At 37.3% G+C, this 277711-nt stretch overlaps 34 protein-coding genes and 1 long non-coding RNA gene across 83 annotated transcripts; 17 read left to right on the forward strand and 18 right to left on the reverse strand.

Moving 5' to 3' along the window:
- Window positions 1-2730: 2730 nt before the first annotated feature.
- LOC111799215 (serine/threonine-protein kinase PBL35) lies at window positions 2731-9838 on the forward strand. Its single transcript, XM_023682667.2, has 6 exons — window positions 2731-2985; window positions 4577-4899; window positions 6214-6349; window positions 7946-8079; window positions 8244-8367; window positions 9092-9838. The coding sequence occupies exons 1-6, from the start codon at window positions 2856-2858 to the stop codon at window positions 9547-9549; spliced, it is 1305 nt and encodes a 434-aa protein (XP_023538435.1). The 5' UTR covers window positions 2731-2855; the 3' UTR covers window positions 9550-9838.
- A 4578-nt stretch (window positions 9839-14416) lies between these two features.
- Window positions 14417-22991, forward strand: LOC111798066 (uncharacterized). 9 transcript variants are annotated; one of them, XR_015421693.1, is made up of 8 exons: window positions 14417-15071; window positions 15196-15247; window positions 16445-17035; window positions 17289-17562; window positions 17961-18929; window positions 19049-19142; window positions 22590-22688; window positions 22783-22991. It is a non-coding gene; the product is annotated as an uncharacterized LOC111798066 (long non-coding RNA). The 9 variants fall into 9 exon arrangements; XR_015421692.1 differs by having other exon boundaries at window positions 22590-22684; XR_002815648.2 differs by having other exon boundaries at window positions 17961-18179; window positions 18789-18929; window positions 22590-22991.
- Window positions 16765-18034, reverse strand: LOC111798064 (uncharacterized). The gene is made up of 3 exons (XM_023681018.2): window positions 17810-18034; window positions 17480-17609; window positions 16765-17373 (listed from the first exon to the last, which is right to left on the reverse strand). The coding sequence occupies exons 1-3, from the start codon at window positions 17937-17939 to the stop codon at window positions 16917-16919; spliced, it is 717 nt and encodes a 238-aa protein (XP_023536786.1). The 5' UTR covers window positions 17940-18034; the 3' UTR covers window positions 16765-16916.
- Window positions 22992-30316: 7325 nt separating the features above from the next.
- Window positions 30317-41379, forward strand: LOC111798543 (topless-related protein 4). Of its 2 annotated transcripts, none has more exons than XM_023681767.2 (26): window positions 30317-30491; window positions 30651-30769; window positions 30868-31047; window positions 31151-31264; window positions 31391-31549; window positions 31662-31839; window positions 31942-32065; window positions 32429-32544; window positions 33704-33872; window positions 33999-34108; window positions 34209-34278; window positions 34439-34512; window positions 34659-34754; window positions 34832-34927; window positions 36123-36250; window positions 36374-36608; window positions 36695-36865; window positions 36948-37040; window positions 37236-37382; window positions 38413-38523; window positions 38612-38791; window positions 39198-39326; window positions 39422-39517; window positions 40041-40229; window positions 40364-40530; window positions 40645-41379. In XM_023681767.2, the coding sequence occupies exons 2-26, from the start codon at window positions 30690-30692 to the stop codon at window positions 40838-40840; spliced, it is 3408 nt and encodes a 1135-aa protein (XP_023537535.1). In that variant the 5' UTR covers window positions 30317-30491; window positions 30651-30689; the 3' UTR covers window positions 40841-41379. The 2 variants fall into 2 exon arrangements, with proteins under 2 accessions (XP_023537535.1, XP_023537536.1); XM_023681768.2 differs by having other exon boundaries at window positions 30318-30491; window positions 32432-32544.
- Window positions 41380-42670: 1291 nt separating this feature from the next.
- Window positions 42671-45049, forward strand: LOC111798713 (uncharacterized). Of its 5 annotated transcripts, none has more exons than XM_087125533.1 (4): window positions 42671-43758; window positions 43851-43965; window positions 44080-44286; window positions 44431-45049. In XM_087125533.1, exons 1-4 carry the CDS (start codon window positions 43435-43437, stop codon window positions 44949-44951), a joined length of 1167 nt encoding a protein of 388 aa, XP_086981659.1. In that variant the 5' UTR covers window positions 42671-43434; the 3' UTR covers window positions 44952-45049. The 5 variants fall into 5 exon arrangements, with proteins under 5 accessions (XP_086981659.1, XP_023537793.1, XP_086981657.1 ...); XM_087125531.1 differs by having other exon boundaries at window positions 42689-42955; window positions 43085-43758; window positions 44080-45049; XM_023682026.2 differs by having other exon boundaries at window positions 42699-43535; window positions 43644-43758; window positions 44080-45049.
- A 2104-nt stretch (window positions 45050-47153) lies between these two features.
- LOC111798714 (blue copper protein) lies at window positions 47154-48719 on the reverse strand. The gene is made up of 3 exons (XM_023682028.2): window positions 48467-48719; window positions 47892-48371; window positions 47154-47682 (listed from the first exon to the last, which is right to left on the reverse strand). The coding sequence occupies exons 1-3, from the start codon at window positions 48645-48647 to the stop codon at window positions 47327-47329; spliced, it is 1017 nt and encodes a 338-aa protein (XP_023537796.1). The 5' UTR covers window positions 48648-48719; the 3' UTR covers window positions 47154-47326.
- A 1060-nt stretch (window positions 48720-49779) lies between these two features.
- On the reverse strand, window positions 49780-50585 carry LOC111798712 (mavicyanin). Its single transcript, XM_023682022.2, has 2 exons — window positions 50345-50585; window positions 49780-50246 (listed from the first exon to the last, which is right to left on the reverse strand). The coding sequence occupies exons 1-2, from the start codon at window positions 50523-50525 to the stop codon at window positions 49795-49797; spliced, it is 633 nt and encodes a 210-aa protein (XP_023537790.1). The 5' UTR covers window positions 50526-50585; the 3' UTR covers window positions 49780-49794.
- A 4047-nt stretch (window positions 50586-54632) lies between these two features.
- LOC111798711 (glucan endo-1,3-beta-glucosidase 11) lies at window positions 54633-59441 on the reverse strand. Of its 2 annotated transcripts, none has more exons than XM_023682021.2 (3): window positions 58922-59441; window positions 55629-56674; window positions 54633-54937 (listed from the first exon to the last, which is right to left on the reverse strand). In XM_023682021.2, the coding sequence occupies exons 1-3, from the start codon at window positions 58989-58991 to the stop codon at window positions 54854-54856; spliced, it is 1200 nt and encodes a 399-aa protein (XP_023537789.1). In that variant the 5' UTR covers window positions 58992-59441; the 3' UTR covers window positions 54633-54853. The 2 variants fall into 2 exon arrangements, with proteins under 2 accessions (XP_023537789.1, XP_086981916.1); XM_087125790.1 differs by having other exon boundaries at window positions 58917-59440.
- Window positions 59442-63733: 4292 nt separating this feature from the next.
- On the reverse strand, window positions 63734-70977 carry LOC111798710 (uncharacterized). 6 transcript variants are annotated; one of them, XM_087125486.1, is made up of 6 exons: window positions 70822-70891; window positions 70640-70730; window positions 65916-66471; window positions 65753-65838; window positions 65252-65575; window positions 63734-64803 (listed from the first exon to the last, which is right to left on the reverse strand). In XM_087125486.1, exons 5-6 carry the CDS (start codon window positions 65258-65260, stop codon window positions 64021-64023), a joined length of 792 nt encoding a protein of 263 aa, XP_086981612.1. In that variant the 5' UTR covers window positions 65261-65575; window positions 65753-65838; window positions 65916-66471; window positions 70640-70730; window positions 70822-70891; the 3' UTR covers window positions 63734-64020. The 6 variants fall into 6 exon arrangements, with proteins under 6 accessions (XP_086981612.1, XP_023537785.1, XP_086981614.1 ...); XM_023682017.2 differs by having other exon boundaries at window positions 65916-66556; window positions 70822-70890; XM_087125488.1 differs by lacking the exons at window positions 65753-65838; window positions 65916-66471 and having other exon boundaries at window positions 65252-65333; window positions 65429-65575; window positions 70822-70890.
- A 7721-nt stretch (window positions 70978-78698) lies between these two features.
- On the forward strand, window positions 78699-82802 carry LOC111799010 (axial regulator YABBY 5-like). Of its 2 annotated transcripts, none has more exons than XM_023682386.2 (7): window positions 78699-78933; window positions 79776-79895; window positions 81104-81242; window positions 81327-81375; window positions 81490-81565; window positions 81649-81714; window positions 82478-82802. In XM_023682386.2, exons 1-7 carry the CDS (start codon window positions 78859-78861, stop codon window positions 82499-82501), a joined length of 549 nt encoding a protein of 182 aa, XP_023538154.1. In that variant the 5' UTR covers window positions 78699-78858; the 3' UTR covers window positions 82502-82802. The 2 variants fall into 2 exon arrangements, with proteins under 2 accessions (XP_023538154.1, XP_023538153.1); XM_023682385.2 differs by having other exon boundaries at window positions 78703-78933; window positions 82453-82802.
- A 5609-nt stretch (window positions 82803-88411) lies between these two features.
- Window positions 88412-90298, reverse strand: LOC147792113 (uncharacterized). The gene is made up of 2 exons (XM_087125566.1): window positions 89988-90298; window positions 88412-88667 (listed from the first exon to the last, which is right to left on the reverse strand). The coding sequence occupies exons 1-2, from the start codon at window positions 90279-90281 to the stop codon at window positions 88509-88511; spliced, it is 453 nt and encodes a 150-aa protein (XP_086981692.1). The 5' UTR covers window positions 90282-90298; the 3' UTR covers window positions 88412-88508.
- A 424-nt stretch (window positions 90299-90722) lies between these two features.
- Window positions 90723-94173, reverse strand: LOC111798414 (EIN3-binding F-box protein 1). Its single transcript, XM_023681538.2, has 2 exons — window positions 93933-94173; window positions 90723-93355 (listed from the first exon to the last, which is right to left on the reverse strand). Exons 1-2 carry the CDS (start codon window positions 93955-93957, stop codon window positions 91413-91415), a joined length of 1968 nt encoding a protein of 655 aa, XP_023537306.1. The 5' UTR covers window positions 93958-94173; the 3' UTR covers window positions 90723-91412.
- A 3608-nt stretch (window positions 94174-97781) lies between these two features.
- Window positions 97782-101461, reverse strand: LOC111799122 (uncharacterized). Of its 6 annotated transcripts, none has more exons than XR_002815777.2 (7): window positions 101145-101460; window positions 99792-100006; window positions 99534-99624; window positions 99182-99248; window positions 98821-99096; window positions 98145-98188; window positions 97837-98060 (listed from the first exon to the last, which is right to left on the reverse strand). XR_002815777.2 is itself a non-coding variant. In XM_023682531.2 (5 exons), the coding sequence occupies exons 1-5, from the start codon at window positions 101201-101203 to the stop codon at window positions 99043-99045; spliced, it is 486 nt and encodes a 161-aa protein (XP_023538299.1). In that variant the 5' UTR covers window positions 101204-101460; the 3' UTR covers window positions 98595-99042. The 6 variants fall into 6 exon arrangements, 1 of the variants encoding a protein (XP_023538299.1); XR_002815775.2 differs by having other exon boundaries at window positions 98145-98191; XR_015421782.1 differs by having other exon boundaries at window positions 97782-98191; window positions 98821-99086; window positions 101145-101461.
- Window positions 101462-102718: 1257 nt separating this feature from the next.
- LOC111798574 (SPX domain-containing protein 1) lies at window positions 102719-104763 on the forward strand. The gene is made up of 3 exons (XM_023681816.2): window positions 102719-103205; window positions 103668-103794; window positions 104150-104763. Exons 1-3 carry the CDS (start codon window positions 102906-102908, stop codon window positions 104590-104592), a joined length of 870 nt encoding a protein of 289 aa, XP_023537584.1. The 5' UTR covers window positions 102719-102905; the 3' UTR covers window positions 104593-104763.
- LOC111798573 (protein BUNDLE SHEATH DEFECTIVE 2, chloroplastic) lies at window positions 103520-112070 on the reverse strand. Of its 3 annotated transcripts, XR_015421661.1 has the most exons (10): window positions 111904-112070; window positions 111722-111819; window positions 110299-110374; window positions 109773-109869; window positions 106154-106210; window positions 105971-106026; window positions 104468-105836; window positions 104140-104388; window positions 103994-104062; window positions 103520-103908 (listed from the first exon to the last, which is right to left on the reverse strand). XR_015421661.1 is itself a non-coding variant. In XM_023681814.2 (5 exons), the coding sequence occupies exons 1-5, from the start codon at window positions 111968-111970 to the stop codon at window positions 108485-108487; spliced, it is 417 nt and encodes a 138-aa protein (XP_023537582.1). In that variant the 5' UTR covers window positions 111971-112069; the 3' UTR covers window positions 108356-108484. The 3 variants fall into 3 exon arrangements, 1 of the variants encoding a protein (XP_023537582.1); XR_015421662.1 differs by lacking the exon at window positions 104468-105836; XM_023681814.2 differs by lacking the exons at window positions 103520-103908; window positions 103994-104062; window positions 104140-104388; ... (1 more) ...; window positions 105971-106026; window positions 106154-106210 and adding an exon at window positions 108356-108563 and having other exon boundaries at window positions 111904-112069.
- Window positions 112071-112530: 460 nt separating this feature from the next.
- On the forward strand, window positions 112531-115402 carry LOC111799055 (uncharacterized). The gene is made up of 9 exons (XM_023682446.2): window positions 112531-112669; window positions 112871-113001; window positions 113095-113170; window positions 113584-113666; window positions 114257-114295; window positions 114444-114514; window positions 114585-114699; window positions 114977-115082; window positions 115177-115402. The coding sequence occupies exons 1-8, from the start codon at window positions 112624-112626 to the stop codon at window positions 115049-115051; spliced, it is 636 nt and encodes a 211-aa protein (XP_023538214.1). The 5' UTR covers window positions 112531-112623; the 3' UTR covers window positions 115052-115082; window positions 115177-115402.
- A 2-nt stretch (window positions 115403-115404) lies between these two features.
- LOC111799054 (uncharacterized) lies at window positions 115405-117897 on the reverse strand. The gene is made up of 2 exons (XM_023682444.2): window positions 117181-117897; window positions 115405-116198 (listed from the first exon to the last, which is right to left on the reverse strand). Exons 1-2 carry the CDS (start codon window positions 117790-117792, stop codon window positions 115836-115838), a joined length of 975 nt encoding a protein of 324 aa, XP_023538212.1. The 5' UTR covers window positions 117793-117897; the 3' UTR covers window positions 115405-115835.
- A 1642-nt stretch (window positions 117898-119539) lies between these two features.
- EMB3142 (nuclear pore complex protein (DUF3414)) lies at window positions 119540-134547 on the reverse strand. Of its 2 annotated transcripts, none has more exons than XM_023681824.2 (45): window positions 134227-134547; window positions 134018-134113; window positions 133576-133650; window positions 133375-133479; window positions 133171-133281; window positions 132625-132784; window positions 132092-132177; window positions 131791-131913; window positions 131464-131691; window positions 130890-130979; window positions 130473-130634; window positions 130061-130177; window positions 129745-129951; window positions 129123-129224; window positions 128849-128992; window positions 128326-128456; window positions 128131-128250; window positions 127765-127888; window positions 126963-127160; window positions 126446-126564; window positions 126154-126304; window positions 125896-126008; window positions 125730-125811; window positions 125506-125592; window positions 125220-125294; window positions 124896-125084; window positions 124573-124665; window positions 124380-124493; window positions 124133-124303; window positions 123971-124026; window positions 123827-123899; window positions 123545-123735; window positions 123334-123460; window positions 123149-123226; window positions 122820-122984; window positions 122570-122734; window positions 122364-122501; window positions 122069-122212; window positions 121850-121972; window positions 121672-121767; window positions 121454-121591; window positions 121269-121369; window positions 120863-120982; window positions 120649-120778; window positions 119540-119794 (listed from the first exon to the last, which is right to left on the reverse strand). In XM_023681824.2, the coding sequence occupies exons 1-45, from the start codon at window positions 134365-134367 to the stop codon at window positions 119711-119713; spliced, it is 5643 nt and encodes a 1880-aa protein (XP_023537592.1). In that variant the 5' UTR covers window positions 134368-134547; the 3' UTR covers window positions 119540-119710. The 2 variants fall into 2 exon arrangements, with proteins under 2 accessions (XP_023537592.1, XP_023537591.1); XM_023681823.2 differs by having other exon boundaries at window positions 120649-120781; window positions 134227-134546.
- Window positions 134548-135555: 1008 nt separating this feature from the next.
- Window positions 135556-139521, reverse strand: LOC111798019 (beta-glucuronosyltransferase GlcAT14B). The gene is made up of 4 exons (XM_023680964.2): window positions 138684-139521; window positions 136774-136849; window positions 136534-136649; window positions 135556-136257 (listed from the first exon to the last, which is right to left on the reverse strand). The coding sequence occupies exons 1-4, from the start codon at window positions 139234-139236 to the stop codon at window positions 135743-135745; spliced, it is 1260 nt and encodes a 419-aa protein (XP_023536732.1). The 5' UTR covers window positions 139237-139521; the 3' UTR covers window positions 135556-135742.
- Window positions 139522-141624: 2103 nt separating this feature from the next.
- On the forward strand, window positions 141625-143073 carry LOC111799068 (putative sugar phosphate/phosphate translocator At5g25400). Its single transcript, XM_023682463.2, has one exon. It carries the CDS (start codon window positions 141694-141696, stop codon window positions 142738-142740), a length of 1047 nt encoding a protein of 348 aa, XP_023538231.1. The 5' UTR covers window positions 141625-141693; the 3' UTR covers window positions 142741-143073.
- Window positions 143074-144963: 1890 nt separating this feature from the next.
- Window positions 144964-147840, reverse strand: LOC111798153 (uncharacterized). Its single transcript, XM_023681147.2, has 5 exons — window positions 147708-147840; window positions 147474-147594; window positions 147235-147338; window positions 145340-145471; window positions 144964-145251 (listed from the first exon to the last, which is right to left on the reverse strand). Exons 1-5 carry the CDS (start codon window positions 147708-147710, stop codon window positions 145225-145227), a joined length of 387 nt encoding a protein of 128 aa, XP_023536915.1. The 5' UTR covers window positions 147711-147840; the 3' UTR covers window positions 144964-145224.
- A 329-nt stretch (window positions 147841-148169) lies between these two features.
- On the forward strand, window positions 148170-153055 carry LOC111798115 (uncharacterized). Of its 3 annotated transcripts, none has more exons than XM_087125400.1 (9): window positions 148170-148440; window positions 148773-148885; window positions 149876-149947; window positions 150734-150769; window positions 151265-151310; window positions 151396-151483; window positions 151623-151680; window positions 151802-151855; window positions 152757-153055. In XM_087125400.1, exons 1-8 carry the CDS (start codon window positions 148362-148364, stop codon window positions 151850-151852), a joined length of 543 nt encoding a protein of 180 aa, XP_086981526.1. In that variant the 5' UTR covers window positions 148170-148361; the 3' UTR covers window positions 151853-151855; window positions 152757-153055. The 3 variants fall into 3 exon arrangements, with proteins under 3 accessions (XP_086981526.1, XP_023536861.2, XP_023536860.2); XM_023681093.2 differs by lacking the exon at window positions 152757-153055 and adding an exon at window positions 152067-152281; XM_023681092.2 differs by lacking the exon at window positions 152757-153055 and having other exon boundaries at window positions 148172-148440; window positions 151802-152057.
- Window positions 153056-156056: 3001 nt separating this feature from the next.
- Window positions 156057-158396, forward strand: LOC111799067 (uncharacterized). Of its 2 annotated transcripts, XM_087125669.1 has the most exons (3): window positions 156057-156577; window positions 156958-157423; window positions 158196-158396. In XM_087125669.1, the coding sequence occupies exons 2-3, from the start codon at window positions 156992-156994 to the stop codon at window positions 158349-158351; spliced, it is 588 nt and encodes a 195-aa protein (XP_086981795.1). In that variant the 5' UTR covers window positions 156057-156577; window positions 156958-156991; the 3' UTR covers window positions 158352-158396. The 2 variants fall into 2 exon arrangements, with proteins under 2 accessions (XP_086981795.1, XP_023538230.2); XM_023682462.2 differs by lacking the exon at window positions 156057-156577 and having other exon boundaries at window positions 156805-157423.
- A 1132-nt stretch (window positions 158397-159528) lies between these two features.
- On the reverse strand, window positions 159529-164866 carry LOC111797980 (NADH-cytochrome b5 reductase-like protein). The gene is made up of 13 exons (XM_023680902.2): window positions 164590-164866; window positions 164174-164216; window positions 163879-163954; window positions 163524-163583; window positions 163379-163429; window positions 162934-162988; window positions 162726-162796; window positions 162582-162633; window positions 162334-162411; window positions 161603-161692; window positions 160979-161092; window positions 159953-160021; window positions 159529-159850 (listed from the first exon to the last, which is right to left on the reverse strand). Exons 1-13 carry the CDS (start codon window positions 164755-164757, stop codon window positions 159794-159796), a joined length of 984 nt encoding a protein of 327 aa, XP_023536670.1. The 5' UTR covers window positions 164758-164866; the 3' UTR covers window positions 159529-159793.
- Window positions 164867-172689: 7823 nt separating this feature from the next.
- On the forward strand, window positions 172690-175418 carry LOC111798105 (protein kinase PINOID 2). Of its 2 annotated transcripts, none has more exons than XM_023681072.2 (2): window positions 172690-173296; window positions 174409-175418. In XM_023681072.2, exons 1-2 carry the CDS (start codon window positions 172740-172742, stop codon window positions 175313-175315), a joined length of 1464 nt encoding a protein of 487 aa, XP_023536840.2. In that variant the 5' UTR covers window positions 172690-172739; the 3' UTR covers window positions 175316-175418. The 2 variants fall into 2 exon arrangements, with proteins under 2 accessions (XP_023536840.2, XP_086981305.1); XM_087125179.1 differs by having other exon boundaries at window positions 174472-175418.
- Window positions 175419-186532: 11114 nt separating this feature from the next.
- LOC111798819 (early nodulin-93) lies at window positions 186533-188368 on the forward strand. Its single transcript, XM_023682155.2, has 4 exons — window positions 186533-186873; window positions 187367-187428; window positions 187933-188008; window positions 188105-188368. Exons 1-4 carry the CDS (start codon window positions 186783-186785, stop codon window positions 188209-188211), a joined length of 336 nt encoding a protein of 111 aa, XP_023537923.2. The 5' UTR covers window positions 186533-186782; the 3' UTR covers window positions 188212-188368.
- A 3566-nt stretch (window positions 188369-191934) lies between these two features.
- LOC111799100 (uncharacterized) lies at window positions 191935-192870 on the forward strand. The gene is made up of 4 exons (XM_023682500.2): window positions 191935-191968; window positions 192143-192433; window positions 192518-192588; window positions 192697-192870. The coding sequence occupies exons 2-4, from the start codon at window positions 192150-192152 to the stop codon at window positions 192708-192710; spliced, it is 369 nt and encodes a 122-aa protein (XP_023538268.1). The 5' UTR covers window positions 191935-191968; window positions 192143-192149; the 3' UTR covers window positions 192711-192870.
- A 1601-nt stretch (window positions 192871-194471) lies between these two features.
- LOC111798119 (zinc finger CCCH domain-containing protein 39) lies at window positions 194472-196723 on the forward strand. Its single transcript, XM_023681096.2, has 2 exons — window positions 194472-195820; window positions 196187-196723. The coding sequence occupies exons 1-2, from the start codon at window positions 195082-195084 to the stop codon at window positions 196432-196434; spliced, it is 987 nt and encodes a 328-aa protein (XP_023536864.2). The 5' UTR covers window positions 194472-195081; the 3' UTR covers window positions 196435-196723.
- Window positions 196724-198564: 1841 nt separating this feature from the next.
- LOC111798926 (plastid transcriptionally active protein) lies at window positions 198565-200895 on the forward strand. 4 transcript variants are annotated; one of them, XR_015421615.1, is made up of 5 exons: window positions 198565-198746; window positions 198879-199027; window positions 199426-199495; window positions 200517-200639; window positions 200741-200895. XR_015421615.1 is itself a non-coding variant. In XM_087125277.1 (4 exons), exons 1-3 carry the CDS (start codon window positions 198621-198623, stop codon window positions 199469-199471), a joined length of 321 nt encoding a protein of 106 aa, XP_086981403.1. In that variant the 5' UTR covers window positions 198565-198620; the 3' UTR covers window positions 199472-199495; window positions 200517-200718. The 4 variants fall into 4 exon arrangements, 2 of the variants coding, with proteins under 2 accessions (XP_086981403.1, XP_086981402.1); XR_002815740.2 differs by having other exon boundaries at window positions 199426-199479; XM_087125277.1 differs by lacking the exon at window positions 200741-200895 and having other exon boundaries at window positions 200517-200718.
- Window positions 200896-202337: 1442 nt separating this feature from the next.
- Window positions 202338-209521, forward strand: LOC111799186 (uncharacterized). Of its 13 annotated transcripts, none has more exons than XR_015421743.1 (6): window positions 202338-202495; window positions 203367-203806; window positions 204481-205076; window positions 205610-206774; window positions 206885-206977; window positions 209063-209521. XR_015421743.1 is itself a non-coding variant. In XM_087125651.1 (5 exons), the coding sequence occupies exons 2-5, from the start codon at window positions 203405-203407 to the stop codon at window positions 205624-205626; spliced, it is 861 nt and encodes a 286-aa protein (XP_086981777.1). In that variant the 5' UTR covers window positions 202338-202495; window positions 203367-203404; the 3' UTR covers window positions 205627-207216. The 13 variants fall into 13 exon arrangements, 5 of the variants coding, with proteins under 5 accessions (XP_086981777.1, XP_086981776.1, XP_023538389.2 ...); XR_015421744.1 differs by having other exon boundaries at window positions 205610-206763; XR_015421741.1 differs by lacking the exon at window positions 209063-209521 and having other exon boundaries at window positions 205610-205936; window positions 206719-206774; window positions 206885-207216.
- Window positions 209522-212287: 2766 nt separating this feature from the next.
- On the reverse strand, window positions 212288-215795 carry LOC111798235 (cytochrome P450 734A1). Its single transcript, XM_023681262.2, has 5 exons — window positions 215345-215795; window positions 214883-215106; window positions 213995-214239; window positions 213540-213900; window positions 212288-213130 (listed from the first exon to the last, which is right to left on the reverse strand). The coding sequence occupies exons 1-5, from the start codon at window positions 215628-215630 to the stop codon at window positions 212687-212689; spliced, it is 1560 nt and encodes a 519-aa protein (XP_023537030.2). The 5' UTR covers window positions 215631-215795; the 3' UTR covers window positions 212288-212686.
- A 14201-nt stretch (window positions 215796-229996) lies between these two features.
- LOC111798144 (SH3/FCH domain protein) lies at window positions 229997-232778 on the forward strand. The gene is made up of 4 exons (XM_023681131.2): window positions 229997-230153; window positions 230240-230316; window positions 230414-230504; window positions 232568-232778. Exons 1-4 carry the CDS (start codon window positions 230125-230127, stop codon window positions 232596-232598), a joined length of 228 nt encoding a protein of 75 aa, XP_023536899.1. The 5' UTR covers window positions 229997-230124; the 3' UTR covers window positions 232599-232778.
- A 19234-nt stretch (window positions 232779-252012) lies between these two features.
- Window positions 252013-255314, reverse strand: LOC111798070 (Homeodomain-like superfamily protein). Its single transcript, XM_023681025.2, has 4 exons — window positions 254739-255314; window positions 253993-254646; window positions 253507-253583; window positions 252013-252745 (listed from the first exon to the last, which is right to left on the reverse strand). Exons 1-4 carry the CDS (start codon window positions 254947-254949, stop codon window positions 252236-252238), a joined length of 1452 nt encoding a protein of 483 aa, XP_023536793.2. The 5' UTR covers window positions 254950-255314; the 3' UTR covers window positions 252013-252235.
- Window positions 255315-263778: 8464 nt separating this feature from the next.
- LOC111798279 (putative inactive receptor kinase At2g26730) lies at window positions 263779-267760 on the reverse strand. Its single transcript, XM_023681331.2, has 2 exons — window positions 265368-267760; window positions 263779-264427 (listed from the first exon to the last, which is right to left on the reverse strand). The coding sequence occupies exons 1-2, from the start codon at window positions 266635-266637 to the stop codon at window positions 263793-263795; spliced, it is 1905 nt and encodes a 634-aa protein (XP_023537099.2). The 5' UTR covers window positions 266638-267760; the 3' UTR covers window positions 263779-263792.
- A 65-nt stretch (window positions 267761-267825) lies between these two features.
- Window positions 267826-277520, reverse strand: LOC111799106 (ABC transporter G family member 32). Of its 2 annotated transcripts, XM_023682511.2 has the most exons (24): window positions 277137-277520; window positions 276646-276766; window positions 276467-276555; window positions 276293-276377; window positions 275998-276157; window positions 275686-275762; window positions 275551-275604; window positions 275276-275366; window positions 274882-275183; window positions 274520-274801; window positions 273852-274168; window positions 273603-273763; window positions 273419-273522; window positions 273164-273323; window positions 272446-272568; window positions 272240-272331; window positions 271833-272165; window positions 271455-271745; window positions 270665-270748; window positions 270441-270574; window positions 270129-270356; window positions 269871-270042; window positions 269539-269793; window positions 268090-268541 (listed from the first exon to the last, which is right to left on the reverse strand). In XM_023682511.2, exons 1-24 carry the CDS (start codon window positions 277409-277411, stop codon window positions 268269-268271), a joined length of 4263 nt encoding a protein of 1420 aa, XP_023538279.2. In that variant the 5' UTR covers window positions 277412-277520; the 3' UTR covers window positions 268090-268268. The 2 variants fall into 2 exon arrangements, with proteins under 2 accessions (XP_086981394.1, XP_023538279.2); XM_087125268.1 differs by lacking the exons at window positions 276293-276377; window positions 276467-276555; window positions 276646-276766; window positions 277137-277520 and adding an exon at window positions 267826-268075 and having other exon boundaries at window positions 268266-268541; window positions 275998-276171.
- Window positions 277521-277711: the final 191 nt, after the last annotated feature.

A 277711-nucleotide genomic window follows, 5' to 3' on the forward strand; every position in this document is an offset into this window, starting at 1 on the left:
TTTTGATTTGGGCCTTAAAGGAATGGGCCCACAATGATTTAGGCCCAACCCAAATTTGAGTTGTTATTTATAAAATATATATATTTATTTATTTATTTATTATTTATTTATTTATTTAATTTCATGACTATTTAATTATTATTTATTCTCCAACAACTTTCCAAAATTATTTTTAATTATTTGGAGGATAATTAATAAATTTTGATTAAATATTTGAAAATAAATAAATATAACGTTAATTTTTATTAAAAACAAAATTTTGAATAAATGACCTGAACAACCCAATCCGACCCAACCAGATTGGGTTGAGTTGAGTTCATTATTTAATAAGAGTTGTTTGGGCTAAGAGAATTCACGACCCAAACAATTAAGCTGACTCACGAACGCTCCTAGTACATTTACAAATGTTATTTCTGTATGTTATCTCTTGGGGAAGATTAGCCTGTTATCCCTAGACTAACTTTTATCCGTTGAGCGACGACCCTTTTACTCGGCACCGTCGGATCACTAAGGCCGACTTTCGTCCCTACTCGACAGGTGGGTCTTGCAGTCAAACTCCCTTCTGCCTTTGCACTCGAGGGTCAATCTCCGTTTGGCTCGAGGAAACCTTTGCACGCCTCCGTTACCTATTGGGATATGCACGTCAAACTACGATACCCTAAGAACATATCGTGATGACAGAAATGTAAGTTTTGAGGAAAGTCCGGCTCTGTTGAATTATTTTAAGGTGATTGTGATGATTGTGATGATTGTTTTAAATTATTTCAGGGTATCGTGATGATCCTGATGATCCTGACGATCGTGATCTTTTACTCTAAAATTCACAGTATCAAATTATTTTAGGATCGATTCTATTAACAAAAATATATTTTTTAATTGGTTCGGGAAGTGTGGATAGCCCACTCAATCGGTTATTCCTCTGGAATTAAGGTGGTGGATGGCATAGTCAACAAGCAACTATACATCAATCAAAATGCATTCTTTTAGGGCAATTGTCCCATCCACCAATAGCCCCTTACTAGAATTTACATGCTCTCAACTATGATGATGTTGTAGCAATGGTCCATTATTTAGGGCTTTTTCATCGAGTAAAGAGAAGAATTCCGCTCGATTATTAGCTATATTCGATGCTACGCTACCTGAATTATTCATGTAGGGTTAGAAACTCGAACGGAGTTCATCGACTTAATTCAATCTATTTTTTCGAGTTGGTTGCTAACCCTTTTATCGTTATCAGTGACCTAACTATGATTAGGCTCGAGTGTATCGAATCCATTTGGAAACACATGAAGATATTCTTTTCTACAAACGAAGGTTCATTTCTCAAAGCTCGAGGTTGCAACTCTAAACGTCGTTGAGTATGAGTGATACCTTAAATGAAGAAATCTCGATTATTAGTATATATATATATATATATACACCTCGATCCCGAAGCCTTCAGAGTATCTTTTTGATAGACGCCTCGAGATGTATGGGGAATTCACTACTCAATGTCCTTCTCTTTCCCCTGTTGTCTTCCGACCCGCGGGAATATACAATGACAACTTTCGGGCACTCATGCTCGATCGTGAAACTGCTTGTTGAACATCTGATGGGGCGTTACTTCGACCTGAGCTATGCAACAACGAGATCCCCATGATCTGTGCCGGATGTGCTTGACGGTTCTCCATAATACGCTCACTTGGGGACTCATAACTCCAACTGTTTCAAGAGTCTTCGCTAGTTGAACCTCGTCCAGTAGACTCCCTATTTGGCTCATCCCCTTCGTCAGCTCTTTTATCAAGATACTATTACCTAAATTTGTAAAGTTTGAATGGTTATATATATATATATATATACGCTCTATCCACCTTAGATGAATTAATAATAAAAGACATTCCTATCATTTAGAAAAATATCTTATATTATTTAGAAAATTATAATATCAACTCTGACTTTTTATAATATATTTTAAAAATACCATTAAAAATATATTTAAAATATTGGATGACAAGTAAAATGTTGTTTTTCAAACATGTCCACTACTAGTAAATATTGTCTGCTGTCACCGTTATAAAACATGTTTACTAGACACGACACACTTTTTAAGAATGTTTTATTCCCCTTTCTAACCAATGTGAGGTTGGACGTACTACTAACACACAATCCAATGTTTGACTTTCTCGTTTTAGATCATCACTAATTTAATTTGGGATCAAATATTTTAGTAAATTTTTAACCCAATAATAAATTTTAGGTAAATATTTGCTATTTTTTTATAATTTCGTGTATAATATATTAGATTGAATGTAATAAACTATGTGTCTAATTCTCGAGGAAACATTTTACCTTTCGTCTCTCAGTATCAGTGTTGGCCGAGCAGAGTTGTTTCGTCGTTGGTATTCTTTCCGATCTCTACGCATTTCACCGTTCCACCGGAAATTTCCTCTGCCCCTACCATACTCCAGCTAGATAGTTTCCACTGCCTGTCCAGAGTTGAGCCCTGTGATTTGAGAAGCTTTGATACCATGTCAAGAATGATGCTCGGATGGTTCTTTCTCTTCTACGACCCCTCGAGGTTCTTTCTCACACTAGTTGAAAGAAGAGAGAGAAAGAGTGGAGTTCCCATCCATCTCCCAAAAGAGATGGTGGCCAAAAAAGTTATTTTTGTACAAAGAACTGTATGATTGTGATGGTGATGATGATGCCTGCAATCACCAACAACAAAAAACAGGGTAAAAAAAAAAAAAAAAAATCATCAAAATTTCTCTCTCTTCTTTTCATTCCCCTCTCACTTTCTCTCTCCTCTTCCGCCATAGCCTCCCTCCATGAAAGCTCTGCAACAAAAAACCTCATAAATATCTACTTCATCATCAATGGAGGAACACGAGAAGTGTGGCTGCTGGGCTGTCCTTAAACGCACCGTTTCGGACGCCTCCAAATCTTCCCCCTCTTCCAAACACTCCCCCAACTCCATTCCTCGTGTTACTCTGCTTTACGATTCAGGTACTCTCTGAAAATTCTATTTTTTTTTTATTTTTTTTTATTTTAATCATCTGGGTTTGGTTATTAAATCATGATCAAAAATGGGTTTTTGAATTTGGGATTTTTTTATTTTTTTTTTAAAGCTTTTTTTGATGCTCTGTTATGGTGACAGAAAACAGAGTACGGTTTTTTTCTCTGTAAATTCTGTTAAAATCTGGTGAAGAACAGTGAAGAACAGTGAAAGAACAGTAAATTTTGTTCTTACTGTTTCTGGGAATTTCTGAGTAAAAGCTGCAAAACTTTGGAACTTAATGATTTTTTTTACCTCTCTCTCTCTCTCTGTTTTTGGTTTTTTTTTTTCTCTCTGTTTTAGTGAGAGAAAATGACTGCAACATTCTGAAACTCTTTGAAGCTGTGTTCTTGCTCTTACGTCGTCGTTTTGACTGAATTTAAGTGTTTATTTATTTATTTTTTAATGTTAAATTTTGTGTTTTTTCCTCGAGTGTTTGATTGGTTGAATTTGTCTATGGATGAAAGTGACACATATGCTAATTTAGTTCCTATGTTTATTATCAAAGAATATTATCTGTATTGTATGAGGCCTTTGGGGAGCACAAAGCAAAACCATGAGAACTTATGCTCAAAGTAGACAATATCATACCAGTGTAGAGAGTCATGTTCATTTAACATGGTATCAGAAGTCATGTCATAAACTTAGTCGTGCCAATAGATTGATAAATCCTCAAATGTCGAATAAATGACTCCAGAAGAAAATGAGTCAACTCTCCTCGAAGGCATAGTAAAAAATGACTAAGACTCTAAAGGAGTCGAACCTCGATTAAGGGGAGGCGTATTTTGTTCGAGGGGAGGTGTTGGATGATGAAAGTCCCACATCGGCTAATTTAGGGAATGTTCATGAGTTTATAATCAGACATTTTGGGGAAATCCAAAGCAAACCTACGAGAGCTTATGCTCAAAGTGAACAATATTTTGGGCAATATTTAAATTGTTACTGTAGTAACTAAATTCACTGCTACTAGATATTGTCTGTTTTAGTCCGTTGCTGTATTACCGTTAGTCTCACGTTTTCCATTTACAACCTTACGTGAGCTTAACGGTGATACGTAATATAGTCCGTTGCTGTATTACCGTTAGTCTCACGTTTTCCATTTACAACCTTACGTGAGCTTAACGGTGATACGTAATAAAACAATATCAGTTTGCGGTAGGCTCAAGCTGTTAGAGTCAGTCTCAGTCTCTTAATTCACGTTTTCTATTTACAACCTTACGTGGTGATACGTAACAAGACATTATCAGTTTGCGGTAAGCTTAAGCTGTTAGAGTCAATCTCAGTCTCTTAATAGTGGGTCAGCTCGGGTTGGCTAATCAACCAAGATATAAGGTAAAGTATTACAATCGAATGGTTTCATTAACGAATAAAAATTATTTCAAGAAATTATTTTAAAGTTTATTAATAAAAAATTAAAAATATAATAAATTTATGATTTATGGAATAATTTTACTATTTTATTTTTCAATAATTAATTTGTTATTTTAAATATTAAAAAAAATTCAAAATAACATTTTAATTACTTATTCTTGGCGGTTGCAGCTACCGAGACGCGGTACCTAAACGCTAGCAACCGAGATTTCTGCCCTCCGGCCGAAGCTCGGCTATCGTTCGACAATGCTCCGCCGCCGCCGTCCTCCGCGGACAAAAACAAGCGGCAGTTACTGAAATTTTCATTTCAGGAACTAAGATCGGCGACCGGAAATTTCCGGCCGGATAGCATACTTGGAGAAGGAGGGTTTGGATTCGTCTTCAAAGGATGGATCGAAGAGAATGGCACAGCGCCGGCCAAACCTGGATCAGGAATCACTGTCGCTGTGAAAAGCTTGAAGCCGGATGGTCTTCAAGGCCACAGAGAATGGGAGGTTCGAATTTCAACTTTTCTCTATGAATTTTGATGTTATTTTTCTCTAAATCTTCTTTCGATTACATTAGAAATTTTGATTTTAGGTTAAATCATATAGAATGCTCTGAACTATATGGATTTTTATCATACCTTATCGTTTTAAGATTTCTCTCATAATGTCGACATTCGTTCACAGTGCCATTATCATCTTTTCCTTTTGATGACACTTTAGAATTAATTGTGATCATTCTTCTTGCTTTTTAAGCCATAGCCATATTTATTGTCGGTTGATTGTGAGAGAGAGTAGATAAAATATTTGCCACCGACGGTTCTCTTTTCTTTACTCTCTCAAATCCTTAGCCTCACTTTTATTTGAATGGAGAACCAACGATGGGTTTGTTTTAGACGGCTTAAAAGCTAAGTATTAAAATCAAGCTTTTGAAATGATGAGGAAATAAAGAGATGATTGTGATCTAATTAAAATAAACTTTAGCATTAAAGGCATTTTGTATGATTTAACTTTAGTTCTTACTACTTTAATCACATTTGATTACTAGGAAATATTGCATTGAAAAGATTAAGAAAGGAGCCACCATAGGTTGACCCTTTAATCAATGAGGGCCATTTAAATAATAAACTGCTTAAATGGAATGAGTTTGAGTCATGATGGCTTTCCGTCTATGATTTAGCATCCTATGAGTTACCTTGGCAATCAAATATAGTACGGTCAGGTGTGTTGAGGATTGTTGGGAGGAGATGATCATGAGTTTATAAGTAAGGAATACATCTCCATTGGTATGAGGCCTGTTGGGGAAACCAAAAGCAAAGCTATGAGAGCTTATGCTCAAAGTGAACAATATCATACCATTGTGGAGGTCTGTGATTCCTAACAAGGTGGTTGTGGTAAGAACAGTCGTGGTGCATGCAAGTTGACTTGGATACTGAGAAAAAAAAAAAAAAAAAGGAAAAAAAGAGAAGAGGATTTGATGGCAAGGTTTATAAGTAAGGAATGCATCTCCATTAGTATGAGGCCTTTTGGGCAAAGCCATGAAAGCTTATGCTCAAAATGGACAATATCATACCATTGTGGAGGTTCGTGATTCCTAACAAGGTGGTTGTTCGGTAAGAACAGTCGTGGTACATGTAAGTTTGCTTGGACACTCGTAAATAAAAAGAAAGGAAAAAAAAGAGAGGAGGATTTGATGGCAGGGATTAGAGATAGTTTGAAGATAAAAATGGGAAAGTTTGATTAGTTGAGGATTTGTTAGTGTTAGTAATGAATATGTAGATGGATTGGTATTTAATAGCTGAAATCTCCCTTAATGCATTGCAGGCTGAGGTTAGCTTCCTTGGACAGCTTCACCATCCCAATCTTGTTAAGCTTATTGGATACTGTATTGAAGATGATCAAAGGCTTCTTGTATATGAGTTCATGACGCGTGGTAGTCTTGAAAACCATCTTTTCAGAAGTAAGTGGGATCCTCTTGCTTAGCCTTTTTTCTTTCTTTTGTCCTCTAGCATCACTGCTTTTTACAGGCCAGCCATTCTACTTTTAAGCTTATAATTATGACATATGAAGATGTTGTCTGCACCTTTCTATTGGAACAATAACAATATTTTACTAAATTACTTTTTTTGAGAAATTGCAAAAAACTTTTATCTTCATTTCATCTTTTCTCCTGTTCATTCTTCTTTAGCGGCTTTTTCGTTTTGTAGGAGAGCAATCACAATCTTACCAAATTTATTGCTTTTGTGAGAAGATTGTGGAATTTAGCTACCATTTCAACTTTGTCATCCTTATTTTGTTTTTTTAGTTTTTCTTCTGTTATCGTGATTAGAGTAGGATGGGAATCCATCACCGGTATGAGATCCCACGTCGGTCAGGGAGGAGAACAAAACACCCTTTATAAGGAGCAGATGCGTTTTAAAAACTTTGAGGGGAAGCTCGAAAGGGGAATGCCTAAAGAGGACAATATCTGCTAGCGGTGGGATTGGACTCTTATAAATAGTATAAGAGCCAGACACCAGGCGATGTGCTAGCAAGGAGGCTGAGCCCTGAAGAGGGGTGGACATGAGGTGATGTGCCAGCAAGGACGCTGGGCCCCGAAAGAGGGTGGATTTGGTGGGGGTCCCACATCGATTGGAGAAAGCAATGAGTGCCAGCGAGGACGCTGGGCCACGAAGGGGGGTGGATTGTGAGATCCCACATCGGTTGGGGAGGAGAACGAAACACTCTTTATAAGGGTGTGGAAACCTCTCCCTAGCAGACGTATTTTAAAAACCTTGAGGGGATGCCGGAAAGAGAAAGCCCGAAAGGGAAAGCCCAAAGAGGACAATATTTGCTAGTGGTGGGCTTGGGCTGTTACAACCAGAGCTGTGCCAGGCACAACCCTGTACCTTGATTTAAAAGTCGAGGCTCCGTTGATGAAACACACTTGAGGCGCAGGCCTCAACACTTGTGTGCGCTTTCAGCTTTAAAAAACACTAGCCACGAGAAACTAAGATATTTGACACGAGGGAGTAATTGTGGGTAATTATGTATTTTACATAAAGAGGCGAGTAATTTTGTGGTTCTGCATTTGTTGCTGCTTTTAGTTGTTAGTTAGCAAAATTTCATACTCGTTTTATGTTTCACAGGCCCTTCAATATAAGTGATTTTAGGAAAAATACAAGCACTTCACTAAAATAAATGCTTACCGATAAATATCTTTGATATTTAGTTCTATGCTCTAAAGGTGTTTAAAACGACCTCTAGATCTCTTCTCAAAATACGCTTATGAGTGCCTTTGACTTTTTCGAAAAGTACTTATAAATCACTTTCAGGCACAATGGCTTTGAGTCAAAGTGCTTATAGCTATGCGAAAAGAGCTCTAAAACATAGCCTTTGCCCATAAAGAAGGGATGGTTTATGGTACTATTACTACATTTTGAATAGTAATAAACACTTATAGTTAAATATATGCAGAGATTATTTACATAGTTGCATGATTGGATCGTGTAGAATGTCGTGATACTATGTTTGTTCATAGCGAAATTTCTGATAGTGTTCAAATGTTTTTTTGAAGGGACTATACCTCTTCCATGGTCAAACAGGATTAAAATTGCACTTGCTGCGGCCAAAGGCTTGGCCTTCCTCCACAATGGTCCAGAACCTGTTATATATAGAGATTTCAAGACATCAAACATATTGCTTGATACGGTATGTGATTTATTGGCATGTTTCGAAGCAATTTTGTAATATTATTTTGAATGATTAAATACATGTTTGGAAGTGATTTTGAACACGATAAAAGTAATTTTAACCGTTTCAAGTTAAATTTTTTCGATTAGTTGCTTAATACATCTTATGATGAACTCTTGTAGGAGTACAATGCAAAGCTTTCGGATTTTGGCTTGGCAAAGGCTGGGCCTCAGGGAGACAAAACACACGTTTCCACTAGAGTAGTTGGAACATATGGCTATGCTGCACCAGAATATCTAATGACTGGTGAGGAAATCTAATTAAAAATTAAATGCCATGTTTAATAACCATTTGATTTTTCGTTTTTGGCTACACCTATGACTTTTCTTCGTTTTGTTATCTAGTTTGTAAATGTTTTTAAAAACGAAGCCAAACTTTGAAAACTAAAAAAAATTGTTTTTGTTTTTGAAATTTGGCTAAGAATTAAAATGTTTTTGCGAAAAAGATGAGCAAAATAACACCATTTTCAGAAACCAAATGGTTATCAAATGGGTTAAGGTATGTACCTACCTACCTCGGATTTAACATTTTATGAGTTAACTTGACAACCAAATATAGTAGAGTGAGACGACTGTCTCATTAGAATAGTCGAGGTGCATGCAAACTCATGAAAACAATATAAACATACTCCTATTGTGATGTCCCATATTGGGGTAGACACGAGACGATGTGCCAGTAAGGACGCTGGACCCTAAAGGGGGGTGGATTGTGATGTTCCACATTGGTTGGGGAGGAGAACAAACCACCCTTTATAAGGGTGTGGAAACATTCCCCTAGTAGATGCGTTTTAAAGCCTGGAGGGAAAGCCCGAAAGGGAAAGCCCAAAGAAGATAATATCTGCTAGCAGTGGATCTAGGTCGTTACACCTACATTATACTTTTGAGTGTTTTGATTCTGCACATAATTGAACTTATACGGGAAGGATTGGTATTTAACAATCTGTATTTCTTTGGCTCCTGACCATTTTTAGGACATTTGACGTCAAAGAGTGATGTCTATAGCTTTGGCGTCGTCCTACTCGAGATTTTAACTGGGAGGAGGTCGATGGACAAGAAACGTCCCAGTGGTGAGCAGAATCTAGTGTCATGGGCTAGGCCATATTTAGAAGACAAAAGGAAGCTTTACCACATAGTGGACCCTCGCTTGGAGCTCAACTACTCCATCCAGGGGGTTCAGAAAATCTCTAAACTAGCTTCTCACTGCATCAGTAGGGATCCAAAATCTCGTCCCACCATGGATGAAGTTGTCAAGTTTCTCATTCCGTTACAGGACCTTAACGACCTCGCCATCTTAGCCTATCATTCGCGCTTGTCTCAGCAAGGTCGACGAAAGAAGAAATCAGATGGACTGCACCAGCTAACATACACTCAGTCAAGAAACATTAGAACCTCTCCTATGAACGTCGGAATCGTTCATCGTCGTCGATGAACGGTAGGCTGTAACTCCTCAGAGCCAGAGAGAGCAACGGACGGAAGAGGAAAGGTACACGAAAAGCTTCTTCTTCTTCTGACCATGAATTTGGAACATTTGAATTTCTATGTATGGCTCTCTTTTTTGTTGTTCTGTGCTGTCATAGATGCAATCTTAAGATCTTCATTTGCAGCCTTGTGGTACCTCAAGAATGTCAGTTGCTCTGAGTTTGGAATTATTGGCCATTGTGTTTGTGATTGTTGTGTACGTTTATATTGCTGGCTAGCATCTGCAATTTCTGATATTATCCATTGCGTCGTTACTTTTCGTATTTAACGTTCGTTCAAACAACTTTACTTAGAGAGAATACGTTCAAGTCATGGTATCATTTACTTCGAATTTAATATCCTTTACGGTACTAAAACAATCAAATGTCACAAGTACACGATTGTTTAGTGAGAATAGGCAAGGTGAGCTCGAGTTGACCGTTAACTGATATTGATAGATATAAGAAAAATAAAGTTGAATTTTGATATAGCTCTTACTAGAATTTGGAGAATTCAATTATTTGGGTCGAGTTGTATATTTTATATAAATCTTTTCTAATAAGATGTTCGTTTATTTATCGAGTGAAAAATCCTTATTTAAATAGAGAATGAAGGAGGGAGTGAAAAGAGGTTTCTCTCCTAGCTAAACGGGACTGGAGACGAGACTACATTTTCCATTATTGTCCCCGATTCCAACCCGACATGGATATCTCTATCTATGCTTGGTTAAAATAAAATTTTTATTTTTCTATCATTATCGGGCAAGGGTTTCAACCCTTCAAATGATTTTACTCTCCCCAAGTGCCTTGTGTCACAACCCGAAAGCCACGCTTCTCTCTGCAAAAATATCAATGTCAGAGATCATAACCTGAAAGCCACGCTTCTCTTTGCAAAAATATTAACGTCAAGATCGGCCACGCAACATAGAGAACCAAAATTAATTAAAAATCATTTTTTACCTCTAAACTTTCATGAATGTAAATTAAATGTCCGTCTTTACTATTAAGATAACTAAATTGTTAAATCATCATAAATTATCGTTTTGTCTTTGAACATGAGAGTTTAGTTAGGGGGAGAGGTAGAACATTTTAACTTAAAAATGATGCAACCTTACGTATATTGAAACATGCACGCACGATTGAAAAAAGATCAAACGATAAAAACCCTACAAACCAAAACAAAGAAAAGACTCAAACCGAAAGAACGAAGTGATATTGGCGCGGCTCAATCCGAGGCAGAATTTTCAAATAAAACAAAACTCGGACTTCAGATTGAACTGCACCAACATCGCTCGTAATTACTCTCTATAAATCTTTAACTTCCTTCTTAATTTCCTTACAAAATACCGCTCGCTCGGTCTTCAAATCAAACTGAACCAACATCGCTCTTAATCACTCTCGTTCTTAATTCCGTTGCTAAATTTCTCCATTTATAAGTACCCAAAAAGAGAGTGGAAATGAGGATCCCTCCATGTTTCAAAACACACAAAGTAGAGTTTCTTTTTGGTTCTCAAGCTTGCAGGCTTTGGGACCCCTTTGCCTTCCCACCATCTCTTTTCATTCCCTCATTTATGCACTTTTTATATATATATATATATATATATATATATATATATATATATATATATATATATATATATATATATATATATATATATATATATATATAATTTCGATATTTTCGGTTTTATGTTTTGGTTAAATTAGGGTTACAGATGACGATGGTACAGCGCATCGAGGTGTTGTCGTTCCCGACCCTTACTCAATAGGGTTTTTTAGTTCAATTTCTTACACTTATATAAACATATATTTAGTACGACCCCGATTATTCACGGTTTTTAATAAAACGACTCAAAAGTTAGATTTTTGTTCAAATTTCTGAGTTTGGAAGATTTATTCAATCTTCGATCTCGTGCATTAATCAAACTTAATTTTGCACAACATTTAGGAATATTATTCTTCAATTTATTCATCCCCGATCCTTACTCAATAGGGTTTTTTAGTTCAAACGAAACTCATTATGTACGTTTTTTTAAACGACTCTAAAGTTAGAATTCTGTTTAAATTTCTGGGTTTGGAATAATTTATTCAATCATCGATCGTGTGCCTTAATCAAACTTTATTTTGAACAGAACCGATTGTTATCGTTAAAACTAACCTAATAAAAATTTTGAAAATTTTTCGACATATATTTAAATTCATAATTAAAAGAAAAAGAAAAAGAGCTTAGAGCCCATCATTTAATGTGTTTTTATTGCAATGATTTAAAGAGCTTATCTCTTTGGAACATTTTTTCCTTCAAATTTACCGACAAATATAAATGAAATGGGTCACAAATTTAACTTTATATTATATCCAATAATTAGGTATAAAAATAATCATATAAAGTATGGTTTTAATTTTGTCACACTTTTGAAATTTTTGCAAAGTTTTTATTTTCCACTAAACTATATACTAAATAGAGTTATTTAATTGACCCATGCTCTTCAATTATATTCTTTAAACAAATCATCGTCACTTTTGATTCTTATTAGTAACGTCGATGAAAATTTGATCAAATTTGATATCAAAATGAAACTAAAACGTCTAGAAGACTCCTCACGGCTTGATTCTTGTTCTAAATAATTTAAATTAGCTAAAAAGTAGTCATACTAACCTTAAATGCTTCCAATAGTATAAAAATGTCTCACGAAGTGTTACCGCCCAAGCCCAAGCCCAAACCCACCACTAGTAGATATTGTCTTCTTTGGACTTTCCCTTTCGGGCTTCCCCTCAAGGCTTTAAAACGCGTCTACTAGAGAAAGGTTTTCACACCCTTATAAAGGGTGTTTCGTTCTCCTCCCCAACCAATGTGGGATATCACACGAAGTGTTGAAAATGGTTGAAAAGGGTCCAAGTATATCAGACTTAAGCTGAATCAGTCGAGAACTCAAGCTAGAATCATTAGAAATTTAAACCTAATTTCTCGTGTTAGACTCATTCAATATATACGAGAAATAGTACTAGAGCAGAAATTAAGAAGGAAAAACCATATAGTATTGAATTAATGACCGGACAATGTGAAACCCTAGCTCGAAAAACTGAGTTCTGATCAATATTTTGAAACGTTATGGTGACGAAAGTTGACCGAACCGACCAAGTCTGGTTTATCGTGTTTTGGGTTGTCCCCTATATTGTAGCCTTGTAAAAAGATTGAAATGTTGCCCTTGAAGAAGACAACTTCATGGTAAAGAAAGAAAAAAGAAATGAAAGGGTATGGAGATGAAGGCCCATGCTATAAAGACAAGGCCAACCTTTGGCCATGCACTAAGGAGACATTGTCCTAGGGTTTGCCCTATCATTCCATGTACCTTTTATTTCTTTTCTTTTTTATCGAAATTACAAAAATACCCTTTTCATGATTTGAGTCGATAACTTTTGCATGCCACGATCGAGACACATTCGGTGAGATCCCACATCGGTTGGAGAGGGGAATAAAGCATTTCTTACAAGCACGTGAACACCTCTCCCTAACAGACGCATTTTAAAATCATGAGTCTTGTGGCGATACGTAACAGATGTTAAATGGAATTAGAGCCGGGCAAGCAAGGACACTACCCCAAGGGGGTGAAATATGAGATCTCACGTTTGCTGGAGAGGGGAACGAAACATTTCTTATAAAGATGTGAAAACCTCTCCCTAGCAGACGCGTTTTAAAATCGTGAGTCTTGTGGTGATACGTACATATGTTAAATGGAATCAGATCCCGTCACTAAGGACACTGCCTCCCAGGGGGTGAAATGTGAGATCCCACATTGGTTGGAGAAGGGAATAGAACATTTCTTACAAACACGTGGAAACCTCTCTCGAACAGACGTGTTTTAAAATCGTGAGTCTTGTGGCAATACGTAACAGATGTTAAATGGAATTAGAGCCAGTCAACAAGGACACTGCCTCCCAGGGGTGAAATGTGAGATCCCACGTCAATTGGAGAGGGGAATAGAGCATTTCTTACAAGCACGTGGAAATCTCTCCCTTACAGACGCGTTTTAAAATCGTGAGTCTTGTGGCGATACGTAACTGATGTTAAATGGAATCAGAGCCAGTCTCCAAGGACATTGCCCCTCGGGGGGTGAAATGTGAGATCTCACATTGGCTGGAGAGAGGAATAGAGCACTTCTTACAAGCACGTAGAAACCTCTCCCTAATAGACGCGTTTTAAAATCATGAGTCTTGTGGCGATACGTAACAGATGTTAATTGGAATCAGAGTCCATCTACAAGGACACTGCCCCCGGGAGGTGAAATGTGAGATCCCACATTGGTTGGAGAGGGGAATAGAGCATTTCTTACAAGCACGTGGAAACCTCTCCCTAACAGACGCGTTTTAAAATCGTGAGTCTTGTGGCGATACGTAACATATGTTAAATGGAATCAGAGTCAGATAGCAAGGACACTGCCCTCCAGGGGTGAAATGTGAGATCTCACGTTCGCTGGGGAAGGGGACGAAGCATTTCTTATAAAGATGTGGAAACCTCTCCCTAACAGACACATTTTTAAACCGTGAGGTTGACAATGATGCGTAATGGATCAAAGCTGACAATATCTATTAACGGTGAGTTTGAGCTATTATACATTCTCTCGTACCCTAAACCTTGTCTGTTTAATCAACGTTCAGCTCCAATTTAAAGAGATAATTAACTCGAAACTTCAATCCTGATAACTTTTTTCTTTTTTGCTCTCGTTTCGATTCGTTTTAGATTAAGAACCGTCTTACTTTCGTGTATAATTTACTTTTATTTAGTTCAACTCGGTCGAAAATCAATGTCATAATAGTTATTATGAGAGAGCATGCGCATGCTCCACTCATGGCAAACATGTTTTGTTCTTCCCATTTCCTAATCAAATGAGAATGTTTGACCAAAATTGTCCTCTCCATTACTATCTTCGAAGTGAAGAATTGAACCATCGAATCCAACGAGAAAGTTGATTGAAAATAGAAGAACTAATGGCGATGATGTAAGAACAAGAAGATTCGATCCATCAACGGCCGAACGTGATCACGATACGAAGTTCATTGGGCCACTAAGTATCATCTTGGGATTGAAATAAGAAAAGTATGAGTGGGAACAGATGTTCAAAAATTGTAGAACTATAATTTTTTTTGTTCATTTCAACGATTTTGAGATGTTAATCACATTGTAACTGCGAGGGTTGTGTAGGAGAGAGTGAGATAGTGTGCGCGGGAAAGGGCGGAGAAACCATGCGCAACCGAAGATGAAGTACTCATTATACTAGAAAATCTTCCAAATCATCTTATTTCTGTTTTTCATTTTGTTTAGAGTTCTGCAGGCATGATGCGCACCGATAGCGGTCGAGGAAGCTCATCGAGGCAACCGGAAGGTGCTGAGATTGTTTATTCGAAAGAAAATGTAACGATTCAGCCTACGCAGTTTGCGTCTGAAAGGATTCGTGGAAGATTGAGGTTGATCAAGCGAGAATCGTCTCTGTTCATTGTAAGCACCATTAATCAGGATTTCTTGTTTATTTGGAATGAGAAATCTGTATTTTGAGATTCATGCATCACTGGAGATGTTTCTTGTGTTGACGCGAAATCGGTGTTGTTGTTTTTGATTGTAGACATGGATTCCTTACGAAGGACAAAACTCAAATGCGAAATTATCGGAGAGAGGTAGTTTCCATTCTCTTCTTTCTATGAATTTCTTGTCTGTGCATTTCTTAAATGTAGATAGAAATCTATACGCCATTAGAGCAGTGTCAATCACTGAAGTGAGGTCTATCCGTCGCCATACTCCAGCAACAAATTATCACCATCTGGAAAACAACAAATTATATGTGATGTTCTTGAGATGGATGTGTAGGTATACTAGTCAGATGCCCTAGGAAATTTGACATCGAAGAAACTCATAATAGCCAAGATTATAGTTATCATTTACATGGCTATAGGGCAAGGTAATAGTTGTGATTGAATATGTTGGATGAAAGTCCCACATCGGCTAGTTTAAGGAATGATCATGGATTTATAATCAAAGAATACTATCTTCATTGGAGTGAGGCCTTTTGGGGAAGCCCAAGCAAAGCCATGAGAGCTTATGCTCAAAGTGGACAATATCATACCATTCTGGAGATCCGTGATCCCTAACAGAATAGTGTAGTTAGAAGATTGTCCCACTAGTACTTGGGAAACCAAGTTTGGCTACATTTTGGGACAAAAACTTCTTCCCTATTCTCTATATCTTCATTTGAGGAATTTGACAATATTTGCCCGAAGAGCAGAATGACACTTGTAATAAGAGATTGATCTCTAGACCTTAGTTAAAAGTACTTGAATGTATCCATCGGTTGGAAACATTCTATAGGCAATTCATAGAATGGAAATGGTTGAGGCCTAATTCTTACTTGATTAAACTACCAATGAACATTGCATCTCAAAGACATTCAATGTATCAAATTTAACTGAATATCATGCTCCTGATGGGCTCCTGCGGGCTATTGAAGAATGCATGCTGCAACTATATCCTTTTGTATACACAACTTAGGTTACTTATTTGCCGTGGGATTACTATGTTGTTAGTTATTTGAGAATTAACATTTACAATTGATAATTAGGGGTAGCTCTCTACTTGTAATTAAGCTGGCTTCCCTCCTATAGAAGGGCCAAGCCACCCCCACTTTGTGCCACCGCTTTGTATGGTAGGCCAATTTTAAACATCTGAAATTTCTTTTGAGTTCTCCTATATGCTGATGTTTATTATCATTTTAATCGTCATGTATGTCGTTTTATGCCAAAGCACATTTTTTATAGTGAATTAGTTTCTCACGTGTTCTTTCTATTAATTACTTGGCTGATTTCTTCATTCACGTACAGAGAATTCGAATACGGAAAGGTTATGCATCTATGGGAGGTGTTGTGGACTCATTATCTGTCTGAGCACCTGCATCTATACATTTGTGTTGTGATCTTGAAGCGCTACCATAACAAAATAATGGAGGAGCAGATGGACTTCGACACGCTCTTGAAGTTTATCAATGAGTTGAATGGTCACATTGACCTTGACGCTGCCATCAGGGATGCAGAAGCTTTATTGTGCGTGTGCAGGGGAGAATGTTGCTGCTAACATCCCTCCTGGTACCCCATCCTCATTACCACTGGATGATGGGACATATTGCGTTCAACAAGATGAAGTCTTGTAGTGATATTCATTCCATTTCTTCTTGATTAACAAGCACTGGTAGTCCAATGGCACAATTTGCCATCTTACTGGGTGAAAAAGAATAAGGATTTTGACAATAAAAGCCTACCTGAACATGGGGTTTCTCAAAACCTAAAGAATTACAAGTCACATGTTCTCTAGTGATGCATCAACACTACTGCATCCAAATGCTTCAATCAGGAAGAAGGGATCAAGGTGGTTAAAGTAAGGCTCATCGTCGAAGTTAAAAGTCGCGTTATTTGCAGGTACCATTGGACAGTTTATATTGTAATGAGAACTTGTTATGTCATCCATATTCCAAAGATCTGTAACTTCTCTGTTCTCTTCCTGGTTCCTTCTCTGTATATCATGTGCCTGCTTTGCCCAATTGTCACTGCACATTTGCGGTTGAGGATAGCTAGTCTGGTTGATAACTTTCTTCTGCTTCTTATTATTCCCGTCGTCCTCATCCTTTTTCTTGCAGCTGCTTGATTCATTAACTTTTCTTTTATCTTGCAGGCCATTCTTGTTCAAATGGGTATTCCAGTAGTTCTTAACCTCATTATCAGTTCGACCAGGAAGCCGACCAGCAATCAGTGACCATCTGATCGAAGAAGTTTAACCATCAAAATATCCAAACATTCAGTCAGTTTACTCTTTTTACTATAAGTATTGATTAAGCTTCGGAGATTAATTCGATACAAACCGACCTGTTGCCTAAAAGTTTATGCATACGGATAATTAGATCCTCTTCCTCTTTGGACATGCCCCCGCGCTTTATATTGGGACGGAGGTAATTCTTCCATCTTAGTCTGCAGCTTTTCCCACCTCGCATCAAACCTGAGAGACCAGGTTAGGAACACATACACACATGCACCACATAAATGGAAAAAAAAAAAAAAAAAAAAAAACCGGACATCTTTGTCTCACTGTCTGTGTTAGAGTTATGTGAAAGATGAATAAGAGCCGATGTAGAAATGTCTGTGTGCGTATTTGATCTCGATCGATAATAGATAGTTTTGAGGTAATTTTTCTTTTACCTGATTCCTGGGAGACAGTTGCCCAATTCCCTTCACCATGAGTTTCCACATAGTTTCTGAGGATCAAATCTTCTTCTGATTTCCATAAATTTTTCTTTGCCTGTTGCTTCGTCGCTTTACTTTCCTCCATCACTCTTTTTTCCTCTTTCAGGTTGGTGACAATACACTTACAGGTTGTAATGATAACTCATATGATTAGATTTCTATATATATGACAGCAAAATGGGCACCCAGCACTGTCACATATTACTCGCAGGATGTTGCATTGTTGGGTCATGCATGCATCATCATTACGTTATTTGAGCTGGTGGATTGACGTGAGGGCCCTGGTTTGCTAAAAGCAAATCTGCCTGCTTCTCAATCAAGACAGGTATTTCTATCTCTTCTTCGTATATTATTATTGAGCCTAGTTGCTAAAATAATAATTTTACATAGTTTCAAAAAGACAGAAGTTCAGCCCACCGCTAATAGAGTCTTATTTGGGTTTTTTCTTTCTAGTTTCCCCTCAAGGTTTTTTAAAACGCGTTTGCTTGGGAGAGGTTTCCATACCCTTATAAAGAATGTTTCGTTCTCCTCCCCAACCGACATGGGATCTCATAATCCACCCCCTTTAGGGCCACTCATTCCCTTCTCCAATCAATGTGGGACCCTCCCCCCAATCCACCCCCTTCAGGGCCCAGTGTCTTTGCTGGCACACCGCCTCGTGTCCACTCCCCTTTCGGGGCTTAGCCTCTTCGCTGGCACATCGCCCGTGTCTGGCTCTGATTGCCCAAGTCCACCGCTATTAGATATTGTCCTCTTTGAACTTTCCCTTTCAGGCTTTCCCTTAAGATTTTAAAAGCGCGTGTGCTAGCAAGAGGTTTCCATACCCTTATAAAGAATGTTTCGTTTTACTCTCCAACTGATGTGGGATCTCACAATAACAATGACGACAATGAAACTTTCGGACCCTTTCACTTTTATTGTGGGTCATGTGAAGGGAGGGTCATGTGAAGGAAGGTACTACCTACTATCTGTTGGAAGCTTAAGTATTTAACAAGCTTTCGTGAGGAGCCACTCAAAGAAAAACAATGCAGCTTTTGCTAGAGAAGGAACCAGCCAATTGGGTCATCTTTTTGAGGTACAAATTTGAAAAGAAAAATAATTGAAGTGTTCATTGGCATTGTTACTGAGACAGAAGAGATTGATATGATTGCTCACATTTTTCTGCCATTTCTCTATCCATTTTTCTACTTGCAGGCGCTCGTAAAGATTCCATATTCATTCAGATACTGTTCTTCCCTCATCACTATGATTTTTCCATTTTGCATCTGCCCGCCTGCTTCTCCATCAGGTACACGCACACTCCTTACAAACTCTTGTTTCTGAACTGAGTAGGCATATCATAAGAGGGTCGGGTTTGGTTTTTGTGATTGTTCTTGTTTCTTCATCTCTTCGTAAAAAACAAATATTCAACATTTTATGGTACTTTTAATTTTATACGTTAACATTTGGTGTGAGCTGCAGAATGGAGTCCTTTTAACTTTAAAAACTATTGTATAAATCTCTAATTGAGATCTCACGTCGGATGGGGAGGGGAATGGGAATGAAGCATTTTTTATAAAGGTGTGGAAACCTCTCCCTAGCCGACGCATTTCAAAAACCTTGAGGGGACGCCCAAAAGGGAAAGTCCAAAGAGGACAATATCGGCTAGCGGTGGGTTTAGGCTGTTACAAATGGTATCAGAGCCAGACATTAGGCGTTGTGCCAGCAAAGACGTTGGGTCCTGAAGAGGGGTGGATTATGAGATCCCACATCGAGTGGAGAAGGGAACGAGTGCTAGCAAGGATACTGGACCTCGAAGGGGAGTAAACTGTGAGATCCCACATCGATTGGAGAGGTGGAACAAAGTATTCTCTATAAGAGTGTGGAAACTTTTCCATAGTAGACGCATTTTAAATACCTTGAAGAGAAAGTCAAAAGAAGACAATATGTGCTAGTGGTGGGTTTAGGCTATTACATGACTTTAAAAACCATTTAATACCCTAAACTTTCAATCTTGTTGGGTAAGGTTCCTAACATAATCAATATTCTTTAAAACCAACCGATCTATTAGACATAAAATTAAATTGTACATAATAAAAACTTAAACGTACAAATTTATATATAAACGATTGGTTAATTTAAAAAATGTCGAATATATCACAAACTCTATTAGACACAAAATTAAAAGTTCGTTCGAAAACCAATTATAAATGTGAATTGGGTGTTCTGCTGCCACAGAAATATTGCTCAATTATAACTCATTTTTTTCCTTTTCTGCTATGAGATAGCTACCCATTCTTTTCCTTTCCCACTATGTTTTGTACCTCCCTCTGCCCAACAGTTCTCTAAATCAAAGAAATAGTGTTTGTTGGGATAGGATTTCATCATGCCTTGGACGGAACCTCCTTCATGGATTCCATAATTTAGATTGCAAAAAAAAAAAAACAAAAAAACAAAAAAAAAAACAAAAAAAAACAATTAAGCTTAATAACTATGTTTTCTTGGGGCTTTTCTGTTTAACTATGTTTTTAGTTTTCTAATTTTAGAAATTAAGCTCAGTAACATTATTATCTTTTTTGCTTTCCCTTTTTTTTGTGTTAAAATGTTATTTTTTTATTTTTTTTATTTTTTGATATATTCGTAGTATAATTACTAAATCGAAAGTATAAAGATAAAATAGAATGACTTTCTTTTTTTAACTTCAATACGTTCTTAAAATCTGAGCCAAGGTTTTTTAGTTGCATTTGCTTTTATTTTTTTATTTGTTTGTATATTTAGTTATTTATTTATTTTAGGTTTAAAACCATGGTTAGGAGTATTTTAACTTTTGATTTTTTGGTCAAAGATACAAAACTCTCTTGATCGAGATGATCGAGAACATGTAACTTAACTAGTATAAATAACCTTGTTATCACTAGATCATTTGTAGAGCGTAAGCTAAGAAATTTTAATCTTTTTAACTACCAATTATTGAAGAATTTCTATAATTAATACAATCTTTTAATAAATTGCATTTGTGTTGGTTCTAAGTTGAAAAAGTTGACAGTGTCTTCAGAGTTTAATTAATGAAATTATAGCAGGTTGTAAATTAATATATTTTTAAAATTTAAGAGTTTAAATTGATATAATTATCTAAATATTGTATTTGTTATTCCATATGTTTGAATATTATCATTTTTATTACTTTTAAATTATACTTAATAATGTTATTTTAAAAAACTTGTACAACATTCCTCTGTTTGTTTTTGTTTTTGCTTTTTTTTTTTTTTCGTCGTAGTAGTAGTCGTCAAAGATGTACATTTGTCTGTTTAGGTATGTTCCAGTTAGAAAAAAAAAAAAAAAAGAGAAAGAAAAAACATTCCATTTTATTATTGTATAACAAAACATTAGAATATGAATTAAAAAGGTATATATTTAGATAAAACTTACAACTTTTTAAAGTATTGGACTAAAAAAATGTTACATGAAAGGTTTTGTTAATTTACTTAAGAACTTCATTGAAACCTTTTAGAAAACACCCAAACATTAAGAGAGTCCATAGAAAATTACCAGTGGGGTAAAAATGAAGGTTTTTTTACTGTTCCTAGAACTGAACACCAACAAAAAGAAACAGAGGGCAGCTTTTACCCAATAAGAGCACAAATTCCAAAGCATAGAAATGAAAGGATTTGACACATTTGGGCCTCTTAGAGGCTGTGATTCCCTTCCACTTTTTCCCACTAATTCCACAATCACATACCCATCTTTATTTTTCTAAGCTGAGATTCCCTCTCTGTTAAAGTTGGAACCCAAAAATTGCAATCATTCTCAAATCAAACCCTTCAAAACAGCCCCCCCTCTGATTCCTCATTTTGTTTCTGTTTGCTGTTTCTTTTTCTTTTTCTTTTCTTGGGAATATTTGAACTCTTTGAAAGGCACACACAGTTTGCTCTCTTTATGCTATATTATTGACTATACCCTTCCATCTCTATGCATCATAATCATACTGACATTGTCATAGTGACATATCTACCTAGTAGTTTAAGTTTGGTTGAATTTGTAACAGTTCAAGCCGGTTCTCATTAGGTTTTTTCTCAAGGTTTTAAAACGTGTCTACTATGGAAAAGGTCTAGCCCTAAAGGTTTTAAAACGCGTCTACTATGGAAAAGGTCTAGCCCTACTTCGACTAGTACTTTGCATCGTCCTGCGATTGGCTCTGTACCATTTGTAACGGTTCAAGTCCACCACTAGCAGATACTGTCCTCTTTGGGTACACCAAAACGAGTGTCAGCGAGGATGCTGGGTCTCGAAGGGAGGGTGGATTGTGAGATCTTATATCGATTGGAGAGAAGAACGAGTGCTAGCGAGGACGCTGGGTCTCGAAGGGGGGGTGAATTGTGAGATCTCACATCGGTTGAAAAGAGGAACGGAATCATTATTTATAATGATATGGAAATCTCTCCCTAGTAGACACGTTTTAAAAATCTTGAGGGAAAGCTTGAAAGGGAAGGCTCAAAGAAGACAATGTTTGTTAGCGTTGGATTTGGGTTGTTACAGGATTATTTGTAAATATGTGAGTGATGTATTAGTCTGTCTAGTTGAATATACATAAAATATATATATATAGTTGGTGTGATCTAACTCGTTGAAGAAATGTTATAGCTCATCAAATATTGGTTTCAATAGTCAATCAAATTAAGAGTTTAGCCGTATGGAATTACGTCTTTACCATTAAAATTCGTACACTGATCTAACTATTTTCTTTCTCTACAAATAGAAACTTCATCCTCAACCCTTATTCGAAGTTGAAGAGCATATTTGCACGACTTCACCCAGATAAAGCAGCTATAAAAAGTTATATCTATCAATCAAGTAGGTGATTCTCGATTAGCTCTTGGACTTTCAGGTCGTTTTACTCTCTTTCAAACAGTACACGACTCAAGTCAAGTCGACCTTCCCTCTCATTTCAGGACAAGACAAGAAATTCATTATCCAATACCTCGACTCCTCAAGTAACACCCTAGGTTCTCTCGTTCCATAGTCTTTATCTTCTTCTTATATGGATGGCACAAAATCAAACGAGAAAGGGATAAGTAGAAAGAATAGAAAGAAAGAAAGAACCTTGTATGTGTGAATGATATAATCCAAGATGGACTTTTCAAAGTGTCCTTTTCCATCACTTTGTTTTTATTTTTATTTTTTCCTTTTTTAACCTCAAGGATTATGCACTAAATTAAGAGTAAGTTGATTATTTTAAATAAATGAAAAGGGACAAAACATGTCATGAAAGTCACAAACCCCACCCACTTTGCTTATTATCTAAGCAAATCATTTTTTTTTCTATGTTTATATAGCGAGGATCAAAAGTCTTAATCAACTTCCTAACTCCGACCATAAAGGTAATTATGATGTCAATGCCATAATCTTTGCATCAGAATTACGGGACGTTTTAGTTCTTTATGTTTATAGGAGTTTACGATGAAATTTATCATTTCATCTTGGAAATACGTTCCTGATTGTATAGATATTGGTATCAGCATCATTTACGAATGACGTGAGATCTAGTAGTAGCAGTTGAGGATTGTTTATAAAAAAAAAATTAAAGTAAATAGAAAAAGCATATAATATAAAAAATATTTGAAAGGAAGAAGATATAATAGATTATGTGAAATATAATTTATAAAGTTGCCATTTATAAGATCCCATATATGATAAGAAATTAAATGGGTAATTCTTATGAAATAATTTATACTTTAAAAAGAAATAAAATTAAAAGAATTAAAAATCACAAGAGTGGGTCTTGGGGCTCTCTTCATTGGGTCAATACATTTGATTGGCCTTAAATGTATCATGTCCACTCACACGTGCGCTCCTATAGAATATTTTTTTTGTCTAGGTATTTGACTGTGAACCATGGAGCCAAACCAAATTGACTTTTTCTCTTCCCCGACTAGCGTCTTTGCTGGCACTCTTTCCTTTCTCTAATCGACGTGGGACCCTGTCAAATCTACCCCCCTTTGGGGCCAGCGTCCTTACTGACACACCGTCTCGTGTCTACCCCCTTTGGAAAACAGCCTCCTCGCTGACACATAGTCCGGTGTCTGGCAGCGTCCTCGCTAACACTCTTTCCTTTCTCTAATCGATGTGGGACCCCGTCAAATCCACCCCTCTTTGGGGCCAGCGTCCTTACAGGTACACTGTCTCGTGTCTACCCCCTTTGGGGAACAGCCTCTTCGTTAGTACATAATCCGGTGTCTGACTCTGATACCATTTGTAACGGCTTAGATCCACTGCTAGCAGATATTGTCCTATTTGGACTTTCCCTTTCGGGCTTCCTCTCGAGGCTTTAAAACTCGTTTGTTAGGGGAAGGTTTCCACACACTTATAAGGGTGTTTTGTTCTCCTCCCCAACCAATGTGACATCGCAGTAACCCAAGTTGTTCGAGTTATCTAGTCATATGAACACAAGTAGAGTTGAAAAATAGAAAACGAAGATCCAAAATTGTTCAAGTTATCTAGTCATATAGACCCGAGTAGAGTTGGAAAATAAAAAATGAAGATTTAAAGTTGTTCGAGTCACTACTACTAGCCTGTCGTAATGCTCATAGAACTACACGTGTGGTTGCATGATTTTTATAAATTATAACATATATTTTAAAGTTTAAATTAGAGATTTAATCTCTAAACTTCGAGATTTATGCCTATTTGGTCCTTAAATTTTTAAAAATATTTAAGAAGTCTGCAAAATTTAAAAATTTTAATAGAATCGAGAATTTAAAAAAAATTAATAGACAAAATTTGTAATTTTGAAATTTTGTGAATTAAATTTTTTTTATTTATAAACTAAATTTGTAATTTAACTTATTTTAAAATTATATATATATATATATATATATATATATATATATATATGAACATAACATATGTTGGAAGTTGGACAATGACACAAATATTTTTAAAATTAAAGTATGATTTAAACACTAAAATAAGAAATAAATTAAAAAAATAAAAATTTTATTAAATTATCTCTTTCTCTTATCTTTATTTTATTTTATTATTTTTGACAATCTTATCTAATAGATTATACTATTAAGTTGTTGACATTTGAAATTGAATATATTAATATTATTATGACATTTGATTGATTAAAATATATATTATTAAAAATATATATATTATATAAAAAAAAAGAATAGACAAATAATGACACGTGGAAACATCCTAGAAACTTTTAAAAGATTTTTTTTTTTTTTTTTGAAAATAATAATGCAAAATTAAAAACATTCCATGTCCCTCCCTTTTTTTATTTTTATTTTAAAAAAAATTATAAAAGTGCAAATTTATTAGCAATTTTTTTAACCTATTAATTATCATTTATTTAAAAAAAATTATATTTGGAAATAATTAATTGTATCTACTAATTACCATAATTTAATTAATTAGTTGTATTCAACAAAAAGTGTAATTAATTATGAATCTGGATTTGGGGCCTATTTAGAATTTTATATTTTTTTTATGGCTAAAATAAGAATCATTCTTTTCAAATTATTAAAAGAAATTTTTAAATTAAAAAATTATTAATATTTATTGGGACCCACTCTGACAAAGATTCACTTTTTTTTTACCTCATTTGTAAATTTATAGTCATTAAAAAATGATAATAATAATAATAATAATCTAATTATTAAAAAAAAATGTCATTTTTACTATTCATTCAATGTTAATAAATGGAAACAAAAAAGTATTATTTAATGGCTTTTTTTTTCTTTTTTTATATTCCTCTTTATTTCTTTAAATTTTAAATTTTAATTTCAATCCTTTTTATTTTTAGATCTTATTTATTTTCTATATTTCTTTTTTTTTTTTAACTTTAAAAGTAAATTTTATAATTACCGGTTTCATAATTTTTAGTTTTTTTAAATTAAACCCTTTTCTTATTTTATTATTATTTTTTTTTACCTTTTTTATTTGAAAATCTTATAATATTTAACCATTCAACAATAAATTAAAATTTTGAATTTCTTCCAGGACGAAAGTTATTAATAATTGAGATCAATTTTTTCTTTTAATTATTAGAAAAAAATAAAATAAAATAAATACACATGTGGATCACCCATTATTAGCTTAGCTACGATATCTAATGTTCAAAATAAGCTATAATTAAACGTCACGATTTAATCTTCACTCTCGACATTGTTGAACGGAATAAAATATTAGATTATTTTGATTAATTTAGTAGATAAATAATTTATTATTTTAATTGATTAGGTAAGTCTCACTGTGTTAAAATAGACACGAATGTAGACAATCACACTCTCCCGTCATTCTAGATAAATACGAAATGGTCTGATTAGAACCGTTTAAAATATAAGTGTCATGCGGAATAGACACATGGCTGTTTTTCTCGCGATATATTGACGATATGATAAAATCATCGTATCACGGTATGATACGCGAGATGATGAGATGGTGAAAAAGCCTGTTGCCTTATTTTAGCATCCGATTCTTACACGCTTGTTTAATGCCAAAAAAGTAATTGAAATAGCCAAAAGGATAAACGGTACTCGCGCGAGTAGAGAAAGTTTCTACTCGCTTGACCTATTGTGCTACGTGTCATTTCACCTACCAAAATTTTATGAGGTTTTAGTGTAAAAAAATTATTATCATAAATAAATAAATAAATAATAAATTGCCCTAAAAAAAATACTCCTAATTTTTTAAATTTTTTAATAATAGGAACGAAGGTCTTGGAGCTTTCTTTGATTATCGGCCGAATACGAGAAAAGAGGTCGGGAATGCTATAGAGGTCACAAGGTCTAAAATTCCCTAACTTACAGTGATAGGTTAGTGAACTGTTCGGGATTGGACCAAGGCAGGTTTGCCCGAAAGCTCAAAGCATTAGGCTCTTGTCTCGTTCAGTCTGCTCTAGGCACTCTGTCTTTCCCCTATATAACCTTCTTATTTGAAAAAGGGTATCAGACTCTCGATCGAATGTGACGACACCTATCCCTGCTTCTTCGGAGCAGTAGGATTGGGATGCAAAAATCTCATGTCCTTGTAAACCCCGGTGAATCGATAGGTAGGAGCAGAGAAACGTTAGGTCGGGAAGCTCTAGATAATGATAAATTTTTAAAAGAGTAAGTACCATCGCTGACTGAATAACATAGACTATTTACAAGAATTTTATCGATTCACTAGGACTATTAATGTGATAGCCCAAGTCTATCGCTAACATATATTGTCTGATTTGACCCACTACATATCGTCGTCAGTTTCACGAGTTTCTACACTCTGACCTTCGTTCCCCTCTCTAATCGATTATGAGTTCTCATAATCCACCCCTTCGGGGTCGAGTGCCCTTGCTGGCACACCGCCCCCATGTCTGACTCTGATACTATTTGTAACAACTTAAATTTATCAAATATTGTCTGATTTGTCACGTTAAGTATTGTTGGCAGTATCATGATTTTAAAACACTTTTGTCAGGGAAAAGTTTTCGTACTATTGTATGAATTGTGAGAACCCACATCGATTAGAATCGGATTCTACGTCATCTTTGTTAAAGAAAAGTATTATTCTTCGCTTTTTAATTTTCTTATATACGAAACTTTATAAATAATCACGTTTTTTGAAAAACGAGATAGAGTAATGATATAAAGATGGAAAAGAAAGGATAAAAATAAAGAGATTCTAATTTGTTTTCATAACCAAATTATAAAATTAATATATTCCAATTTATTTTATTATTATTTGATTTTTTTTTCTATTCATTTTTTAAAATTATATTTGTTTTATCATGATTATTTATTTTATTTGTGAGAAAATATTAAAAAAAAATTAATTAAAATTTAAAAAATATTTCTGTAAAATTAGTGCTTAAATGGAGTTTTAATATTTTAATTTATTTTATAAAACCAAAATGAGATTTTTTTTAAGTTTGAAAAAAAAATGAAAATAAATTAATAAATAAAAATGGATGGGCGCTCGGAACGACGCCGTTTAAGGAGAGGGAAAGAAAGACAAATGAGACTGCCACGTGTCGAACAATGGATGGTTGAAATTTTAAAATCAATTTAAAGCGTCTTTTTCCGTGCCACGTATTTCAACCAAAGGTTCACGTTTTGCATGGCAACTCTTCTACTCCAACCTCATCTTTCAGCGCGTGACTCCCACGCTCCTTTTTTTTTTTTTTTAAATCATAAATTTATTCATTTATAGTATGTTTGATTGGTTGGAAATATTTTTGAAAATTAAATACTAATTCCAACCATTCATTATTTCTTCTCCCAATGTGAACTTATTTATTTATTTTTTTCAACCGCTCTTTTTCCGACACAGATAGAATAATCGAGAAACAAAGCTCGATAAAAGAACGAAAAGACCTAAAATGTAGAATATCATGACAGGAACGATTCAACCTATTTAGATTCCTATATATCTGCTCATTAGGTCTTATAACAGACTGAACAAATGACATATACAATACTCGAATTCTCGATATAGACATCCAATAGATATAGGAGTTAAACACAGTATTTATGCACGTCATGTGATTTTTTAGGCATGACACCGAGTAAGTATCCAAAAAAAATTTGTGTTATAAAAATTGTTAACATTTGGTAAAATAAAAAAAATAATCGAACCACCGATCTTAAATGAAAATTTTTAAAATTATTTATGTCAATTGGATGATAAAAGTCCCACATCGACTGATTTAAAAAACGATCATGGGTTTATAATCAAGGAATACTATCTCCATTGGTACAAGCCATTTTAGGGAAGCCCAAAACAAAGTCATCAGAGCTTATGTTCAAAGAGGACAATATAGTTAATATAATTAAATTTAAGCATATATAGAAAAAAAAATATTAATTATGAATATAATATAAATTAATATATTTCCCTTTTTCTTTAATTAATTTTGTCCAATTAAAAAAAACGGATTTTTAAAACTTATATAAACTAAAATATTGTACAAAATATAAAATTTTAAAGTTTGTTTTTTAATTTAATATACTATATATAGAAATCGTAATAATAAATATTTTCAGTTACTTTTTATATAATAAAATTTAATTTAATTATATTTGAATAATACGTGTGACACATTTATATACAACTTTATTTGAAATCATTCTTTTAGTACCATGTTCATTGAATCAAAATATAATAATAATAATAATAATAAAACAAATATAATTAATTAATTATTTATTTATTTATTTGGAATCTTGTTGACAAAGTAGAAGGAAACTTCATTGTCATTACTTACATATAAAATTAATCATTTTTCCTAATCAACATTCTAAGAGTCAAAATTTGTGTGCCCATCGAAAATATTTGAATTTACTCGAGCATGATTGTAATGTCAAATCGAGCTGAATTCAATGGTTTTTTTATATATATTATCGACCGTGAAATTAAACGTTCAGATCCTTCCACTCGAAATATTGTTGAACTAATTTGTCATTTAGATTTTCGACTTTTGATCGAGCTACGATTTTCTATCTCATCCAAAGATGGCCTTACTGTAGAACTTCTGCGTCGACGAATGAGCAAATGGAAAAGGACGTAGCGTTGGTTTACTACTCGATGGGGAGCATTTTGAATATGCTATGTTATTTAACTATCGAGCCCCAAACAACGAGGCATAGTGAAAACATCGACTCCTTGGCTCGATTAACAACAACATATGAAATAGACTTAATCACAGCGAGGCCTCTAGACCCTACACGAAGTCACTGGTGTTAACCATAAATTGACCCATTAGAACGCAGTAGAGACAGAAGCACAACAATAAAGTCATCAAGTAGCTGGTTACATACTCGAGGACGGGAGATTATGTAGTAAAGGCTACTTACTGTTTTTCTCAAATGTCTTACCTCTAACGAGACTAGCTGTGTCATACGAAAAATCCATGAAAGAAAATGTGGTAACCACTCGGGACCCAAATCCCTCGTACTCAATGTAGTGAAACAAGATAAACACAAGCTAACCATAGTCAACGACGCACAAAAATGCACTAAAAGGAGGAGCTCAACGTCTGAGAGGAGGAGTCCGACTCCTAAACTTAAGTTGACCCGTGCAAAGATTGTTCGAAATCCAAAAAATTAAGAAAGATTTCGGTAGGTCAAGACGGGTCGATCCATATAAGCCAACCTATACTAAGGAGACCGATCTATGTCGGGACGTAGTTGTTGAGTCAAATATTATTTTATTTTATTTCTCATTCTCTCTCTTACAAAATAGATAAATGGCTGGTCTTGAAAAAAGAGGGAAACAAGAAGGTTATTTTTGTAATTTTAGTGGGTAGTGGGTTAAGTTAGAAAATCCCGCAAAAGCAGCCGAAGCTTTAAGACAAGATAATTCAACTGACTTATCATGTACTTATCAAATGATAATGATAAGTGAGATTACTTATCACAGTATTATTTATCATCTCGTTCTCGATCGCGCGGTCGCGGTATTTAATTTGTCCGATCTCTGTTTCTTCGCATTTCTCTCTCTTCTAAATCCCTAATCCTCTCGTCTTTCTGTGTATAAAAGCTTCCACCAGAAGTGCTTGAGAGAGAAACTAGAGCGAGAAAAAGCACTGAAACTCTTCTAAATTTCTTAGTCTTCGTCGTATTCATCTTCATCCTTTGAAGGACTTCCGATCTGACTTGCCTATCTCGCGGAGGTATTGGTTAATTTGCTATCTGGTCATTTCTGTAAATTGTTATATGTAATTCGTTACTTTCTCAGCACGTTCGGTTTTGGATTTCTTGTCTTGGAAATTGTAATTTTCTGTGTTTTTGTGCGTTTTGATGTTGTTAATGTTGTTGATCTGCTTGGTTAGATCGTTCAGAGGCTTGTTCTTAAAATTGAAGACATAAATATGTCTTCGCTTAGCAGAGAGCTCGTGTTTCTCATACTTCAGTTTCTGGACGAGGAGAAATTCAAGGAGACAGTTCATAAGTATGTTTAGTTTTCTTTGAATTTTCTTGTCGTTTTGTTTTCGCATGTCTGTTGTAATTTGGGTGGTGATGCTGATTTTTGTTTTTGTTTTGGTGGAGGTTGGAGCAAGAGTCGGGGTTTTTCTTCAACATGAGATATTTTGAGGATATGGTTACGAATGGCGAGTGGGAAGAGGTGGAGAAGTATCTATCTGGTTTCACGAAGGTTGATGATAATAGATACTCCATGAAGATTTTTTTTGAAATTCGGAAGCAGAAGTACCTTGAAGCTTTAGACAAGTAAAAGATAAATTCTATGAATTTGATTTCTGCTGCTATGCTTTTTCATTTGACAATTTGCTTTCTTCACGTCAACTTTACTAAGGATAGAATAAAATTGTAGGCCGGATAGAGCGAAAGCTGTGGATATTTTAGTTAAGGATTTGAAAGTGTTTGCGGCATTTAATGAAGACCTTTTCAAGGAGATTACACAGTTATTGACTTTGGATAACTTCAGGTACGGGTTACTTGTTTTCAAAAAATGTAGCTGCTCAGATACCGTGGACCTTTTGTTCCTGAATTTAAATTTATGTTTTTCTGTAGCAATGTTAGGCGATCTCATGAAACGTGTTATTTTGCACAGAGATAATGAGCAGTTATCAAAATATGGAGACACTAAGTCTGCTAGGGGCATAATGCTTGCTGAATTGAAAAAATTGATTGAAGCTAATCCACTTTTTCGTGATAAGCTTCAATTTCCAACCTTGAAGAACTCAAGATTGCGTACTCTAATTAATCAGAGGTCTATTGACTAATTCTGTTTTTTTTTCTCTCGCTATTTTATGGGTGGATTATTGCATTAATTTTTAAAACCTGAATTTTCTACATTCTTTTTTTCCAAATTGAGGATGCAGTTTAAATTGGCAGCACCAGCTCTGTAAGAATCCGAGGCCAAACCCTGACATCAAAACCTTATTTGTAGACCATAGTTGTGGACAACCTAATGGTGCCAGGGCTCCATCTCCTGTGACTAATCCCTTAATGGGGTCTGTTCCGAAGGCTGCAGCCTTTCCTCCCTTGGGTGCACATGGTGTAAGTTTAGAAGGAGATTGTTTTGTTTTATGATTTGTCAAGATATTTGATTGTTTTTTATCCTCTGGAGTTTGAATGCTGGTCTACTTTGTGTGCGTGTAGCCATTTCAGCCTACACCAGCTGCTCTTCCTACTTCTTTAGCTGGATGGATGGGAAATCCGTCCTCTGTGCCTCACCCATCAGCTTCTGCCGGGCCTATTGGTCTCAATGCAGCTAATAATGCGGGTAGGATGTGAATCTTCTTCTTCCTTTTTCCTCTAAGGGTGAGGGTATAAGCATTTACATGCTTGCATTAATTATGCTGCATATGTATGTGATGAACACATTTAGTCTTTTATCTTCGTCCATGGCATAATTTATAAGTTGAACTAACAAGGTGAAGAAAAGTATAACAAAATAATAGCGTGTAATTTTTTTATATTATTTAAATTGATCACTGTTCAACCCTTCTTGTTGTGATGGGTGAAGATGACAAAATAATAGCGTGCAATGCTAGTCAAGTTTCTTTATTGTCCACCTCTATGTACTCTTGTGTTTTTTTTCCTTCTGATCTAATCTCACCCTGTGATTTCTGATTAATTTTGTTAGCAGCTATTTTAAAGCGTCCCAGAACTCCTCCTACCAATAACCCAACTATGGACTATCAAACAGCTGATTCTGAACATGTGTTGAAACGAGCAAGACCATTTGGATTATCTGAAGAGGTACTGCTTAACTGCTTCTACTTTCTTTTTTATTTCTTTTACTCTCTTTTTCCCTGTATTTTATGCATTCCAGAACATTGCCTTTCAGCCTTCACGTTATACATTTTAATTGAAAGTCTTAGCACTTATCTCCTGTAAGAACAAAAAAAAAAAAAAAAAAAAAAAAAGAACCAGAAAAATAAAAAGAAAATCCCGAAATCTCACCTCAAATGATTCTTAAAAAATTAAGCAATAGAATATGTAGCAAGGTTGGCAAAATTGCTTATGAGAGACAGAATCCCCTTGCATCAAGATCATTTTCAATTTACTTAGCTGCATAGGCGCACAGATAGCAGCTCGATTTTTGGATGAGTAAGTTTCACTTTTGGACTCCAGACCCTAGTGGGGTTTTTTCTTGTAACTTGCTCTTTCAATGGTTGCTAAATCCTTTTCAGTTATTGTCAGTTTTTTTTGTGTCTGTGAAAGGTGAAAGCTCCAATGAAGTTCAATTCTTCGTTTGGTAGGTTATACACAAAAGGGTTAATACTTTTGATAGATTTTCGAGAAAGTTGTCTTTGCTTTTTTGGGCCATTTTGTCGCATGCTTTGTTGGAAGGTGGAGAAAGACTCGATCACTTGCTTTGGGGGTGCGATTTTTCTCCCTCCATTTGGTCTCTTTTTCATGTATTTGCCTTTCAGCTTACTGGACACATAGGTTGTAGAGAGTTGCTCAAAAAGTTTCTTCTCCATCTGCTTTCTTGTGAGAAGTGAAGATTTATATGGTGGGTAGGGATTTGTAGGGTGAGAAGAATAATAGAATCTTTAGAGGGATTGAGAAAATTTACAGTTACGCCGGGTTCTCTGTCAGGTTCTATGTTTCCCTTTTGGTGTCAGTTTCTAAGTTGTTACTGTTGTTTTTGTTTTTTCCTTTTTTCTTTTGTGTGTGTGTACTGCAGGGTCTTATTTTACCTGATTGAAGCCGTTTTCTTTAGTCGGGTTCTTTCCGTGGGCTTCATTTTTTAAATGCCCTTGTATTCTTTCAATTTTTTTTTCTCAATGAGAGCTCAGTTTCTTATTTTCTTAAATAATCATTTCTTGATATGCCAAGGACACCTGCCATTCACGGTGAAAATACCTTCTGTAAGTTTCCTCCTAATTTCCTCATTGATGGTTTTGTGCAGGTCAATAATTTATCGGTAAATATTCTTCCTGTTGGATATGCCAACCAGGGTCATGGACAGAGTTCCTACTCCTCTGATGACTTGCCTAAGAATGTTGTTACGAACTTGAGTCAAGGTTCAGTTGTCAAGAGTATGGATTTCCATCCACAGCAACAAACTATACTTCTTGGTACGCCCCAATTTAATTTAGAAGCAATATCAACATTCTTTTGTTATTATGTTGTTAACTTTACCTGGCTTGGTGCTGGATAAGAGTGCACATCTCACATTTCTTTCCATTTATTTTGAAATTCAGTTGGAACAAATGTGGGTGACGTCATGATCTGGGAGGTTGGTGGCCGTGAAAGGATTGCTATTAGAAATTTTAAAGTCTGGGATCTTTCAGCATGTTCAGTGCCTCTACAGGTTTGGTTTCTGTTTCATTGGGCTCCCATGAAACATCAAGTGTTAGATTGATAGGTGAGGATTCAATTTTGAGGTATTTAACTCTTTGGTTCACTTATAGGCATCTTTGGCCGGTGATTATACTGCATCAATCAATCGTGTTATGTGGAGCCCTGATGGAACAGTTTTTGGTGAGTTCAGTCTGTTTTTTTGCTTTTTTTTTTTTTTTTTTTTTTTTTTTTTTGTTTTTTTTTCCGTCTAATGTTGACTCTTGATAAGTTGTTTCATTTGAGAATTATTTTTTTACGAGAATTGGAAATTGACTAGTTTGGATTGCTTTTCAACATTCAGGCGTTGCATATTCAAAGTCCATCGTGCATATATATTCCTATCAGGCTGGCGATGATTTAAGAAACCACTTAGAGGTTTGTGTTGGGGGGAAATCTCGATCAATTTCGTCTTATTACCTCCATATAATCATAGTTTCCAATTCGAACTGCTCAATACTAATTTTGTTTAGATTAGGTGATTGACTTTTTTTTTTGTTTCTCGCCTTCATTTCAAAATACAGATCGAGGCTCATGTTGGCAGTGTCAATGATCTTGCCTTTTCATATCCAAACAAGCAGCTAAGCTTGGTTACCTGCGGGGAGGATAGGGTTATTAAGGTTTGTTCCTAAGTGACTTTTAGATGATGTCCACGTACAAGTTTGATGTTTCTTACTACTTTTTTCATATTTTGCAGGTGTGGGATACAGTCACTGGAGTTAAGCAGTTTACTTTTGAGGGTCATGATGCACCAGTGTATTCTATATGTCCTCATCACAAGGAGAACATTCAGGTAATATGAAGCCCATTATGTTCATTTTATGGAATTTTTTGTGCAACGGAACATTATTAGGATTTCTGTTTTCTTTTTATGAAAAACCAAATTTCATGGAGAAAATGGAAGGATATATGACTAGGTAATTAAAAAATATAAAATAAATAAAGATACCAACTATGCTAAAAAAATTTAGAAAATAAAGAAATGAAGGGCCAAAACCACTGCGAAAAAAGGTTCTAACAATTCAGAATACAAAGGATGTGTACTAGTCTTTTTGGGTTACTGACACCCAAATGGAGGTGTTGTATTCAGTCAAAGACCAAACTTCCATTAAGACATCCCCACGGTTGAAAAGTTCCACAAAATAGCCAGAAAGGTAGTCATCCCCAAAGCATCTCCTATCTCTGATATGGAGAATGGAACAAGATTTCCACCATCAAGCAACGCAAATTATTATGAGTCAAGGAAACTCCAATGATCTCTAGAAACGAGCTCCATATCAAGGTATCTAAGTTATGTCTCTAAAGGACAAGATTCAAACTTTCTTAGCTACATTTTCCAAGAATCCACCATTGTAGCTCCATCTGCTTGGAGGAAGCCTTTCAAGTAGAGTTGATGATGTTAATCTTCTCCTGCCTGACTTGCTGAGCAAAGAAGTTGACCTTCTTTTGGGCTATCACCTTCCACAACAAAGAAAACAACAATGGTTTTGAATGAGAGAGCCAACAAGATGGTAAAGAAAGAGCTGGAAGAGACTTGAGGGATAGGAATTCCACAAATAGACATCCCTAGAATCCGCTCATAAGAAAAACCCTGGTAAAATAGGAATTAAAGATGAATTGTAAGAGGCATCCTTATCTAAATGCAGGTATAACAAAAACCAAAAGTAGATTTCAAAGAAGATAGGGAATAGAAGACAGAATGGGGACTCTCCTAACCATTTATCCTCCCAAAAAGAGGAATTAAACATCCCCAATCTATAATTTGAAAAATTTAGAAATTGTAGCAAAATAAGAGGAGATGGCCTTCTGTGGATGCTTGCATGTGCCTTTAGACCCACGAGTTGAAACCCACCAAGAGGGAAGAGCCTCACATTTACTAGGAACTTTTTTCTGTACCTTCCTATGGAATGAGCATTTTTGGAGTATATCAGGGGTGTAGGAATATTTTAATATTGTGGTTTCTTATTCTTAGCTTCTTTGCTTTGTAGTTTATCTTCTCAACAGCAACCGACGGAAAAATAAAGGCATGGTTATATGATAACGTGGGTTCAAGAGTTGACTATGATGCACCGGGCCACTCATCTACTACAATGTCATATAGTGCTGATGGAACGAGGTTAATATGTTAATATTTACTACTGTGAACATTTTCTATTCTAAATACTACAATGTTATCCTTCCAGAGTTTCAGTTGGTACTTATTCTAAAATATCCGTCAATTTTTATTCTCAACCTATAGGTTGTTTTCTTGTGGGACAAATAAGGAAGGAGAATCACACTTGGTTGAGTGGAATGAAAGTGAAGGAGCTGTAAAGCGTACATATCATGGTCTTGGCAAGCGATCGGTGGGTGTTGTCCAATTTGATACCACCAAAAACCGTTTCTTGGCTGCCGGTGATGATTTCTCGGTTAAATTCTGGGATATGGATAGTGTAAATCTTTTAACAAGTATTGATGCAGATGGTGGATTGCCGGTTAGTCATGATTTGAGTATCATTTTCCCACCGATCTTGATAATATACTTATATAACCTTATTATTTTAATTTCCTAAATCTGCAGGCTTCCCCTTGTATAAGATTTAATAAGGATGGGAATCTATTGGCTGTTTCAACTAATGATAATGGTATCAAGATTCTAGCCAATGCAGAGGGAATTAGGATGCTCCGAACAGTTGAAAATCGTACATTTGATGCAGCTGCTTCTAGGGTTTCTTCTGCTCCTGTTGTGAAGGTATAATATTTCAAATATTCTGTATGCTTTGTTTACTTTGTCTTTTCTCTTGCTGTGATTTTATTCGATAATTTTCCGTCAGGCTCCGACAATAGGTTCAATGATCCCTACTGCTGTGACTGTTGGTATGAGCATTGGAGACCGGACTGCCCCAGTTGCAGCCATGGTTGGAATTGTAAGTGTCATTGTCTTAATGGTGGATGATCTTGCTTAACAGACTCCATATCGTTGGCATTACTCTTGTTCATAATTTTTGTCGACAAATGATATTTCTTATGGATTCAATATTGGATATTGGATTATATACATGCTTGACATTCATAAGCAGTGATATTCAGTGACTTACCCTTTCTATTATTGACAACTTCAGAACAACGATAATCGAAGTTTGGCTGATATAAAACCAAGAATTGCGGATGAATCAGCGGATAAATCTAGGATCTGGAAACTTACAGAAGTTAACGAACCAACTCAATGTCGTTCCTTGAGGCTTCATGACAATCTAACTGCTGCAAAGGTATGGGTTTTGCTCAGAAGTTTTATTTCTTTGGTCAAACTTTTTTAATTATTAAATATTTGTATAATAATATAATATTTATCAGTTCCCAGTCCTGTTTTTTCTAATTGATAGTAAATCTTCAGCTTATGTCTAGTGAAAAATCCTTAAGGATTTCATTAGATTCTCCAGGGAGTTACTGAAGGAAAATTTGAATAATTTATTCTTCACATTTGGGTATATTTGTAAAGTTTTTTGGTCTCCCCATTTCATCTCCTCAGCTGTGCTCATACAGAACTTGCTGGTTCATGAGTCTTGACTTAGGAAGCTTGTTCATTCAATATATGAAATTAGTTTGTTAACAGCAGTCAGTCTAAGTGAGGAGGCCGATTTAGTGCTTAATTTTTTGTTTGTTTATTTCTCCTCTACAATCTGTTTGTTTACTTTTTGTTTCTATTCAGTCTCTTGTGGTGTTCGTATCTTTTGAGTATTAGTCTTTTTTTCATTTTTTCGATGAAAAGTTTCATTTCCTGTTCATAGAAAATATAAGTGAGGGATGCTTCCAGTTATGTTATTCTCCCAGATTTTTTCTTTGTCGTAAATAGCATGGAATTATGTATCAGGGAAAAAATGTGTGGAACTTAAGTTATTCTAACCTGACACTATACTTATTCCTTTTGGATTCGTATGAAAGCGTTATTGGAAGGTTTCTTATATTGTATGGGTCATATCTTTTGTTAGAATACACGTTGCATAAGATGCCATGAAATAGTACTTTCTGCTGATCTCTTATAATAGTATTGCACCAGATTAAGCTTTCTATTGGACAACACCTTTTGGTTTTTTATGATCTCAGTTTTTCCTTGAATATCATATCTTTTAATATGATTGCTCAGAAAGCTTTTAGTTTTCCCTTTTAGAGTCGAATCAGTTGTGCTGCATTTAATGAACAATATAATGATAATAATAATCTTTCAATGGTATATAACTTTTGTCAAGTGCGTTTATCTTAATTTACAATCATATTGTGATACATTGATAGTTATTTCAGATTTCTAGATTAATTTACACAAATTCGGGCCTAGCAATATTGGCGTTAGCATCTAATGCTGTGCATAAGTTATGGAGATGGCAGAGAAATGACCGAAATGCGACAGGAAAGGTATAGGATTTTTTGATCATGTGAGATAAGGGTAATATTATGATAGATTCCTAGAAATTCTCTATTTATGAAATATTGTTGTGTGCAGGCCACAGCTAGCATAGCACCACAGTTATGGCAACCTACGAGTGGAATATTGATGACTAATGATATAAGTGATACAAATCCAGAAGATGCTGTCCCATGCTTTGCACTTTCAAAGAATGACTCTTATGTCATGTCTGCCTCGGGGGGAAAAATATCGCTATTCAATATGATGACGTTTAAGGTAGTTTGTTATATCATATTCATAACCTGCCAGTCTCCCTGCCTCTGGGGGGTTGTATATGGTTGGAACTGGGTTGTTTGAATGCTATTTATATCGGAAGTTGTTGGTATTTTAACCATGATTGGCTTGCTTAATCACAAAAGCAATATGTTCCTACTTACATCTTATTTTGGGATGAAGTGCCAAATATTTCAAGTAATAAATTGAGGAGACGATTGTTGGATATCCCAACAGTTCTAACAATCTCGCGTTGTCTACTGGTCTCGCACGGTCACTACTTTGACCAGAATTAAAAAAAAAAATTAATCCTAATTAGTGGAGATGTGGGAAATATTGAACTATGCACCGAGTTTTATGAATTACATTTTTCATGCATTCCTATGCTTAAATGTGTTTCTCCATGCAGACAATGACAACATTCATGCCCCCACCACCAGCAGCAACGTTTTTGGCCTTCCATCCCCAGGATAACAATATTATTGCTATAGGCATGGAGGACTCTTCTATTCAAATCTACAATGTTCGAGTTGACGAGGTCAAACTTCGTTAGATTGATTTTCTAGTTTGCAAGTATAGCTTAGCTGAAATTGGAGTTCGGGTGTTTGATCATTGTTAGCTTCCATATTGCAGGTGAAAACCAAATTAAAAGGTCACCATAAAAGAATAACTGGGCTTGCCTTCTCGAATCATCTCAATGTGCTTGTGTCTTCAGGAGCTGACTCTCAGGTTTGAACTGTGTTCCTAGCTTTTAGTTTCTGTATGGGGAACTTCTGAGAAAGCGTTATTACAGAACTGAGCGTAGAAGTCCTATGATTAATTGCACTTCAATTTTTTTTTTTTTTTGTAAAATTTTTACGTCACTCCCTTTTTTATATTTTTATTTGCTTTTTCATGCACACTCGTGTTTGTTTTGTCGTATAGTCACGTGCTGCATTTTTTCTCTGGCTTAACCTTGATATCATGAGTCTGGGATCATAGATCTGCTTTGATCTGGAAGACACCCTTCCATACATTTTATTTTTTAGTGGATCTGTTGTGCCCCCTTAAATAGAAGAAAACAAGTGCACCCTGTTGGACAGAAACGTAATTTAAGCATGTCAGTATGTACTATAGGAGTGAATGCATCATTATATCGTTATCTACCGCATCTCTCTCTTGCTCCCGCTCTCTTATTTAGTTAGAATTTTTGTTGGTTTTATATAATTTGTGCGTTAGGAGTAATTGAGCTGTATTGTTATTATTTTTGTAGCTGTGCGTCTGGAGCACTGATGGATGGGAGAAACAGGTTAGCAAATTCTTGCAGATACCGAGCAGTCGAACTGCTGCTCCTCTTGCAGATACCCGCGTTCAGTTCCACGGAGACCAGACACATTTGTTGGCCATTCACGAAACTCAGATAGCTATATATGAAGCTCCGAAATTGGAATGCCTTAAGCAGGTATAGTATGCAAGAACATTCATTATATTCAAGTATCAAGAGAATGCACATGCTCATTGTTTTTTGTAGTAGTTTGTAATTTGTATCTTCGTTTCTAAAAGACGTTCATTTTTGCAACTAACTTCCTTCAACAGTGGTTCCCACGAGAAGCCAGTGGTCCAATCACCCATGCAACGTATTCGTGTGATAGTCAGTCGATCTATGTCAGCTTTGAAGACGGAAGCGTAGGTGTTCTTACGGCATCAACTCTTCGATTAAGATGTCGAATAAATCCGAACGCGTACTTGACTTCTAGTCCAAGGTGTGTTTATTTAGTTTAGGAATCAACTTTCTCAGATGTTTACCATGCACAGCTTAGTAGTCCTGGATGGCTCAACTTTTTCTTATATATTCCATTGTGTTCATTTATGAGCAGCTTGAGGGTACATCCCCTGGTTATTGCGGCACATCCATCTGAACCCAACCAGTTTGCATTGGGACTGTCAGACGGCGGTGTCCATGTACTCGAGCCATCAGAGTCGGAAGGTAAATGGGGAACTTCTCCTCCAGTTGAAAACGGTGCTGGGTCGAGCACTGCTTCGGCTGCTGGTCCCGATCAACCTCATAGGTGACGCTGAGTATAGGAGATGTTTGTGATTAGAGCAAAGGTGAATTGCCAAATTAGGTAATGTAGATGTAGGATACTTGAATCAAGCATGCTAGAGCTTGTCGTATATGGCGACATCATAGCAAGTCGTGGCGTTGTGCAGTTGGTTCTTGTCCACGAAGACTCAGAGATGACAAGTAAGTACAAGTACGTACAGTGTTGTAGGCTAAAAAAGAAAACGATCAGACACAAGGTTGAAGGGGATGAGGGCTACAGACAATTGAAGAAATCCGAGATAGAGACAGATGAATTTTGTTGTATCGACTGTGGGCGGACTGTCGTGAAATGAAGTTCTTCATTTCGCCTTGGTTAATTTTTTAATTTTTTTTTTGTTTACAAAAAAAAAAAACCTTTTGTGTTCGTCTAGTCTTTTATGAGAAAAGGTATGGGTAGATAACAAATCTGTTAATTTTTCTCAGCGTCTATTGCCACTGGCCAATTGACCACCACCATTTGTACATTTTGTGGTACATTTACATGATACACAACATCCCTTCATTTTCATGCTGATTTTGTTTTTTAATTAGTGAAATTACATCGATGTAGGAACTTTTTAAAATTCATCATTAGTATCCCTTGAAAAAATAGTGAAATAGCCAATGGGGATACTCGAGAATTTTGTTTTAGAACGTGTTTTTTTATTGAAAAAGATGGATAATTTCATCAATAATAATATGCGCTGCTATACGTGTTGATTGTAACTTAGTATTAACTTAGTATAACAATATTCAACATGAATATAGTTTAACGTTAAAAACTAAACACGTATTATTGGTGCAAGCTTAAATTGAACATGCGGGTTGAAATTGTTGGCATATATATATTTGGTTCGATGAATATTGTCTCACGCCCAAATCTCATACCTTAGTCATTTAGAAGTTGAAGTATTCCTAATCTCCTTCATAAATCAAGGTTTGAATCTCTCCATTCTTAGATATGGTAAAAAATAGAAAAGGAAACTCATTTCCTTAGAAAAATCTATTCAATTATTGTGAATAGCTTGATGCACTATTTTCTTTCGATCTTTTGACCGAAATGTAGTAAAAAGAAGGAAAGTCCACGGACCGACCCCATCATCTCCACCCCGTAGGACTGACCATAGAACCCTGTTCAATCAGTGGAACGCATTAGCTGTCTGCTATCCGGTTGGAGAGTAAGGGTTGGAAAAGGACAATCACTCATTCTCAAAACCAGCATTCTTAAGACCAAAGAGGCGGGCGGAAAAGAGGGGAAGCCTCTTCTGGTCGGGCGGAAAGTGGGAAAGTCTGTAGCTGGATTCTTCGGAACCACAAGAATCCTCCGTTAAAATGGGATTCCAACTTCTTTTGAGATTTTGAGGACGGTAGCATATATTTAAAATTTTGCACCTTTTTTAATAACTTGCTCAATACACATTCAAAATATTTTAGCAATTTCTTTTTTATGGATCCAAGTGTAAGTCAGATTATGATAACTTCCTCGAATAATTTCTCGATTTCCATGACACTACCTCTTCATAGCACGTGAATTGACACGTTATAAATTTCCTTTTATTTTTACTTCTAACATTTTGGAAACATTTTGAAACGAAATCTTGTGCATATCTAAACACAAACGTCTCATTCTTAACCATCCAAAGCCAAATAGCAAACATTCTTCCTTTCAAGCTCTGAAGTTGAATAAAAAGAAAAGGCAAAGGCGACAGACAACCAACACAGAGAGAAGATGAGTATACCACTTGGGCAGTTTGAGCTCCCTGTAGATATAGACTTGTCATGAAAATGGAGGGAAAAAGATGAAGGAAATAAGAAGAAAAATGGCCAAAATGAAAGCAAAGCTATGAAGAAAAAAGGAAAGGGATTTTGAAGGTCTCTCGTTGTGATGCCTTTTTCAAAGTGGGGACATCAAATGAGACATGAGAGAGTGGGTGTTGGCATGCAATGTCAGGGCTGTGTCATTAGCCACTGCACCACTCTCACAATTCCAAACCCCGAACCCCAAACCCCAAAACTTCTCTCAAAAAACCTTTGGTTAATCTTTGAAATGGCTGAAAATGGAGGAAAATCAGCCAAGACCCAGAAGAAATCGAGGCGAATTTGAGGTAGAAATGGGTTGTTTTTGAAATTTGAAGATAGATTCAAGAACCCCTTTGAGGGTTGTCGCTGTTTTGGGCGGTGGTGGCCCATGGCGCAAGGTAATCGATGTGCTAATAGCTGAAATGTTGTGGCAGGGAGGTTTTACAGGCACTTTTTGAAGCCCACCCCCACCCCCTCCACTTTATTTTCCCCAATAGGTGACACTCCTTATACACAAAAACAAGTAGATTGAATTGAACATCAAACTTTGAGGGTAAACTATCTTGAATTATTGAAGAAGACAAAGAATGCGGAGAACCCATCAAAAACTGTCCCATTGCTGATTGGGGAACGAAAATGGAGGATTAAACGAGTGAGTAAATGTGAAATCATCCAACCCCATCTCCACTACGAACGATTTTCGGGTTCTTAAGGGTTTCGAATCGTTTTTTTTGGTTGATTTTTCCTCGTTTCGTCGAAGATTTTGTGCTTCCGACTGGCTGAGATGCCGCGGCCAGGCCCGAGACCGTATGAGTGCGTGCGGCGAGCTTGGCATAGTGATAGACATCAGCCGATGAGAGGTTCCATTATTCAGCAAATTTTCAGGTTCTGGGTCGTTTTAAACTTGGCCGATTCTCTTCGATTTGATTGTGTTTTTCTTGTTCTTGTTCTTTTTGTGCATTTTGGTGAATTGCACACCATGTGTTTGATCAGAGTTGTCAATGAGAATCATAGCCCTGCTACTAAAAAGAACAAGGAATGGCAAGAGAAATTGCCGATTGTGGTTTTGAAAGCTGAAGAAATCATGTATTCTAAAGCTAATTCTGAGGTATTTCCCCCTTTTTCTCTTCTGGGTTTTGCTCCAATTTGGATCTTGTTCTTGTTTCAAGCTTTGGATTTCGTCCATTTAATTTTGCTTAGGTTGAGTACATGAATCTTGAGACAGTTTGGGAGCGTTTGAATGATGCTGTTAATACCATAATTCGAAGAGATGAACGCAGTGAAACTGGTGAGCTTTTGCCTCCCTGTGTTGAAGGTATAAACCAAAATGGTTTCATTTCAAGTTCTTGGATCTAATCATTAAACTCTGCTCTCAAATGGTTTGGTTTGTTGTTTGTCATTTGTTTTGCTTCTTCTCTGTGGTATTCAGCTGCACTAAACCTCGGCTGCGTTCCAGTACGAGCTTCTCGAAGCCAACGCCATACGAATCCCAGGACATATCTTACTCCAAGAACACAAGAACCATCTACTCTTGCTACCACATTGGACAAAGCCAGTGATGAAAGACCCCTACCGACGTCGTTGTTACGCCCGAGCAACCAGTTGAGTTTTCCACGAGCCACAGCTATGAACTCGAGTATGTTTGGTTCTGAGCATAACAGCCCTACCATTCCAAGTAACCCTGCTTTCTTGATTGAGAATGTTCACAATTACAACTATTCGATGACTGACCTGGGATCTGTTTATCCATTGTATTATGGAATCCGTTTTCGAACTGAAGAGCCGAACGTAGGCTCCCGGTGTTCTGTAGATGCCAACCAACAGACGATATTTTTGGGTAGACCGGTCATGTCGAGTGCAGAGCCTGCTGAGCTTAGTCTTTGCGCTCGTAAAACTGGAAATGCTATGAGCAGATTCCCATCAGAAGTTATCACAGACACAGAATGTGATTTATCTTTAAGGTTGGGAGTACCTTCCCAGCCATGTGTGAGTACTGGGAAGCCTTGGGCTTCTGAAACCGGAGACATTGGTTCAAGCAGTTCCCATGAGCGGAACAAGTTCCACGATCGACCCATTTACGCAACTAAAGAGTTCACTTTTTTCCCTAACAGAACTTCGTTCGATCCATTTGGTTCCTGCTCGAATATGTGGAGCTCAGATTGGAGGGGTCAGAATCCAGAATCTTTCACGAAAAAGCGCAAAGAGCCCATTCGTAGCGACGAGGAGGATGAACCATTTTGTTTTCCACCCGAGGCTCCGTCTAACTGGTTTGACAGTCGAACGAAAAGGCCAGGTTTGTAGACAGTTTTTCCATGATGTCGTACTGTCACTAATAAGAACTATTCCTTTTGTAGCTTTAGTTGAAAATTTATAATATTTTGTTCAAGGCCTTCCTAACATGAGTTGAGTGAACCATTAACCAACATGGTTAGAGTAGAAACCCGAACGGTATGAACGCTTCATCGAGGCACATAACTAATACAACGATAGAAGTGAATCCAATCTTGAGCTTATAGCTTTCTTCGTGATTACAACTTCAAACTTTAGTATCATTTATCTAAGATATGAGTCATATTATAAAGTTTTCGATACCATATGTCACAGATTTTTTCCAGTTACAAGGCTTAGCTTCTTGTAGTTTATATCGAAAGCTAATATCGAAGCTCCCGATCTGCTATACGATTACTGAAGTTTGTTGATTCATGTACTTAAATCTGCTTGCCTTGAATCATGAACTGGGTAGCCATTTGTGTCATGGATTAGGATTGTTCTTATGAAGAGAGTGTAAAATAGTTGTGTACATTTTGTTTATGGGAGCTTGCTGGTTTAGAACTTGTGTTGGTTTCTGTTCAAGAGAGTTTGCTGCCTTTTCTTCAGCTTTCCTTGGAAACTATAAGTAGCCAAGATTTGTGTAGGGAATATTGGCCTTATCGATTAGATTTGTGTAGCTCGGGGAGGAGAACGGAGCATTCCTTATAAGGGTTGTAGAAATCTCTTCCCTACAGACACGTTTTAAAACCTTGAGGGGAAGACCGAAAGGGAAAGCTTAAAGAGGACAACATCTGCTAGCGGTGAGCTTGAACGGTTACAAATAGTATCAAAGCTATGCACTGTGCGGTGTGCTAGTGAGGACGTTGGGGCCCCAAGAGAGGATGAATTGTGAGATCCCACATTGGTTGGTGAGGGAAATGAAGCATTCCTTATAAGGGTGTGTAAACCTCTCCCTAGTCGATGTGTTTTAAAACCTTGAAAGAAAGCTTGAAAGGAAAAGCCTAAAGAGGACAATATCTGCTAGCAGTGAACTTGAACTGTTACAAATTATATCAAAACTATACACCGTGCGGTGTGCTAGTGAGGACGTTGGGTCCCCAAGAGAGGATGAATTGTGAGATCCCACATCGGTTGGAGAGGGAAATGAAACATTCCTTATAAGGGTGTGGAAACCTTTTCCTAGCAGATGTGATTTAAAACCTTGAAAGGAAGCTCGAAAGGAAAAGCCTAAAGAGGACAACATCTGCTAGCGGTGAGCTTGAACTGTTACAAATGGTATCAAAACTATACACCGTGCGGTGTGCTAATGAGGACGTTGGGCCCCCAAGAGAGGATGAATTGTGAGATCCCACATCGGTTGGAGAGAGAAATGAAACATTCCTTACAAGGGTGTGGAAACCTCTCCCTAGCAGATGTGTTTTAAAGCCTTGAAAGGAAGCCCGGAAGGGAAAGCCTAAAGAGGACAACATTTGCTAGCGGTGGACTTAAGCCGTTACAAAAGGATTAATACGACATACTGTTGACTAGCGCTCCCAATCCTCTTTATGGATATATAAATGGCAAACTTTAAGGGAGTTTCTTCCCGACATTAAAGGAAACTCTCAACTTAGGGACAAGAACGAGAACCATCCTCAATTAATGACTCCCAAGTGAAAATACTCTAAAGTACGAGCTCACTGTTAGCAAATATTGTCCTCTTTGGACTTTTACTTTTAGGCTTCCTCTGAAGGTTTTTAAAATGCGTCTGTTAGGGAGAGGTTTTCACACTGTTCTCCTTCACAACCGAGATGGGATCTCACAAGTAGTAACATGTTCGAACCCACAAACACTAGGCAACAAAAAGGTGAACCATTTGTTGATTTCATAAATCATTAGAGGTTCACGAGTTTTGCTTGCAAAGATCGTCTCACTGAATTATCTACTGTGGAGATGTGCATTCATGACATACATCGAAGACTCTTGTACACCCTCCAAATTATAAAACATTGTACCTCTGAAAAGCAACCAACTCGAACATAGATGACTTAGAAAGAACTTTATTCGAGAAAATTCTATCTATGTGCGACGATTCGAAAGGAGTTGAATAAATGACTAATGCATTCAATCACATCAATCAAGCTTTCAATTACTCGACTTTTAGCCTTTCGAAGACTAAACGTCCCTACGTCGAGAAAAGTATAGAAGGTTCATTTTTTTGAAGGAATTTAATTAAATTATTGTCAAATGATTCACTTAAAAACAAAGAAGTAGTCTTATTATAAAAATTCTCAAATTTACATCAACCAATATAAAATTCACACGTGTAATAAAAATATTATAAAATAAATAAAATTATATTATAAATCTAATGAATACGAAGACCAAGAAACCCTAGCAAAAATTTAGATTAATTAACGCCGCCGCGGCTAATACACCAAGGCAACGGCGACGGCGAGAAGCGCTGCGGAGAACGCAGAGGCTCGGACCGATGGGGCGGCGCTGGGAGGCGGTGGAGCGGTTTCTGGAGATGGAGTTGAAGGCACGGTGTCAGATGAGGGCGGAGGAGTGGTGGCGTCACTGCCGGTGACGTTGACGGCTAGCTTCTGGCCGATGTTGCAGTGGCCGGCGACCGTGCAGATGAAGAAATGTTCGCCGGATTCGGAGAGAGTGATTCTGACCGGCGGGTCGGTGGAAATAGAGATCGGCGATTCGCCGGTGCAACTGCCGTAATTGTCCTTCGTTACCTTCGCTACGTTGTGGGTTTGAATCACGAAGTTGAACTCTGCAAAAGATCGCCGGAGAAGATGAGCTCCTTTTTCATTTCTATTTTAATAATTAAAGTGCATAATTTAAATTCATTATAAATTATAAATTTTAAATATATAATTTAACCAAATTTAAGATTTAAAAATTTATTTTCTAATTTACTACCCAATTTAAATATATATATATATATATACATATGTTTGAATGTCAAATTTTTGTCCTTACCGAGAATGTCTCCAACGACGAAGGTCTTGTCCCGAGCCCATGATTCGTAAAAGCTAGGGTTGTTAGGGACGGACCATCCCAACGAGTCTCCGACAATGTATGTCATGGGTTGTCGGGCGGGAGCAGGCGACGGGACAGGTGATGACGGAGTAAAGCTAGGTGTTGGAGAAGGCGATCGATCAGAAGAGGAGGGTTCAGGGCTGATAGAGGGAGTGAGGACGGAGACAGGGACAGGAGATGGCGCTGGAGAGCTAGGTTGCGACGCTGGAGCAGATGTGGCTCTCACGGTAACGAATAACTTTTGGCCATTATTGCAATGGCCGGGAATGGTGCAGATGAAGTGACGGTTACCAGCAGAAGTGAGTGTGATCCTTACTGGACTGTTGCTCTCGGTGGAGATCGGATTGTTGCCGTTGCAGGAATCATAAGCACTTTTTGTCACTTCTGTTACGTCATGTCGTCCAGTTGCAAAGTTGAAAACTGCAAAATCAAATACCTTTAGCTATATATCGTCGAGATTTTTTACAACTAATAGACCATAATCACAAAAGAAAAGCTTTAATCTCATATCTTACCAAGAATGTCACCGACCACAAAAGTTTTATTGCTAGCCCAATCAGTATAGATATTAGCATTGGGTGGGTCGATCCAACCCAACGAGTCACCGACCATGTAGGTAGCAGCGGACGAGCACCGCCATGACGTTGCCGCCATGACGAGGAGGAGAACCACCATCCGGTTAAATCCTACGGCCATGATTTGATTTGATATTCTCAGGTCACCCTTGTGATTAAGCTCTTTGAGTTAATAGCTTTTGGTAGAAGAAGGGTATAGTTTTTGGGTATTTATAGAGTATAGGAACTTAAACATTGGTGGAAGAAGGCCATTGGATGAAGGACACGTGTCCAAAAATGGACGGATATTAAGCTGCCGCTGGACTACGCCGCGTTAGATTTTCTTTACCAAACATGTTGGTGTGAGTCTTTGACTTTTTCGCGTTGACTAGTCAAGGCTTCACATGGAGAGGTGGAAATCGTTGACTAGTCACACGCAAAATATTTCATTTTTTTTTTTAATTTTATAATAAATTCCACCTCTTAATTATCAATTTGTATTTTAAAGATTATTTCAAACTCCCAAATATTGTTTTAAAAAAATAATTCGTAGATCGAGTCTGTGAATAGAATTAATATCATTATAATTGGCACGAGACTTTTTTGAAAACCAGAAGTAAAACGATGAGAACTTGTATTCAAAGTGGGCCCAACCCAAATTCCTTTCTCAACCGTGCAGCGTCGTGATCTTGACACGCTCACGGCCCAGTCTTAAGGGAAACTCAAGCTCTATATTCATTTTTTACCCAGCTTAGTGGCTTCATTGGACGATCGACAAGGTTTTCCTACCCAACAGAACATAAGCTTGTTAGGCCACACACAATGTTCGTGTGTGCATAATCATTGTGGCCAACGTCGCATCTAACTCAAAAACTTCATCGAGTTAGATGTTATTTAAGTCGTTGTGTTTCTTTATTTACTTATAGCCATATAGCGTTGCTTTTTAAAACATTTCTCGCAAACGTGATTGAGGCTCGAGTATATACCCACGTTGTCCGTAAAGTTCAAATTTCTTACGACTGATAGTGCGATTGTGACACGGAGCACCTAACTTGCTCGAGTTCATTAGCACATATAGATCTTTATCCAATTTATTATAGGTCTAATTTTTCAAATGTGTAGGTCTCCTAAATTATAATAGCATCATCTTTTTATAACGGTAACAAAAATAATTAAAATTAATTTGAAATTAAATAAAAATGACAGATTATTAATAAAATATAATTTAAGACATTTTGTAAGTCAACAAAGATTAATAAACTAATTAAAAAATCAAATAATGGCAATCTCTAGTAAATCAAAGCTACAGCAACCGTCAATCCGGCGGAGAAGAAGACGCCGAAACCGCCGAGGGAGGTGGCGGAGTTGCGTGGCGGCGGGGCGGCTGGTGGCGTCTGAGCTGAAGGGCCATTATCCGAGGGTGGTGGAGTGGCGGTCGGCGGTGAAGCTTTCGGCGGATGGCCGGAGTGAGGCGGCGGCGACGGTTTTTTGGGTTTGTTAGAAGGTGGAGGCGCGGTGGTCGGCGGTGGAGAAGATTGTGATCGGACGGTGACGGAGAGCTTCTGGCCGGTGCCGCAGTGGCCAGCGAATGAACAAATGAAGTGACGGCTACCGGCGTCGGTGAGTGTGATCCTCGCCGGACCGGATTTCGTGGAGGAGATCGGGTTGGTAGCGGCGCAGGTGTCGAATGAGGCCTTAGTCACTTCCGTCACGTCGTGTAGTCCGGTGGTGAAATTAAAAACTGCAATTTAAAAAAAAAAAAAATCAATTAAATAAATATTGATCAAACAAATTATTTGTTTTTTTTTTTTAATTTATTTTTAAAATTTAAAGACTCACGGAGAATGTCGCCGGCGAGAAAGGTTTTGGTGGCGGCCCAATCGGAGTAAGAAGTGGGTTCAGAAGGGATGTTCCAGCCGATCGAATCGCCGACGGTGTAAGTGGCGGCCGACGCCAACCGCGGCGGAGCAACCACGGCCAGCAGCAGAAACACCGCCGCGAGTATCGATTTCGCCGCCATTGTTAGTGATAATTGGTGTGTGTGTGTTCTCAGATCGCTACTGTTAATTTCCCGGTTCCGAAAAGGAAGGTGGTATTTATAGAAGATAAGAGCCGTCTGATGGAGGACACGTGTCATGTAAGATGGACAGTTGATTAAGTTCATTAAATATTATAAGTTGCCGCGTGAGGAGAGTTTGGAGTCTTAGGGCTGACGTGGCATTTTATTTTATCTATTTTTTTTTGGGAGGTGGGTTTTTTAAATAGGGTGTGTGGAATCATAGCAAGTGGACTTAAACAAATAAAAAAAATTTAAAAACTTTAGGGTCATTTTTTAATATTTTGTTAAAATTTTTAAAATGGTAAAAAACATTTTTGCGACACTCGAGTAAATGAGTGATATACAAATGAATCGAGATCTTGTCATCTCGATCTCCACTGACATGACCCATATGTCCTGACACCATCTCGAGTCTTGGGGTGTCGTCGGCCATCGTAACTCACTCGGTCATGTCATCGAGAATGGGCCCGTGTGTCGCTCATCTCATTGGGACTTCTCGAACATCCATCCATCCGAGTTCTATCGAGTAAATGAGTGATACATAAATGAACCGATATCTTGTCATCTCGATCTCCACCGACATGACCCATATGTCCTGACGCCATCCCGAGTCTTGGGGTGTCGTCTAGCCATCGTAACTCACTCGGTCATGGCATCAAGAATGGGCCCGCATGTCGCTCATCTCATCGGGACTTCCCGAACATCCATCCATCTGGGTTCTATTGAGGCATTGGCTCTCCCGAGCCCATGCTATGTCATTTACGGATACCGTCCCGGATAGCGGGTGTATGTAGCAACCTCCAACACGCGGGCTGGGGTGCAATACTGGCACACTCGTGCTACTCGGTACTGTCCTTAAAAACCCATTTCAAAGAAAGTTGCCCGGACACTCGTCTCGGCACGCTCACCCACACTGTGACACACATATGTGATACATAGTAGCTCACTTAGGCCACAGGGTCCAGAGGTGGTGGAGAACTATAGTAAATAATTGGGAAGTCAATTTTGACGTAACTCGACCCAACTAATACCTGAAGATTCTTTGCCTTTCTTGATTAGACCAATCAAACCCGAATTACTCGGTGTTACTTATTTTCATAATTTTCGTGTAATATTATATTTAAAAAAAAAAAGTAGGTGAGAATTTAAAATTTATAAAATAAATTTTAGAATATAGATATTTAAAGTAAATAATTTTGGATTTATTGATGAAATTAGTGAGACAGGGAGGAGGTGGCCAACTAGGAGTGGAAAGACACGACTTTTGAACAGCTGGACTTGGTCAACTTTCGAGCACAACATTAAAATAATATTAAAATATAATTAAAACCCATCATTATATTTTTTTTTAAATTGAAAAATTTAATAATAAACTTTAATTTCCTTTCACATTTTATATTTAGAAAAGGGTTACTTTCATTTTTCTACTTTACCTCACTCAAGTAACTTTTACATTTTTTTTATAATAAATTTAATCTTACGGTTATTTTAATGGTCACTGTAGCTCGATTGTGATATCCGAGTAAATGAGGAATACGTGAACAAACCGAAATTAGATCCAAATGAACGAACAATTTAATAGTAAATCGAGACCACAATTACGATTAAGAATCATAAAAACTAAAAAATTAAGCATATTTGACTCGAAGTAGTTCTATATTAGGTGATCTCTTAAGATTCATACTTGTTTGTGGAACGATATATTTTAAATAATTAAAAAAAATATTTTAATTAATTAAGTAATTTAAAAGGGTTTCTTATGTTTAAAGTAATTGACTTGATCACCTAAATATTATTTTTTTTTATAATTACTTAAACCCTAAAGTCAATTTCCTATTTAGATGAAAAAAAAATTCTAAATTAAAAATTTTGTTGATTTTTTGTTCTTAGAAAATTTGTTTGTATAATTACAAAATAATAATAATAATAAAATAAAATAAAACCCTAATTTTGGTTTTTTAAAAATGGAAAATATACCAATTTAATTTTAAAAAATAAAAAATGTAAACTCAAAAGCGTTATAAAAAATAGTTTTTTAAAATATGATATTTAAAATTAAAATATAAAGAAAAGAAATAATTAATAAATAAGTTTAAATTAAAAAATAAATAATAAAATTGGCTGTTAAATTAAAAATTCATCAACAAAATTTCCCAAAATTTATGACCAAATCAAATTTATTTTATTTTATTTTATTAATGATTGACTTTTATTCTTTAAAAAATTAATTTATTTTTTTCCTTTCACATTAAAATATAATTGGAAGAGCCATAATTTTCCAAATAAATAAATGAGATATTAGTGGGTTTAATGCCTATTCCCCCAACTCTAATTCAAAGTCAAAAATGGCCTCTTTTTTTTTTTTTTTTTTTTTTTTTTTTTTTTTTTAATTTCTTTTTATAATTATTGTGAAATTCAAAATATTGGATTTATTTATTTATATATTTTTAGTTTAATTCATAGGTTATTGAATTTAATCTTATTCGATAATTAAGTTAATATGGTTGAACGGTATGATAATTCAGTAGTGACGAAAACTAGTGTTTAAAGAGAATGCACCTCCTAGGAGCGAGAGACCTTAGGACTTTATCTGATCCCTCGTTTGATAGGCAATGTACTATAATACAAAATTAGTAGTTTAAAAATCTAGAAGGGGGTGCATGAATGAACCGAGACTACATTTGAATGAGTGATCATGAGGATAAGATGACGAAGAATGACTTAAGCGTGTTTTGCTTTGAGCAGAGCAATTCTATATTGGATGGTCTCTTGAGAATTTTTCTAGGAGGTCTGTGAATGAGGACAAAACATATTAGAAGAACTCGTGTTGGTTTGTAAAGATAATTTTCATTCTTAGAAGCGAATAGTAAGTAACGTGACTACGTTGTAGGGTATCAGGTGTCGAATCTGAACTAAGAAGCTAGCTACCTACTCGTTCACCTTTCCGACTCGGCTTCCCTTACCTCTTTCACCTATCAACTCTTATCTTAAGACGACTGGCAGGTTTGTTTAAATGCTAGTGAACGATTAAGAATAATATTATAACTTTGAAAACAATACTAAGAATAATATTATAACTTTGAAAACAATACGTATATTTATGAAATAAGAGATTCGAATTCAAAAGAAACTTTTACCCACTTCCTTAGTTGAAACCCTAAGAAACTTTGAAGTCATTGGAAGTATATGATAGTGTTGGATGGATTTAGCCAAATTTTGGATGCAAGGTCATGGCTGATTGGCTTTTGTCCATTGGTTCACATCTAGTTGTCTAATCAAAGGCTATTGTGATATTCTACGTCGATTGGAGGGGACAAAGTATTCCTTACAAGGGTGTGAAAACTTCTGCCGACAGTGATATGTAACAGGTTAAAGCGGACAATATCTGCTAACAGGGGGCTTAGGTGATTAGAAATGGCATTAGAGCCCGACATTAGGCAATGTGCCAATGAGGATGTTCGACCCCAAGGGGAGTGAATTGTGAGATCCCACATCGATGGGAGAGGGGAACAAATCGTTCCTTATAAAGGTATGAAAACCTCCCTATAGACGCATTTTAAAATTTGGACGTATGACGGTGATATGTAACAGACTAAAGTGGACAATATCTACTAGTAGTGCTGTGGGCTTGGGCGGTTACAAATGGTATCAGAGCCAGACATTGGGCAGTATGCTAATGAGGATATTCTGCCAAAGGGGATGGCTTGTAAGATCCCACATCGGTTGGAGAGGAGAACGAAACTTTCCTAGGGTGTGAAGACCTATCTCTAATAGACGCATTTTAAAACCATGAGGCTGATTGCGATATATAACGATCCAAAGTAGACAATATCTACTAGTGGTGGTCTTGGACTGTTACAATGTTAGTTTAAGTATATCTACGTTCCAAAGACTTAAAAACAATGTACGATTTTTGAGTTAAGCTTGCTTATTCAAGGCTAAGTAAGGTTTAGAGAGGTCGAGCCCGTGTCCGATATCTAAACTTGCTTAATCAAGGCTACAAATTGGTTAATCTCACTAAACACAAAGCAACCCAAGACAGTTTCAACCAAGATTATAGCAGAGATATACTCAAACTAGGACATCAGGAACTCATAAGCATATTTTGGCACTTCCATTTATGATTCAATAGCTTCATCTCAAACCCAACCTGGAGGAAAATTGGGATACATTTTATAGCAAAAGAATAAACAGCAACTGTATCATGACATGTACCAGCACAAGATTCAATGTTTTCCACCAGCTGCTGCACCTTTACCTTCACCTTCCTAACATAAGATACTCTATTTTCATCTCAACAATAGAAGCGGCGTCACGACCGAGGCTGTTAATGAGAAAATAAGGCTTCCTGCAAGTCCTCGAGCTCGGTGATTCTGTTCACATAAGCAAGGAGAATGTGTTCAATATCGTTAAGAACGGTTATTTAGTACAAACCAAGAAAGAAGTAGGATTTGTTGAGGATTGTTGGGAGGGAGTCCCACGTTGGCTAATGTAGGGAATGATCATGGGTTTATAAGTAAGGGATACATCTCCATTGGTATGAGGCATTTTGGGAAAGCTAAAAGCAAAGCCACAAGAGCTTAGGCTCAAAGTGGACAATATCATACCATTGTGGAGGTTGTGATTCTTAACATAGTATCAGAGTCATGCCCTTAACTTAGCCATGTCAATAGAATCCTCAGATGTCGAACAAAAAAGTTGAGACCCTCGAAGGTGTAGTCAAAAGTGACTCAAGTGTCGAACAAAGAGTGTACTTTGTTCGAGGACTCTAGAGGAGTCAAGCCTCGATTAAGGGGAGGCTGTTCGAGGGCTTCATAGTTCTCAAGGGAGGCTCTATGGTGTACTTTGTTTGAGGTGAGGATTGTTGGGAGGGAGTCCCACATCGGCTCATTTAGGGTATGATCATGGGTTTATAAGGAAAACATCTCCATTGGTACGAGACCTTTTGGGGAAGCCAAAAGCAAAGCCACGAGAGCTTATACTCAAAGTGGACACTATCATATACCATTGTGGAGGTCGTGATTCTTAACGGGATTAGAAGACAATAGCACGTGAATTACATACCTCGAGAGATAAATAAGATGAACCTGAAGATGAAGATTGAAGTCCATGAAATCCAATGTCATATGATATGGTCCCATCAGCTTTGAAAAGTCCAAAATTTCTCTCAGAAGTAGGCCCTGGTTTCAAATTCTCATTAAAAGTTGCAAAAATATAGGCCTTCAAAACATTCTTTGGCCTGAAGGGAGTTCCTTTCTTCTTAGCAAGCCTCTTTCTGAGGTTGTAATTAAAGATCTTAGCATTATTTGCTGTTGCTGCAGCTTCGTTTTCGTCCCCACGGGAAGCCCAACCGGTCTCGGTAACTATGACTTCCATTTTATGATATCCAGCATCAGCCAATGCTGCATATGCAGCGTCGATCTGAGCATCGAGCATGTTGTCGTATCGTAGATTGGTTTTAGGATCAAAAATCCCCTCGGTTGATTCAAAAAGTGCATAGTTGATATCAATATTCTCTGGATCACTCATATAAGCTAGGAAAGGGTATGCGTTTAAACAGAAAGGCGAACCGATCTCTGAAAAAAACTCCAACAAAGGCTTCATGTACTGAACAACATTTTCTCTAAAGATACACGAAGAAGGTGGAAACGAGTTCGAAAAAACCGCCTGAGAATGCGCGGTCGTTATCTGAACAACACCATCTAAGTTAAGCTTCTTCACTGCCTTATAGATGTTCTTTGTAGCACCCAAGAGTGCTCCCCACAACTCAAGGTCACCTCCTCCTAGAACTTCATTTCCAATGGCAATCCCACAAATGTGAGTCTGAGGAAGGAATGCCTGCACATTTTCCTTCACCCAGTTCATCGCTCGTTCCTCACTCGAACTCATTTCTTTCAAAAACCCGTTCGGGAGACCGATCACCAATTCAAGCCCCGTCCCACTAAACGCGTTCAGGACCTTGTGATCAGCATCATAAATCCTAACATTCTTTATTTTTGCTGCTTTGAGAAGCGAAACAACTTCATCAGGGGAAGGAATGTTATCAGCAATCCTTCCGTAATTTATTCCATATGTTCCAGTAAATGCTTGTACTGCCATTGTCAAGGAGGCTGGAAAAAAATAATGAGATATTCTATTACAACTATCTCAAACCTCTAACTTGTAAAGCACACATCAAGTTACTCTCAGTACTCAACAAAAACTTCAAGAATGAGAGAGCACATGAGGATAGTTGGGAGCGAGTCCCACGTTAGCTAATTTAGGGAATGATCATGGATTTATAAGTAAGGAATACATCTCCATTGGTATAAGGCCTTTTGGGGAAGCCCAAAGCAAAGCCATGAGAGCTTATACTCCAAGTGGACAATATCATACCACTGTGGAGAGTCGTGATTCCTAACATAGTATTAGAGCCATTCCCTAACTTAGTCATGTCAATAGAATCCTCAAATGTCAAACAAAGAAGTTGTAAGCCTCGAAGGTATAGTCAAAAGTATCTCAAGTGTCGAACAAATGGTGTAGTTTGTTCGAGGACTCCAGAGAATGAGTCAAGCCTCGATTAAGGGGAGGCTGTTCGAGGGCTCCATAGGCCCTCTATAGGGTACTTTGTTGGAGGGGAGAATTATTGAGGATTGTTGGGAGGGAGTCCCACATTGGCTAACTTAGGGAATGATCATGGGTTTATAGGTAAGGAATACATCTCCATTGGTATGAGGCCTTTTGGGGAAGCCCAAAACAAAATCATGAAAGCTTATGCTCAAAGTGGACAATATCATACCATTGTGGAGAGTTGTGATTCCTAACATGGTATCAGAGTCATGCCCTTAACTTAGCCATGTCAATAGAATCCTCAAATGTCGAACAAAGAAATTGTGAGCCTCAAAGGTGTAGTCAAAAGTGACTCAAGTGTCAAACAAAGGGTGTATTTTGTTCGAGTACTCCAGAGAAGGAGTCGAGCCTCGATTAAGGAGAGGCTGTCTAAGGGCTCCATAGGCCTCAGGGGAGGCTCTATAGTGTACTTTGTTCGAGGGAGAGGATTGTTGGGAAGGAATCCCACATTGACTAATTAGGGAATGATCATGGGTTTATAAGTAAGGAATACATCTCCATTGATATGAGGCATTTTGGGGAAGCCCAAAGCAAAGTCATGAGAGGTTATGCTCAAAGTGGACAATATCATACCATTGTGGAGAGTCGTGATTCCTAACATGGTATCAGAGCCATGCCCTAACTTAGCCATGTCAATAGAATCCTCAAATGTCAAACAAAGAAGTTGTAAGCCTCGAAGGTATAGTCAAAAGTGTCTCAAGTGTCGAACAAATGGTGTACTTTGTTCGAGGACTCTAGAGAATGAGTCAAGCCTCGATTAAGGGGAGGCTGTTCGAGGGCTCCATAGGCCCTCTATAGGGTACTTTGTTCGAGGGGAAGGATTATTGAGGATTGTTGGGAGGAAGTCCCACATTGGCTAATTTAGGGAATGATCATGGGTTTATAGGTAAGGAATACATCTCCATTGGTATGAGGCCGTTGGGGAAGCCCAAAGCAAAGTCATGAGAGCTTATGCTCAAAGTGGACAATATCGTACCATTGTGGAGAGTCGTGATTCCTAACATGGTATCATAACCATGCCCTTAACTTAACCATGTCAATAGAATCCTCAAATGTCGAACAAAGAAGTTGTGAGCCTCGAAGGTGTAGTCAAAAGTGACTCCAGTGTCGAACAAAGGGTGTACTTTATTCGAGAACTCCAGAGAAGGAGTCGAGCCTCAATTAAGGAGAGGCTATTCGAGGGCTCCATAGGCCTCAGGGGAGGCTCTATAGTGTACTTTGTTCGAAGGGGAGGATTGTTGAGGATTGTTGGGAGGGAGAGTCCCACGTATGCTAATTTAGGGAATGATCAAGAGTTTACAAGTAAGGAATACATCTCCCTTGGTACGAGGCCTTTTGGGAAAACCCAAAACAAAGCCACGAGAGCTTATACTCAAAGTGGACAATATCGTACCATTATGATGAGTCGTGATTCCTAACCCACGTAACAGAACTCACAGAAGCATTCAAATCTAGCTCAGAATAACCCTTTTCAATTGAGAACACACTTATCAATCAGTCAAAATAGCCCATCAAACAACAAATTGATGCAGTCGCAGTGTGAAGAACAATCTAAAACACTTGCAAGTTAGAAACATATAAGTCAACTAGAAGCCATCTTCAAAGATACAATACTACCAATCGATCTAGAACAGAAGAACTGAAAAACAAAATCATTCAAGAGCTAAACAGAACCCATAACTCAAAATCCCAGAATCATCGATAAACTAAACATAAAACGAAAATCAGAGAGAGAACATTTACAGTACCAATGGCAGAGAAGACGACCCAGAAACCAGGAACCGATTGAGCACAGAACCAAGAGCGCTTCCTACCCATGAACAGAAGAAACAATCGCCAATAGAAATCAAACCACCAAGAGATATGGAAACAGGAACTCGATCAGCTGGCTTAAATCCCAAGCGAAAAGGGCCGATTTCTCATCTCTACACTGAAACAGGGTGAGGAAGAAGAAGACGAGGGCCGAACAACAATATTAGCGCAAATGGACGAAGACCCTTTTCGCTATTGGTTCAGAATCTTATGGAAACTCAGTGGGCAGAGAAGATTTTTGATGAGAGAAACAGAGATGAGAAAAGGGTTTTAGGAGGTCGTTTTCTGGGTCAGTAGTGATAAGGGGTTTTGATTGGAAGTGTTATTTGATACACAAATTTTAGTCGAAATTTCATTCTCTAAAGGCTTAACGCGTAAGTTTGAAGTATGAATGAAGATTGGCTCACCTCACGTTTGTGTGCGGCAAAAGAACACCAAAGATTGGTTGAGAAAGGAGTAAGTTGTGATAAACTTGTTCATTTTATTCAATAGGATTGATGGTTGTTAGGTTAAATTGCTTCATGATCTTATAAAGTTTTTGAATTTTTGGTTGTATGGATAATAAACTTTTAACCTTTTCTAACTTTTTAAATACTACCCACCCAAAATATTGAACTCAAATTCATTGTCCCGTGTCAAGTTCTGATATCATTTTTGTCCACGCGCACAGATAGAAGATATTGCCCGCTTTGACCCTATACCAATTGTAATCGCTCGTGTCCACCACTAGAAGATATTGTTTGTTTTGACTCGTTAAGTATCGCTATTAGTTTCATGGTTTTAAAACGTGTATGTTAGTGAGAGATTTTCACACCTATAGTATGAATGTTTCGTTCTCCTCTCCAACCGATGTGAAATCTTAGAAGTCAAATATGTTAATGAACTATTACACATAAAATTATAGTTCATCGACCTATTAAAAACTTTTAAAATTTAGGGATATGCGAGACGTGAAATTAAAAGTTTATGACTTACTAGACGTTTTTTAAAGTTTAAAAATTTATCGACAATTTGAAGAACTAAACGTATAAATTTCACTCTTCTTGTAGTAGGTTATGATTTGTCCCTTATGCGTATTATATTAAATTCATAACCTAATAAAGTGAATAATTGAAAGTTATAAATTCATTAAAATAATTAAATTAAATAAAGGATGTGAATAATTCCTTATTTAAAAGTTTCAAACCTACTAAAATAAACGAGTTGTAGTCTATTAGCTAATGACGGGTAGTATCGTTTTAACGTTCAAATTTCTACTTTCATATTTGTTCTATTGGAATAAGGATTTTACTTCTCATGTTCAAAGAATGCGCGGTAGAAAAATAAACATGTTTTTCTAGCACTTTATTTGATATTTTCTTGTGGGTCTTGCAGCATTTGATGATCCCGACATTCCTCTATAATATGGTCATATTACTCGTTTCTAAGAGTGAAGACTATCCCCACGTACCAATACGAGCCTTTTTAACATGCTTTATCCTCATTCACGTGTTTCCAAAGAAAGTTCTCAAGACGTCACTCAACATAGAATTGCTCTTCCCTTTTAAAAGTGAGGGCTGTCCCCGCAGACCAACACGAGCTCTTTCAACCTGATTTATCCTTACTCACATGTTTTCTAAGAAAACTTCCAAGAGGTCACCCAATGAGCCGTCGAAAACGAAAAGTGCACATTATTGGTATAGGTAATAATATTCCTTTCCTTTAAGCCTTTCTTAGTTATCTTGTTCTCAGGATCACTCTCATTCGAATATAGTCTTAGTTCATTAATGTACTCGAGACCAAGATATCATAATAGTTTAACTAATTAAGACATATACTCTCAGTCCAAGATATCAAATGTGAGATCAGACATCGGTTGGAGAGAGAAACAAAACTTTCTTTACAAGGGTGTGAAAACCTCTTACTAGCAGACACATTTTAAAAACGTTAAGAATAGTCCGAGAGGGAAAGCCCAAAGATGACAATATTCGGTGAGTTTGGGCTCTAACATCAGATGTTCAAATCATTTCACACGGTAATGTTCAAGGTCAGGCATGGTCCTTTCAGGGGGTAATAACCTCCCGATTTCATGCACACACCTGCTGTATTCAGCACAAATTTGACCAAATCAGGCGTCGGACGCTGTTGAAGAAAGAGTTTCAGAGGTAGCTGTAGAAGGGAAGGAAGTCAAATCTGTATCCATCATAAAGTGGAGCTAAGCGTTGGATTATCATATAGTATGAGCTCCGTGCTATTCATTTGTTTTGAAACTTTTCTTTGACTGCTCTGCTCCCCCTAAAAAACGGGAAAAGACTTTTCCGATGTCTTCTTACGATCTCTCTTAGAAGAAGATACTAAGAGAGTCACCCGCTTTAGGCGTGGGCAGAGCTTTTTATGTCTACCCTATTCGGTTTCTTGATTCCGAGCCCCTAGTGTGGTCAGCACCAATCGCGTTCGGGTCACGGGAATTTCTAATTCCGACCCATGCAGTAACATCGTTTTCAAACCAAGGACCTATGCAACTCGGGGCTCGTCCCCGATCTGAGATCGAGTAGCTATAGTAGATCCATTTAGAGAAAGCTAGTAAATAGCCTTTTTGTTTCTATAGCCCTCTATAGTCTCACATATTCAATCCTCTTCTCCTGTAAAGTGAAGGAGCGAAACCGAGTTTACAGTGTTTGAAGGGAGAGGTTCAAGAGCGAATCAGTTTCCCCTTTCCTGACTGAAACATGACTTAAAGAACGGAACACTGTTTAGTATATATATCCGCAAACTCTAAAAAAAGGCGAGCATAACAAAAATTGTCGTCATCTTATCACCCTCCTTATGTGATTAGAAAAACCGTCTAGGCCTCAAAAGCAATATTATTGTGTAAAGCACGACTTGTTTTCCACTTCAGTCATTGTCTAGGCCATCACAACTACTTCCATTAAGTATCATAACGGTGTCGGGTTGAATCATTCCCGATCGTTCTTTCTTTCCACTCTTGTATGTGAACAAAACCTAAAGATTTGTAATGTAGCAATCATATAATATGGTTCTAAAAGTCATAGAAAGTGTCATAAATTGCATAATCTGACTGTAAAGGGTTGAAGTGAGAGTAGGGTTTGAATGAGTTTGATGAGTTAGCATCATAAAGCAAAAGCACCAAACAAAAAAGAACCCTTTTGAGCTCCCAATAACAATGGTATATTTATTGAAAGGGAATCTCTTTATTCTTTTGCTTACACTTTTTCCCATCAAAGTGATTGCTGAGTCTATCACTCCCTTCTTTTGCACAAGCTTAGCACCAACAATCCTTGGTTTTTGACCTAAAAGCAACCCTTTTTGTTCTTAATTATGATGGACCGAGTTTATTATACTCTCGCTTCAATTTCACCTGTCGTGTTGTCGTGTTGTGTAGTGTAGCATGTGGGATTGACGTGAGGGGGTGAGGGGGTGGGGATGACTATATTTCTAGGAGGTCGCTAACGAGTTAATAATCAAGCTCACGTGTAAAACTCGAACAGTGTATGTCCTCTTGGTTGTAACAGTTTAACCCCACTGCTAGTAAATATTGCATGCTTTGGTCCGTTACGTAAATATATATTTGGTATGTTACGTAAACATATATGATTATGTTGTCATATGATATATTGTGATGCAATATGTTATGATATGATATGTATATGATGAAATGTTATGTTAAAAGCATGAGACGTTATGTTATGTCTCCTAAATTGTGTGTATACAACTTGATATGAATGACATGAAATCACGATAAATGACATGAAATATAATCTCCATAGAATTATGTATGATATGAGAACTGAAGAATGAGAAACGATATGATATGAATGATGAACGATATGTGAAATGATATGATATGTACAGAATGCTAGCAAGGTTGTATTAAATGATAATGAAAACGGAACAATGTTGGGACCTCATGCATTATGTGTGCTCATACATTGGGGGATACCCCTATTCCATCACGAGGGTACGGACGCGTACATCCACGAGGCAGGCGAAGTATCATTATGTTTTACATAATGCTGCTGTGACAGTTACTAATTCTAATGGGTGTCGGCAGCAGTAGAGCTACCAGAGAAGGCTCGTCCGACAAGAAAAGGGGGCCTAACGGTGTGCGAACTGTCTGGTGAGCCCATACCCGCACTTATGGGCTGTGTGTAGAGTACATGGTACACATCCAAGCTGTCCATTAGAATAGTGCTGTAGGAAAAATAGACTGATATGATAGGTCCCGTCATAGCATTTTACATGTTCTTGTTGCATAACCCCAATAGTGGGGTCACTTACAGATAGAAATACTCCAGCCATGTGCTACTACATATAGAGTATTTCTTTAAATACTCAAGTCATGTGCTACTACATTTTCAGGATGTATTCGTATTTATTTTCTTAGACTTAGGCTAGAATAGGATGCTTTAGTTTAAACATTTATTTATTTTATTTAGTATTTTGTTGTGTCGTTTTAAATGTGTTTTCAAAACACGCAAGTCTATGGCTGTGTTTTAAGCTTAAGGTTATATTTTATGAAAATCTAAATGAAGTATTTCCGCATTCATGTTTATGACATGTATACAGTAGCGACCTTAGATTAAATAGAAAATTCCGGGTCGTTACATATTATCTTATGAATGAGCAACCGTACTGAAAAAAAGGAAGAATACAGTATGACAAGCACGAATACATACAAAAAGACGAACTATCGAGCAGTAGGAACGATAGCCAAGTGGTTAAGGAGCTTCAAAAGGATCAAACAATGATTGTAACTAAATGAGTATGCATAAATCTCTACCTTACAAAGGTTTACATTACAACAACATGGTACAAGCATATTAAACTTGATTGTTACAGAGATCATTATGAACTACAATTTTATTCAGTACAAGTGAACAACAAGCGATGGAACATAATAAACCTAATCTATGGATGTTTCTGTCAATAATTAGATTACTACAATTAACCACATCAGAATCACAGACCAACCCAGCAATCTGAATCTGTTCAAAACACCAATGAAGAGGCTACAGCCAGAAACGTAATATCGTTTTCAAGTCTTTACCTCGTCACCTTCATTCCCGCCGCTGCCATTCACGGCGACGTCAACAATCTTGTCGGCCTCGGTATGTTTCTCACTCTTTTCTGGAGTTGCAGCTCCTTTGTCAAGTTCGATATCCTGCTGAATAGGTTTTTTATTCTCCTCTGGCACGTTTTCGTTTTCGTTTTCATCGGGTATAAGGGAAACGGGTTCGGTAGCTTCACCCAGATTACCATCAGGCTTCTTCTGAACTTGTGGTTCCTCAATGGCTTCCTCTTGCTTTGCTCCCTCCAGATTCTCATTGAGGTTTAATTTGGAGCTTTCAGGTTCCTTCTCATTGAGATCTTTGTCCAATTTTTCTTGTTCTGATTCACTAGCTATCTTATGTTCTTGTTTTTCAGCATCCACAGCTTCATCTTTTGTTACCTTTTCATCTTTTACCTCAGCATCAACCATGCTCTCATGTTTTTCACCGTCTTGGTTGTCAATTTCTTTCTCCTCCTCCAAAACTTCTGGTTCAGCTTCTGTTTCTTTAATATCTTTCTTCGACACAGAAGATCTTCTTCTCTTGGGATGCTCACGTTCGACCGGTGGAGTCACTTTACTCTTTTCGCTTATCCTTGCTGACCTCCTCGGCGTCTCGCCCGTGCTCCAATCAAATTCAGCAGCTGCCGGGCCACCGGGGTGTGCCTTCAGATACTGATCCAACTTCCTTTTGTGGTTGATCTCCTCCCCTGTAGGAGTTATGAAGATGACCTCATGTTTCCTAGGGGATTTACCTTGCTTGGGAAAAAACTGCCAAATATTCATATCATTCAATCAGATGCAACCAATAAACCAGCAACCCAGATCTTATTTCTTTTGTTTAGAGCTGTTAGGTAGTGAGTAAAGAACAATCAATGAAGTATAAATGTTCATCTCGATTGGTGAAAAAATACATCCAAATAGATCCAGAAAACAAGCAGCCACTCCAACCCAATGAAGATGATCAAAGATCTCTCTTGTTGTCATGAATTACAGTACTTGAAAAAATATAAATCTAAAAGTACATTCTCTTTCACACCCAAGAAAGTCCCTACCACCCTCTCATACAAAATTCTCCCTTCCCTCTCTAGCCACAAACTCCAAAGAAACGGAAGTATTCCATCATGAAATCTTCATCTTCTCTTTACTATGAAACCCGTACAGCAGCTTAGACGAAAACGAAAAACACCAGCTAACACCGAGCATATTAAAGACTAACCAGACACATAAATTTGCCAAAACAGACTGCATTGATAGGAGTCCTTATGTTGTCACGATCGGTATCGAGGGCTATTGAGTTTCTGTATAAGATTAAAAAGAATTAACCTTCCCAAGATCAAGAAGCCAGAAGAAAAATCTCACGAATTTGAGTATATTCTAAATTTCATAACCTTACAAGACACCTCCTCTTGGCTAAGGGTCTGATCGGTTGTCCAGAAACGATGCTCGGCCCTTCTGGTAGACCATCTGCTATCAGGCTGCCTACTCAGAGCTAAAGTCTGTCTGTCCTTTTTTTCATCACTAACCATTCATCCACCTTCATCTGAAAAAGATCTAATGAAATGAATACCCTGGCAAGAGACTTTTATCATTTCCAAAAGAAAATAAGGCAAGAGTACAAAGTGGCCAGCCATTTCAGATGCTATCCATTCTCTAGTAGGAAAACTATCTTTCCTTCCTCTGCCTTCCCTAGAACAAACTACCAATTCCTGTCATGTACCTCACTTCTCAGCTCAGGCTTCCCGATCCTCTTCGGAAATTCGCCTTCACACGGTTGTTTGTAGAAGAACTTCAAGCTGCGTTGATCTGTACAATTTTTTAATCATTGGCCCAATACGTATGAAGGCCATTTTTTAATGGAAAATACAATTACCATCGGTTACCTTTAATATATGGGATTGTAACCATATCATCAAGAGAAGCTTGGATGGAGACCTGAACACAAGTCTCCTCTCCTTGGTCTGATCGCATTAATTCTGCAGTTTTGAAGGCTTCTTCTTGGTGCATTTCACTCCTTTATGGAATTTGTATCCTTGGAGCTATAGTTTCTATTCATTGCATCAATGAAAAGTTTCGTTTCTTGTTCAAAAGAAGAAACCGACAATAAGGCATTGCTCTTGCGTGCGTATAGAAATCTTTGATCTATACCATTCCTTTCTGCAAGGAATGGCTTTGAGAAGTCTGGTAAGGCAACCAGAAGCACATTGATCTTAGCGTGTTTGAGACATCGAAAGCTTTCCCTAGCCTTAGGATTCAACTCTATCACTTTTAACTGTCGGATGAAGGACCAGGCAGTCGAACCATACATGGCCACAGATTTTCAGTGGAAACATGTAAGCCTGGTTGCAGGGAGATGACCAGTTCAACTTATTTTGGATTTTACAGCCATGAACATCCACCTTACTCAGACACCATATCATCTACAAATTCAATCTGAGGCTGTAAAAAGGTGCACTTCTTGACATTAGCCACCAGATTATCGATCAAAACGTCCAAAACAGGGAACAAAGTTGGGCTAGTAACCCTGAGCCATTGACAAGTATGACCTCAATAAACACTAGAATAATTTTGGGAAGGAAAAATCCGAATATATCCATGAGATATTTAAGAGATGATTGGTCATTGGTCAAGCCAAACATCATGATCCAAAAAGAGTGGCAGATTGGGGCACAAATCAATAGAATTATAATTTTATTGATATCTATGACGTTCAAATCAACTTATATCCATTACTCATACTATGTCGAGATAATGTGTTTGGCACTAATTTATTTAGAAAATATAACTTCATAAATATATATTCTTTATCTAAATTGGTTTAGAAAAGAAGATGACCATATATAGAAGCAAAGGAAGAGAATCATGATTTAAAAAATTCAAAATCTTGAGTTTTTTTTTTTTTTTTTTTTCTTTTTCTTTCTGTTATTAGAATTATAGTTTCTTTGTGTATTTGAAGAAAATTTAGATAATTTCTTTTAAAAACTTCAAAAATAATTTTATCCATTTTGAACCAAGACTCATGTTCTTATGTCTACTCAATAGTCTGGTTCGTGATGTTTCCTCGAAAACCTTTGGTGATTAACCCAATTTTGGATTCAGTGAACGCCTTGTTGCCATCAATATCAATCAACTGCATTACCTTTGATGCGTAACACTTCACCTTTGAAGTTCCACCTTGTTTGGAGAAGAATCATTCAACCCCAATTCTTGAATTCCAGCTTTTCTTATCAATCTCATTCGACATCTTGTACATACTTTGTTTCATAATTCCTCCGAGGATATATTTTATGTAGGAGTGCGGCCGAGAATCTGCACCACCTTTGTGGAGCTATGATTTTTCCCTTTCAGTTTGGAGCTATTTCTTTGAGACATTTGATTTTCATTCATCCCAGCCTAAGGGTTGTAACTACATGATTTTGGAGTTGCTACTTCATCATTTGCCCTTCGGTAAGAAAAAGGGTTATTTTGAGTGTGTGATTTTATGAAGCTTTTGAAGAGGGAGGGTTCGAGAAGACTTCGATTAATGTATGGTTCTTGTTAGGTTCCATGAATCATTGGGCATTGATGGTTAAGACCTTTTGATATTTTCATTAATCTTATTTTCTTGACTAAAGCCCTTTGTAGAGCTTGACTCCTTTTATTTGGGCTTTATTTTTGTATGACATTGTATTCTTTCATTTACTCTCAATGAAAGCTCCATTTTTATCATAAAAACCATTCCTCCAAGGACGTAAGCTCCATTTTTATCAAAAACCATTCCTCCAAGGACGTACCCAACTGCCCCGTAGGCTCTTCAATGTATGTTTTATCTTGCCATTGATTGATAGGAGCTTTTCTTTTCCTTAAAAACAGTTCCCATCCGTACACGATGAACTCTAAACTTCTCCCTATTGATAAATCAAATTTCTTTCTAATCATCTCATATCTAGCTCTATGGATTTTGGCACACAGTTCACCCGTTTCTCCATTGCATAAGTCAAGATTTCATGTTTAAACTTGATTTTCAAGGTTGAACTTGTAACAGCCCAGCCCAGCCCACCACCGCTAGCAGATATTGTACTCTTTGAGCTTCCCCTCTAGGTTTTTAAAATGCGTAGGTTTCCACACCCTTATAAACAATGATTCGTTTCCTTTCCAACCGATATGAGATCTCACAATCCACCCCCTTTTGGAGCCTAGCGTTCTCGCTGGCACTCGTTTCTCTCTCCAATCGATGTAGGATCCCCAATCCACCCCCATTCGGGGCCCAGCGTCATCGTTGGCACACCACCTGGTGTCACCCCCCTTCGGGTTTGAGCCTCCTCACTGGCACATCGCCCGGTGTCTGGCTTTGATACCATTTGTAATAGTCCAAGCCCACCACTAGCAGATATTGTCCTCTTTGGGCTTTCCCTTCTAGATTTTCGCTCAAGGTTTGAAACGAGTCTATTTCCACACCCTTGTTATAAAGAATGCTTCGTTCTCCTTTCCAACTGATATGGGATCTCACAAAACTAGTATGGTCCCACCATGGTAAAGGCTTTCATTGTTTCTAGAAGAAAATGTAAGGTAAGAGTATAAAAGAGGGAGTTGGTCCAAAGATTGTTGACCCAGCCTCCGACCAAAATTCTCCCTATGGCAATACACTCGACTTGGCTTTCCTCCATCCTTCCCAAATCTATTTAGTTCTATACCAATTCCCTAATTTATTCCATTGACCAACTATGACGGGCTTCCACATCCTACTGTTGAACTTCACTCCTGTCACCTTGCTTATGTCTTCCTCTTCTTTCCGTAAGTATCAAGTTTTGCTGGACAACAGAACTTATTTGATAACGATAATACATTTTGATTTAGATATTACCGATCAAAATGACAAGAAATTTCATATGATCACTATAACAGCCCATACCCACTGCTAGTAGATATTGTCCACTTTGACCCTTTATGTATCGTCGTCAACCTCACGGTTTAAAACGCATCTGCTAGGGAGACATTTCCACACCATTATAAGGAATGTTTTGTTCCCCTCTCCAACCAATCCGATGTCCTTCTGCAAATATATATTTTGAACTACTTGAAAGCAACATGAAAGCAACCGGATCAGGTCTTAAACACTCCGTACTAGAATAGAACAAAAGTTACAAATTGATTCATATGTACAACTAACAAAACTCATTAGGGACCTTCCTACAATAAAGGAAGTATATTAGACGCCTATCAAATCAACCAATGTGTCAACCATTCCAGACCTCACCGATAAATTTACCATACCTAATGATAAAATCCCAAGTAGTTTCAGTTCCTCACGACAAAAATACGCCTAAAATCTCATTTTCCCCTCTTTTTTGTCTTAAATCCATAAGCCCCCTTTATGTCCCTCCTTCCATAATAGAGCCAAACATCTAGAGCTTACCAAAAAAAAAAAAAAAAAAAAAAACAAGCTCTATAAGCCAACAATCGAGTTTGATAGTAGCACGACCACAACTTATATATAAAAACAACTATAGATATCCAACATCTGAACGTTATCCTTAGACGTTCTTATAACAGCCCAAGCCCACCGCTAGTAGATATTGTCCTCTTTCGGCTTTCCCTTTTAGACTTCCCCTCAAGGTTTTTAAAACGCGTCTGCTAGTGAGAGGTTTCCACACTCTTATAAAGAATATTTCGTTCTCCTCCCCAACCGATGTGGGATCTCACAATCCACCCCCCTTCGAGACCCAACGTCCTCGCTGACACTCGTTCCCTTCTCCAATCGATGTGAGATCCCCAACAGGGCCCAGCGTCCTTGGCGGCACACCGCCTCGTGTCCACCCCCTTCGGAACTTACTCTCCTAGCTGGCACATCGCCCGGTATCTGGTTCTCATACCATTTGTAACAGCCTAAACCCACCGCTAGCAGATATTGTCAACCTCACGATTTTAAAATGCGTCTACTAAGAAGAGGTTTCTACACTCTTATAAAGACCAAGGTGAGATCTCACATTTAAATTGTGAAAAATTCAAGCAAATAAATTTCAGCAGCTGGTATTGAGTGCACAATATAGTCAACTGATTGAATAGAAAATATGCACACACACATGTATATCCTAACTTGTTGGAGCAAGGCAAATCCAGGCAGAGCACGCAGTGTTCAATAATTTTTATTTATTAACATCATTATCAATGTTAGCAGCCCTAATCCTCCCCAGATAACATAATCGCTCACTATCTCTCACACCAGAAAGGAGAAGGGAACAAAAATTAGTCCAGAGCCCCAAGTAATACAAGCAAAAAGAAATCATCATAACACAAATTGAACTCATCATGAAGCAACATAGCGACGTCAAAGCGATGTCAAAGCGAAGTCAAATAGAAACTAGAGACCAACAATTTCCAGAGATTTCTGTCGAAGAAGACTGGAAATCCAAGTAAAAAGAGAGATTAAGCAAGAAATTCGATAATTCAACCTTCCAGAAAAAACCCTAGATACTACAAGCAGTGAATTCTCACCAAAGAAACCCTAAAATCCAGGAAAAACAAAATCCGAGTTGAGAATTCAACGGTAAAAGCAAAATTGAGCAAGAAAATAAGCAATTCAACAAGAATTGAAGATCCAGAAAAGGAATCGAAGTGAGATGAACACCTTTTTCTTCCAGCCAGGAGGGGCAGGGAGTTCGAAGGACAGAACCTCCTCATTCGAAGTGTCTTTCTCCACTGATTCCGCCATTTATGACCTAACCACAAGAAGCAATGATGATAAAATTCACTAAAAATAGCTCCCGAACAAAGAACTGCTCGAAAAAGGTAGAGAAAAGAATGGGTTACTTGGATTCGCGATTTGGGGTTTCTGGGTTTCTTCCTTAGCTGCACACAACAAAAACAGAGGAGAGAAATGGATTTACAGCGACAAATTTAGTAATGACGGCGATTGCCCTTCCTTTTATAGTCAAGCTTCTTTCTCTCTCCTCTCTCTCTCTCTCAGAGAGAAATCCAGAATGTCCAGCTCAGCACTTGGAAATTTGACGGTGCGTTCTACCGCCGCCACCTGTCAAATTCCTTGCTTCTTAATACTTGGCGGTTGCCTTTTAATACACATTTTCCCTCCATTGACTTTAACCAACATTTTTTTTATTTTTTTTAAAGTTCGAAAGCTATCTCGAGCATTTTTCTCTTCTGTGCCTCCTTAGAATTCGGCCTCTACGATTTTCAATAAAATTCTAGAAATTTAGTCATCGAAGAAAAAGCTTATGTACCTATTGGACTCGAGCGTTACATACACATAACATTAGACATGGACATGTTGGGCTCGAGCGTTACTTACTTGTTGGGCTCGAGTGTTACATACACATAACATAGGCATGTCATATGAACATGTGGAACATAAATCATTTTAGTCAAGTTAATTATATCGATCCTAAAAGATTGTGCTCCAACTCAGCTAAGCTAAGTTGAGTCCATCATAATGCATCATAATCATGATATTAATACGGTTAATTGTAACCTTATGATCATGATAATATACATCGATACAATTCATGCATATCCATCCTAGCTCTAAAGTCGTCCACGTTGAGAGCGAGTTACCTCAACTGATTCTCAATATAAACAATAATTGTCTTTGGGTTTACAAAAGTCTCGGTTCGATCTTAAAAGTGAAGACTATCCCTATATAATAATACGAGTCTTTTGAGTATGGTTTGCCCTCACTCACATATATTTCAGGATAATTCTCCGTAGGTCATCCAACATATAATTACTTCAAGCAAAACATGATTATGGAGTTCCTAGAATTGAGCCACCGAAAAAAAATGCAGCTTATTGATATAGATAGTAACTTTTATTATTTTAAGCATTTTTTAGTAATCATATATTCAAGACCACTCTCATTCAGAAGTGATTTCGGTTCATTCATGTATCCCTCGGTTACTTGAGTGTCATAGATATTCACGACGGTTGCCATTGAAGCCCAAAATTTGAATAGAAAAATAATCCAACAATTTAAAAAATATAAAATTCTCGATCTATTTATTATAATAATTTGGATTTGGCTCTATTCTCTATGGCATAGGGTACTAGCTAATGCCATGGCCTATAGTTGTAGGTAGGCCTAAATCCACATGACAATATTTGTTGAATACCAATAATTCTCTTGCATTCAAACTTAAAAGTAACTTTATAGGATATGTTGTCAACTTCCCTCTACCAAATACTGATATGTTGTAAGTCGTTGTTGTTGTCTTTTTTATTGCATCACATATAACACCAATTTCAATCTTTCAAATCTTACCTTCAAAACTCTCTTTCTAAATCTCTCTGCTCCCATTTTCTAAAACTTTCTTCTTGAACCGGGGCCAGAGGCTCGAGTATACGTCGCTTGGTCGTAGGCGACGCACAATCACAAACTTGTTGCTGGGAAGTGAGTGTCGCATAATCGCAAGTCCGCTGCCATCAAAAGTGCAATTGTGTAGATAACTTTTTAGGCAAAAGATAAAAGATCTATGATGTTAGTGCTTTTGTAACGACCCAGATCCACTGCTAGCAGATATTGTCCTCTTTAGGCATTCCCTTTCGGGCTTCCTCTCAAGGCTTTAAAACTTGTCTACTAGGGGAAGGTTTCCACACCCTTATAAAAGGTGTTTTGTTCTCCTCCCCAACCAACGTGAGACATCACAATCCACCCCCTTCGGGGCCCAGCGTCCTCGCTGACACTCTTTCCTTTCTCCAATCGACACTAAATCCACCCCTTTTTGGGGCTAGTGGACATCGATTGGAGAAAGGAAAGAGTGTCAATGAGGACGCTGGGCCCCGAAGGGGGTGGATTGTGATACCCACATTGGTTGGGGAGGAGAACAAAACACCCTTTATAAGTGTGTGGAAACCTTCCCCTAGCAGACGCGTTTTAAAGCCTTGAGGGAAAGCTCGAAAGGGAAAGCCCAGAGAAGACAATATCTGCTAAAGGTGGATTTGGGTATCACAGTTTTTCAACTCATTCGATGGTTAAGAAATGCTCGAGAGAATTAATGGTTACTATCTAAACTAATAAGGTGCACATTTTTGTTATCGGTTACTATCTAAACTAATAAGGTGCACATTTCTGTTATGTCGCTCAATATTAGGAACTTTAATGTTAAACGATCTTGTAAGAATTTTCAAACGAAACATGTGAGTGAGAATAGAGTGCGCTAAAATGACGATTTGTGAAAGATTGAGAATTGTCGTGATGTAAAGTGTCAAATTTAGATTTTAAATCCTGATTCAAATTTTCTACCTGAGGCACTATAGATGGTATCAAATTAGAACATTTTCCAGTAGGATTTGATTAGAGACGAACCAAGGGAAATTTAGTGAAAGTGAGGGCATCTAATTACATCTAAATGACAGTGATCTGTAAGATATGATCGTTAAAAAAACACCATCTAATTACACCTTCTTTTTCAATGACTCAAGTGATAAATCCAAATTTCACGTATGAACATGTTAGCATGTACGTGAAAATTGAGACACGACTTTGAAGATCATTAATATGTTGGGTGCAAAATATGGTCTTGAGGACCCACTCCATGCTCACTTGCTCCAACTCTCCTTTATCTAATAATTGTTCTTTCTTTGATTGTTTTGCAAATTTATTGGATCTTTGGATAAAATGCATGTGATGAACATTCTCCAACTTTTTAATGCATGTCTAGGTTTTGATTGATATACAAATTAGGTTTATGTTTAGCTCTCGTCGATCCTCGTAAGTTTGTCAGTTTTTGTTACTATTTACCAATATAAACATAGCTCAGTAGTAATTTACATCTATTCGGTTTCTTGAAATTGAAAGTTCAATAAAAATTTATTCTAAAACAGACCTGCCACAAAAATGTTCTTAAGATGGCGTGAGCTAAAAGTGTGTAAATGATGCTTCTATACCTATGAGTTCCTTTGATTTTTTGTGACACCGAGGAGGGTGCATGAATGAATGGGAACAACGTCTGAATGAGAGCAATCTTGATTTTTGAATATAAGACGGCTAAAAAAGAGCTTAAAATAATTGAAACTTACTACCTATTCCAACAGAGTAGATCTATTTTTTCAATGGTTCAATCATATAAACTTCAAAGTTAAACATGAGAACAAAGTTGCTTAGAGCAATTTTAGATAGGGTGACCTCGTAGCAATTTTTCTAGGTAGCACGTGTGAACAAAGTATCTAGAAATGGCTCGTGTTGGTCTATGGAAGTTATGTGACCACGTTGTATGTGAATACCTGTAACGGTCCAGATTCACCGCTAGCATATATTATTCTTCTTGGCTTTCCCTTAAGGCTTTATAAAACGTGATAGGGGAAGGTTTCCACACCCTTATCAATGGTGTTTTGTTCTCCTCCCCAACCAATGTGGGACATCACAATCCACCCCCTTCAGGGCCCAACGTTCTCGTCGGCACTCGTTCCTTTCTCCAATCGATGTGGGACCGCCACCAAATTCACCCCCCTACGGGGCTCAGCGTCCTTACTGGCACATCGTCTCGTGTCTACCCCCCTTCATGGAACAGCAAGAAGGCTGACACATCGTCTGGTGTCTAGCTCTGATATCATTTGTAACGGCCCAGATTCACGTCCTCTTTGAGCTTTCCCTGAAGGCTTTAAAACGCGTCTGCTAGGGGAAGGTTTCCACACCCTTATAAATAGTGTTTGTTCTCCTCCCCAACCATGTGGGACATTATAGTCCACCCCCTTTAGGGCCCAACGTCCTCGTTGGCATTCGTTTCTTTCTCCAATCGATGTGGGACCACCACCAAATCCACCCCTTATGGGGCCCAACATCCTTACTGTCATACTGTCTCGTGTCTACCCCCCTTTGGGGAACAACAAGAAGGTTGGCACATCGTCCGGTGTCTATCTCTAATACCATTTGTAATAGCTCAGATTCACCGCTAGTAGATATTGTCCTCTTTGAGCTTTCCCTTTCGGGCTTCCCCTTAAGGCTTTAAAACGCGTCTGCTAGGGGAAGGTTTCCACACCCCTTATAAATGGTGTTTTGTTTTCCTCCTCAACCAATGTGGGACATCACAATCCAACCTCCTTCGGGGCCCAGCGTTCTCGTTGGCACTCGTTCTTTTCTCCAATCGATGTGGGACCGTCACCAAATCCAACCCCCTACGGGGCCCAACGGTCTTACTGGCACACCGTCTTGTGTCTACCCCCCTTCATGGAAGGGTAAGAAGGCTGGCACATCGTCCGATGTCTAGCTCTGATACCATTGTAAAGGCCCAGATTCACCGCTAGCAGATATTGTCCTCTTTTATCTCCCTTTCGGGCTTCCCCTTGAGGCTTTAAAACGCATTTGCTAGAGGAAGGTTTCCACGTCCTCATGAATTGTGTTTTGTTCTCCTCTCCAACCAATGTGAGACATCACAATACCAAAGTCATCAGGTACCAAATTAGAATTTGGAATCGTGGACATAAGTCATTTAGGAATAAATACAAGAATCTGAATACATCATAATCTCTCGTGAAAGCATTAATGGTAGTAATTTTGGGAAATTAAAAGCTTTAATTTTAGAAGCTTGATTTGATTAAATTTGTCTGGTTGAAAATGACAAGAAATGAAGTAGTTTTCAATTGATTTATTCCTTCTTCTAGGACCACCAACAAGAACCCTTAGCCAACCTATCAACCATGGCCCTCACCAATTTGCTTCAACCATTCATACTAATAAATAGGAAAGTGAAAGGGAGGGCTAATTAATATTTTTTAAAAATTAATAATTAGAAACCGTGGTATCAACGAACATATGCGAGAAACATACAAATAAGAGCAACGATAGAGATGAAATGTAACAGCCCAAGTCTACATTAACCGATATTATCTGCTTTAATTCGTTCAGTATCGTGTCAGCCTCACAATTTTAAAACGTGTCTGATATGGAGATGATAGATTGTGAGATCCCACGTTGGTTGGAGAGAGGAACGAAACATTTCTTACAAGAGTGTGACCTCACGATTTTAAAATGTGTCTACTATACTGAGGGTGGATTGTGAGATCCCACCTTGGCTGGAGAGAGAGAGAAATGAAACATTTATTATAAGGGTGTGAAAACCTTTCTTTTCCAGGTGCGTTTTAAAACTGTGAAGCTAACGACAATACATAACGGACTAAAGCAGATAATATCTGCTAGCGATGGACTTAGACTGTTATATGAAAGCAGAGGCACCGTTCTCATACCATTTGTAGTCCATGCTCAGGATTCGAAATCTAGATCCAACACCTAAACATTTATTATAAGGGTGTGAAAACCTTTCTCTTCCAGGTGCGTTTTAAAATTGTGAAGCTAACGACAATACATAACGGACTAAAGCAGACAATATCTGCTAGCGATGTACTTAGACTGTTATATGAAAGCAGAGGCACCGTTCTTATACCATTTGTAACGGTCCATGCCCAGGATTCGAAATCTAGATCCAACACCTAATGACTCCGACATTCTCCTACAACTTGGTCATATTACTTACTATTCGCTTCTTAAGAGTGAAGAATATCCATACAAACTAGGACAAGTCTTTCCAACATGTTTTGCGCCCCTAAGAAAATTCTAGGGTAAAGCCCACAAAATTGAAAGCAAATTTGGACCTATGTTAAAAGTAATTTGCCTACTTTATTCATTTTTTTCCCTTTTTCATATGCTAGAGAGTGAGAGAGCTTTAAATATTTAACCTCCCGAAGCTTACCGTAAATACCTAGACACCCAGAAACGAGGAAGGACATAGTAAGCAATGAAATGCTTCAAAGAATTGAAAATAAGTCAGATCCAAAGATTTTCGAACAGGTCAACATTTCAAATTGATATTAAATTCATGAACTCGATCTAATACGAGAACCTAATGTGGATGTCGTTGATCGACGATATATATCATAACTAGCTAAGTCTTACTCTAAGTCGACTCGTTTTTCATAACTAAAAAATTATAAAAGTAATTACATTGTATCAGTCACATCGAATAGTTTCTCTTCTTGTATACTGTGAAATTTTAGCTCGAGAGAAAGAGAGATCGCGTGAAATCCCACATCGGTTGGAGAGGGAAACGAAACATTCCTTATAAAAGTGTGGAAACCTCTCTCTAGTAGACGCGTTTTAAAACCATGAGGCTGACAACGATACATAACGAGCCAAAGCGGACAATATATACTAACAGTGGACTTGAGGTGTTATAGATCAATCATTTCATCGTTATTATCGAAATCATAGCTCGAAACGAAATGGCAATACAGCCAAAGGCCTGTTTCATCTTCTTCTTGTTGATGTTCATCTTGTTCTTCAAATCCAAAAGCTTGTATCACATCAAAGCACAGCACATCGATGGCTGAAACAACTTTTTTCCCTTATAAAAACACTATAAGTACCCACCACACTTAACATCTCTCTTTTTTGGCTTGCTGGTCCCAGCATTTTCCTGCCTGCCGTGGGCACTACTGAAACCCCATAATTTTTCTCCTCCCAAAAATAAAAAAGAAACAAATAATAGTATTGCTTTATTGCCAATCCCATAAGTTCTACACTAAATATACTCATCTGAGTTTTGTAAAAGAATCAATCTTTACATAATGTGTCATTTCGAAAGCATCGACTCGGGAGTCGAGCCATAAATTTTCTCGAGCACGAGAAAAGTTTTATAATTTAAACACTGTTTGATAACCATTTGGTTCTGTGAGATCTTACGTTAGTTGGAGAGTGGAATGAAGCCTTCGTTATAAGGATGTGAAAACTTTTCCCTAGCATATGCGTTTTAAAACCGTGAGACTGACGACGATACGTAAAGGGCTAAAACGGATAATATCTACTAGCGGTAGGATTGAGCTGTTATAAATGGTATAAGAACTAGTCACTGAGCGATGTGCGAGTGAGGACACTGGTCATCAATGGGGTGGATTGTGAGATCCCACGTCGGTTGGGGAGAGGAATGAAACATTCCTTATAAGCTCCATAGCAGACGCATTTTAAAACCAAGAGGCTGACGGCAATACGTAACGGGCCGAAGCGGACAATATCTACTAGCGGTGGGTTTAGATCATAACAAATGGTATCAATACCCGTCACTGAGCAGTGTGTCAGCGTGGACGCTGGCCCCCAAGGGGGTGGATTGTGAGATCCCACGTCGATTGGAGAGCAGAACGAAACATTCATTATAAGAGTGTGGAAACTTCTGTCTAGTAAACGCGTTTTAAAATCGTGAGACTGACTGCGATACGTAACGGGCCAAAGCAACAATATCTACTACGGGTGGGTTTAGATCATTACAAATGGTATCAAAACCAGTCACTAGAGGACGCTGGCCCCCAAGGGGGTGGATTGTGAGATCCCACGTCGGTTGGAGAGGGAACAAAGCATTCCTTTTTAAAACTGTGAGGCTAACAGCGATACGTCATAGGTCAAGGTGGACAATATCTACCAGCGGTAGGCTTAGGCTGTTACAAATGGTATCAGAGTCGCTGGTCCCCAAGAGAGTGGATTGTGAGATCCTACATCGGTTGGAGAGGAGAAGGAAGCATTCCTTTTTAAAACCGCGAGACTGACGGCGACACGTAACGAGCCAAAGTGGACAATATCTATTAGCGGTGTGCTTGTTGTGCTGTTACAAGTTGGTTCTTTGTTTCTTGGCTTTTAGATCCTATTTTGGCTCTCTCTCTCTCTAAAGCACAAGCCTTATTCTCTATATATAAGCTAGAAGTTTCACTGTTTTGATACATTGAAACCAGAAGAAGAACATAAAGCATCTATCTTCTTGCTCTATTTCTCATTTCAATTGGAGGGTTTTCTCATTTAATCTCCATTCACTTCTAAAACCTTCATTTTTTTTTGTTCTTTTTCTTCTAAGCTCAATCATGTCAAGCTGCATCAACAGTGCACAGGAGCAACTCTGCTATATTCCCTGCAATTTTTGCAATATTGTTCTTGCGGTATATAGTTTCATCCACTCCAAATTGGTGTCTAATTCATTCGTTTTTGCCATAAAGATCTGGTTTTTTCCCCTATCTCTTGAAGTTTTCAGATATACATCACTTGCTTTGAAGAGATAGAACCCAAAAGACCATTCCTTTGCTTTTTTATTGGATTTGTTGTGTAATTTTGCCTTGTGGGTTTGTTTTTTTCCTTCTAATTTTGCTGCTAAAGCATGGCCATTCTAGAGAGAGAGAGAGATCTTTGATCCCTAAAAGGCCATTCTTTGCTTCTCTAAGAGTATTCTTTTTCTTCTAATTTTGCACCCATTTCCGAGATCGGTTCGAAGTTTACTAATACCTTAACCTTAATCAGTTTAGTTATGTTCAAATTGATCAAGAGGGTTTCGAGCATCGAAGTTCTAGAGTATATTTGTTATGTTCAAATTGGTCAAGAGGGTTTCGAGGATGGAAGTTCTTAAGTAAATTTCTAAATTGGTCAAGAGGGTTTCAAGCGTCGAAGTTCTAGAGTAAATCTCCAAATTGGTCGAGAGGGTTTCGAGGATCGAAATTGAGTAAGTTTTCAAAAAAATAGTTGAGTTATGTTCAAATTGGTCGAAATGGTTTCGAGCATCACTTTGAACAAAGTTGAATTATGTTCAAATTGGTCAAAAGGGTTTAGAACATCGAAGAAAGAACTAGAAACCCACTTAGATTATGGAGTTTTTTTTTTTTTTTTTTTCCAAACTAGCTTAGCTTGGGTTAAAATCTTGAACTTTTTAAACAAAAATTAACATTTGGGGTTCTTTTAATTTCCTTTGTTCTTCAGAAAATGAAATTAAAAATGATGTATGATCAAACAGGTGAGTGTTCCATGCAGCAATCTCTTAGACATAGTGACAGTCCGATGTGGTCACTGCAGCAACCTCTGGTCGGTGAACATGGCCGCCGCTTTCCAATCTCTCTCGTGGAAAAATTCTCAGGTAATTAATTTATTTATTTCAAAGATTCTCTTGAATTTTGAACATGGGTCAGTTTTGAAAACCCTAGACGGCGGCGGCGGCGGCGGTGGCCGCCATAACCCATAACCTATTTTAGGGTTGCTAAGATCAAGAAAGAAAGTTTTCAAAATTCGAGGCAATTGGGTTGATTTGATTTGATTGATTTGTTGTTGGTGTTAGGATTTTTAGGTTGAATCTTTCATGTCTTTTCCAAAGCTTTTGTCTTCTGCTGTTGAAACAACAGATCGATGAACCGATGGTTTCTCATCTTTTCTTTTGGATTGTCTTTCTTCAACCTCAAATTTTGAACCATTTGTTTGAGATCATAGCTTATAATCTCCAAATGGGTTTGAATAATTAGCTTCATACGTGTAATCGTTCCGGCCACCGCTACCGGATATTGTCTTCTTTGAATTTTTTTTTTTTTTTTTCTTTCGGGCTTACCTCAAGGTTTTTAAAACGTGTGAAGAGAAGTTTTCAGACTCTTATAAGAGGTGTTTTGGTCCAATCCCACCGCTACTAGATATTTGTCCTCTTTGAGCTTTTCCTTTCGGGCGTACTCGAGAGAGAGTTTCACACTTTTATAGAGTGTTTCGGTCCAAGCCCACCGCGATCAGATATTGTCATTTCTTAACTTTTCCTCTCAGGCTTACCTTCAAAGTTTTAAAAACTAGAGAGAGGTTTTCACACTCTTATGGATAGTGTTTCGATCCAAGCCCACCGCTACCAATTATTGTTCTCTTTTAGCTTTTCCTTTCGGACTTACCTTTAAGGTTTTTAAAACGCGTCTGTTAGGAAAAGATTTTCACACTACCTCGGATCTTACAATATCTCTCTCTAGAACATATTATTAACTTTGATCTCTCTAAATTAGCTTCTTTGTTTCCTTTCTAAAAAAAGAAGCAAACCCATGAAGCAAAAACTCATTTTATGAAATGGGTTTAAACCGATAGGTTAGATGAACACGATTCTCTACGGTGGTATGATATTGTTCACTTTGAGCATACGTTCTCATAGCTTTGCTTTGGGCATTTTCAAAAGACCTCACACCAATAGAGATAGTATTCTTGGATTATAAACCCATGAACATTCCCTAAATTAGCGGGCCGATAGACTTTCATCATCCAACATAAACACTTAACTTCATATCTCTCTAACATGATTAGCTTAATCTCTCTCTCTCTCTATAGGCATCAAGCCACAGCCACAATGGAAATGCAGCTGATTACAGGGTAGAATTGGGCTCATCATCAAAATGCAACAACAAAATGAAGACGAGAGCACCAATTCAAAACACTACAAATGATGATCAAAGAGTAATCAACAGACGTAAGTTTTTCAAAAAAAGCCCTATGAGTTGTTGTCTTTCCTCATATAAAATATGGCCTAAGAGTTGTTATTTTCAACTTTCAGCTCCCGAGAAGAAGCAGAGAGTACCTTCTGCATACAATAAGTTCATAAAGTATGCAAAAAAAAAAAAAATGAAATTTTGTTGATTTTTATGAAATTCTTTTTTGATGGGTCATTTTAATTTTACTTTTACTTTTGAAATCTGACAAAATTACCTAAAATTCAGAGAGGAAATCCAGAGGATCAAAGCAAATAATCCAGATATTACCCACAGGGAAGCATTCAGTACTGCTGCTAAAAATGTAAGTACAGCATTCAATTTTTTTAATATTGGAAAATATGGCAATCTTTTGGGTATTGACTTGCTTGTTTCTGAAAATGGCAGTGGGCACATTACCCACACATTCAATGCCTCATGCTGGAAGCCAACAATCTCAAGACTCAGAATGATGTGAGTTGATTTGATATCTATAAGTGTTTGTTCGATTTTGTTTCCGGTTCTTTTTTTTTTTTTGTTGGTCGAGTATCAATGTTCTTCACTTTCCAAAAATAGGGTTTCGAGGAATTTGTAGCTATTAGATGAGGCCCGACTAGCTACGTTGGAATTTTTTTGGTCGAGTAATGAGAAACGAGCTAGTCGGGTTATTTTTGTTTGAAAAGGGGTTTAAATAGTGGTGGGAAATTTGAAAGTTGGAATTTTGAGAGATTATTTTCGAGTTTATTTGATATTTAAACTTTTTTTTTTTTTTTTTTTTTTTTGCTAGTTGAACATCAATGTTCTTTACTTTTCAAAAATATGGTTTTGAAAACTACTTTTCGCTTTGTTTCTTAAGATTCGAGATATTTGTAGCTATTAGATGTATGATGTCTTAGATTGGTTGGGAGGAGAACAAAATAACTTTATAAGGGGTGGAAACCTTCCCCTAGCAGATGAGTTTTAAACATTTGAGGGGAGACTCGAAAGAGAAAGTCCAAAGAGGACAATATCTGTTAGCGGTGTGTTTGGGCTATTACAAGATGAGACCCGACTAGCTACATCAGAATTTTCTTGATCGAGTAATGAAAAACGGGCTAGTCTCGATTTTTTTTTTTTTTTTTTTTTGAAAGGTTATTTTTGTATGGAATTTTGAGGGATTATTGGGTATTATGAGTGAGTTTTTGAGTTGGGTTTTGATGACTTGATTGATAGGGATCTGAGAAGCATTATATGTCAGTGCCAGGGCTGCACTATTGATTGAAGAAATGATAATGAAAATGATATCATCTCATGATGCCTCTCCACCCATTCAAGACCTTCATCACTTGAAAATGGTATTCTTTAAGGACAAAATTAACAGCCATGCACCATATGTTTCCTTTTCCCTTTCCTTTCTATCTTCACTTCAAACTACTTTATTGATTCTTAGGGGAATGTGTTCTTCAATTTATGACTCAAATTTGCCCTAATTTCCTTTACAATGTAATGTGTTTGATTTTATTATGTATGTATCCCTGTTTTACTCGAGAATGTAAGTTAATTAGTGGAATACCGTCTTTTAATATGTTGTTTCTTTTGTTTAATGAGAGATGAAAGATTTGAGTTTCTGTTCTTTAAAGAAGTGAATAACGGATTAATCAGAATGAATATGTTCATACCGATGTTAAGAATCTTTAAGTGAAACAACAAAAAGAAAGTTGAAAAAATGAAATCGTTCATGTAACAACCCAAGTCTACCGCTAACAGATATTGTCTGTTTTGACCCATTACACATCATCATTAGCCTCACGGTTTTAAAACGTGTCTGTTAGGGAGAGGTTTCCACACCCTTGTAAGGAATGCTTCATTCCCCTCTCCAACCGAGGTTTCCACAGCCTTGTAAGGAATGCTTCATTCCTCTCTCCAACCAATGTGGGATCTCAAAATCCACTTCTCTTGGAGCCCAGTGTCCTTGCTGACACATCATCCGGTGTCTGGTTTTGGTCCTTGCTGACACATCCGGTGTCTGGCTCTGGTCCTCGCTAACACCATTTGGTGTCTGGCTCTGGTCCTTGCTGACACACCATCCGGTGTCTAGCTCGGGTCCTTGCTGACACACCATTTGGTGTCTGGCTTTGGTCCTTGCTGACACATCATCCGGTGTCTGATACTATTTTTGTCACGACCCATCGGGTGTGGCGTCTGAAACTATTTTTGTCACGACCCAAAAATTGAGGGGCAAAATTTGGGATCAAAACGTATATATAAATCAATATAAAAATAGCTAAGATTTTAAAACCGTAGGAGTGAGGGTGATGCGAAAGTTCTTCTCTTAAACATGTAAGTCCGATGATAAAAAATTGAGAGACTAAAAAAACCAAACATATAAAAATCGAAAGACGTTTAGCGCGTATCAATATCAGTCCTACACTGTTATCATTGACTACCAATCATTTTTTGTTGATATCAAAACTTAAATTTGGTAGCAATAACTTTGTAGTTGAAGTAGCATATAACTAGTTATCAAAGTTCTCTCCTTTTGAACCAATGAAACCCTAATGTTGGTACAATAGCTTTTGTTTTTATGCCAAAAGACAGATGGGCTTATTTGTAAAGGTTAATAATTATAAAGGGCTAAAAGGAAAACTTTATATATACTCAGTTCTTCTTTTGCCTTTACATGCTTTTCATGCAATGAGGGAAGCAAATGGGCACACATATATACATTTTTAATCATATTCTATGATGCTCATATCCAAATTGATACCACGAAATTGATTTTATATCGAAGACGAGACCGTCTGCTATAGATATGTGTCATACGGCTCTATTTGTATTAGTTGAACTAAGACAAGCAGCTATACGACTTGCTGGATATCGAGCTCATGTCAGTGATCATCTGAATGCTGGAGAGAGGCTCCATGTCAATTCGTTCACCAAAGAGAGATAAACCTTTGAAATGACTTGTGTTTACTCGAGAAAAATATCCGGACAAATGAAGAGAAGGACTGGTAAAAAAAGTAGACCATTAGTAGATATATGGTCTGTTTTGACCTGTTACGTATTGTTGTCAGTCTCACGGTTTCAAAATACGTATGTTAGGAAGAGGTGATCTTAGTGGCCCAATGTCCTCGCTGGCACACCGCCCGATGTCTGACTCTAATACCATTTGTAACCGTCCAAGCCCACTGCTACAATATATTGTCTGTTTTGATTCGTTACGTATCACCATCAATCTCACAGTTTTAAAATGCATCTGTTAAACAGAGATTTCCACAACCTTGTAAGAAGTGTTTCATTCCCTTCTCCAACCGATGTGGGATCTCACAATTATTGACCCTCCAAAAAAGTTATTATCCCGACTCTATGTTCTATATTTGATGTGTAGCATATCAAAGCAACTTTTAGTCGGACTGATCTTAACCCTTAACAAGAAGTTGCTCTTCATGTGAGATCGTCTCTCATTATTTGATCGTTCAATTGATTTAACATATTTGGTGCTTTGTTTTTCCGAAATATAAACTTTAAAATAAATCAGACGTTACGTTTCGTCTTAAAATTTTCAACCTTAGGTATAGTGATTAATAAAAGGAGCATAAAAAAACACAAAAGAAATACTGTAATGGTCCAACCCTACTGCTAGCCGATATTGTCCTCTTTTAGGGTAAACAACCTTGAGAATATTGCCAAAGTTCTTAATTTTTAGGGTTAACGTGTTAGATAACGACGCAGGTATCGGGACTATGATGTTAGGGCTTCACAACATGTGGACAGAAACTTGAATCTTTGACTTTTATGTCTGTTTTAGCCCATTATGTATTACCGTCAACCTCATGATTTTAACACGCGTCTGCTAGGTAGAGGTTTTCATATGCTTATAGATAATATTTTGTTACCATCTACAATCAACGTCGGATCTTCCGTTTAACTAAAAGCTTAAAAAAATAGTATTTAAAAAAAATAATATAGAGATAGAAAGAGAAAAGGGGAGTGTTGAGATCTATGGTAAATTGTTCAGACTGATTTATCATAAAAACATGTTCTGACACTTAGAATCTGAAACGTCAAATTCATACTTCTTTGGCATTCATTTCCATCTCCTCTCTCTCTCTCTCTATGCATATATTATTTAATTTTTCTCTCACCTGTTCCCGTCTTAACTTGCTTTCATATATAGTTAGGTCTTATTAGTCGTATCATATTAATACGAGGGTGTATGACTGTTTATCAAAATTATGTCGAAACCCGAGCAAGCTAAAATACCCTAAAATGTACCATAGAGAATGTGACTAGTCGTCAATTCTTACTACTTAACTATATGCTATGAAACTGTGGTTGTTGCTTGTTTGCTTTTAGTCTTTAACATTGCCTTCTTACAAATCGTTTTCAACGTTTTTCTTCGCTCACGTTCTCTAAGACAGTTTCTCTCAAACGTGATCGAGGCTTAATCATACGTCTGACTTGTTCACTGAGTTAGAACAAATACCACACTATAGCTATCCTGTTATCACAAGAGTGAGATTGTAACATTTGACTTGAAGCAATCCTATATTGGTCTATGAGAATAGTCGACCTTGCTTATTCCGTTGGATACGTGAGTAGGTTTATGGAAGCACCTAGGGAGGAGCATCTTGTGGCTGTCAAACGCATCTTGCGTTATATGGTTGAAACCAGAGGCTCCAGAGGCTAGGGTGTGAGATACTGCGCAAGGAGAGGAAGTAGAAGCTTGAGCTGGTCGGCTACAATGATAGTGACATGGCCAGTGACATTGATGATCGTAAGAGCATCAGCGGGATGACTTACTTCCTCTCAGGCGGCGCGATCATCACTTTTAGAAATAGTTTAATATAGATAAATAACGTGATAATATCGCAAAAGAATGTCGGGTGATTAGATCTCAAATCCAAATTCCAACAAATTCCAAGCTCTTGATTTGAATCTCAGGCATGAGAGGTTACTTCAATTTCTTATTTTTTACGTAACTACGTTCAAATTACTACTAAACCCACGAAACTTAATCTTGTCGGGTAAATTAAACGAGGTCGGTCATGTGAAAAATATCTTCCAAAACTAAAATATCTGTCATGAGATGGTTGGTGTTTGTGGAGAAGAGATGTGAAGAAAAAGTGGGTTTGAAGCACAATGATAGACAATAATGCAACCAATGTGAACACAAAAGGACAAGTTCTTCCTAGCCCTTCCATTCTCTATTCCATAGTGCCAATTTGGTCAATGATCTTCATATATCCTTTTGTATGTCCCCCTCTAGTCCCTATCCATATCTATTGGTTTCCCATTTCGCCACGTGGAGATAGATAAGAGCGAGAGAATTCAATGTCGGCCCTCGTCCTATAGGAGAGAAAGATAGATAAGAGCGAGAAAATTCAATGTCGGCCCTCGTCCTATAGAAGAGAAAGAGAACATTGGGTCACTTGCTCATTTCGAGTTTCGGGAAAAAAAAAAACTAATGTAGTTGTTGTGATGTCCCACATTGGTTGGGGAGGAGAACAAATCACCATTTACAAGGGTGTGGAAACCTTCCCCTAGCAGACGCGTTTTAAAGCCTTGAGGGGAAGCCCGAAAGGGAAAACCCAAAGAGGACAATATCTGTTAGCGATGGATTTGGGTCGTTACAAATGGTATCAGAGCCAGACACCGGACGATGTGCCGGCCTTCTCGCCCTTCCTCGAAGGGGGGTAGACACGAGGCGGTGTGCCAGTAAGGATGCTGGGCCACAACGGGGGGTGGATTTGGGGGCGGTCCCACATCGATTGGATAAAGGAACGACTGCCAGCGAGGACGCTGGGCCCCAAAGGGGGGTGGATTGTGATGTCTCACATTGGTTGGGGAGGAGAACAAATCAACCTTTATAAGGGTGTGGAAACCTTCCCCTAGCAGACGCGTTTTAAAGCCCGAAAGGGAGGACAATATCTGTTAACGGTCAAATTCTAAAAAAAACTACCGCCTTTTAAACTAGGTTGTAGTAGATTTTGAAAACATTGGTAAAAGATAGGGATGTTCGAGAAACTCGATAATCCAAAAAACGCAATCAACCCAACCAAATCGTACTGTTTGTGTGAACTTATTTGGGTTTAGTTCAAATAAAATAAAACTTTAATAAAAGTTGTTTAGGTTAACAAATTTAAAACCCGAAGAATTAGGTTTGATCTAAAAAAACGTTTCAGCTTAACTCAAGAACACCCTTAAAGAGAAACTTAGTTTTTGAAACCAGAAATTGTTATCGGACGAGATCTACATTATTGTTATCGAACGAGACCTACATTATCGTGATCGATAATTTCGTGTCGGGGGAGAGAGGATTGGCGGGTAGCCATTTGGGGTGTCCCAACAAGAGAATAATTAGGTATGTGTGTATGTGTGAAAGGCAATGTGTTTTTTGTGTATGGAAAAAGGCTGCTAAAAGTCAGTGTTATATATTATCCCAAACACACTTTGTTTCTTATGTTTCTTAGAATCAATCAAACATCCCATCACATTCCTGTTCCATCCATTATTAATATGACTCGTTTTCTTTTCTTGATCTAACTAGCTCGGTTTGGAATTTGAACTTCATCGTTCCATAGTAAAGACGCTTCGAAGGGTTTAAAAATGAAATCATACCCAACTCAATCGAACAATATTGTATCATTATAAAAAGAAGTTTATCGTTCAAACCGATCATTCTATTTTGAATCAAGGAAGAACTTAATGTTAGAGTTCGAAAAGGAAGATTACCTTGTTGATATAGTTCTTAATCATTTTATCCTCAAGATCGCTTTCATTTAGATGTGGTCTCAGTTCATTTATGTACCTCTCGTTTACTCGAGTCTCATATTTTGGTTCATGTTCATATGATTTCTTTACGATGCATATCAATTTTTGGAATAATGATTATTGTCTTATCCACCGACCTCAACTCGAAACTAACAATAGATATGAAGAGGACCTTCATACTATAACTAGGTGTAAAGTTTGAGCCCAACATGTTACAACATTCTTGGAGTCTAAAAAAAAAAAGTGAGCAGCTATAGCTTCATTCTTCATTTTCCTCTCGCATCGACGGGCGGTGCGGTGCTCTCGTGAAAGCCTAAGCCAAGCTCTATTGGTTAAGGTAAATAACTTTAAGTGTTCTCCGACCAAAGAGGTTCATTTTGGAGGAGCCACTCGGTAAGAAGAGGTGCACCTACCCACATATCAATCACGGTGTTCAACTGACTTACACAAATAGAGTTCATACAGTTTTGGGATCGTGTTTTCATGGAAAAAAAAACAACCAAAGAAGATTTGTACTATGAATGCACTTTGATAAAGAACCTAAGAAGCCGCAGGTATAGGAGTGAGCTAAGGCTGAAGTCGAACACCAAACGGCTCGCAAAAGCTATCAACTTCTTCCTCGTCTTCGTCTTCTTCATCATCCCAAAGAAACCGTGCATAAGAGGCAAACAAAACTGCAATTTAACCCCACAAATAGAAACAATTGGCTCAGTCAGACAAAAATAGGCCAGAGAATTAAGAGATAGTTCTCTGTCCCCTAATTTACCAATTCAAACTTCTGACTCTTTGAGCTCATGCACGGTTATGTAGCTTTAGTTTATAAAAAAGTCGGATCATGTCCCATTTGGTCAATAAGATTAGGGGAAGCTTTAGCAGCTTGAACATGGTAACTCTCGGCTCGGGAGGCATTCTTACGATTCTTCAATATCAAATCGACATACATCGATAACACAATCCCATCGCTTGGATTTGCCGAGATCGCTCTTCCACAATACTCTTAAGCTTTTATCAAGTCTCCACGAACCTGTTTAGCTGAGAAAACCCATCAAATTGCTGAGAAGAATGAAACTAAGACTAACCATAAGCCCTCCTTTCTTTTCAGCACAAGCCTACAATGGTGAAACAATACTTCAAATTTCTTCAACGGTTCGAACAGCTCAAGTTCATTATTAGCAGATATTGTTATTGGTGATGTTCTTTTCTGGATTTTTTCTCAAAGTTTTAAAACGTACCTATTAAAGAGAGGTTTCCTTCGTTCCTCTCTCCAACGAATGTGGAATCTCACAATCCACCCCTTTGGGGCTAGAGTCCCTCCCCTACCGATGTGAGATCTTACAATCTATCTTCTTGAATGCCAGCATCCCTATTCAATCGATGTGAGAACTCACAATTCACCCCCTTTGGGGCCAGAATCCCTTTCCAACCGATGTGAGATCTCAAAATCCACCACTTTGGAGGCTAGCCTCCCTTTTCAATCGATGTGGGATCGCACAATCGACCTCTTGGGGGCCAGAGTCCCTTTCCAACCAACGTGAGATCTCACAATCCACCACCTTGGAGGCTAGTTCAATCAATGTGGGATCTCACGATTCACCCTCTTGGAGGCCAGAGTTCCTTGATGTGGGATCTCATAATCCACCTCCTTGGGGACCAGCACATCCACACTGAAACACTGCTCGGTGTCTAGCTCTGATACCATTTTCAAGTAGCCCAAACCCGCCACTAAAATATTGTCTTTCTTGGACTTTCCCTTCCAAGCTTCCCCTCAACGTGTTAAAACAGGTCCGTTAAGGAAAGGTTTCCATACCCTCGTAAATAATGTTTCGTTTCTCTTTCCCACCGACGGGAGATCTCACAAAAATGGATCCTCATCCCTCATTTCATTCTTTTACCACAATTTCTTCATAAACCAAACATAATGCAATAAACAGAATCAAAGGAATGGTAAGGAAATTCAACAAAATTAAAGAATGATGGAATTTCAAAGCATTTACCTCCATCAACAACCAAGCATAATAGCTTAACAGCAACGAATGAGCAACCATCATCGCCGCCATCCGAGCCACCGCCGTCACCACCACAACCACCGCGGCCCACTCCACCATCAACCAAAACGCCGACCATTCCGCCACCGCAATCTGAACTCTCCCCTCAACACCACAGAACAATCCTCCCCCATCCATTTTCGGACTCCGAGCCCGCCGATCGTCGGAGGCGAGGGGCCGGAATTTAGGGACTTGGTGGAGGATTTCGGCCTCCGGCGAAGGTTCTTTCAAATGGGGTTTCATGGTTTTTATTTTGTGAATAATTTTCTATTTATAAGAAAAGATGGAGAGCAAAAAAAAAAAAAAAAATTATAATCTTTAAAAATTTATTAACATTTTTTAAAATAGAAATTTAAGCCTTCGATATTGAGTCCAAGGATGCGAACCCGCCCTAAAAGACCTTCTGCACTATCTTAAGAAAGGTCTCGGTCGAGAATTTAAGCCTCGATCAAGAGTAATATTTCAATGATTACCAAACGGGTTCGTTTTTATTATGAGTTCAGCAACACGTGAGTTGAAGGAATTCAAATGTCGTACCTGTTACTTGAAGATATACGACTTAACGAATCAAACCATGCTAAGATTGAGCTAAAAAATAAACGCTCGAGTAGAAACTTTTTCTGATCAAAACGATCCTATTTGGGTTTATAGATTTCATCCGACATTTTATACCAAAAGAATGAATTTACGAGACAAAAGAAGGACATCTCTTCTCTTTATTTAGTAGTAAACAAACACAATAGTTACCAAACACGACTATATCGAAGTAGCTTCGGAATGAAAAAAAAACAACCAGAGGTTGTAACGGCATACCGAAGCTCACGTTCAACAGACATCGACACTTACACTTACAATGACCGACACGAAACAACACAACATATGCAAGAGAACACGAAAGACTCGACGTGAGGGGGCTTGTTTAACCGAACACTCAAAGCAACACAACATACACGAGAACATGAACGACAGACACTAGAGTGGACACGGGCTCGTTTAACCGAAGACGACATATATGAAACACGTTATAGAAGGAATGTGTCATACAATCTCAGCTTGACAAAACCAGTAGCTAGATCAGTGGGCCAATAAAGACAGGCAAATCCTAACTGTGACTTGGTGATGGTATTTTCTTAGGGACCCATGGCCATAAAAGAGGACGCCTTCCATCAAGGGAGACCCAAAACAGTTGAACAAGCTAGGGAAAGCTTGCAAAAATGAAGGTAATTGGCCATAGGTCCCTAAAACAACCAAGCCACACATCGAGTAATCCGTCTGCCCCGAAGCCCGCTGCTTACGGAGGAAAGAGTTTGCTGAGTGCTGCTGCTATAAACTTGACGTACCTAAGAGCTTGTCGATCTCGCCGACCATTCGTGGTTAGACGAGAATGTCGCATCTCCATAAGTCCTCAATGATCATCCCGACCGTGCCACTACTGATCGAGTGGCAGTTTTTGAGATTCAAGCCAACGAGTGACTTTCCCAATCTTTCTAAGAACGGCAAGCTCTTGTTCGATACTTCGGAACAACCCGATAGGGAGAGGACTTGCAAGTTTATTTGCTCTGAAGATGAAAGAACTGCAAGCCCTGCGTCGGTGATTGCACACTTCGAAACATCTAATTCGTTTAATGATAAGCACGCGTCTGCAATAGCTACCAAACTTGCATCAGTGATCTTTCTGCAACGGTCGAGATTCAGAACTTCAATCGTTCCTCCGTGTAGCCTAACCAAGGTTGAGATCGTTTCGTCTGTCAAATTTACGCAACCACTAAGGTTCACCTTCACGAGCCCTTCACAGGTCTCGAGAAGTGGAAGCATCGAGGCATCCGTGATACTGTAAAGGCCAATCAATTTGACGTGCTGAAGTTGAGGACATAACGTCCCGACCATTGAAAGACTAGCACTGCCAAAGCCAGGGCAGTTTTGGATAGATAAGGATCTAAGGGAGGTGCAAAGAGAGGGCAATGTTACTTCTTGAGCTATATCTTTGATCCCCATGCACTTCACCAAAGTAAGAGACTTCAAATTCCGAATATGGTTCGAGAGGGCACCGCCGATGCCCAATAACGTGATTCTGTTGCACTCCTCTAGTTGCAAGGTCTCGAGCGATCCTGCAGTTCTAGCGAACGCTATCAATCCGTTGTCTGATACAAAACAACACTTCTGAATGCACATCTGCTTCAGGTTTGCAATTCCCTTTCCCATTGCTTCAAGACTCACATCGGTCATCCCTCGGCACGAAGCAATTGTCACCGACGTTAATTTCTTCAAGCCCTTAGCGCTTCCCATTACCCAAAACCCCTTCTCGCTAACGTTCTGAAGACCACTAAGGGTTAGGTGTGTTATGGCTCGGCCATAGTGTCCAATCACAGCAAGAGAGAAATCCGTTATGTTCATTGCTTGGATCTTTACCTTCGTTATGGCACAAGTAGATGACGCGAATAGACTTGACACACCTTGATCCCCGACACGAGGGCAATCTCTGATAGAGATCGTCTGTAGTTTAGAACACGATTTTCCAATTGCTTGCAAACCCTCGTTTCCAATGTTTGGACATGATTCAATGATTAGCGAGGTCAAATTTGTGCATCGCTCCGCAATTGCAATCAAACCTTTGTCCGATATCGAAGGGCAGTGGCAGAGGTCAAGTTTCTCGAGCAAATGACATTCTTTAGCTATTTCAAACAATCCTTCATCCCCGACCGATGGTACATTCCACAGAGAAAGCATCCGAAGAGAAGGGCAACCATGGGCAATCGCCGAAATACCGAGATTGGTAACTCCCCGAGTAGAGTTACTTCCTCGAATCGAAAGCTTACCCAAACCCCCACGTCCACTAGTTCCTACTGCAATAGCAGCAAGTCTTACATCAGTAGCTTTCTTTCCTTCCAAACATCTTGTAAGAAAACCATTACTTTCATCCTCATGATCCGAAATCTCATCAGATTCAGGCTTCTTCTGCACAACATTCAAACGTTCAACCAACGGATTGATCGATGCACGATTGCTCTTGCAAATTTCCGCCTTACGAATAGTACTCAAAAGCATAAGCCACCGTTTCGAGACGCCTGCACACGAGCTCCTTTCTTTAGTACTGTGCAGATGCCTGAAGATCTCAAAGAGACACTCATCAGGAAGAGCTTCAATGGATGGTTTACACACCTGCTCACTTGCTCTTCCTCCAAACACGACCGGAGCACCGATCCGAGCTCTCTTACTAGGTCGAAAATACAGATCGACATGAGAGCTAGATGGCAGCAAGCCATCCAAATCCATGGGACTGGGGTAAAATGAAACCCCAGGGTAACATTCATCATCACCTAAAACCCAATAACAACGACAAAAATCAGCCAAAAGTTCCAAACTAAAACTCTTACTCTCCTAAAAGCCTCTAATATCCAACAGTTCATAAGAAAACTAAGTTCATCCTTGGAACATTCTCAACCAAACAAATTCTAAGACAGATCCACTCACAAACTAGCTAAAGATCTCTATATTTCCATCCAAATCAACCATTCTCAAACAAACCCAGATCACAAACTCGCAGAAACAGATTCATAAACAGAAAAAACTCCAAACCCATAAAGGAAAACCGATTGAAAATCAAAAAGATCAAAGAACTCACCACCAAACTTGAGAATATTTGCTAAAACAACCCCTTAATCCTTTATATGGAAAGAACAATAAATGGATACAAGACAAAACTGCAAATATGATATCTATTGTGCAAACCGTAATAGAAGGACATTTGCTGATGGATATATATAGTAAACTATCATGAAGGACTAAATATCCATAACCCAGATCACAAAATCGCAGAAACAGATTCATAAACAGAAAAAACTCAAAACCCATCAAGGAAAACCGATTGAAAATGAAAAAGATCGAAGAACTCACCACCGTAATTGACGAGAGCAGGCATGGGGACAAGAACAGAGCAAGAATCGAGAAGAATCGCAAGGAAAAAAGCTCCGAGAAGCAGGAATCGAACTCAAAAACGAGAGAGAACACGGAGAAGAAGCAGGGGAGAAGGAAGAAGAGCATTTACAGAAAACCCCAATAAGCAAAGGGGAAAAAAGGGAAGAAGGAGAGGGAAATTTTGAGATGTGGGAACAAGAAATGGAATGAAAAGAGTATATATATTTCGATTATAGAATTGATTATTACATAAAACAAGAAACAGGGGGTAGACGTCACTCTCAGTGACTGTGGGTGATGAAAAGAGGTCGATATTGTGGGCATGAATTCAAGGTGGGTTTGTGAATGTGCATTGTATCTTTCCCAAAAACCGCAAATTCGCAGCCGACCCCCGCTTGCCCGCTTGCCCGCTTGCCCGCTTGCCCGAACAACCTCACCATTACTGGCTACCGGAACTTCCCCCTTTTTATTTTTATTTTTTAATTTTTAATTTTATAATATTATGGTTCAAATAGTGCATGAATCCCAACCAAAAAGTTGAATGATGAGCTGTTGACTCCTTCTAAATTAAAATATGTATGTAGTTGGCAAATTGGAAATACTAGGTAATAATATGTCATATTTAATTCATTCAACGAGTCACACGATCGAAAATTTGAACAATTAATTCTTTTTATACCGACCCTGTTAGTAGAGGGTTGATACAGGTTAGATTGGGTTGTGTTAAGTCGGGAAAAAATTTTGTGAAATTGAAATTGAATTTGTGACACGAATGACCTGAAAATGATTCACTGTCTCAAAACCCAACTTTCCATTTTCTCGGGTTTGGTTAGGTTCAGTTGTGAACCCTACATTTTCAGGTTTATCGAACGAGACCAAATTTGTACTTTTTAAAAAAAAATGTAACTCTGGAGTAATTTGAGTTGTTCACATTAGATAATATAAATATCCTTAAATAAATTTAAAAAATGTTATTAATGGTATTGTTTTTGTATGTATGAACGCTTAATTAATAATGTAATATATCAATTATTATTGAACTATGATTATCGTTATACGAGTAAAAAATTAAGAAAAACTATTAAAATAAAATCTACCAAATAATTCCAATAAAAAAAATCTATCAAATACTTTTTCCAAATAAAATAAAAAGTATGGAATAAACTAATTTTTTTTAATTAAAAAAAACAATTTTAATTAAGGCAAGTAAAATCAGTCTAGAACTTTCTATTTGTAATTATTATATTTTGTTTTTAATTTAGTTTTCATATATATATTTTATAATTATTTATTCTCTAATCATTCTTAAAATTAAAATTTTAATTTTTTAAAATGTAATTTTAAAAAAAAATAAAATTATGTTTGAAAATAAATAAATAAAGCACTTTATCTATTAAAAAAAAAAAAAAAAAACCTCAAAATCCTTAATTAAAAAAAAATTGAAAAAGACCTCGGGATCATTAATATTACAGTAATCTAAGCCACCGCTAGCAGATATTATCTTTGAGTGTTTACTCGGGAGAGGTTTACACATCCTTATAAAAAAATATTTTATTCTCTATCTTCATTTAACGTGTAATCTCAGATTTTAAAATTATTTCAAAAGTGTTTAAAAAATAACTCAACTTTTTTTAAAAACTTTAAAAACACATTTAAAATTATTTTAAAAAATAAAAAACAAAAAATATTAGTACCACATTTAAAAAATAACCATGAATTTTTAAAAGTAACATTAAAAAATTTAAAGATAATCTATAAGGTGTTTTAATCTACGATAAGTTTTTTTTTTTATATATATAAATTAAAATTTTATAAGTATTTTTTAAATATAATAAGTATTAAATTTATAGACATTTTTTATTCATTTTATATATATATATATATTTAAAAAAAAATAGGATTTTGAGGGAGGACAGAGGTCATTATAGGGTGGCCTTCCAAACCATATGGTTCTCTTAATTTTTCACAAATTTTTTATAGATTAAATGTGCAATGAATCTGAATCTGAAATATACAAATAAATAAATAAATATATAGCTCCAATTTAGACCATTTCATGAGGTCAATATTAATAAAACCATAGGTTAAAAATTCAATGTATTTTTCTTTGCCCCCACTTCTTATAATATTAATTTAATTTATTCAATTATTTACATGTGATTCTACTAATATTCATCATTTTTAGATTTTTTAATTTTTTTTATATAGAGGGTCGTGAGAAATCTACTTTGTATCGAAACTCTTTTTCCGTCCCGTTCATACTCTCTTAATCAAGCAAGCAATTTGAATCGAATACCTACCTCAACCTAATTAAGACGTAATACACGTATCTATTAAAAATAGCAAATTATAAATATATATATATATCTATAAATGAAGATTGATGAAATCAACTACAAATCTCCACAAATCACATTGAATCTTCAAAAACATAAATAAAAATAAGAATTCTCATGTGGAGAGAGAGAGAATCACATGGTTTTATTTGGTCTCTTTGGATATGTTTGTTGAATTTAGAAAGATTTAAGAAGGCAAGGTTCATTGTAATGAATCCCAAGATTGGTTTAGACATGCCCAACCATTATTATTATTATGATTTAAGACCACGTGTTGGTGTGAAAACTTTTCCCTAGTAGCATTTTAAAACCGTGAGGTAGATGACGATCCGTAACGAGCCAAAACGAACAATATCTACTAGTAGTGGGCAGTAAGTAACATGATTACGTTTTTGAGAGATGCATAAAAATGTTGATACCATCAGGAGCTGTATTCGAATTTTAAGTCTTGGGTATGGAGCGTTACAAAAACATTGTGGTAAATGATTTGTCCGAATGTAGCTATTAAAAAGTTCTAAGAGAAAAATTAAAGCAACGTTTGGAACAATCTCGAGATTATTGATTACCAACCATAATATTGATATGACACTTTACATCTTATGTATATATGAAAAAACGACAAAAACATTAAGAAAATGTAAATGAAATAATTATAGTTGATATGAAATAACACGACATAATCATCTTAAAGTCGTTGTTTGAGATCAAACTTTGGAGTATAAAGTAATGAAATAATTTCATTTTGATTTTCATCTCTTTGGGAAGGGTCCCTTGTGAAGCTAATTGAAGAAAAAGTAGTTCTCAATCAGTTCACATCATGCTTCAACAATGTCTCATCTCTTTAAATGGCCTCAAAAAGTCAAAGAAGGACGGACAGCTTGCTTTTCATAATTTTCATTGAATATAGATGAAGGGATAAAGTTCATTGCCCATAGTCAAACTCTGAACGACAGACTTTTCGAGTCAAGTTCATGTAATCTTTAAATAAATAGTCGGAAATTGAATCTTTTTCCGTACAAGTAGTTTTTTCACCTTTATAAAACCTAGCTACGAGTACTATGAATGAGTACTTCAACTCATCTCATAAGATAAGTTACTGACCCTAAACACTGAAAATTTTACCGGGAGTTATCTCTATGCAATAGTCGGAAATTGAAATCTTTTTCCGTACATCATCTAAGTAGTTTTTCACTTTTATAAAACCTAGCTACGAGTACTATGAGTACTTCAACTCATCACATAAGATAAGTTATTGACCCTAAACACTGAAAATTTTACCAGGAGTTATCTCTATGCAATAGTCGGAAATTGAAATCTTTTTCCGTACATCATCTAAGTAGTATTTCACCTTTATAAAACCTAGCTACGAGTACTCTGAGTACTTCAATTGGTCTCATAAGATGATAAGTTATTGACCCTAAACACTGAAAATTTTACCGGGTGTTATCTCTATGCAAGCTACTATCATACTTTGAATCTGACCATTGCAACGTACAAACTCATAATGAATACCATTATATTTCTATGCATAGAGATTATATAACAACTATAGAAAATGAAAATTTTACCAGGAGTTATCTCTATGCAATAGTTAGAAATTGATATCTTTTTCCGTACACCATCTAAGTAGTTTTTCACCTTTATAAAACCTAGCTACGAGTACTATGAGTACTTCAACTCATCTCATAAGATAAGTTATTGACCCTAAACACTGAAAATTTTACCGGGAGTTATCTCTATGCAAGCCACTATCATACTTCGAATCAGACCACTGCAACGTACAAACTCATAATGAATACCATTATATTTCTATGCATAGAGATTATATAACAACTATAGAAAATGAAAATTTTACCGGGAACTATCTCTATGCAGGCCACTATCATACTTTGAATCTGACTGCTGCAACATACAAACTCGGGATGAGTACCATTATATTCCAATATATATGAACCATTGAAAAAGAAAACAAAGATCATTTTCTCTCTCATTGTGACTCATAAAGTACATAATTTGAGTGAAAACATTTATGCCACCAAAAAATGATTCCACTTCCTCCTACCTACATTCTATATTATCAGAATGGGAGATAAGATTTCTGATCTAAAGAGGTAGGGTCCATATGCTAACAACAGTGAGTATTCTCAGCTGAAAATGAGTTTCAAAAGCATCTTTGCATCTTCAACCATAAACCCTTCAAAATTTATAGTCTTTTAATGCCACAACCACCAGACAAAAGGACAATGGGGACTTGACTTTGTCTATTATTTGTTCTCTACCATCCAACACAAAGTTGACAGCAATATCACCACAAAATCAAGCTCAGTATTATCAGAATTCAAAGCCAGAGAGTTTGTGGGTTAGAGATTAATATCTATTCTTATACATCAATTACAACAAGTCAATCATCAACATTGTATTAAACACACAACAAAGTTGATGCATACTGTCATGCGTAGAAGAAACAATGAAAAAAGCTCGATATGTATGTATGAAGTATATATATTAGCTGATGGTCGGAGGAGGCTCACCGTTTAGCTCGCCGATCGTTCAGAAGAACTTGGATTTCAGTTTATTCCACACTTGGCTTCTCCCCTAGAGATCTTCAATGTACCGCCAACCAGGTGGTGTCATTTTGTTTGTTAATACCGAATTGATCCCAAGTTAAGGCAGTGGCCGTTTAATTAAACTCTGAAAAAGTCACAAACATGGTGTATGTACAAGGTGATGGCGTTTTATTTCCATTGATTGGCTCAATAATACAGCCCTTCTTCTTCCCATTCTTCTATCAGAAAGTCTACCATTTCCTGTCAAATGTATCATGATTACATATTCAAAGCAGAGGATTTGAATGTGTACTCAATTAAAGGAAACAGCAAAGAGCAGCCTTACAGATAAAGGTATGGGCCGAGGAAAAGGTTTTTTGTTTTCCAGCAAGAGGTCTTTGGTCATATACCAACTGCAAACAGAAACCAAGCAATATGGTTGGGGCAAAAATTTTCAATGACTCAAAATTTGGAAATTTGACTTTCCAAAATGGGTGTGCTTCAACTCAAAAACTTCTACTTGATTTGTAATGACCTAAAATTTCGAACAACTGGCGAATACGATGAGAAAATATTCAGTTAATTACTAGGAATATCGGCAAGAGACAGATTTCATTTGTATTATAAGCATGTGGACATATTTAACAGCGAGGTTGATGCCGTGAACGAGTATGTAGCTGTGTCAAAATTAGACTCACCTTAATCCTGTAAAATGATTTTTTTTGGTTCGTTTCGCAGGCTCATAATTTCCGATCCATTGAAGCCTGGTCTGAGTCCAAAGAATCAAACCTGCAATTTGGCATATAAGCTTGTGTGACACAAATCGATTCACTTTAAACCAGACTAGAGCAGGTATAGAACTAATGATACTAAAGCTATATGACGAATGAAAGTGCAAACAAAGGAACATCCTTTTTGCTTTCCAGCAAGCAGTGGAAAATAAGATCTGAGTTTACCATGATTTACAAAGTCAGAATGATTGCTCAGATCGTCAGTGCCACCTCCATGTTTAGGGTTGTGATTTATTATGCTGATAAATGAGCTCTGTCGAGATTGAAGCGTAATCAACTCATCGAGATCACACGTGCTTGTGCTCCAAAAATCTTCTGACATGCTTGGCATCCTAGAATTCAGATTATTCCCGGAGATAGCAGGTGCACATTTGGTGCTCCTACAAAAAGAAACACTTCCTTTGTTAGAATCATATTGAAAACTGCGGTTAGGATAATTGCAGAACAGACAACAACATAACAGTTGAATTAATGATAAATGCAAATGCATGAACATCATGATACTGCCATTTCTAATTGCCTCCATCATACTTTTAAGTCGAGAGAGGAATTCAATAACACGGTTAAACTTCGGGACCTCAATGAAGTTTGAAATAAACCGACTATGCAGATCACTAACTTAGAAAAATGAACCCTCAATGTCATTGACTCAGTTAATGACAACGAAACATGAAACATTGTAACAGAGAGGTGAACTACTTTAGTGAATTGAAGAAAGATAAATGATCAATCACTTGATAAATTAACGATATACGACATGTGTTAGCTTGCTACTAATTTAAAGAGCATACATTTGTGAGCAAGAGTCGATTTGAATGATGAGTTCAATTATGATCCACTCAATCTAAGAGCTTTGATCTCCTACCATAGTCCATCTTCTTCAACGAGGTCACGAAATTGCCAAGACGAAGAAATATCCTGATGTATTTTTGCTTGGATTATCATGGATTCTGTTTCCTATAATATCCCAAATTTTCACTTAAACTTGTCCATTTCTGACATAATTCGATCAATGCTTCGTCATGAAAGAATTTATTAGTAAGGGAACAAATTAACCTAATTAAAAATATGCCTGCCACAATGTGTAAATGTTCAATCCATGGAAGACAAATGAAGCTATCTTCATCTCCTTCTTCAGAGATGAAGACTTGCTACTAAGAACCAACTGGTATTTGTTTCACTAAAAAAATTCCTTAATTACAGATTAAGATCAATGAAATCTCTCCCAAAGCTCCTAACTATTCATAAGAGAAGCCGAAAATATTTGTAGAACAAATTCATCCATCAGTTAAAAACAGTCATCCAAAATATAACCTCTGAAATAACAATGACAATCATAAGATGAATATATCACGAATCCATAAAAAGTCCCCACAGACGACCAAATTTAATCAACAGCAGACAATCCGGAGCAACGCTTAAGTTCCTAATCCGCATGCTTCGAATCAAAGAATTCCGAAAACCAGAGAGAAATTGATAACAGAAATAGGGCGATCGACACAGAGCAAGAGAACTTACCCCAAACAAGAGAGAAATCGATCGATCCAAACAGAAATCCAGCTCTCTGGCGTCACCATACTCGGCAAAAAATCAAACTACAAACATCAAAACATAGAAACATGCCGAAATCGAAACCGAAATCGAAAAACCGAAATCGAAATCCCTAATACCGGATAGAAAGGGATAAACAAGGTATGAATGGATAGGATATTGTTGCGATTGCGACTTCCATTGAAACTTTACGGAATCCCGCGGAACTCCGTAATTTTATACCGTTAATAGCAGTTAACATAAACAAACCGCAACCGCGTGTTCATCTTTTCTTCTTCTTCCTTCTTTATTTATTTACTTATTTTTTCCTCTTGATATAAACTATTTATTTGTTGAATATTTGCAAACTACCCCCCATACTTTCATAGAATTACCTATTGAACCCACTATCTTTAAATTTGTAATATTATAATAACTTGTTTTTTTTTAATTATTATTTATCCATACTATTAATAACTAAAAATTCATAAAATCAAATATAAAATATTTACTGAACACATCACTAAACGGAAAACTCCGTTACAAATGTTAAATATTTTTAATTTTTTTTAAAAAATGGCGGGATTGTAACCTTAGTTTTGGGTTGATTGGGTTGACCCGACAATAAAAAAGTCAACTCACAAATCATCTGAAATTGTCAGGCTGTTCTTTTTTTTAATTATTTTTAAAAAAATTACTTACATAAGTTCAAATATGAAATGTTAGTTATAACACACCACTAACTTCGATTATAAATGTTAAATATCAAACGTTCATAAAGTTTAAACTGAATTTTTTAAAAATAAAAAATTCAACCAAATCCAATTTTTTTTTTTTAAAAAAAAAACTAACCAAACCCAACATTTGTAGTTCGGGTTGATCGGGTTATCGAGTTATATGAACACTAGGCCCTATTGAGACTTATCTTTACTAATGGTTAGTTGACATCAATCAACCGGACAAAATCTTGATCTACGAGCCAAACATAATTAGAAGAGGAAAACAACCAAAACGTTCGAAAACTTGATAAAGGATGTATATATATATATATATATACACACATACATATACATATATATATATATTTCCTTTTATTAAACATTTTTATATCTTAAACCTTCAATTTGTTGGACCTAATTTAGGAATAATCATGGGTTTATAATGAACAAATACTCTCTCTATCAGTACCATATTTTTTTGAGGAAGCCTAACGCAAAATTAGGAGAGCTTATACTCAAAATGGACAATATCATACCATTGTGGAAGGAAGCCTAAAGCAAAGTTAAGAGAGCTTATACTCAAAATGGACAATATCATACCAGTGTGGAGAGTCGTGTTCATAACACGGCCTTTTGAACACAATTTATCCATTTAAAGCTTAATTTTTAGAATTTTCTAATTAAAAAAAAAAAAGTTTGAGAATATTTTATTTAAATATAGCCAACCAATCACAAGCCACCATGTAATAAATAAACAGAAAATAAAATATTAAAAAAATAATAAATCCTCAACTATCGCTTTGAGGGAATAAAACGCGAAATATGCTGAAAGAAGATTAAAAGGGATATTCGCAGATTAATTCTTCGAATATTCTTCGCCTACCGTTATATTCCCTCGATTCTCCTTTCTTTTTCCAACTGCTTCGACCTCACAATTGCCATTCCCACCACCACAAATTCCATTTCCAATTCCAATTTCTCTCTCGTTTCCCGTTCCGTTTCTGTTTCTCCGGCGCCGGAAACCGTGGTTATGAAGTTCGGCAAGAGTCTGAGCAACCAGATCGAAGAAACTTTGCCGGAGTGGCGGGACAAGTTTTTGTCATACAAGGAGTTGAAGAAGCGGCTCAAGCTTGTGGAGCCAAAAGGCGGTGACCGGCCGAGCAAGCGACCGAGAATTGATGCTGCCGTCGGGAGTTCTGCTGCGGATGGAGAGAAGGATGATTTTTCGTCGAGCGAGGAGATGAATTTCATTAAGCTGTTGGAGGATGAGCTTGAGAAATTTAATAGTTTTTTTGTGGAGAAGGAGGAAGAGTACATCATTAGATTGAAGGTATTTTTTTCTTCTCTGCTTTTACTTTTTAGTTCCTCATTATCTTGGAGAGAGCTGAGATCTGTGTTTTGTTCTGCTGCCGCGAATTTCATTAGTCTTGCAATTAATGAAGTAGATACGATTCAATTCTGGAATTTGACCTAGCCAAATGATCACCAGAAAATCCAATTCTTAGATGTCTACGGATCAATTTAGGCATTTAATCCTATGGTTCTTGAAACAAGATGTTCAGTAATCGTTTAATGTTCATGTATGTTGTTTTTTTGCCAATCTGTAGAACTAGTTGATGATCCACATTCATTCCAGATTGCTGGTAGAGAAAAACCTCATGATCGAGAAATTTACACCAAAATAGTTTGATTAAATTGTTAAATTCATCTCTAGAAACTACAACCAATCAAACAATACAGGTCTTCAAGCTGATAACCAAATTGCTTCCACTTTCCTTTTTGAATAATTCAGGAGCTACAGGACAGGGTAGGAAAAGCAATGGATTCCAATGAAGAGATGATTAAAATTCGCAAGGAAATTGTGGACTTCCATGGAGAAATGGTTCTACTGGAGAATTATAGTGCCCTTAACTTTACAGGTATGCATTATTTTCCCTTTGCTTTTCCTTTACCCTTTCTCTACGTTTATGCATTGATTGGTGCACTTGGCATGGTTGAATGCATTTACACCCTTTTGTGGTCAAGCTCTCCATCTTTCATTATGATGAAAATTCTTCAGTATTGATGAACTTTATGCTTTTTTATGTTCTTACGGCACATAATGATTTCTTTACTTACTTGGGATCTTGAAATTGTGGCCACATGCCGCTGAATCAATTCCTTGTGCGTAGAATATGCTTCAGTTGCCTATGAAAAAGATGAACACTCTGTAAGACTGAAGTAATTCGTTATTGCTCAAATCATCTAAGCGACAATTTGCATACCTTTTTATAGGGCTTGTGAAGATTCTAAAGAAGTATGACAAAAGGACTGGCGCGCTCATCCGCTTGCCCTACAGTCAGAAAGTTCTGCAACAGCCTTTCTTTACGACCGACTTGCTATACACGCTCGTAAAGCAGTGTGAGCTGATGTTGGATCTCCTCTTCCCTTTGAATGAGCAGCCTCCTTCTGGTTCGAATGGAGTCGATGAAGTCGGTGCTCCTACGAAGGCTGCCACCACCAACATTGATGATCTGCTCAAGGCAACCAAGGAACTTTCAGAGATAGAGTATATGGAGTCGCTTTATATGAAAAGCACTGTATCTGCATTACGGGTTTTGAAGGAAATCCGAAGCAGGAGCTCGACCGTTAGCGTCTTCTCGTTGCCACCGTTGCAAATGAACGGATTAGAAGATACATGGAAGAACGTTCCAGTGCTGGAAGAAGTAGCTAAGTAGGATGGTTCCAGGTATCACCAACTACAAGGAAGTTCCCTTATAGCTTTGTATGTCTTCCTTTGATGTTCGTGTGAAGTACTTTTGATACTAACCATAACACGTAAAACTGATATATAAAGTTCAAATGATGTAGAATCTTATAAAGGAATGGTAAATCTAATGTTCACGAGATCTTTAGAAACCGTTTTCTTCCAACCAATGATGAGAGTAAAACTTGATTTAATGATTAAGAGATTTCGAGGGGCCGAGGAATGTTAATGTAATGAATAGAATCAAAGGGAAACAAATGCATCAAAACATTACACATAGAAGTCTTCGTGTGTTTTTGAAAAATGTAATGAATAGAATCAAAGGGAAACAAATGCATCAAAACATTACACATAGAAGTCTTCGTGTGTTTTTGAAAAACTGATACCTGTTCTTGTTTCTAGTCTCTCACTCGATGCGTGAAAATCTTAAAACAACTAAAAAATCTAGTTTTTTTTTTTTTTTTCTTTCAAAATATAAATAAAAGTATTATTTTATCATTTTATTACTTCTAAAATGCATAATAAATATAACACTAAAATTTTGGATATTCATTTCTTTTATTAAAAAAGAGTGACGAGCGATAGAAAACAAGAAACAAAAACAAAAACGTTACCAAATGGGTCCAAAATTAATGCTCCAAAAAACAAAAACAATGTGTTTCTAAACCTTTGATGCATAATTATCCGATAGTTTTTTGTTTCTCTCTCTAACATCCAACGGTATAAAATCTTCGGCTACGTTGTTCTAACTTTCCAAATAATTATTCCCTCTCGTGGCACCGAAGTAGTCGAAAAAAATACCCAACTTTTCTTTCACAATGTTACGTTACAAAAGAGGAAGGATTCAAAACTAAAATTCATAGGAACTAGGGGAGATATTAAATACCTAACTACTAAGGTATACTTAAGTCAACAACTCTACTATTCTAATAAGCTCTTAGTGGCATAACAAGCCCTGCGAGTTTGATTATACAATTTGATGCATAAGATGGAAAACGATCATATTCATTGAACACAAATGCAAGGAATGCAACTTGGATATGCTTTTACAAATGTAAAAGCATATCCAAGATAAGAAATAACTCGGTTTCCTGTAAAATACTAGACTAGGAAAAAGGATGAACTCCGTTGAGTAGAAGGGAAATTTAAATTCATAGTACTCACAAGGTCATGTTATTGAAACGAATCCATAATGATCCAACGAAACAGTTGATCCTTGAGTTGCATAGTAAAGGTAAAAGCATATCAAAGTCAATATAAGAAAGAATTCAGTTTCCTATAAAGCACTAGACTATGAAAAGGGACGAACTCCATTAAGTAGAAGGGAACTTTAAATTCATAATACTCACAAGGTCATGTTATCGAACGAATCCATAATGATCCAATGAAACAGTTGATCCTCGAGCTGCATAGTAAAAGTAAAAGCATATCAAAGCCAATATAAGAAATAACTCAGTTTCTATAGAATGCTAGACTATGAAAAGGGATGAACTCCGTTGGGTAAAAGGGAACTTTAAATTCCTAATACTCACAAGGCCATGTTATCGAAACAAATCCATAATAATCCAACGAAACAGTTGATCCTTGAGCTGCATAGTAAAGGTAAAAGCACATCAAAGTCAATATAGGAATGAACTCAGTTTCCTATAAAACACTAGACTATGAAAAGGGATAAACTCCATTGAGTAGAAGGAAACTTTGAATTCCTAATATTCACAAGGTCATGTTATCGAAACGAATCCATAATGATCCAAGGAAATAGTTGATCCTTGAGCTGCATCTCGTCACGTCATTTGAACTTGGCAACTTGCCCAGCATTTTCAGCCGGTCGACGCTTGGCTCTGAAGTGGTAGACTTTACCAAGAAGGTGTACCTTGGTCATCATTGACGTGCATCAATTTGCCACTCTGAGTGACATTATGATATCCATTGCATTAGAGGGTGCAAGCCTTTCTTCATTGTACAGATCCGACATCATAACTTGTACTTACAAAATCAAAGGTTCTAGAGAAAATTTGATATACCAAACAGAAAAACAGCTACCCTTTGAATCTAAAACCACAAATTTCAATTCTCAGGGGATTACTTTTTGAAGGATGAACATGTAAGAGCATACCACTTATTAGTCAAACAATTGGTAGGCACTATGCAATGTTCAATGTTCAATGTTCAATGTTCATCATCAGAAAACAGCTACCTTTTGAATCTAAAACCTTTCAATTCTCAATGGATTACTTTTTTCCTTTTATGTGTGGGGGAGCAAAGAAGGATGAACATGTAAGAGCATACCACTTATTAGTCAAACAATTGGTGGGCACTATGCAATGTTCAATGTTCATCATCAGAAAGGAGTATAAATTTGGAAGCGACAGCCACATTGAGAGGGAATGAAGAAGGGAGAATATGTACAATTATACCAATTTATAATAGAATTTCACCGAACATTCGGTGGGCAATATGCAAAGTTCGATATTCGTCACACGAAAATAGCAGAATTTTGGAAAGTGACAGCCACATTGAGGGGAAATGAAGACGGATGAAGAAGTAAAATATACCATTTCATAGAGGAATTTCATCGAACAGTTGGTGGGCATTACGCAATGTCCAATATCCGCAACGCAAGAAAGTATGGAATTTGAAAACGACCACCGCAATGCGGCCGTTGAATACTTCTCTCAATAATTCATCCCAAACCCTAACTAGCCCGCGTAATCAGAGCCCAATTTTGATGGAACGGAAATTTCCGGGCAGTGTTTCATGATCCATAATACAAGTAGGTAATCCCAAAGAAAATCATTCACAAATTGGCAATTGGAAGAAGCTAAGAACTTCAAAAATGGAGAACGAACTTACAGAAATAACAACGCCCAAGTAGTGAAAGAAGAAGGGGAAGCTGATCTCATAAGGAGATTGTAAGAAGAAAGCACTCTTTACGTGAATCTCACGGAAGATCATGGGTTTATAAGTGAAAGGCCTTTTGGAAAAGCCCAAACTAGCCATGAGAGCTTATGTTCAAGGAGTTGTGATTCCTAGCATGGTATCAGAGTTATGCCCTAAACTTAGCCAAGTCATGTCAATAAAATCCTCAAATATGGAACAAAGACCAATCCATGTCAATAGAATCCTCAAATATCGAACAAAGAATTGTGAGCTTAGCCAAGCCATCTCAATAGAATCCTCAAACTTAGCCAAACCATGTCAATAGAATCCTCAAATATCGAACAAAAAATTGTGAGCCTCGAAGGTATAGTCAAAAGTGACTAAAGCGTCGAACAAATGGTGTACTTTGTTCAAGGGCTCCAGAAAAAGAGTTTATAAGTGAGGAATACTCTAAAGTGTCATGGGTTTAATGAGGCCTTTTGGAGAAGCTCAAAGCAAAGCCACGAGAGTGGACAATAATATCGTAGAGAGTCCTGATTCCTAACAGACGGGCGGTGGGAAAAGGAAGGCCGGCCGAGAAAATAGAAAATAGAAAATATCGTCATTCATTTTAGTGATGACACGAGAAAATAGAAAAACTATAGTATAAACATCGTCATTCATTTCACCACTACTTTTTTTGTAGTTCAACGATGAGAACAAAGATTCAAATCAACCGTTTATTTTATCGAGGTTATAATATTTTAATTAGTTTAGTTATGTTCGGATTAACATTGCCGACTAAAATAGGCAATTTTCATCGTTTTAAATCATTCATTACGTTGAACGATATCAAATTATGCAACAAAACAATATAGCAAAACAAGAACATTCATAATTTTCAAATACAAACTTAGAAATAATGTGACCCATTATACAAAACTACTGAAACTAATAGGCTTTTTCATCTTAAAATACTCAAATTTGTGGTGCAGCTGAAAGAACTAGCTATCAGCTGTACTCATGAATCCACCCACAAAACCTGCTCCATTACAGCCACCACACAGGATGTCCCTTTTGCCTCTGCAATGTTCATCACGGTACCCTCAGTATTATTAATTCTATACGAAATCTCGTAAGACCCGAAATGAACCATGGTCGTGATTATGCATACTTGACTACACTCACCCACATGACATAAGCTTGATCTTTTTAGCTTCGGGTTACAGTAGTCTAGCTTGTGAGCCAAGCGCCCTTTGAGTAGATGACTCATCAAGGTCATCGAAACAGGACTTTAATCCACATAACATAAATTCGACATTTTTAGCTCTGAGTTACAGTGAGCTAAACGCCCTCTAAGTAGATGACTCATTGAGTCATCATAATCGGACTTTAACCCACGTAACACAAGGTGTTTTGACCTTTTTAGCTCTGAGTTATAGTACTCTAGTTAGAGAGCTAAACACCCTCCAGTAGATGACTCATTGAGTCATCATAATCGGACTTTAACCCACATAACATAAGTTTGACCTTTTTATCTCCAAGTTACAGTACTCTAGTTAGTGAGCTAAATGCCCTCTAAGTAGATGACTCATTGAGTTATCAGATTCGGACTTTAACCCACATAAAAAAAGTTTGACCTTTTAAGCTCTGAATTACTGCACTCTAGTTCGTGAGCTAAACACTCTTTAAGTAGATGACTCATTGAGTCATGAGAATCAGACCTTTTTAGCTCTGAGTTATAGTACTCTAGTTCGTGAGCTAAACGCCCTTTAAGTAGATGACTCATTGAATCATCAAAATCGGACTTTAACCCACATAACACAAGTTCAACTTTTGTAGCTCTGAGTTACGGTACTCTAGTTAGTGAGCTAAACGTCCTCTAAGTAGATGACTCATTGAATCATCAGAATCGGACTTTAACCCACATAACACAAGTTTGACTGTTTTAGCTCTGAGCTACAGTACTCTAGTTAGAGAACTAAACGCCCTCAAAGGAGATGACTCATTGACTCATCAGAATCGGACTTTAAGCCACATAACATAAGTTCGACCTTTTCAACTCTGAGTTACAACACTCTAGTTAGAGCTAAACGCCCTCTAAATAAATGACTCATTGAGTCATCAGAATCGGACTTTAACCCACATAACATAAATTTGACCTTTTTAGCTCCGAGTTACCATAGTCGAGCTTGTGAGAGTTTAAGGACATGCTAATGGTAATTTATAGTTCTACTAAAGAGTAAGGTGGACAAAATATCATTAAAAGCAGGGAGAGCTTTCTGTGCATACCTGCACAACCAGCATAAGCCACCAGCTTTAAACCGTCCATTGAAGTGATCCTCTGAATTCACTCCTGTTCCTTGACACTGAGCACATTGGACAGCACCTGAAAATCGAGGGAAAAAAATCAGTAAACTCAAACTATCTACGAAACGAGGAACCTCGAGCTGATCCAAGAACATTGGAGACACGGCCCCAAGAAACGAACGTGTAGACGAAAATGTAAACAATGGTGCGTGAAAAGGGAGAGGTGATCCTTTGTGCTGGGGCTCTCGGAAGCCCACACCTTCCACTTCTGAGTGCCATTGGACCAAGGCCGTCCCTCTCATCGTGGGGAATTTCTATGTCTCTATCACTTGCCTTATGTCGGACAGTTCCTCTATGATAACCCTTGAAACGGCATCTCAATTGTGCCCCGAATGCGAAAAGAATTAAGATCGAAGGTAATCAGTTGATCTTTAGCTCTATTTCCTACCATATTTGGTTTCTTATAAGTATGAACATAGTCTCAACTTTGTATAAGGATTTCACTTACCATTTCCATCGCAGTCTGTGCAAACTATGCTCTTGTATTTTGTGGTTGGTTTAGTACTATCTGCATCATTTGAAGCCTGCCAAAGCAAGATTATAACACATTCAAACAAACTGAAAAAGAAAAGTAAATTGTGTTCTTCCTTTGTTTCAAAGTATCGTGAAGTTCATTAGAGGTATAATCAGCTCAGTTTGATTGGTGTTAGGCCAAAATCGACGACATTACCAACTTATCGAAAAAATGAAACCAACAACCATTACACTTCAAATCCATTGAACCAAACATAGCACAAGCCCGCTGCTAGTAGATATTGTCCGTTTTGACTCGTTACGTATCACCGTCAGCCTCACGGTTTTAAAACGCACTACTAAGGAGAGGTTTCCACACCCTTACAAGAAATGTTTCATTTCTCTCTCCAACCAATGTAGGATCTCACAATCCACCCTCATTGGGACCCCAGCGTCCTCGCTTACACACCGTCCGGTGATTGGCACTAATACCATTTGTAACAGCCCAAGTCCACCGCTAGTAGATATTCTCCGCTTTGGCCCATTACGTATCGTTGTCATCCTCACGATTTTAAAATGCACTACTAGGGAGAGGTTTCCACACTCTTATAAGAAATGTTTCGTTCCCCTCTCCAACCAATGTAGGATCTCACATTCCACCCCATTGGGGCCCAACATCCTCGTTGGCACACCGTCCAGTGAATGGCTCTGATACCATTTGTAACACCGCTAGCAGATATTGTCCGCTATGGCATGTTACATATCGCTGTCAGCCTCACGGTTTTAAAACGTGCCTACTAGGGAGAGGTTTCCACACTCTTATAAGAAATGTTTTGTTACCCTCTCCAACCAATGTAGGATCTCACAATCCACCTCCATTGGGAGACCAGAATCCTCGCTGGCACACCGTACAGTGACTGGCTTTGATACCATTTATAACAGCCCAAGCCCACCGCTAGCAGACACTGTCCGCTATGGCTCGTTATATATCGCCGTCAACCTCACGATTTTAAAACGTGTCTACTAGGGAGAGGTTTCCACACTCTTATAAGGAATGTCTCGTTCCCCTCTCTAACCAATAGTTAAGACATTGTAACTTCGACCAAAAACTTAGAGAATCAAATCTCTACGATGAAAAAACGATAAAATTAACTCGATTCAGACAGTTTCGATTTGCAAACCTTATTTCAAACTCAATTAATTCTCATCTACCTAGCTAATGGTTGTTCAAACATGCTCTTCCATTCCTACATTAAGAAGTTCCTAATTAAATCCTTCATCTAGGACATTCAGTATAGAGCTACAGACAATCCCATGATTTCCAGTGCTACAATTTGTACATAAATCAGCCATAACCAATCAAGTTCATTGCACAAGAACGAAGAGAAGTTAACAAGAAATGTCCAGAGAAACCATACCTTGACCTCAACGGACAAAAGCTTCCTGGGGTTTGTTCTTTGAAACGCTTCATTGATCCGAAAAGCCTTCTGGGGCACTGAGTTGCCAACAAAAACCCCTACAAAATGCGAAAAGAAATGGCTATGAACACATCTTAAAAGGGAATTAATAGAAGCAAAAGCAGGATTAGAGAAGAACATACCAGGGTTGGGCTTGGTTGAGGCATTAAAGGAGCAAATGGGTGTGGAAGAACATATAGAATATGCCATTCAAATGGGGTTTTGAAATTCTTGGGATTTGTTGTTGAGGAGTGAAATTCAGAAAGTTTTGTGATGAACTTTGCGTTCTGTTTCAGCGGTGAGTGATCGTCTGGTTTGTGGTTTTAACTAGATAAGGCCCATTATCCCCTCCACCTTAATTACCTTATTGCCCTCCATCAAAAATTTTGAATTTTACTCTTAACTTTTTACCTCACAAAATCCGTCGAAGAATATTGATCGAGACTCAATTTTTCGTGCTCGGGTTTGAGCTATAAAGTCTTATACACATAGCTACAGAATTTTGAGTGTCGATTACTTGTTATTTATCGAATGAAATAGGTAGATGTAACGGAATTTAAATAAAGGGTAAAAATGGAAACGTTTGTTCAAATAGATGAAATTTATGGGAGAGAGGATGAATTTGATCCCAAATTTTTACTAATTGATCATTAATCATACATTATTACCACAAAGGTTTCAAAATTTTTTGAGATTTGGTTTTTTTACAAAAGTAAATTATATAGTCACTTGTTAGTGGACTCAGGGGTATTTATGTAAATTCACGTTGTGCATGAGGTAACACTTCACTTCCACTCATTTCTCGCCCTCTTAAAAACCGCAAATTTGATTTGTCTTCAGAGAAAAGAAGCGAATTCAGGATCATGGGCTGCAATCTCTTGTCTTCTTCTCGATTTTTCTCTTGCCCAAGTGAGTTTCGTAATTTCTCAGCCCAGAATTATTGTTAAATTCATGCTTTGTTCTTCAGTTTTTTTTTTTTTTAAGGGAGATGGGTTTTCCTTATGCCTTCACAAATTCTGATATTTGGTTCTTTAGTCTAAATTTAAAATTTGCAGTAATGGGATTGATTTTTGTACTAAAAGTTAGTGCATTAATTTTGTGTTTGATCAGTTAAAGAAGTGGATGGTTCTCTAAGGAATTTGAGAAGCTCATTTTATGGTGCCGATAAAGTGTTTGACAAAAGTCCTCTGAGAAGAAACATAAAAGGCAATGGTGGTAGCTTGTCTGCGGTGGCCTCAGTGGTTTTCTTCCTCACCCTTCTTCATTTACTTTCAATGTCTATTGTGGCCTTTTCTTTAAGAAGGAAAAAGAAAGCTAACTTTTGGGTTTCACAGCTTGGAAGGAGGGTCAAGGGCAGCCGAGAGACTGTAATACCTGACCCAGATTACAGAATTCCGATAGTCTTACTTGGTGGGTACTAAGAATTCTTTGCCTGTAAGTCTTGGCTTACACTTTTTTTCGAAGTTCAGACGTTTAGAGAGCAAAACCATTATTGAAAATTGATGGAGATTCTGGTTATTCCTCATATGTCATGCCAAATCGGCCACCTTAGCAAGTAAACATACATATAGTTTCAAAATCACTACTCAAATATAAACGACAACAATATATTTTCAAATTTCAGCTCACATGATTTAGTATTGGATTCTACCAAAAACAATTTATATCAACGAGGATTTGTCCTTTTTTTACTAAGATCTGATGTAGAACTATGTTTGCATCTCTAACAAACTAACGTTTGAACCTACATTTTGTAGTTCACTGTTATTTTTCTGAGAAATTTACCCTTCCCCTTCATCTAAAGCACATCATAATTGTAACAGGTGCTGCTGGTGGGTTAGCTTATAATGAAAATTTGATAGCAGCTGTCCCTGTTGGTCTTCTTGGGCTACTGCTACTGGTTCAGGTAATAATAAAAAACAATAGATCTTCATGAAAGAAACTTTCACCGACAGGGTTTTAAGATGTATTGTGAGATCTCACATTGGTTGGAGAGGAGAACGAAGCATTCCTTATGAGGGTGTGGAAACTTCTCCTTAACAGACGCGTTTTAAAAACGTGAGGCTGGCGACGATACGTAACGGGCCAAAGCGGACAATATCTGTTAGCAGTAGGCTTGGGCTGTTACAAATGGTATCAGAGCCAGACATCGAGCGTTGTGACAGCGAGGGCGCTGACCCCAAGGTGGGTGGATTGTGAGATCCCACATCGGTTGGAGAGGAGAACAAAGCATTCCTTATGAGGGTGTGGAAACCTCTCCCTAGCAAACGCGTTTTAAAATCGTGAGGCTAACGACGATACGTAACGAGCCAAAGCAATATCTGCTAGCAGTGGGCTTGAGCTGTTACATGTATCGAGAAGATGCCCTCAAATTTTACCCTCAGAAGAATATTTGCTGCAAGTTTTTCTGGACTACGCAAGTTTCTTTATAAGCTATTGAAGATGCATGTATGTTCTTCGAAGTACCAGTTGATGGTTTTTTCTTCGTTCTTCCAGGCTACTCGTGTAAGATTTGTCTTTGGCAATGACGCATTGGTATGTCCACTTAATTTTGCAAAATATTTCTTTATTGTTGTATCAACTATGGGATCTGGAAACATATTTCTTCCCTTTGCATTTGGTCACGGATTTTAAATTTTGTTTATGATCCTCTTGAGATCAGCCCTGTGTTCTGTGATTTTAGGAGGTAAAAATTGGAGATCAGCTTGAGGAGTCAGGTGAAAATGCGTTTGTGGGAGGAAAGAACCGTTGGAAGTAGGTGATTTTACACACCCGAATGAATCATACATGTAAAATGAATTGAATCCATGCTATTTTATTGCAGATATTCAACTTTTGTGAATTGGGAATTATGGTGGCCAAGTTTCCCCATTCTGGTGTACTTTAAAGAGACTCAAACAAAGCCAGAAGGCCAAGTGCACTTCTTCCCAGTGATATTTGTAAGTTCTACTAGATGCAAATGAGGGGTTTGTTAAGGATTTGGGAGTGAGTACCTCGTTGGTTAATTTAGTAGAAGATCATGGGTTTATAAGTGGGGAATACTATCTCCATTGGTACGAGACCTTTTAGAAAAGTCCAAAGCAAAGCCACGAGAGCTTATGCTCAAAGTGGACAATATCATACCATTGTGGAGAGTCGTGATTCTTAACAGGGTTTTGTTATCTTCTTTAGAAGAATGGGAAGTTTTGTTAACTACAATTTTTCTTTAATGATCAGAATGGGAAGCAACTGTATGATGTCATGGTTGAAAGAGCTGGTCCTTCAAAAACTAGCGGACCTAAAGAATCATAAAGAACACCCTTTTTCCATCAAACATGATCAGGTAATACTAACCTGACATTTGAAAAGTTTATATGATGAAATGAGAACTTTGAATTCTGCCGAAATTTTCTTAGTTTACTCTCTTTTATTGTCAGGCACATCAGCATCATTTAAGTAAATTTTACCGTGTAAATGAAGGAAGTATGTACTACGGGAGTACTAGAAACTTTCGATCGAGTATAGCTCAAGTTCTTGACATGAACAATTTGTATATAAATATACCCATAAGATCTCTCTTATTTTTGGATCCCTCCCTTCAGGGAATGGATTGATGTACCTCTTATTAGTTATAGTTGTTAAATGAATGGTTGAATTCAGTCAGATCCACAGAAAAGGAATTGTTCTGCTCAACAAAATACAGTCACATGGTTTCCTATTATCAAATGGTAAGATAAGCATCGAATCTAATGGGAAAATAAGTGTTATAATCTACAAAATCAACTAGCAACAAGCTGAAGAATGCTACAACAAAATGTCAGGAACCAAGAACATCCCATATGAATGGGAAAAGAAAACTCGATAGCGCTGGATTCATCCAATCGAACCAACGCTTCAAAATGCAAGTCCCAAGGGCAGCTTATGAAATGCTTGCTACATCCTTCATCTGGCAATTGAGATGTAAGAATGGCTCATTTCCAAGGCAGTCGATCATTAGACGATCATTAGACGATAAGACGCCAAGATGACTCAAATTTTCTTGATTTTAAGTGCAGATTCTTTGTTCTCTGGACATGCTTTGCAAATGAATTTGATTTCAAGCAGTCTTGGTGCAGTGTGCATCTGTACCACGCTGAATGCAAGTATGGTAACCAACAGAATGAAGGAACTCTCTGATCTCTCTTTTACTACTATTACTAGCTTTTAGCAGCCTTTCATCTTCCTCATAGATGAGATATGGGGCTTCACTGCCCTTTCTAGATAGAATTTTTGTTGCTCCTTTTAGAACATGATACTCCCATCCCTGAACATCGATTTTTATTAATAGCACCTGTTCTGAATCTGGGATTACTTCATCTAGTGGAATTGACTGAACTTGAACTGCTATTTCTTCATTAGATTTGAAGGCTAACTTTGCACCAGTTGCTGATACAGCACTGTTGTCAAGCCGTCCAACCAACTGTGTAATAAGCAGAAGTCAATGAGCATTTCTGTGAATCATAAATCTTATGAAAGAAGCTTACCAAAAACAGAAAAAACCAGATCAGGAAAAGGCCCAATGCTGCCCTTTCATTATAAAAGCAAAGAAATCAAGAGTTCAAAGCCAATGTCAATATACATAAAATTTTGCAACGACCCGACGTCCATCGTTAATAGATACTGTGTTCTCTGAGTTTTCGCTTTCGGGCTTCCCCTTAAAGTTTTTAAAACGCGTTTACTAGGGAGGTTTCCACAAGAATGCTTCGTTCTTCTCCCCAACTGATGTGGGATCTCACAATCTACCCCATTGGGGCCAGCATCCTCGTTGGCGCTCATTCCTCTTTCCAATCAATGTGGGATCTCACCGTTTTTAAATTATAAGTATAAGAATCACGAATACATATCAACTAATTTCATAGAAGAGAATACCCTACTATATTTGATTATCGAGAAACTATTGAGATTTAAATATCCAAAGTAGGTAATCACCCTCTAGTAGAAATTTATACAAACTAAAAGCTCAAGACTCTCAAGAAATTAAGGGCTTTGATCGTTAAGCTTGTCAAAGATTCGAACATGTGACCTCTAAGCAAGGGGGTCACTTGGAAGATAGAAATGTGTAGATATATAGAACACGAACTGCATTTTTTTTTTCGAGACCATTGAACATAAGTTTCTAAAATACAACATTTGACCGACACCAATTACCATTCCAAAGATCTCCTCGCCCTGAAATTATTGAACTGATAAAAAGAAAAATACATTGCTAGTTAAATTAACTCTCAATCTTCATCAGCGACAACCCACTCAGTTAGCTCCCAAAAAGAATGCAATCTTGTCAACATATTTGAATGAGGCAAATATTCATTTTATGATCTAATCAAATCTAATCACAAACGAGACTAAGTTCAGCAGCAAGAACCAAAACTGCAAAGATTGAGATAATGAAGTAGATTAAATACCTTGTGCACGGTGATATTCCCAAGATTATCTGAAGCAGCAGCCTGAAACACATTCACCAATTCCCCAACCCTATTCAGATAAATTCCATCACAAATTCTCTGCAAATTTTCAAAAACAGGCTCAAACGCCAAAACACGAAACCCCATCGCAGCAGCGGCGAAACTAGCCATTCCAACATTGGCACCCACATCAACAACAAATCCATCTCTGGAATCGCCGCCCTTCATCTTCTCCAAAACCTGTTGAATCGTGACAGAAATGTCAGGCTTCCGAAAGGGCTTTCCCTTAAGGATCCTGACGATGTTCTTGTGAGGCTTATCGGGCAAGTTCCCCAAATCCGCAATCGAAAAGAGAAACGGGTATCGAACGCCTTCCACGACGTTGGCAATAACCGGGTAGGATTGAGGGCATTTGAAGCAATCGAAGGGGGAGATCACTGTTGGAAATGAGAAATGGGGTTTGATGGTGAAAGAAGGGGCGGATTGCTCCCTAGGGCTTGAGTTTCCGAAGAGGAAGAAGAAGAGGATGAGGATGGAGAAGGAAAAGAGGAAGAAGAGGAAAATGGGGGAGAGAAATCTCGGGGACTTGTCTCTTTTCCAGGCATTCGCCATGGAAACGTCGACGCGAGATCAAACGAAGAAGATTGTTTGGAATTCAGGCGAGAGAGTGAAGTGTTGGAAGCACAAAGAAAGGAAAGGAGAAGAGTTCTATTAAGAGATAGTAAGGTTTTATATATTACTTTTTTTTCTTTTTTAATTTTTTATTTTTAGAAGATATAAATATCACTTATATATTAATTTTAGCTTAAATTAATAAAAATATCTATAAAAAAAAAAAAAAAAAAAAAAAAAAAAAAAAAAGTTTGAAAATACTTTTTAATTAAAATAGTATTAAAAGTATTTTAAAAATTTCAATGAGTTTTCTAAAATTTTACTAATACTCATAAAAAAATTTACTATAATACAAAGTCATGAACTTTTAAAATAACATTTGATAACATTAAATTTTTACAAAAAAAAAATTAATAAATTAGAAGTATCTATGAAATGTAGATAAATTTTGGTGTGTATATTAGACAATAAATTTTTTGTTTTTTTAATAAAATTAAAAATTTAAGGATATTTTAAAAAATTTTAAAAAGGTTTTAATATATTTTTAGAAAAACTTGGAAAGTTGAAAAATATTTTTAAAAACAAAATGGTAAGTGAAGGAAGAGAGAGAAGAGAGGAGAGAGGGAAGAAAGAGAGAGAGAAGAGAGGGAGCGATAGAGAGAGAGAGAGAGAAGAGAGGGAGAGTAGAGAGAGAGAAGAGAGGGAGAGATAGAGAGAGAGAAGAGAGAGAGAGGAGAGAGAGAAGAGAGAGAGAGGAGAGGGAGAGAGGAGAGAGAGGAGAGGGAGAGAGGAGAGAGAGAGGAGAGGGAGAGAGAGAGAAGAGAGAGGAGAGAGAAAGAGAAGAGAGAGGAGAGAGAAAGAGAAGAGAGAGGAGAGAGAGAGAAGAGAAGTGTGTGTGTGTGAGAGAGAGAGAGAGAGAAGAGAAGTGTGTGTGAGAGAGAGAGAGAGAGAGAAGTGTGTGCGTGTGAGAGAGAGAGAGAAGAGAAGTGTGTGTGTGTGAGAGAGAGAGAGAGAGAAGAGAAGTGTGTGTGTGTGTGAGAGAGAGAGAGAGAGAGAGAGAGAGAGAGAGAAGTGTGTGAGAGAGAGAGAGAGAGAGAGAGAGAGGAGAAGTGTGTGAGAGAGAGAGAGAAGAGAGGGAGAGATAGAGAGAGAGAAGAGAGAGAGGAGAGGGAGAGAGAGAGAGAAGAGAGAGAGGAGAGGGAGAGAGAGAGAGAGAAGAGAGAGAGAAGAGAGAGAGGAGAGGGAGAGAGAGAGAGAGAGAGAGAGGGAGAGAGAGAGAAGAGAGAGAGAGGGAGAGAGAGAGAAGAGAGAGAGGGAGAAGAGAGAGAAAGAGGAGAGGGAGAGAGAGAAGAGAGAGAAAGAGAAGAGAGAGAAGAGAGAAGAGAGAGAAGAGAGAAAGAGAAGAGAGAGGAGAGAGAGAGAGGAGAGAGAGAGGAGAGAGAGAGAAGAGAGAGAGAAGTGAGAGAGAGAGGAGAGGAGAGAGAGAGAGAAGAGAGAGAGAGAAAGAGAAGAGAGAGGAGAGAGAGAAGAGAAGTGTGTGTGAGAGAGAGAGAGAGAGAGAGAGAGAGAGAGAGAGAGAGAAGAGAGAGGGTGTAGATAGAAAGGCAGGGGAAATTTGATGGAAGTTAGAAGAGAAGAAACTATGATGGTAAGCATAGTTTGTTGTAATTGGTGAGCAGCAGCAGCAGCAGCAGCAAAGAGGCGTTGGTTTGATTTGGGTTCACAATCCTCTCTTCACATTTAGATGTATAATTAAAACCATAAAATCAAACATATATTATATAATTGTTCCAATGCAAAAAAAAAAAAACTTTACTATTAACAAAAATAATTAATTACATATTTTGTTAGAATTAAATAAAATGATATCATCATCATTAACATCATCAACCAATGAACTACTACTCCCACCTCATCATCATACATCCAACTTTTGAATTGCCACCTCCTTCACCGAACTCACCAATCTCCCAAACACCTTCAGATTCTCTCCAATTTTATTCTGGAACAAACAAAACAAAACATCATATATTAACTCGGTCGGTTAGTGGTTCCATAATGGTATGATATTGTCTACGTTGAGCATAAGCTCTCTCGTGACTTTTACTTTTGGTTTCCCCAAAACACCTCGTACCTATGGAGCCCTCGAATAGTCTCTTCCCTTGATCGAAACTCAACTCCTTTCTCTGGAGCCCTCGAACAAAGGTTGAGGATTTTATTGACATGGCTAAGTTAAGGGCATGATACCATGTTAGAGACAACGACTCTCCATAATGGTATGGTATGATATTTTCCACTTTGAGCATAAACTCTCATGGCTTTACTTTTGGTTTCCCAAAACACCTCGTACCAATGGAGAAGTAATCCTTACTTGTAAACCCAAGATCATTTCCTAAATAGCCAATGTGGACTCCCTCCCAACAATCCTCAATAATCCTCCCCCTCCAACAAAGTACCCTATAGAGGGCCTATGGACCCCTCGAACAGCCTCCCCTTAATCGAGGCGTGACTATTTCTCTGGAGTCCTCGAACAAAGTACACCATTTGTTCGACACTTGAGTTACTTTTGACTATACCTTCGAGGCTCACAACGTCTTTGTTCAACATTTGAGGATTCTATTGACATAACTAAGTTAAGAGTATGGCTCTGATATCATGTTAGGAATCACGACTCTTCACAATGGTATGATATTGTCCACTTTGAGCATAAGCTCTCATGGCTTTGCTTTGAGCTTCTCCAAAAGGCTTCGTACCAATGGAGAAGTATTCCTTACTTATAAACTCATGATCATCCCGTCCCGAGGTAGTAACAAGTATATTGGAAGTAGTAAAAGAGTGTGATAGATAGAAGAATACCTCACTCAGCAACTCAAGCCTTTCTAAGATGGGAATCAATTTTCCACACAATGAACTTATTTCATGTCCAGACTCCAACTCCCCATGATATGAAATTGCTTTAATATTCGCATTCCCATCAGGAATAACACTGCTGCAAAGTCCAAACATAGATATCACTTTCAACCTCACATTGTTCCCAAGTAATATGCATATAATATCACATTTAACTCACCTGTCTTGAAAATGAATAAGCATCACATTTAACACATACTCAGCCAGAGGAAGTAACAATGTAATCATCTCACTTTTATTTCCAACAATCTTGCACATTTCAATCATTGCAATATATCTCCTGCATAACAACATCAAACCATTCATATGTATCTATATTCCTCACATCTACACGTTATATATAGTTGTATTAAACCCACCGCTAGCAGATATTGTCCTCTTTGGGCTTTAAAACGTGTTTCTAGGGAAAGGTTTCCACACCCTTAAAAGGGTGTTTCGTTCTCCTCCCCAACCAAGGTGAGATATCACATTTGGTCACACATCTATCTTCAAAACAAGAGGGCAAGTCCGAAAACTACGCAGAAAATGGACTAAAAAGAGTATGATTAGTAGGTGGAGCAAGGAACCTTCTCTGGATGTTATCAGATAACGAGGTGAAGTCTTCACCAAGACACAGTACGATAATTTCCTCGACCTCCTGTCTCGACAGTTCATTAATGTCTCGAATCTGCAAAACCTCAAACCATGATATTGTTGCATTGGATGAACCATACACAACCAGGAAGGGGAAAATACAATGTAGCAGCCGAACCTTGTTTAATAGCAATAATCTTTCTTCAGCTGCTTTTTCAAGAGTAATCGTCGTAGAGTTCAGAAGAGTGCCGAGCAAATCCAACGAGGGACGTTGAGACCGAACAGGAGAGTTATGGCTAGAGGAAGTACCGGAGACCTGAACGATCACGTCAGAAAGTTAAATTCCGATGATTAATTCCCTTCTATAGTCGTCGTATTCAAATTTAAGAACAGTACCTGCAATCTTAGAGATTTCCTTGTAACTAGAAAATATAAATAAGAGATCAAACTGAAGTTGAGCTGAATGGAGTGAAGTTCTGAGCTTCTCCGGTTCTGAAGAACAAAAACAATGATAAGTTTAATTTTCCAGGAAAAAAAGAACCATTCTATAAATAAACAAACAAAAAGCACAAACCTTAAGCAATTTAACTCCTGGGCCAGAAGTACGAGAATCCAATTCACGAGAGAAAAGTGAATGCATCAGTTGGAAGAGACTTTGAACAAAACCATATTCATCAGTCTCCTCATATGGCCAAACCTTCCCCCACCCAGAAAAAAAAAAACCAGAAACAAAAATTATTGAAATGTTATTCAACAAAAAGATCTTAATTTTCTAATATATCAAGGTTGTTACCTTGCTAAGCGAAGCAACGAGAAGACTAATCTGCTCCAACGTCGAATCATCGGCTTCGGATACATCCTCCCCAAGTATTTGATCAAATACTCGTTGGTGTCGTTTAATAAAATCTATAGCTTCTCGAACAATTTTATTTTTAACCTACAATATATACATCAAATCACAACAGATTCAAACAAAGTACGAGTCGCATATTCGTAATAGAGGTTGAAGGTCAGGGTCTAATAAGGAAAACTTGAACATTAACTGATTAAGTAAAAAAAAAAAGAGTGCCTATTTAGTGTATGCTGACCTCAAAAAACTCGGACGTGTCAACTAATGACGTCATAGAAAACAACAGTCTCAAAATCGGAGTTACGATAGCTTGTTGCTTGTTATAATTCCCTGCTACATCTCTATGAGGCTTCATATCAACCCACCTCAAATTTCCCTGGTACAGCACTTCATTAAACTAAATCTTCCAAGACAAATCCAATAACATAGTAGACAGTTAATCACCTGTAAATTGATTGCCCTGCATGAATCAAGGTGCTCCAATGCGCCTGTGGAAAAGAGAAGCTGAGCCCCAAATTTTCCGTACTTGTGGCTAATCCTCGACAATAAGGCAAGTTCAGCCTCAAGGGTGCATGCTCGTTGCAATGAATCGAAAGAGTGCACGCCATCCTAAAGGGTTTCCATTTTATGAGTTGGACCAATATCAGCTAATAAATATATCAGAACTATTTCACTGAAGAGAGGAAACAACCACCTGAAGTGAAACGTTACTTATGCTGACCAAACAAGACTTCAAAAATCCCCTGTTCTGAAGTTGGTTCAGGAAAAATCTGTCATGATCTATACAGATTAATGCATCGAGCACGTAAAGTGATATAGTCTTCCCTGGTTCACTGCCTTGAGTTGCATCCTTGATAACCTAATGATTAAGATCAAAAGATTAAAGAGGACTCAAGAATTCTATGGAAGAAAATTACATATATAGAGCATTAAAGGAACACGAAAAATAACAAGCTAAGGTCAATAACGACGCAAATCAACCAGGATTTAGTTAGTTTCATATCTCAAGAACAAGCAACTCACCACATTCAAGATAGACTGAGCTTCTTTACGTAGAATTGAAAAATTAGCATGAGCAAGTTCGGCCTGGTCCTTGTCAATCTGTAAAGCAGAGAAAGGATCGAAAGCAAGGAATTATTTTTTGACCGTCGAGAGAAACTAGTGGAAGTTCGAGAAGTGTTTGTGCACCAAAGCACTAAGTTGACAACCTTTTGTAAATCTACATCCTCTCCATCTTGCTCATTTTGAAGTAAAACTTGCAGAATCGTTGTTGGAACGTCCGGATCCAGCATGTTTTGACAATACTGAAGGTAGCTAAGAAGCAAAGCATATTGGCTGTAGATAGAAGTAAAAGCTTAACATTAGATTCCAACTCATAAGCCACACAGCCAATACCAGCGAAAGTTATATTAACCACACCGTCTCCTCAAAGCTTCTGATGATTCATTTCTAAGAATTGCCATGATGAGCTTTAGTAAAATAGAGTGACACGCTCCATTAGATATTTGCTTCACCATGATAATATCAAGACAAGAGACACTATCAGCATTTAAACCACCAGGAGATGAATATCTCTCATCCCTTAGCTTGGCCATGCATGTCAGTGCAACCTGTAAGATTCAAGATCCAAAGGCATCAGCAACTAGAATAATTGAAAGATGTAGAAAGCTAAACACTAGCAATGGGGAAGGATGAACAAACCTGACATAAAAGATATGCCATCTTCAAAGAACAATCTGGAGAAGCAGAAGCGCTCAAGGAAGCATCAAGAACTCTGTTCACAATAATGAACTGTTAAGAATGTGAAAAGCAGGAAGAAAGAACGAGGTATAGATATGAACATACTGAAATAGAATATCGGATCGATTTTCAAGTGATGAAATTCTTCTGGACACAGTAACCTATAAAAGCAAACGGTTTATCATTAGAAACTATTGAAAACAAAATGTTAAAATCTAAACAAAAAGAAGCATGCAACTAACACAAGTAGAGGAAAGAACGATAAACCTCGATGGTTTGTGACCAGCTAGTTAACATATGAAGTTGTGCAGCCTGTTCCTCGAGATTTTTGTTGTACTTCCATCCCCATCGTAGAAACTGTTGAATCGTCTCTTTTACTTCTTCCAGCTCAGCTTCCCTCCCAACGTTATTCAGTTGGGGATTATCAGCATTAAATTTCTGAGACAAATGAACATATGTTTGAAGTTTGTCATTTTTTAATCAAAAGAAGATACTGATGTTGTCCTTCACCAACCTGCCAAAGTTTATCACAAAAGGAAGTAAGGTCAATCAGGCGATCGCCACGCTCTGAATAATGGTAGATCCCACCCTTTTGCGAAGTTGAAGGATTCCCAAGTATGTCCTTTGTCTATAAAACAAGAATAAGAACAGTGTCCAACGCCAAGAATGCAAAGGAAAAACAAGGAAACCAGCATGTTAGAACATACCAGCAATTCGTACTTCAAATTCGAAACAATTTGGGGAAGCTTGATTGAGGTGTCGGGAGTTCGGAACTGAACAACCTCAAGTAGCTCCAACGCCTGGACACAAAAATTTCAGGAAAAAAAATATTTAAAAAATAACTCAAGTCAACCCAATAGTGCTTCAAAAGTTGAACCTAGTTACAAGAAAATGGTCAATTTCATTTGTGTCATAATCATGGGCAGTAACATCTACAGGGCAATAATGCGAAAAAATTAGCTTAACAAAAGAAGAGCAGTGTCCACTTACTGTACATAAGAAGATAAAATGTCAATCTCGAATAAAGTACCTTGCTCTTACTCATAGTTCTAGTTCCAGGATCCACCACATGATGAAGTGAGAAGACTGGAACTGATCCAACATCTATTTCCTGCCCATACAGGTGCGCAAGAATACTCTGACATGCCTCTCGATGGATCGGGCTACTCAAGTCAGCAGCATGCAACTCAATTGCTAGAAGCTTAAGCAACCATGCTCTCTTGAACAAAGAAAAATAAATAGTCACGTTTCCAGATCTTAATGGTAAATGCTCAATTAGAAAATGCAGGAAAACTACAATTGCAGAGCATGGGCATGGTTAAGAAGTACAGCTATTCATCACAGAAAGACAAACCTGATGAAGGGAGCTGACACGAAGAGTGTGGTTGTTTCTCTTGGGAAGAGGAACAACTCCAATTGTATCCAAGTGCTGCCATTACAAGCATGAAGAAGGTATCAAGGATGGTATGTTGGGTGGAAAATATACAAGTGAATAGAACTTAAGCAAATGCGAAATTACGATCAACAGAAAATCTTTTTTTTTTTTTTTTTTTTGTTAAAAATGTGACAATTTTGGCTTTATCATGCAAGCCCCAAACAGAGCAGAAGATCTTTCCATACGCAGAAGCAGGTGTTCGTACCTTAACGAAGAAATAGTACTTCTTGTTGCTCAAGAGATCCATGACTGGTCCAGATGTTAGGGGATCTAAGCATAGCTCATAAAGAAGCTGTACAAGAAAATCACTTTAGACTTGTGATAAAGGGTTCGGGGGCGGGGTTAGTGTGAACGGAAAAGGGAAAAAAAGACAGTACGTTAAAGCTGTTACATCCCCTGATTAGAAATACATAATCCACAACATCTAACCTGAAAACCAAACTCAAAAAGTAAGGCATTGACTTCAGGATTTGAAAGCTTCTCTAAAATCTCCAGAACAACCTTCAAGCAACTACAAAGGAAAATACAACTAATATAGTACAGTGACTTAACAATGCAAAAGCAAACAAAATATCTTAGCTTGTTCTAAAATCACCTATAATGAAATTTTGGCTGTAAAATTGTCCGCTCGATGGATGTCTCAAGGTTAAATTTAAGTAGCAAGTGTGTAACATTTGGAGCAGGTCGGCTAATGTTGTCAATAAGAAGCTGCAGAAAATGGGCATATAAATGATGATGTGTGATCCGCTAATTAGAATTGAAGGAGCAAGGAGAGAAAGAACCAGACTCCGAACGTTTCAGGTATCAAAGAATAAGAAATCAAACTTGAGATTACAAAAATGGAAAAACAAACCTGCATTATAAGAACACCAGGATCATCTCCGCTGTTTTCGATTACATGACACTCTTCAGATCTTAACTCGAGGCAGGACGCATAATCCTCAACTAAAGAGCTGGCAGTATTAGATTTTAGTAGTAATTGCACGAGCCCAACCATACGAGAACTACAACCAACAAATAACATCTTTAGAACTTGAAGCCAACATATCATGAAACAATATAAACATTAAAAAAATCACAAATTATTCTATGTTTTCATATTGAATGTCACAAAATGGAGATAGAGAAAAAGAAGAAGGAAGTGCCTTAAGATACTCATAATTTTGATAGATAACTGCTGAATCTTGGGATGAAAATCATATCTGACATACTCCAACAGCGCAACAATTTGACTGTGATCTTGAGAGAGGATAACTTCCAAGGGCTGCAAGAATTCGGTCAAATCCAGAAGCAATTAATTTTCTCAGTGGACATAAAGAGTACCAGAAGAAGTACACCTGAAGATATGTACATGATCAAACTACAAGTTCAGGTTTTCCAATGCGTAAACACAGAAGTGTAATACCGTAAAAAACAAAATTAATTGTCATTTATTAAATACTTGGTTCCAGAGCCATTTAGAAGTCATAGTTAACGGAACCGGATGAGCCACATACACAACAAAATGAAACTAGACAACTTGGCCTATATCATTTTTTCAGAACTTTCTATTTCTATATTTTAGTCTTCAATGAAAAATGATTTGTGGTCTTATCCACCAATTCACTAATTCATACGCGTAAGTAAACCGAGGTTAACAACAGCAACAGATGAGACAATTACCTGATATAGAGGGCGCCAATAATCAGCCAGAAGTAAATCCTTCTCTAATACAAGTATCATTATTTCAAGAGAAAGCTCCACAGACTTCTCCAAAAGTTGGCCATAAATTTGGCTGGTCCTTTCGGTTATGAGAGAATTGACACCGGGCAGAAGAATCCCCATGATGTTTCTAAAAACAGATTTTCCGCTCATGAAATCCTAACCAACAAAAAGAAAACTTCAAGACATTTCCACAGAAATTGGAATACAAGCAAACAGAATATCCAGAAACTGAAAGATATCATGCGGTACCATCGAGCCAACGAAATGCTGACTTAAACAATCAAAGACTTTGATGAGAAAAACGATAAAAGTCCCGCATGCTTTTTAGAAACCTATTTCAAACATAGACAAAAAAGGCTTCTTCCAAGAAACCCTTCGAAATTTTGAACCAATGAATCATTGTGTATGAACCCTCCTCTTAAGTTCATTGACTCCACAACAGAAATTGTTTATAAAAAAACTGGTTAAATATGTAATAAATATCATCATGCCATGCGTAACGACCTAGATCCACCGCTAGCAGATATTGTCCTCTTTGGGATTTCCCTTTCGGGCCCACCCTCAAGGCTTTAAAACGCGTCTGCTAGGGGAAGGTTTCCACACCCTTATAAATGGTGGTTTGTTCTCCTCCCCAACCAATGTGGGACATCACACCATGAGTCATTGTGTATGAACAAAAACACACTTCTATCAATAGAAAACAATCAAAATGAACTCTTTGACATGTGGATCAAATGAAGCAATAGTAACAGATACATACTTTTAGCAACTCAAGTACTGGTAGCTGAGTTTGAAGTGAAGATGATTGTGTATCCATTGATGATTGTGATCGATCAATAACAACGTCAACGTCCTCTTCATTAATGTCATACATTTTCAAAATCCTGCACATTGAGCAATCAAATGTGCATTTTTAATTTGATTAACCCCATAATTGTAAGTTTTTCAAGAAGAAAATCCAAGCTTTCATCACCATCGAGAAAAATGAAAGAATACATAGGATCATACAAAAATCTTTGGACACCAATCTCCAAAGAGAGACAAGAAGCAGGAAGGACAACAAGGAAAGCCCATAAACACAAGCAAAATCTTCAACTTTGAAGTTTAAACCCACACTATCACTCACATATTAAAATGTTGTAGGCAAGCAACAACTAACTGCCATTTCTCAGCAGCATCTGCATAGGCTCGTTGAGGGAATGGCCCAAAAACATGATCATAAATGAACCTAAAGATTCCAACAAATCTGCAGCACAACTTTCAAACCTTAGAATAAATAATAAAACTGAGTCAAGTGTATATTATAACCAATAAACATTACCTACGCCCTCTATCACTTAGATCACTTTCTTTAGCAATAAGAGCATTTAATAGGTTAAGGAAAGATATGGTTGATGGATATCTCTCCTGTCTTGCTTCAATTTCATTTACCTCGAACTGCATATCATAAACCTGCAAAGACACGGTGCTTTCATAAACCAAGATCTTTTCTTCACACGTAATCTCAGTGCAACAAGGTTCCGTCACTAAAATTATCATGTTTGAAAATGCCAAAAAACACGGTGCTTACATAAGCCAATATCCTTTTCTTTTTTTTTTTTTTCATCAAATGCAAAACAGTGCATCTTTATTTTGTCGGTTATTCGACGCAGGACAACTCATTAGCACATTCAAATCACTATCATGCCAGTGCCACACTTTCAATTTACATTAAGTGAATATAAGCATGCTAAATATCCACGCTAGCAACAAAAATCTCCTAGTTGCAGCTCAAAAAAAACAATTTCAAAACTTCAACCATAGAATATTTTACATATCTAAAAGGGCCATCAGAGATGAATAACCTGAGAAGTAATCGACTTTGTGCCATTCTGGATATGGGATGCAACAAGAACAGGTAAATCATACTGCTCAAGATAGCGCCAAATGATATCCTTCAAGTCAGAAGAGACTTGAATAAAGGATGCGATTGCATTCCTCAAAGCACCCTATGATATCAAAAACTTGATCAAAATCATCAACGAAATTCTCATTGAAGCATCTAAATTCCAAAAAATATAAGAAATCTTGTGCAAACATATTTTTTACTCAAAACACAACAAAGCAAAGTGTAATAACCTTCAGATAAGGAGGAACATTTTCATAGCTAAGAAGTTTGAACAGTGGTTCAATATCAGGAAACCAGTTCTTTCTTTCAACAGGATTCCCATTCTCCACAACCTGAATCTCATCAGAAACCAACCGACAATGATGATCAGTAAGAAACAACGAAATTTACTCCATAATCTATTTGAATCATTCTTTAGGTGTGTGTAGTTCTATTGGATTGGAGCCTTCAAGTGTAACAAATAAAATACTTTGGGGGTGATTTGTGCAATTTGTACTAAAAAATTGACATAGATTTCAACTAGGGTTTACTATGAAAAGTTATTATTGCAATAGAACTATTTGCTTGCTCATTTTGTTTTTACTAATAATATTAAGGTCTTAATCCCTTTCAATTCAGACTTCTACTCCGTGACTGTTACTTTCGTGGACCTGTTGCGTGCTACTTGCTAGACAACCATACTAATGATAGATAGTTATGCTAGACAACCATACAAATGACAGATAGTCTAGCAATGCAGACGAAGCTCCACAAAAATTCGTCATAGATTAAGAAATTCAACTTTACAATCTCATGAAAGTGTGGGTAACGGAATAAAAGTTTAAGACCAATATAGTAAGAAAAAGGTATTACCTTTTGAAGAACATTCAAATATGCAACAAGCGCTTTTGCATCCCCTTCCTGAAACTCTGGTAACAGGGCCCCAGCAGTCTGAAGGGACTGTCTAAATTTTTCGTCATAAATTGATAGGCAATCAAATAAGGTGGTCCATCCAACAGATCGGAATGCTTTTCCCTGAAGTAACTCAAAAACCCTTGAAGCGCCCTCTTCATTACAAGCCTGAAATGATTGATAAAAGACAATAATTAATAGTAAAGTACATTCTCGTGAAGAGAATTGGTGAGCTGCTTAATAATTAAAAAGTCTTAAAAGAGCGTGCATCACATACTAAGGTACTCAGCATGTTCAAGAATGCCACCAAAGTTTGAAAATTTGTATGATCCTCCCCAGCAAAATTTGCAAATGTCCACAAGACATCATTGCTTGATAACAGTTCTGGTTCTTTCTGAATAAATTGAAAGAAATTCAAGCTCAATAATCATAGCTAATTCATATGCAGCATATGTGATTTATTAGCTACTTTCACGAAGAACGTTTAGCACCATTTTAATTTCTTGCTATAGCAAGTTATTTTGAGTTGATCTATAGTAGCATGGACCTAATAGTTGCTAAGGAGTTAATTCCATGACTACACATGAAATATCTTCCTTATAAAAATATCAAACCACCAGCTTGTCCCCTATTTAACTCTTATTTTATCAACATCTCAAAACTTTTAAGTAACTTCAATAAAAGCTTACCCGGTAAATTTCACTAACAAAGTTCAAGAGGGAGACAAAAGGTGAAGGAAGAGTTTCGCTAGCTTGATGGGAACTTGAATCACTATCATGCATGAAATCTTGTGACCCGGAAGCACGAAACTGACTTAGATTGTTCATAGCTCTGTCCTTGGACTCTTTCACCTTCATACCATAAAAAAAACCAACCAAATTTATTAATACGTACTTTCAATTAGATCCAACTGCAATGAGGCAAGGCTAGAAACCCATACACTAGCTCATTCACTTGCTAGATAATAAATTGTTTTAATTCTAACCTGAACAGGTCTGATATTTATTTATATATATATGTATATAAAGAACTTAACAAAGGAGTGAGCCAATGGCCAAAATTAAACAAGAAAGCTATAAATTTTAGGAGGAAATCTCCCGACTGACCTTGTCCCTAGCCAGAGGATGAGATAAAAAACAAGAAACCAGTTTGTGCAGATAAGCATTGTACATATAGGTCATGTCCTCATCATCATTCTGCCAACATAACCAATAGATGATATTAGAAGACAAAATAATCTAACTTGTAAAAATGACTACTAAAGAAGGCACGGTCAAAAATATAAACGAGTTAGTTTTTTCACAAGAGACAACGAGGATTTTAAATTACTCACTTATTCTAAGGTTATCAACTTCGGAGCTAGAACTCCCCAGACCTTATAGGATATGTCTAATTATCTCTAGCCCTTACCACCGACACCCATTGGGAATAAATATACATAACAGGTAGTAGCACCTAATAACTCCACGTACATAGGCAAACAAACTGTTTTTAATTAAAAAAAAAAAGTCGAGGGATCTCCCACAAGCATTGGTGAAACATCAAGGGGAAAAAGAAGACAACAAAGCACTTGCAACAAGATAAGAATGTGGCGGCAAATATACTTTAAGAATCCAAAAAAAAAATGTTCTGCTGCTTATAAGATGCACAATAGTTACTTATAACATAAAAGATAAAAACCTGGTAAGCCGCAGTCTGAATAACTTCTTGAAGCATGAACTGGAAAGCATTATGGGAGAAAATAACTTCCAAGCACGATTGTAGGTGATCTAAATCTTTTGGGGAAGCACTGGGAACAGCTTCTCTTGCATCAACCATGTCGTGTATTAACAGCAAATGAACAGTCCAAGCGAACCTAACAGCATCAACAAATCCTTCCACTGTGGGATTATTTCCAGACACCATCACCTAAACAAAGATTACAAGCTCATTTAAAATGTTAACAAAATGTGTGCATGTGTCAAAAACCTAACCACAGAAGTTTCAATACTATCTTGATAAACTCACAGTATCCTGAAATTCATTTCTAAAAGAAGCATCACTGGACAATACAGATGCTTTATTTGGAACAGCGCTCAAAGCATCCGATACAAAGGCAATAATGATCGAGAAAAGGAGACTAAATACAATCTGCAAAAGAAAATACATACAGAATTAGCAAGAGAAGTAATGAAGGAAAGAACAAGAAAATGCATCTAAAAAAATATACACATACAACACTGGTGTGCAGCCACACTACTTCTGAGAAACAGGAAACAAGTGGATCTTTTCTTTACATTCTACAGTAATCAAAATATTAATAACATGCCTGAAGCTTTATGGGAGTTTTGGTCTCATTAAGTTCAGCAGCGCAGTCTTTTAAAACAGAAAAGAGATCCCTCACATCCTTTGGACCTGATAAAAGAGAAATCATAGAGCTGTCAGATTATTAACTAGAGTTTCTTGCCATATTACTTGCAGTATATTTTCCATTAATTAACCTGTGTTTCTCACAATTGAAATTTTTTAAATGTTTTCCAATAATAAATTTATGTTTCTTATCATTAAAGATTAATTACCAAGGAGAAGTTATCATTTCACACATTTTTAACTAAGTTCCATTCACTAGAAAAATATAAAATGCACTATCAAATCATCTAAACTAAAGCTCTACGTCTAACGTCAGCAAGTATCCAATAACAATGACTACCTCGATGGAGGAAAAAAATACATCTTGAACTATCAAATATTACTAGCAAGCACCACATGAAGCAAGACAGTGAATCGTAGCAGCACACATAGGAAACCTTCAACCTACTACCAATGGCATTGATCAATTAAAAAAAGTCCTCCACGGCTTACCTATTCGAACAACAAGAATAGAAAGGACAAGACAATGTCCTAGTATAAGTCTTTCCCGACAAACCACAGCCCGACGCTCAACAAGAGCACCTCTGGAGTCAAGAATGTAGCGCTCACAGCTAGGTCCACCCAAACCAGCTGGTTCTTCTCGATTGAGTTCCTAAAACAAGAAAGATGGAACCTTTTACTGAAAATAGTCATGGATATACTTGTTCCTAATGGTCAGTCATTATGGGTTCACAATTAATCCCACTATAGGCAGTTGAAGCATATCGATTTCTTATTTTCAAATGTAATGTTTGGGCTAACAACTGTGTATTCCTGTCACAAGATTAATACAAAACAAAATATTCATACGGTCGAGTGTTAAAAGATCACAAAATACAGGCAAATTCAATAAATTTAATGGAAAAAAGTTTACTAAGTCCACATTATTAAATACTAAGCTACTGTTATAACATAGTAATAACAGTAACATGATTCCAACCTTCAGCAGAAGGTTTACACATATGGCATGACCTAAAATAGGGACTACAAAGATCCAACCTTTATCAAAGAAATCAACCGTTGTCGTAGGCCACTATTAATAAGATCTTCCAGGTGTCTTTGGATGTCAGATACAAGACCAGCTTCAAGTCCCTGATCAAGTACAACAGCCTGCAAATAAAAGAATATAATTAACAGTATGCAAGAAAAAACACAATTGCATGTCCAAAAATTAGGGTACAAACAAAATGATAATAATAATACCCTTAGTAGTGTATAGAGTGACATTATTAGATCTCTTCTCTCTGTATACCAAAGCCCTGCTGCAAGGTGGAAAATCTCTGAAGGATCTCGTCCCATTAAAGCCCACTGCAAAGAACAAGAAAAACAAGTTATAGAAAGGGAGACAAATAAAGCTGAAGTAAAATATGATAACAAGTAAACAAATAAGGGAGAGAGGTATACCTCTTGATGTGCAGCAACAAGTAGATGCACGCATTCTATTTCATTCAGATGGAGGTCATCACTCAATTTTAAAGTCTACAAACAAGCGTGGAAGTGAAATCAAATAACGCCAATATAACAGTCGTGTTGTGCCATAACGAAAAATGGGAAAGAATTTATGGTGCATATCGTTCATAACTTGGACGAATAAAGCAATACATAAAAATATACCCACAATGATACATCAATCTAAGAATGAACAGGGTCAAAGACTACTTCTTGATTCTCCCACCAAACCGAAGCAGAAGAAGCAGAGGAAGAAGGTTAACTACTTAAACTAGTATCTTACACTGTCGTCGTGCAAAAAATAAGCAACCAAATCAACATTCCATGAAAACCCACGTCACATACTCAAATTCTGATCGACATCCCGGAAAAGAAAACAAATGGACAAAGAATTTACAATTTCGACGTCTTGATCATCGAGCGTTATCGTTGAAGAATCCGGCCGCCTGACTTCTTTAGATTGAACTTGTGCACGGTCTGAAGCTTTCGGCGACTACAACCCAAAATTCAACAAAATCAGAACACCAACAGACAAATACAAGGTACTAAATCACAAAATGTCACAGACCCAGATCAGCAAACGACGAAATACAAAGGCATACGTACTGGGAATTGAAGCAGCGAACGAAAAGCAGGCATAGAATTGTGAATGGCGTGTAAGAGCTCGACCCTCTGCGATGGGGACGGAGGGGACGGACCCAGAAGCGCCGACTCGATAATGCGGAGGCTCTGCTTGGAGGACAACATGGCGGCGCACTGTGAGTGGCAAAATGAAGGTGCCGCTGAAAGGGGAAGAGGGAAGATGGGGCAACGAAGGTGGAGCGCGGGAAAATGGAGGGTGGTTTTAGAGACGCAGAACTGTTCGATAAACCCTGCTCATATGCCCTAGTAGGTTATTATTTATGCCCAGTGGGTTTTTTGTTAGAAGGTGAAAACAAGCAAAAGAGGCCATGACTTTCTATGGAAATAAAGACGGCTGTGTGCTTGCTTCCTTTTGAAATGGCAGAGGACACTCCATCGTGTGGTGTTATGTTTGTGTCCTACAACACTTCAAAAGCTCGAGCATGTTTTTCCGGGGATACTCGATAACGTAATCAAGGGAATTCATGTAGCTCTAGCGTGCAAGTAGGCTCCTGTAAAATCTCACATCGGTTGAATAGGAAAACGAAACACTATTTATAAGGGTGTGAAAACTCCTTCCTAACAGACGTGTTTTAAAACGGAAAGGTTGACGCCAATACGCAACGAGCTAAAAGTGGATAATATTTGCTAGCGATAGGTTTGGCATGTTACAAATGGCATTAGAGCCAGACACTGGGTGTGTGCGCTAACGAGGATGCTGACCCCTCAAGGAGTGTGGATCAGAGCCAGACATTGGGGATGTGACGAGGATGCTGACCCCCAAGGAGTGTGGATCAGAGCCAGACATTGGGGGGTGTGCACTAACGAGGATGCTGACTCCCAAGGAGTGTGGATCAGAGCCAGACACTGGGATGTGCACTAACAAGGATGCTGACCCCCAAGAAGTATGGATCAACCCCCAAGAAGTATGGATCAAAGTCAGACACTGGAGTGTGCGCTAACGAGCTAACAGACGCTGACTCCCAAGGAGTATGACTTGTGAAATGACTTGTGAAATCCCACATTGGTTGGAGAAAATAACGAAACATTTTTTTGTAAGGATGTGGAAACCTCTCTCTAGCAAACATTTTTTTGTAAGGATGTGGAAACCTCTCTCTAGCAAACATGTTTTATAACCACGAGGCTGTCGACTATACGTAACGGGTCAAAACGGACAATATCTACTAGTAGTAAGTTTAGGCCGTTACAACTCCCCCGTCCTGCCCTTCATTTTTATGCATGCATGGAACTTGTTTTTACATTCATATTGATTAGTTTATATTAGGTCTCCCAATTACTGAGCTATCCTTTCAATTGATGGAAAGTTTAAGTTTTATTGAACTACAGAATTATTGTACTTCAATATAAGAATAATAACCAAAGCATGTTTTCCAGAAAGGTAGTTAGACTTTCCCTTCCCAGTAGCTTTTCTATCTGATCTCTGCTGTTAACTGTACACTCTCCCGCCCGTCCCGGCATCAACATCGAGCCACCCGTGCTGCTACACACAATGCGTAGTCTCAAAACGAGGCGCGGTTATCAAACCATTGATCAAATGTGTCAACCTTTCAGCACCAGGTCCTGGCCTAAGATCAGTAGTGTTCGTAATGTCCTGCATACTCAAAGTACTGCTATTTCCAAATGAATCAAACCAGCTGCCAGGAAAGTATCCATCAGCATTGCAACCCAACAAGTCGGAGTCGATCTTGTCAAGGACGGGATCATCGTGGCCGAACTTCCGAGCGAACGGTGCATTGCTATCTGCCATACTTTGGAAGTCATCAAGGTTGAGAAAATGGGGATGTTGCTTTGGAGGATTGTCCCATGAGATAAAATGCAGGTCGTGGTTGACCGTCGTGTTGCGAAACTCGTCGGCGTTGCAAATGACAGTGTGGAAATAGCCCTCCGGAGATGAGAGGAAGTTGGCATAATACATAAGGACTACTCTTGGGAGATTGTCCCATCCCCATAAACAGTATTCCATGAAGGGGCGAGACAGCATCATCCATGCAGAACCTAATGAATTTGAATATCAATCAGACAGTGCTACTAGATATAAACTACAGCCCACAAGATTCAAATATGTACACAATCAGCTCAGAGTTGGTAAAGACCATAAAATATATGGTTTTCGTTTACTTTTTCTTTTCCGAACTTTGAAGCGAGTGATTTTGGTATGGTTAAAATCACTTATGTCACGCCCTTGGACATGATAAAAGTGATTGTCGTCATTTCAAAATCACTCTCGAACTTGCACTTATTAAACAGATGATATGAACCGAGATCGCTCACCTGTGAACAGTTTATACGCTGTTGGAACGCTCCGTTTCTCCGAGACCCAAAACACATCTGATTTATGAAGGCTGTACAAACCTGGATCAATTATAACCGGTTTGGCTCTCTGGTACCTGAGATCAAAAGAATTCACATTTACATCTCTATCAGTTCAGAAACCTACAGAGCTCAAGCTTGTTGGATAAACTTTGCAGTTTCTAATGAATTTATTAGTTATGTTGAAGAAGAAGTGCATACTCCTTCCATCCAATGTCACTGGTATGCTCAATGAAGTTCAGGGTTCTTGGAATGGATATCAAAGTGTGAAGCAGATCTGTGGTATAAGAGAAGGAAGCACAAGAATTTGCATCAGAAACTAATTTGTATACGTCTCTTTCTTCAAGCTATACCTATCAGAAGTAGAAGCGAAGAAACTAAATTAAACTTCTCAATCAGACCCAACAAACATTGGACATATGTCTTTGTTTGCAAGCAAATTTGGAAATAACGTGGCAACCAATCGCTAACAGATATTGTCCACTTTGGCCCATTACGTTTTGAAAATATGTCTACTAGGGAGAGGTTTTCACACCCTTATAAGGAATGTTTCGTTTCCCTCTCCAACCAATGTGGGATCTCACAATCCACCCCTCTTGGGGGCCCAACGCCCTCACTAGCACGACGCCCGGTATCTGGTTCTAATACTATTTGTAATAACTCAAGCCCACCGCTAGCAGATATTGTCTGTTTTTGCCCATTACGTATCGTCGTCAGTCTCACGATTTTTAAATGCGTCTACTAGGGAGAAGTTTCCACACTCTTATAAGAAATGTTTCGTTCCCCACTCCAACCGATGTGGGATCTCACAATCCACCCCTATTGGGGGTTCAACGTCCTCGCTGGCACACCGCCCAGTATCTAGTTTTAATACCATTTGTAACAGTCCAAGCTCACTGCCAGCAAATATTGTCCGTTTTGGCCCGTTATGTATCGCCGTCAGTCTCACAGTTTTCAAAACACGTCTTCTAGGGAGAGGTTTCCACACCTTTATAAGGAATGCTTCGTTTCCCTCTCTAACCGACGTGGGATCTCACAAGTTTCCTTATCGCAATCCTTTATGGCTCTTAAATCTTCAGGCTAGTAGTTACTTTCAAGTTGAATCTTTTGTAAAGTGTCAAAGTGGAAGATCAACAAACCCCCCTGAAGGAACTAAAAGATTTCAGGACGACATTAATGCAATTCCACTCTTAGAAATGACTAACCGTGACAAATTCTTACACAGCAGAAAGAAAAATGGTAGTTACAAAAAACAGAAACTAACAGTCATTAGCCTCATTAATTAAACTTCATAAATGTCCACCCTAAAAAGCCAAACTTATTAATCTCATCACGTTCTTAGTACAATAATAGCCAAGCTCACCGCTTTAGCCTCTTACGTATGGCTTGTCTCATAGTTTTAAAACGCGTCCGCTAGGGAGAGGTTTCTACACTCTTATAAGGAATACTCTGTTCCTCTCTCCAACCAATGTGGATCCCACAATCCATCCCTTTGAGACCCAGCGTCTCCGCTGGCACACCGCTCGGTATCTGGCTTTAATACCATTTGTAACAGTCTAAGGTCACCGCTAGCAAATTGTCCGCTTTGACCCTGTAATAGAGATTCCACATTGGTTGGAGAGGGGGAACGAAACATTCCAAGAGTGTGGAAACCTCTCCCTAGCATATGCGTTTTAAAAATATGAGGCGGGCGACAATACGTAACTGGTCAAGGCAGACAATATGTACTAGCGGTGGGCTTAGACGGTAACAACAACCATGACCAACATGACCAACACATCCACAAGGATCCTTAGTAAATCTACTATAATCCATAACTATAGATTGAGCAAAATGGTGAAATCAGCTAGAATCTCAGAACATGAACAACAGAACTAGAAAGAAGAAGCTGGGAAAGTAACTAAACTAAGAACAGAACATGTCAAATGCTTAAATCCTAATCCCCCCATTTCTTACAGAGCAGGGAAACAAATTTGATAAAGCTGAACCCACCACAATTAGAAACAGCAACAACAGCAGGATCATGATGATTAGCAATGAAGAAATTGAAATAACATATAAAAGAAACAAACCAACGTGCTTAAATGAATTATTGGGTTCTAAATAAATACCATCTTGAGTGACCAGAGGGTAATCAGAAGCACTGAGATTAATAAACCAGTCCCAGTCTCCACCGTCCTTGAGCAGGATCGCCGCCGCGTGAAGCGTATTAGTGACCATCGTTGGCCCTCTGTAAGTAACCAAATTCGCCCTCAAAACCATCCTCACATTACCCACACTCTTAAAAACCGGTTCATTCTTCACAAAATTAGCCAATTCCAGCCGTTCCGCCGCCGGAGCCTCCAAGTCCAAATGTACCGCGTATTGATTCCTCGGATGGTACAGAGCCTTAAGAGCTCTCATCAAGCTCTTCCCATCGCCGGTGGAGCCAGAGATCAAGTAAGCCAAACGAGGAACAGGATCGGATGAAATTTTCGAGATCGTAAGCTTCGATTCAACAAAACGGGGAATCGGATTCTTCAAATGAGCACGGTGTAGTTGGGAAGAGGAGAAATAAGGCGAAGTAAAAATCGAAACAAAAACCACCAATGTAGTCAGAAGCAAAGAAAACACCAAGGGAATGAACCATTTCCTCTTCTTCGGTAACTTGTTGCTCGTCTCCATTAACAGACCTCAACAAAAACCAGCAAAAACAAAACAATGGCGGAAAAATTGGATCAAATGATCCACGGCGGGAAGAAAGCGGAACGCAAATGGAGACGCGCAAGTAGATTAGTGGATTGTGAGGCAATAATTATCATTAGTGGGCATATCACTGCAAAGGGAAAAAGGAGGAGAAATGACAGGGGGAGAGAGAGAGAGAGAGAGAGAGAGAGAGAGAGAGTGAATGTTTGATTCTTCGACCACCAGAATTCACCTCCGCCATTTTTGCTTCCTCGAGGTTCGAGATGAAGTGGAGAACTACTAATTAAGGTAGATTTAGATTTTGGTTTGGTTAATTTTCGTTAACTGTGTTTTTTTAGTATATTTAATCATTAATAATATCCCACGTGTACAGACAAAAATTATTTAATTTTATTTGTATTAAATTGCAATTTTGTTTCAATATTTCAAAAAAAAAAAAAAAAAAAATTACCCTTTTAAACTTAAAATTTTATTTTATGGGGTAAAATTATAATCGTTGTTTCATTTTTTTTATAAATATTTAAAAAATGAAATATATATATATTTTCTTTTACTTATATATATATTTTAATTATGTTTAAATCTATTAATTTGTATGTGATGCGAAATTTTATTGAAAATATTATTTTTTTTAATTTTAAAGTAAAAAAAATATAATGAATTAAAATATTTTATTAAAATATAATTTTAAAGTAAAAAAAATATAATGAATTAAAATATTATTTCAAAAAAAAAGTTTTTATTTTCTGGGGTAAAAGTCTTATTTATTCGTTTTTTCATTTTTTTATAAATATTTAAAAAATGAAATAAAATTTTATTTTATTTTACTTAGTATATATATATTTTTAAATTATATTTAAATCTATTAATTTGTTTGTGATGCGAAACTTTATTGAAAATATTATTTTTTTTAATTTTAAAGTAAAAAATATAATGAATTAAAATGTGTGAGTTGAGGTTAATAATTTATGGAAATTAAAGGCTGTGTTGATTGGTTAGGTGAGCATGTTATCTTGTCAAATGATATATTAAAAGCTTCCTACCTGCATTTTGTCGGCAACATGCCCTCTTTCAATGGTTTATTTATTTATTTTTATTTTATTTTTTATTTGGATTATTTAAGAGGACTAGTTTCAAGTAATTAATTAATAATACATATTTATTTAATACGCAAAAAAAAAAAAAAAAAGTTATTTTTAAAAAAATTAAAATATTGAAATATTGAAATATTAGAATTTAAAATGGTCGAAATTTCCAAATATTTCTGATTTTGCCTGATGAAAGTAAGGAGAGATTTTTTTACTCGAACATGGAAATTATTTCTTAATACATATATATTTACATAGTAAATAAATAAATAAATATTTTTTTTATAATATTTGAGGTAAAACTATTTGAAAAATCTTTCTTTACGAATAAAATAAATAGTGTTTATAATCAATTAAATTCAACAGCTCCGAAACCTTTTATTTCCTCTGTTCCCTTCACTGATTTTTGAACTGTGAACTCGGAATCGAAGCTCTTATCTTTCTCCTTATTCTCTGAATTTCGTTTTTCTTTCATTTTCTTCTCCTGACCGATTCTTCTTTCACTCGGTAATATTTCTTGATGAAATATTATTGATTTTATTAGAAATATAAATTATTCATCAATTTAAAAAAAAAAATGATTATATATGTATATATGTGTATATATATATATGTATGTATATAGACATGTATGTATGTGTATATATGTATGTATGTAGATATAGATATATGTATGTATGTATATATTATGTATGTATGTATATATTATGTATGTATGTATATATGTATGCATGCATGCATGTATATCTATAATATATGTATGTATATATATGTGTGTGTATGTATATGTATAATATATGTATAATATATGTAAATGTGTATGTATGTATGTATATAATATATGTATGTATGTATGTATATGTGTGTATATATATATGTACAAAATGGAGAATATATATAGTGGACAGTAGGGCCGTTATCGTGTGGACAAACGAACAAAAAAAACAAGAAAAGCCCATTTGTCACGGCCCATAAAAGCCCATTTGATTCGGCCCATATGTCCATATATCTAGTGGACAGTAGGGCCGTTATCGTGTGGACAAACGAACAAAAAAACAAGAAAAGCCCATTTGTCTCGGCCCATAAAAGCCCATTTGATTCGGCCCATATGTCCATATATCTAGTGGACAGTAGGCCCGTTATCGTGTGGACAAACGAACAAAAAAACAAGAAAAGCCCATTTGTCTCGGCCCATATAAGCCCATTTGTTTCGGCCCATATCTGTCCGTTTTTTCAGCCCAATCTATCATCTGAGATTCTCGTCAAAATCCCATCAGTTTTTCACCATTTCCTTCCCGAAGTTCCTTTCCATTAGTTTTCGATCTGAGATCTTTCAGTCTGATCGGAAATGGGGAAAGGCGGAGCAATCTCCGAGGATGTTCTGAAGAAAGTCCTCCTCTCGTATGCCTACGTCGCGATATGGATCTTTCTCAGCTTCTCCGTCATCGTTTACAACAAGTTCATTCTGGATCAGAAGATGTATAATTGGCCTTTCCCGATCTCTCTCACCATGATTCATATGGCCTTCTGTTCCTCCATCGCGTACCTTCTTGTTAGCGTTTTCAAAGTTGTGGAGCCAGTTTCAATGTCCCGTGAGCTCTACCTCAAATCTGTGGTTCCGATCGGAGCTCTGTATTCGCTTTCCCTTTGGTTTTCTAATTCAGCATATATCTATCTATCGGTTTCTTTTATTCAGATGCTCAAGGCTTTGATGCCGGTCTCTGTGTACCTGATTGGAGTTTCGCTGAAGAAGGAGAAGTTTAAGTCTGATACTATGGCTAATATGGTTTCGATCACGCTTGGTGTTGCGATCGCTGCGTACGGAGAGGCGAGATTTAATTCCAAGGGTGTGACATTGCAGCTGTTGGCGGTTGCGTTCGAGGCGACTCGACTCGTGATGATCCAGATTTTGTTGAATTCCAAGGGTATTTCGTTGAATCCTATCACGTCGCTTTACTATGTGGCTCCGTGTTGCTTGGTTTTCTTGTCTGTCCCGTGGCTAATAATGGAGTACCCTGTGTTGAGGGATACATCCAGCTTCCATTTGGATTTCTTGATTTTTGGTACCAATTCATTCTGTGCTTTTGCTTTGAATCTTGCGGTGTTTTTACTCGTTGGGAAGACATCTGCTTTGACCATGAATGTTGCTGGAGTAGTGAAGGACTGGTTATTGATCGCATTCTCCTGGTCTGTGATTAAGGATACGGTGACGCCCATTAACTTGTTCGGTTATGGCCTTGCGTTCTTAGGAGTTGCGTATTACAATCATTCGAAGTTGCAGGCACTCAAAGCCGCAGAGGGTCAGAGAAAGGCTCAACAGGTAGAAGAGGAAGCTGGTAGGTTGTTGGAGGAGAGAGAAGAAGGCGATGAAAGGAAGAACGATAGTCAAACTTAGGCTACCACTGACATGTTTGAGCTTTTACAAGGAGATAAGCAGAAGAGAACAGATCGATGATTCAAAAGTTGCTGCAAATATCGAATTCATATCTCGGCTAAATTTTTGAGTTTTGAGTTAGGTATGCTTCTTAGATATATCTATATATCTATATATATATATATATATATATTTGGTTTCTTCTAATTATTGTGGGGTTGATTTTAGCTGCTTAATATGACTGGAGAATGAATTGTTGTTCAGAATGATCATCGGATTGAGCTTCCTGGAGGAAGCTGTCCAGAATGTTTATAACTAATATCTACTATTATTTATGTTCTTCTTTTAGTTTTATTTGGATACCCATTTCTAGCAGACTCACTCCCCACCCCAAGGCACGAGCTGCTGATATTGACTGCAAATTGCGAAGATTACATGTCTAAATCATATGATCATGAACAATACAACATTTTGAGGAGGAAGGTTACATGTCTCCCTAATGCTTTGATTGTTCTTCAGTTGTCTGTTATCTGACAGCGAACTTTAATTTGTAAGTTTTCCTCTCTTGCCTTACTGCAGTTTTGAATTCATATTTAAAAGCGATTCAGTTGGAATTGGCATCTGCTCAGCCTTATAATGATCCCTAGTCAATTAGGAGTACTCATGAATGTTCCATCCTTTCCTCTGCCCATCCTTATCTATTCACTTTGGAGCAGTGTGGAATACAAGAAGCAAAACAAGCATACCCAAATGATAGGTTAGTTTAGCTTACTAGCATTTCTAAGCCACTGACCCCCAGTTTGTAGTAGTTGCCATCTCTAGAAGTTGTTTGGGTTTCTGTGGGTTGTACCAATATTGCACAAACTAAAACTTCTCCAGAGCCCACCAAGAAAAATTGAGGGATCAATATGGACACCCTTAAAAGGCAAAGTTGCCCTTCAAAGGAAAAGCTTTCGTGGTGTGAGATCTTACGTCGGTTGGAGTGGAAAACAAAACATTTTCTTACGAGGGCGTGGACACCTCTCCCTAATAATGCCTTGTACCTTGAAGGGAAGTCCTTGAAAGGAAAGCTCAAAGAAAACAATATTAACTAATGATAAGTTTGACTATTATAGATGGTAGCAAAGCTAGACACGGGGCAGTGTGCCAGCAAGGATGCTGGGCCCTTGAGAGGATGAATTGTGAGATCCCACGTCAGTTGTAAAGGATAACAAAACATTCCTTGTAAACCTCTCCCTAATAGAGGAAAAGCCCTAATAGGACAACATTTGCTAGCAGTAAGCTTGAGCGGTTACATATGGAGATCTACCTACAGCTTTAGCTTGCTTCATCTTGGATAAGGCTTCAGCTGCCGTTCCCAATCGTGGACGGATCATGTTTTTGCAGGATTCTAATAGTTAAGAAAGAATGAGCTCTTTCCATTCTTTCTCAATCAATGTTTGGTTATTCATGAAAGGAAGATGTCTATAAATCTATTTTTACAAGAAACGAGATTAAGAAGGAACAACCCAGGGGGCCGAGTAGATAGAACCCCCTTCCAACAACAAAACTAGTCCAAAAACGCTTTCCAATTGTTTGAAACAATAGTAAAGGTTGTGAGATAAAAGCCCACCAAGAAGCTGTAATGTAAAATAAAAAAAGAAAAAAACAAAAGTATTAAATACTTTCTTTTACAAAAATTGGAAACTAGAGATTTAGAACCTAACCAAATTTCACCGAAGGACGATCCTAATAGAAAGATATCGATCCTAATAGAAAGATATCGAAGAAAAGAGGCACCTTCGTACCTCTTTGCTTCCTATCTAGACTAGTTCTATCTTAGTAAGGACCATCCCACGTCATTGGAAATTGTTTCTTGGATTGATGTTGTTCAAAAGTTCAGGCTAATCAATGATTCCATATTCAAACAACAATTGTTCAAAAGTTCAGGCTAATCAATGATTCCATATTCAAACAACAAGATCATGCTACTAGAAAACCGAAGGAGCACACACACAAAGCAATCAAATGCACTCACCAACATATTTGTCTCAATAGAGACAGCTACAGTTTAAAATACGATAAATCTTAATCATATAACTGAGTAGCCAGTTCTTTACTCTTGAGCGATCTAGTGCTCTCTCTCTTTTTTTTTTTTTTCTTCATGATTTTGATACGTCAATAATTGAACTATCATTTATTATCAATAATGCTGCAAAAATGCAAAGAGATGGTGAACAACCAATGCTATCTTCAACAGTAAACTCACGAGGATAAAGGTGGTAAAATTAGCATAATAAAGCGTGCATTAAAATTGTAGGAGTGTTTTGTCCCACTCTTAATGGAAACAAAATTAGAAAAAGAAAAAAAAAAAAAGAAAAAAGAAAAAGAAACTCAATATATAGGTCAATACCAAAGATATTCTTTTTCCCTAATTGCACAACAACTTCAGTCAAAGCCTCAAGAGCAGCGACCATGACGATCAAAGAAGCCCATCATACCGAATGCCATATAGAATATAACATTTCAGATCAACAGCTTCTCAATGGCATCCTGTATTTAGAAGAAAAGACACCAAATCAAGAATGGATCGACACTTTACTACGAAGATAGACCAAAAGAAAGAGGTTGTGGCAATTACCTTCAGTTGCTGTATCTGGGATTTCAATTGGCTTCCTTCGTTTGTTGTTACAGAACACGCTATTACAGGTCTCGTGACTCCGCATGCTCGGCCAAGAGCTTGCTTTGAAGGGACAAATACATACGGCACATTCTGCATATTTGAAAATAATATCATTATACAACTGAGCAATAAATACTGGAAGTCTGGAAAATAGATCATCATAAACACTCAGTTCTTATAAGGTGCGATCAAACATCTGCACGACACACATGTTACCCTGAAGTTCGTTTAAAAGAAATATAAACTTGATGACCATCAGCAACATGACAATTCTATCCTGACTCACTGAATGATTAAAGGATAAATTTCATACTTTGCATTCAAAAGAAGCAGTTAGTTCGAATTTCTTATGATATGTAATTTCATATTTTGCATTCTAAAGAAGCAGTTGTTCGAATTCCTTATGATATGCCACTAAAACAAGTTCTTGTGAATGAGAAAAATGGTAGTTTGAATGCGGGATGTTTTTATTTTAGCCGAAGGGTTTGACCCTATCTTCTCCTGAGATTAAAGAAAAGATGGCAATTTGTAAAAAATACTATTGTGATAGGGCCCATTCCTCTCAAAATATATAGTGAAATCACCTTTCTTATTATTTTCCCGGACCCTGTGACTAAGAAATATGTTCACTTGTTCTTTTCCCGGACCCTGACTAAGAAAAATGTTCACTTGTTCTTTTCCCGGACCCTGACTAAGAAAGATGTTCACTTGTTCTTTTCCCGGACCCTGACTAAGAAAGATGTTCACTTGTTCTTTTCCCGGACCCTGACTAAGAAAGATGTTCACTTGTTCTTTTCCCGGACCCTGACTAAGAAAGATGTTCACTTGTTCTTTTCCCGGACCCTGACTAAGAAAGATGTTCACTTGTTCTTTTCCCGGACCCTGACTAAGAAAGATGTTCACTTGTTCTTTTCCCGGACCCTGTGACTAAGAAAGATGTTCACTTGTTCTTTTCCCGGACCCTGACTAAGAAAGATGTTCACTTGTTCTTTTCCCGGACCCTGTGACTAAGAAAGATGTTCACTTGTTCTTTTCCCGGACCCTGACTAAGAAAGATGTTCACTTGTTCTTTTCCCGGACCCTGACTAAGAAAGATGTTCACTTGTTCTTTTCCCGGACCCTGACTAAGAAAGATGTTCACTTGTTCTTTTCCCGGACCCTGACTAAGAAAGATGTTCACTTGTTCTTTTCCCGGACCCTGACTAAGAAAGATGTTCACTTGTTCTTTTCCCGGACCCTGACTAAGAAAGATGTTCACTTGTTCTTTTCCCGGACCCTGACTAAGAAAGATGTTCACTTCTTAAAGTATCCATGTATGTAAGTGGAAACAGTGGAAGGGGTCATATTTATCCCAATAATAATAATGTTTATGATGCTACAGAAGCAGGTATGCAAAGAATAAAGCGGAAAAATAGTAGTATATAGAATGGTGCCTTGAAGCTGACAACTTCTAATCCTCTATATGCTAAAAGAAAGGAAGCTCTTATACTACCTCACTACATTTCTTCCCTATTAACCGCAACAGGATTCCATGGCACAAAGATATGAAATACATTAAAAGCTAAAATGGTAAATAAACTGCAGAGAACAATGAATTGATATTGTCCATAAGGAAGTAACAAACAAGAGAAAGTGCTGCTAACTGTCACGTCTATAGAGAAGCTAAATCCAAATATTTTATAAACAAAAAACACAATGGTCTTAATTGGTTAACATATAGTACAAGAACAGGCAGGGAGACATGTGAATCCTTCTATATGTTCATTCTCCCACTTGCCATAATCATAGTTTTCATAAATAACAACTGAAAAGCATGGTTTTCAAGCAAAACTTCAAAAAATGAATAGATTTACCTTATCTTCCGCCAACAAGGGAAGATGGAGAAGAATTTCAAGCGGCTCAGTGTCCGCAGCCATCACTACAAACTCCGAAATCCCTCTATTCAGCGTCTTAGTAGCTGAAACTCCATTAAAAGAAAACTATCAGCCAAAGAAAACAAAAAAACGCCGAGCAAAATCCTCATCCAATTCCTCTTAAAAACCTAAAACTCTCTTCAAATGAAAAGGCACCAACACTAAACAAATCACGGTACCTTCATTCGCGCCCTTCTTTAGCTGCTTGTAGTTAGCAGCTTGCTGAACAAGATCAAGAATAGTAATAGTAAGCTGCGCATCAGCCAAAGGATAGGCTTTGGGATTCACCGCTTCTCCTGTCTGCAAAAAACGCAACAGCCATTAAAATCCACGAAAACAAACGCAAACAAAATCAATACAAGTCCTTTAAGCGAATCCATCTCCTACATGAACTCGTAACAGAGACACAGTACCATTTTAGATCGAAGAAGAACGGTAGGGTTTTAACACAGCAGATTTTGAAGGAAAGGAATTAGGGTTTAAGAGCTACCGGTAAATTCTCGATGATATATGTATGGAAGACACAGAGAAGAATCATGCTAATCGGGCCGATCCCCTTGGAAGCTGCCGTCTAAATTGGGCTTCCGGCCCAACTTATCTATCTAATAAAAGCTGGGCCGGCCCAACTCCATGGGCTTGGTCCATATATTTGTGATTTTGGGCCCAATAAGCCCACTTAATAATTAAAGTTTTCCTAATTTTTATTAATTTGGGTTTTAATTAAACTTAATTTTGCGAATTTTTATTTCTGATTGTAATATATTATTATTATTATTTGACCAATTTTGATAATAATTAATTTTAAATAATTATTTATTTTCTTTTGTTCATGAGGTGGGCCCACGACGATCCGGGAGCCAATAGAAATCCAGAGCCACGCTAGCAGAAACCGGGGCGACTGAACCCGCGAAATGGCGAAAGGTCAGAGCTCAAAGTTCTTCAAATGGAAACCCAGTTTTCATATGAACTGTTCATCAAATCGCGAAGAATTTTCAGTTCTTCATTTCCATTGAGTGCATAAAATCCACTTCAAGCTCTCAAAACAGCAGAGAAAGAGCGGAGCCAACATGGATTGGATTGGAGAGAGCACCGAGTATTTGAAATCCATCAAAATCAGACAGATTCTATCTCAGGCTATCAGTTTTGGTACGTAAATTGAATCTTTGGTATTTCATTCACGTTTTGTTGTGTATCAAATGATTATACTGCTTATGAACCGAATTGATGGTTTTTGAACTGCTTAAAGCTCTGCTCTATTTGAAAAATTTATGACTAAATAGCTATAACCATCTAAGTTTAGGAAATTTCAAGAGTATTTTTCCTTATCATCCACATAAGGAACATATTATAGAGGAAGGGGGAAAAAGATTTAGCTGTCTTTTGTTTTTATATTCGAATTCCTTGGTCCTGGAATCCAACTGCAAAACTCATTCTCTTCTCCATTTATTTGCTTTAAGACCAATATTATGATGTATCAGGTTTGATTGTTACATCTGCATTGATGATTTGGAAAGCATTGATGTGCTGGACAGGGAGTGAGTCACCTGTTGTGGTTGTGCTCACCGGAAGTATGGAACCTGGTTTTGCGAGGGTGAGCTGATTCTATGAGATATGTATATTGCCCATTCATTCTCTTAAAAGTGGTTATAACTTTTCTCAACCTCAGCATTACTCAACCTGTTATAGAACAAAAACTCGACCTAGTAGTAAAAGGCTCAAATCTCTATTCCATGTGTTGTTAAACTCAAAAGTTGTGAGATCTCTTATCGGTTGGAGAGGTGAACAAAACATTTCTTATAAAGGTGTAGAAACTTTTCCCTAGCAGACGCGTTTTAAAACCGTGAATTTGACAACAATACAGAATGGGCCAAAGCGGACAATATTTACTTGCAGTGGGCTTGGGTTGTTACAAAAGGTATCAGAGCCAAACACCAAGAAGTATGCCAACGAGAACGCTGGCTCCCAAAGGAAGTAGATTGTGAGATCCCACATCGGTTGAGGGGAACGAAGTATTCCTTATAAGGGTATGAAAACTTCGCCCTAGCAGACACGTTTTAAAATTGTGAGGTTGATGGCGATACGTAACAGACAAAAGCGGACAATATTTGTTAGTAGTAGACTTGGGCTATTACATAATAGCTTGGTTTGCATTTCATATTACATAATGAACTGACTCGACTGAACCTTGAACTATGATATCTAACTCTCGTTGGTTAATCCAAAGGCTAATTTAGACTCTCGTTGGTTAATCCAAAGGCTAATTTAGAAGACATGGTTGGAATCTGGTCTTTAAAACTATGTATAGAAACTTGTGTCAAAAACTTTTTATCCTAAAACGATCATCGTCCCTTGGAATTAGCTGAGTCCCAAGTAAATAAATAAATAAGTACTATGGCTCTTATATATCAGATTTAGCTTTTTTCTTGATCATGTTACAGGATAAAGTATTTATTCATACTGACTATAATGCTTCATTCTGGTGTATATTCACCTAGCCCTGTTAGCAATAGCATATTTGATACTACATTAGTGGCTATGCACATAATGGGGGAAAGCTCATGATGAGTTTTACATGGTGCAGGGCGACATTCTCTTCCTCCATATGAATAAGGATCCAATTCGTGCAGGGGAGATCGTTGTGTACAATGTTGAGGTAAGTTTGCTCTCGTGTGTGGGGAATCTGCTCCCAGGTCTACTGCATCATGAACTAATGTGATACATTTCTACACTGTTATAGCTAGCTTTTTTTTAATTTTTTTTTGTTATGAAATCAATTTGGGTTGGGCAATGGGCGGTGTGCCAGTAAGGACGTGGAGCTCCGAAGGGGGTGGACACCGAGCGGTGTGCCAGTGAGGATGCTGGACCCTGAAGGGGGTGGATTGTGAGATCCCACATTGATTGGAGAGAGGAATGAGTGCCAACGAGGACGCTGGACCCTGAAGGGGAGTGGATTATGGGATCCCACATCGGTTGGGAGGATAACGAAGCATTCTTTGAACGAGTGCCAGCGAGGATGTTGGGCCTTGAAGGGGGTGGATTGTGAGATCTCACATCGGTTGGGGAGAAGAACGATACATTCTTTATAAGGGTGTGGAAACCTCTCTCTAGCAGACGCGTTTTAAAAACCTTGAGGTAAAATCCGAAAAGAAAAGTCCAAAGAGGACAATATCTATTAATAGTGGACTTTCACCGTTCCGGGAGTGAGTGAGTTCATTCTTCTATGTTAAGATGGAAGTATTTCTTTTCCTTACTTTGATTTGTGTTAAGATTTTACCTCGTTAACCTCTAATCACTAATTGTTCAAATATGTCTGTTGTGAGAAACTCCAATCTAATCTATTATAGATAGTTATTCATATTGTCTATTACCTATAGAGTTGTGACTTCGTAGCCTATCATTCTGGTTCTTGTACTAATATGCATTTGTAATGCTTTGCTAGGGACGTGATATTCCAATCGTCCATCGTGTAATCAAGGTAAGGCTTCTCAGAAGAATTTCTCTATCTTTGAGATGAACTTCAAAGTGCAGACAACTTATTTTATTATCGATCATATATATCATTGAAGCAATTTGTTTTGGACTATATGGTTTGTTCAAACACAACCATATTTTAAGTTTAGAACTACGATGTTTGTAGTGGCTCAACAGAAAACGATTCTGTGAGATCCCACGTCGGCGGGGAGGAGAACGAAGTATTCTTTATAAGAATGTGGAAACCTCTTTCTAGCCGACGCGTTTTAAAAACCTTGAGAGAAATCTCGAAAGAGAAAGCTTAAAGAGAACAATATCTGCTAGCGGTAGGGTTGGACTATTACAGATTCCTTACCTCTTATTTTTCTTATTGTCTTTCTAAAGTCATCAATAGAACTCTTTGCAAATAACTTGACCCATGTGACAATGAAACAAACAGAAACGTTCATTTGTTATAGTTTAGCTCGTTCTACAAGTTCTCAATTCCATATCTTATCAGGTTCACGAGGCAAGAGATACAGGAGAAGATTATATACTTACCAAAGGTACTTGAACTTGAACTAAGAATACAAAAAACTTTTTGAAATGAAGTGATTTTTGCTGAATATTTGGCAATGAGCAAATTTTCAGGTGACAAAAACCACTATGATGACATTGGACTATATGCTAAGGATCAGCTTTGGTTGCAAAGACACCACATCATGGGAAAAGTCATCGGGTAAACTTGGAATAACGACTGATAAAACGATGAATCATGCTTGAATTCGTTGTTATTTCTCCAAACTCTAACCATATTTGTCGAGTTCATGTCCATTAGAACGCTCTGTTTCATACAAGTGAATTTTTTTCTTGTGCAGTTTCTTGCCATATGTTGGTTATGGAACAATTATCATGACAGACCTGCCTATAATCAAGGTCTGGAACTGTTGGAAACTGATTTAATGGATATAGAATTGGATTCTCATTTTGAATGATTTGATTTCAATTAGTGTTGGAGTTTGTTCTTCACTGACTACTCGTTTTGTTGTTATTGCAGTACATCCTTATTGGTGCCTTGGTATTGCTGGTCTTAACCTCCAAGGATTAACAAGTAAGGATAGAACTTTACTTCTAATTTGTACCCAATATTATAAAGGATAGGAAGAGTATGGGATGATAATCCATGTGACATGATCGAGGGTATATACTTTTAACTAGTTGATCTATGCTCGATCTAGCTTAAACTTAGATACTTTGTCATCCATTGACAATATAACATGTAATACAAATATATTCATGAACTTGCTCCCAAACTTTTTCAGGACATCAACTCCTACCTCAAGTACCTAGAGAGCTACAAAAATAGAAAATTGGGTTCATCACAATAAAAAAGAGATTTTAGTTTAAACGGAGAATGGGGAGGGAGTAGAAAGAGACTTTTCTCGATTACCTAAAAAGTTTATTATATTAGGATTTTAATTTTACATTCATTTTAATATTTGGTTAAAGACATTTAAAATAAAAAGTCGTTATCAAAGTCCAGAGTCTAAAAGGGTTCTCTCAGCTGTGGATGAACTTGAGGTCCAAGTTCGAGATGTCAGATCCACAATACAACATTGTGTTACTGTTCTCAAAGTTCAAGAGTATTCACTCTCCTGTGTAGCACCACTAGATCTTCAACTAGGTGAAAATTCTCGCATTCTGTATCTCACATTCCTGTAGCTCCATTAAAGAGCGTTTCCATAGGGTAGAACCTCCTCAAAGCAAACACCTACGAAAAGATTGTTTCAAACATACGGCCAACATAGGGTGCTCGACAAAATAACGAGAATCAAATAAAGACTAGAAGGATAAAGCCAAAAATCTTATGAATAAGTAACATCTGTTCACGTTTTAAAAGTGAACTAACATATTATTTAACGAAGCATGGGTAGAACAGCAGATACAAGTAAATCGAGCTTGATCAGGTCCCAACGAGTAAATAACATGTAAATTTTTTGCACTAAAAACAGGAGATGACTGGCATTGAAAGGTATGGATGCTTAGCTTTAAGGCCACAAGGTTCCTATAAATGAGGGTAGCCATTGAAATGAGGCCTCAAACTCCAAAATTAATGGCATGGATAAGCATTAAGGCACCCTCCAAATGCATCCATTCATTACTCCCTATCTCTAAAAGACATGGGAGACCCACAACTTTGCATACACACACACATTTGTTGTATTTATATAGAAATATGGATAATGGGCTAAGTGTCCTTTTTTAACTTTCAAACATATTCTAAAACTATAATCATGCATTTAATTTTCAATTTTCGTATTCATACATACATCTGTCCTTTCATCATAATTTAACGTGTAATTATCATAATTCGTTAACGGATTTGGTGCAATTTCAAATCATCTCGAGTAAGGACAGTGCCACCAGGGAGAATTATTGTGTTTTGATATAAGTTTGAAGCTACGACACTCTTTTATCCTACCCCACACGAGCAAATAAAGTAAAGCCCGTGAACAAAGTAAAATTTTTAGTGTGACTGCTTCTTAATAATCGATTAGATGTAGATCCAAAATATGCTTACCCGACTCTCTAATATCCACTGGAAACGAGTATTTTTTTTTTTTTTTAATTTCCACCTCATACATTGAATAGTGAAAAATTGTCCGGCACACTATGGTGACCTCCTAGATAATCTCTCCTTAAACAAAGTTGGTGTGAGATCCCATGTCGGTTGGAGAGGGAACAAAACATTATTTATAAGGGTGTGAAAACTTCTCCCTAGTAGATATGCTTTAGAACCTCAAGGTTGACGACGATACATAATGGGCTAAAGCAAACAATATCTACTAGCGGTGAGTTTGAGCTGTTACAAATGGTATTAGAGCCAGATATGGGGCGGTGTGTCAGCGAGGACGTTGCTAGCCTCTAAGGGGGGTGGATTGTGAAATCCCACATCGGTTGAAGAGGGGAAAGAAGCATTCCTTATAAGAGTGTGAAACCTCTCCCTCGTAGACACGTTTAAAAACCATGAGGCTGATGGTGATGCGTAACGAGCCAAAGCGGACAATATCTATTAGCGATGGACTTGGGCTGCTACAGTTCAAATCTATTGAAAGGGCAGAAGTTTATATCAGATACGTTCACCCACCCTCCTAATAACCATTATGTTGAGGATTATTGGGATTGGGAGTGTCCCACATTGGTTAATTTAGTGGAAGATCATGGGTTTATAAGTGAGGAATACTATCTCCATTGGTATGAGGCCTTTTGGGGAAGCCCAAAGCAAAGCCATGAGAGCTTATGCTCAAAGTGGACAATATCATACCATTGTGGAGAGTCGTGTTCGTCTAACACATTAGACACGTGTAAATTCGTAAAATTTCATAAATTTTGTCACACACGTCGAACAATGTAAAACTGAGAACTAACTCCACCAAACCCATCTTACACATCCAACAATGTAAAAACGAGAACATTTTACTCGAACTCGATCCCACCAAATTGAGACACGACAACCGATCTACGTTTTAAAATTATAGACGTTAAAATATTTAGGTATAAAACAAAATAAATAAAAAAAATAAAAAGATAAAAAAATAGTTTAAACCAATAATATATCCAATGCCCTTTACCCCATATCCATGGGGCCCATGTAAATTGAGAATATTGTTCAATATTCTCTTTGTTTTATAGGTCATATTCACTACACTTAATAATTTTATTTATTTATTTATTGTATTTTTTTTTTATTTAGTTTATGTAATTTATATTATATGCTTATTCTCAATGGGAAGGTGATGATGCTAGCTGTCTTAGCAAGTATGGTCTAGGGGTTAATTTATTGTGACACATATAACAATTAATGCATTATTTATTCATTAATGTCAAGCATACCCTACATTATTATTATTATTTTTTTTTTACTATAAAGTATTTTGAATAATTATTTTATTTATTTTCATAATTTAAATATAATTCGTCACACCGTTATTTACCTATCTTGAATTTCTCTTGTGTATATTTTGTTAGTTCAACAGCACGTAAAAGTAAAAATACGATCTTTTAATCACTTAGGGTATGATACAATAGTGGTTGACAACACTAAAAATGGAAGAAATGTGCACTTTTTTAGTACAGATAATAACTTCAATTTTTTAAGTTTTTCTTTACTATCATATGGTCAAAATCATTCTGTGATGTCTCACATTGGTTGGGAGGAGAACAAACCACCATTTATAAGGATGTGGAAACCTTTCTCTAGCAGATGTGTTTTAAAAGCCTTGAGGGGAAGCTCGAAAGGGAAAGTCCAAAGAGGACAATATCTGCTAGCGGTGGATATGGGGTGTTATAAATGGTATCAGAGCCCCAGATCCACCGCTAGCAGATATTGTCCTCTTTAGGCTTTCCCTTTCAGGCTTTCCCTCAAGGCTTTAAAACGCGTCTCCTAGTGGAAGGTTTCCACACCCTTACAAATGGTATCAGAGCCAGACACCGGACAATGTGCCAGCCTTATCGCTGTTCCCCGAACGAGGGTAGGCACGAGGCAGTGTGCCAGTAAGGACGCTGGGCCCCGAAAGGAAAAGCCCAAAGAGGACAATATCGACTAGCGGTGGATCAGGGGCGTTACACATTCTCATTTAAGTATAGTCTCGATTCATTCATGTATCTTAAGAGTAGTAAGGAATTTAAGCTCCCGAGTTCGAAAAAGAAATACATGTCAATTATCGTTAAGTCAGGTACTATAAATTATTAATATCCGACTAAATTGAAAAACCCATCAATTATGAAATCTTCTTTTGGCCTCAAATTTCCCTTTCTATGAGCAATAATTTCCCACATAATGACATAAAAGGCATTGTATTTTAATAAATTAAATATAATTTTTTTTCTTTTTTAGAATAGGTTTGTTGGATAAACAAAGGGAAAGCACATGTTATAGCCTACCTATACGGCGGCGTTTTGTATTATATTATTAAGGAAAAGACTATTTTTTAGGTTAAAATATTTATTAGCAGACAAGCTAATCAATTATTTTAAACATTTAATTTTAAATTTGTTCCATTAAAAAAAAAATAGTAATAAACATTTTAAATTTGTTCGATACCTTATCTCGTAATAGTTGACCTAAAATAATCGAACTAAATTTTTTAAATTTCGATTCGATATAAAATAATAATAATAATAATAATTTAACATATTACCCAAATATTTTATTATATATATATCCAGGCCGGCACGCAGTGACCTTCTCTTGCCGCGGGAGCAGCTCGAGCAGTCCACCAACAACCGACAGGTTCGGTACTGGGACCCTCGTGCCCAGCCCTGAGAGCCCATCCTTTTCCTAAGGTTACAGTCCTTACAGATCCATTTTGCCGACTTCTCTTGCCTACATTGTTCCATCAACCAGAGGCTATTCACCTTGGAGACCTGATGCAGTTATGAGTATGACTGGGCGTGGGAGGCACTCGGTCCTCTAGATTTTCAAGGACCGCTTAGTGCACACCAGACACCACGCGACGTGCGATGCTCTTCCAGCCGCTGGACCCTACCTCCGGCTGAGCTGCTTCAAGGACTGCTCTCGTACCCAACCCTTAGAGTCAATTCTTTTCCCAAGGTTACAGATCCATTTTGTCGACTTCCCTTGCCTACATTGTTCCATTGACCAGAGGCTATTCACCTTGGAGATCTGATGCGATTATGAGTACGATCAGGCGTGAGACGCACTCGGTCCTCCAGATTTTCAAGGACCGCCGGGGGCACACCAGGCACCACGCGCGACATGCGATGCTCTTTCCAGCCGCTGGACCCTACCTTCGACTGAGCCACTTCCAAGGTGGAATATTTATATATATATTAATTATAGAAACATGTTTTTCTGGGTTCACAACATATTCTATGGTCTCCAAAGTGTGAACAATTTTGATTTTTGGGAAGCATATTTTATTTAATTTAATTTAAAATGAAATCTCCTTTCTTTTCTATGGACAAATAAACCAACCAACCCTATAGTTTAAAGGGTACCTTACCCTACAAATAAGGTGTTTTTTTTTTTTAAATTAATTTTTTTTTTTTAAGCTCACAAAGAACAAAATATTTCAAATCTTTCACAACCAATTTACTATCCTTGATGGAAGGCAATAACACATGGTTTGCCTCTTTTGATTATTCCCAACCACTTCCCTAATCATTTAACCACTTTTTTTCTTTATATAGTTGATGAACCAAACTATGCTCTCTCGAGATCGTGATGGCTACTCTAAACAAGCAAATGAAAGGAGGATTCAAGTCCTTTTACAAGTCTCGGGATGGAGCTCGTGACGTACAAGCATGTGAGTCTGTTTCAGTGGATAAAGCATCTGTTTACAAGTATAATTGGTTGGGTAGGAAGAGTAAGAAAGTCGTTCATCAACATGGCGGGTCGAGAGGAGCGAAGGGCGGTGGGGACGGTGACGGAGGCGGAGGCGGGGGAACGGAGGGGAGAAAGATGGTGGTTGAGGGTAGGAAGTCAGTTTCCCATGTGGAAACAAACTTGGGATCAGTGGCTTCATTTCTTCAAGTGAAGGTATTGGTATCAGACATGCCTGAGATGATGCAAATTCAGGCCTTTAGATGTGCAAGGAGGAGCTATGACAGCTTGGAGAAGCTCAGCTCAAAGCTCATGGCTTTCAATCTCAAAAAGGTAATGTATTGTTCTATATCGACAAACTTTCTTTTTTTTTAGCTTCGCAAATCGTTAACGGATTTCAAATTTTTGAAAAATTAAAAGAACTGGGTCTCGTAACACGAACGAATGTTATTGAAATCAAATAATTTTCAAACGGGCATAGTTTTTTTTTCTTTTCGAGAATGAAAATTGTAGGAAAGAAATAAAAAAAAATCGAAATCGGAGCATTTGGAGACATAATTGAAGTGGCCAATTGGAAAAGGATCCGACAAGGCATGTGTTTAGATGAGTAAACACATAGTGATTAGCACATATTTTAAGCTAACAATTTGATATATTCATTCAAATGGAGTCCTTCCTTTTTCTTGTAATCCATGTGCATTACTTCATTGCTTAATAATTTTTAATTTTTTCAATCATATTCTAAAATTTTCCCTTATTACTAAATTAATATCACGAAGATTCGTTAAGAGATGAGAACCGATCAGGGTATTGGAAATTTTGAGATCGAGATTGAATCGTAATAAAAAAAAAAATGATTTTGAGAAGTTGTTTTAGTCCCTCTTGTATTGTTAGGTTTCTGTCTAATACGATTCGATAACTGAAAAAGCTTCTAATAGTTTTGTTAATTTTTTAAAAAAATCATAATATGTTACGAATTTATTAGACATAAAATTAAAGGGGTAAGAGTGCTCAAACCCGAAAGAAATTAAAAAAAAAATATTTTTTTTTTAATCTATATATAAAAAAAAATAAAAAAAAATTAATTGAATTGGGCCTAATGCAGGAATTTGACAAAGTACATGGGCCGGCCTGGCATTGTATTGTGGGCTCAAGTTTCGGGTCATTTGTGACCCATTCAACAGGTTGCTTCCTATACTTTTCAATGGAGGAATTATATATTTTATTATTTAGAACTAAAATTCAGAAAGCTACTGAATGAATGTAAAGGCAATTTTTATTATATTGTACAAAACCAATTTATTCTTATTATTTCTTCCCTTAATTCAAATGAGAGTCTTTCTCAAATTCTCAACTGTCCTAATACTTTATATAGTTCCATTTCTTCCCACATTTTTCAATCCTAAAGTTAGGAAGGAACGAGAGGTATGCAAGCATTCAACCAAATGATGCTATGGAGACATTTGTTGGATGATGAAAGTCCAACATCCGCTAATTTAGGGAATGATCGTGAGTTTATAAGTGAGGAACACTAACTCCATTAGTATGAGGCCTTTTGGGTGAGGAACACTAACTCCATTGGTATGAGGCCTTTTGGGAAGCTCAAAGCAAAGCCATGAGAACTTCGGCTCAAAATGGACAATATCATACCATTGTGGAGAGTCGTGTTCGTCTAACATGGTATCAGAGCCATGCCCTAAACTTAGTCGTGCCAATAGAATGGTAAATCTTCAAATATCAAACAAAGAACTCCGAAAAGAAAAAGGAGCCAAGCCTCCTAGAAGGCAGTAAAAAATGACTAAGACTCCAAAGGAGTCGAGCCTCGATTAAGGGGAGGCGCACTTTGTTCGAGGGAAGGTGTTGGATGATGAAAGTCCCATATCGGCTAATTTAGGGAATGATCATGTTTATAAGTGAGAAATACTAACTCCATTGGTATGATGCCTTTTGGGAAGCCCAAAGCAAAGCCATGAGAGCTTCTACTCAAATTGGACAATATCATACCATTGTGGAGAGTCGTGTTCGTCTAACAACATCATCGTCTCTCTATTTATGTGAGAATCTCACATTGGTCAGGGAGAGAACGAAACACCTCTTGTAAGGTGTGTAAACCTTTCCCTAGCTCTATTTATGTGAGAATCTCACATTCGTTAGGGAAGAGAACGAAACACCTTTTGTAAGGGTGTGTAAACCTTTCCCTAGCAGACCCGTTTTAAAGCCTCGAAGGAAGCTCGAAACGGAAAGCCCAAAAGAACAATACTAACAGTTGAAAAGTATTATGAAAAGTCACTAAGATTCACTTTCTACTATCTATGTAAGCAAAAGTTTAGATGATCAATATTTCTAGAGAAATCGCTAGTTCTCTTGCTTTGATCTAAGCTATGCTAAATATTAAACCTGACACGATCAATGGTAACTATTTCAAAATCATTTCTAAATAAAAGCAACTAAAATAGACGACTGATCTGCTATTTCACTCGAACATCGGTACGTGGAACAAACACCTAGGTGTTATACACTTGAAGAAAAAGTATAAAACAACAACATAAACTGAACCAAAAGATTAACTTATCTAATGAACACTTTTGAAATTAGTTTGCATTGAAATTTTGATCGAATGACGCAAATGTACCTATGCTTCAGAAAAAAAATTCCTCGCACAAAGATTATACGTCAATACCTCAAAATTGTACGCCAATCTTCTTAGAATTTGAAAACCATATCCTTAGAATATCCAAGATCCTTAAGTAAGCCACCAAGCTGCAAGAAAGCAGTAAAACAATTGTATATTAATATGTAATGTCGATGAATCAATTCAAGTTAATGATTGGCCAATTGAAAAGCCCATATATAATAAGATACCTCTCCCTGTGTGAAATCTTTATTCTTCGGCCCACATATATGTTTCATCATGCCTGGTGGACCACATACCTGAACGCATGGAAGAAAGTCATTTATGTATCTATCCAAATGTATGTAATATGCACACAAAACTATATGGGTGTGGGAGGGACTTTATGAATGCCTTATCTTCCAATGCATGAAAGGAATTTGTAGGTAGCACAATTATCAGAATTAAGAAAAAAGGATGAAAAGTTGGTACATATTCCCCCAAGTTCATGGCAAATAAACAATACTGTTTGTGCTATTGTTTTATGGAGCTACTTGACATAATTGGATTGTCCCAGAAATAACTAAAAGGAAGACTTTAATAGTCCAAGCCTACCGCTAGTCGATATTGTCCGCTTTGGCCTGTTACTTATCGTCGTCAGCCTCACGATTTTAAAACGCGTCTACGAGGGAGAGGTTTCCACACCTTTGTAAGAAATGCTTCGTTCCCCTCTCAAACCGATGTGGGATCTCACAATCCACCCCTTTGGGGGTCAGCATCCTCATTGGCACATCGTCGCCTGACTCTGATACCATTTGTAACAGTCTAAGCCCACGTTAGTAAATATTGTCTGCTAGTAGATGAGTTTTAAAATCGTGAGGCTTACGACGATATATAACGAGCCAAAATGGATAATATCTGCTAGTAGTGGGCTTAGACTGTTACAACACCTATATGCCTAGCTCTGCAGGCAATGCTCGATATAGTTTACATACAGATCTAGATGATACATGATACGAAGGATTACCCGAAAAAGGGAAGCATATTTAAATGACCCAACTGGTATTCAACAGCATGCTTCGACATATTATTGTGATAACGAGAATCCTAGATTAGAAGAGGCAACACAAGTTTGTAAAACTATTTTTTATTTTCCTTCCCACTCGAGGAAAATGACTTGTAGGCTGGTTCTTATTGATCATATCGCATTGAGATAGACATGAACGGCAAAGATTATCAGGTACTGAAGTATTACGGCAACAACAACAAACACTTACGAGGATTAGTGCGTCATTTCCAGGGGAAGGTAAGCATTTGATGATCATATCCTTTGATACATGTCCCTTCCCTCCCTTCCAACCCTTTGGTGGATTACTAACAGTGTAGAATACCTACATTTTTATTACCATAGAGCCCATCACTTTTACAAAGACGTCGGAAAAAAAATAATTGACACAAGCATACAAAAAAGGGAAAAGGATTAAATCGTTCTCATAGTAAATGTAAAGATTCTGGACATATTGGCGGGTTTCATTTCAAAATATGAACTTCTATTCTGATATGTTAAACAAAGATCTAATCTTATAGCATGCACTATGATGCAGCATCCTATGATAACGATTTATTCATAATAAATATTATCTTTTTTGGTATCCTTTCGATGCCTAACACATGCTTCAGCACACGGAAACAAATTTTGATCCTTTTGGCCAAGTTTTCTATTTATCTTCAACAACATCATCATCATTATTATTGTTTTGGTTTCTAATTATTCTCATGCTCTATTTCACTTATTGCACGATATTTAAGCTAGGTTCCAAATATGTCATCTTACGACCATTTGATAGGACATCGTTGTTCTAAATAGTACAGCAACTCTTCAATACTGAAACAGATGATACCTTTATATTTGGGTGGCAAGCTGCAAGTTTGTCAAGTTTCTCTTTAAGCAATATGTCATCGGCAGACACATTCGCAAAAATCAGCGAGACCTGTAATCATTAAGGGGCATGCTCAAGCAATGATGAAAAAGTTATAGTTGAACTAGTTGTGTGCTTGTACTGCACAAATGAAGGTAGGTTGAAAAACCAACTAGTGTCCATTATCTATATTTCCCGAGTTCTTACATTACAGTGTTCGAAGTAAATGCTGCTTTAATGCCCAAAATGCTGGGAATTTTTCTTGGCTAAGGAGAAAATAAAGTTCCAAAATTCTATGGATGATTGCAGTCAAAGGTGTGGCATGGTGGAATTGTAATAGAAAAAAAATCAGTGGGATGAAATGGTTGAATAAGGTAAGTTTCAGAGTACTTCATGTTTTCTCTATGAAATGCTTTTCACAATTATTCTTCTTTTGTTATTTTTTCCAATTGGGTAAATTACCCCAAGCTTCAAACAGGGGATTGACAGAGAGTACTGATTCTCCGTTGGACCTTTTCACTAAATCAATGAAAATTTTTGTTATTTGTTCAAAGAAAGATAAATAAGTGATTGAAGAAAGACATATTCTTGGTTGTTATGTAATGAACTGCACAAAATATCATGAAAGGGAAAATACAGGAACCTTGGTTTTCGACTTTACTGGTTACTTTTGGCTTAGTCCGGAAACTATGCAAGAAAAGATCATTGCGCACCTGTGTAATGTCATCTTGGTTTTTTGCTATAGCATCAATGACCTGAAGCATGGGAGTAATTCCTGTGCCACCAGCGATCTGCTTGCCAATAAAAATATAAAAAAGTTAAATGTAATCTTGAACTTTTTTCTATTTAAAATAAAAGTTGCTTATGGTCATAACATTGACAACCAAATGATGATATGGGAAGGAGATCAGTTATAAGTGTACTTATATTTTCACAAGCAATCTTAGATGATTCATTTTACCATGCCAATGTGTTTCTTCATGTTTGGAGAGTATTTGAGCTTTCGAATGGGTCTGCAAAGCAATTTAAGGAAAAGAGAGTCACATAGGACATACAATACATGACCTGGAGGTAACGACGAAGACAATATAAATAAAAAAAATACCCTTTCACTTCAAGTTTATCACCAGGTTTCAATTTAGCAAAATGCTGAGTCATTTTTCCTTGAGGATATATCTGCAAAATTCACGAAAGAAACCACAAACTCGTTAAAACTTAAAACACATTCACACTTGTAAAGAAATTTTGTCTCCAAAAGGATAAGTAGATATCCAACTGAGGAAATATAGGCGGCAGCATGAAGAACACTATACCTTAATTAGTAGATCAAAGTATCCCTTGGCCTCGGGATCTGATATAGGTGTATAACTGGACAAAAGTGATCACATTATATACATCAATACATTCAATTGAATCTCATCTTGATGCTTTTTCTTTTTTTAAATCGACTCGCTAATAAAACAACTTCATGAAGGTCGAGTAATATAAAATAGAGGGGTTGGGTTGATGGTGAACAAGAAGATGATATAAATAGATTGGAATATCAGAAAGATTTGAACTGGGAATATTGTTTTGTCCATACAACATGGAATAGACTGGAAATCTCAACTTCCCAAGGAGGTGAGTATTTTCACTCCATAATCAATTGCCTGAATTCTAAAGCCTCTATAACTATGCCAAACCCTCGAAAACGCCAATTTACTAACACCAAGTTTGCAATAATCACATATAGATAAATACTTGAACAAGAAGACTTACGAGCGTGCAACGTATTTTACTTCCCCTTGTTCGTCTTTATCAATTGGAGCTCTGTGGTTACAACAATGCACCGGAATGAATAACCAAGAAGCATATTCCTTTTAACTTAGCAATAATAACCATCTTTCAGGAAAGAGAAACATACCTTGTAACGATGCATGAAGCAACATCCACCCCCAATTTTTCAGATGGATCAAATGAAAATCTGCCACAGTGTATATTAGAAAATATTGTGCCCTAAAATCCAACCCCAACACAATTTCATACCCTAAAATCTAAAATTACAGGAAGTAATGATGAATCTAACTCCTCTTCAAGAAAACTACAAATTGAAATAACAAAAAGTAGTCAATGCAAACATGCCCAAATGGATAATGCATTAAGTACCGATTCAATCCAATACTCCACAATTATTGAACTAAAACAAGTAATATAAAACAAATAGATGGTTTCATTATCTTACTGAAGAACCATAAAAACGGGCATCCTAAATCTTGTACCTGTATAAATTAGTGTTATGAGAAACACGTGCAACGTCTTGCAGCTCGAATTCAATCCATTTATCTGGCTTGAGTGCTGGAAATTCACAAAACCATTTCCATGGATTATAAAACATAAGAAAAGATTTGTAAATTAAATAAATGTCGTTTTCAATTCTCAGTGCGTTTTAGAGTATAATCATAAAGAGATTTGCTCCTTCATATAACTTCAGAGAGACATACTAAAACTCGTAAGCAAATTTCCTTTTCTTTGATCATAAAATTGTTAAAGAACGAGCGAATAAGACACACTGACCAACTTTTTGGCCATCCTCTTCGCAGTTTGGAGCGAGATGAACCTGTGTAAACAAATTTACCAATAGGAAGTTAAGCTTCAAAGAGATTCTTCATCCTATACGTTCATTAGATTCCCGAACTCGTAAGAAAAAACACGCCGCGATAACGGAATGAGAGGAACAAATGACGAAAAGTAAGCTCACTGGATACGAATACCATAATCGCAATCACGAGGACAAGTGACAAACCAATCCATCATATTCAAATTACGAACATAAGGAAGAACACAATAACTCAACACAATCAACCTCAGCAATGGATCATCAAGATTCAAGAGCGTTATAAGCGGCACATACAACAGAAAACAGAAAACAGAACAGCTTGATTCTCAACAGCTCAGAAGAAAAGAAAACAAGAGAAAGCGAGATAAGTTACCAAATTCGAAGTCGAAGCGTAAAACATATACGAGATTCCGCCGGTAACTGCAGTGATGGTTCCAATAGGGAACCTGAACTTGGAGGACTCAATCCTTGATTGGCCACATAATGCATTGTAGCGTAGAGCTGGAGCAGCAGTTACAAGCCTTCTGAGGAACGCCGCCATTGTCGCCGGAGGAAAGCAAGAGATCGGAAGGAAGCTCAAACAAAATGTGTAATGAAATCACCACTGAGTTGCATCTTAAAACCGCCGTTGAGCGCCTTTGCTTCTCCGGATTGCTTGGAATTTCGGAATATTGGAATATTTGAATAAATGAAAAATTAAAATGGAAATTAAAAGGGACCCACTTTTGAATTTTGCCGCCGTCCTTAACAGGTGAATTAGACGACAATTTTACATAAATACCCTCCTTAAAGTTACAAATTTACCCCTCAACTTTTAAATTTGCATTAATTTCGTATTTAAACTTTTAATTTTATAATCCTAATCTCATAAACCTGAATAATTTATAAAATTAATCATTTATTAGACATAAAATTAAAAATTTAAATTATTAAATATAAAAATTACATAATATTAAAATCGAAAATCTATTAGATATTTTTCTAAAAATTTAGAGATTAAAGCCTAAAGGTGTAATTTTTTTTTATTTGACAAGGAGCGAAACAAAATGTAAATATATATATATATAGTAACGACCTGAAATTTTTTACTTAATTTAAACATATCTTAAAACACAGTCATGGACTTACGTGTTTCGAAAACATTTTTAAAACGACACCTAAGTAAAATAAATAAGCGTTTAAGTTAAAAACATCATATTTTAGCTTAAGCCTAAGAAAATAAATATCATTATCCTATGCATGTGTCATGGTCTCGAGTTGCAATGCAGTCGTCAATCGTATAGGATGCCTTGTTTTAACTTGAAAAATATAGTAGCGCGAGGCTATACCACTATCCTATGCATGTGTTATGGTCTCGAGTTGCAATGTCGTCATCAGCTGTACAGGAATCCCTTGCCTTAACTTGAAAAATATAGTAGTACGAGCCTTGAGCATTTCTAGAATACCCAATGACCCATATATATATATATTTTGAAGTGTTCAATTTTGGGAAAAAAAAAAAAAACCATGGGTAATATTGTAAACTACATAGAATAAAAAAGCTATTTAAGATAAATTTCATGATAAGATACGAATAATTCCATTAAAAAATGAAAAATGATTTTTTAATTTAATTATTCTTATTTATGTCTATCTTTATTTCCCCCAATATTCACCTTCATCGCATATCATAGCAAAAAAAGAAAATATATATTTTTAATTTATAATATTTGTTACTTTTTTTTTTCTTTTTCAATTTAATATATTTTAAAAATTTTCCAATTTAAATTATTATATTCCTGAGTTTTTTCAATTTTATTTTATTAGGCTTTGACATTTATTTAAAGTTTTAAAATCCCTTTATTTTGATTCCTTCAACACCTTTGCTTCGCCCGCATGCTTGGAATATTGAACATGGAAAAGGATGGGACCCACTTTTAGAGTTGGGCTTGGGCCTGGTTTCTGGATCCTACTTGAGCCCAAACCCGGTTGGAATTGAGCCCAATGAAAATCTATATAATTTTATTTCAAATTTATTAATTTTGTCTTTATTTATTTTCAAATTTTCAGCCTTTTGACCATTCAAAAAAAAAAAAAATATATATATATATATATATATATATATAATTACGTCTAAATATTTATAATATGTCATTACCGAAAGAGATCGGGAGACAGGTTCCCCCGAGCCTCTCCCAGTGGGGGCGAGTCTCAATTGAGATCGAGAGAGATCCCCTCTCCATCTCTACCAATGATGAAAGAAAAATGAGGTTTGTCCCTCTTGCGTCTGCTTGCTACTCCCGCTTTCTTTGGGAGAGGGCAGGCTTTCCTATGGTAGTCCCGCTGCAGCCTCTGACCGTCCGTCCTGCTTTATTTAGATATGAAAAAACGTACGGTTTTATGAAACCGTGTGCTATAGCTCAAATCCGTAGTCAATCCATATTATTACGTCTAAATATTTATAAATCTATTGATTTTATGTCATTTATATTCTCGATTAAAATATCAACAAAAATCCACTAATCGAATTCTTCTTCACTAGCGTCGTTTAAACATGAGCAAACTCACGAATGAACAATTAAGATGCTCGAAAAAAAAAATTAGTCTGCTTTATCGACTGCTCGTCTCGAATTGCTTCCACGACTAAATACTATCCTCATTAATCACCAGAGTCGTTTTAACCTACTTTACCTCACTTGCACGTTTTTCAGGACATCACCTAACATGCTTAACTTCTGAGATCCTATGTTTGAGCAATCCAGAAGGAACGTACACTTTATTAGTATAGGTAGTAACTTTCAATTCTCGTAGGGTTTTCTTTAAACCATCGTATCTTTAGATGTTTACCTGATTAATTCATGAACCATTTTTTTTTTACTCGAGACATGAAACCGAGGTTCGAGAGGGTATCATCATCATATCGAAGCGCGGTTTTCAAAACCGTCCTTTCTCGAAGTTTTAACTGTTGTTAAGGATTGAGTAATCAAATATGGATTACACCCAGTTGCCCTAGCTGGAAGAAGTGTTATTATATTTCATAGTGACTGACTGGAGGCTGGAATCTTTAACAAAAGCAAAAAGTAATTTAATTAATTTGATTAATTTAATTAACTTAATTAATAATGTTTTATTCAGACCCTTTTGACCAACAATTTTATATACAAATAATTTTAAATAAAACAAGAGAATAAATGGAATGGAAGCTGCCCATTATGATTTGTCTCAAGAAAAAATCATCTTCTTTTTGTTTTGTTTTTTTTTTTTTTTTGGTCCACTTTCACTGAAATCTATGGCTTCCCATATATTTAATGTGTTCGTCTGAGCTAATACGACAATGTTCGTAGTTGCTAACGGTACGATCTCCATTACGATGACAAGACGTTATTTGTAACGGCCCAGATCCACCGCTAGCAGATATTGTCTTTTTTGAACTTTCCCTTTCGGGCTTCCCCTCAAGACTTTAAAACGTGTCTGCTAGGGTAAGGTTTTCATACCCTTATAAAAGGTGGTGATGTCCCACATGATTGTGATGTCACAATTCGTACCCTCGTGATTGTGATGTCCCACATTGGTTGGGGAGGAGAACAAAACACCCTTTATAAGGGTGTGGAAACCTTTCCCTAGCATACGCGTTTTAAAGCCTTGAGAGGAAGCCCGAAAGGAAAAGCCCAAAAAGGACAATATCTACTAACAGTGGATCTGATCCGTTACATTATTTGTTCTTTTTATCGTGATAGTCGATCGATTGATTCTGAATAGCATTAATAAGACCTAGAAGTAAATTGTTCGAAGGCTTCGAGCTTGGAAAATCGATAGCTAACGTTCGTTGTTGCGATTACGATAAGCCCATTTTAATTTAAAGGTGAATTAGGGTTAGGGTTAAGAATTATTGATTAGGGTTCTTGAGAAATTAGGGTTCTTAATTGTTTTTATGTTTTTTTTTTTTTTTTTTTCCTTTTGCTATCAGTGAGTGATGAGTTGATATGCTTGACAGTGTTCATTGTGGAGATGTCAGGTTGGCCATGTTTGGTTGCACAATAAATTTCATACAATACTAATGAGTTCATATGCTTGACAGTCTTCCTTTTTTGAACCTTGCACTAATTCATTCGAACTTGGTAACCGATGACTCGAACATTCTTTTTCAGCATGACCCAAATATTATTTCAAAGGTAATATAGTCTATGAGATGCGATATTGGTCGAAGATGGGAACGAGGCATTTCTTACAAGAGTGTGGAAGCCTCTCCTTGATTGACATGCTTCAAAACTGTGAGGCTGACGGCGATATGTAACGAGTTAAAGTGGACAATATCTACCGGTGATGGGCTTAGAGTGTTACAAATAGTATCAAAGCCAGACATCGGGCAGTGTGCCAGCGAGGAACGTTGGGCCCCCAATGGGGGTGGATTATGAGATCCCACATTGGTCGGATAGGGGAACAAAACATTCCTTATAAGGGTGTGAAAACCTTTCCTTAGTAGACGCATTTTAAAATCTTGAGACTGGTGACGATACGTAACAAGCCAAAACAGACAAATATCTGCCAGTGGTGAGCTTGGGCTGTTATAAATGATATCAAAGCCAGGCACCAGGTGGTGTGCTAGCAAGGGCAATGGCCCCCATGGAGGGTGGATAGTGAGATCCCATATTAGTCGGATAAGGGAACGAAGCATTCAAGCGTGTTTTTAAACTGTGAGGAACGACGATATGTAACGAGTCATACTGGACAATATCTACTAGCGGTAAGCTTAGGCTGTTCTATAGTCATGTCGTAGGGGATACAGGTGAATATCGAGACTATCAAATGTCAAATTTTAGTCCAAATCTTGAACGTATGATCTTAGCGTGAAGGTGTGAATGGGTAAGTTAGATTGGTATTGAAAGCTTTATGCAACATTCTGCGGGTTTTGCTGAGACTGCTGACTGAATTGGCAACCAAGGAGAGAAGATGATCAGATCCTCCATACAAAAAGTGTTGAAATTCAGAACAAACAACAAGAAAAGAACTGTGTGTCAAAAGTCACGTCAAACTGCTTTCCAAATCCCATAGAATTAGGGCTTAAGATTTGGCTTAAACCCTAACTCAACATTCTCTCTCTCTCTCTCTCTCTTTCTCATGGTGATTTTTTATGATCAAATGAAAAAAAAAAAAAAAAAGTAATATGGCAACACGATGATTTCTTAGCTGATGTCGGTAAAGAAACGTTAGTGGGATTGGGAGAGTTCTTATTATTGTAAGAGCCCAGATCATATTTCGGTAAGTTAGGGTTTTAAGTTAGGGTTTAGAGTTCTTATTATTGTAAGAGCCCAGATCCACCGCTAGTAGATATTGTTCTCTTTGGGCTTCCCCTCAAGGCTTTAAAATGGCGTCTGCTAAGGGAAGGTTTCCACACCCTTATAGGGGGTGATTTGTTCTCCTCCCCAACCAATGTGGGACATCACAATCCACCCCCCTTCGGGGCCTAGCGTCCTCGCTGGTACTCTTTCCTTCCTCCAATCGATGTGGGACCGCCCCCAAATCTACCCCCTTTGAGGCCCAACGTCCTTACTAGCACACCCTCTCGTGTCTACCCCCTTCGGGGAACAGCGAGAAGGCTGTCACATCGTCCGATATTTGGCTCTGATACCATTTGTAACGGCCCAGATCCACCGCTAGCAGAAATTGTCCTCTTTGGGCTTTCCCTTTCGGGCTTCCCCTCAAGGCTTTAAAACGCGTCTACTAGGAAAATGTTTTCACACCCTTATAGGGAGTAGTTTGTTCTCCTCCCCAACCAATGTGAGACAACACAGGCTGTAACAAATGGTAGTAGAGCCAGACATCAGGCAATGTGCCAGTGAGGACACTCGGCCTCAAGGAGGGGTGGATTGTGAGATCCCACATCGGTTTGAGAGGAGAACAAAACATCTTATAAGGGTGTAGAAAACCTCCCCCTAGTAAACGCGTTTTAAAACCGTGAGGTTGACAATGATATGTAACATGTCAAAGTGGACAATATCTGCTAGCGGTGAGCTTGGGTTGTTACAAATGGTATCAGAGTCTGACATCGAGCAGTGTACCAGTGAGTACGCTGGCCCCCAAGGAGGTGGATTGTGACATTCCACGTCGGTTGGAAAGGGAAACAAAGCATTCTCTGTGGAAACTTCTCCACAGTAGACGCATTTTAAAATCATGAGGCTAACAACGATACCTAACAGGCCAAAATGAACAATATCTACTAGTGAGCTTGAGCTGTTACACTCTTATTAATAATAGACAAATATAAATCCACGTCATTTCTTTAAGATTTTAGGTTTAGTCATAATTTACCCTAATCTTCCCATAATTAAATCATGATATACCAATAAAAAATATTTAAAATTCATTAAACTACAATATTGTATTTATTTATTCTCTTTGAAATCTAACATTATAATATTCTTCCATTTATAAAATATATTATATTTCATAACTCAAAAAAGGACATAAAGTTTGAGGGATCATTATATTTAAAAATTAAAAAATTAAAAATAAAAAAGCTAATGATAATGCACCGTGACATAGAAGTCGGTGTAGTCTTCGACGTGGCAAAATACTAAATTTCTCAAATTAAAATGCCACGTGTAAATTAAGAAATTGACACTAAAATAATGAAAAATAATTACATAAAGTATAAACTGCATGTGCTACCTATTATTAGAATATATAATGAAAATTTATTTAACCCATTTTTCTTATATACTTATAATAAAGTTTTATATTCATAAAAGAATGGTTAATAGAAATTAAATTAAAAATTTTAAAATAATTTTAAGATTTATTAAAAAATATAAAAGTCAATTATTCCACGTGAAATATAATGTTCTGAAAAAAGTAACAATTTACTCGATAAAGTATAACTCCCGACTAACCTAATCTAAAACGTTATCTATTAAAGGGATAAAACATGATACTTCAAGTCAACTCGAGCATAACTTAAAGTGACCCGACACATTTATACTTACTTTTACAAATTGTAGATTCCTATCTGTTCAACGTCGCCTCAAATATCACATCATTATTTAGTTATTTATTTTCATCCACATAGTTACGCCGAGAGATTTGATCAACTAAGGAACTGTTCAAAACTAATTCCCGAGCCTTAGAAACCAAATAAACAAACACGAACATTTGACTTCACCAGTTAAAAATATATTTCTCCTCGAATAAACGTTATTTTTAAAAATGATTTTATATATATATATATATATATATATATATATATATATATATATATATATAGTAATAATTTGTAGATTGTTTGGGGTCACATGTGTGACAATAATGATGATAAAAAAAAAAAGAAATTAAATTAAAGTACTAAACTACGTGACAGTGGGGTGGATGCACGGGCGCTTCGTGCACCCAACGTCCGAATTTGGTTGGCTCCATCCCACCGCTGCATTAGAATTACCAAACTACCCTCACATTCCCACGACGTCGTTTTACTCTGCACTCTCTTTCTTCCTCACGCTTTGGATACGTCTATTTTATACGCTTTTTTCTAAATAAAAGAGCTACGCCTTTTTGACCGTAATGTTTTCTAAATTGCCCTTTCTTTTGTCAGAAATTACGAGACTGCCACGCTTGGTTCTACTTTTCTATGTATTGAAATGATGAGAACTAATGGAATAATAATAAAAAGAAACTTTTGGTAATTTGGATTAATAAAGATTAATTAGTATAAAATTAATCATTTTATAGAAATTCTCGTTATTAGTTAAATCTTAGGTTATATTTATATAATTTTTGTATTAAAAAAATATAATTTACTCCTAAATCACTCAATAATGCAATATCATACTATTTAGCATTAAATTCACTCAATTTATAGCTTCGAAAAACACGTAAATATGCAAAATCCTAATATGTGGGTCAGGGCGTTACAAGTGGTATTAGAGGCAGACACTGGACTGTTAGACGAACACGACTCTCCACAATAATATGATATTGTCCACTTCGAGTATAAGCTCTCATGGCTTTGCTTTGGGCTTCTCCAAAAGGTCTCATTCTTAACACAAACGATGTGCCAGCCTCTCACTGCCCCAAAGGGAGTAGACATGAGGCGGTGTGCCAGTAAGTACGCTGGGCCCCAAAGGAGGGTGGATTTGGAGGCAGTCCCACATCGATTGGAGAAAAGAACAAGTCTCAGCAAAGACGCTGGGTCCCGAAGGAGAGTGAATTGTGATGTCCCACATTAGTTGGAGAGGAGAATAAAACACCGTTTATAAGGGTGTGTAAACCTTCTCCCAAGCTTTAAGGGGAAACCCAAAAAGGAAAGCCCTTTGCTAGTAGTGGATCTAGGTCGTAATACAATGGGCAATGGCAAGAGCGTAATAATTGTCAAAATCAAACCCACTTTATCCATCTTATTTCTTTTTGTAATAAGTAACACAAAACCAATAATAATAATACTTTTAATTTTATTTATTTAATTTACAACAATTTTAATTTCTCCCTATAAAAAAAAACCCCACACTAACCCAACCAAAACCCCTCTTTTCCTTCATCAACAACGCCTCCGCCATGGCCAGCATAACCCGAGACGATTCCGACCACGACAGCACAAGCTCCTCCCTCACCCTCCCAGACTCCACCCGCAGCTGGCTGAGCAACCTAAGCATCAGCAGTCGCCGAAGCAGCACGTCCGCCTTAGACGCCACCTTATCCCCCTACAAACCACACAAAGCAAACCACGTGGCATGGGAGGCGATGCGGTGGGTGAGACGCGTGAAAGGGCGCGTGGGGCTGGAGCACTTCCGGCTGCTACGGCGGGTGGGGAGCGGAGACATAGGGAATGTTTATTTGTGTGAAATAAGGAACCCGATGGTGGGGCTGGCGCAGTGCTATTACGCTATGAAAGTGGTGGATAGAGAAGCCGTGTCGGTGAGGAACAAAGGGAGGAGAGCGGACATGGAGAAGGAGATTCTTAAGCTCATTGATCATCCCTTTTTGCCTACGCTTTATGCCGAGTTTGAAGCTTCGCATTACTCGTGTTTGGTTATGGAGTTTTGTCCCGGCGGCGATTTGTACGCCGCCCGCCAACGCCTCCCCGGAAAACGCTTCCCCATTTCTTCTGCCAAGTATGTACTTACTCCCGTCTAACTTTTAAAAGTTTCATTAATACCCTTAAACTTTTAAAATTTAAAAAAAAAATTAAAAATACTTTTATAGTTAATATCATATTTACCAAATATTCATGAATTTTTTAAAATTAAAATTTATATAGTTAAATTTATTTATCGTTAGTATTATATTTACAAAATATTCGTGGGTTTTTAAAATTAATAATTATATGGTTAAATTTTTAAAAAATATTTAAATTTTTTATGGGGTTTTTAGTCAATACCCTTGAAATTAGTATAAAGTTTTCAACATAATTTTTTAAAATTATTTTTATATATAAAAGGTAAGAATATTAATACTCTTTTTCAAAGTTTATATTTTTTTAATAATATTTTTAAATTTCTAAAATTTTTATTAATAATTTTAAACTTTAAAAAATTTCAACCATTTAAAATTCACGAATTTTAAAAAATAATATTTATACCCTTAAATTTTTAGAAAATAGTTTAAAATTTCCTATCGTTAATAAAATATTTAAAAAATATTCACAAATTTTTAAAAAATAACATTTATACCCTTAAATTGATAGAAAATAGTTTAAAATTTCCTATCGTTAATAAAATATTTAGGAAATATTCACGAATTTTTAAAAAATAACATTTATACCCTTAAATTTTTAGAAAATAGTTTAAAATTTCCTATCGTTAATAAAATATTTAAAAAATATTCACAAATTTTTAAAAAATAACATTTATACCCTTAATTTGAAACAAATAGTTTAAAATTTCCTATCGTTAATAAAATATTTAAAAAATAACATTTATACCCTTAAATTAAAAAAAAATAGTTTAAAATTTTCGATCGTTAATACTATATTAAAAAAATATCCACGAATTTTTTAAAAATAACAATTATACCCTTAAATTTTAAAAAAATAATCTCTAGTACCCTTGAAATTGGTACATTTTTTAATTTATAAAAATTTAGGGGTGTTTTTGGAAATTTTTAAAATTTCATATTAACGATATATATTTTTTATTTTAAGAAAATGTTTAAAAATATTTGAATTATTATTTGTATATACTAATGGAAAAATGGGTTATTTATTTATTTATTTTAAATTTTATAGATTTTATGCGGCGGAGATAATTTTAGCGTTAGAGTATTTGCATATGATGGGGATAGTTTACAGAGATTTAAAGCCGGAAAACGTGCTGGTTAGAGAAGACGGCCACATAATGCTGTCGGATTTCGATCTCTGTCTCAAATGCGACGTCGTTCCCAAGCTCATCCGTTGCAGGACCACCTCCGAACGCCACGTCACAAAAACCTACTCCACCTCATCAACTACCTCCTGCGCCGCCGCTCCAATCCACCCTGTCCTCTCCTGTTTCTCCATTACCCGCCGCCCAAACTCCACCACCATCACCACCATAACCGAACACGCCGCCGAATCCGCCGCCACTGTAGACGGCGAGTTCGACCCAGAACCGGAATTGATAGCGGAGCCGATGAATGCCCGGTCTAAATCCTTCGTTGGAACCCATGAGTATTTGGCGCCGGAGGTGATTTCCGGCCAAGGACACGGCAGCGCCGTCGATTGGTGGACGTTGGGGATTTTCCTCTATGAAATGTTGTACGGAAAAACCCCATTTAAAGGGGAAAATAACGAGAAAACCCTAATGAATATCTTGAAGCAGCCATTGATGTTTCCAAGAATTGGGGTTAGTAGCAACAAAGAGTATGAAGAAATGGTGAAAGTTGAGGATCTAATTAGGAAGCTTTTGGTGAAGAATCCCAAGAAGAGAATTGGAAGCTTAAAGGGTTCGGTTGAAATCAAAAGACATGAGTTTTTCAAAGGGGTAAATTGGGCATTAATCCGCTCCGTTCGTCCTCCGCAAGTCCCGAATTCCGATCATCTTCTTCACAAAACCCTAACCCAATCAAAATACCCGTCCAACTACGTACCCAAATTGACCAAGAAACAACGACAACAACCCTACCAAATCCCGTCTCACCATTTCGATTACTTCTAAATCCAACCCGATCCTAGTTCCATCGTCTTCCGCTTTTGTCTTTGTAAAATTCTATGTAAATACAACAAACGAGGAAAAAAAAAGTTGTTTTTGTTAAAGCATAGTTGTTCAGTAGCAATTGACACGTACACTCCATCACTTTAAGAAAGAGTTCTGTTGTTTACTAATAAGAATTAGTGAAACGAGATGAGACCCTCTTGACCCAGTTGCACTGTAGTTCGTCTCACCTCTATAGAGTTGATCGACCCGTTTCAAGAAGATTCATTCATAACTAACCTCTAAAAATGGTCTCGAGCATAATTGTATGAACAGCTCAGAGCCACTCGTAATTTGTATTTGTTTAGAATTTGTGTTTGTACTTTGTTTTTCCGCTAAGAAAGTACATTTAATATAAATATCAAAAAGGTATGAAAAGAAGAAATCCCATAATTGCCTCAACTGATTCTCATGATGATAACTATTGTAAACTCATGTGATGTGAATAATTACACTATTCTTATATATACATTATATTATATATAATATATATTCTGACTTTTGAAAGAATGTCTGTCTTTTTTTCTGTCATGTGACTCTCTCTCCCTCCTTTTTACATACATATGAGAGAGAGAGAATGAAAATGAAAAGACCAAGAACAAAATGGGTTTTTGTTGTCTTTTCTTAATCTTTTCAAAAAAGAATTTAGTTTTAAAAATATGAATGACCTAAAATTTGAAGCAAATAACTTACAAGCTCTAAGTTTATCGGCCTATGTTACGTTTGGATCAGGTACTCCACGTCGAGTCAAATTAAGCTGTAAGCTTAGTGTCACCGTCATGCTTGTCCAAAACGTGATGTCTATGGCCGCATGTTAGATGTCTCGATCATGCTTGTCCAAGACGTGTTGTCTATGACCGTATGCCTGTTCCAAACCTCTTTTACCTGCTTTCATCTTAGATAGGTTTTTATTATTTTATGTTGCATCAATACAGGGTGCATGACCGTTCATCAAAATCATATCTACACTCCCAAGAATGTGACTAGTTGCCACTTCTTCATACCTAGATTATATGCTATCAAAGTCGTTGATGTTGCATACTCGCTTTTAGCTTATATCATTGTTTTCTTTTAAATTATTTTCAACGTATTTCCTCGCTCACGTTTTCTAAAATATTTCTCCTAAACGTGACTCGAGGTTTGCACAATCGTTGCTTGCTGGGTTAAAATAAGTGTCGTACAATCGTTGTCATGTTGCTACTCATCTCTCAACAACACCCATTCGAGTACGTCATTTCGTCTTGAGAGAGCTTACTCTATTACTTTGATGAATGAACGTTTTCTAAAAACCTATTTAAATCGAGAAAACGAGGAGAAAAACTCAAAAAGGAATATGTTTGTGTGAATTTTTTGGGAGAATGTATGAAACTTTATCTCTCCAATGGTATGTATGAACATTATCAAAGTAATTCACATGTCTTTGTCACCCAACAAAAAAGAAAAAGAAACATAAGAATCCATCATGTTTCCATCCTACTTTTTGTTCTTCTTCATTTCCCCTTTTGTTTTCTTTTGAAAAGAAGAACATTACATTAATACAATAATATCAATTCATTTAGGTAACTATGTGATTTTATTTGCTCCAAATTAGTTTTTTTAAAAAAGTAAATAAAAGCTTATGATTTTACTTCATTTTACTCATTACCAATCAAGAAAGTATGGAAAGGAAAAGAAAAGGAAAGAAATAGCATGCTTACCTTTTGTATATTGATTCGAACCCGAAACCTTTTAGATTTTAGTTCAATAGCAAGGTTGAGATCATTCGAACCTCTGATCTTTTGGTCGATAATATATATCTTAATCAATTGAACTATGTTTGAGTTGACGATTAGGTTTGAGGTATTAGTATTATAAGGATACCCATAATCAATTGAACTATGCTTGAGTTGACGATTAGGTTTAAGGTATTAGTATTATAAGGATACCCATAATCAATTGAACTATGTTCGAGTTGACGATTAGGTTTAAGGTATTAGTATTATAAGGATACCCATAATCGATTGAACTATGCTCCAGTTGACAATTAGGTTTGAGGTATTAGTATTATAAGAATACCCATAATGAATTGAACTATGCTCGAGTTGACGATTAGGTTTGAGGTATTAATATTATAAGGATACCCATATTCAATTGAACTATACGACGATTAGGTTTGAGGTATTAATATTATAAGGATACTCATAATCAATTGAACTATGCTCAAGTTGACAATTAGGTTTGAGGTATTAGTATTATAAGCATACCATATTCAATTGAATTATACTCGGGTTGACAATTAGGTTTGAGGTATTAGTATTATAAGGATACCCGTAATCAATTGAACTATGCTTGAGTTGACGATTAGGTTTGAAGTATTAGTATTATAAGGATACCCATAATCAATTTAACTATTCTCGAGTAGACAATTAGGTTTGAGGTATTAGTAGTATAAAGATACCCATAATTAATTGAACTATACTCGAGTTGACGATTAGGTTTGAGGTATTAGTATTATAAGGATACTCATAATCAATTGAACTATGCCCAAGTTGACAATTAGGTTTGAGGTATTAGTATTATAAGAATACCCATAATCAATTGAACTATGCTCAAGTTGACAATTAGGTTTGAGGTATTAGTATTATTAGGATATCCATAATCAATTCAACTATGCTCGAGTTGACAACTAGGTTTGAGGTATTAGTATTACAAGGATACCCATATTGAAAAAATAATTTTTTTTTTTGCTTTATGCGTGAAGTCTATTTAGGGGCGTTTAGAAAACCTAATGACCTAAAAAACCCGATCATCCCAATCTAATTCGTACGATCCGAAGTGAGTTATCATCTTATTTAAATTAAGTTCCGTTCAAATAAATAAAAACGTGAAATTGAAATTATTTGAGGGTTATATTTGAAACATAGAGTAAATAATTTCAACATACTTTTAAATTAACTTTTTCAAAAAGACAATTTCATAATGTCAAGCTATGAATTATTTCAATATGTTCACTTTATTTCATTTTCAATTGAAATATTATATCTTTCTCCATATATATATATATATATATATATATATATATATATTTGATTATATTTTGAAAATATCTTTTGTAATTTTTTTTTTATTTTTTTAAAAAGTAATTCTAATGACATAAAGGCTCTAAGGTGGTCTCTTTGTTCTTTGTTTTCAAAACAAGAACAAAAAGGGGTTTTGAAAATAGTTACCAAACACACATCTTTTCCTAGAAGTTCACAAAAATCCCAAACCTTCTAAATATTATCTTAAAAAAGAATGGTAAAAAGTAAAAACAAAAGTAAAAAGAATGTGATATAAATAAAGATTTGAATTTACCATGCTTTATCAGTTCTAGAGATACTTTACCCTAGAAGAATTGTACTTCGAGAAGGGCTTTTACGACATTTCACAACAGGCTAGATGGAACGAGCTATACCATTGAGAGAAAGAAAAAACCTACTAGACTATGTTCGTACAGGAAGGATTAGTTGAGAGAGCCTCTAACGTACGTATGTTTAATATGGTAAATGAGTAAGAAGAAATTCGTCGAGAGATAGAGAAAACCCTTAAATAACTGTTGGACGGTGTCGATTCGAAATACCATATGAGAGAGATGTAAAGATTTATCGAGAGAGAGAAATTTGTTAATAATCGTTGGATGTAGATTCGAATAGACGGATTCCCGACGCGAAAAAAGGCAAAAGAAAAAAAGAAATAAGGAAACTTTGGACTGATAAAGTGGTCAGCTGGGTTGGCTAAGTGTGTCTGCTTCTTCAAGCACGCGAGACCCCTCTCTTCTTCCCCACATCCACCATGAACTCTTTCTATCCATTCATCCTAAAAGCCAACCCATTTCACTAACTTTCACTCAAACACCATCATTTTTAGAGATCTTTTTCACGTTTTTGTCGTTAAAATACATAACGGGTTAATAGATTTGAGCATCTAACTTTTTCGTCGAGAATATATTAGGAGCGTTTAAAAAAAAATCCAATAACCTAAAAATTCGATAAACCTCTAACAAGCCAGGTAAGAGGCAACGTCGCAACATTCCATGCTCAATGAGGCTCATATGCCCAAAGACACTCAACTCTGCTCTATTGTGCACGTTTCGCTACTGTGCCGCTGTAACAACCCAGATCTACCGCTAGCAGATATTGTTCTCTTTGGGCTTTCCCTTTCAGGCTTCCCCTCAAGGCTTTAAAACGCATTTGTTAGGGGAAGATTTCCACACCCTTATAAATGGTGGTTTGTTCTTCTCCCCAACCAATGTGGAACATCACAATTCACCCTCCTTTGGGGCCTAGTGTTCTCGTTGGCAGTCTTTCCTTCCTCCAATCGATGTGGGACCACCCCCAAATCCACTCCCCTTTGGGAACAGCGAGAAGGCTGACACATCGTCCGGTGTCTGGCTCTAATACCATTTGTAACAACCCAGATCCACTGCTAGCAGATATTGTTCTCTTGGGCTTTCTCTTTCGGGCTTCCCTCAAGGCTTTAAAACGCGTTTGCTATGCGCTTTCTCCTCCCCAACCAATGTGGGACATCACAGCTGCCGTCAAACACCCTCGGTCTCCATCCACCATGCCCACACCCCAAACATATGCCCATGTGTGCAGCTCATTGTACTTGGGACGTGTGAGTGGTAGTGACGCCCAGCCCAAGTTGACTCGTCACCCCCCTAGTCAAGAACATATACCTTAACCTAAAAGAGCTACGCTCATAGCAGCGTTATGTGCAATTGATCAATATAGCTTGTATATAGTTAGAGATGACTAATCTCACTACTCGACCAACTAAAACATATACTTTCGACCACGTAACTTAATTTTATATTCATTATAAATGTCTTGTAGTGTAACCCTATCCTAAATGCCCCGACCACATTTGATTCCAACGTTTGAGAAGCTGCTTTCATGTTTTTGGGTGTTTGTCAAGAACATATTTTTCACTATTGCAAAAAGGCCCACCATTTTTGTTTTTATTACCATTGGAAAAATATGCTGTTGGGTGCAATTTGATTGCTTGCTCAAACAACACCATTGCCTTTTTCTTTTTAGTTTGTTTATAATTTCAAAAAAAGTAATAATAATAGATGAGAAAGAAGAGAAAAAAAAAAAAAAAAAAACAGTGAAAGCGACTCATCCAAGCTCGTGTTTTTGACGTATCAACTTTTCTTTTTCCTTCTTACTTTTTCGATAGGATTTCAACATCTGATGACTCTGATATCTCGACATGATTATGTTATCTACAGACTACCATCACAAATCAATATCGGGTATTTGAATATAGGAGTGTTCGTGGGTTGGGTCGAGTTGCGACATTTTTTTCAATCTAACCCAATTGTTCGGATTGTAAATTTTGTTTGAATTTAACCCAATTGTTTGGATTATTTAATCAATTTTTTTGTTTTTAAGAAAATATTTATTTATTTTTAAATTTTAAAATGGTTAAAAATTATTTTTGAGGGTTAGTGGGAGAATAAATAATAAAAAATAATTATGAAAATAAATAAATAAAAGAATAAAAATATTTTTAAATTTCATTTGTTAAATTAGAGATTATTTTATTTAAAAAATAAAAAATAAAATAGTTAAATGTGAAAAATTAATATTTAATAATATAGAATGAAAAAAAAAAAAGTAAATCAATGATAGTGGGAATGAAATCGAGGAGATGAGAAGAATGATGATTTTAGAAGAGATTTTTTATTTTATTTTTTTTTATTATGAATTTAATAAGTAGAAAATAAAATAAATATTGCATTAAATTAAAATCCAAAAAAAAAAAAGAAAAAAGAAAAAGAAAAAAGGTAACATGAAATTACCATATGGTCCACATTAAATTAAAGTAATTTTTTTTTCTTTTGATTAATATAATTATAAATTATTAATATGCTTAATATGATCTCGTATAATTCGAGGTACTCTAAGCTTGTTTGGTGTTATCTCGTATAAAATTTATTTATTTATTTGAAAAATGTATGTTTTTTTGTTTTTTGTTTATAAATAATGTGGGCGTGCATTTAGTAGAACTGGATGGTAAAATGTAGTTATTTGGCTACTTGGGTTCGTGCAACTCAAAGATGATGTTGTGATCCGCGTGTTCCATCCGTGTACATGAGTTGGCTCGTGATGCAACTTGTGCCTCATCCAACTGTAGCTTTACTATTAACTTAGTTGGATGAGTTGAATGAACTATGAACAACACGTGCTTTGTGACCCTCCATGTGCCATATTTCATAACTGATTGCGTCTCTTTGCAATAAGTTATCTCTTTCTCTACCACTGATCTCGATTTCCAATGAGATTGTGCATTGAACGGTGAACGGGCGTGGGATTCGAGGGGAAGATCGTGTGGGTGGTTACGGTTTTAGGAACTCTGACACCTTGCCAAAATTCTCGCATCTTTGACTTTTATAGATCTCGAGCTAATTAACATTTTGCAAATTATAAGTTTGTTAGATGAACACGACTCTCCACAATGGTATATCACCAATGGAGAGAGTATTTCTTGATTATAAACCCATGATCATTCCCTAAATTAGCCGATGTGGGACTTTCATCATTCAACACCTCCTCTCGAACAAAGTGCACCTACCCTTAATCGAGGCTCGACTCCTTTGGAGTCTTAGTCATTTTTTACTGCCTTCGAGGAGGCTTGACTCCTTTTCTTTTGGAGTCCTTTGTTCGATATTTGAGGATTTACCAATCTATTGGCACGAACTAAGTTTAGTGCATGACTCTGATACCATGTTAGATGAACACGACTCTCCACAATGGTATGATATTGTCCACTTTGAGCATAAGCTCTCGTAGCTATGTTTTGGGCTTCCCTAAAAGACCTCACACCAATGGAGAGAGTATTCCTTGATTATTAGAAACTCATGATCATTCCCTAAATTAGCCGACGTGGGACTTTCATCATCCAACAAAGTTTTCACGTTTGAATTTGTTGAACACAACTCTCTGTGGGAAACACTCGCACTCTTTATTAAGACCAATCGAGAAGAGAATACAAGACACTCTATAGAATACTTTTTGGATTTCTTGGATGAATAACCTAGATAGAGTGGAGGGGTATTTATACTACAGGCTACTCAATCTGAACCTAACAAATCTAAATCTAGACCTAACAAATCTAAATCTTTTTCTTAAAATATCTAGATCTCTTTCTCCTAAAATCTCTATACAATGGGTTCGTACAATTATTGGGCTCGACTCTATTGGGCTAGTGATGATATTTCAACACTTCCCCTCAGCACTAGTCCTCATTCGCTGCACCATGTTGAGCTGACAGCGAAAACTCTCATGTTTGCCAGTATTCAGCCCTTTTGTAAACAAATCTGCCACTTGGTCATCTGTCTTGATCTGTTGCATCTCAATTTCTTCCTTCAAGACTTTCTCTCTAATGAAGTGGTAGTGTACCTCCACATGCTTTGTTCTAGCATAAAACACTGAATTTTCTGCTAGGCGAATCGCAGATTGATTGTTGCAATGAAGTGGTATTGGATACTCAGTTTTTTGGTGCCAATCTTCCATCAAAAGTTTTAACCATGTATTTTCCTGAGCTGCTCCAGCTGCTTCTCTGTACTCTACTTCTTTAGTTGACAATGATATTGTTGGTTGTCTTTTGTTACACCAAAAAATTGTTCTCGAACCGAGCTTGAACACATACCCAGTGATTGATCTTTGGGTATCGTGGTCTCCTGCATAGTCGACATCACTATATCCAGCTAGCTTCCAGTCTTCGCTTCTTTTGTATAAACGATCGTAATCGATTGTACCTTTGACATATCTCAAGGTTTGTCGAGTCGCATCCAAATGAGGCTTCTTCAAATTTGCATATATTGATCAATGACTCCAACTTCATTTCGAATTTCTTCGGTTGGTCAATGTAGAACTCTCTGTTTAACTTTCATATGTCTCCGGCTCATTAACTTCGTCTTCTACTGCGTTGGCATACTCTGGATTTGCCTTTAGGATTATTTTTGAATGTCTAAGTTGTTGAGGTGTCATTTCATTTTCACTAGGCTCGCTTGGTTGAGTAACTTCTTGCTCACCAACACTAGTGTCACTTGAATCTTCAGGCACATCAGCACTTAAGCAAATGTGTACAATTTGCTCCCCCGTCTTTGGTGGAAGAATCTTTTCAGTTTGCTCAAGGCCTAGTAATACTCTCTGAGGGCCACGCCTCTTCCATTGCACCACTTTGATCGTCAATCATGTGGTTTAAGCATCCTGAATCAGTCATTCTCATAATAGATATGGTTTTCCATTGTCGCCATGAGTGCTAGCTCGTCTTCTTCTATGGGACAGAGTACCTCTGCATCCCATTCATCCTCTATCTTCTTTTTTGATATTGCCACATTGCTTTCAATAGACTTTTTCCTGGACCAACAATCTCTAGACATGTGGCCCTTTTTCCCACAATTATAGCAAATACCTCCAAATCTCTTTTCTTGGAAACTCTTGTTGTCGTTCTTCTGAGCTCTCTCAGGTTGTGCACTTCCAAGGTGGCTTCTTCTTTTGTCACCATTGTATCCACGTTTGGTAGACGACCTATTATTGCTCCGACTTTCACTTGTGTAGAGTGCTTCTTCTTCACCCTGTGATGCCTCCCATTTGTTTAGCCATGGCTTCTTGGCTGGCTAACAAATTTTCGAACTCTACAAGTGATGGTTGAGTGGGTCATCCTTGTACAGCAGTAATGAAGCTTCGATATTCCGGTCGCAATCCGTGGATTATAATCCTCTTCTTCATTCTAGATTCTACAATGGCGGACTTTGGATCTAGTTCAGTAATTTTCCGACAGATCGATTTGACCTTGTGGAAGTACTGAGCAATCAACATGTCATGTTGTGAAATTGACAACAACTCATTATCCAAAAGTTGTAGCCTCGTATCGTTCTTCTTTGAGAACAACATCACGAACGTGTCCCATGCTTCTCTCGGTGTCTTGTCATCTCAAATATGTTCTAACATCTCTTCTCCGATTGTGGTCTTCAAGGCAAACATTGCTTTGCTTGCTTTGATTCTCCATTTGCGCAGGGCGCCGTTAGAATCCTCCTTTAGCGGCTTAGTTTCACACCCGCCAACGATCTCCCAAAGATCCTGTCCTTGTAAATAGGACATCATGCACGTTGCCCACGTGTTATAGTTGTTGTTGTTTAGTTTCTTGATTCCTCCAACGATTTGGAAATCACCCATCGTGTTGGCCATACCTCAGTAATACCAAACAAGCTCTTTCGACACAAGACTTGTAGAGTCACAGACTACTCACGACACAAAAGAAACTCACTCACTACTAATCTCAAGAAGTCGTTTCTGATGTGGAAGATCAGACAAAGCTGCAACCACAGAGCATACTAAGAATTCCAAGAGATCAGATAACCTACACTAACCTCGCTCTGATACCAATTGTTGAACACAACTCTCTATGCGAACATTCGCACTCTTTATTAAGACCAATCGAGAAGAGAATACAAGACACTCTATAGAATACTTTTTGGATTTCTTGGATGAATAACCTAGGTAGGGTGGAGGGGTATTTATACTAGAGCCTACTCAATCTGGACCTAACCAATCTAAATCTAGACTTAACAAATCTGAATCTTTTTCCTAAAATATCTCGATCACTTTCTCCTAAAATCTCTACTAAAATAAATATGAATGGGCTCGTACAATTATTGGACTTGACTCTATTGGGCTAGTGATGATATTTCAACAGAACTAGCATTTTTAGACGAACGTTCGAGAGTATAACTTAATATACTTATAAATTAACTTTTATCCAAAATATGACCGAACCCGACGGTTGAGAATCAAACTTTTAACATTACAAAATTAAATACGAAGAATTAAACAATAAGTATCATAAAAAGAACAAAATCAAACTAATTAAAATAAAATTATCAATGTGCTACCCACCTAGATTTGTTGAGTAAGTACAACTAGAAATCTCAGCCATTCAATTATACCACGTGTTGCAATCTTATGTAAAGTTATAGGTCCATAGAATTAACTCACAAAAGTACCCATGGTTTTTAGGACAAGATCTCATGCTTCCACCTTGTATTGCAATTCCCTAGGCTTTAATATATAATTTATTATTAATTCTTATAAATAAATTTAATATAAATATATACTTTTAAAGTTTTAACCCATTTATAATACGTTACCTAATGATTCTGACATTTTTTGTGACATGATTACGTTACTTACTCCTCGTTTCTAAGAGTGAAGATTATTCTCACGAGCCACACACAGGTTCTTCCAGAATGTTTTGTCCTCACTCACATGAATCTTAGAAGATCATCGAACGTAGAATTACTTCAAGCAAAACACGTTGAACTACGATCGAGCCACCGAAAAGGAATGTGCACCTTGTTGGTATCGATAGTTACTTTCAATTCTTTTAAGTAATTTTTAATCGATCATATCTACAGTATCGTTCTCATTTAAACGTGGTCTCGATTCGTTTATGTACTAATTCCTTTAATCGAGGATTGTTTCTTTCTATAAATATTTTTTCTTAAAATATAAAAATATATAAAAACGAGTATTTTTTTAAACTAACAATTTATAAATAATTATTAATAAAATATAAATTAATTTGTAAGTTAAATAAATAAACAGACCAGCCTCACTTTCAACAGTTAGAGTCGTTGGTGGACACTGGAAATTACCTTAATACCCTTTTTGTCGTTTAATGTCCATTTTGATTTGTTTTAGGTTGGATAAGTAAGCTTAGAACCAAACAATATTTCTTTATATATATATCTTTTATATATATATATATATATATTTCTATTTATATATATAATTTTGCATATATTTATTTTATTTTTATTTAAACTCTTCGAAATAATTTATTGAAATTAAGTTACAAATTTTAATTAAATGTTAGATAATGAATACAGAATTAAAATTTTAATTTTATTAAAATAAAATTTTGAATAAATAATCAAAATTAAACAAATTAAAATTTGAAAATATATATTTTAAGTCATTGATTTAAATTAACTCATTCTAATTATTAAAAAAGAAAATCTAAAATTGATAATAATTTTTCTCACCTAACAGACGAAAATAAGAGAAGGGGGTATAAACGTAATTTCCTTAAGAATGGAGGGGCATTTTGGGAAGAAAGGTATAGAAAATCAACGAACTGCAACTAAACCAGAAAAGAGAAGAAAACAAGAGACTCGTGGAGACGCTGGAATTTGGGAAAACCATCAAACTCTCTTCCACTAATTACACCGACTGAGCTTCAATCTTTCAAAATCCCTTCGGTTCTTGCACTCAGATTCAATGTTTATAAATACTAAACCGCATTTCAATTCCACTGCAAATCAAATCTTCCCCAATCTTCCCCTGTTTTTTCATTCAACAGCTAATCTCTGCAGCGTTTTTGGTTTCTTGTTCTTCCAACTATGGCGAAAAATTTATCTCAGGCCTTTTTAGAGAGGAAAAATATGGCCTCCCATGACCCAAAAGTGGCAATGGCGAAGCGCTGTGCTAAAGGTAATGCTTTGTGATCTTTTTCTTTTTCTGGGATTTCTGCTGAGGAACAAAAAACAAAACAAAAAGGAAGTAATGGGTATGTAAGGATCTTAGTTTCTCTAGTTTCTCTAGTTCATTGAACATAGTGATTGGTTGAATCATACTTATAGGGTTTAGATTTGGTTTTTTTGTTAATGCCTTTCAACTGTTCGACGAAATTCCTCAAAGAGGGTTTTGTTCTTTTAGCTTCAAGAATGGATTGTTTTTTTAGTTAATGATTTAAGTAAAAGCTAAAGAGAGACGGGATGTGATCCATGCTCATGTTGATTGGATATATGCTGTGTTCTTTTTACTGATTCTATTGTTTTTGAGTGATTGGCTGGTGGCCCATGATCCACTTCAGATTTGATGCCATGAAAATTAGTGATTTCTGATGTTGTGTTTCTAATAAATTTAGCTTTTATCATCAACATCTGAAGCTAATGAGTTATGTTTCTTCTTTTTTGATGAACAGAGGGTGTGATAGCAGGGGCAAAAGCAGCTGCCATTGCAAGTGTTGCCACTGCCATTCCCACAGTGAGTTCCCTTCTTCATGAAGCAAACACATATCCTTATCTTTCCCTTTTGGAGAATAATTAATATCACTCATCATGTTCTACTTTCGTGTGAAAAATTTGACCGAATTAGCTGAAGAACTAGATCATGAACTGATGTAGATTACCTTAAGTGAATGGCTTAACTTAACCCTCAACTGATTTGTTTAGAGGGTTCAATTGCAGGAGTAATATTTGCCTATAATCCAAATAGGACCTAAAGTTTTAAAGTTTACTACACCAGATTAGAATCTAAAATTTTGCCCATTTTCAATCTACTCCGATCGGGGTTGAGGCTCTGCTTGTTGGCGATATAGAGCTAGCTGCTATCGCCATATTTTTCGAACCGAACAATGAAAGAGCTTAGTTTTACAGTTCAAGCCCTCCTCTTTGGGCTTTTTCTCTCGGGCTTCCCTCAAGGTTTTTAAAATAAAGAATGCTTCGTTTCCCTCTTAAACCGATGACTAGAATTGATATTGTTTTGCAGTTGGCTAGTGTGAGGATGCTGCCATGGGCAAAAGCTCATCTGAATCACACAGCTCAAGCGCTCATAATCTCCACAGGTTCAACTTTTCTCTCTTAGCAGCCAAGTCATGATTTGGTTTCACTTTGATTTGCTTTCTTTACTAAAGGAAAAAGGGTTGATTTTTCACTGGCAGTGGCTGGAGCAGCATACTTCATAGTGGCTGACAAGACTGTTCTTGCAACAGCAAGAAGAAACTCCTTCAAGCAAAATCCCAACACTGAAGCATATGAACTCAATTGAGTTCTTAACCTTGAAAGATTTGAGGGCAGGCATTTGATTAAGCTAGCCATCTCAACATTTGCTTACTGTTGTTCTTTTAATCTACTTGAACTTTGATCTATGAAAATCTGTGTAAATCCATTTACTATTTGAATAAATAAAAATGGGTTTTCCGATATTTGTCTCGTGAAATCAATCGGAGTTCAATCGATTTGCTCGTAAAACGACACGAACAATCGTTTCAAATGGCTTAAGCCATAAGGACAATCTTGTTTTCAAAAGTGTTAAGAGATTCTTTAGTGGTTTGTTGCAGGTGGTATGGGTCTCTGCTAAGAGAGGTAAAAAAAGGTGCATTTCGTCAAGATAATGTTTTAAGCTAAGATGCTTCCCTTTTCTGCCATCTCTACAGTAAAATAATGCATCTGAACTGTAATAATAAAAAAGTAAAACTGTTAGATCCGGGAGTGTGAAAACTCACATAAGGGTGTACGAAACCTTTCCCTAGAGATGCGTTTTAAAGCCTTGAGGGGAAGCTCGGAAGGGGAAGCCCAAAGAGGATAATATCTGCTAGTGGTTGGCCTGGGTCGTTACACGGAGAGAGAAACGGGTGCAAACATGGACGTTGGTCCCAAAGGGTGTGGTGCAAACGTGGACGCTAATCCCAAAGGGTGTGGATTGTGAGATCTCACATCGGTTGGAGAGTGAACAAAGCATCCTTTATAAGGATGTGGAAATTGCTCTCCAGTAGACACGTTTTAAAATCTTTGAAGGGAAATTCGAAAGAAAAAACCCAAAGAGGATAATATTTGCTAACGGTGAGCTTGGGCTGTTACAAAAATGGTGTGTGTCTCTCGAGTTTTAGGGTTTAGGGTTTAGAATGATAAAGTCGAGGATGTTTTGATCTTGGATGACTTATTTATGTTAATTAATTTTTATCGAATACAGGACGACCCTACAACATCATATTGGTCCAATCTCGTGGCACCGAGCACACGAGATGTTACGAAAACGCTTCTCAAAATTCTACTAAGTATTATTGAGGACATTTGTTCCCCTTTTAAGAAGCATCACAAATGAAAGAATAAAAAGGAAAAGGGAAAGGAGAAAGGAATTGGATCATTTTGTAAGGTTTTCCACATATACAATATTAACAAATCATAGCCAAAAAGAAGTAATTTGTTTATTTATTTTATTTATTTATTTATTTATATATTAGGATTCTTCCTTATCTCAAGTATATGTTGTGTCGCCATGTCAGCAAATAAAAAGTGATTTTGAAATGTCTTGTTTGCTTGACATGTCAGCTTCAAATTTGGAATTTTTGTAACCATGAATTAAATATTAACCCTACTACGTCCCGATGGCTCCGATATTCTCTTGCATCTGTTGCGATATGACTACGTTACCTACTTGACTTGAACGATTTCAGAGTTTAAATTGTCTTTGAAAACTGTGAGATCCTATATCCGTTGGAGAGAGGAACAAAACATTTCTTATAAGGGTGTGGAAACCTCTCCCTAGGAGACGCATTTTGAAATCATAAATACGTAACGGGTCAAAACGGACAATATCTGCTTGTGGTTAGCTTGGACTGTTACAAATGGTACTAGAGCTTGTCACCGGGCGTTATGCCGGCGAGGACGCTGGTCTCGAAGGAGGGTGGATTGTGAGATCCCATATTGATTGGAGAGAGAAATAAAGCATTTCTTAGAAGGGCGTGGAGCTGATGACAATACGTAACAGGTCAAAGCAGACAATATCTAGCGTTAGAGCCCGTCACTAGGCGATGTGCTAGCGAGGACGCTTGCCCCAAAAGAGAGTGAATTGTGAGATCCCACGTTGGTTGGAAAGGGGAGCAAAACATTCCTTATAAGGGTGTGGAAACTTGTCCCTAGAAGACATGTTTTAGAACCGTGAGACTGACGACGATACGTAACAAGTCAAAGTGGACAATATCTATTAGCGGTGAGCTTGAGTTGTTACAAAAACTAACTAATTCAGTTTCAAAGACATAATTGCTCTAAGTTAAACACGTTAGACTTTGGGACTCCTATGATAACTATCAATGATTTTATGTCTTAACCATAATTTTATATTCTGAAAACCACTATCATTCAGATATGATATCAGTTCATTCTTTATCCCCATTTACTCGGTATCACATTCCACCTTTTATTCGTCGAATAAATATTATCTTACATCATTGAGCTATAACCCAAATGACATTTTGTTCAGTTTATCACGTAAAATTCAGAGATTTGAACCTCTAACCTTTGACCCAGTTGACTCGAGTATAACTACCGTTGTTCGGGAAACCCTATATCATATTTTGAATTAATTATTATACAATATCTAATATCGAACCTTTTTAAAATGTCGACATGGATAAATATTCTCGTGAATTATTGCATGCGAAAAGAAGAAAGAATCCTCAAACTAGATTGAAGGATTTTGACTTAGGCAAATGGATATGCTACATTATTTAAAGGAACTTATTCCAATAAAAACTTTGGGCTATATACATTAATATATTTATACTATAAAGTTTAAACTTTGATCCACACATAAAATGAAAGTATTTATTTAGGGAAGGCTTCATCTTCTTCTTTTTTTTTTTTTTTTGCTTTCTCAAGTGGTGAGCAAAGAATATGACCAATAAAGACATCTGATCATCGAGCATGCAACGCGATGTTTGGCCATGCAGCACGTGAAACCATTCCAAAATGATAAAAACTTTAGTGAGAGACGGAATATTCTCTTAATCATTTTATGTAATGATATGATTAACGAGTTTTAATATGATATTTCGTTCTCGGTTTCAGGAGGTCGAGATTAACGACTTTTTGAATGAAATAGAGACGTTTTAGTCGTTGAACTATGTTGATGTTCATGAACAAACTGGACTGATCAACTTTTAAATCTGTATCTAAAAGGTTTATAGATCTTAAAAAAAATGTTTAATAAGTCCCTAAACTTTGAATTTTATGTCTATTTAAAACATCTGATCGGTTGGAGAGGGGAACAAACATTCCTTATATGGACGTGGAAACCTCTCTCTAGTAGACCTGTTTAAACTCGTGAGATTGACGGTGATACGTAACGGGTTAAAGTGAACAATATCTACTAGCGGTGGACATGGGGTTCGTAAAATCTACTTCAAGTATTCAAAAACTTTAAAAATTAATCGATTTATTGACATAAGATTTTTAACTTTGTGTTTAGTGGGTCGGTGGGTTTTTAAAAAATATTGAATAGATCAAGGACCTAAATCCGAAATTGAAAATTTAGAAGTCTATTAGACAAAAGAATTGAAAGTTTAGGGACTTATTAGACATATATTTTTTAATTTAGTTACTTATTAGGTAAATAATTAAAAGTTTAGGACCAAAACTATAACATTTGAGAGATCGTTACGAAATTTTATCAAATTACAGGGATAAAATTCTAAATTTCTCGAATTATAAGGATTAATTAGTAATTTAATTAAAATAAAGGGATAATGAAATAATAAGGCATGGGTCATGTAATGGAAATATTAATTAATAATTAGGTATAATGAAGAGCATGCTAGTTTCTCATGCATATTTTGCACTAATAAAAATATTAAAAATAAAAGACAAGAAAAAAGACTAAAAAAAAAGTCAACAATTTCATGTTTTTGACTTAAAAAAAGGTCCACTTGTAAGACTTTTTGGCAACTATATAAACCCTCCAAAGGGCATCCATTAACCCACCAAACACCAAAGTTTCCAAATTCAGACTTCCACAAAACCCTAAGGTCATTTCTTCTCTCACTTTCTTTTTCGTTTCTATACGTTATAAACTTAGATTGATGCGTTACGATGAATTTAATTGTCTGACGATACTCGAGCACTCCCGTCACTTACTCAACAAATGGGCAGAGACTCGAACATGCTGTTATTGATTCTGAATATTCGTTTCGTGATTGTAGGACGACGATGAACATGAACTGGTCAGGAGGAGACTGGATGTGTGGTGTGTGTGAACATGTGAACTTCAAAAAGAGGGAAGCTTGTCAACGATGTGGGTACCCGAAATATGGTGGCCCAGACCCATCAACGTACGAGTTTAACAAAACAGAAGTGTTAGCAGGAGATTGGTATTGTCATTGTGGAGCTCACAACTATGCCAGCCGATCAAGTTGTTATAGATGTAATGCATATAAGAGTGCTGATATTGGTGCTTTGCCCGGTTGGAAATCCGGAGATTGGATCTGCAATAGGTAAGAACCAGTTTCGTTCGATACCCATTTTAGTTTTTCTCTTAATATTGATCGAGCTAATGGACATACGTTGAATTTGTGCAGAATAGGATGCGAAACACACAATTATGCGAGTAGGATGGAATGCTATAAATGCAAAACTCCGAGGGATTTCGGTAAGAAAAGATCAAACTTTGAAGCTTACCCACGTGGAGATTCCAACCCGTTAACCTTCTGATCGTGATTATATGTCTTAACGACGTTTTTTTTCTTCGTTCGGGCAGGTGGAGCGGTTTGAAATTTTGAAGAACACTTAGTGGTGCTATTATTTGGCCAACTTACAAGCTTCTAGCATCTGATTCTCTCCAATTTGCTTCTTTTTTTTCCACTTTCTTTCATGAAAAAACCCAAAAATTCTCAATTTAGAACGAATTAATTAGAATTATCTCTCTTTAGTATTGAGTTTGAAGGTCGCATTCATGGGCCACGAACCAAGAGCTTTGAATTAGATTCAAGAATCTACTTCCAAATAATGCACATACTCCAAACGAGATAGACTCACTTTCTCCGAAGAACAAAAACGTAACGGTCCATTTTCATCCAAATAACTTAAACTTAGATGATTGTGTTGTCGACCGAACAATCGAGTTTATCTAACGAGTATAGGTAAAATGGTTTATTCTCGAAACTGACTCAGGTGGGTAGGTAGAGAATACCTTACCCGACAAAGAATTTCGCTGCCTTAGAATCGTTATAGTTACGACCTCGTTCACTGAGGCTTTGGTTGTCAACTCCACTTTAAACTGACATCATCGATGTGTCACTACATAATCGTTTAAACGACTTCTAAAGGAGCCCTAATCATTGATGTGTCACTACATAATCCTAATACAAACCCTAACGAACAACTCCGTACTCAAAAGCTACAAATTTGAGGGAAAGAAAGAGACAAAACTATCGTTGTCTGTCGATTCCATTATTGTTATGGTTTTCACAAACGGGAGTTTGAAAATCTATTTGAATATCTTTTTCCTCTCGAAGAGATAGACGTAAAATTCGGAATTAGAGTTGTGCTCTCCAAATTGGTTCCCACCTCGAATGAAAAAGAATGTGTGTGAATTGACAGTATGTTCGTTTAAATCCTAATTTAACTAGGAGGGATCATCTCGATAATGTCCATCAAAATGCATAGATAAAATAGCATCTAAACAATATTCTTTCAGGATCACATGCTTTGTAACGACCCAAATCCACCGCTATCAGATATTGTCCTCTTTGGGCTTTCCCTTTCGGGTTTCCTCTCGAGGCTTTTAAAAGCCGTCACACCCTTATAGAGGGTGTTTTGTTCTCCTCCCCAACCAATGTGAGACATCACAATCCATCCCCTTCGGGGCCCAGCGTCCTCGCTAGCACTCGTTCCTTTCTTCAATCGATGTGGGACCCCCTCCAAATCCTCCCCCTTCGGGGCCAGTGTCTTTACTGCCACATCGCCTCGTGTCTACTTCCCTTCGGAGAAGGGCGAGAAGGCTGGCACATCGTCTGGCGTTTAGCTCTGATATCATTTTTAACAACTCAGATCCACCGCTAGCAGATATTGTCCTCTTTGAGCTTTTCCTTTCAGGCTTCCCCTTAAAACGAGTCTGTTAGTGGAAGGTTTCCACACCCTTGTAAAGGGTGTTTTGTTCTCATCACATGCTTGGTTGCTTACATTTTAGACAAGGCGACGTTATGTGTCACAATCGCACTTCTTGTGACGATTTTGCGACACTTGTTCTAACCTAACAAACAAGTCAGCCGTGAAAAATTCAAACTTCGTGGATAACATCAAAGCCTCAAATCATGTTTGAGCCAAAAATTTTAGAAAACGTGAGCGCAGAAATAGATTGAAAATAATGTTATAAGTTAAAAGTAAATAGACAGGTAGTAATTAATGGATCGGAAAGAAATATATATTTAATTCAATGGAGGGCGGACACGTGTAAGAAGCAGGAATAAGTGGGACCCACAGAAAATCTGCTTCCACGTCATCAGTTGTTCGTTTTAACTCCCCGTAAAATCAGGTTCTTTTTAGCGGGTATTAGGGTTTTGGGCTTTAGGGTTTTGAATACGTTCCATTTTGGCGATTTGAGATTCCATGGATTTGAATTTTTAGCCTTCGCAATATCTGATTTTTCTAGGGTTTTCTTTCTCCTTGGCGGCTAGGGTTTTTGATTCATGGATCAATTTTGTTCTTACATTTGTCTTCCCTTTTGCCGCTTTCAAAATATATAAATATATAATCACCAGTCCTCCACTTTCGCCATTGCTTTGATTTGATTCCGTCTTCCATTTATCTCGATTCCGCCGGCATATGCGTTTCCGAACGCTGTTTTGATCATTACTTGAAACGGACTCTTTTGTTCCTTTGACGAATTCGGCTTTAATTTTGGTCAGTATCATCAGTGTTCTTCTTTCCGAGGCTGTTTTTGTTACTCTTTTCGATTATTTTTGTGGATATCTCCTTTAGTTTGTTGTTTTTCTGGTGTTTCATCACATCGGTACAAGCGTTGGTTCTGTAAGGAATTTTGTTCTGTGGTCGTTGTTCAAGCAGAGTTTTCTCTAGATTGAAATTTAAAGTTGTTGATTCGTTGTGTTTATTGATCGAAGAGATCTGGATTTGATTTTAGAAGATGAGTTTCAATGATATCCGAGGCTCTGTTATACCGCCGCCTCTGCATCCTTATGGAGCCAATGGCGATGCCACTGGTTGCTGGTCTCAGTATCCTAGGAACGATCTATTTGATACACAATCGCAATTTGAACCACAGCTGCCTCCATTCAAAAGAGCTAGAAATTCTGAAGAAAACCAATCTAGAGTTCAAAATGGTCCAGTGAATAAAGGAATAAACAATATCTTCTTCAAGACAAGGATGTGTGCGAAATTCAAGCTTGGTTTGTGTAGGAATGGAGCGAATTGCAACTTTGCTCATGGTGCTGAAGACATGCGACAACCCCCACCAAATTGGCAAGATATTGTGGGGATTCGTGAGGATGATCAATCAGTAAGTAACTGGAATGATGATCAGAAAATAATTCAGAAAATGAAGCTTTGTAGGAAGTTTTATAATGGGGAGGAATGCCCTTATGGAGATAGGTGCAATTTTCTGCATGAAGATCCTGCTAAATTTAGAGATGATTCTGGTAGGTTTAGGGAAAGTTCAGCTATAAGCATTGGAACTACTGTAACTCCATTGATGAATGGTAATGATTGTAGCTATTCTGAACCTAGCAGAGCTGTTTCTTGTTCTGCTTCTGATTCTCTTCGAGGTAATGGAAATGCATTCTGGAAGACGAAGTTATGCACTAAGTGGGAGGTTACTGGTCATTGCCCCTTTGGTGATAAGTGCCATTTTGCTCATGGCCAATCTGGTATTGATACCTCTCCTTTTCTCTTTCTCTGTAATTGTGTAATACTGTCATAACATGTGGATTGGAATTCTGATTAGCCATTTGATGAACTGACAATCATGATATGCTTTGAAAGTTCTTCATAGTTAACTCAACCATGTTTCAAGCATTCGAAAGTCGTTCCAAACAAACTCTTAATTTATTTAGCATCTTTGTCGTGGCGTCCTCTTTGAAGCATTTGACATTGTGATTATACTACTTTGGGATGTTGACTGTTCTTTATGGATCAGAAAAGTTGTTCCAAACAAACTCTTAATTTCCTCTTTGGAGCGTTTGACATTGTGTGATTATACTACTTCGGGATATTGACTATTTTTTATGGATCAGAGTTACAACTCTCTCTTGGACGCGAGGGGGAAGTATCTAATCCTGCCCTCAACATAAATCCTCTAGTTGTGGCCATGGAAGCATATCCGAGTTTGGCAGCGAGTGTCGCGACCTCTCCCCTACCAGAGGGTCAGGCGAAGCCGTGCTTGCTGAAATGGAAAGGACCCAAGAAGATAAATCGGATCTATGCCGATTGGCTTGATGATTTGCCTCTATCTCCAACCTCAGCCAGCAAATTGGAGGTTTGAGTGTTTTTGAGTTGGAAGTTGTTTGTTCTTGTTTTGTTTTGAAATTGGTTTGGTGAGATTCAATTGATTAGTTTCAATATGGGGGTTGGGCTGGTGCTGGTTTTTCTGAATCATTGAGTGTAAAAAAGCAGTTTTGCTGAGAATTTTTTGGGGGGTATGGAAAGAAGAGAGAGAGAGATAGGTATATCTTATATTGTTTGTTCTTCATATTTGTTCATATCCCATAGAAAACTGGTTTGAAATTGTAATGTAATTCAATATATTCCGGCAAATTTGTTACTATTGTCAATCTGAATGAATCTCCAATCTAATAGGTTTCATAGTCAACGAGTGAGTATACGTGTCATACGTGGCACGAGTGAGTATACGTGTCATACGTGGCACGAGTGAGTATACGTGTCATACGTGGCACGAGTGAGTATACGTGTCATACGTGGCACGAGTGAGTATACGTGTCATACGTGGCACGAGTGAGTATACGTGTCATACGTGGCACGAGTGAGTATACGTGTCATACGTGGCACGAGTGAGTATACGTGTCATACGTGGCACGAGTGAGTATACGTGTCATACGTGGCACGAGTGAGTATACGTGTCATACGTGGCACGAGTGAGTATACGTGTCATACGTGGCACGAGTGAGTATACGTGTCATACGTGGCACGAGTGAGTATACGTGTCATACGTGGCACGAGTGAGTATACGTGTCATACGTGGCACGAGTGAGTATACGTGTCATACGTGGCACGAGTGAGTATACGTGTCATACGTGGCACGAGTGAGTATACGTGTCATACGTGGCACGAGTGAGTATACGTGTCATACGTGGCACGAGTGAGTATACGTGTCATACGTGGCACGAGTGAGTATACGTGTCATACGTGGCACGAGTGAGTATACGTGTCATACGTGGCACGAGTGAGTATACGTGTCATACGTGGCACGAGTGAGTATACGTGTCATACGTGGCACGAGTGAGTATACGTGTCATACGTGGCACGAGTGAGTATACGTGTCATACGTGGCACGAGTGAGTATACGTGTCATACGTGGCACCAACCGAGTTAAGCGTACCAATGGGATAAATTCCATTTCTGCAGCTCAGTCAAGAAAGAGAATAGAAGAAGAGATTCAGTCTGTCCCTTAGCCTAGTCTATATCTACAGCTGACGCAACTCCGTACCGACGCCTCACTATCTACTACCTACTTATTAATTAACGGCTAAGCGATTGAGCTTTCTTTCCTTAACTAGCTGACCTGAGTAACCACCTTAACTATCTTTTCGACTTTAGCATAGGCCTTCCTTCAAACGGCCCCTGTTTTCTTTTTTGAATTAGAATAGAAAGAACGGGGCCTCACTTAATTAACTATTTGTATAGGATGAACGGAGGATGAAAGACAAAGTCAAGGGATTGGGTTCGTTGGATGATAGAAAATTCTGTTTATTTGGCTATTGATGTTTCGAGTGAGATGGTTTGGGTTCTGAATTTGGGCATTAAGAAGAGAACATGGGAGGAGACAAGGGAAGTTGTCTACCATAGTTCTCCGCTGGTGTTGTGAGATCCCACATTCGTTGTAGAGGAGAACAAAACATTTTTTATTAAGGTGAAAAGTTTTAAAATTGTGTAAGACTGACAATGAAATGTAACGAGCTAAAGTAGACAATATATGCTAGCTGTGGAAACACTTCTTTCTAACAATCCGTTTTAAAATCGTGAGGTTAACGATGATACATAATTGGTTAAAGTGGACAATATCAACTAGTGGTGCCCTCGACTATTACAAATGGTATCGAAGTCAAAACACCGTTGCATTGTGCTTCCACAAAGACACTAGCGGTGACCTCGATCTATTACAAATGGTATCAAAGTCAGATACCGTTGAATTGGAAGAATTTTGACCATTGTGCTTCAACTTTTCCAAAAATACCTTTGAACCTAAAAAAAAGATGAATTATATTAAATAAAAAATAAAAAAAAAATCATTAATACTCTATTTAAAAAATCATAAATTTTTCTAATTTCCAAAAAAATTCAATAATATTTATAAATTATAAAAAAAAAAAATTAAAAAAATTTGGTTGTCAAAAAGGCAACATATAAATGGAGAGTAAAAAGAACCCTCTTTTTGTCTCGTCTATTTTATCTGGTTTCGGAGACTCTCTCACCTTCCTAGTTCACCAGAGAATGGTACCAAGGCAATTGCGAACAATCTTCACCGGCGCCGCCGTAATCTTCGGCGGAATTTTCACTCTTAGGTTCGGTTCCTTTCTCACTATCCAAACGCTCCGCCACACCGCCGAAGCCAAACAGGTAATTCATTTTTCACTACGAATACACATCTTTCTTTAAAATTAAACTTGTATATCGGGAATGGAAGAAGGCTCGTTAATTCTGAAGCATTTCTTTGATACTATTCTATTCGGATTTTCAATTTTTCGGCAGAGAAAAATCGCTTTGCCCTGTAGGGCTTGTAGAGGAAAAGGATTCTATATTTGCAAATTATGCCGCGGAAATGCAGTCATTCAGTGGTCGCCATTGTCCGATCCTATTGCCATGAACCCCTGCGTGTGCCCGACTTGTGAAGGAAATAGGTTATACTTTTCACCCCCTTTGATCTCGCCTGCTGCTGCTTGTTAGAATTTCCGCAGGATTAGGTTAATGGCATTCCGTTCTTTATGATTTACTCGCTAGATTGTATGTTCATGTCAAATCCTATCCAGAATCTCGAAAATGCGGAACCCTAAAATTGATTTTTGGGTTTTTGTTTGTTTGAGACAGAGTTTGTTGTCTATATATATATTAAAAGGTTAAGATTCTAGAGTTCTCTCTAATTTGGGCAGTTTCAAAATTTGAAGATTATATAGTAGAAAGCAACCAAAATTTTGCTCCTTCTTAGGAAAATTCTCGGCTTCCCTCTCGAGTTTGATTCCGTTGATTTATGTTTTCTGGTGGTGATGTTCTTGTTTTACTGGATCATTTGATATTGCAGGGTGCAGCATTGCCTAAACTGCCTAGGAAAAGGATATGAAGTATGATTGACCTTGTAAGTTTCTCATATAGTAAGTGAAGTGATTTACCTTTGCATTGTATTAGTTCTTGGTGAGATTTTTCACTTGATTATCGTAATCTAATGGATGATCTAGCTCTAGTTGTATTTCATCGTAGTTTTAAATGTTAGGAATCACGACCTCTAGACTGGTATGATATTATCCACTTTGAGCATATGCTCTCATGGTTTTGCTTTTGCTTTTCCGAAAAGGTCTCTTACCAATAGAGATGTATTCATTCTTTATAAACCTATGATCATCCCCTTAATTAGCCAACGTGGGACTCCCTCCCAACAATTCTCAACAATTCTCCCCTCGAACAAAGTACACCATAGAGCCTCTCCTGAGACCTATGTAGCCTTCGAACAGCCTTCCCTTAATCGAGGCTCGATTCCTTTCTCTGGAGCCCATGAACAAAGTATACCCTTTATTCGATACTTGAGTCACTTTTTACTACACTTTCGAGACTAGTAATTTCTTCGTTCGACACTTGAGCATTCTATTGACATTACTAAGTTAAGGGCATGACTCTGATACCATATTAGGAATCACAACCTCCATAATGGTACTATATTGTCCACTTTGATCATAAGCTTTCATAGTTTTGCTTTTGGTTTCTCCAAAAGGCTTCATGCCAATGGAGATGTATTCATTACTTATAAACCCATTATCATCCCCTTAGTTAGCCAATGTGGGACTCCTTCCCGACAATCCTCAACCGTTTATGCTTTTAACCATCATATACACTTGGCAATGCAGTAAGAGATTTGACTAGACGTTATGGGTTAAAACTTGTATTTGTGTCCTTACTGAGATATTAAGCATTAGACAGTTTTAGTTGTAAGAACATGTTAAGTGACCTGCCTGCTTTAAATATGAACATGTAGAGCTTGTTTTAAGTCCATTCTTTCACGTCTTTGCTGGAAAACTTGAATGTTTCAAAACAAATGCAATAAGTTGCTTTAATTATACTGCAAACGTCGATAGGGGACGACCAGTTTGACTCAATCTATCCCATGTAATGCAATTGCAGGTGTAAATTCCATCAGAAATCGACGAAAATACGAATGAACGATCGAAAGGTGTCTCTTTCAGCTGAAGAAAGGTCATTTCATTGCTTAAACTGCCATCCACACCTCAGTTATTTGCATATAAGGTTACTTGTGATTGTGAACTCTTTGAGATTGTTCATTCTTTCATGATTAAAGTATATGTTGGCAGAGCATTCACACTTCCATTGCTTGTTCTTCTTTTTAGTTTGGTGGGTGGAAAGTTAATCTGACAAGCTTGAATCATGTGATGGAATGGAAGAAGACAAGTTGTTTTTAGGTAGAAAAACATGTAAAATGGTCTCTATGATTTGATAACGGGATTATGACGTTGAAATCACAACGACCAAATTTGCAATTCAACCTTTTTTCGTTAGAACTTAGCTCCTATAGTTTCAAAACTTAGAAATTTCGCTCGTGTAGTTCGATAAAACTGTCATAAACAAGGGGATTTATGAAGATTTTATCAAACTATAGAGACGGTTTACAAAATTTTATCAAATCATATAGATTAAATTCGAAGGCTCTCGAAACCATTAAAACCAAATTTCTAATTAAAGGGACGTTTAAAAGGAGCTGGCAAAAACGTGATGTATTAACTTCTAAGATGAAGATGCTTTCTTGTACGATAAATATTTCGGTTATATTATAGTCCAAATATATATATATATCCCAAAGATCATTGCTTCAAGCTTCATTTTGCTATAATTATTTTTAATCTTAGCTTTATTCCTTTTCTATCAACTACTTAGTTAGGTTTTGTGTAACAATAAACTAACTATTAATTTAAATTAATTCCAAGTGGAATTAGATTATATTGGTTCTAAGGATTGACCATATACACATTTCCTAAATAACCCAATATTAAATAGCTTAATGATTTTATTTTATTATATAGTTCGTTAAAATATATTGACACGTTCATACTTTATCAAAGATTATAGGAGGAATTTTTATAAAAAAATATTTAATTTATCTAGACTGATTCTTTGCTTGAAAATATTAGAAATCAACGCGTAAAAGCAATGATTAATATGACATAAATTCTTATCAGCCACTATGTTATGAAATCGTCGTCCTTTCAAAGTTTTTATTTAATATTTGACATTTTCATTTTTTAATAAATTAATATTTGACTCTTCAATTTGTTTCTTTTTAAAATTATTTAATAAATAATTTCTTGCAAATACACAAAAAAAATTATTTAAAAATTAATTTTTATATTTTAATTATGGATGAAAGTGGTTAGAGCCATGTTCACACTTATGCCTATTTTTAAGGGGACACCCCTTTTCCCCAAGTAATTAATTAATTTTTTTAATAAAAAAATCTAAAAAATAGTAATTATTAATTTTATTTTAATTATAATTAAGAATAATTTTTTTTACTGGGGGGAGGGGTAAATTTACTGCTAGTTTTAGTAAGAATCCCAATAAATTAATTATTTTGGTATTTAATATTTAAAATTCTATTTTTAATCAAATAATTCATTTTTTTTTTCATTTGCTTAGTTGCCAATTTTCAAATTAAGGCTGCTTTGACCTTTTTAGTCTCCTCTTAAAGTTTGGTCAAACTTAACTCTATTTAAGTTTATATTTAGAAATTGCTTACTTGTTATTTTATTTTATTTTATTTTAAAAATTATTATTAATAATAATAATTATGTTTTAAATTATATATATATATATATATATATATATTGAAAATTATGAATAGTGTTACAAGCTATTCTTGGGATCTTGGGAAACCGTAAAAAGATTAATAATTTATTTATTTTTATCTCGGAAGATTTGTTGATAATTTTTTTGAAAAAAGGGATTTAATGGGTTTTTGTAGAATCCTACGGAAAATTGCAATCCTCACACTTAAAAAATCAAATATAAACAAAAAATAAGAAAGGCAGAGGCAAATTACAGAGGCAGTGAAGAATTTTTGTGATATCAAAATTCTCTCAAATCCCAAGGTCAGTGAAATCTCTTCGATTGTTCATCATTTTCTGGGTTCAATCCGTTTCTTTGTTTACAACCCAGATCAAAATTGCAATGATCCTTCATGTTTTTTTTTTTTTTTTTTTTTTTTTGATCATTCACTTTTTGTTTCTTGGTTCATCGAACTCTACTTTTTGCTTCTTCTTGGGTCAATTTCGATTTTCTCACCTGCTGTTTGGTTGCTTGGAAAAACAGAAGAAACGTCGAGAAATTATTTGGTATTCATTGGTTTTTGTTGCAGTAGAGACATTTTCAAATTAAAAACTTAAACTATGTTACTTTTAGTTCCATTCTCTATTTGAATGTCGGCTTTCGTTTTCATCGTCTCGTTTTGAGATTTTGAGGTTTTATTTTCGTTTCCGTTTCAGCATTTTCTTACCAATCTATTATCGCTTCAATGCGAATTCCAAGTCGTTCTGTTCCGATTCTACTGATTCTTATAGTTTTGCTTGATTGTCTGTTTAGTTGATGAACAAAATTCCAAATGCTTTCTATCTTATTGTTGTATTCTTGTTCAGCAATCCAGATTCGAGAGACGATTGTCTAATCGTCTCTTAAAGTGAATTATATTTATTCAAACGTTTCAAGATTTCAATTGCCTTTTTATGTTCTTGTTTTTGTTTAATCGTTTGATTACATATGAAATACTCTCGTTTGTGTTGTTCTCTCTAATTTCGAGCACTATTCGATTATATACGAACAGAAGAACTTCTGGAAATCTGTTTATATGTCCTTTGGATCAGTTTGAGTAATTTCATTGCACATTTTCTTATTTTAGTTTCATTGAGGTAGAATTTTGTGTTGTAATTCTCAAGCTTTTTTGCTGTTTCTCCTTGAAATGAACAGATAGTTTGCTCAGGAAATCAGTTCACGCATCAGCAAACATGAGATTCAGGAAAGGAAGCAAAGTGGAAGTGCTAAGCAAGAAGGAGGTGCCTTCAGGCTCGTGGCGTTCGGCTGAGATTATGTCTGGCAGTGGTCACTATTATACTGTTAGATATGATAAATTCGAGGGTGGGAGTAATCAAACTGTTGTCGAGAGGGTATCTCGTAAGGCTATCAGGCCTTGTCCGCCTTCTCTGGAAGTTTTAGAGAATTGGATCCCTGGCGATGTTGTGGAGGTATTCAATGATCGTTCTTGGAAAATGGCTACGATTTCTGAGGTTTTGGGGAAGAACAACTATTTGGTTAGGTTACTTGGTTCTTCTAGTGAATTCAAGGTCTGCAAATTCGACATTCGGGCAAGAAGATCATGGCAAGATGACAAATGGGTTTTGATGCACAAGGTAGGTAGCATTTTGTTGATCACTTTTCAATTATAGCTGTTTTTGTTGTTAAACTGTCAAATGTTTTTAAAGAAGTTTAAAATTGCAGACGTGCTAGAAGTTATTGTATATTGTCTTGGTTTCACTTCACTGTGTAACCGCCCAAGCCCACCCCTTGCAGATATTGTCCTCTTTCAGCTTTCCCTTTTGGGCTTCCCTTCAAGGTTTTAAACGTGTCTCAAAGCCATACACCGGGCAGTGTGCCAGCGAGGACGTTGGCCCCCAAGGGGGGGTGGATTGTGAGATCCCACTTCAATTGGAGAGGGAATGAAGCATTCCTTATAAGGGTGTGGAAAGCTCTCTCTAGTAGACGCGTTTTAAAAACCTCGAGGGGAAGCCTGAAAGGGAAAGCCCAAAGAGGATAATATCTGCTATTGGTAGGCTTGAGCTGTTAGCTAGTTCTTAAGTTTTGTTTTAGTTAAAGTCCTTCAATATTTAGTGTGGTGTATCTTCTCTTTTTACGATTTGAGAACAATGTTTAGTTGAATTTTAAATTTATTCAAAATTGAAGCATGTGTGCTTAATGTTCTTTTCTTTTTGACTGAGGGCCCAAAATAGCGATTAAAAGCAATACTTTTCCCTCTCCTTCATGCTATGTCGTCTCATATTTTTTCCAATGTTACTTGTGCACACAGAGGTCTGGCAATCGTGGCGATGATAGCAAAGAAGATGCGAATGCAAGTTCTAGATTTTATGGTCTGAGCTCCCAAATTCAGAAATTCCAAAATGTTCCCAACTTAGACACTTGGAGAAGGGGATCAAACTATGAGTGTTCTCAAGCTGAAACAATGGGTAGAGCTGGCTTGAAATGTAGAACGTTGAAGAAGAAGCAAAGGTATCATAAAGTTGTTGCTCGAAATCCATCCACGTTGCACGAGCATGGAAAATCACTAGTTATCCAAAGAGGTATGCTGGGGGGAAACATTGGAGATGCTTTGGATAGAACCATCATTTCTGAAATGAATTGTGATAGGAAGAAACAAATGGGCGTAGCTTACCATTCTTTTGCAGAAAACTTTGAACTAAATGATGCTGATAGAGCTACATGCTCTGTTGGTAGTTGCAGTGTCTCTAACAGCGATCACCGTGGGTTACGTTGTCGAGTTTCTATTGGCCACAATGAAGACACAGATGGTTCTACGGGTGATGCCGAATCTTTTTGTCATTTGGGATACAGAACTGACAATTTTCTTCTGCCCAGAGACGAGCCATTGGAAGCTGAAATCCATAGGTTAGAGTTACATGCCTATCGATGCACTATGGAGGCATTATATGCTTCGGGTCCTTTAAGTTGGGAAAAAGAATTATTGCTTACCGATCTACGTCTATCCCTCCATATATCAAACGACGAGCATTTGATGGAAATAAAAAACTTAGTTTCCACAAGTATTTCAAGTAGATGAAAAGTAAAATGCACTTCTCTTCAAGTTTTAAAATTCTTATCTGTAGAATTCAATGATGATTCATGTGATTGTCCCTCTAATTGTAAAAAGCAGTATGAGATGTTCTTCTTTTATTATTTTACAACAGCTTGTGGTCTAATTTTGTAGTGTACAAACAGCTTTATTGAAGTTGAATTTATATTAGCTCATGAAAGTGTTGTGTTCTTCTCGTTGTCCATGTGTTCATACTATTACGGATGTTTATTTTGTTATATGCACAAGTCGGTTAAAGAAAAACGGTATTGTTACAAAGTTTTCGAGTTGCTTTGGATAGTTTTTGGATCGAATCTTTTCTTCACCTTTTTCATATGACCTTTTGCAGAGTCTATCCTGCGATAGCTTTATCATCATCATTGTACCACTTGGAACTCTGCGATATTTCACTTGGGAACATAATCGATGCATTTGTTCCAGTGTTCGCCACAGTTCTAATTGTGTAAATAAGATTCTCCATTCTCTTTGCATATACAACATGAAAGTTTTATTTACATTTCTTGTGAAGATGCATTGATTTCAGTTTATATGGGTTATTGCATCAATGCAATCGAGGACATGCTTGAGCCCGACATCCTTCTGCCTGTGGAGGATTAGACTCTTCTTCACGTCGGGGGCTGATCGGTCTCGTTTCTCAATGGTTGAAGTTTGAAAGGTTGTACTTGAAACCTTAACACTTATATATAAATGCACTCTTTTGCTATCAACATGATTTTGTTACATTTGTTAATTGTTGACACGAAACGAGGCAATGAACTACTTTTACTAGTTTCATCTATTATACGTAAATCCGTTGATTCTTGCTACATGTCTCTGTCTCCAGGAGATCCTCATGAAAAAATCTTCAAAAAAGAAAAAAAGAGATAGAAAGAGAGAAAGCAGCAGCCTAGAACATTGTTTCTAGGATCTGCAGATAATATTGTTTCACTGACCCTCATGACATTACGAACTGTCAATAGTTTAGATAAGAGCGTCGTGTACAGTATTCTAAGTCAATGCATTTGTTTTTGTCTCTAAGCGGACCGAGCTACCTGATAGATAAGGTAAGCTTGTGAAATGCTCGTCTTTTATCTTTTAACGACCCTGGTGGTTAGGTATTGAACGTCATGTTTTTCACTGGATTATACCTCTACATCAGTTTATATATATACATAATGATTCAGACAAACATCTGCTAAAGAAGGAGAAAGAAGCTGACAATTTTTTGGTAGGTTTTTGAGAGATATCTACACATCCATGTTCACTGTTATGTGTACACAAAATATTGTGTATCTAGCTATCAATTTTGGCTTTCAAATATGATCATATTACTATCATAGCGCATCTGTTTCTCTTTGATGAGAATGTTGACTTAAAAGTCAGCAACTCCGGATTTTGGGGAGCGGGGGGGGGGGGGGGGGGGTGAGTTTTTCACCGTGGTAAATTTGTATAGTGCAGGATTCAATTATGACCAGACAACCCGACATAGAATACAAGATCCAGGTAACATAAAAGTAATGGTTTCTGTTTATTCCTCATGCATTGCATGTATATGTTTTTGCCCTTAGAGTAAAAGGAAGGTTACTTGAGAAGGCGTGATGGTGTTCTTATGTGCATTCTGCAGAAATATCAAGCTAGAGATGTATCGTTCGATCTCGGCGTTAAAGCGAGTGTAGAACTTGTCTCAAAGCTGTGGGTGGATTTCCCCTCATAAGATGTGAGCTTTGCTCTATAACTATCATGCCTGGTTTGAACATTTGAATCCAAACAAGCCTCATCTCATTATTAGCTTTTACTTTCTTAATTACTCTTCCTGTGCTGATCATGCCTGCTTTTGAGGAATTAGGAGTACCGCTGTTCATAATTGAGTTGCAAGTACAAATCACATTCATTTGTTGTTCTTTTGCACAGATGGCATCTATCACAATGATTTTTCCTCCTGTTTTTTATTTTTTATTTATTATTATTATTATTATTTTTTTTTTTTTCTGTTCTTCATCTTTACTTGTGGTTCAATTTGGCATTATTTCTCGACCCCGAAAATTCAGAATCTTGAGTATTCTTTTAGGATGAGCATTGTAGTAGCTGTTTGCTTTTTTGTAAGGTATAGTACAAGAATGCAAACCTTGTTTCTCAATTATTCTGCTCTCTGTTTGAAAATTTGCCTGCATGAAAACAAAAAACAAACAGGGTTTTTTTTGGTACTGATTGGTACTGATGGGGCAGCTTCCAGTTTTTCTTGCTATCATCTAGTGAATTGGTCTAAAACAGTGTGTTCCTGGTAATTCCTAGGTGACTTTCCCATCTGGTTGATTGTTTGAACTCAAGACATCTTCTGAAGTTTTCATGTTAGTTTGTTTGATGTCGTGAGCTCAAAAAACATGTTCAAATAGGTTTGTCTTCGAACATTTAAAATTTTGATTCATTTCTATATTTACTGCCAGCAGATTTTGTTCTCTTTGAGTTTGTCTTTTTTGGGTTTTTCCTCAAGATTTTTAAAACGCATCTGTTAGGGAGAAGATTCCAAATCCTTATAAAGAATGTTTCGTTCTCTCTCCAACTGATGTGAGATCTCACAATCCACCCCTCTTCGGGGCCCAACGTCCTCGCTAGCACCATTCCCTTCTCCAATCAATGTGGGACCCCCCCCCCCCCCCCCCCCCCCCCCCCAATCCACCCCCTTCAGGGCCCAGCGTCCTTACTGGCACACTACCTCGTGTCCATCCCCTTTGGAGCTTAGTCTCTTCGCCTAATATCTGGCTCTGATACCATTTGTAATTGGCTCTGACACCATTTGCAACAGCCCAAGCCCACCGCTTGCAAATATTGTCTTTTTTAGGCTTATGTCCTTTCGGGCTTCCCCTTGAGGTTTTTAAAACGCGTTTGTTAGAGAGAGTGTGAAAACCCTTATAAAGACTGCTTCGTTCCTCTCTAACCGATGTGGGATCTCACATTTATGCTTTTGATATTTGAAGCTACTTTTAGTCCTAACCATTGAAACTTTATCCTTAGTAAAATGACCCAAATGGATAATAGATAAAGTTTAGGGACTGGATCCAAAACTCTAGAACTTTAGGGGAAAAAAATGATGGTATAAAAGATTTATGAAACATTTAATGTTTGAAGTAGGTGAGATTTAAGGGATGTGAAATTGAATATGAAGAACCACAATGCCTAACCATCCAACCAACAAGATAGTAAAAACCCCACTAAGTTTTGTTGGGCCAGCAGGTGTAGTCTAATCAATGCATTGTTTGTAACAGTCTTTATTGCAACCAAGCCTATTGTGCCACTATAACAAAGTCTTACTTATGCCCTCCCCCTTCATAAACAGCCTTTTAGTGCTCCATTAATGGTACAGGTAATCCCATTCAGTGGACTCTTGTTTTGTTTTTCCACTATACAAACTTTATTCGAAGTATAGGTAAATTAGTTAAGGTATCGTACCTTCGACTTAAAAAACTTTACAGTATTTTGTACTTCCATCCGTTTGATCCTTGAGATGAGTTCTTTTACTAGATATTTGTATGAAACGTATGAATTAACTTTATACTCGTTCAGTTTCTTGATCTGTTTGATCCTTGAGACAAATTTTTGTCGTTGCATTTTTAGTTGATATACATTTACTGTAACGCTGAGTTTTTTGGTCCGAGTTCTTGTCGTTTCATTTAGTCGGGTCGAAGTGTAAAAGAAAAAGAAAAAGAAAAGGAGTGAAAGGGAGTAGGAATAATGAATGATTGGCACATGGGAGTTTGGTGAGTTATAGTTTAATCACATCTTTTCATGTTTATTGGGGAAGAAGAGGAAGAAGAAGTAGAAGAAGATGATGATGATGATGATGATTCTGTTTAGAAACAGGGAATTGGGTGCTGAGAGAGGCCTTAGCCTTAGCTGTTTGTAGGCTAATGCAGGTGGAATTGTCATCCAGTTCACCAACAGAGCCCCAAGTTTTGGCTAAAATGAGCACTGCATTTATGTGGCTCCACGAAATCCTCTCCTCTTGTCTCGCTTCCTGCTCTTCATCATTGCTATTCCCATGTGCTTTTGCCTCCCACACACTTAGAAAGAGAGAGAGAAACATCCCGAAACAGCCCCTCACCTCAGTGGTATGACGTTTTATTCTATTCTGGTTCAAATCTTTGATCTATCTGTCGAGCGTTTATATCTTAGTTAATTGAATTATATTCAAGTTGATTAAAAGACTCTCTTTAGTCGTGGTAGAAATTATTATCTTAATTGATGGATTTGTTTATTCTATTCATATTCAAATTTTTGATCTATTGTCAAGAGTTTATGTCGTTCAAGTTGATTAAGTGACTTTGTTTAGTCTTGTTGTAGTAATTATTGTACTAATTGATGGGTCTGATACGTTGTTTTGTGAAGAAATGGTGTTAAATGAGTCATTAGTATAGCTGAATCGTAATACAATCCTAGTTCGAGTGGTGTTTTGGTACGAGTGATTCATTACGAGAAAAATGATTGCATCGATGTCTAGACAAGGGGTCATTAGATTGTTGTAGAAAGTGGTGTTTTAATTTTGGTCTTAGATGAAGTGAATTATTGGTGAAAAATGCTTTACTTTGATGGTCTTAAATGCAAGTGTATTATTGTGAAAGAAATAAGGCTAATTTGGTACAACTATATCTTACTTTTAAGGACTTATTTGTGGAAAGTGATAGTTTTAATGAGCGGATTTAGATCCATAGATAAATAATTGTCGAACACGTCTTAAATATGAACGTCCTTTTATGAAAATGTATTAATGGGTCATTTTGTACAACTGTATTCATTATAGATAATGACAATTTTATGCATTGTTCTAAGGTGATCATTGTTTCGATTCTCTTAAAATATGATCATGCTAGCCGAATACTAGTGCTATTGAAAATATGATAGCGTGATGTTTAAGAACAGATATCAGTATTGAGATATCAACATAGTTGTACTAAAATCGAAGCTTATAAATGAGGTAGTTGTGTTCTGATTGTACAAAATTACGAAATTAAGTATAAATTCGATGAACCTATTCCGACCCATCAAATAACTACGAATATAAATAGTCATAAAGACGCGTGTCCTCCTTTCTCATTCATTAGCAAAGATAAGATTTCTCTCGCTCAAACGTATTTAATTCGAGACATTGAACCCATTACTAAAAATTTCATAAATAAATAAATGGAAATTAATTTAATCAGTTCTCATAAACTTTTAATTATTTATAAAATGAGTGAGATTTGCATTAATTTCCAAGTAAAATAGAGCTGTCATCATCCAGCTCATTTCCTTTGGTTTCAAGTGTAAATTAAAAAATTAAAAAATTAAAAAAAGTATTTATTATTTATTTATTTTATTAAAAAATGGTAAAAAAAAAAAAAAAAAAAAAGCAATAAAATAAGGAATATTAGAATGTTGATTTTGTCTTGTAGTGAAGGAGGAGGAGACAAAGGCTTTGATATTAATGTGGAAGCATGCCAACTTAGACAAACCCATGAGTAAGGGAGAAGGTTGTATTAATTAATTAAATTAAATTAAATTAAATTTATAATTGATTTATTAATTAAAATAAGTCTAAGGTTATAATAATAATAATAATAATAATAATAATAATAATAATAATAATAATACAAAATGTATATTGAAAAGGGAAATTATCCAAATTACTTGCATGTGATAATATTGGTTTTTTTAATTTAAAAAAAATTAAAATTAGTATAATGAAAATAATTAGAGTCACATGCTATTGATTATTTTAGTAAAAATTAGGGTTTAATTAAGTAAAAGATTTAATTAATTAATTAATTAATTTAGTTTTAGTAAGCACACTTCATTTGGGGAGTATCAAACAAACCCTAAAGATTAGAGGTTTTGTCTTCAAGATAGCATGGAAGATCCCAAAAGCTAATATTCAAAAGCAAAGAATGTTTCTATCAAATCTTTTCTTATATTCTATCTTACTACTTTATATCTCAAAATCCCCAAAACCCCGATAAAGTGATTTTAAAGATCTGACTTAACTTAAATGTGTGAACGTTAGTTAGTTGAGCTATACTCAAGTTGATATAATCCAACGAAGAATTTGCTCTTTTTTAAGTTAAAATGTAAGTAAGATGAGTGATTTGAACGACACACTGAGAAAATTCATTCCTTTTCCTTAATTTTCTTTAGGAGTGTTTATATGACTTGATGATTCGAGCAATTTGGACCACTTAATCCATCCCAAGTTAGATTTTTTTTTCTTTTTTAGTTAGGTCGAGTTGAATTCTTGAAAAATTGAAAATTTAGTTCAATTCACGGGTTGGTACTTTGTTTGTCGAGTCAACTTGATCAATCCAAAGATATGTTTCATAACCCAACTCAATCCAACCCTACCCAGTTGAAGATTATTATGAAAAATAAGAATATTTGATGTTTCTGTTAGTTAGTGATGCATTGTAACTTGTGAATGTTTGGTTTTTTAGTTTTATGAGATTTTAGTTATTAACGTAACATGTATCGTTGATAAATGATTTTTTTTAAATAATTAAGAAAATGAACAACCAGATGATCCAACCTAACCAAACTCGAAAACAGAGGGTTGAATTGAGTTGTATTGTGAATCCTATCCAAGTCACTATCCGAGTCATTCGGGTCATCAGCTCAACCCAACCCAACCCATGTAGACCTATAAGTTTCTTATCTCGTAAAAAGTAATACACAATAACTTTTTTTTAAACTATTTTGAATAAGTTGGCATGTGGTGTCTTTTGTTTGCTTCTAAAAGAAAAAGTTTTTACATTCTTTTCATATTGAAACAAGTGAGAAATAAAGTGATGCCTCTTGATTTGGTGACAAAAAGTACAAAACCACAAGAGACCAAAGTGGTTTATATAATATTATCATTGGAGATTGTAAAAGTTTGGTAAGGAACTCCAAGCACAAAGTAACTTTGACATTGAAATGAGAGCTTGGGTTCCTTTTGTGGATATCATGAAATGGAAGGACATGCATCAATCCCTCTTAAGTTGATATCAATTCTTGACCATGAAACTAAGCAACAACCCCACAAGTTTGCATTGGCAATGGGAAAATTTGGTAACTTTGAATACAAAAGGAATATACAATTTTAAGTTTGAATCAAATGAACTAAGAAGACACAACAAAACACAAGAAATTGGTGAAGAAATTTACATTACATACAAATGAGGGAGAAATAGAGAGGAGGGAACCTAACTTCTTAGTCTCTCTAAAACCCTAATTCAAAGCATAAACTTACATGCCAATAGAGGGAAGGGGAGGGAAGAAAGAACAAAAAAACAAAGGCATGAGGTTAGTTTTGGATGATGAAGACAATCACTAAGTTTGGTTCTAATTATGTAGTGTGAGGGTACTTTGGACATTTCACTTGGAAGGGATGATATTTGAGGTGGTATGATCATGATCGTTGACCTTACTGGATCGATGGAGTAGATAATTTTTGGAAGATAATTGGTGCGCCATATCGTGGATAAAGTAGCATTTGTACTGCTGGTGCATGCTGATAAGAAGGTCCCAATCGAAAGGAGAATCTTTGGAGTATGATTGCAAGAGCCAATTTTGCTTGCAATATAGCCAAGTTTTGGCCAATACAGGTTCGAGCTCCAAGTCCAAATGGAATGAATCCAACTCGATGATTGGCTGCCCTAGCCACTCCTTCAGCAAATCGTCCTGGATTGAACTCGTTCACATCATTCCCCCATATCTTTTGATCATGGTGAACTGCTAAAATCGGAATCAACAGTTCAGTGCCACGTGGAATCATGTAACCACCAAGCTCCACGTCAGCTTTCGCTTGTCGAATAGTTGCCACTGTCGGTGGATATAACCGTAACGATTCATTGACAATCATACTCAACTGCAGATTAGATCACAAACATAAAATAAGTCACAAAACACAAATTACCAAAATACCCTTGTCCACAATCTACCATCAAGTAAATGACAATTTTGCCCTTTCCCCATATCTAGCCCCTCCAAGTCCAAATTAGAGACAGCCCTAACTTTTTAAGTATCTTAATCTTAACTAAATCCATCAAATCACTACTTAAATGCAATTTTCTTTACTACAAAAGGATTGCTATCCAAATTATTCATCATAAAACTTGATGACATCGACATTTTAACCCCAAAAAATGACCTAAAAATCTAATAATTGAAACCTAAAATCAAAATCAAATCAAATCAAATCAAATAAAAAAAATCAAAGACTAAAACGAAGAAAGAAAAAGGTGGCCGATTGATTATTGGGAGTAAACAAAACGTACCGTTTTAAGCTTTGTAATATCATCTTTGGAGGGTATGTCACGTGCTCCACACTCCCTTAGTACCTCATCACGTGCCTTTACCTGCCATTGTGGGTGCATGGCCATGAGGATCATTGTCCACGTCAGCAAATTGGATGTGGTCTGTTTGCCAGCAAAGAAGAACCCCTTGCACTCTTCAACAATGTCATTAACAGTGATAGTTGATGAAGGAGAAGTGTTTGATGCCCTTATCATTAACCCTAGTAAATCCTTTGAGCTCTCGATCGAGCTCTCTCGACGTCGGTCGATCAGTTTCAACAACGATTTTCTTATTTCTCGGTCCAGTCTCCACGAATTCACGTTCGTTCTCGTCGGTAAGAATCTAACATACATCCGAATCGTGCATGTTAAATTACTAATCAACGAAACTATCGAGCGTTGTTAATAAATGAATCGAACCGTCGAGTAGCAGGTACCTGTAGCCAGGGATGAAAACTTTCTCAAAGGCTTGAGAAGCAAGGACCATTTGTTGAGCTTGTAAGCGAAAAATGGCTTTTCCATCTTCATAGCTGGAGCCAAAGGCAGTCCTAGTGATGACGTCTTCGGTTAGGGTTTGGAACCATTCGGAAACTTCAATTTCCACCTCACCGGAAGCTGCTGACATTGCTGACCATTTCTCCAACATATCCACGACACTTTTTGCCATCACTGGAATCAACAACTAATCCAAAAAAGAGAAGAAAAAATCATAAAAATGTGAAAAAAAAAGACATTTTTTTTCGATACCCATTTGAGAAAAATCAAATTTTCACGACCCACTCGAGAAAATTCAATTTTTTTACGACCCCATATGAGAAAATTCAATTTTTTCACGACCCCATTTGAGAAAACTGAATTTTTTCACGACTCCGTTTGAGAAAACTGAATTTTTTTACGACCCCATTTGAGAAAACTGAATTTTTTCACGACCCCATATGAAAAAATTCAATTTTTTCACGACCCCATTTGAGAAAACTGAATTTTTTCACAACCCCGTTTGAGAAAACTGAATTTTTTTACGACCCCGTTTGAGAAAACTGAATTTTTTCACGACCCCATATGAAAAAATGCAATTTTTTTACGACCCCATTTGAGAAAATTGAACTTTTTCACGACCCCATATGAAAAAAAATTCAATTTTTGCACGACCCCATTTGAGAAAATTCAATTTTTTACCGACCCCATATGAGAAAATTGAATTTCTTCACGACCCATTTAAGAAAATTCGATTTTTTTTACTGCCCATTTGAGAAAATTGAATTTTCTTATGACCCCATTTGAGAAAAATGATAGAGAGGGAGAGAGAAATAGAATAAGATAGGTACTTTGAGATTGTCCATGTGGAAAGAAGGAGAGATGATCTTGCGATGAAGAGCCCATTTTTGGCCTTTGAGACTGAGGAGGCCATCACCTTCTAGCTGTTTAACCAGTGGGTGAGGTTCATTTTTCTCACAGAATTCTGATTTTGATGTGAAGATTTCTCGAATAAGGTCCGGATCAGACACCGCTAATCTCACCGTCGGCCCGAACCACACCAAAAATTTCGAACCTATTAGACACAAAATCAAATTCGGTCAGGTATGAAACAAAATTTAGGTGGTAAAAGTGCTTTAGGACAGTGTTTTTCAATGAAAAAGAAGACAACTTTTAAAGAGAAAACGAGAGGGAAGCTTGAAAAGAGCCAAAACAAACAAATGGAAGCCAAAATTTCAACAAAAAAAAACCAAACATCCACCAAAAAAGTGGCAAATTCTAGAGAGAGAGAGAGAGAGAGAGAAAAACAGTACCATAAATCTTCTTCCAGTGATGATAAAACGGAAGAACACGAGGAAGAATGTTATGAGAAAAATTAGGAAAAGAATGATCAGAAGAAGCTTTAATCATCATTCCGACAAGTTCCTTAACATTTCCGATGAAGAAACGATAAGGAGGTCCTCTAATTCCTTGCCGGAAAAAATGGTCTTCGATTCTCCTCGGCCGCCACCACAGCACCACCGCCGCTCTCAGCGCCACCACCACCAAAAAACAGCCCAAAATCGAAACTTTAATCCACTCCAAAACGCCACCCACCATCTTGATGTTGCGAGGATTTTGGGTTTTGGGACTTCCTGTGTTTATAATGCCTTTCTAGCTTTGTGGGTGTTGGGTTTTAAATACTCCAAAGACAGCGAAATTAGGAGAGAGAAAGTATGAGAGAGAAACAACCGCTTGGCCACCGCCGTAGGGGCCGCCATTCCAATTCTAAGGGTCAACGATTTAGAGATAAAAGGCTCTATAAATCTTCTTATTGCAAAATTCTACAAATTTTCTAAACTAAATTATTATTATTATTATCTAGTGGATTTTTAATTTTATTGTTCGTGTAAGATCGTGGAGAGGGAACGGAGTATAAAGATTTCTCTAGCATACGCGTTTTAAAATCATGAGACTGGCGACAAAACGTAATGTCTACTAGCAGTGTGTTGTTACAAATGGTACAGAGCCAGACGCTGGTTAGTGAGCTAGTGAGGACACTATGCCCTGAAGAAAGGTGGACCGTGAGATCGCATATCAGTTAGAGAGAGAAACGAAACATTCTTTATAAGAGTGAGGAAACCTCTCTCTAGCAGATGCGTTTTAAAACTATGAGGCTGACGACGATACATAATAGGCCAAATCGAACAATATTCGCTTGCGATAGCAGACATGTTTTAAAATCGTGAGGTTGACGACGATACGTAATAGGTCAAATCAAACAATATCGTGTTTTAAAATCGTAAGGCTGATAGTGACATGTAACAGCCGAAATCGAACCATATCTTTTAACAGTGGTTTTGAGCAAAATCGGACAATATCTGCTAGTGATAGCAGACATGTTTTCAAATCGTGAGGCTGTCGACGATACATAATAGGTCAAATCGAACAATATCGTGTTTTAAAATCGTGAGGCTGATAGTGACATGTAACCAGCCAAATCAAACAATATCTTTTAACAGTAGTTCTGAGCCAAATCGGACAATATCTGGTAGCGATAGCAAACATGTTTTAAAATCATGAGGCTGACGATGATACGTAACAAGTCAAATCGGACAACATCATGTTTTAAAACCGTGAGGCTAACAATGACACGTAACGGACCAAATCGAACAATATTTGTTAACAGTAGTTTTGAGTCAAATCGAAAAATATCTGTTAGTGATAGCAGACATGTTTTAAAATCGTGAGTCTAACGGCGATACGTAACAAGTCAAATCGGACAATATCATGTTTTAAAATCGTGAGGCTGACAATGACACGTAACAGGCCAAATTGAACAATATCTGTTTAATAGTGATTTTGAGCCAAATCGGACAATATCTATTAGCCATAGGTTTGAGGTATTGCAATTAGATTAATAAATAATATTAAATTAAAATGCAAATAAAAACAATGAAAATGGGATTTTAAATGGTGGCAAATAAAACAACAAAATTATAATATTAAATCCCTTATATTATTACTCTACTCTTAACCACAAAATTTTAATTTAATTTTAAATTACTAATTAATTTTTTTGTCCATCCCACAATAAATATGTGGAACCAACTATGGTCAAATATGCAAAATAATTAATATCAAAGGCTATTTATTTAATATTTACAAATATTTATCTCTAATTATAAAAATGAGTTAAATAATTTTTTTTTTTTTTTTTTTTTTTTTTTTTTTTTTTTTTTTTTTGGTAAATGTAGGACATTCGAATTAAAAAACGTGCCCCATTTTGTAATATGGTACTTTGTTGGGGAATAAATGCAATTAATTATTTCAATTTCCCAAGAGAAAAAAACAATTCAAAATTTTTTATTCCATAAATATGTAATAAATGATCAAATTGTCCTTATCTTAAAATAATAAATTTATTAAATTTCCTTTATATTTAATTATAAAAAATATTTTTAATTATTTCTATTTTTATGGATATTTTGGGTTTAAAATTTTAATGGATTTTTTTTTTTTAATTTTTTAATTTTTAATTTTTGAGGTGTTCTTTAAGGAATGATTGGGAGATGACAGAACAGCATGAGTTGTGAATTTTGATTTATATACCTAATTAAGATTTTTTTCATGCTGTTTTTAATTAATTATAATATTATATGACCATTTTTTGGACCATAAAAAAAGGGATATTATAAAAATAAAAATAAAAATTATAATGGGGTTTTTAATTATTTGATTTCATTTGACTTTAATGAATTTAAATGTTAATATTTTATATTTTTATATTTATTTAATTAAAGAAAATTAAAATCTAGTATATTCATTTGGGTTAGATAAGGACAAAAATATGAATTTTTCTTTTAATTATTAAAAGTATTTATAATTTTCTAAATTCGAGCTTTTTTATGTAACATTCTTTCGAGCGGATTCAAAAGTATGTGTGCAAGCAGCCTACGCTTCGAAAGTCAGAACGAAAATAGTGAAATGGCCTAGCTTCAAGAGAATGTCAATAAAGACCCTAGTGAATATATTTTTTTAAATAATATATACGTTTAGCTTTCGTAATATAAAAAAAAATTCTTTTGATAAATCTCTTATGTGAGATCTCACATTGGTTGGAAAAGAGAACGAAACATTCGGGTGTAGAAACCTCTCTATAGTAGATTCGTTTTAAAACCCGTGAGGCCGATGATGATACATAATAGGGCAAAACGGACAATATCTGTTAATAGTGGGCTTAGACTATTACAAATGGTATCATAGCTAGACACTGGTCAAGTGCGCCAGTGAGGACGTGGGCCCCTAAAGGGGTGGATTGTGAGATTCTATTGGTTGGAGAGGAGAACAAAACATTCTAGGGCCCCTCCCTGGGCTTAGACTATTACAAATGATATCATAGCTAGACACTAGTTAAGTGCGCCAGTGAGGACGTGGGCCCTAAAGGGGTGGATTGTGAGATCTCTTATTGGTTGGAGAGGAGAACAAAACATTCTGAGGCTCCTCCCTAAAGGGGTGGATTGTGAGATCCCATATTGGTGGGAGAGGAGAACAAAACATTCATTACAAGGGTGTGAAAACCTCTTCCTAATAGACACGTTTTAAAAACTGTGAGACTGACGACGATACGTAACGAGTCAAAGCGGATAATTTCTTTTGTACAGAGTTTGAGACGCAATATAGGAGTGAGTAAACATTCGGGAAGTTCAAGAACTAAACTAACGAACAAATTAGAAGTAACTGAAGCGAAACACAGTCGATATCAGGTATATAATTTTGTTCGAGACACTAATACGTAAAAGGATTGAAATGGGTTCCAACCTTGTGGTTCCCTTCTCAAAAAAAGATGTGTTTAAAAGAGAGAGAGACACAAAGGAGGTTGTCGTTTTGGAATGTTGCTCTTAAATTAGAGCACATGAGAACAAGGGTGTCTACTTTTAGGGTTTGTTTGTGTGGTTTAGGTGGGGAAATATGCTATGTAGTTGACCCAACATTGGGGTACCCACACAAAGGCATCTATCCCTAATCTTGTCCTAATAATACCAAGACATCTTGGGACCCCATGCCCCTTCACCTTATATGGGTCCTATGCCTTTAAATTTTTAACGCCAACACATTAATATCACATATCACCTAAACTTATTTCTTACGTCTTTATGCTTTAAATTCAGCTCGAACAAATTCACAAACAGTTTTCTTCTTAAATTTCAATCGAAAGAGAAGTCTTTTAGCAGGTATGCGTAGCTAGATCTACGAGCTTTACAGGGTAGTATATCGAATTTTCTTTTAACTGAAAATTTAGAAATAGACGATGATTAAAGGGTCGAGACCCACCAATTGTTTGGTCAAAAAATGCATGAAATACTCGAGAAAACACAAACCCTAAAAATGAGGAGGCACAAACAAATTACAAAGGTACATAATTTGTAAGAAAGAAAACAAGGGCATGTGACTAAAGTATATATAAACATTTATAGGGTTCAACTAGGACAATTATTTTTTTTAGTAGTGTTATTATATGCTACAAATTTGTCACAAATTATGTAAATATATAAAGGGTATTCCTTATTTTGAGCATTTATTCGAGCATAAGTCTTATAGTTGTCAAAAATAATCTATGTGTTCGACTAATAAAATATTATATAATTATTACTCAAAATTATAAAATTACATTAACACCAATTTGAGCATATCTCAGATTTATATATATACACTCAAATATTTAATTTAATTTTTTTTTTTTAAATGAATGCCTTATTTAAAGAGGAAAAATCCAAAAGAAAAAACAAATTTGAAGCTTGGATAATGATATGATGAAGGCATTTATTTTGCTGTTACCAAAAAATGGCATATATATATATTTATTTATTTATTTATGTAATATTATTTATTTATTTTTCTTTTCCACCTCATGATTAGGAAATAAAAACCATTCAATAAAGGCAGCTGCCGACCAATTTTCATTACTGTGGAGTGGGATCCCTTCCCTTATGCTTACTATTTGTCACTTTCTTACACCTACCTTTTTCAATTTTTTTAAAATTATAAATTTAATTAGAATTTAATTTTTATGATCGAGGTATTAGATGCTGAATTTGAATTTCAAATTCTATCCTGAATCTTGAGCATGTGACGTTACGAAATCGTAGAAAGAATAGAAAGAAGATCACAATACTAGACCCTAAGTCCATCTCTAGCAGATATTGTCTGCTTTGGCCCGTTACGTATCGTTGTCAGCCTTACGATTTTAAAACGCGTCTACTAAGAAGAGGTTTTCACACTTTTACAAGGAATGTTTCGTTCCCTCTCTAATCAATATAGGATCCCACACGAGGAGGCAAGCCCCCCCCCCCCCCCCCCTCCCCATCTTCCGCATATCTTGCTCATCCGACATGGCATGAATCACCGAACCTGCACTCAGGAATAGTAATGCTTTGAAAAACGCGTGATTCATTAAGTGAAAGACGCTAACCGAATAGTTAGAGATGCCGCAAGCAAAGATCATATAGCCTAATTGACTGCAAGTTGAATAAGCTATGACCCTCTTTAGATCGTTCTGTAATATTCTAGTGGTTGCCGCAAGGAATGACGTCGTAGCTCCTGCAGAAGTAATAACAATCGGGATTGTTAGAAAGCTATTGGATTGTAGGAACCAAATCAAGTTTGAAATTATATGTTGATGAGTAGATAAAGGCACTAAAAGCTTGATTTAACTCCCAAAGAGCATGCGTTATCCCCTTACTACTAAAATTAGGTCAAAATAGCATTCTTAGCTATGGAGGGAAGGGGAAGGACCCCACTCCTTTATTTTCCCAATTTTGATTGGGAAATTAATGATGTAACCCCATCTTCCCCTTATTATTATTATTCTTTTATCCTTTTTTTTAAAAAAAAAAATAAGATATATTATAATTATAATAATTGTCACCTTTCCAAATATTTTAATTAAAAAAAATCCAAATTCGTGCAAAGGAGGAACTGAGATTGATTACTGTCTATACCAACAGAGCGTATCTTCTTGTTCAATGGCTCAATCATTAGAAAAAAATTTATGATTAAGAGTGATTAGCTTGAAACAATTTTATGCTGGCTGATGTGAGAGATCGTACATTGGTTGGAGAGGGGAATGAAGCATTCCTTATAAGGGTCTAGAAGCTTCTCTCTAACATGCACGTTCTAAGAACCGTGAAGCTGACGACGATACGAAACGGGGCAAAACAGACAATATCTACTAGTGGTGGGCTTGAGCTATTACAAATGGTATCAGTGGCAGACATCGAGCAGTGTGCCAACGAGGATGTTGGGCCCCAAAGGATTGGATTGTGAGATCCCACATCGGTTGGAGATGGGAACAAAACATTGCTTAGAAGAGAGTAGAAACCTCTCCCTAGCAAACGCGTTTTAACAAAACTATGAGGCTGACGATTATAAGGTGGGTTTGAGCTGTATAAATACAAAACATTATGTTATCAATCAAACATCGTATCTCGACCTAAGTAGAAGACAATAACATTATGTTAGAATTATGGTGAAGTAGGGTTGTTTGAAAATTAGTTTAAACCACTTTGATAGAAACATATGATCCTCTAGGTAGCTAATGTAACTCCACCTTCACTCATTTTGGCACAAAACCCATCCATTTTTTTCTCATTGTGTTCATTGTGTGGTTACATCAATCACAACTTAACATTGAGAATTTCCCAATGGAATAATTTTGTTTTTGAACCCAACAAATAATAATAATAATAATAACAATTAAGAATTCCCCTATCAAAATTCCCCCATAGCTGTGACAACTACTTCACAGCTGCAACTAGTGTTTCTTTTTAATGTGTGCAGCCAATTGTCAAATCTTTGGGTCAAACGGACAAAACCCACCAACAAATCTTGACCATCCATTTGTCATCAACGTATTTCGTCCACATCAAAAGAACCTCGAATATGCAACGAGATATTGTCCGTTTTGGCCTGTTATCATAGTTTTGAAACGTGTATGCTAGGGAGAGTTTACCCCTTGGGAGCCGAGCATCCTCATTGGCACACCGCTCAGTGTTTGACTCTGATATCATTTGTAACAATCTTACTCCACCACTAGCACATATTGTTCATTTTGACTTCCGTTTTAAAACGCGTCTACTAAGGAGATGTTTCCATATCCCTATAAGAAATGTTTTGTTTCCTTCTCCAATCGATGTGGGATCTCGCAAAATCCCTCTCGCAAGAGTGTTTCACTCACCCACTTAGGAAGTTTACAAAATTTTGGACATATGTAATCTTAAAAGCTCAAGTCTATAACTTTGTATATGTTTGGTTTGTTTTCGTTGACTCAATCATAAAAACTTTAAAGTTAAGTATGTTTGGCTTAGAACAATTCTATATTGTGCGATCTCTTAAGAATTTTCGTGGAAAGCATATGAGGGAGGACAAGTCATGTTAAAAGAACCCGTACTAGTTTGTGGGGATAATTTTCACTGTTAGAAGCATTTCAAGAAAAGTACGGAACAAAAACTTACAAGATTCGGTATTTTACCCATAAGGTAAAAGACATGATCGAACCGATAAAGAAAGTAGAAGGACCCAGAGGTATATGACAAAGATCGGAGTTGAATATCAAAAGATAGAACGAAGCATACGCTCTAAGCTTTATATCGAATCGATGCAAATAAGACAAGTACAAAAATTTGATAAACCATTTTTGGGTAGTGTTTAAACAAAAAAGGGGAAAGAATATAAAGAGGACAAGAAATTACAAAGATAACAACCTCTGAGATTTGGCAGAAAAATGATATGAAAATGTGAAGTTTTTATGCTTTTTTCACTTTTTTCAGGTAAAACTCATCTTTTCAAATGAGGTTTCACTGCCATCCCCATCATGCCTATTTCACTTTACCCATATTTTAATTATATATTTATTTTTTTTAGTTAATTCATAACGTCATCTTAGAAGTTTGAATCTCTACTCACATTTAGCATTCAGATTCAGCACCGGAGAACCCCGACGTTTTCCTACACTATCTCCACAAACCAACACGAGTCTTATTCTCAAGAGGTCATCCAACATTGAATTACTTCAAGCAAAACACGCTTAATTTTGAAGTTCCTATGATTAAGCCACTAAGAAGAAAAGTGCACCCTCTTCGTATAGGTAGTAACTTTCAATATTTTTTAAGTTTTTCTTAGATATGATATCCTCAGGATAGCTCTCATTTGGATGTGGTATCGGCTCATTCATATACTCCATCTTTACTCTGTTATCACATATATATATTTGCGTGTCATAATATTGAAGTTCGAATTTTTAGAAAGTATATATTATAAAAAAGATGAAGACAAGTTCTTGCAGGGAACTCGATCCCCGTGAATTCCTTGCGGGGAATTCTGGCTTTGATAGAAATCTTGCGGGGCAAAAGGCATGAAAGGAGGTGGGGACGGGATAAAGAAGACTTCTGTGCCTTCAGTGGACATCTCTAACCTCGAGCTTGTATTAGTCATGATACATTTTGAGACATTTTCAGACCGAATAAAAAACAACCATGTGAATGTTTATATCTAAAGTTAATAATATCATACAATTATGAAGATATGTCAAATGGGTACCGAAAAGTTTCGATTTTTATTCTCTCTTTCCCATTACATGTGATGGAGAATGTTGTTTTCACATCTCCTACTCCATTTAGTTGCTTCCTTTTTCTTTCCAAACACTAAAAGAAACCAAAGGTGATGAATCTCATAATGAATTCTCTCAAGCTTACACTGACTTTATTAACCCTTTTAATCAAAAAGGGAAGAAACCGTGTGGTGACCATTAAGCTCAAAAGCTCTCGAAATCTCTATTTAAAACCAAAAACATAAACAAAAAGAGAGACAAGAATATGTGTCGCAAAACATGACAGACATTAGAACATTAAAAAAATGAAAAGGGAATGGGAAAGAAACATGAATATTTGGTCGAGTTTTTTTTGGCTGAATCCAGAAGGGTTGTGAAAAGAGAGAGACAGAGAAGATCCATGGCAGAAACCAACCAAATCATTGGAGGGACATACAAACCTCAGCTTCCTTCAAACATTATCTTCTCTAATGTTTGTCCTAAGCAGACAAAAAGGAAAATCTGCCCTTTTCCCCATTCTTTCTCTCTCTTTCTAAGTGGAAAAAAAAGAAACATTTGGTGACATAATCTTACAAGCTATGAATATCTTTGGCAAAGGAAGCCACCTAAAGTTATGGGAAATCTTCACCAAATATAAGCAAAATTGACAAATCATTTGTGTATTTGGTTACCTAAACTCATGTTCTTTTTCTATTGGGATGTTATTTTTGGCTTTGTTATTCTTTGTTTACAAGTGGGCGAGTAACATTTAGACAATTATAGCCCGAAACTTTGACGGTTGTATCAGTTAAAACCCTAAAATTTTGTAAGTATACCCATTTACACGTTATGTTGAATTTCGTTAAAAAACTTTAATTCTATCCATTAGGGTAACGGTTCAAGTCCACCACCAGTAGATATTGTCTGTCTATTCCCTCGTTTTTATTGTAGTTATATGTTAGAGAGATAGTTCTCCTGCACGGAATGCATGCCGGTCTCGATCGTGTTAGATCGGAACACTAGGTTCACCTCACCATTTTGGAAGGGTTCTCAGAGGGCGTTAAGAACGTAGCTCAAATTTAGCACAACATTCCTTTCCCACACCTATGCTATTCGAGGTGGGTTCCCTATTTGGTCACATCTCGAGGCTCTACATAGGAGAGTAACATCCTTTTATCGAAAAGAAAAAAAATCAATTTATAACGCTAAACTTTGACGGTTGAATCAGTTAAAACCCTAAAATTTTGTAAGTATACCCATTTACACGCTATGTCGAATTTCATTTACAAAATGGTACTTTACATATGTGCAAACTTATAATTCTATCAATTAATGTAATGGCTCAAATCCACCACTAATAGATATTGTCTGTCTATTCCTTCGTCTTTATTCCAATTATATGTCAGAAAAGATAGTTCGCCTGCAAGGAGTGCATGTTGTCTCTATTGTGTTAGATCGAGACACCAGACACCAAGTTCATCTCACAATTTTGGAAAGGTTTTCTAGAGGGGGTTAAAAACGCAACTCAAATTTAGCACGACATTCCTTTCCCACCCTGATGTCGTTCGAGGTGGGTCCCTATTTCGTCACGTCCCGAGTTGGGTATGTTTTTTTTTGTAATTGAAAATGGGGAAATGGAAGTAAGAATACAAAATGATGAAAGAGATAAAGGGCAAGATGGGTGTGTTTTTTTTTATCCTTGAGTTACCATTAACAATAGTTGAATAAGGTATGGAGAGTGACAAGTGCTTGATATCCTCTAATTTATGCTTCTTCTTGCTTATGCCTTTAGCACATGCTATCTCTGCAGAACATGTCCTGCTTCCTGTTTACAACAAATATTACAACCTTCATTCAATTGTTTTTTCTCTCATCATCATGTTTCCTTACCCTACCATTAACTTCTCTCTCCTTTTTTCTCTCTCTTTTTTCTCTCTCTTGTTCTTGTTCTTTCAAATTATCTCTTTTTTGTATGCAAATAAACATGATGGTCTGTTTCCCTTGATGAGTCCCAATCTTCACAATTAGTACCCCATTCCCCACCATTCTTTTAAAAATTTGGAGTATGTGTGGGTAGATAGCTTGAAGGGAATAAAAACATTGGTAAAAAACTTGAGAAATATCCTCACTTGGATCGAGTCCCATTATGTTTTGCTTTGGAATGCTCAAAGGGCTCAACTTGGCAGCTGTTGTCTTCAAAGACATAGGCATATGGGCTATGAAAACTCATCAAAGAAAGCCACAAGACACACATAATAACTTGAAAACAAATAGAAATCTGGTCAATGAATTGAAATTACCCTAGATTTAGGTTTTTTTTTTTTTTTTTTTTTTTTTTTTTTTTTTTTTTTTTTTTTTTTTTTTTTTTTTTTGGATTCATGTAATAGTCCGGTACAAGCTCACTTCTAGTAGATATGGTTCTTTTTGGGCTTTACGGGCTTTCACTTAAAATTTTTAAAAGTGTCTAGTACGGAGAGGGTTCTACACCTTTATAAGGAATGATTTGTTTCTTTTTCTAATTGATGTGGGATCTCACAATACACTGGGTGGTGTGTCAGCGAAGACATTAGACCCCGAAGGGGGTGAATTGTGAGACCTCACATCGACTGGAGAGAAGAATGAGTGTCAACGAGGACATTGGGTTCCGAAGGGGGTGGATTATGAGGCTTCCACACCCTTATAAAAAATGTTTTGTTCCTCTCTTCAATCGATGTGAGATCTCACAATACACTAGGTGGTGTGTCAGCGAAGCCATTGGACCCGAAGGGAGGTGGATTGTGAGATCCCACATCGATTCGAGAGAGGAACGAGTGTCAGCAAAGACGTTGGGTTCCTGAGGGAGTGGATTATGAGGCTTCCACATCCTTATAAAAAAATGTTTTGTTCCCCTCTCCAATCGATGTGGGATCTCACAATACACCAGACGGTGTGTCAGCGAAGATGTTGGGTCCCGAAAAGGGGTGGATTGTGAGATCCAACATCGATTGGAGAGAGGAACGAGTGTTAGCGAAGACATTGGATCCCAAAGGGGGTGGATTGTGAGATTCCATATCGATTGGAGAGAAAAACGAGTGTCAGCGAGGACGTTGGACCCCGAAGGGGATTGATTGTGAGATCCCACATTGATTAGAGTGAAGAATGAGTGTCAGTGAGGACGTTGGACCTCGAAGGGGGTGGATTGTGAGATTCCACATCAATTGGAGAGAAAAACAAGTGTCAACGAGAACGTTGGACCCAAAGAGGGTGGATTGTGAGATCCCACATCAATTGGAGAGAAGAACGAGTGTCAACGAGGACGTTGGACCCCAAAGGGGGTGGATAATGAGATCCCACATTGATTAGAGGAGTGAGTGTCAGCAAGGACATTGGACCCCGAAGGGGGTAGATTGTGAGATCCCACATCGATTGAAGAGAAGAACGAGTGTCAACGAGGATGTTGGACCCTGAAAGAGAGTGAACTGTGAGATCTCATATTGGTTGGGGAGGGAACGAAACATTTTTTTACAAGAGTGTGGAAACCTCTCTTTAACCGATGCAGTTTAAAAACCTTGAGGGAAACTCAAAAAGTAAAAACCCAAAGAAGATAATAAAGGTGAGTTTGGACGGTTACACTTCATTTGCTTATACCAACAAGCAGCAGGTAGCTACCAAATTGAAAGCAAAACAAGGCCCATTCATGATAATTAAACAAAGCATCAGAGAAAGCCATGATATCAAAACACATATAGAAGGAGACCCTTTGAAAGACACACTTTGTGATATCAATTTTTAGGCATTGCCCAAAAAATGAGACTCAGCTGCCACTGCCACTGCCAACCGACACTGAAAACCACTCATTTTGCCCTTAAAAACCTTCAATTTCATCTACTCTCTCTTTCACTTTCGGACCATTTAATTTGATAGGGTAATGAAGCTGAATCCTCCACCTTCTAGGGTTTTTGGACACTGTCCTTTTTGGATCCGCCCCACATAATGTAAACTTGATGGTAAAGTTCAACATCCCCTAATTCATATATTTGAGGTTAATTCTAATTTGGAAATTATTTCTTTTATGACTCCAATGGGGTACCCTACAAATGAAAGGGAAGGTTGTCCATAGAGTTTCACAATTGTGACGATTCTGTTCTCGTTAGGTCTCTTAACGTAATGTTGCACTTATGTCGGTTAAGTCTTCGTACCTTAATAACATTCAATACACCATTTGCTAGCAAACACCTAAATCTACCAATTCTCGTAGCCCTACAATCTCGTAATTCTAATAAATGATCTTTGTCGGTGAATCCATTAGTTTAAATTTTGTATCTAATACATCATTGTTCTTAGTTCCCTCCGCTAAACGTTTATGCTACCCTAATGGCCTAAACCTATTTAGATCCCACACGAGACTATCTTCTATCCTTTAACTAACAGAATCAACTTACTATGTTGGTATTAAGCAGGGCTTTCCCTTTCCAGCTTCCCTTCAAAGTTTTTAAAATGCAATTGCTAGTAAGAGGTTTCTATGCTCTTATAAAGAATGTTTCGGTTTCCTCCGTAACTGATGTGGGATCTCACAATCCACCTCCATTCAGGGTCCATCATCCTCAGTGGCACTCGTTCCCTTCTCCAATCGATGTGGGACCTGGGTTTTTTGGGCTTTCTCTTTCGAAGTTCCCCTCAAAGTTTTTAAAATGCGTATGTTAGAGAGAGGTTTCCACATCCTTATAAAAAATGTCTCGTTCTCCTTCTAAAACGATGTGGGATCTCACCATTTAAATTACGAAAGTCGACTATTTGACACAATCTTCGAAGTTGAAAGACTAATTACGAGCTTTTCAAAGAAAAGGAATTGAATAAGAAGAGGTAGAAGGTTAAACACAACCAAAGATGTGTGATGATTTAGTGGGGAAAACGAAAGAGGTAGAAGGTTTGGGAGATGGGGTTGAAGCCGACACCGACAAGGACAAGGACAAGTCCTACAATAATAAAAAGAAAGAGAAAGGTGGGCCTTGTGAAGGGGTGAAGAAGATGAGATAATAAGGGTAGGGGGAGGCATTGTTGGGTGATTTGGAGGGTAAGTGAGAGACCCAAAAACAAGTGGGAATGTGTGATATTTGTACTTGTTCATTGATGATCATGTTATTCAAAACCATGTGGGTTTCACATGATTGGCACGAGCTGGCTAGGTTTTTGGTTATGTCGTGTTTCTTGTTCTTAAATGTTTTGTACTCCTAGTAGTTGCCTTTCTTTCTCTCCATTTTTAACTCTCTCTGTCCCCCATTAATGGCAGATTCAGGAACTTCACTGCCAAACCTCTGAGCCACCTTCTTCTCATACATCGCTTTACATGTTTTTTCTTCGATATCGTTAAAAGTATCTAATAAGTTGTTGAAAATCTTGTACGAGTTTAGTCTGTAATAGAACTCTAAGCTTTCTTTTTTTAACAAAAGTTGAACATGTCATGGCTCTATTAGACAGAAAATTTAAGAACGTATATATTCAATAGTTTTTAAAGTTTTGAGACTAAATATATAAGAATTTGAAAACTTAGAGGTGAATTCTTGATGGAATTAGAGGTGAAGCTGATCCAAGCCTTCTCCAAGCAGAATTCGTATTTGACTTATTCTGACTGAAATTCTTAGCTATCGATGATTTGAGTTCCTTTATTCATATCAATATCTATGTCAGGCTTCCCACCTCTGAATTCAAATCCACTGGCAATGAGAATCTCAAATCGAATTTTTTGAATAACATATCGAGAGATAATTGGATTTGTACCAATTGTTTCCTTACAATGGCTTGAACTAATCCGACACTCTTTCTGTTGAAAATTGTGATATCCCACACTGGTTGAGGAGGAGAACGAAAACCTTTCTCTAGTAGATACGTTTTAAAGCCTTCATGGGATGCTTGAAAGGGAAAGCTCGACAAGATATGTAAGCGGTAGACTTGGGCCGTTACAAATGATATAAGAGTCAGACATCGGACAATGTGCCAGCGAAAAGGCTGTTTCTCAAAGGGGTAGACACGAGTCGGTGTGCCAATAAGGACGTTGGGCCCAAAAGAAGGTGGATTTGGCAGGGGTCCCACATCAATTGGAGAAAGAAACGAGTGTGACGCGAGGACGTTGGGCCCAAAGAAGACAATAAGGATAAACATTAGAAGTCACTTTTAAATTCTTTGACTTTCTCAGTAATAAAACCTTTGACTTTTGTATTTGTTTGAATTTCTTATATTTATAATTTTATAGAAATATCTATCGACGTTAATATTGACATCGATCAATTCATAATTTAATATTTTTCCATTAATGTATGGTTTTGCAAATCATATTACTTAAAAATTTTAACATTTCTTCACGGCCCAGCCCAAAGTGCTGCTTCTTGGTTTGGATCACTTCATAATTTTGGACCAATGGACCAATTTTTGGTGTAGCGCTTAACAAATAAGCAGATCTGATCAGCTGTAATCCTAGATTTTGTAGTTCCATTCCTGTGGGCTGAAGTTGATTTTCCAATAGCCGCCGCCGCCCGCCGCCGCACCTCCGCCATGGCCTCCCCCTACGATCCCACTTCTCGGTCAGTTTTTGCAAATTCCTTCTCTGTTTTCTCATAGATGTTCGATTCATGTTCATTCGCATTAACATCGCTTATTGTTGAAAAAGGGAGGCGTTTCCTAAGAAGAAATCAGCCCCATTCAAGTTCTTGGTTCCTCTCATTTATGCCCCTGTTCTTCCTCTCAGTAAGTTTTAATTTTCTGGGTTTCTCTTTTTTTCGATCATTTTGGATGATTTTCAATCTGGGTTTGTTCGAATTTGAGTTTAAATTATGTTTTTCAGTTAGAATTGCGCTGCGGAAGAATCCTGTTGTGAGGGATCGGCTTTTCACGGCGGTTTTAGCTGGTGCTTTTGCCCATGGCTTTTACCTGGTGTATCCTTTTATCTCTTGCATTTTCTTTGATCATTGTTCATATCATATTGCATTGCGAATTCTTGAATCTTGTGATTTCAATGTTTGTCCGTTTGGTTGTTGTTGATCTGAGAATTGTGTCTCATCATCATTTAGCTTAGAGTTTGAAATGAAATGGAGTAGTATTACGGATTTGTTGATTTCGATTGATCTGTGCGATTACTAGTGATTTTGGCTTCATGCAAGCTAGTTGCAACCTACAATCCGGACTAGGGATGGGGTTTTGGGGTTATCTCACCCTCGTAGGTTCACGACCTTTTGTCCTAGCCATTGTAGCATTAGGGATGGGTTTTTGGAGTTAGCTCACCCTCACAGGGTCACGACCCTTTGTACCAGCCCTTGTAGCATTAGGGATGAGTTTTTGGAGTTAGCTCACCCTCGTAGGGTCATGACCCTTTGTCCCAGCCATTATAGCAATAGGGATGGGTTTTGGAGTTAGCTCACCCTCGTAGGGTCATGACCCTTTGTCACAGCCATTGTAGCATTAAGGATGGGTTTTTGGAGTTAGCTCACTCTTTCAGGGTCACGACCCTTTATCCCAGCCATTGTAGCATTAGGGACAGGTTTTTGGAGTTAGCTCACCGGGGACAGGTTTTTGGAGTTAGCTCACCCTTGCATGGTCACAACCCTTTGTACCAACCATTGTAGCATTAGGGATGGGTTTTTGGAGTTAGCTAACCTGTGCAAGGTCATGACCCTTTGTCCCCGCCATTGTAGCATTATGGATGGGTTTTGGAGTTAGCTTACCCTTGAAGGGTCACGACCCTTTGTCTATCCATTGTAGCATTATGGATGGGTTTTGGAGTTAGCTCACCCTTGAAGGGTCACAACCCTTTGTCTATCCATTGTAGCATTATGGATGGGTTTTGGAGTTAGCTCACCCTTGCAGGGTTACGACCCTTTGTCCCAGCCATTATAGCATTAGGGATGGTTTTTTGGAGTTAGCTCACCCTTGCAGAGTCATGACCCTTTGTACCAGCCATTGTAGCATTAGGGACGGGTTTTTGGAGTTAGCTCACCCTCGCAGAGTCACGACCCTTTGTACCAGCCATTGTAGCATTAGGGACGGGTTTTTGGTGTTAGCTCACCCTTGCAGAGTCACAACCCTTTGTACCAGCCATTGTAGCATTAGGGACGGGTTTTTGGAGTTAGCTCACCCTTGCAAGGTCATTACCCTTTATCCCAACCATTGTAGCATTATGGATGGGTTTTGGAGTTAGCTCACCCTTGCAGGGTCACGACCCTTTGTCTCATCCATTGTAGCATTATGGATGGGTTTTGGAGTTAGCTCATCCTTGCAGAGTCACGACCCTTTGTACCAGCCATTGTAGCATTAGGGACGGGTTTTTGGAGTTAGCTCACCCTCACAGAGTCAAGACCCTTTGTACCCGCCATTGTAGCATTAGGGACGGGTTTTTGGAGTTAGCTCACCTCGCAGGTCACGACCCTTTGTCCCAGCCATTGTAGCATGTTCTTTCTCACCAATCTTTGAGTTTGTGAGTGCATAGGCTGTTGGGAAAGCCATCAATGCATATTACCATTGGATGAACATGTAGGTCAATCGTGGAGAATGTGGTTACTTTTAGGCATGATTGTCTAGTGTCTCGAGACTTAAGCGATATCTCCCGAGACGTATCCATAGGTGTTTTAAGAGAAGCTCCATGGTTATTGCTTATTGTCGAATAGTTACATCCCGTGTGCAAGTCAGAACACTTCTCTCTACCAAAGACATTTAGTTATGTTTTATAGCCAAACGTCATCCCGAACTTAAGCTCGGGAAAAGGATTATTTGGAGCCTTGTGCATTTGGCTCTTACAATCTCATTAAGCAACGAGTTGCGTGGAAACGCTTGTAAATACTCGAGCGTTGGTCTTTGCTTGTCGTGAAACTTCTCGGAAAGACATACGATGGTAGTTTTGAAATTTGGTTTAGAATTCAAACGCTTATAAAATAAAAGCTATTCCATTTGCATTGTCATTCATTTTATGTATAATATACGAGTTCCTTGACGTTTGGATGTTCAGAACTGATATCTACGACGCCGAGAGCAAGTGATCCTTGGATACCCATAATTCTTTAGTATCATAGCTTACTCCAATGGTAATAAATACAGTACATTATTGATGGATGCTCTTTGTTTACTCAGTCTCTGAGCACTCTGCCTTTGAAAATTTTGTGTATTACTTGCTACACTTCATTATTGTTCAAATCAATTAATGCTTTCCTTTTTCTTCATTTTTGTATTACCTGTCTTCATGGATATAGTATATTACATATTACATCGTGCATAACTCCCGTGCAAACAAGATATGTTCGAACATATCCCACATCGATTGGAGAGGAGAACGAAACATTCCTATGAGGGTGTGGAAATCTCTCTCTAGTAGACGCGTTTGAAAATCGTGAAGCTGAAGGCGATATGTAACGGGCTAAAGCGGATAATATTTGCTAGTGGTGGGCTTGGGTTGTTACAGATGGTATTAGAGCTCGGTATCAAGCGGTGCGCTAACGAGGATGTTAGGCCCCTAAGGGGGTGGATTGTGAGATCCCACATCGGTTGGAGAAGAGAACGAAACATTCCTTATAAGGGTGTGGAAACATCTTCCTAGTAGACGCGTTTTAAAACTATGAGGCTGACGACGATACGTAACTGTTAAAGCGGATAATGTCTGCGAGTCATTTGTAACAGCCCAAACCCACTGTTAGCCGATATTGTCATCTTCGGGCTTCCTCTCAAGGTTTTTAAAATTTGTCTGTTAGGGAGAGGTTTCCACACCCTTATAATGGGTGTTTCGGTCTCTTCCCCAACCGATGTGGGACCCCAAATCCACCCCCCTTCAAGGCCCAACGTCCTCGCTGGCACTCGTTCGTTTCTTCAATCGATGTGGGACCCCCCAATCCACCCGTTTGGAGCCCAGCGTCCTTGTTGGCACATCGTCTCATGTCCACCCACCTTCAGGGCTCAGCCTCCTCGCTGACACATCGCTCGGTGTCTAGTTCTGATATCATTTGTAATAGCCTAAACCCACCGTTAGCAGATATTGTCCTCTCTAAACTTTTCCTGTTGGTGTGCTTTTGGCAAAAGGCATCCAACCAACCCCTTTCGATCTTTAACTGTGCCCTCTTACGATCTTTAACTATGCCCTCTTCCTTTGGTAGGTCCCTAAAAAGATGCTAAAAATCTCTTTTTTAGCCTACTTGGTGAGCTAACGTTGGCAATGTGTCACGCACACCATGTTTGATGAGTTGTGTATGGAAAAAGTGCCATGTCCCCATGACACTTCGTGTTGGATACTCTTTGTTGCACTTTGCCCACAATCCTCCTCGTGTATTCCTTGTGCCTTCACAAGCCCTACCATTTAACTTTTCCCTCTATTTAAACCCCCTTCTCTCATTCTTTATCAATAACTCAATCCAAATTGCTATCACTTATCCTCTCTCTCAACATGGCTCTCGTTTCTAAGTCCATTGATTCAACGATGAAGAATCGTGTGTATGGAGATGTCGAACATAGACAATTTTTTTCTCCAACGTTTGTCTTAGGACAAGAAGGAGATGACGACGACGATGATGGAAGCTACGACTATGCTCCAGCAGCATGAGTCTGTAGTTGTCGAGCTTAAGAATAGACGTTGACACAATCATTAGGCATTGAGATTTTAAATGATTTCTTCGTTGTATACGTGTACGTGTCGTTTGACGCATACCATCCAATATGTGTAATTTGCCCTTTCATATTCTCAAGAGTCTCTTCCTTGTCAAGTGCTTTTTAGTAAGGTTTCAAAGGTATTTTGAGGTGAACATATTCGTTCACCACTTCAACCATCAATTGGGTATATCTCTTCTTATTTGGTCATTTTGGGACTCGTTTATATTAACATATTTATCCAAAATTGATTGGTTTAGTCGATCCGCTCAATACAAATAAGTTCTTCTTTCATTTTTTGCCATAATGAGTTGTGATTTATTCTTAATAACAGAGACTAAATAGGCTATAAAAGAAGAAGAGAGACTAATATTCTTCGAACTAAGCATTTGAGCTATGAAATTTTTGTAATTGAGTCACCGAAAAGAAAAAGAAAGATGAATCTTGTTGATATAAGTAATAGCTATCGACTATTTTAACCAATTCTTAACCATCATATTTTGAAGATCGTTCCTACTTAGATGTGATATTGGTTCATTAGTTTACCCTTCTTTTAGTTTACCCTTCTTTCATCGAGTGTCACCTACTTTTGCCTTGATTTGTCTTTGAGTGTCATCGTACTTGGAGAAGTTCTACTCTAAAACGAACGGTTACAACTCGATTTTCAACACTTAATAAAAGAATCCATGTTGATCTGTGAGGGTCGATTTCCAACACAATCCATGTTGATCTGTGAGTGATACTTTTTACTCTTAAATGCAGCTCAAGACAATTAAATAACATGATCATGTTGTAGAAAAAAAAGGGTATGTCAGAGTTATTAAGTGTCAAATATAAATTTCAAATCGTAGTCAAATGTTCGGGTTATTAAGTGTCGAATATAAATTCCAAATTGTAGTCAAAATCTTAGGCATGGGAATTACATCAAATTTTTGCATTATCTAAATTTTATATTTTCTATCCACCACTTGAAAATAGCGTAACGTTTATAATTCAGCACGAAATTAAACTTCTAATTCTTAGTTAATTAATATAATTCTCTCTTTGATTTGAGGTTGCGTTTTGAAAAGTAATGTTTTGAAATCGTATTAAAGTTGATAATTTTAAGTCACCACAAGGCTGTGATGAACGAGTAACCATAACAATAAAAATAGTTATCATCACTTATACACCGTAATCGTAATGGTAACTGTAACCATGATCTTTCTGATATCTGGTCAATGTGAAACTTTGGTTTAGTTGCATTCTCAACGGTTAATATCTCGAGAAGTATCTCACATTTTTTTCGTTATTATATTTAATAGAGATAATCGTATATCTAAAAGTGGTTACCGTATCTCTTTACTTATAATTTAATATTGACTATTGGGAAGCTAAGGATCGAAATAGTAATGGAACAACTTCCTCATGTAGGTCTCTTGAAAAAGACTAAGAATCTCTTGCTCTTTTTTAGCTCACTTGGTGAACAAACGTTGGCAATGTGTTAAACACACATGTTTGATGTCTTGTCTATGTGAAAAGTGCTACATACATGTGAGAGTTTGTGTTGGACACTTTTGGTTGCTCATTATCCACAATCTTCCATGTGTATTCCCTATGTTCCAAAAGCTTACCATTCCCTTTTCCCTCTATTTAAACCCGTTTAAGTTTCGATTCGTAGCTCAATCCAAACCCTCGAACATCTTTCTCTAGATCGATTCCCTCTCTATTCTTAACATGGTTCCCATTTCCAAGTTGATAGCTTCAACGATTAACAATGATACCCATGGAGATGTCGAGTATAGACCTTTCACTACTCTAGCACTTGTAGTAGGATGGGAAGGAGATGACGATGATGATGACGACAATGGAGATTACGACTACGCTCCTGCTGCATGAACCCTAGCTTTTGAGTTGATGAATATTGACATGATCAATATAGAGATGTTATGAACTTATGCGTAACTTTTTTTTCTCGATATCTTACATTTGCCTTTTCATATTCTTAAGAGTCTATTTGTCCCATACTTTATGATGAGCTTTTAAAGTTGGTATTTAGATGTGACTATGTGCCTTACCTATGTTCTAACGACAACGAATACATTTCTCATTTTCTTTGGTCTTTAACAATAAGCTAGCAAATCTTTAAATGTCTCGACACAGTAACATAATCAGTATCATTCATATTGCAAGTCACTAAACTACTATGAGAGCGACTCATCATGACGGTTCACGGTTAAAGAAGAATATAATAGCATAGCAACATGCTAAAAAATTAAGTATGACAATTAGTCCAATGTATATTGTTAAGTGTTGGAATCAATCTCGTCGAGTTCGTTGGAATTAAATTATTGTGTAATTGAGCATCACGTGTATGACTCACACGTTAATAAGAAAGATCGAACTTATTATTGATAGATCTAGAAAACAAAAAAGTACAACGATTAACAACAACATTTAACAAAGAATAGAAATGCAACATTTAACCAAACATGTTCGATCAAGTTAAAAGCTTAGGATGATTGCAATTCTTAACAAGGTAAAATGACTACGGCAACACTTAACAAAGAACAGAGAGCTGAAGACAACCTTTAACACATTGTGTAACAGTCTAAGCCCATCACTAGTAGATATTGTTAGTTTTGACCCGTTACTTATCACCGTCAAATTGTGTATCAGTTCAAGCCCACCACTAATAGATATTGTCCATTTTGGCCCGTTGTATATCGTCGTCAGCCTCACAATTTTAAAACGGGTCTACTAGGAGGGAGTTCCATACCTTTATAAGGAATGTTTCATTCCTCTCTCCAACCGATGTGGATCTCACAATCCACCTCTCTTGAGGGCCCAACATCCTCGTCGGCACACTGCCCGATGTCTAACTCTGATATCATTCGTATTAGTCCAAACCCACCACTGTATTGTCATCAGCCACACGGTTTTAAAACTTGTCTACTAGGGAGAGATTTCCACTTTTATCAGATTTCCACACTTTTATCAGAAATGTTTGGTTCCTCTCTCCAACCAAAATGAGATCTTGATGAAATTAAAAATTTAGATGTGTGGTTTTTTTTGGTGTCTTCGTGCATGTAGTATAATACATATTACATCGTACATAACTCCTAAGCAAAGAAGATATGTTCTTTAAAACATAACTAAAGGGATAACAAGAATCTTTGTCTCTTCTTATACACTCAACTATCAACATGAAAACCATATATATTTTTTGGCAAAAGGCATCCAACCAACTCCTTCTGTTCATTAATTGTGCACTCTTCTTTTGGGTAGGTCCCTAAAAAGATGCTAAAAATCTCTTTTTTAGCCTACTTGGTGAGCTAACGTTGGCAATGTGTTGAGCACACCATGTTTGCTGAGTTGTGTATGGAAAAAGTGCCATATCCTCATGACACTTTGTGTTGGATACTCTTTATTGCACTTTGCCACAATCTTCCTCGTGTATTCCTTGTGCCCTCGTAAGCTTACCTTCAACTCTTCCCTCTATTTAAACCGCTTTCTCTCGTTCTCTCGAGCTATCACTTTCCCTCTATTTAAACCACTTTCTCTCGTTATCTCGAGCTATCACTTTCCCTCGATCTCACAAACATGGTTGTTGTTGCTAAGCCCATTGATTCAATGATGAAGAATCTCGCACACGGAGATGTCGAACATAGACACTTTGTTACGTCAACATCTATCTTAGGACGAGAAGGAGACGACGACGACGACGATGGAGGATACGACTATGCTCCAGCTGCATGAGCTCAAGCTACCGAGTCTTAGAATATACACCGACATGATCACTAGTGGGAATGAGATTTTAAATGGTTGCTTCGTTTTTTTTCCTTTTAGGGAAATACGAGATGTCTCTTTGAGTTCACGATTCTCGAGTCTAATCTCAATTGTTCGACTGAATACCCGTTTGGGCTTTGTAAGCTATGATACCATATTAAATCATCAATATACCCAAAAGCTTAAATTGATCGGTTATATGAATTCTTCAACACTCCTCTCACTCGTCTTGTTTCGTATGTACGTTTTGCGTTAGCGGATTTGGGTTTTGATTTTTTTGTAGACTATAGATTACAAAAATGTGTTTCATTCGATTGTATTCGAAGCAATGCTTCACAACTAGTGGTCTTGTGATTGGTTATGCTCTTTGTTCTAGCTTGCTTGCTTGTGATAAACAAGTTTGCCATTACCAAATTTAACTATCCTGGCCTTGGAAACTAGCCATGTCCATCTAAGCTCACATTTGTGTCATTGCTGATAATTATGGGTGGAGCAGTTGGGTATGTGGCTACAGATTCTGCATTTACTTTGACTGCTTGTTCATGGGCGTTTGCTTATTTGGTGGCTATTAGTACTGAGATGGTTTATATCAAACGCATGGCTACAAATCATGGGCTGAACACATTGGGTTTTGTTTTTGGCCCCGGCCAACGGCTAGCAGATATTGTCTTCTTTAGGCTTTTCGTTTCAGGCTTCTCCTCAAGATTTTTAAAATACTTCGGATAGAGAGAGAGGTTTCCACACTCTTATAAAAAATATTTCGTTCTCCCCTCCAACCAATGTGGGATCTCACAATCCAACTCCCTTCGGGACCCAACGTCTTCACTGACACTCGTTTCCTTCTCCAATCGATGTGGGACCCCCAATCCACTCCTTTTGGGGCCCAATGTCCTCGATGACACTCGTTCTCTTCTTCAATCGATGTGGGATCCCCAATCCACCCCCTTTGGGGCTCAGCATCTTTGCTAGCTGGCACATCATCCGATGCTTGACTTTGATACCATTTGTAACAGCCTAAGCCAACTGCTAGCAGATATTATTTTCTTTAGGTTTTTCCTTTCGGGTTTCCCTTCAAGGTTTTTAAAATGTGTCTGTTAGTGAAAAGTTTTCACACCCTTATAAAAATTGTTTCGTTCTCCTCCCCAACCGACATGGCATCTCACAATCCACCCCCCTTCGAGGCTCAGCGTCCTCGGTGACACTCGTTCCTCTCTTCAATCGATGTGGGGATCTCACAATCCACTCCCCTTCGGGGCCCAGCATCCTCACTGGGACACCACCACGGTGTTCATCCCCCCTTTGGGACCTAGCATCCTCGTTGACACACCGACTGATGTCTTCCTCTGATACCATTTGTAATAGTCTAAGGCCACCGCTAACAAATATTGTCATCTTTATGCTTTCCCTTTTGAACTTTCTCTCAAAGTTTTTAAAACGTATCTTGCTCGGGAGAGGTTTCCACCCTTATAAAGAATGTTTCGTCCTCGTCCCCAACCGATGTGAGATCTCACATACAATAATCTAATTTCCTTGATCTGAGCTCTGTTGAAATAAATGCTCGCTCTGATACTAATTTGTTAAAATAACACTCACAAAACTGTGAAGGAGATATCGAGAGGGGAGAGACAAGGAGACAAAGAATTCTGAAAAACCTTTTTCTATTGGTCTCTACTTTTCTTCTCTACACTTTTGCTATGTGTTGTTTTGCTATGCTTTTTAAAACAAATTAATCTATAGGTTTTATAAAGGATCCATAAACGCACACTTTCCTAAAATAATTATTGCCTTTCACTTTTTTTCTTTTTACTTTTACGACTCAATTTTAAAAACTTATTCAAATTAACAAAATTAAAACTAGTTTTCGCCATTTAAGTTTATTCCAACAAAACTCCTCCTTAAACGTAAATGCTCCTGCTATCTGTCATGTCAATCATCTTCTTGTATTTGTCGAAAAGTACTTTCGGTAGCGGTTTCTTAAAGATGTCTGCAACTTGATCCTGACTTGCCACAGGCAGAAATTCCACGTTTACTTCCTTCACTTGATCTCAGATAACATCGAACGTCAATGTGTTTGCTTCTTTCATAGTTCACTCGGTTCTTGGCCAACTCAATTACTGATTTGTTGTCAACTTGTATTACGGTTGCACCTCGTTGCTTTAGCTTCATCTTACTCAACAAATTTCTAAGCCATACTGCGTGACACACACACCAAGATGCTCCCACATACTCAGCCTCACACGCCGAGAGTGTCACGATCGGTTGTTTCTTTGAAAGCCAAATAAATGCTGTGTTGCCCATGAAGAATACATAACCCGATGTACTTTTTCGATCGTCTATGTCTCCGCACCAATCATTGTCAGAGTAACCGACTAATTTGTAATCTTCTGTTTTGAGTAGAATAGCCCAAGTGACACCGTTCCTTGGATGTATCGTAGGACTCGATTCAACGCCTTCCAATGTGAATAGATTGGCTCCTCCATGAACCGACTTATTATGCCGACACTTAATGAAAGATCTGGCCTTGTGCATGTAAGATAGCGAAGGCTTCCCACCAGGCTCCGGTACCTATAGCATCTACTTGTTCTCCTTCATCGTACTTTGAGAGTTTTGCACCTGGTTCCGTTGGTGTTGATACCGGGTTGCAATTTTTCATCTTGTACTTCTTCAAAATCTCCTTTGCATATTTCTCGTGTGATATAAAAATGTCTGTCTCTCCTTGTTTAACCTCCAAACCGAGGAAAAACTTCAACAAGCCCAAGTCTGTCATCTCAAATTCTCATGTCATTGTGTTTTTGAACTCTTCTATCATTTCATCATTGTTGCTTGAGAAGATGAGATCATCGACATAAAGAGCAACAAGTATCACATTACTTCCACTCTTTTTTGTGTAAAGTGAATGTTCGTGGGGACATTGCTTGTACCTGTTCTCCTTGAAGTATGTATCGATGCGAGTATTCCATGCTCGTGGTGCTTGTTTCAACCTGTAAAGCGCCTTCTTCAATTTTAGTACGTTCTTCTCTTCTCCAATTTTCATGTACCCGGGAGGTTGTTCGAGGTATACTTCTTCTTCAAGCACACCATTCAAGAATGCTGGCTTGACATCCATTCAAAAAATCGGCCATTTGAATTGAGCTGCTTGGGAAATGAGCAATCGGATTGTCTCCATTCTAGCAACGGGAGCAAACACTTTGTCATAGTCGATTCCTGCCTTTTGCTTGTATCCCTTCGCAACAAGTTGCGCCTTGTACCGCTCAATCTTGCCTTGAGCATTCATCTTTTTCTTGAATACCCACTTCACACCTATGGGCTGACTTCCTTCCAGTAATTCTGTCACTTTCCATGTGTTGTTGCGATGAATCGCTTTAATCTCCTCATCCATGGTAGTTTGCCACTTCGTGTCTCGCACCGCCTCTTCAAGCTCATATTTTCAGCATCTGCCAGAAAACATACAAGGTGTACCTCATTTGTTGAGTCATACAAATCTCACAAATTTTGCATTTTGGGTTGTCGTGGTTCATCTTCATCATCGAAAATTTCTGAGTCTGTTGGTGCAGCGACTGATGATTCTCCAACTTCGATATTGACTTCCATCGAATTGTTCTAGTCCCATTCGCTTGCTTCATTTACTCGCACATGGCGACTCACGATCACCATCTTGCTAATCGGGTCAAGTAATTTGTATCCTTTTGTCTTCTCATCATATCCAATAAAGATATACCTTTTTCTTTTATCTTCGAGTTTCGTTCTTCGTTGATCCGGTACGTGAGTATAAGTCACACTACCGAACACTTTGAGATGAGAGATTGTAGGCTTTTGTCCACTCCAAGCCTCTTGTGGTGTTTGATCATCTAACTTCGCATGTGGACATCGATTCTGAACGTAGATGATGCATTGCACGGCTTCTGCTCAAAATTCCTTCAGCATCCTTTTGCTCTTGAGCATTAGCGAACCATGTCAAGAATGGTCCGGTTCTTTCTCTCGGCCACACCATTTTGTTGAGGGGTGTACGGTGCGGATAGAAATCGCCTTATGCCTTGCTCCTCGCAGTACTCCATGAAAGCCGTCGAAGTATACTCGCCACCTCTATCGGATCGTACAGCTTTGATGTGTCTACCAGTTTCCTTCTCCACCATTACTTTGAACTTTTTGAACACCTTGAATGCCTCGAATTTTCCTTTTAGAAAGTAAGCCCAAGGTTTCCGTGAGTAATCATCGATAAAGGAAATGAAATACCTCTTTCCGCTGAAGGACTCGGGGGTAATTGGTCCACATATATATGTATGGATCAACTCGAGAGGTTGTTTAGCCCAAAATTCAGCCTTCTTTTGAATTGAGGTTCTCGCATGCTTGCTGAGCACGCATTCTTCACAAAATTTTCTTTCAAAGTCTATGTTTGGTAGCCCATGTACCATATTCTTCTTCACTAACTTCTTTAGGCCGCCATGATGTAGGTGACCAAAACGGAGATGCCACAGTGATGCCTTGTCTTCTACATTGACTCGCAAACACTTTCTCGTATGCTTCTTAAGTTCAATTTGTACATCCGATTTCTTCCTATCTCGACTTGAGCAACCAAACACCCTTGCTTATCGTTCAGGTATTGCAAGTGGTCCTTTAAGAATATCGAGTAACTTTTCTCTGTGAGTTACCCCATACTCAATGTGTTGGTCTTGAGATCTGGTACGTAATAAACATCTTGGATTGACCCCATTACACCATCCTTTTGCAATAAATGCATACCTCGGCCTTTGACCTCCACCTTTGACGCATCTCCAAATGACACGTGACCATCTTCAATCTTTTGCATCTCTTTGAATAGGTACTCGTGATCGCACATATGGTTGCTTGCCCCTGAGTTGAGGTACCACAAAGTGTCGTTGTTGATGTTCTCTTCATCTTGAGCCATCAAAAGAAGACCTTCATTTGTTGTGTCTTCCAAGGCTAGGTTGGTTGTTTCTTCCACCTTTTCCTCGACTCGACAATCTCTTGCATAATGACCCATTCTGCCACAATTGTAACATCTGTCGGAGTTACAATTATTTGCATAGTGGCCATATTTTTTACATTTGTAACATTGGATGTTGGAATTATATCCTTGACCGCATCCTTGATTGCATCCTCTTCCACGCCAATTTGCTTGGCTCGATAGTCTCTTCTCCTTATAAATTTTTTCACTTTTGTTGCTGATATGAACCAAGAGACATCAATCATACAATATACTTCAATGAAGATGTGAAGAGAAGGTTGTCAAAATTATCAAAAGATGTTTAAATTCATGCTACATTGAAGAATAATGAAGTTTGATTGTTGTAAATTTTGGGTGGGTTACAATTTAGAGTAATTTAGAGTTATTGTATTTTAAGACTTGTTATTTAATTTCGGTTACATTTACATAATGGTTAATTATGGCCATAAAGTATGAATGTTACGACTCTTGGAATACCCTTAATAGTTTCATTTTTGAGGTTATATAAAGCCTTATATGTTGTATTTGTAAGCAGACTTCGAAAATATATTAAAAGAAGCATTTGTGCTTTTCTTTTAGTCAATGGCTAAGTTTCTTTGCAATTCTATGTAGTTTAGGTTGCATGTAGAATCATTCAAGCTCGACATGATCAATCTTGCTTGTGGAGTGATTCGAATCTCAAGCAAGTGTTGTTGTCTTGAGATATTTGATCAACAAGAATCATTCAAGCTAGACATGATCGATCTTGCTTGTGGAGTGATTTGAATCTCAAATAATGTTCTTGTCTTCAGATATTCGATCAACAAGGTAATCCGAATCTTACCCCCCTTGTAGTGATTCCTTATCTTATCAGTTGCCTTGACCACCTCGACCATTCCCGCGACTTCCACGACCTCTACCTTGAATATTTTGAGAGTAGAGTACCTTTTCATCCTTTATTAATGCCTTAGTCTGAAGCGCTTGATCGAGTGTCTCCTCCTTCTTTTTCTTACGTTGCTCGTGTGCCTCGACAAAACCGGTGAGCTCATCAACTGTGAACTTCGCTAGGTCTTTTGACTCTTCTATCACACATACAACATTTTTGAAGTTGTCGGTTAACGACCTCAAGATCTTCTCCACAACCCGCGTCTCGGGTAACATTTCTCCGTTTCGATTTAGTTGATTTGTCACGGTATGTACGCGCGTAATGTAGTCAAATACATTTTCTAATTCCTTCATTTTCATGCTCTCCAACTTGCCACGCAGAGTTTGGAGACGCACGTGCTTGACTCGGTCAGTTCCTTTGAACACTTTTTCTAAAGTGTCTCACGCTTCTTTTGAAGTAGTTGCCCTTGCAATCTTCTCAAAGCCTGACTCGTCAACAGCCCGGAACAGCATGTATAATGCTGCCTTATCCTTTGATCGCAATTCTTTTAGCGTCTTGTTTTGCGCCGCTGTATAACCCGTGGTATCTTTTGGTTCTTCAAAACCTTCTTCGACCACCTCCCATGCATCTTGAGAACCGAGAAGAGCTTTTATTTGGATGCTTCAATTCTCGTAGTTCGTCTTCGTTAATCGAAGTAGCGACATTTGTTTCATCATATTCGCCATCAGCTCTGATACCAATTTGTTGAAATAAATGTTCGATCTGATACTAATCTGTTAAAATAACACTCACGAAACTGTGAAGGAGATGTCGAGAGGGGAAAAAATTCTGAAAAACCTTTTTCTATTGCTTTGATACTAATTTGTTAAAATAACACTCACCAAACCTTTTTGGCCTTTCATTTTTTTCTGTTGGCCTTTTACTTTTACGTTTTACCTCTCAGTTTCAAAAACTTACTAAAATTAACCAAATTAAAACTACTTTTCACCGCTGCTTTTCACGTTTATTCCAACAAGGTCCAACAAGTTCCTCCGTTCTGGTTTTTGATGTTTTTTCTGCCTTGGGTTCAAGTGGAGGAGATTGGTTTGAACATGATGCGTTTTATGCAGTATCCTTATCTTGTATATTTGGTTTTGCTGCAAGAAAAGCCATTTCTGCTACTGCTTTCACAGTTAATGGTGTGGTTTGGTCTGCCTCCTTTTCACAATTTCAGGTGGTGTTCTCTATCAGCAGTCAGTAACAACAGGAGTTAGAAGCGTCTCAGCAACAAGAAATGAGAATGATCTTGAGAAAAATCAAGGCAAGGGAGTTCTTCCCGGTAAACTTTCCTCTGTATAAGGGTTATAAAGAAATGTCTCTCTAGCATACGTGTTTTAAAAATTTTGAGAGAAAGTCCGAAAGAAAAAGCCCACAGAGGACAATATTTGCTAGTGGTGGACTTGGACTCTTACAAATGGTATCAGAACTAGACACCGGGTGGTGTGCCAACGAGGAAGTGGACGGTGAGACCTCACATCGATTGAAGAGAGGAATGAGTGTCAGTGAAAGGGAGTGTGTATTGTGAGATCCCACATCGATTATAGAGGGGAACGAGTGCCAGCGAGAACGTTGGGCCCCGAAGGGAAGTGTATTATGAGATCCCACATCGATTATAGAGAGGAACGAGTGCCAGTGAGGATGCTGGGTCCCGAAGTGGGTAGATTGTGAGAGTCCATATTGGTTGGAGATCCCACCTCAATTATAAAGAAGAACGAGTGCTAGCGAGGACGCTGAGTCCTAAAGTGAGTGAATTGTGAGATTTCACATTGGTTGGAGAGGAAAACGAAGCATTGTATGAAAACCTCTCCCCAATAGACACGTTTTAAAAACGGAAGCTCAAAAGTGGGCTTGAGTTGTTACGAGATTTGTTTGGTGTGTTAATTCTCCACTCCGTAATACCCTAAACACAGCCCACTTATATTCTCTTTGCTTTCTAAATAAATCTAGCCAAATTTGAATGAACCATATCTTATGAACTGGAGTCACGGCACAGCAACCATAGGACTTCACTTCTGTTGATATTTATGAATGATCACCAGAAATCTCGAGAGAACAGCTCCCATCCTTAAAATAGTGAAACCTATTGCAGTCTTGTACAACCTTTGAGATGGACTTTCTAGTAGTATGTCTGTTAAATCCCACGTAGATGTGAAAATCTCACCGCTAGCAGATATTATCCTGTTTGGACTTTTCTTGAGGGGACTTCCAACCGATGTGGGATCTCACAAAATTTTGAAATCTAAGTTGTAATCCGTTTCTTTTTTAAACGAGCTCAGCTTAAGAATCGAACGCCCTAATCGTTCGAATTGTAGTCTGGAGAAGCGTCCTCAGCGACGGAGTGGGCTCAAATCCCATGGAAGGGGGCGCCAAAGAGTGTGAGAGCCCTATTGCGCTCGAACCCCGTCGCACCACGAGGTGCTATCAACGAGTTAGATTGTTTGGGAATGCAGCCCCAATTGTACCGTAAATTATGTCCAAGGCTAAATATAGCTGAGAGACTAATAACAAACAACTTTTGACTCTACTACTTTTGATTATGAGGATATCAAAGTTTAGGTAAGTGATCACCGTGACTTAAATCTCCCCCTCTAAACCTTTCGAACAGTATTCTATGATGAGTGTCTCATTAGGGCCTTCTCAAGAGGGTTAAGGTTGTGAGGTCTTATAGACTTGAGTACATGTTTTTTTTCATCCTTATTTTACGCTAAGAACGATCTTTAGTGGATTTGATATGATACTAAAACGATAGAACAACTTTTCTGAACCAGTTAATGACCGTCATCTAAAAGAGGAAAAAAAGTGCAATGGTACACCTATGAAAAATGACTCGAAAATGGCCCGAAAATGAAAGTGTTTAAGTTTGATTTTTTTACTAATAGTATGTGTCAAATGCATCAAATTTGAATGTTCCTCAGAGTCTCGTTGAAAAATATTGAAAGAAACTTAGTTTTTTCACATAAGTAACTAAGTGTCTCCATTTGGGTCTTCTCGAGAGAGATAAGGTTGTGAGGTCTTATAAACCTGAGTACATGCTTTTTTTCTTTCTTATTATACGCTTAGAACAATCTTTAGTGGATTTGGTATGATATTAAAATTAGAAAACAACCGTTCTAAACAAGTTAATGACCCTTGTCTCAAAGAAGAAAAAAAAGTGCAATGGTACACCTATGGAAAATGACTCAAAAATGGCTCGTAAATGAAAGTGTTTAAGTTTGGTTTTTTTTACTAATAGTATGTGTAAATGCATCAAATTTGAAGGTTACTCAGAGTTTAGTTGAAAAATATTGAAAGAAACTTGGTTGTTTCACATAAGTAATTAAGTGTCTCCATTAGGGTCTTCTCGAGAGGGTTAAGGTTGTGAGGTCTTATAGACCTGAGTACATTCTTTTTTTCTTCCTTATTTTACACTTAGAACAATCTTGAGTGGATTTGGTACGATACTAAAACGAGAAAAGAACTTTTCTGAATGAGTTAATGACCTTCATTTCAAAGAGGAAAAAAAGTGCAATGGTACACCTATGGAAAATGACTCGAAAATGGCCCAAAAATAGTCTGAAAATAAAAGTGTTTAAGTTTGATTTTTTTACTAAACGTATGTGTCTAATGCATCAAATTTGAACATTCACCTAAGTAATTAGATGTCCACATTAGAGTCTTCTTGAGAGGGTTAAGGTTGTGAGGTTTTATAGACCTGAGTACATGCTTTTTTTTCTTCCTTATTTTATTCTAAGAAGCATCTTTAGTGGATTTGGTATGATACTAGAAAACAACTTTTCTGAACGGGTTAATGTCCCTCGTCTCAAAGAGGGAAAAAAGTGCAATGGTACACCTATGGAAAATGACTCGAAAATTGCCCGAAAATGAAAGTGTTTAAGTTTGGTTTTTTTACTAAACGTATGTGTCAAATGCATCAAATTTGACCGTTCCTCAGAGTTTCGTTGTAAAATATTGAAAGAAACTTAATTTTTCACATAAATAATTAAGTGTCTCCATTAGGATCTTCTCAAGAGGGTTATGGTTGTGAGGTCTTATAGACCTGAGTAAATGCTTTTTTTCTTCCTTGTTTTACGCTAAGAACAATCTTTAGTTGATTTGTTATGATACTAAAACGAGAAAACAACTTTTCTGAACGAGTTAATGACCGTCTCAGAGAGGAAAAAAAGTGCAATGGTACACCTACGGAAAATGACTCGAAAATGGCCCGAAAATGATAGTGTTTAAGTTTGGTTTTTTTACTAAATGTATATGTCAAATGCATCAAATTTGAACGTTCCTCAGAGTTCCGTTGAAAAATATTTAAAGAAACATATATTTTTCACTTGGCGGTATGTCAGTGAGGACGATGAGCCTTGAAGGGAGTGTGCCAAAGAGGATACCAGGCGGTGTGCCAGCAAGAACGCTAGACCTTCAAGGGGGTGGATTATGAAGTCTCACATTGATTGGAGAGAGAAACGAGTGTTAGTGAGGACGCTAAGCCTCGAAGGGGGTGGATTGTGAGATCCCGCATCGATTGGGGAAGAGAATGAAATATTTTTTATAAGGGTGCGAAAACCTTACCGCTAGCCGATATTGTTCTCTTTGGGCTTTTCTTGAGGGGACTCTCCCACCGAGGTGGGATCTCACAATTAGCACCTTCCGAGGTTCATTGCTTCACGTTAGTATTTTTCCAGCTTCTTTGAAGTTCTTTTTAGTATTTTTCCAGCTTCTTTGAAGTTCTTTCCCATGAGTTCGCACCAAAATTTTGAAATCTAAGTTGTCCGTTTCTTTTTTAACGAGTTCAGCTTAAGAATCGGGCGCCCTCAACGTCCGAATTGTAGTATGGAGAAGCGTCCTAAGCAATGGATCGGGTACAAGTCCTCTTGAAGGGGGCACCGAGAGGGTGAGAATCCCGTTATGCTCGAACCCTATCGCACCACGAGGTGCTGTCAATGAGTTGGGTTACTTGGGAATGCAGTCCCAATATACGGTAAATTTTGTCCAAGGCTAAATATGGGCGAGAAACCGATACCATTACATGATCCTTGTTAACTATTAGATCCGCTCATAATGATTGCGTTGTAATCCTTTCTTTAAGAACATTTTGACATATTTGGAACCGTATTCGAGGATGGCATCATTAAAACTTGTGTGGACATAATTTAGGTCATGTTAATAGCAAACTTAGGTAAAATCTCATTCAAAAGTGAATTGTGGACAAGATATACTGCAAGAACATAATGGGATGCCGAGTTTGGGTTCGACGAAAGTGGATGAGGAGAATATGCTTTGAGTTGTGATTGGTATAAGATGGTCATGGAAGAAAAAGTGTCCGTCCAAGTGCATCAAAAGGTACATTTTGAAAAGACATTTTAGAATTTTATGCTCAACCATTTTCTCTTGTTGATGGAGTTAATCATTTCTTAATGCTTCCAATATACAAGTTTCATGATTTGGAAGAACCAAAGTATCTAATAGATCGAACGGCTTAAAAAAAATGTTTAATAAGTTCTTAAACTTTCAATTTTGTGTCGAATATTCTTAATGTATAATGTTAACTGACTCGTTAGATACAAAGACCTATTAGACATAATTAAAAGTTTAAGTATTTATTAGACACTTTTAATTGTTTAGAGACTTAGTGGATATAAAGTTGCAAATTTAGACATTTATTAGATACTTTTTAAAGTTTATAGACTAAATAGACACAAACTTGAAAGTTTTGGGACTACACTTGTACGTTAATGTGAGATCTCACATCGGTTGGAGAAAGAGGGGAACTAGTGCCAATGAAGACGCTAGCCTCGAAGGGTGGTGGATTGTGAGATCCCACATCAGTTGCAGTGGAACGAGATATTCTTTACAAGGGTGTGGAAACCTCTCTCTAACGTGTGTTTTAAAAACCTTGAGGGGAAACCCGAAAGAGAAAGCCCAAAGAGGATAATATCTGCTAGTGGTGGACTTGTGCTGTTACAAATGGTATCAGAGCCAGATACTGGTCGGTGTGCTAGTGAAGATGCTAGACCCCCAAAAAGGGTGGATTGTGAGATCTCACATTGGTTGCAGGGGAACGAAACATTCTTTATAACGGTATGAAAACCTCTCCCTAGCGGATGCGTTTTAAAAACCTTGAGGAGAAGCTTGAAAGGGAAAGCCCAAAGAGGATAATATCTGCTAGCGGTGGGCTTGTGTTGTTACAAATGGTATCAGAGCAAGGCATCAGTCAGTGTGCTAGCGAGAACACTAGGGCACTAAGGGGTGTAGATTGTGAGATCCCACATCGGTTGGAGAGGGGAACGAAACATTTCTTATAAAGGTGTAGAAACATGTTCCTCGCAGACACATTTTAAAATCCTTAAGAGGAAACCCGAAAGGGAAAGCCGAAAAAGAACAATATCTGTTAGCGGTGGGCTTGGGCGGTTAGAAATGATATTAGAGCTAGACACTGGGCAGTATGCTAGCGAGAACGCTAGGTCCCCAAGGAGGTGGATTGTGAGATCCCACATCAGTTGGAGATGGGAATGAAACTTTCCTTATAAGGGTGTAGAAACCTCTCCCTAGCATACACGTTTTAGAACTCTCGAGGAAAAATTCAAAGAAGACAATATCCGTTAGGGGTGTGCCCGGATTACGGTTAACCTTTTATTTTTGGAGAATGACATAGAATATAGTGAATGTTCAGCCGGGAATGGTCCAGACAAGCCTTTCTCGTCGACAGCAAAATGAAAAGAAAGAAAAGTGACTGAGAGAATGAGGTGGTCTCGTGGTTACAAGTAAAGTTTGTGAAAGCAAAGAGGAAATTAAGGTGGAAAGTCTGAAGCCAAAGAGCTTTCGGTGCCTTAAAAATCCTCAGATTTGCTTAAACAAATGAGGCAAAGGTAAGCCACCCTACCCCATTTTCTCTTTTGCTTTTTTGATCTCTTGCATCCTTCATAATCATTGAGCAATTATTTACCATTGGACTTACCTTTTTCTTATAGTTCCAACTAAGATTCACGTTCGTTCTACGAGATGTTAACCATTACAAAACGTTCCTTTCACTTACGTTTCCACTTATCTACCTATGACCATATTCCGACATCACGAGTTAGGTGACAAACATAAGTGATTGAATTGCTCAGATAAAGAAACGTTTAGGGAAGATAAACCAATGTTTATAGGATTAAGAAACTCTTGAGGTATTTTATCTTTAACCTAAATGTATTTATGTAATGTAACGGTCCAAGCCCACCGCTAGCAGATATTGTCATCTTTGGACTTTCCCGTTCGGGCTTCCCCTCAAGGCTTTAAAACGCGTCTGCTAGGAGAGGTTTCCACACCCTTATAAAGAATGTTTCATTCCCATCTCCAATCGATGTGGGATCTCATAATCGACCCCTTTGGGGACATAGCGTCCTCGCTAGCACACCGCCCAGTGTCTGGCTCTGATACCATTTCTAACAGCACAAGTCCACCGCTTGTAGATATTATTCTTTTTGGGCTTTCCCTTTCTGGTTTCCCCTCAAGGGTTTTAAAATGCGTTTGCCACGAACATGTTTCTACACCTTTATAAGAAATGTTTCGTTCCCCTCTCCAACCGATGTGGGATCTCACAATCCACACCCCTTAGGGGCCTAGCGTCCTTGCTGGCACACTGACCGGTGTCTAGCTATAATACCATCTGTAACAGCACAAGCCCACTGCTAGCATTTCGTTCTCCTCCCCACCCGATGTGGGATATCACATGTAAACACTGCACAAAGAATTAAAAGAATTTTCTTCTATTTATGAAAATTGCACCGATACAAAATAGTCATTTTTTTTTTTTAGTTCAATAAATACGAGAACAGAAAATTGATTCTTTAACCTCGGGAAAAGGTAATTAATATCTTATTCATTAAGGTATGCATATTTTTATTCTTCCTCGTTATCTATAAGGGTAAAAACGTCCAAAAAAGACAAAAGTAAATAGCATCAAAATCTAATATCCACTCTTTTGTGAATTGGAATAAATCTCATTATAACATACAAAAGGAAAAAGAATACAAATTCTCACTTTTTTTTTCCTTTTTTTTTTTTTTTTCTTTTTCTTTCTTTACTTATGATTCCTATTTATAGTAATTCAACCAAATATTGCAAATAATAATTAATAATTCTAATATAAAATAAGAATTTAAATAAAATTAAATTAAAGAAAAAGAAAAGCACACAAAGATTTAGGAAGAAAAATAAAACAAACATTTGGGCTTTTATTTTTATATTATGCCCTCATTTTACACTTTCAAAAGTTAATAAGAATTAATTATAAATTAAAATGACATATATTTTAAGAAAAAAAGAAAAAAAAAAAAGACTCTCTTCCTCTAATATATAATATAATATATATTTATAATTCTAATTCTTAAATTAATTAGTCTAAATACCCTAATCACATCATAATTACTTAAATAACCTCAGAATTTGAGTGTAATTTCACTCCCGTTGCTTTCCTCACCGGCCTCTTGCCTCAGCGCCGCCAAGTTCCCCTTTCTCTCTCCGCCACCGTTATTTTCTCCGCCGCTCTCGGCTTTCCAGCTGCCGCTGTCCGACTTCCCGCCGTCCTCGATACTCTCCGATCGACCGCCATTTCCTTGCCCTTCGGATTGAGGCGAGCTTTGGGCTTGAGCGGCTGCGGCGGCGGCTGCCTTGTACATGTTCAGCTGCTGGTGGAGCGCGTGTTGGTGGTGGAGCTGGTGGTGTGGCAGCGGTGGCGGCGGAGGATAGAAATCTTGGTGCACTGGTGGTGCACAGTAGGATGTTGGGTGTGGTGCGTAGAGTGCCGGAGCTCCTCCGTGTGCGGCGGCAGCCGCGGCAGTAGCATATTCTGGTGGAACCCATATGCCACCTAGCACCACCAGCTGCGGCGCCGGAGCTCCGGCCGCCTGTGGGCTTGGACTGGGTCGTCTTGTGTGCAACCTATATTTCTGTGTACATAAAGAAAAAAAGAGAGAATCTTTATGCATACAAAAACTATATATATATATATATATATATATATATATATATATATATATTAAACAATAAAAACATAATTTTGTTTAAAAAGTTGAATTTTGTCAATAATTAGACAAAACTCAATTAATTTTATGAATTCTCTTATATAATCTCGGTCTCACTGCTTGTTGAGCTTCGAAACCGTTGACTCTGTTACCTGACCTTCTTGAACGAGACGACCTTGATTTTGATCTTTGTTTACAAGGGTTTCTAATAGATCAATTCGTAACTTCCTAAAAATGTGTTTAAACCATTTGTGGAGTCAAAACCGCCTTAGAAGTTCAACTAGAGCTCACGGAGTAGTTTCAGCACTTACCCAGAACCTATCGAGACATTATAACACTTCCCGAGACTTCCAATATCGATAGATTCTTACTGCATTAATTTAATTAGTTCAACATTTCGTAAAAGACTCGTCATCTCATTTTAATTAGTTAAATTAACTCAAGAAAAGTACAAATATCTTAATCCTTGAAGCATACGGGAACAAACAAGTAACAGATTTAATAATAAAATAATTTACCTCGTCCATAATATGGACGAAGATCATGAACATATTTTTTTTTTAAATATGCATAAATTAAATAGACACGAACGAGAAGATACCCGTTAAAAATTTATAATTAAACGTAATTATTTTTAAGATATATTTCAAATATATATTTGAAAATACATAGAGAGAGAAAGAGACCTGCAGATGGCTTTTAACTTCATCATTGGTCAAACCATCAACCTTCATCAGCTCCCTGATTTGCTTTGGAGTGGCAACTATATATATTTTTCCATTTAAAGAAAAAAAAAATACAAATAAATCAGTGAAAATTATTTTAAAATTCAATAATATGATAAAATAATGAGAAAAAAATATATAACATACGCTCCCAAAATATCCTAAAAAACCCTTAATTAATCAAAACTTTCCAACATCATGTATAAAAATCATTAATTTTCCCGAAGAAAAAACACAAACATTTAACTTCGCAAGGACAAGACATACATGTTCTTCATATAATCCTACTTTAATTTCTTTTTCTTTTTTTTTCTCTTTTTTTTGGTCAAATTGAATAAAACCTCTCCAATCTAAAAAGAAGAGAAATTTGATATAAAAATTCAAAGAACAAAAAGCTCAAATTAGAATCTCATAAAACCAATTCAAAAGCAATTTTCTTTTACTCACCTTGTGAACCACCAAGCATTTGAAGAGCATTAACAAATCGCCGGTGCAAATCCGGCGACCAGCACCGTCTAGCTTTCCGGTGAGTGTGATTAGTAGAATTGTTGGTATTGTTATTAGCCACCGTGGAGGAAACATTACTAGTCGTAATTTGTCCATCTCCAACCAAATTCACTTTTCCGGCCACCAAATTACCATTTTCCGGCTGGTGGTGATCGGAGTTATCTACACACTTATTCTCATCAATCTCTTTCCGATCACCACCGCAGCCGGCGGCGAGGGCCAAATCGGGAAGCTGAGAAGAATTAGAATTTTGGGTATTGCTCAAAATTCTATCTTTTGAAAAGGGATGAAAAGCTCCACCATTATTGCTGTTGTTGTTGTTTCTTTGAAGCTTTGGGATGAAGCCAATTTGATGATCAATAATTGCGTCTTTTGAAGAGGAAAGATTTGGTTTTGTTTCATCATTTGTTGTTTGGCTCCAAAGTTGAGCTGATATCATCCAATTTGCTTTATCAGAAATGCTTGAAATGGTTTCTTGCTCTTCTGGGGTTGATTGTTTGAGTGGAATGAACTCTTCAAGAACAGGCTTTGAACCATTTTGATGAATATTGTTTCCTTTGCAAGCTTGCAATTGCTGTCTAGAACTCTCCAAAGCTACAAATTCATTCAAAAACACCATAATTCAATTGAAATTCACACACCCAATTGAAAATTTGAGGCAATAATCATGAACAAAATGATAGTACCATTGGTTAAAAGTTGCATGCAAAGAGGAAGTTCACGTTTGAAAGCATCAATTTTGAGTCTTTCTCCTTCAAGACGAGATAGCAAATCTTCAAGTTGCTTCTGAGTATGATCTTGAGAAGGCATAGCCACCTGATCTGAAACAAATGATTTGAGTAACATAGAGTAGCTGTTAGGCTTGCAATCAAGGCTAAGTTCTGGTGGAGATGGCATTTTTTTGTTCGTAAGGTTCTTGAAATGGCTTACAATTTCATGGGAAACACAAAAACAAGAGAGAAAGAGATTAGTGTTTGAATTGTTCTTGAGATTGTAAGGGTTTCTAAGTTTATTGCTTATGAAACTCAAGGAGGATCAAGAGGGAATAAAGGGTGTGTGTGTGTGAGAGAGAGAGAGAGAGAAAAGCAAAGGGGATAAAGAAGAAGGGTAACTTCTTGCAAAGAAGAAAGCTAAAAGAGAAAAACAAAGAGAGAGATGCTTTGATAGAAGGAATCAAGGAGTCTGACATTTAGAGGGATCATGTGCTTAGGGCCTGGTTTTGGAACCTTTGAGAAACATTAGGGTTTCTTTGTTTGTGTGTAAGAGAGAGAGAGAGAGAGAGAGAGAGAGAGAGAGAGAGAGAGAGAGAGAGAGAGAGAGAGAGAGAGAGAGAGAGAGAGAGAATTCAAAAGAAATCACTAATACAAAGCATGGATTCTTCTTCTTTCTTACAATTTGTGCCTTTTTTTGCCTTTTCTTTTTTGGCCATTCTTTAGCTCTTTAAGAGGCCTTAGGCTTAGTTTCAATTCTTCTATCTTACTTTTTTGATTTTTAACCAAAGGTATTATCTCTTGAATGTTTATGATAAATTATGTATTTATTCATATTCTCTTTCTCTCTTTTTCACCCAAAGTTTCAAGTTGTCATTTTTCTAATGCATATCTATAAGCTTATCTCTTCAATGTTTATGCTACATGGCTAGATCCAAATGAGCCTTTTGCCTCACTATGTGTCTATCCAACCCATGCATGCAACTTTCTTTTGGGTTCCAAAAGTTGTTTCCTTCTTAAACTTTGTGTATTATATTAAGTACAAAGGTTATAGGATTGAGTTCTTGCTCATATCTCTATGTTTGTATGATGTTATCGATGCTAAATGTGAGTTCTCACATCGGTTGGAGAGGAGAACGAATCATCTCTTATAAAGGTACGGAAACATCTCCCTAGCGAACACGTTTTAAAACTGTAAGGCTGATGACGATATGTAAAAGGCCAAAGCGGACAATTTATGCTAGTGGTGAGCTTGGGCTGTTACAAATGGTATCAGAGCCAAACACCAGGAGATGTGACAATGAGGACGCTGGCCCCCAATGGGGTGGATTAAGATCCCACATCGATTGGAGAGGAGAATAAAGCATCCCTTATAAGGGTGTGGAAACCTCTCTCTAGCAGACGCATTTTAAAACCATGATGCTGACAGAGATACGTAACGAGTCAAAGTGGACAATATCTACTAGCAATGAGCTTGGGTTGTTACAAATGATATTAGAGTTAGACACCAAGGATGCTAGGCCCCCAAGGGGGTGGATTGTGAGATTCCACATCGGTTGGAGAGGAGAATGAAGCATCCCTTATAAGGGCATGGAAACCTCTCCCTAACATACGGGTTTTAAAACGGTGAGCCTGATGACAACACGTAACGAACCAAAGCGGACAATATCTGCTAGCAGTGAACTTAGGCTGTTACAGCATAAGTTAAGTTTTTGCCCTAAAAGATGTTATCTTTAAATATAGACCAATGATCTCCTTCCATCGAGATGATCCTCGATTACTTAGGTCGTTCCATAACAAGAGTGAGAATATCGTATCTTTACCAAAACATTCATAAATACAATATAATTAATATCTTCTCTCTAAGAAAGGAATATCTAAGTTCCAATTGTAAGGCTCTAAATCAAGAGCAACACATACACAACTCAACTCACAAAGCTTCAAAGTAACACAAAAATGAAGCACTATTGTGAAAAATCTACCCTAAGAGTTGAAGAATCTTCTCCAATTTTTGCTACTACTTACTTTTTAGGAAGTGGGTTGGAAGGTAACAAGATTCTCACTCACATTTACATTATATTCCTTCTTTTGAGTTCATATGTTCTAAACAAGAGCTCCTACTTTCTTCAAGAACCTTCATCATTCATGAGTTTCATCTTTAATTCCAAATTGATTTTGTGTTCTTCTTTTCAAATCTTGTATCCTAAAAGATTGAAATGAACAGCTACAAAAAGTAAGTGGCCATGCATTCTTAATACCCATTATTAATTACTTCTTTTCCCTTTCCTTTTTTTAAATCTCTTTCTAAAGTTCTTAGTTCAAAGCAAGACTTGGGTTGAGCATAGATTCTCCTTTGGCCATACACAAATTATAGGTTATAATGTCATTCACCCTTTAATAAATCATTAAACTTCAATTTCTTTCTCGTACATTGAACCATTCTAAGCTAATAGTTAAAGTATATCAACTTTATCATATAGTTATGACTAATATGAATTAGAATCGAGTTGCTATAGCGATATTTAACCTTTAACACGGTAACTCCCAAGGGATTGAGTCAATACGAGGGTCAAGAGTATCTAAACTCCTTAAACCCTATTTGAGTTTCAAATTCAATTTTGAAAGCATACCCTACTCGTTTTAGTTTCTCAAACTTAAACAGCAAACAAAGAGGAGGTTGGTTTTGATCTTTGATCGAAGTACACCGAAATGCAAAACCAAAATAGATTGGGCACTCACAAAATACACGTTATACTAAAATACTTTAATCACAATACTTTTCTGATAGCAATTTAAAGGGAAAAAGCACTAACGATTCTTGTCCTTCAGGATTAATAGCTTTTCTTAGAAATGCTCTGCGATTAATAAAAATCATATGAAACCTAAATCGTGTAATGACACGTAATTATTTCTAATAATTTATTAACTTTTCAATGTATGATTGTCGAATCTCACGATTCTAACGTGATGCTTAACGTTTGGGTTTGAACAAGTCGAGCTTATTGATTCACAAAGAAAATGTAAATGTAACGATCTAAGCCCACCGCTAGCAGATATTATCCTCTTTGAGTTTTTTCTTTCGGGCTCCCCCCAAGGCTTTAAAACGTCTCTACTAGGGAAAGGTTTCCACACCATTATAAAGGGTGTTTCGTTCTCCTCCCCAACCAATATGGGATATCACAGTGAATAACTATCAAACGGGTCATTGAGTATCGAAAAAGACAAGTCGGGTTATTCAAAATCGAAACGAAAAACAAGTGGAGTAATGTGTAGGAGTGTATGGATATGTTGGAATTTTGATGGATAAAGAAAGAAAGTTAAATTTTGTGTGTGGGAAATGGAAAAGTTGGAGATTGCATCAAATTCTCTTGCACTGAAACAAAGAGAAAGAGGAATGATGATGATTTTGGTCACTTTCTCACCCTCTCTTCTCTTATAAGCTTCCAATACTCAACTTTTCTGCAGATTCTCTCTCTCTCTCTCTCTCTCTCTCTCTCTCTCTCTCTCTCTCTCTCTCTCTCTCTCTCTCTCTCTCTCTGTGTTTTAGGGTTTTTAGGGTTTGTGAGGGAGAGATTTAAAAAGAATGGCACAGAGAGATTCTTTCTTGTGATGACACGTGTACAATTATTCCCTCTAAATCGTCCTTCTGAATATCCTTTCTGTCTGGATGAAATATATTATGTAGTAAGGAATATTCTTCCACTCGGCCCCCATTTTCTTACTTTTTTGTTTTCTCTTTTAGCTCCTTTTACTTTGTTTATTTTGCAAACGAACCCTTGTATTATTCTCTTATTGCACTAACGACATCGAGCGGGTATTCTTATTGCACGTAACAACACGAGCAACGAGCGAGTAGAAAAACTTGGGATTCAAGTTGGATGGCCCATAGAAGCCAAACACTTTTTAGGATTTCTTACGTTTTTAATGTAAATTAGGTTAAAGAGGAACGAATCCGAATTGAACCAGGATGTGATAAGCTAAAGGCATGCATGGAACGTACCCTCTTGAGTGTCGACCCTTGGCCTCATAGGCCAAGGCTAAAGCATTGCATTTGAGTAATAACTCAAGATCTTCTTCTCTTTTTTTGCCTCATGGCTCGTTCTTTCTATGTTGGTCTAAATTTGTCTCGTGTTCATCTCGTTCCCCTTAGTTTCGCCTCGATTCTTCTTGGTCCAGTTTCTTTAGAAAGATGAAAATTAATTTCTAAGAGATAGTTTTTTTTTTTTTTCAAATCGACGAAAAAAAAGGGGAAGAAGAACCTTCCGAATAATTGGTTGGAGAATGAAAGGGACCAAAAAGCCACGGGAGGGAGCTAGAGCTGAGCTGAGCTACTACTAGGCTTACCGGAGCACATCCCTTCTTCCTCAAAAATCACTCCCATTTGGATTGGGCCTTTTCGCCTTACCTCGAGGGCTTACAAGTCCATAAGCTCAGCTTACAATAATTTTGGTATTCGGTGAGCTCTAACCTATCGATTTCATAAGTACTAAGTTTAAGTCAGTTCTTCACCTTTTAATTCTATTCCCTAACCTGAACCTATTAACCTGACCATGAATCAACCCAACCCAAAAATTTACGGTGGGTCGGGTTTAGTTCATTATTTAATAAGAGTTGTTTGAATTAAAAAATATACCATCCGAACAACTGGACTGAGTCTAAAAAATGTCTCAACTCGACTCGACTCGACCCAATCTACAAAAACCCGTAATATTCTATTTATTTAGATGGGTAAAAACAAGTGGGTAAAAAAAAAAAAAAAAAAAAAAACTTATTCCCTTTCCCAATTGAGACTTTTAGCTAAGCTTTGGTTGGAAAGTTAAGAGATTCTTATTTAAGTATTATAAAAAATATATTTTTCTTTTTATACTTTATACTTAAATGTATACAAATATAAATAAAAATATGCTTAAGTAGTGGTAGATACTTATCATTAAAGTTAAAGAAGATATACAGATGAAAGAAAAGTGAGATTCTATTATTCTTAACCTAATTTTTTACTGTAAAATTATACCTTATTGCAATTTGATAAACCCAAAGCTCAGAAATTCAAACCCTTATTCAATGGATTATATGAAATATTCTTAAGCTTTGACAAAAGCCATCGATGGCAACACTTGTGGCCTATAATGCCCTCTCCATTAGAATCATTTATTGCTCTTTACCAATACTTGATGTTAAAACCCATTTGTGTTATGCAAAAAAGATAATATCTCTAAATCCTTGGCTTTTGATTAATCGGAGATTCGTTCGTTCGTTCTTCGGATCCTAAATGTTATGCTATGACATCGATTCTTTTGTATCGTTATGATATTATCTACTTTGGTCAAGAATATATATGTTCAACTACTACTAGCTTAGCTCGGATCGAAACTTGCTTTGATTTGGTTGGTGGGTTTTGCTCGTGGGATTTAACCTAATACCTTACGACATGAACAGATGACACTGACACCCGTATATCACTAGTGTTCGTATTTCTGAAGATACCCTCTCTTTCAAGACGATTCGTTTTCAAAGTTGGATTTGAAAAATCTATTGGTATGGACATTTTTGTTAATTTAAGTATAACTCAACTGATTGAGGGATATTGTAACAGCTCAAGCCTTCCGCTAGCATATATTGTCCTCTTTGGCCTGTTACGTATGGACGTCAACCTCACAGTTTTAAAAGGCGTCTGTTATAAAATGTTTTGTTCTCCTCTCCAACTGATGTGGTATCTCATACATATACTCTCAACAACGTTAAAAAAATAAAATCTCTCCACTCTGTATGTTGTTGAACTAAAACGAAAACGGACATTTTTTGCGCTAATCAGTATGGAACTTTGGTTGACACGCCTTGTGATGTCCCACATTGGTTGGGGAGAAGAACAAAACACCCTTTATAAAGGAGTGGAAACCTTCCCCTAGCAGATACGTTTTCAAGCCTTGAGGGGAAGCTTGAAAGGAAAAACTTAAAGAGGACAATAGCTGCTAGCGGTGGATCTGGGTCGTTACAAATGGTATTAGAGTCAGACACCAGACGATGTGCCAGCCTTCTCGTTGTTCCCCGAAGGGGGATAGACACGAAGCGGTGTGCCAGTAAGGACGCTGGGCCCCGAAGGGGGGTGGATTTTGATGTCCTACATTGGTTGGGGAGGAGAACAAAACACCCTTTATAAGGGAGTGGAAACCTTCCCCTAGGAGACGCGTTTTAAAGCCTTGAGGGGAAGCCCGAAAGAGAAAGCCCATCTGTTAGCGGTGAATCTAGGTCATTACACGCCTTTACGATTGCTAGCTAGTTCTAATGGATCGAGGAGAAATGCAAGCTACCGAAAGAGAAAAACAAACCCTAATGATTGCAATTTGAACAAAATATTATTATTTAGGTCAATTTGAACGTAGAATAAATTTTTTATTTCAAAGTGAACGGTTTTGTTTCGCGTAGCTATCATAAATAAATAAAAAGTTCGATGCTTTTAACAACCATATGAATGGTTCCATATTAGGTTAAGGGAAGTTGACCAAAACATGTTTTTGAAAATGGCATCTAAAGAACAATTAGCTAAGAGAAGTGGAGAATGGAATTAGAATCACTTTGGTCGGCCTCTAAGTGATCTCAATTGCAAAAGGATGAAGAATTCATGCGTGGGAAGCTAATAAAAAATAAAATAAAATAAAATAAAAACCCTTTTTTATTTTTTATTTTCCTTTTCCTCTCGGTGAAAATGCATCAAAGATAGTATCGGATCTAAGCTCCATACGATGCGACATTCTAACGCTACAACAAACGAGCTTAAATTTTAAAAGATTTAATACGATTAGCCGTAAATATAATACTTTGAAATAAATGGGTGAAAACAGTGAGTGAAAACCCTAAACGTATAAATGAAAACAGTGAATGAAAAAGCTAAGTCACGATCAACATTTTTCAAATTCATAGTAAAAGATGTTAAAGTTCAACCAATATGGGACCTTATAATCCACTCTCTTTGAGGCCCACGTCCTCGCTAGCACACCGCCCGATGTCTGTCTCTGATACCATTTGTAACCGTTCAAGCCCACTACTAGTAGATATTGTCCACTTTAGTCTGTTACATATCGTCGTCAGCCTCATAATTTTTAAAACGCGTCTTCTAAAGAGAGGTTTACATACCCTTATAATGAATGTTTCGTTTCCTTCTTCTACCGACGTGAGATCTCACATTAACATATCGTTTCAGTGAAAAACACGTCCCGAAAGTTCTTTCTCAAACTATTTTCCTATAATTTTTAAAAACTTTCTAGGTCATTTAGTACTTGTTTGGTAGTCGTTCTCTCTCGACGCTCGAGTTTGTTGATTATACGTCGTCAATTTCAAACGTCATTCTTCAAATGGATTGGTGTTCCAACTTTTATATGTTAGCCAATATGTCTCATTTTTTTTTTCCCAATATTTTTCACCACTCTATGATGCCTACTACTCAAAAGCCCACAAATGGGTTGGGCCAATCAAATAGATGAGACTTATGGGCCAGAAACCATGGGCCTGGGCTTGGATTTTGATGGCCGACCATGAGAGCCCACGTTTCAATTAAAATGTGCAATTTTTTATGTACGAGAATAATGTTAAGGTTCCTAACCACCGAACATAACTAACTTGTTAGGTAAGGTTGGTCGGGCTTCAATCTGCAAGACTCCATCAAAATCCGTCACTCCTAGGTCCGAAGATTCGTTCGTCGATTAATATCTCTTCTAATTTATCGATTTTTCGAGATAAAAAAAATTATAAATTTGCTATAATCAATAGCTCTATTTAGATCGAAAAGTCTTGACTAGAGTTGACGACTTGCGAAGAGTTAAGCTTCTCGATATGGACGACATTTTAGAACAAACAATGTCTGCTAGAGATTGAGCTTGACTCGGGAGCTAAGTTTTGCTAAGGCCTTGTTTGGACGATCAAAATTAACCCAAATTTAAATCCAATGAATCATTTGATGTGACACACGGTAACATCTATATGTCCAAACATCTAAGGAACGTTCAAATTTGATGAATTTGACACATACGTTCAGTAAAAAAATAAACTTAAACACTTTCGTTTACGGGCCATTTTCGAGTCATTTTCCATAGGTGTACCATTGCACCTTTTTTTCTCTTTGAGACAAGGGTCATTAACTCGTTCAGAAAAGTTATCTTCTCGTTTTAGTATCATACCAAGTCCATTAAAGATTGTTCTAAGCCTAAAATGAAGAAGAAAAAAAAGCATGTACTCAGGTCTATAAGACTTCACAACCTTAACCTTATCGAGAAGACCCTAATGGAGACATTTAATTACTTAGGTGAAAAAACTAAGTTTATTTCAATATTTTTCAACGAAACTGTAATGAACATTCAAATTTGATGCATTTGACACATACGTTTAGTAAAACAACAAAACTTAAACACTTTCATTTTCGGGCCATTTTCGAGTCATTTTCTATAGGTGTACCACCATTGCACTTTTTTTCCTATTTGAGACGAGGGTCATTAACTCGTTCAAAAAAGTTGTTTTCTCATCTTAGTATCATTTCAAATCCACTAAAAATTGTTCTAAGCGTAAAATAAGGAAGAAAAAAAAGTATGAACTCATGTCTATAAGACCTCGCAACCTAAACCCTCTTTAGAAGCCCTAAAACTTGAAAGCAACTTTTCTGAATTTGAAAGTCCAATTTTCATTAATGTTGACAATTTTTAAATATTCTATCAACCTAATCCTCAAAATCACATAAAATATATCAAATATATTCCGAAAATAAGGGAGAAAAAACTCATACTCCGAAAATATTATTAGTTTACCATATATATATATATATATATATATATATATATATATATATATATATATATATATATATATATAGTTTTTTTTTTTATATTTTTTTAATTTGCTATTTTCATATGTTGTAATTTATTTGATTATAAATAAGATAATTTCACACCATCTAATTGTAGTCCAAACATTCTCACCATTTTAATACACAATTTGAAGGAACACTCTTTTTAAGTTTTTCCCTTTTCCTTTTCTATGAAGGAGTTATTCAGCCGACGACATGTTAACATCAGAGCCTTTAGAGAGGTCATCGGAAGACAGGCGCAACCCGTCATCGGTCTCACTTTTGTTCATATCTTCGATCATCCGTACAACTTTCGACATTGTCGGTCGTTGATCGGGGACGGTGGAAACGCAAGACATTGCAACTTGAAGCAACGGAACCATCTCTTCTTCAATGTTGTGGAATCGCATCAATTCAACGTCGAAAACCTCCGCCGTCCATTCCTCCCGGACGACGGACTCAACCCACCGAGGAAGGTCGATGCCGTCTTCGCCGAGAGACTGTTGGTTGGGGGCTTTACCGGTCAAGAGCTCGAGGAGCAGGACGCCGTAGCTGTAAACGTCGGATTTGAAGGTGACTTTTCGGGTTTCCAGGACCTCCGGCGCTCGGTAACCAGTGAGACGATTCGGCGGCGTGGCGGTGGTGAAGAATGGGTTGAGGCCGAAGTCGGTGATGCAGGCGTCGTGGTGTGGCCGGAGAAGGACGTTGGAGGATTTAATGTTGCCGTGAACCAGATTGCAGGGGAGGTGGAGATGGGCAAGTCCCCTGCCCACGCTTAGAGCTATTTTCATTCTTGAATCCCAATCTAATGGTGTCCTGCCGGAGACTCTGCTACCTGTACCATGCAAATTTAACGTTAACCCAATGAACCAAACGAGTATTCCACATCTGTTCGAGAGGAAAACAAAACACTCAGTAATCTGTGCAAATTTCTCACTAGTTTCAAAAACTTTGAGGGGAAGCAAGGACAATATGTGCTAATCGTGGATTTGGACTTTTACAAATGGTATCAGAACTAGACATCAGGTGATGTGTCAGCGAGGAGGCTGAGCCTCGAAGGGGGTGAACACGAGACGGTGTGCTAGCAAGGACGCTAGACCTCGAAGGGGGAGGATTGGGGGTCCCATATCGATTGGAGAGGAGAACGACTGTTAGGGAAGACGCTGAGCCCTGAAGGAGGGTGGATTGTGACATCCCATGTCGGTTGGGGAGGAGAACAAAACATCATTTATAAGAGTGTGAAAACAATAGATTGTGATATCCCACGTCGGTTAGGGAGGAGAACGAAACACCCTTACACCCAGGTGGATTGTAATATCCCACATCAATTGAGGGGAGAACGAAACCGTCTTTATAAGGGTATGGAAACGTAGGATTGTGATATCCCACCTTGGTTAGGGAGGAGAAACAAAACACCGTTTATAAGTGTATGAAAACCTCTCCCTAACAGACGCGTTTTAAAACCTAGAAGGAAACGCAGAAGTAAACCTCTCCCTAACAGACGCATTTTAAAATTTAGAGAGAAACACAGAAGGAAAAGCCTAATGACAACATTTGCTAGTGGTAGACTTGAGCTAGTACAAGTTAAGCATCAATATGTTCCAATTCAGCACGAAGTCGAGGATAAAGCTCTAAAAGCACAACTAAACTATCAGAAGTACGGAAGAGTGTAGCGATCACGAACAGTATATGACTCAAAAGATCAGTAATCTAGACATAGATTATTTTTAAAATTATATAATTGGTATAATTAAGTTGAAGGAAGAGGTACTAACCGTGAAGGCTCGCCGACAAATTTCCGGTGGAGATATAATCAAAAACCAGCAATTTCTCATCATTGGAGAAGTAAAAAGCTCGAAGAGGAACCACATTTTGATGTTTAATCTTCCCCAAAGCTTCCATTTGAATCTCGAATTCCGTCTTCGTCGCCGCCACATCCTTCAGCCGCTTCACCACCACCGTCGTCCCTTCTTCCAGCACCGCCTTATACGACGTTCCCACGTCTCCTTTCCCCAGCACCTCCGCCGAAGCCCTCAACAAATCCTCCAAATCGAAATTGTAATTTCCCCCTTCGAAGAACGTCAGCTTGTTCCTCTCCGCCGCCTCCACCGACCCTCCGGTAATGTCGTATTTCGACGACGACGTCCCGGCCTCCACTATCGAGATTGCTCTCGCCGCCGCCGATGGCTTCCGGAACTTCGCTGGATGGTGGAAGCGGCGCCGGATACAGAGGAGGAGGAGAATTGCGGCGAAGACACCGCCGATGATGATCCCGATTATGGCAGCTGTGGACCGGTTTTTTGGTTTCCCGACAGTGACGGCTGGTGGGTTTTGTGGCGGTGGTGCTGGAGAGGTGGATGGGTTGCAGGAGGGGAGTGGTCCGCCGCAGAGATTTAGATTTCCGGCGAAGGAGGAGGTTGGGAATTTCACTAACGGTTTTGGAATCGAGCCGTTGAGTTTGTTGTTAGAGACGTTGAAGTTTGTTAAATTAACCGCCGAGATTCTCGGGATTGAACCGGAGAACCCATTGTTCTGCAAGAAAATCCCCGTCAAGTGGGTCAGATTGTCGACGGCCGCCGGAATCGCACCGGAAAAGTTATTCGACGACAAATCCAGCCGAGTCAACCGAGTCAAACGAGTCAAACTGGGCGGAAACTCGCCGGCGAATGCATTATCCTGAAGATACAGATTCTGCAGCATTACCAAATTAGAAAAATCCGACGGGATCTTGCCGGAGAGAAGATTAGAGCGAAGGCTGAGAACTCGAAGCTGAGTCAATTTGCCAATCGTGTTGGCCGGAATCGTACCGACGAGGCCAGCGCCGGGCAAACGGAGGGAATAAACAAACGACTGATTGGAATTACACTGAACGCCGATCCAATTACAGACGGAATTGGAGGTATTCCATTGATGCCGATTGGCGTGAGGAGCTTTAGAGAGGAAATCGAGAAGGGCCTGTTTGTCCTGAGTCGGCTCCGAGTTGACCCACTGAGTCAGAACAAGAACAACAACAAAAACAGAGCAAAGAGAAATTGCAGACGCCATTGTCGAATTACAGAGACAAAACAATGGTTTTCCGGCGAGAAGCTATGAGTGAGGAGGAAGAAGAAACAGAGGAGAGCAGTAATGGCGGCGAGTAGCAGAGGACAGTATTTGGAAACTATATATAAACTGTCATAGTGAGATCAAAGGAAGAAGATGAAGAAGAAGAAACAAATACAACGCTCTGTTTTTTTCCCATCCTCACGCTCTCCTTTAACCCAATACAAGTAGAGTTATTGTTGGGCTAAATTTGCTAATTCTCTCAACTAAAGTGGGTGTTTTTTTACCCTAAAATTTAAGGATTTCTAACTAAGGGTGTTACTTATTGGTTTTGAGAAACTTTTTTGGACCCATTTTGGATGGGTGACCCGAGCCATCCAAGTAGTGTTTACAACTTCACGTAGAGAAAGTATGGTGAGCTCCACATGTCAAGACAGATACAAGAGGATGGTGCATTATGTGGCCGAGGAGAAGGGTGCATCATCCAACATACTAAGAGTGTGCATTGAAGATAGGTCGAGATAGACGCAAAGTTCGAGAGAACAAGACGACACGAGTGTCGAAGACAAGCTCGAAGAGGATTGGGTAGGCTCTGGTCCATAACCTTAGAAATCGGAGTTTTGATACGAGTTTCAGCATGCGGTTCGAGAATTAAGTCCGTTGACATGAAAGATGAAATCTCACCAAATTTGGTGTCAAACAAATACTCAACGGACTATGCACGAGGCGGTATGTCTGCTTGTCGAAAAGACATCTACTTAAGAATTGGAAATGCCGCAAAATGTACTATAGGAGAAGGCATGATGTTGGCTCTCCACCACTCCAAGGCCCTGTGGGCTAAACGAGCTACCCTGTGGCACATGCATGTGTCATAGCGTGGGCGAGCATCACGGGAAGAGTGGGAAAACCATCTTCCTTTGAAAAAGGGTTTTCAAGGACAGTACCAAATGACACGGGTGTGTCAGTATTGCACCCCAGCCCATGTGTCAACTATCTTAACGGGACATCACGAACATTCATCCATTCGAGTTCACTCGAACGTCGGACTCTTCCATGTCCATACTACGACATACATTCCAGATAGTGGGTGCATAATCTAACCTCTAACACATAAGTCATACCCACAATTACATTCATAACTAAAATCTTATAAAGTTCAAATATCAAACAACAATGCATCACTAAAATCAGTTACAAACATTAAATATTCTTAATATTTTTAAGAGTAGTATTAGGCCGAGTTGGGCCGGGTTGTAACCTCCTTTCAAGTTGATTGGGTTGACCCGACCAAAACATGTAACTCATTAATCTAACTGAATTTTCAATTTTTTTAAAAATTCAACTCAACCCAAACCGAAAAGAAATCTATGTTTGAATCTCACGTGAAATTCTTGAGCTATGCTTGAATGGTTCTTCATTTTTCTGTTTCATTTCATGTAGGCTGCAACAAATGAAGACGATGAAAGGGAAGAGAAGGAACATATTATTACTTTCTATGTAGAAAAATCCGAGGTAGAAGTATACAATGAGTGATCTGTAAGAAACATATACTTACTATACAGAATCTATAACCTTTGTCATTGCATTGTTTATAACTTCAAGAATTTGTTTATAATCAAAATCAAACTAACCTCTCATCTCCTTTGGAAGTTGAAGGATTTTATTGCAAAAGCAAAGATAGTGGCAAAAAACAAGCAGAAACCGAATACCATGATGGCAGCTACACCTAGGAAGTCATGTCTAAACCCGAAAACGTGCTTCAGAACGTCGTGTATCGCTATCGAATGAATTCCATCGGATAGCTTTACCAGTTTATTGTCATCGCCATATTGTGATACTTGGAGTCCATATAAACTCCATGCCACAGGATTAGCCCAATAATACCATCTCCACCATATTGGGATCCTCTGCAAGTAGCCAACTTTAGGTCAGCTCAAAATCAATATAAGAATGAAGAGAATAGAAGTGAGACCATGTTGTGATTTTTTTTTTTTTTCTTTTTCCTATAAGTAAATATGTCTATTTCACTCATGCGCCAATCCCACATCAATTGGGGAGAGGAACGAGTGCCAGCGAGGACGCTGGTCCCTGAAAGAGGGTGGATTGTGAGAACCCACATTGATTGGAGAGGAGAACGACACCGATTGGAGAAGGGAATGAGTGCCAACGAGAACGCTGGGCTCTAAAGGGGGTGGATTGTGAGATCCCACATCGGTTAGGGAGGAGAATGAAGCATTCTTTATAAGGGTGTGGAACTTTCTAGCAGACGCATTTTAAAAACCTTGAGAGGAAGCCCAAAAGAGAAAACCCAAAGAGGACAATATCTACTGTGTGTGGGTTTGGGCTGTACAAATGATATCAGAGCCAGACATCGGACGACCAGCGAGGACGCTGGACCTCAAAGGAGGGTGGATTGTGAAATCTCACATCGATTGGAGAAAGGAACGAGTGCCGACAAAGACGCTAAGCCCCAAAGGGGGTGGACATCGAGCGGTGTCCAAGTGAGAACACTAAGCCCGAGGGGAGGGGGGGATGGACACTGTGCGGTGTGCTAATGAGAACACTAGACCCAGAAGGAGAGTGGATTGTGAGATCCCACATCGACTAGAGAGAGGAACGAGTGCCAACGAGGACACCGGGCCTCGAAAGGGGGTGGATTGTGAGATCTCATATCGACTGGGGAGGAAAACGACAAAGATTTCTTTCCGTTAGCGAAATGGGCCAGGGGCGGGAGTATATTCCTTGTCTCTGTCCCCTACCCCATCCAAATCCCCACTCCACCTCACTTTATATATATACACACACAATATTAACTTATCATATATTTGTATTATATACATATTACTTTATCACTTTATATTGAGTGTAGAAGACTATATTACAACAAAGCTATTACAGTATTACCTTATGAGGAATCATGAAGCCACTGAAGAGGTTCCAAAGCATATAAAAGGGAGCAGCAACGATGGCACCCACATTATGGTTTGGTGTGATAGCTGTTGTCATCATTCCGTAGAACGTGAAGTATAGCAAGGTAAAATACATAAAGAAAATATACCAAATAAACTTCAAAGTTGTCCAGTCAAATGCAGCCATGGAGTAGAAAATGGAGCAGTAAATAAGTGTCTGTGCAAACACATAAGGGAACTCGATAGCCACCTACAAAACATAATGCATTAGGAAACTTTCAGGAACTCAGTTACCATAAGGTACGCATAAAACATCAAGAGGAGTACCTGAGCAAATGCAAATGGTAATGCAGAATACAATCCAGCAGCCCTTTCTCGATATGAGACAAATCGCTCAATTGAAACAACTGGTTGAACGGCAGTGGCATTGGTGATTCCAATGAAAAGAACAGCAGCATAGAGGGATCCCATGGCATTAAATAAGTCTTGTTGGGTCTCTCTGTGAAAAGATAAAGATTATAACCATTTAGGACTTCAAGTTCATCGCAAGATAAGCAAGAAAGTCGAATTCAGAGTAAAAGAAACCTTTTGGCACCAAATCTCCAACATATTGTTCCAAGCATCAATGAGATAATAACAGTGTAAAAGAATTTTACTGCTGTATACTGTGGGTTACGCCAGTAAGACAAATTCTGTTTCCATAGGCAAGCTAAGAACTGATTAAAAGGTGACTGAGAAAACTTTGTTGGGAAGCTCAGTTCTTTTGAGTTACCCATTGGCCTGCTCAAGGTTTCGATCAAGTCTAGATTGCGTCTGAAGAAAAAGTGAACCTGGTTAGTTAAAGAAAAGGTATATAAAAATTTTTAAAGGAAGTTAAAAGAATGAACTGATGCATACTGGAATAGCGTTGATCTCCGGTAAATTTCAGCAAAATCCACCCCAAGGCGACTTTCTTCAACTGCAGATGTAACTTCAAGCATCCATGCAGCTGGATTATACCCCAATTTGATCTTTGGCACTCCTTCAACAGCCTGAATAATATACACTGAGGCATCTGAGGATTTGTGTAGCTAAAAATATCTAGCAGCAGTTGGTTGAGATGCGTCTATAAATGATTTTACCTCAAAGTACTTGATTAGTTCACGAGATTTGGGCCCTAATGGACCAGCATAAATGAGTTCTCCTCCACGCTTCATTAATAAAAGCTGCAGAAGCATAAAATGTCATCATTAAAAAGAACTTCGTTTTGTAACAATGTTGAGGATCGTTGGGAGGGACTTCCACGTTGGCTAATTTAGGGAATGATCATGGGTCTATAAGTAAGGAATACATCTCTATTGGTATGAGGCCTTTTGGGAAGCCCAAAGCAAAGCCATGAGAGCATGAGAGCTTAGGCTCAAAGTGGACAATATCATACCATTGTGAAGAGTTGTTATTCCTAACATGATATCAGAGTCATGCCCTTAACTTAGCCATGTCAATAGAATCCTCAAATGTCGAAGAAATAAGTTGTGAGTCTCGAAGGTGTAGCCAAAAGTGACTCAGGTGTCGAACAAAGAGTGTACTTTGTTTGAGGACTCCTGAGAAGGAGTCGAGCCTCGATTAAGGGGAGGCTGTTCAAGGGCTCCATAGGCCTCAGGGAAGGCTCTGTAGTATACTTTGTTCGAGGTGAGGATTGTTGGGAGGAAGTCCCACATTAGCTAATTTAGGAAATGATCATGCGTTTACAAGTAAGGAATACATCTCCATTGGTATGAGGTCTTTTGGGGAAGCCCAAAGCAAAGCCGCAAGAGCTAATGGTCAAAGTGGACAATATCGTACCATTGTGGAAAGTCGTTATTCCTAACAAACAAATAGTGGATGGAGGCAAAAGAAGTCTTCAAGCAGAAGCATAAGAAAAATGGAAATTACCTCGTCAAAGGATTCAAAGATATCTATGCTGGGCTGATGGATTGTGCATACTATTGTACGTCCTGTATTGACAATGTTCCTCACTGTCCGCATGACAATGGCAGCAGACCTAGCATCCAGCCCTGATGTTGGTTCATCCATGAACACTATGGATGGGTTCGCTACAAGTTCAACAGCTATTGTTAATCTTTTCCTTTGTTCTGTTGATAAACCATCAACACCCGGTAGACCAACTAAAGCTCCAGCGAGTGGAGTAAGCTCAACAAGTTCCATCACCTCATCAACAAAAGCCTGCACAAAAATAAACTATCGTTGATCAGTTTATGTTAATTACACACACGGTAATTACTTTAAAGTTGATCATCAATCGAGTTTTACCCTCTGCGTTTCCAAGTCAACATCTGAAGGTAATCGCAGCCAAGCAGAGAAGAGAAGTGATTCCATAATGGTCAAACATGGGGAGTGAATATCTGTTTGTTCACAGTAACCAGAAACTCTAGCAAATGTCTCCTGCTTTTTGGGATAGCCAGATATATGTATGCTTCCTTCAATGACTCCACCAGTTTTTCTACCAGCTAATACATCCATAAGGGTGGTTTTCCCAGCTCCACTGACGCCTAGTAGTGCTGTAAGCACACCTGGTCTGAACGATCCACTAACATTAACCAAAAGTTGCAATCTGTCTTCTGTTACCCCTTGTTGATTCAGCTCCTGAAGTAATACTTCAGATCAGATAAGAAACAAACAAGAAATACCCAAAATAAAGAAATGGATTCAAATCTCACCACGGGAACGTCAACGTAGTAATTAATATTGCTGAAAGACATAGAAAGTTGTTGGAAGGGAAGTACCATCCCTCTCTGTTTAAAATACTTTCCTGCCAAATTGTTGAGATGGTGAAATTATAAAATTAGTTTGACATTGACAGCACTTGATGACTGGCTAAGGAAAACTATACTACGTTTTTCAAACAGGTTAATCAGATTCAAACCATTCAATGGCCCCGAATTCTGCAAATAATGTCTCAACTCAGTAACAGTAGTTTCTCCTTTCCTTCTTTTCTCTCTCTCTTGTAGTTCTTCCTTGGAGACTACAGCTTGGCTTTTACCCAAAGCTGTGGAAAAAAAGGGTGAAGCAACAAATCAGTAAACATTAGTTTAGAAACCAATTTACTCTAACAAGATATTGTCCTCTTTCGAATTTTTCCTAAAAGGCTTTCCTGCAAGGCTTTAAAACTCGTCTGTTAGTGTGATATCCCACATTGGTTGGGGAGGAGAACGAAACACCCCTTATAAGGGTGTGGAAACCTTTCCGTAAGAGACGCGTTTTCAAGCCTTGAGGAGAACCCCGAAAGGGAAAGCCCAAAGAAGACAATATCTACTAGTGGTGGGCCTGGGCCATTATAGCTAGGGAAATGTTTCTACACTCTTATAAGGAATGTTTTGTTCTCCTCTCCAATGTAGGAATGTTTTGTTCTCCTCTCCAACCGATGTGGGATCTCACAATCCAAACAAGAACAAAGCATTCCTTATAAGGGTGTAGAAATTTTTCCCTAACAGACGCATTTTAAACATCGTGAGGCTGACGGCAATACGTAACGAGCCAAAGCTGACAATATATGCTAGCGGTAGGCTTGAACTGTTACACCTCTTGTGCTAACATAGTGCAAGAAATAGAATAATATAATAAAGTTATAATTGATTGCTTACGTTTAAGGTATGCCAGGAAGAATGTGAATAGCGTGTTGAGGATCACTGTATATCCCAGCAAAGCACCAACACCGATCCAATACCAATAGCTCTCAGTAAAAAGGCTGCGTGCTTTAAGTAAAGATACTCCTAGTGACATCCTTGTGTTCTTCCCGTCGCTCTATCCAATGAATAGAGAAAAAAAAAACCAGTTCAACATAACTAAAACAGATGTGCATCGTGGATATTTAACAGTTGTAGAAGCGAGAATATTACCTTATCCCAAGAGTGCCCAAGAAACTCATTAACAGATGCAGCATTTTGGGCGTACATCAAAGGAGACCACCAGAAACCCCATATCCACCATTTTGGTATGCGATCTGTTAGAACGAAGGAACAGATGTGATTCATGCACGCTTCATGGGTTAATACATTGACATAGAAAATATGAACTATCAACCTCTTGAAATAATATATCCTCCCAAAGCCATAACAACCAACATAGTAAATGATCCAAAGGTATTGGCAACGATCATGTTACGGCCCAATGATCCCATGAGGCGAAAGAGTGCTATAGACATTTGATGCAGAGAAAAGAACAACAAAAATTGTCGCAAGAATCTGCATATTCAGAATCCATCCATGTCAACATAGTTATCATCATCTCTCTCACCAAATTCAAAAGGAATACTCAATTTTAACCACTTACCTAGTGATAGCAGGATCATATCCAATCACATAATACGTGACAGCAACCCAGATACCAGATTCCATGAGAGAAACTGGAATACTCAAGATCCAAGCAGGAAGAGTATAACCCCAGCTTGGATAAAAGTGCAAATCCCTATGCTTGTAAAGTACAGGGAGTTTGGCCACTAGCATTGAGACCTCTGTAAATCCATTAAAAAGAATGATGACAGTAGAAAAGTAGAGTGCCCCAAGATAAATTCCTCCGTCATCAATTGTGTCATGATCCATTGTTGTCCGGAAAAAAACACTCATTGTAATCAGCGCAACCAATAGTAACTGCACAATAGAAACAATGAGGACAACATTACAGATAAGTTTAGAATGGTTCAATAAGTTGGAAGTTGTTTTTGTTGAGGATGGTTGGGAAGGAGTCCCACCTTCGCAAGTGGAAGATCATGGGTTTATAGTAACAACTGCAATGGAGATAGTATTTTCTTCTTCATACCAATGGAGATAGTATTCCTCGCTTATAAATCCATGATCTTCCACTAAATTAGCCAATGTGGGACTCCCTCCTCATACCAATGGAGACATTATTCCTGGGTTCCTCTACTAAATTAGCCAATGTGGGACTCCCTCCAAACAATCCTCGACATATAAATCCAAAAAGAACCGGTTCATTATTACCTGAATAAATTTAAAAACGTAGATGAATGAGTTTCGTTTCATTAATAGCCTTAGCAATGAAAAGCTGGTCTTAAGAAGATCACGCCTCTTTACTCCATATTGAGAAGATGACAAGGAAGCTGGATGGTTATATCGTCTATCAAAAGGAACTTCCAGTTCTTCTGACAAATTCTTCCCAATGTCATACAAACGAAAAGCTTTGGCAAACTTTGCTGCGGGGATAAATTGGTAAGGACGATCAGGAACTGCCCAATACTGCTCTTGATCCTTCTTTGATATAACCTACCGTCATCGTTGAGTAGTAAAAACAAAATCAGCAAAAAAGTAGTGGGAATTTACAGTTCAATATGTATACTGCTTACTTCTTGCAAAAAGTCCGCAACATTCTTTCTGTTGGGACAGGTGAATCCCATACATGCAAAGAAATGAAGGACAGCTTCTCTGGGTCCCTGGTATATAATCTGGCCTTCACAGAGAAGTATAACATCATCAAATAACTCATAGGTCTCAGGAGCAGGCTGCAGCAGAGAAACTACGGTGGTTGAATCAAGTGCACAGGTAGAATGCCTAAGATATTTGATAATTTGATAGGTGGTTGAACTATCAAGTCCAGTTGATATCTCGTCCATGAATAGAACTCTTGCAGGACCAATTAGTAATTCGCCTGAACTCACACATTGTCATCATCAATATTCATATTAATATTGTCATCATCATTACTCATATTAATATATTCATCGGTGGGTGGAAACAAACCAGTCGTAAGACGCTTCTTTTGTCCTCCAGAAATCCCTTTCAGCATTTCATCTCCTACCAATGTGTCAGCACATACATCCAGTCCTAAAATCTTCGCAGATATCAATACTTCAGGTATGGTGCAATGACTTCATGATATAGTAAGTGACATGTTTATATGGCATAGTAAAAATGTCGGTGTCAAACTCATGAACATGTGAAAATGTTGATGAAAATGTCGACATCCCGATAAAATTTAATATTCTGCATTGAATCAAAAAGCATCTTGGATGTACCTTCATAATGTACTCCACCACAAGGCTTGTCTCTTGACCCCCTAGAGCCAATGACTAGAGAGAAAAGTAGAGCAATTAAAAACAGATAGTAACAGAAGAAGATAAAAGGAAAAATATAAATGAAGTATCATGTACCTTCATAAATATATCAAGATCTTCATCAGGTTTTATCCCTGCAATCTTTTCCCTCCTTGCCAGTTCCACGAGCATATCTGCACCGTTTAAATTATTAGGAATCACGAATCTCAATAATGGTATGATATTGTCAGCATAAGCTTTCATGCTTCCCCAAAAGGCCTCGTACCAATGAAGATGTATTCCTTACTTATAAACCTATTATCATCCTCTAAATTAGGCAACGTGTGATTCCCTCCCAACGATCCTCCACAGAAACTATGTATTAAAAGAAGTAGTAGCTGTCACAGGGAAAGGTGTTTCATTGCTTACCATATTTGAACCCGACGCCTTGGCAACGCCCTGCGAAATCGAGAGTTTCTCTAACAGTTATTTCTGCAATATGTCGGTCCTGCTGACTAACATAAGCTGCTGTCCTCTGAGGAACAAACTCATTGAAGCCATGCCCATTATATGTTATTCTCCCTGATTGCTGACCAATGAATTAAGAACAAATAGTTTTAAAAACAATGGAGAAGTTAGGCTTAGATGTTACTTCAGCAGAATGCAACAGGACATGCAAGCTCATGATCTTGCAGTCAAATGAAAATTTTCAATTATTCAGTACCTGCAAATCACTTCCAATGCGACCAGCAAGGGCTTGAAGAAGAGTTGTCTTTCCAGAGCTTGGGGGACCCAATAACAAAGTCATTCTACAAAAGAGTTCATGATCTTGTCACATTAGAACTAGAAGCTTAACCAAAGATTCAACCTGTATTATGGATAGAACAAGAAAATTTACTTGGAAGGTCTTATAATTCCACTGATATCGTCTAAAATTGTCAACTTGCTTCTCTGACCTCTGTAAATTTTCAGTTGCCTAAGAAGTGCCTAGCACAATGTACAAGAATTAATTAACATTCAAAAGAACAGATTTCAAAGACATTTGTTCATGAAATTGATCAACAAAAAATGACTTACCTCTGTCATATTGCACATGAAATTGGGAATAGTCGGCAGAGCTCTGGTTCCAACGTGAACAAACGACTCTACAGTCAAATGTTCAAATCTAACCTCAATCTTTGGGAACTCTAAATCAACTCTGCGAAGAACAAAGTGAGAGAATGTTAACAAATTTAGTGATCACAGTAGTAACATAATCATGAAAGTTACAGTTTCACAAGCCAATGATAAAGCAAAATTCAGCGGGAAAAAGAATTGATCTATGGGCCCTCGAATTAACACGATCTCGAACATCTAATAGGTAAAAATTCGTGGAAAAAACAGCTCCGTGAAGCAAACAAAGAACATTCTAACTAGTAATCATACGCCATTTGGCTTATCAATTTTAATAAGGAGCAAAACTGAGCTATAATCCAAAAGGTCGTCAAGAACCAAAAAAAGTTCGCCAAAGAGAGAGCAGCAAATACATGAATAATCAGAAATTAACAGAGAAGCGGAATTAGAGTTACGCATGAAAACGCCGTCGCATTCGTTGAAAGAACATCTCCGGATCATCATCAACCGAGCTAACCAATCGATCAATAAGAAGTTTCTGCTCCTGAGCCTCAAGTTCACTAACATCAACCTCCTTGGTATCTCCAACAATGTTCTTGAAAATGCCTTTACGAACACGCGAATATGTAGGCAGCCTTTCGAGCGCAGCCCACCGGAGCGCCTCCTCGTCTTCTTCCTGCTCCCTAAACGACTCCGTCCGAATGAACACGTTCTCCTCCGTGTTCCACATGGAGAGCCGAGATCTATGAGCTCAACAAGAGAAAGAAAACAGAGAGAGAGTTGGAAATGGACAATGTAATGCTTGAAGAGAAGACTCTAACATTGGAGAATCCGGTGCTTCGTTTACCTCTTTGTGTACTAATATTGCCCTAGAAATGGGTGGTTGAGCTCTGCATTAATGGCTGCTTTAACCCTCTCTCTCTCTCTCTCCCTCTCCCTCTCTGTGTTCAAAGTCGTTAGCTGAACTCTCTCTCTCTAACTCATAGCTGTTGCGGACTTGTAAAGCAGAGAGGATGAGCAGTGAGAAGGA

Source organism: Cucurbita pepo, chromosome 7 (genome assembly GCF_057944985.1).
Source record: "Cucurbita pepo subsp. pepo isolate OVF chromosome 7, ASM5794498v1, whole genome shotgun sequence".
Classification (NCBI taxonomy): domain Eukaryota; kingdom Viridiplantae; phylum Streptophyta; class Magnoliopsida; order Cucurbitales; family Cucurbitaceae; genus Cucurbita; species Cucurbita pepo.

Coding starts and splice junctions, on each gene's coding strand:
- LOC111799054 (XM_023682444.2), bottom strand. CDS start 117,792: ATGGCGAATGCCTGGAAAAGAGACAAGTCCCCGAGATTTCTCTCCCCC. Junction 116,199..117,180: donor GGAATATCACCGTGCACAAG/GTATTTAATCTA, acceptor CTTATTACACAG/TTGGTTGGACGGCTTGACAA.
- LOC111798064 (XM_023681018.2), bottom strand. CDS start 17,939: ATGGAGGAAAGTAAAGCGACGAAGCAACAGGCAAAGAAAAATTTATGG. Junction 17,610..17,809: donor AACTGTCTCCCAGGAATCAG/GTAAAAGAAAAA, acceptor CTGGTCTCTCAG/GTTTGATGCGAGGTGGGAAA. Junction 17,374..17,479: donor CATAAACTTTTAGGCAACAG/GTCGGTTTGTAT, acceptor TTCTTCGATCAG/ATGGTCACTGATTGCTGGTC.
- LOC111798712 (XM_023682022.2), bottom strand. CDS start 50,525: ATGGCGGCGAAATCGATACTCGCGGCGGTGTTTCTGCTGCTGGCCGTG. Junction 50,247..50,344: donor TCTCGCCGGCGACATTCTCC/GTGAGTCTTTAA, acceptor TTTAAATTGCAG/TTTTTAATTTCACCACCGGA.
- LOC111798153 (XM_023681147.2), bottom strand. Junction 147,339..147,473: donor AAAGAAGGGCGCGAATGAAG/GTACCGTGATTT, acceptor ATGGAGTTTCAG/CTACTAAGACGCTGAATAGA. Junction 145,252..145,339: donor CCCAGATACAGCAACTGAAG/GTAATTGCCACA, acceptor TTCTAAATACAG/GATGCCATTGAGAAGCTGTT.
- LOC111798105 (XM_023681072.2), top strand. CDS start 172,740: ATGGCCAGCATAACCCGAGACGATTCCGACCACGACAGCACAAGCTCC. Junction 173,297..174,408: donor TTCCCCATTTCTTCTGCCAA/GTATGTACTTAC, acceptor TAAATTTTATAG/ATTTTATGCGGCGGAGATAA.
- LOC111798819 (XM_023682155.2), top strand. CDS start 186,783: ATGGCGAAAAATTTATCTCAGGCCTTTTTAGAGAGGAAAAATATGGCC. Junction 187,429..187,932: donor TTGCCACTGCCATTCCCACA/GTGAGTTCCCTT, acceptor ATTGTTTTGCAG/TTGGCTAGTGTGAGGATGCT. Junction 188,009..188,104: donor AGCGCTCATAATCTCCACAG/GTTCAACTTTTC, acceptor TTTCACTGGCAG/TGGCTGGAGCAGCATACTTC.
- LOC111798070 (XM_023681025.2), bottom strand. CDS start 254,949: ATGCCATCTCCACCAGAACTTAGCCTTGATTGCAAGCCTAACAGCTAC. Junction 254,647..254,738: donor CATGCAACTTTTAACCAATG/GTACTATCATTT, acceptor ATGAATTTGTAG/CTTTGGAGAGTTCTAGACAG. Junction 252,746..253,506: donor AAGTTAAAAGCCATCTGCAG/GTCTCTTTCTCT, acceptor TTATGTACACAG/AAATATAGGTTGCACACAAG.
- LOC111798019 (XM_023680964.2), bottom strand. CDS start 139,236: ATGGAGACGAGCAACAAGTTACCGAAGAAGAGGAAATGGTTCATTCCC. Junction 136,850..138,683: donor CCCTCTGGTCACTCAAGATG/GTATTTATTTAG, acceptor CTTATACCACAG/ATCTGCTTCACACTTTGATA. Junction 136,258..136,533: donor AGCGTATAAACTGTTCACAG/GTGAGCGATCTC, acceptor CAAATTCATTAG/GTTCTGCATGGATGATGCTG.
- LOC111799106 (XM_023682511.2), bottom strand. CDS start 277,411: ATGTGGAACACGGAGGAGAACGTGTTCATTCGGACGGAGTCGTTTAGG. Junction 276,767..277,136: donor ATGCGACGGCGTTTTCATGC/GTAACTCTAATT, acceptor TGTTCTTCGCAG/AGTTGATTTAGAGTTCCCAA. Junction 272,166..272,239: donor ACTACGTTGACGTTCCCGTG/GTGAGATTTGAA, acceptor GTATTACTTCAG/GAGCTGAATCAACAAGGGGT.
- LOC111799010 (XM_023682385.2), top strand. CDS start 78,859: ATGTCAAGCTGCATCAACAGTGCACAGGAGCAACTCTGCTATATTCCC. Junction 81,243..81,326: donor TCAAAGAGTAATCAACAGAC/GTAAGTTTTTCA, acceptor TTCAACTTTCAG/CTCCCGAGAAGAAGCAGAGA. Junction 81,715..82,452: donor ATCTCAAGACTCAGAATGAT/GTGAGTTGATTT, acceptor CTTGATTGATAG/GGATCTGAGAAGCATTATAT.
- LOC111799067 (XM_087125669.1), top strand. CDS start 156,992: ATGGCTACTCTAAACAAGCAAATGAAAGGAGGATTCAAGTCCTTTTAC. Junction 157,424..158,195: donor TGGCTTTCAATCTCAAAAAG/GTAATGTATTGT, acceptor GGCCTAATGCAG/GAATTTGACAAAGTACATGG.
- LOC111799186 (XM_023682613.2), top strand. CDS start 203,405: ATGAGATTCAGGAAAGGAAGCAAAGTGGAAGTGCTAAGCAAGAAGGAG. Junction 203,807..204,480: donor AATGGGTTTTGATGCACAAG/GTAGGTAGCATT, acceptor TTGTGCACACAG/AGGTCTGGCAATCGTGGCGA.
- LOC111798711 (XM_023682021.2), bottom strand. CDS start 58,991: ATGGGTAGGAAGCGCTCTTGGTTCTGTGCTCAATCGGTTCCTGGTTTC. Junction 56,675..58,921: donor GGTCGTCTTCTCTGCCATTG/GTACTGTAAATG, acceptor ATTTTTTTCCAG/CCTCCTTGACAATGGCAGTA. Junction 54,938..55,628: donor CATCTTATTTATCTCTCGAG/GTATGTAATTCA, acceptor TTATGTGAACAG/AATCACCGAGCTCGAGGACT.
- EMB3142 (XM_023681823.2), bottom strand. CDS start 134,367: ATGTTGTCCTCCAAGCAGAGCCTCCGCATTATCGAGTCGGCGCTTCTG. Junction 130,980..131,463: donor TTCAGACTGCGGCTTACCAG/GTTTTTATCTTT, acceptor TTATGTTGGCAG/AATGATGATGAGGACATGAC. Junction 125,812..125,895: donor CAGCCAAAATTTCATTATAG/GTGATTTTAGAA, acceptor TTTCCTTTGTAG/TTGCTTGAAGGTTGTTCTGG.
- LOC111798714 (XM_023682028.2), bottom strand. CDS start 48,647: ATGGCCGTAGGATTTAACCGGATGGTGGTTCTCCTCCTCGTCATGGCG. Junction 48,372..48,466: donor TGTGGTCGGTGACATTCTTG/GTAAGATATGAG, acceptor TTGATTTTGCAG/TTTTCAACTTTGCAACTGGA. Junction 47,683..47,891: donor CGTCGTTGGAGACATTCTCG/GTAAGGACAAAA, acceptor GATCTTTTGCAG/AGTTCAACTTCGTGATTCAA.
- LOC111798710 (XM_023682015.2), bottom strand. CDS start 70,723: ATGGCGGAATCAGTGGAGAAAGACACTTCGAATGAGGAGGTTCTGTCC. Junction 64,804..70,639: donor CTCCTGGCTGGAAGAAAAAG/GTGTTCATCTCA, acceptor AATATTTGGCAG/TTTTTTCCCAAGCAAGGTAA.
- LOC111798144 (XM_023681131.2), top strand. CDS start 230,125: ATGGCCTCCCCCTACGATCCCACTTCTCG. Junction 230,154..230,239: donor CCCTACGATCCCACTTCTCG/GTCAGTTTTTGC, acceptor TTGTTGAAAAAG/GGAGGCGTTTCCTAAGAAGA. Junction 230,317..230,413: donor TGCCCCTGTTCTTCCTCTCA/GTAAGTTTTAAT, acceptor TATGTTTTTCAG/TTAGAATTGCGCTGCGGAAG.
- LOC111799068 (XM_023682463.2), top strand. CDS start 141,694: ATGGGGAAAGGCGGAGCAATCTCCGAGGATGTTCTGAAGAAAGTCCTC.
- LOC111798574 (XM_023681816.2), top strand. CDS start 102,906: ATGAAGTTCGGCAAGAGTCTGAGCAACCAGATCGAAGAAACTTTGCCG. Junction 103,206..103,667: donor AGTACATCATTAGATTGAAG/GTATTTTTTTCT, acceptor TGAATAATTCAG/GAGCTACAGGACAGGGTAGG. Junction 103,795..104,149: donor TAGTGCCCTTAACTTTACAG/GTATGCATTATT, acceptor ACCTTTTTATAG/GGCTTGTGAAGATTCTAAAG.
- LOC111799215 (XM_023682667.2), top strand. CDS start 2,856: ATGGAGGAACACGAGAAGTGTGGCTGCTGGGCTGTCCTTAAACGCACC. Junction 2,986..4,576: donor TACTCTGCTTTACGATTCAG/GTACTCTCTGAA, acceptor TGGCGGTTGCAG/CTACCGAGACGCGGTACCTA. Junction 4,900..6,213: donor AAGGCCACAGAGAATGGGAG/GTTCGAATTTCA, acceptor AATGCATTGCAG/GCTGAGGTTAGCTTCCTTGG.
- LOC111799055 (XM_023682446.2), top strand. CDS start 112,624: ATGGGCTGCAATCTCTTGTCTTCTTCTCGATTTTTCTCTTGCCCAA. Junction 113,171..113,583: donor AATTCCGATAGTCTTACTTG/GTGGGTACTAAG, acceptor TAATTGTAACAG/GTGCTGCTGGTGGGTTAGCT. Junction 113,667..114,256: donor GGCTACTGCTACTGGTTCAG/GTAATAATAAAA, acceptor TCGTTCTTCCAG/GCTACTCGTGTAAGATTTGT.
- LOC111798235 (XM_023681262.2), bottom strand. CDS start 215,630: ATGGTGGGTGGCGTTTTGGAGTGGATTAAAGTTTCGATTTTGGGCTGT. Junction 214,240..214,882: donor TCCACATGGACAATCTCAAA/GTACCTATCTTA, acceptor TTTTTGGATTAG/TTGTTGATTCCAGTGATGGC. Junction 213,901..213,994: donor GTTTTCATCCCTGGCTACAG/GTACCTGCTACT, acceptor GATGTATGTTAG/ATTCTTACCGACGAGAACGA.
- LOC111798713 (XM_087125531.1), top strand. CDS start 43,435: ATGCCGCGGCCAGGCCCGAGACCGTATGAGTGCGTGCGGCGAGCTTGG. Junction 43,759..43,850: donor ATTCTAAAGCTAATTCTGAG/GTATTTCCCCCT, acceptor AATTTTGCTTAG/GTTGAGTACATGAATCTTGA. Junction 43,966..44,079: donor TTTGCCTCCCTGTGTTGAAG/GTATAAACCAAA, acceptor TGTGGTATTCAG/CTGCACTAAACCTCGGCTGC.
- LOC111798543 (XM_023681767.2), top strand. CDS start 30,690: ATGTCTTCGCTTAGCAGAGAGCTCGTGTTTCTCATACTTCAGTTTCTG. Junction 31,550..31,661: donor CGTACTCTAATTAATCAGAG/GTCTATTGACTA, acceptor TTGAGGATGCAG/TTTAAATTGGCAGCACCAGC. Junction 40,531..40,644: donor TACTTGACTTCTAGTCCAAG/GTGTGTTTATTT, acceptor ATTTATGAGCAG/CTTGAGGGTACATCCCCTGG.
- LOC147792113 (XM_087125566.1), bottom strand. CDS start 90,281: ATGAAACCCCATTTGAAAGAACCTTCGCCGGAGGCCGAAATCCTCCAC. Junction 88,668..89,987: donor ATGCTTGGTTGTTGATGGAG/GTAAATGCTTTG, acceptor GTTAAATTGCAG/TTTTGTTTGCCTCTTATGCA.
- LOC111798115 (XM_087125400.1), top strand. CDS start 148,362: ATGGATTGGATTGGAGAGAGCACCGAGTATTTGAAATCCATCAAAATC. Junction 150,770..151,264: donor TCGTCCATCGTGTAATCAAG/GTAAGGCTTCTC, acceptor ATATCTTATCAG/GTTCACGAGGCAAGAGATAC. Junction 151,484..151,622: donor ATCATGGGAAAAGTCATCGG/GTAAACTTGGAA, acceptor TTTCTTGTGCAG/TTTCTTGCCATATGTTGGTT.
- LOC111799122 (XM_023682531.2), bottom strand. CDS start 101,203: ATGGTGACGCCAGAGAGCTGGATTTCTGTTTGGATCGATCGATTTCTC. Junction 100,007..101,144: donor CGATTTCTCTCTTGTTTGGG/GTAAGTTCTCTT, acceptor TTCTTTTTGTAG/GAGCACCAAATGTGCACCTG. Junction 99,097..99,181: donor CTCGGCCCATACCTTTATCT/GTAAGGCTGCTC, acceptor TACATTTGACAG/GAAATGGTAGACTTTCTGAT.
- LOC111797980 (XM_023680902.2), bottom strand. CDS start 164,757: ATGGCGGCGTTCCTCAGAAGGCTTGTAACTGCTGCTCCAGCTCTACGC. Junction 162,989..163,378: donor GTAAAATACGTTGCACGCTC/GTAAGTCTTCTT, acceptor ACTTTTGTCCAG/TTATACACCTATATCAGATC. Junction 160,022..160,978: donor GAAATGACGCACTAATCCTC/GTAAGTGTTTGT, acceptor CCATGCGTTCAG/GTATGTGGTCCACCAGGCAT.
- LOC111798279 (XM_023681331.2), bottom strand. CDS start 266,637: ATGGCGTCTGCAATTTCTCTTTGCTCTGTTTTTGTTGTTGTTCTTGTT. Junction 264,428..265,367: donor TTTGTCGGCGAGCCTTCACG/GTTAGTACCTCT, acceptor TGCATGGTACAG/GTAGCAGAGTCTCCGGCAGG.
- LOC111798926 (XM_087125277.1), top strand. CDS start 198,621: ATGGTACCAAGGCAATTGCGAACAATCTTCACCGGCGCCGCCGTAATC. Junction 198,747..198,878: donor ACACCGCCGAAGCCAAACAG/GTAATTCATTTT, acceptor ATTTTTCGGCAG/AGAAAAATCGCTTTGCCCTG. Junction 199,028..199,425: donor CCGACTTGTGAAGGAAATAG/GTTATACTTTTC, acceptor TTGATATTGCAG/GGTGCAGCATTGCCTAAACT.
- LOC111798414 (XM_023681538.2), bottom strand. CDS start 93,957: ATGCCTGCTCTCGTCAATTACGGTG. Junction 93,356..93,932: donor TGCTCTCGTCAATTACGGTG/GTGAGTTCTTCG, acceptor ATTGGGTTTTAG/GTGATGATGAATGTTACCCT.
- LOC111798573 (XM_023681814.2), bottom strand. CDS start 111,970: ATGGCATATTCTATATGTTCTTCCACACCCATTTGCTCCTTTAATGCC. Junction 110,375..111,721: donor TTTTGTCCGTTGAGGTCAAG/GTATGGTTTCTC, acceptor TTGCTTTGGCAG/GCTTCAAATGATGCAGATAG. Junction 108,564..109,772: donor GGCTTATGCTGGTTGTGCAG/GTATGCACAGAA, acceptor TGAACATTGCAG/AGGCAAAAGGGACATCCTGT.
- LOC111798119 (XM_023681096.2), top strand. CDS start 195,082: ATGAGTTTCAATGATATCCGAGGCTCTGTTATACCGCCGCCTCTGCAT. Junction 195,821..196,186: donor TTTTGCTCATGGCCAATCTG/GTATTGATACCT, acceptor TTTATGGATCAG/AGTTACAACTCTCTCTTGGA.
- LOC111799100 (XM_023682500.2), top strand. CDS start 192,150: ATGAACATGAACTGGTCAGGAGGAGACTGGATGTGTGGTGTGTGTGAA. Junction 192,434..192,517: donor GGAGATTGGATCTGCAATAG/GTAAGAACCAGT, acceptor GAATTTGTGCAG/AATAGGATGCGAAACACACA.